At 37.2% G+C, this 288,358-nt stretch overlaps 3 protein-coding genes, 1 non-coding gene and 1 pseudogene across 12 annotated transcripts; 2 read left to right on the top strand and 3 right to left on the bottom strand.

Annotated features, from left to right (window-relative positions):
• The first annotated feature begins 72,434 nt into the window (after positions 1 to 72,434).
• JADE1 (jade family PHD finger 1) lies at positions 72,435 to 132,744 on the top strand. 4 transcript variants are annotated; one of them, XM_012791104.3, is made up of 11 exons: positions 72,435 to 72,755; positions 91,846 to 91,923; positions 102,719 to 102,804; positions 105,973 to 106,130; positions 108,275 to 108,462; positions 111,021 to 111,232; positions 114,440 to 114,607; positions 115,833 to 115,949; positions 119,295 to 119,816; positions 125,237 to 125,354; positions 128,829 to 132,744. In XM_012791104.3, exons 2-11 carry the CDS (start codon positions 91,872 to 91,874, stop codon positions 129,737 to 129,739), a joined length of 2,532 nt encoding a protein of 843 aa, XP_012646558.1. In that variant the 5' UTR covers positions 72,435 to 72,755; positions 91,846 to 91,871; the 3' UTR covers positions 129,740 to 132,744. The 4 variants fall into 4 exon arrangements, with proteins under 4 accessions (XP_012646558.1, XP_012646560.1, XP_012646559.1 ...); XM_012791106.2 differs by lacking the exon at positions 72,435 to 72,755 and adding an exon at positions 72,843 to 73,160; XM_012791105.2 differs by lacking the exon at positions 72,435 to 72,755 and adding an exon at positions 73,954 to 74,236.
• Positions 132,745 to 140,770: 8,026 nt separating this feature from the next.
• On the bottom strand, positions 140,771 to 259,802 carry SCLT1 (sodium channel and clathrin linker 1). 2 transcript variants are annotated; one of them, XM_012791114.3, is made up of 21 exons: positions 259,343 to 259,802; positions 253,211 to 253,278; positions 245,856 to 245,914; positions 245,245 to 245,317; positions 237,636 to 237,691; positions 235,401 to 235,536; positions 230,881 to 231,003; positions 228,395 to 228,460; positions 223,138 to 223,208; positions 210,843 to 210,933; positions 206,692 to 206,783; positions 201,317 to 201,494; positions 199,434 to 199,532; positions 196,206 to 196,277; positions 192,594 to 192,668; positions 190,278 to 190,423; positions 188,292 to 188,484; positions 181,430 to 181,626; positions 147,502 to 147,580; positions 145,450 to 145,545; positions 140,771 to 141,311 (listed from the first exon to the last, which is right to left on the bottom strand). In XM_012791114.3, exons 1-21 carry the CDS (start codon positions 259,374 to 259,376, stop codon positions 141,249 to 141,251), a joined length of 2,067 nt encoding a protein of 688 aa, XP_012646568.1. In that variant the 5' UTR covers positions 259,377 to 259,802; the 3' UTR covers positions 140,771 to 141,248. The 2 variants fall into 2 exon arrangements, 1 of the variants encoding a protein (XP_012646568.1); XR_001160833.3 differs by lacking the exons at positions 140,771 to 141,311; positions 145,450 to 145,545 and adding an exon at positions 161,704 to 161,778.
• Positions 198,281 to 198,387, bottom strand: LOC142876756 (U6 spliceosomal RNA). Its single transcript, XR_012923576.1, has one exon. It is a non-coding gene; the product is annotated as a U6 spliceosomal RNA (small nuclear RNA).
• A 19-nt stretch (positions 259,803 to 259,821) lies between the features above and the next one.
• C15H4orf33 (chromosome 15 C4orf33 homolog) lies at positions 259,822 to 276,957 on the top strand. 5 transcript variants are annotated; one of them, XM_012791118.3, is made up of 6 exons: positions 259,822 to 259,901; positions 267,313 to 267,502; positions 270,987 to 271,047; positions 273,837 to 273,888; positions 274,001 to 274,200; positions 276,194 to 276,957. In XM_012791118.3, exons 2-6 carry the CDS (start codon positions 267,322 to 267,324, stop codon positions 276,297 to 276,299), a joined length of 600 nt encoding a protein of 199 aa, XP_012646572.1. In that variant the 5' UTR covers positions 259,822 to 259,901; positions 267,313 to 267,321; the 3' UTR covers positions 276,300 to 276,957. The 5 variants fall into 5 exon arrangements, with proteins under 5 accessions (XP_012646572.1, XP_012646569.1, XP_075866733.1 ...); XM_012791115.3 differs by lacking the exon at positions 259,822 to 259,901 and adding an exon at positions 262,364 to 262,492; XM_076010618.1 differs by lacking the exon at positions 259,822 to 259,901 and adding an exon at positions 262,364 to 262,492 and having other exon boundaries at positions 276,166 to 276,254.
• Positions 276,958 to 277,105: 148 nt separating this feature from the next.
• LOC105885810 (large ribosomal subunit protein uL30m pseudogene) lies at positions 277,106 to 277,670 on the bottom strand (annotated as a pseudogene).
• Positions 277,671 to 288,358: the final 10,688 nt, after the last annotated feature.

Genomic DNA, 288,358 nt, shown 5'->3' with positions numbered 1-288,358 from the left:
AGTTTGGTTAAATTTTGAGAGGGCCAAGCACCTTTGATTCTTACAATATCAATAGATTGTTTTGAGGATGTTGGTGTTTTGGAAGGACCTAATTAGTTAACACCTTTTAAGAGAATGTGTTCCAAAACTTCTGCTTTATTTCTGCAACTTAGAAAAGATGTTACATTGTTCAAAATGGCAAGTCTTACTAGAATGCTTATGTTTATTTTCTTGGTAGGATTTTCAAGTTTAAAAGTAGTAATTAAAACTATGTTTTGACTCCTAGTATGTGTTATATATCTAATTCACAAGGTATAAAATGCTTAACAAAAAATAACTTAAAATAATAACTGGAATCTAAGTAGACTGCTAAGATGAATAAGCAAATTAGGTGAATATAAATGGGATACACACAAACACAATTTTCATGTAATTTAGAATCTTAAAGTTTTTAATATTAAATAAAAGGCACTCATTAAATGTTTGGGTCATTTCCTATTAACAGAAAAATTACATTATAAGAAATTATGTTTTCTAAAAAATTACAAAATGGTTTTCTCATCTAGAAAATACTGGTATGTAATAGACAATTCATGATTTCCTGTTTCTTAGGTTTTCACTAAAATTTAAAATTACAAAAAATAAGAATTCTAGACAATATATGTGATTCTATATGTGAAGTATACCAAAGAATATGATATGTTGTAAAAGAGGCATAAAATGTATTCTTATTAAAAATGTATATGTATTTTTGTCTGATTTGGAGGTTATTTAAAGGCTGATTTAAATATAGGTTTAGAAAGAAAATAAAAACAAGGTAGAATGGAACTAATAAAGTAAGAGAGAGATGTAAAAAAAAGCTATGAACATAAAAATATATTTTTCTAAAGAAGACAGAAGAATGGCCAACAAACATATGAAGAAATGCTCAACATCTCTAATCATCAGGGAAATGCAAATTAAAACCACAATGAGATATCACTTAACCCCAGTGAGAATGGCCTTTATCAAAAAATCTCCAAAGAATAAATGCTGGCGTGGTTGCGGAGAGAGAGGAACACTCCTACACTGCTGGTGGGACTGCAAACTAGTTCAACCTCTGTGGAAAGCAATATGGAGATACCTTAAAGCGATACAACTGAATCTACCATTTGATCCAGCAATCCCATTGCTGGGCATCTACCCAAATGATCCAGTGACACTCTACAAAAAAGACACCTGCACTCGAATGTTTATAGCAGCACAATTCATAATTGCAAGGCTGTGGAAACAGCCCAAGTGCCCATCAATCCAAGAATGGATTAATAAAATGTGGTATATGTATACCATGGAGTACTATTCAGCTCTAAGAAACAATGGTGATATAGCACATCTTATATTTTCCTGGTTAGAGCTGGAACCCATACTACTAAGTGAAGTATCCCAAGAATGGAAAAACAAGCACCAGATATATTCTCCAGAAAACTGGTATTAACTGACTAGCACCTAAGTGGACACATAGGTACTACAGTAATAGGGTATTGGGCAGGTGGGAGGGGGGAGGGGGGAGGGGGCGGGTATATACATACATAATGAGTGAGATGTGCACCATCTGGGGGATGGTCATGATGGAGACTCAGACTTTTGGGGGGAGGGGGGGAAATGGGCATTTATTGAAACCTTAAAATCTGTACCCCCATAATATGCCAAAATAAAAAAAAAAAAAAAGATGAAAAAAAAAAATGGATACCCTAAAAAAAATATATATATATATATATTTTTGGTAAGAAAGGTTAAACACAAACGAGAATAATATTGTATAAGAAAGGATCTTGTATGGTCAACTTTTATCCTAGAATAAAATAACTAGTTATTTAAGAAAAGGGAAATGCAGGACAAAATAGAAAGCTTACACTTGTAGATGGTTTGGGCAATCTGGGATGAGGTTCATTGAAGGGAATTTATGAAGGAATTTTGTATGAGATCAACTTGGCTATAATTAAAAAAGAAAATTTTTGAATAAAATAAAGTTTTCCTAAAATATTAATTTGTTCTTCATGAAATTACATCTTAATTTTAATTCTATAACCTGCTTTCTTTTTTTAATTAAAAAAATTCTCAGACTTACATCCAAAAAATTCAACTCATTCTATGTCTTACTGATTTCAGCTTTTTTCTCCCCTTAAAAAGGCTGGGATGTGAACTCCTACCTTCAGCTTTTCATTAACTGCTATAATTTTTTTTCTCTTTTGATTCTAACTTTGTTGTTATGGTCTGAGGTTAGAATATTTTATCTTAAAGATTTAAGAAAACATTATTTTTCTCCAATATAACTTAATACTATACTCTGGGCCTTTATTGATATGTCTAAGTCATTTAATATGGTCAGAAAACTTCTCATGCTGTTGCTAAGAGTCATTTGTTTCCCTATTCAAGATACTAATTTTTCTTATTCACATTCCTGTACAACATACTGTATGCTCAGGTCCTGGTCACAGTAGTGCCGTGTCTGATTAATCCAAGTACCCTTTTTATCAGGTTTAACTTCCCAATTATCTAAATGGATTCCCCATAAAAAAAAATCTATCAAACTACAGAAGGGTTTTCTTTACCTTTTGGGTAACTGGCCTAAAAGAAACAGAGTTTATGACTTATCAAGATAATCCCTGTGTTGTCTTTATTAGGTTTTGGACTAACTGGAAAAACTAAACTTTAAAATGGTTAAGGTTTACCCCCCTATAACTTCCTGCATTGTCTTTAGAATCTTTTGATGACTATCATTCTTAGTTAAATATATGACCATTATTTTACAGTGACTTGTGGTTCTATTTTGAACAAATGTTTTAAACCTTTAATATTTGGCAACCTTTTCAAAAACAAAATGCTAAATTCAGTCATTTTAACTTCAAACTAACTTTTTAATAATAGAGCCACCAAAAATCTAAGAGAAACTTATTAGGCTTATTTGGTATATTAAAACCATACAGGGGCCAAGCCTGGTGGCTCATGCCTGTAATCCTACCACTCTGGGAGGCTGAGGTGGGAGGATCCCTTGAGCTCAACAGTTTGAGACCAGCCTGAGTAAGAGAGAGACCCCATCTCTACTAAAAATAGAAAAATTAGCCAGGTGTAGTTGGTGCGTGGCTGTAGTCCCAGGTACTCAGAAGGCGGAGGCAGGAGAATAACTTGAGCACAGGGGTCTGAGGTTACTATGAACCATGCTGACACCATGGAAACACACACACACACACACACACACACACACACACACATACACACAGCATTGTCAAGTATGAAGTGGTTTTTAACTTTCTTTGGGTTATATTTGTATAAATATATTATGAATATCTGTTCCAAAATTGTCTGAGATTCCTAAAATTCTAATATGTCTTGGTATATGTTATCAATAATAATTATAATTATTATGATAATAACTATAATTATTATGCTAAATTTTTGTATGCCACAGAAATAACCAAATCTCCTTTGTGTGTTTTACCATGACTTATTCTAAGACTTTTATCATCCACAGACAATTATTATTTTACTTTGATTCTTCTCAAACAACAGTTTATAATCAGCTATGGTCCCAAAATTGCTTTGTTAAGAAAAAGTCACAGAAAGAACTAAAATATTTTTATGGCTTTTTATTTAGAACATTAATGATTCTCTTAGTTTGTTTTCCAGAGTCAAGACAAGTGTTAAGTAAATAACAAAGTTTACCTGATAGCTCCAGGATTTAAAAACTATTCAATCTTGCTGGCCTAACCTGTTCTCCATTGCCAACACCCTGCTACTAAGACCACAGAATCCTCCCTTTGGGCCCAGGGACTATCTTGGAAGAGGTGGGTATGTGAGATTATAAGGGCTGATTTTAAGGGATGGAATTAGTTCAGACCCTGCAGAGCAAGTACGGGCACTCAGATGCCTAAACAAATACCAAATGATAGACTTTGTCTTTTTGGGCCATGTAGTCCAAACATCCACCCCAACCATAAATAATTTCCTGGTGCTTCTCACAGACTTAGAGCTTCCTGGGTAACGTTGTTCCCAGTTTAGGGTTTATACAAATAAGCATATGATAAGAAATTTATTGGCTATCTTAGGACAAATTATGAAAGTGGCTGCAAAAAAATTGTGATACAATAAAAGTCACTAAATTTCTTAGCTTAAATGCTGATGTTTTACATAACAAATTGCTATCAGTGTGCAACTAAACTCAAGAATATGGTATCTCAACAATTACAGACAAAGGCTGGGCATGGTGGCTCATGTCTATAACCCTAGCACTCTGAGAGACTGAGGCAGGAGGATCCTTTGAGCCCAGGAATTTGAAGGAGTATCATTTGAGCCCAGGAGTTTGAGGGAGGATCGTTTGAGCCCTTGGAGTTTGAGGTTGCAGTGAGCTAGGGTGACACCACAGCACTCTACCAGGGCTACAGAATGAGACTCTGTCTCAAAAAAAAAAAAAAAAAACAAAAACAAAAAAACAATTACAGATAAATTAATTTTGTAAACTTGCCTTTGACATTCTGGTTTTCACTCTTATGTTACCTAGAAGGTTTTAAGCGGTTGATGAGTTCCTGTTCTCCTCCAGTCCCATCTGACCTAAAGCATTTAATTGTCTGTAAGCCTTTTTGGCTCTTACATCCTCTTGGCCACAAAGGTCCCAGTGAAGCTGGATGGACCTGGGACAGTTAGCCACACCACCCAGCAACAATGAAACAAAATAAAAATTTGACCATGGATGCTGCCTCTGGCAGATCTTGGCCACCAGGGGGGAACTGTGAACTAAAATAAAATCATAAGCCCCCCAGCTAATTGAATGGACTCCATCTTGGCCAAGGGGACCCCAGAAATACCCTAAAGCTGAGTTGCTGGCCAGGAGAGGGAAGGTCAAACATGTCTCATCATGCCCCCTCCCTTCCTGGAGATATCCTTTGTAACTCACTAACAGGCCTAAGGCCATGCAAGACAAAGCTTAAATCACACCTGTAGGTCATCAATTTAATTAACAGATCACTTGAGTCTGGGTACATACCCAGTGGCTTATCTCTGATTAACAGACTTCTTTAATTTAAAATATTCAAAGCCTTTAGACAAAGCTTCATTTCTTTAACCAATCACAAATCATAATGTTTTTCTTTTCTTTTCTTTTCTTTTTTTTTTTGAGATGGGGTCTTGCTGTATCTCCAGAGCTAGAGTGCAGTGGCATTATCATAGCTCACCTCAAATGCTGGGCTAAAGTGATCCTCCTGCCATAGCCTCTCAAGTGGCTGGGACTATAGGCACCTGACACGACACCCCAGTAATTTTTCTATTTTTGCTAGAGATGAGGTCTCTTGCTCAGGGTGGTCTTGAACTCTTGGCCTCAGGCAATCCTTCCACCTTGGACTCCCAGAATCTAGGATTACAGGTGTGAGCCTTGGTGCCCAGCCCAAAGAATCTTTAAACCCACCTGTAACCTGTAATCCTGTGCTTTCAGATGTCCTGCCTTTTGGGGCCAAACCAATGTACACCTTCCATGTAATGATTTATGCCTTTACGTGTAATTCCTATCTCCCTGAAATGTATAAAATCAAACTATAATGCAAACACAGTGGGGCCACTCACTCAAGGCTTCTTGGGTGTGGCTCTCCACACGGCTATGGTCGTATATATTCCACTCAGAATAAACCTCTTTAAATTATTTTACAGAATTTGGGTTCTTTTCCGTTGACACTTGGCTTCAACTTTTTTTTTCTTTGAAAAAGGAAAAGGCAAAAACTTTGTGGCTTAAAAGTAGAAGTGTCAAGATGGTGTTACAATTATAGCACCAAAGTCTGGAGAAATGCCTCAGACATGGAAAGCATTAAAATATAGAAAGCTAGTTTTCTAAAATAGTTTTATGGCACTGATTTAAATGGTTTGGATTTTTCCCCTTTAAAGTTTATTTTACTTTTTTCTTCCTTTGATTGTAATCAGTCATCTAAAAGACAACTGGAAGAGGCCTTTGGGAACAGTAGGTTTTAAATGACGAGATATCAAAATAACTTTGGGAGGGAAAAAAAATGGAAGCTACAAGTTCAAATGACCCAGAAAGTAGCTACATGCACGTAAGGAGGTATAAAACTCCAGAGCTTGAGTTCAAGGCCATTTCCCATTGCTTAAAGGCTTAAGAACAAAAAAGAATATTCCACAACCCCCCACAACAGCAACATATAAAAAAAATCTGTCACCTAAAGTCTTTCTTTCCAGAGGAAAAATGTCAAGGATATTTCTAAGTTAATTGGACAAACGATCAAAAGTGACTGTTTTAGATGTTTCCCCTCTGAGTGTCTTTTGGGTTGTTATCTCTAAACCAGTCTCTTCATGAAGATATTTTATCTTCAGCAAGGATGTGCGGTAAGTCATACATCGTTGCTAATTTTTAAAGTCTTTAGAGGAGATTCTTTTGAGCTGCCAACTCTGTTGGGTCTCTGCTTTAGATGATTGCTCACATAAGAAGTCACATAATCTTGAGTCCTGGAACACCGTAGAAGTCTTCCTGGTTGGGCACTTTGTCAGTGTTCACAGCTTCATGAAGAGCTTGTAATATCTTTTTGGTCAGATTCTGCCATCTTCTCATTATATTAATGAATGCCACCCACAGTGACAAAGTAACGTTTTCTGAACTAAAGAGAGTAAATAATGCAAGATACTAATATTGCTAGCCATTTCTTTTGAGTACATATCAGCACCTGCAGCACATACCATAGCATTTCTCCATTCATGTAAATACAGCCTTAAAAAGCACTCTTTTTTGTTCCACGCCTACATTGCAAAAAGATAAAGTCAAAAATTGTAGTTTAAAGTTCATTTTTTTAAGTTTATGTAACCAACTTGTGAGAGCTAGTATTACAACCAGAGATAATTCAAGAAAGAAAGTCTAGTGATGGTATACTGGAAAAAGAATATCAGACAGATAACGGTTGAATGTATCATCAGTGATAAATGACTCTTTGAGCAAAAGTGTCAGGCAGTTCACAAAGCAAAAAGGCAGGCTGTAACAGCACGAGGCAGAGGGCAGTCTTAATATGCATGTTGTTGTCTGAAAGGCCTGCAAGGCATCAATCTTTTCAGTTATATCCCACAGATACATAATATAGAACATCTCTGTGACAAAACCTAACTGAAAGGAAAATTGACATGTGTATAAACAGAAAGATTTCAATGACACCCCAAAATATACTATCGTGAAAGGTGCAGCATTAAGTCCTGAAGGAAAAATAATTGCCCACAGAAATCATCTATTCGTTCATTCACTTAGCAAAGATTTATTGAGTATCTACTAAGTACCAGGCACTGGTAGGTCCAGGGACCACAAAGCTAAAAAAAATATGATCCTTGCACTGTAAATCTCAGGTTTCATTAAAACAAATTCCAACTATATATACTCAACAGACATACATTCATGTGCACAAAAGATAGCATAAGAATTTCATAACAGCTCTATTTATAATTCACCAAACTGGAAAAACCCCAAATGTCCATCAACAGGAGACTGGATAAGCCATAAGGATAGCCATGCAATGAAATACTATTCAGTAACGAAAATAACAGCAACTGCTACAACATGGACACTTATTTTAATCCACGTGTGGTCCGCCCATTATTTTATTTACCGCTTCCATCTGCACCTCTTTCCCCTACTGCACACTTGCCTCAATCACAGTTTTGGTAAGCCCACAAGCTAACTCTGGCAAAAAATGAGTAAAAAACACACATCACTGGAGAGCTTCTTTGAATAGGAAGAAAGACCCAATGATGAGACAGCAGAAGACTCTAAGACTACCAACAAAATGAAAGATACGTTTAAAAGATAATACCAAGGGTTCTACTTAAATTATGGGCTCATTGCAACAGGTGATTCACATTCTCCAAGCCCACTTTGTATAATATGTGGTGACCAGCTATCCAAGAAAGCCATGAAACCTCCAAGACAGCTTCACCACATGGAAACCAAGCACCCTGCATTAAAAGACAAGCCTTTGGATTGTTTCAGAAGAAAAAAAAAAAAAAACATGAACATGAAGAACAGAAGCCATTACTGAAGGCCACCACTTCATCAAGTGTGCCTTCACTGAGAGCAGCATTCTTAGTGCCTACCACATTGCTAGAGCTAAGAAGCCCTTCACTATTGGTGAGGAGTTGATCCTCCTGCTGCTAAGGATGTTTGCCGTGAACTTTTAGGAGAGGCTGCAGTTCAAAAGGTGGCATGTGTTCCTCTTTCAGCTAGCACCATAACTAGACAAACTGATGAAATAGCAGAGGATATTGAGCCGCAATTATTAGAGAGGATTGATGAATCATCGTGGTACGCAATCCAGGTTGACGAGTCTACCAATGTTGACAACGAGGCTACGATACTTGTTTTTGTGCGATATGTATTTCAGGAGGATATGCACAAGGATATGTTATGCACACTTTTGTTGCCAACCAACACCACAGCTTCAGAACTATTGAAGTCTTTAAATGATTCTGATCACATATCAGGAAAACTGGTCATTTTGTGTTGGTATATCCACAGTACAGGCTGCCATGATAGGACGGCTTTCTGGTTCCACTACTCAGGTCAAGGAGGTCGTTTCTAAATGTGAGTCGATGCATTGTGTCATCCAGAAAAAGTCACCTGAACTAAACAACGTTTTGCAGGATATGATTAAAATGATCAACCCCAGTAAAGTACATGCCCTTAACTCACGTCTGTTCACGCAACTCTGTGAAGAGATGGACGCAGAGCACTCACGTCTTCTCGTACACATGGAAGTGAGATGGCTTTCTGAAGATAGATCACTGGCCAGAGTTTCTGAGCTATGAGAGAGGCTCCAGAGATTTCTTTTAAAAAAACAGTCACCACTGGCAGCACATTTCAGTGACACAGAATGGGTCGCAAAACTTTCTTACTTGTGTGACATATTCAAACTGCTCAATGAACTCAATCTGTCACTTCAGGGGAGAACAACAACTGTGTTGAAGTCGGCAGATAAAGTGGCTACATTCAAAGCCAAACTGGAATTATGGGGGCAAAGAGTGAACATTGGGTTTTTTGACATGTTTCAAACATTAGCAGAGATTTTTGAAAGAGACTGAGCCAGGGACTTCTTTCTCCCAGCTGGTGCATGATCATCTATCTCAGCTTTCAAAAGAGTTTCAGCATTATTTCCCAACCACAAAAGACTCTAAACTGGGAAGGAATGGATTCATGACCCATTTGTGAATAAGCCAGATGAATCGATTTTGTGTGTGCCAGAAAAGGATCGACTCCTTGAGATCACAAATGATGGTGGCCTTAAAAGTATGTTTGAGACAACTTCATATCTCCGTACATTATGGATTAAAGTCAAGGCAGAATATCCTGAGATTGCCACAAAAGCACTGAAAAGCCTGCTTCCATTTCCAACATCCTATCTTTGTGAAGCAGGGTTTTCTGCAATGACAGCAACCCAAACGAGATTATGGAGTAGTCTAGACATAAGCAACACACTTTGGGTGTCAAAGTCTTCCATCACCCCCAGATGGGACTGTCTAGTTGCAGGAAAACAAGCTTAGGGCTTCCACTGATTCTGCATTATGGTGAGTTAGATAATTATTTCATTATATATTACAATGTAATAATGATAGAAATAAGTGCGCAATAAATGTAATGTGCTTGAATCATCCCCAAACCATCTCTCCACACCTCCCAACCCTGACCCTGGTCCATGGAAAAATTATCTTCCATGAAACTGGTCCCTGGTGCCAGAAAGATTGGAGAACATTGTTTAAAGTATATTAATTGTTAGTAGTGTTTCCATTCCAGAATCTATTCTTGGCCTCTCTGTGAGAGGCCTCAGTTTTCCCCTGCTTGGTCTCTATCCAAAAGAGAATGAATATTTGAAGATACATCATTGGAAATGTCAGTAAAGATCTTTGAAGAATTACTAATTTTCTTCCAATTTTGATAAAAATGAACCACATTCTGGTCTACTCTAACAACTGCTCTAGAATGTTTCTAGTTCTACCAAGAATTTACCCTAACAGCAAATTAGTGTACAAAAATTTGGCCAATATTTTTTTTAATCAAGTTCAGATCCCAAGTTAAATAGTTATTTGATGTTTGCTTCAAACATCAAATATTATGTCAGGGTTTTAGATTCTGAGAGATCTCTGGCTTGGGCACAAGGAAGTCACAGGCCTGCCAACTACTGTCTAGTAGCTTTTGCTTGTGTGGGCAGAGGCCCTTGGTAAAACCAAATCTGTCACCACACAAAGTCAAATTCACGAGGTAGGTATGATGCTGTACAGAGCACCACAATTCATATTTGCCCAGGGCTAGACCTTGACTTGACAAGTTTTGCCAGGCTTAACTATTAAAGTTAAAAATTTCTGGCTGGGCGCGGTGGCTCACGCCTGTAATCCTAGCTCTCTGGGAGGCTGAGGCGGGCGGATTGCTCGAGGTCAGGAGTTCAAAACCAGCCTGAGCAAGAGCGAGACCCCGTCTCTACTATAAATAGAAAGAAATTAATTGGCCAACTGATATGTATATAAAAAATTAGCCGGGCATGGTGGCGCATGCCTGTAGTCCCAGCTACTCAGGAGGCTGAGGCAGTAGGATCGCTCGAGCCCAGGAGTTTGAGGTTGCTGTGAGCTAGGCTGACGCCACGGCACTCACTCTAGCCTGGACAACAAAGCGAGACTCTGTCTCAAAAAAAAAAAAAAAAAAAAAAAAAAAAAGTTAAAAATTTCTACAGAGACTTTTCCACCTAACTCTGTGAGCATGTTCTCAGAATGAAATGTACTTTCCTGGGCATTCTGGAGGTACAAGAACTACTTCTGTTTCATTTGTTTTCTAAGTGGCATAGCTTGGGGACTCATGCAGTATTTAATTTATAAATGGTATTTCATAAAGCACAGAATTCAAGAGCTGGAAAATGTTGTGTTACAAAAACAGTGAATAAGTAGGGAATACATGGTCCTTCAGTGGTAGTGAATTATGACATGAAAACAATGCTGGAATAAGCCCAACCTAAATCATGGCTGCGTGTGTCCTTTAAGTGCTGCTGCTGTACTTTGATTTAAAATAGAATGAAAAATTCTCAGCCTATAAATCCCAAGAAGCAGGCAGACTGACATTAGTGTCATATGCCCCCAAATATACCAAAGCAGGCATTTAAAAAGATGTTTGATCATGGAAAATTTCAAACATACACAAAAGTAGAGAGAAAAAAGTCCCGCTTGTACCAATTATCCAGTTTCAATAAAAACTACTGTTTTATCAATTTTGCTTTATCTATCCCTTTTCTTTATACTTTCCTTTTTTCTTTTTTGCATCCCCCCTCTCTCCCTTCCCCTCTCCTTTACTTCCTTTTTTCCTTTCCTTTCTGTTTGCTGAAAAATTGTAAAGAAAGTTTCAAATATCACGTCATTTCCCTTGTAAATACTTTAGCAAACTTCTCTAACTAACAAGACATTTTTTAGTTGTATGCATAACCACCATACAATTATCATAACTAACAGAATTATCAATAGTAGCTTAATATCTAATACCTGAATCATCTTCAGATTTTCCCAGCTGTCTCAAAGTTGTGTTTTGTAGTTGGTTTTTTGAATTAGGATCCAACATTTTTCCACAGAATGCATTTGATTGTTATGGCTCTTAAGTCTTTATATTCTGTAAGAGCCCCACCCACTTTTTTACACATAGATTTGTTATAGAAACTGGTTCTTTTTTTGTGTAAGATATCACCATTCTGCACTTGGCAGACTGTTTCCTTGTGGTTACTTTGTTCCTCTATCACCTATATGTGGCAGTTAAATCTGGACATTGATTAGATTTAGGTTTAATGTTGGTGGTGGTAGTAACACAGCCATTTTAAGCCATCTCTTTTCCTGTTTCTCACATCCACCATAATCTTTTGAAATTAGAACACTGCAGCAGTCTTGGAAGAAGTACATCACCGTTCTTCCCAGTCAGGGTCTCATAAAACCCACGGTAAAGGCAACGTTTATGTTGTTGTAGCTGAAAATTTTCTTGACCATTCAGCAATTACTTTTAGAGAATTGAACAAAATTGAATGCTGGGCCAGAGGCAAACAACTTTTTAGTCATTGACTTCCATCCTTTTAGTTTTCTCCTGTATACTTTTTCATTTTAGCTTGTCATATTTTCATTGTGACCATCTTAATTATTATTGCTCTCCCTAGCATTAAAATTCTTTTTTTCCAAGACTGATAAAATGTAGATAATTGTTGAAGTTAGACAATAAGTAGTGAGTGATTTGCTATAATAATCTCTCTTTTAAAATAAGGTAATAAAATGGAAAAATAATTATTTTTTTTCTCCTCTCATCATGCCTAAATCACGTATCCAGAAAAGGTAATGCAACCTTAAGTTAGGTCATTATCACCTTGATTCAGGGTTGGGAAGCTATCTTTTGACTCAATGACTCCAATAAGCTTAGGCCTTCTTGTGTAGAAAGACCATTGTATTTGTTGCTATTTATTCCAACTGAACTGTGTTACTGTGATTTTAGCCTTGTTTCTGTGGAAATCCATCTATTATCAAAAGCTGCTATACACTTTATTTTCAAAAATACTCAGTAATGGATATGAAATCAGCATTGTCCTAGATCGGGGGGATTATTGCATTGCCCAAGAGCGGAGGGAAGATTACAAGGCACCGGTATGAGCAATGCATGGTTCTACTGAAGTGAGGTACATTTTTTCAAATAAAAAGAAATATGGCATTTTGCATCCAATTATGGACCTTTAAAGGAAAATAAATGATCACTAGAGCAGTACCATAGATTTTCGACTGAAATTAAAGATCCTGAAGACCAACGTGGGGAGAAACTCTTTAACACCATCCCCTGGGTGTAGCTGAATTTGGGCAAAGGATAATTTAAGAAGTAAAAAACAAAGTGTGAGTTATCCAGTGTTTGCTATCCAAAGACTTTATTTCTTGGATTCTGGGATTTTCTTCTACACATTTTTTTTGTTTTTGTTTTTAACTGCTATTTTATGTGGTATTTTATTCTGTTAGTGGTCTCTTCACAATCATGTAGCTTTATGCTGGATAAGTTTGGGGCAAACCTTACCTTCTCCTGAATCTTCTCAGGCCTTTTTAATCAGGTTCAGCTACTGAATTTCTAATATTTAGTTGTGTAAATTGAATTCCATTATAACTAGTACTATGGCATTTTTCAGTTGTTTTATTATAATGCTACAGTGAATGTTGCACTAGAAGTTATAGTCTCATTTCAAAAGGAGGGAATAAAACATTCATAGCTTAGGTGTAATGTCACTGTGTTTATTTTTGAGTTTTGAGGTGGAGAAAAAATAAACAAGGAAAAATGGCTACTTGCATTTTGGATGAAAAATTACAAAGTGTTAAGATACCTCATCTCTCCTTTCTATTTTCTCATACACAATGTTAATAGCATCTAGTCAGGGACTTGTACTGGTAAAAGTTAATCTTTCCTGGATAGAGACCATAATAAACAAGCATCACTCAGGAATCCTGATTGTGACCAGAGCAGCAAATGCTTCGATTTACTCAAAGAAACTGTAATCCCAGCACTTTGGGAGGCCGAGCCAGAGGGATCACTTGAGCTCAGGAGTTCAAGACCAGCCTGCACAACATAGTGAGACCCCCTCTATACAAAATACAGAAAAATTAGCTGGGTATGGTGGCATGTACCTGTAGTCTGTGCTACTCAGGAGACTGAGGCAGGAGGATTCCTTGAGCCCAGGAGTTTGAGGTTGCAGTGAGCTAAGACAATGCTATTTCACTGTAGCCCAGGCAACAAAGTGAGATCCTGCCTCCAAAAAAAATAAATAAATAAGGAAATAAATAAATAGAACCCTTAATTAAAATGTTACCTGTATTTGTTTTGGACTTGAAGGAAATATATTTTCCCAGCATTTTTACTTAATGAACAGAAGTTTGTTGAAATTAGATGTTCAGGAATTTGTTATATATATATATATATATATATATATATATATATATATATTTTTTTTTTTTTTTTTGAGACAAAGTCTCACTCTGTTGCCTGAGCTAGAGTGCCATGGCATCAGCCTAGCTCACAGCAACCTCAAACTCCTGGGCTCAAGCAATCCTCCTGACTCAGCCTCCTGAGTAGCTGAGACTACAAGCATGTGCCACCATGCCCAGCTAATTTTTTTTCTATATATATTTTTTAGTTGTCCAGCTAATTTCTATTTTTTAGTAGAAACAGGGTCTCGCTCTTGTTCAGGCTGGTCTCTAACTCCTGAGCTCAAACGATCCACTCACCTCTGCCTCTCAGAGTGCTAGGATTACAGGCGTGAGCCACCGCGCCTGGCCAGGAATTTGTTTTATATTTGAACGAGAGTTTATGATACTGGCTTACTTCAAAAATGTATTTTATGGTGTTAAAATATTTATATTAGGATTTAGAAGCATTTCAACAAATTCTTATAACTACTGATGGGAAGTTATTATGATGGTTAACATTTATGCTTTCCTCTGTTTTCACTCTCATCCAATGCTTCTAATCCAACTGCTGCTGAGCATGTTTCAGACAAGTTTAATAAAGCAAAAAACTTGTATTCCATTGGCTCAAATTTTAATTTTACATGTATTTTATCTTTATACATGCTATGAGTTTGGGGATTTTTATCAGGAATGAAGAATCTTCATACATTCGCACCCTGGTGAATAAAAATAATAGCATGAAAGTGTGGAGAATTGTTTCCTAATATCATCAAAGAGCAAAGACCAGGAAGGGAATATAGCAAGCCAAATTTTGTTAATATTTCAATAAAGAATAGATATTTTAAGCATTCACTAAAATCTCCATAATATTTACAGTCTTTCCAATGTATGTTTTATTATTTCATTTATTGCATTAAAACCCTTAAGATGAATGAAGTGCAGAAGAGGAATCAAGCAACATGGAAGTATTTATTTTATGTGCTACCCCCAAAAGGAGGCTCTAAGAGGTAGGACAGGTGGTAATAGCTGCAAAAAAAGAAGCCCTCTAGACAAACCTCAAGGGGCTTTGGAAGAAAGAAAGATGTTGGCTTGAAATGAAAAAAGTAATGAAGCTGGCATAAAGTTTTAACCAGCCTGAGGCCTAATTGTCTCCTAAATAGGCAATGGGTTAGGGCAGCAGTGCTCAATGTTGGCTGCACATGAGAGCCACCTGGGGAGCTCTTCCGACACATGCATGCTAGGGTCAAACTTCTGGAGAGTCTGGGATGACTAGGTTGAGGTGGGGCAAATGCCTGGGCCTGGGCATCTTAAAATGCTCTCAGGGAGGATCACTTGAGCCCAGGAGTTTGAGGGTACAGTGAACTATGTTTGAGCCACTGCACCACAGCCTGGGAGACAAAGGGAGACCCTTTAAAAAAAAAAAAAAAAAAAAGCTCCCAGGAGTTTCTTGTGTGCTTTCAGGCTTTAGGAGTGCTGAAGTTCTAACAAGTTCCCAGAGGAAAAAAACATGAGAGAGAGAGAAAAAAAGAACCACTGAAGTAAGGTTTTTCTTACTTAACATGTTTATTTTTGCAAGTTCAGCATCTGAAGATGTTTCTTTTGAGTTTATTATGTGCAATTACTATATCCTGCCGTTATGTGAGTAATGATCCCTTAGTTCTGTGGGCCACCGTCTAGCCAGGCTTAAAGTATAAGAAACAAAGAAAAATATTAGCACACTCAAATTTTTTAGATAAAGCCAAATAAAATAAAATGTACTATATTAAAATAGTTAAATACAATTGGAATTACTATACCATACTTTAAACTAATATTTAAAATGAGCTTTAAAGAAATAAATACTCAAAATCAATCTGGTACCTTTCTCACTAATCCCTAACTGTTACCAATGGATATTTATTCTCAGCTTGATTATTCATAATTATTCATCTTTAAAATGTTTCCTTCACTCTCCAAATCCTTATCTTGGAAATAGGCCTTACATATGAAACACTAGTGTAGTTTAACATGACTGTTTTCATCCAAAAGACATTTCTACTTGTTGGAAAGAAGACTGAAATACTTGTCCATTTTTTCTTATCTCTTTAATTTCTTTTATGTCTTGTGTGGGTCAAAAATGTAACACACTTTTTTCACCTTAACAGTCATAGAACAAACTTATTTCTGATATGTGAGTATCTACCATATAAAAAATGCATTCTAATTTTATGTAATTTTGGAATTACATTCTAAAACAATATTTAATAAAAGAAATGATAGAGTTTGAAGATTACTATTTTGCAACCATGTTAGAAATAGCTGATTCAAGCAAGAATCATCGGTGGAGGCTAGAATCCTTGAGTTCAAGTTTGACAGGATATTTACCTAGTTTTAAAGTAGTTCCCATGAATTATAATAATAAAGAGAAAAGTGCTATATAGTAGAGAAAGCGGCAGACCATATCCAAGAGAGAATGGACAAACTGGTATCATGGGCCCCCTGATACAAAGCACTGAGAACACAGCATCACCTATGTAGCATTCCTGCCAAAAACTCATAGCCTGAAACTAATCATAAAAAACAATCAGATCCACCTCAACTGAGGGGCATACTATAATTGGCCTATACTCTTGGAAATTGTTTATGTCATAAAAGGCTAAAGAACTGTTTCATATTAAAGGGGATTAAAAAGCACAACTAAATGCTATCCATAGTCCTGAATCAGATTCTAGATAGAAAAGATGGTTACTTTTGTACAAATGACATTAAAGACACAACTGGAGATATTTGTATATGCATAGTATAGTACTGCATCATTGTTAAATTTCCTAGATTTGATCATTGTATTGTAGCTATGTAATAGAAAGTCATTGTTCTTAGGAGATACATGGTAAAGAATCATGATTTCTACAATTTACTCTCTAATATTTAATATCGCATGAAAAGTAATAAAAGGATAATAATTATATATATCGAGAGAGAAGGAACATTTTTTGGCAAATTGTTAACAATTGATGAATCTAGATGACAAGTATAAGAAAATTCATTGTATTATATCTGTTAGTTTTAGATTTTTTTCAAAACAAAACATTTGTAAAACCTATATCAATAGAACGTGCAATAGCTTTGTTAAGAGACAGACATGGTTTTGCAAAGGACCCTAGTATGTTTTCTTTCTTCTTCCCCTTCTCCTTTTACCCACTATTGAACTCTTTAGCAAATAGTTAAATGATTTGTTGAGACACTAAAGTTCTAGGAAAGAGTCCTACTTAAAGTAAATCCTTTAACAATTGGCAAATCCTTTATAGTTCAACAACTATCTCCTAATTTATTGGTTTAATAAATTCAAGTCTTTTGGTAGTTAGGTTTTTTCTGTTTTTTTAATTATAGTAAAATATATATAGCATGAAATTTATCATTTTAACTTTTTTTTTTTTTTTTTTTTTTGAGACAGAGTCTCGCTTTGTTGTCCAGGCTAGAGTGAATGCCGTGGCGTCAGCCTAGCTCACAGCAACCTCAAACTCCTGGGCTGCAGTGATCCTTCTGCCTCAGCCTCCCGAGTAGCTGGGACTACAGGCATGCGCCACTATGCCCGGCTAATTTTTTTTTTTTTATATATATATCAGTTGGCCAATTAATTTCTTTCTATTTATAGTAGAGACGGGGTCTCGCTCTTGCTCAGGCTGGTTTTGAACTCCTGACCTCGAGCAATCCACCCGCCTCGGCCTCCCAAGAGCTAGGATTACAGGCGTGAGCCACAGCGCCCGGCCATTTTAACTATTTTTAATGGCAGTACGTACATTTTTGTGCAATCATCACCACTATTCAGTGTCATCAGGATTTTTTTAATCATCCGTTACTGAAATTCTATACTCATTAAACAATAATTCCCTATCCACCCATATATCTTTTTTTTTTTGAGACAGAGTCTCACTGTGTTGCCCAGGCTAGAGTGCCATGGCATCAGCCTAGCTCACAGCAACCTCAAACTCCTGGGCTCAAGCAATTCTTCTGCCTCAGCCTCCTGAGTAGCTGGGACTACAGGTATGTACCACCATCCCCGGCTAATTTTTTCTATATATTTTTAGTTGGCCAATTAATTTCTTTCTATTTTTAGTAGAGACAGGGTCTTGCTCTTGCTCAGGCTGGTCTCAAACTCCTGACCTTGAGCGATCCACCCATCTCGGCCTCCCAGAGTGCTAGGATTACAGGCATGAGCCACCTCACCTGGCCTATATATATTTATATATTCTGTATATAATTAATCCATTATCAGATATGTGATTTGTGAATATTTTTTCCCATTTTGTGTCTGCCTTTTTACTTTGATGTACAAAAGGTTTTAATTTTGCTGAAGTCCAGTTTTTATATTTTTTCCTTCTGTTGCCTGTGCTTTTGGTATCATATCCAAGAAAAAAATATTTCTATTTTGATTTTTAAAGTGGTGAATAGCTGTATTTTTTTTGTTCACATTTCAGAAACAGAATGATAACTCTAGTTATTCACCTTTTGTGGAATGTGCAATATTTTGGCCTGAGCAGTGTGTCTAACTTTAAAATAAAGTTACTAAATTATCGCAGTGACTAAATTATCACTGACCCATTTGCTAAAATGTAGTTCCTTTTAAGTTATCCCTTGGCTATTTCTGGAAATTTCTCCAGGGATTTCGTCATGGGCTCCAAAACAAATAGGGCAGTTTTGTTTTGTTTTGTTTTGGTTTGGTTTGGTTTGGTTTCTGCACAGGCCTCTTCATTTTGCCTGAGCTGCCAGTGACCTTTGTAAGCTATTCATGCTGCCGGGCACATGTGTCCTCCAAGTTTGTCTGCCACTGAGGTCTCCAACTTGAGCTCTGTGCGAGAGGGAGAAGGAGGAAAACATTGCCTCTTCTCCATCTCTGATCCAGGTACCTTGAGCTTCCCGGCACAGTTGTCTGTCTCAATTTCCTGCCCCCTGGGTGATCATGGTACTTGGTCTAGCAGACGGTAGGAGGGTAACCTGATGGGCACCGTGCAAGTGAGGACCTGAAGTACTGTGAAAGAAAATATTCTTTTTTTTTTTTTTTTTTTTTTTTTTTTGAGACAGAGTCTCACTTTTGTTGTCCAGGCTAGAGTGAGTGCCGTGGCGTCAGCCTAGCTCACAGCAACCTCAAACTCCTGGGCTCAAGCGATCCTTCTGCCTCAGCCTCCCAAGTAGCTGGGACTACAGGCATGTGCCACCATGCCCGGCTAATTTTTTTTTATATATATATCAGTTGGCCAATTAATTTCTTTCTGTTTATAGTAGAGACGGGGTCTCGCTCTTGCTCAGGCTGGTTTTGAACTCCTGACCTTGAGCAATCCGCCCGCCTCGGCCTCCCAAGAGCTAGGATTACAGGCGTGAGCCACAGCGCCCGGCCAGAAAATATTCTTATACTGTTAAAACAGTAAGGAAGCTGGGTATGGTGGTGCATGCCAATAGTCACAGCTACTCAGAGGCTGAGGTGGGAGGATCACTTGCACTCAGGAATTGAAGACCGCAGTACCCTATGATTGAGCCTGTGAATAATCACTGCACTCTAGCCTGGGCAACATAGCGAGACCCCATTTCTAAATTTAAAAAAAAAAAAATGATAAGGAAGACTTTATTCAGAACCATTGTGAAAAGTGTCAAGACTATCACAACAGTGGGAAGAGCTGGGCTCAACTCCAAATACATCAAGAACAAGTAAAAATGTATAATCAAGGAGCAGAGTGTGAGGAGGTTGGGAGGGTCAGTGGATGAAAACTTACTTAAGAGGAAACACCAAGGATAGAGGGATTCTTGTTAAACCAACTCAATAGGATTCTTGCTAAAGGTAAGCCAAGGTGATCAGGTATCAAAGGCGGAGGATGAGAAATTTGATCAGATATAGAAGGTGATCAGTATCAAAGGTAGGGAATTCCCTCTAGACTGATTTAGCAGGGTTCTTGCTGTAACTGGCCTGTGCAAGCCCAGCAAGGATGGGGACTAAGGCCAAGGCCTAGTGGAGAAGAGGGCTCAGAGCACCCTGACTAAAGTTTGCTCAAGGAGAAGACTTTTGCCGGTCCCTTTCTTTTGTTTGAGAAAAGGAAGCAATGCAATACAGTGGACAATAGAACTTCTTTTCTTGTTCGGTTTTTTGTTCATTATAAACTATCTGAACCATCTTTTAAGACTCGGTAGTAGGGCAGCCAGTCAGAATTTCTAGATGTTGGGCTCAAAGCCTCTTCAGATGTAGGAATGAGGATAACAGTGACAACCTGACAGATTTCTGGTTTTCAGGCTGAGTGTCTCTGGTTATTTCCCAAAGCATAGCGTGGAAGATGCAGGTGTTCCAGTAACCTTCCTGAATGGCCCACATGGCAGCCGCCCAGGCACAAAGCTTGCTCGCTGCCCAGCTTCAGCTTGCAGTGGACACAGGCGGCCTGGGTTCCCAGTAGGGTCAGAGCAGTTGGGTTTCAGTTCCCAGTGACGCCAAGTCAGGAGGGCGGGAGAATATTGAAATTGTTAATTTGGAGTGTTGTAGCCAGGTATTTGAGGAACCTTGAAGAATTAAAAATTTGATAGAGACTAACAAAATGTGTAAAATGGCAGGATACAGTCCAATTTACAGGTAGATAACAAAACTTGACAGTAAACACAACCAGAATCTGATAAGCCACAAAGGAGTGCTATAGTTTTCCACTGAAAAATAAAATTTCCTTCTATGGTCACCTCGCTTTATGATTCTTGTTTATAAAATAAGTCTGGTCTCTGATTATTTACATAAGTGCAACAAGCATGGTAATTGACCATATTGGCCTTTTTAAGTCTGCTTGGCTGGAACTTTTCATAAAGAATCTCAGATTCGATTTTTTAAAAGCCTCTTGAGGCTAGGAAGCCAAGCCAAGAAACCAAGCCAAGTCTGTGCCAAAAAGACCTGCAATGTCTTCTATACCTGCAGTGCCTGTAGATTGCAATAAATTCAATATTCTACGTTTCCTGGACATATCAGCAAGTAACATTCCTTACTTACCTGTATGGCTGGAAACCCTGTAAGCCATGTACCAGGAAAACCAGGCAGGTGTTCCCATGAGAGCTTTCTAAGTATTAGCTCCATAAAGTTAACCTTAGTCCCAAACCCTAGCTGATCATACCTGAACCTATTTATGTAAATCTCAAGTATGACATTCCAATCAAAGCTTGGTAATATAACCAATTTTTTCCAGAATGTCCTGTTACAAAGAGGACAGGTTCTTATTGATCTCATGTAGATAATTATGTTGCCATGCAAATAAGAATACTCAATAAGAATCTTTGAATTTTGGAGGGATCAAGCAGAGAAAAAAGTATTTTATTTCTGTGTACAAAAGTATAATCACTAAATTGTTGTGGATTATAGGTAGCTTAAGAGAAAAGAGAAAGGAGTTATTTATATTCAGAAAATAGAACATTAAAGAACCAGCAAAGCTGGGTATAGTGGTACATGCTTGGAATCCCAGCTACTCAGGAGGCTGAAGAGGGAGGATTGCTCGAGCTCAGAAGTTCCAGACCAGCCTGGGCAACATAGTGAGACCATGTCTCAAAAAATAAAATTTTAGGCCGGGCGCGGTGGCTCACACCTGTAATCCTAGCTCTCTGGGAGGCCGAGGCGGGCGGATTGCTCGAGGTCAGGAGTTCAAAACCAGCCTGAGCAAGAGCGAGACCCCATCTCTACTATAAATAGAAAGAAACTAATTGGCCAACTAATATATATAGAAAAAATTAGCCGGGCATGGTGGCACATGCCTGTAGTCCCAGCTACTTGGGAGGCTGAGACAGAAGGATCGCTTGAGCCCAGGAGTTTGAGGTTGCTGTGAGCTGACGCCACGGCACTCACTCTAGCCTGAGCAACAAAGCGAGACTCTGTCTCAAAAAAAAAAAATAAATAAATAAAATAAAATAAAATAAAATTTTAAAAATTTAAAAACAAAAATTATAAAAGAACCAGCAAAATTCCAAACAAAAAGCAATAATCATTCTTGATCAGTTCATTGAGTCCCATGTAATTATTCTTATTCTGCTTGATCTTGGACTAGTAGCTTTATGAACCCATTAGCTTCTGTACTAGAGTTGTGGAAATACTTGCTCAGTCTTAGTGGTGTGATCTCAAAGTTTCTTAAGAATGCCATCAGGGTGCGGTGGCTAATGCCATAATCCTAGCATTTTGAGAAGCCAAGGCAGGAGGATTGCTTGAGGCCAGGAGTTTGAGACCTGCCTGAGCAAGAGCAAAACTCCATCTCTATAAAAAATAGAAAAATTATCCAGTTGTGGTAAAATATACCTGTAGTCCCAGCTACTTGGGAGGCTGAGGCCAGAGGATCCCTTGAGCCTAGGAGTCGGAGGTTGCAGTGAGCTGTGATGATGCCATTGCATTCTAGTCTAGCAATAGAGTCAGACCTTATCTCAAAACAAAACAAAACAAAAAAACCCCTCTACCCCAGGATACCTGTCAAGTTCCTTTCATTGGGTCTCTGAGACAGCTCCTTTTTATCAAAGCTAAAGTACTCTGATTTGTAGCTGATTGCAAACACTTTCAGGAGAATATCAGAGGAAAACAATAACTATCTGTGGATGACAAAAAACCTAAAATGGCCATGGTTAAAGATCTGATGAGACTTCATTTGACAAGGAAATTTCTTTATTTCTTTGGCATACAAGCACTGAAATAATAACTGGAATTATGACTGATAATATTATACCAAACATGATATGGGCAGTGAGAATATTAACAACTTTCTATGAACTTCATTTAATTGCTGAAATATTTATATCCATGACACTTACCCATACAAATAAAACTTAGGAAAGATTAAGCATCTGTTCTTATTTGATGCTCTTCATGTGATTCAACATTTCAAATAAACCTAATTTTTAAAAGATATATCTCTTTTCACAAGGTGAAAGAACAAATTCTTTGAAATTTCCCAAGGGCCCTTTAGAAAATCTCAAATTGAGTCCAAGACAAGATTTCATTTAGGATTTGATTTTGGGAAGACAAAATTGTCAAAAATATCAAAAGGTTTGAACACTTGATTAAATAAGATCCTATGTCACTGTGAAACAATACTTAGCCATCTATTTGACCAAAATGATAATAAAATAATTCAAAATTAAGTATAGGAGGTAACGGGACTATAAAAACCATAGCTCTTTTATAAAGTAAAGGGCAGGTGCGGTGGCTCATGCCTATAATCCTAGCACTCTGGGAGGCTAAGGCGAGAGTATTGCCTGAGCTCAGGAGTTGGAGACCGGCCTGAGCAAGAGCAAGACCCCATCTCTACTAAAAATAGAAAAATTAGCCAGGTGTGGTGGCACACACCTATAGTCCCAGCTACTCGGGACGCTGAGGCAGGAAGATCCCTTGAGCCTAGAAGTTGGAGGTTGCAGTAAGCTACGATGATACCATTTCCACCTAGGATGACAGAGTTAGACTCTGTCTCAAAAAAAAAAAAAAAAAAAAGTGAAAAGACTCAATTGTCTTAAATAATCAAGGACACGATCAAAGTTAATGTAAAGCATAGAAAATTATTCTGCTGAGACACAAAATCTTGGTTTCCTAGGCAGATAGGAAAAGACAAAAACCTATTATAATCTCTTATTAAGAATAGACCAATAACCCCAAAATATTTTGTCATTTTTAACATAGGGAAAATCAAATTCTAGTTTCATATCAGTGTACTTTTGATGTACAATTTTACTTTTTCCAGTGTACTTTTTTCTTTTTTTAAAAAAACCTTATAAATAAACCCACCCAATCTTAGTCAGCTTTGACCACGTGAGATAAGATTCCTTTTCCAAGATTCCTTTTCTACAAACCCTCTACAACTTTTTATATCCATTCAGTTTTTGCCTTACACTTGTTATCTTTCTTATTCTGGAACAACTAGTCATTTTAATTTAGGACTAAATTACTCTCTATTTCTCTTAACAAAAACACACCCTATATTCCTTGCATACCTTTCATGCAAAGTTGTTTCTCTTCACTCATTTCTAGTAATTTTATTTACATATACTGATTATAATTTTTAACCATTAGTAACCATTTTTTTACAGAAAAAACTAGGAAGTAGACAATTGTGAATTGTCTGTCACATACTAGCATTCTGTAGCAGATTGGCAAATTTTATGAATATATATCATCTTACAATTTTATAGGTATATGCTTTCCTATAGTACAAATTTTCCAGTGTGGCATTGTCCAAGAATGTGTTTATTAATAGATCCAAATATTAATATAGTTCGCTTCTCTGTATCACATAAAATAATAAGCCAAATATATATAAACTTATACTTAATAATGAATGTTTCACTAGGGTTGGGTTTTTTTTTTTCCCTTTTTATAACTTTTATTTAAGCCTTTATTTATTTATTTATTTATTTTGAGACAGGGTCTAACTCTGTCACCCTTGGTGGAGTGGTGTCCTCATAGCTCACTGCAATCTCCAACTCGTGGGTTCAAGGGATCTTCGTGCCTCAGCCTCCCAGGTATCTGGGACTGTAGGTATGTGCCACCGCATCCAGCTAATTTTTCTATTTTTAGCAGAGCTGGGGTCTTGTTCTTGCTCAGGCTGGTCTCCAACTCTTGAGCTCAAGCAATACTCTTGCCTCAGCCTCCCAGAGTGCTAGGATTATAGGCATGAGTCACCACACCCGGCCTTTGGTAGGGTTTTTTTGTTTTTGTTTTTATTTTTGTTTTTTTGAGACAGGGTCTCATCCTGTTGCCTGGACTAAAGTGCAGTGGTGCCAGCACAGCTCACTGAAACCTCAAATTCCCAGGTTCAAGTGATCCTCCTGCCTCAGGCTCCTGAATGGCTGGGACTACAGGCATCTGCCACCACTACTGGCTGATTTTCCTATTTTTTGTGGAGATGGGATCACTATACTGCCCAAGCTGGTCTCGAACTCCTGGCCTCAAGCAATCCTCTGCCTGGGCCTCCCAAAGTGCTAGAATTACAGGTGTGAGCCACTGTGCCTGGCCTTAGTAATTTGTCTTACTTAGAAATGACCTAGCTGTTTAATGAATACCTATTACTAAACTTAGCATAACTCTACAGTTGCAAGTTACCTAAAAGACTTTAGAAACTATTTTCAGACAGACATGTCATTAAACATAGCTAGCCATCATATCACGTTATTTTTCTGTGAAGTACTTTTATAGCACATGCGTGTTAGGCAAGTATCACAAAAGCAAAAATCTAAAAAGGCTCAGTATATGGGTTTTGGGTTTTTTGTTTTACTGCTGTGCTTGATATACATTAAGCAATGGATATCAAGTGATTTATTTTTACTACATCATTACTTATACATTTGTTCTTATATACTTATAATTCTTATAATCTTAAACATCTAGTAGATAGAATATTACCGTGTTTGACTAGTAACCCCACGTAGAATAAAAATGTATGTTTGTATTATATTTAATGCTGAAAATCATAAAGCATACCCATTTTTATTAAACCAATAATACCAAACTAGTTTTATTTATCAAAGATTTACTTAATATGTGAACTTCCAAAACATTTGAGTTAGTTCCTATATTTCTGAGAGTTTTAGGAATATTTAATTTATAGAAGCACTTACTTATCTCTAAGTCAATTTGAACTGTGCTCCTTCACAGGATTGCAGAAATTAATTTGGTAATACCATCTGGAGGTAGAAAATTATCCCATATATATAACATGCATACATACATAAACATACAGACAGATGCAAGTAAAGCTCTCATAGCTTCATTCTAAAATTTTAGCCATGCGCCAGGTAAATATAGTAATACAACACTCACCGGTTTATATGAAATAACTCTTATCTTTGCTCCATTTTATATTTTTATCTGAATTGTGTCTCTGGCATATGGGACAAGGTGAGGTAACCTATTCAATATAGGGCTAAAGCTTTTACCAATATTCGTAGAACAAAGTTTTAAAATTTTCTTCCCATGTAATCTTATGGAGGTTGTGGACAAAAATTTTAGGCAAGAGACTGAGGGGACGTCAAGCAGCTGTTTGTATTTCTCCAAAGCCCATCAGAGTGGATAAAATATCTAATCTGTTTCTAATTAGTGTTTTTTTTTCATTTTCAGCTCCAGGTAGTTGCTTTCAGGGGTCCCTGATTCCCCCGAGAGCCCCTGGAAACAGGGGACTGTAAGGCGTTGAGGGTGTGAGTGGGGAGGGAAAGGTCTGGCAGGGGTGGATAGATGGGGGAGGGATGGAGGAGGTAGTAGATGTGGAGGAGGGAGGGCTTTGCAGGGGGTATATCAGAGGGTTCAAGTGGAAGGGAAGATCAACGGTTGCAAAAGGAGGAAGGAGGAGCGGAGGTGATGGAAAGGGAGAGGTCTTAGAGGAGCCAGTCTGTGGAAATCTTAAGTTCCAAATTATCCTTAGTAAGCTCATGCCAACTAGAAAGGAAGTAGACAGTTAGCACAGTAGTAATGGAGCATAACAGCAGCAGGGGTTTAAGAATGGGGTTTCCATCTGCGAGACATTCCTATGGGAGAAGCAGGATCAAATAGAGAGAACAAAGAGGCCTCACAAGGAGCCAGTAAAAAATTTCTAGCCCAGGAGTCAGGGAGTGAATCCCCACATAAAATAAATAGCGAGGAAGGAGGACTTCTAGCCCAGGAGGTAACTTTCAAACAAAGAAGCCAAAGACTCTGACACAGCCTCAGAGAATATACTCAGCATCTTAAGAATCAAAATTTGTCCTTACTGAGCTTCAGCAGACTGTCACCGGCAGCACGGGCTCTGGAGACAGACTCACTCACGTGATCCCTGATCAGTCAGTTAGAATGAAGACAAAGTCCTCAAAGGTGAACTCGTGGGGTCTTGGGTGAGAAGTGCAAGGGCCCCATGATGAATCTGATTTTATCTGAATCACGGCACCATAACTGTGGTGAAAGAATTATTCTGACCCTTGTTAAAATAATAAGGAAGACTTTATTCAGGACAATTGCAATAGGTGTCAAGACTATCTCGATAGAGCAGGGAGATAGGGCTCAACTCCAAACACAGCAAGGACAAATGGGGATTCTTAGCTGACTATCAGAGTTGGGGATTCTGTGGATGGAAATTTACTAAGAGGAGGCATAGAGCTAGGGAGATTTCTGTTAAACCAATTTAACAAGGTTCTTGTTGAAGGTCACGGTGATCAAGCATCAGGGATAGAGGAGTGTCTGTAAACTGACTTAGCAGGATTCTTGCTACAATCGGGCTCTGCAGGCCCAACAAGGATGGGGGCCAAGGTTAGGACCTCATCGTGAAGAGAGCTCAGAGGATCTTGACTGAAGTTTGGTCAAGGAACGAGTCTTCGTCAGTCTCTATGAGGTTTGCACTAGCCAGGTGAGTATCCCAGTGCCAGAGGGAGAGTGGCATTAAATAGCAGACAAAAGAAACACCGTGAGAGATTGAAAAAAAGACAAGAGAAGAAAGGAAAAACTTTGAACCTTAGTACCTTTAATGGAATTTTTCTGCTTTTTTGAACAAGGCGGTCTGTATTTTCATTCTGCATTAGGCCCCACAAACTGTGTAGCCAGTCCTGTACACAGTCCAGGTAGCGTGAATACATAATCTGTTTCCTTGAGATTCTATTTTCTCCTGCATAAACTGGAGAAAAGTTTAACCTAAACATTCTTCTTGCCACAATCTGGTCTCTTGAACTCCTTGTGAACAAATGCTTGGACAAAGCTGAACACATATCTCCTAAGAACAAAATGCTTTTAGGCATGGAGTAGTTGAAATTTAGATTTTGCAGAAAAATATTTTCTATCTCTGGAGATGCACGGTTCAGCTGATAATGCACTGATTCAAATGACTAAGCAGAATGTTAACATCTCAGTTGGAAGTATTTGAATTTTTGTGACTTGCTGGTTCATGGCTTCCCTTGGAGGTTGGAGATTAACTGGCCTTACGTTTATATTACTAAGAGACTTACCAAAGTGAACGGAAATGAGGAGTTGATCTAAGGACAAATTCCACTTCCTTGCCTCCCCCCCCCCATTGCAGAAGCGATCCTCCGAATTACAGTTTTCCAACTACACATACTGGAAGATCCAGCCCCCTGATAATAGAAGCTTTTGCTGCTGTAATTATTATACTAAGATTTTTGATTTTATTTTTGCAAGGCTTTATAGTGTGCAATTTTTCTTTGAGTCACACTTTTCTGCCTTCTAAACTCGCCTTTTGCTATGATTTGAATGTGTCCCTCAAAGTTCATGTGCTGGAAACTTAATCCCCAATGCAACAGTGTTAAGAGGTGGGGCCATAAGAGCTCTGCCCACATGAATAAATTAATGTCATTATTGCTGGAGTAGGTTCATTTTCATGAGACTGGACTTGTTATAAAATCAAGTTTGGCTCCCTCTTGCTCTCTCCATGTGCTCTCTTGACCCCTGCTATGGGATGACACAGTAACAAGGCCCTCAACAGATTGGGGCCGTTGGACTTCCCAGCCTCCAGAACTGTAAGAAAAATAAATCGCCTAGTCTGTGGTATTCTCTCATAGTGACATAAAACAGACTAAGACACCTTTCAACTATGTTTTTCACTTTCTCCTTTGTAGAATAGGAAAGACGTCACATGGAAAGTGAGAATTAGTAAGTTATTGAAAATAAAATTATTTCCTGATCTCTCTTTTCTGACTACATTTTAAATATTTATAAAAATACATCATATCCTAGTTTTGGATTGAGTAAAACAGAGTAACAAATGGACTGGAAGTCTAGTGTTTTCATTCTAAAAAATTACTGCTTTATGAAAACTTCATCTGCACCAGACAGATAGTGCACAGAGTGATTATTCATCTTGCAATTTCATCTTCCCTATTTCAGAATATTTTGCAGAGAACAGCTCCTTGCCCCAAATTCATGCCACAATGTTTCCTTCCTTTCTACTAAATATTTTCCCATTTTATCAGGTCCTTCAGCTGAAGAATGATGAGGTTTATAGGTTTAGAAAGGAGAGTTTTATTTCTCATAAAGCATTGTAGCCTGCAGGCTACCGTCTTGCAGACTGGGAAGTGTAGCCTCAGGCAGAAGCTGAGAGCACGCACTTCCCCAGAACGGTTAGAGGGAATGGGAATTTTACACCGAGCAGAGTAGCCAAATATACATTTTTAATAAGCTATAGGAGGAATCATGAATATTTATGAAAGGAGAAACATGCACATGTACAATTGAGCTTCATGCCCCTTCATGAGTCACATGTACAAAAAATGTCAGTGACCCAAGGGTGGAGTTTTTGGTCCTCTGATGTCAAAAGGTGAATCAGAGGACATAAAAAACGTTCACTGCACAGCCTTCGTAGACTGGTCAAAACCACTCCATGGTTGGTGATCTAAGGAATGCTCGTCAATTGTGCCACAAAACCACAAAAGGGAGGAGCAGCATTTGGCAGTTGGTTGAAATCAGCAGTGCAGCAAGTCTTTCCAAAGGGCTGGCTTCTGTTTAACCCTTAGGGCAGAAAGCCTAATGGCAATTAACAAGGGAGGGGGTATATTGAAGCATGCCTGACCTCCCATCCTGTCTCGACTGGTGAACTCAGTTTTAAGGTTTCTTTAGGTTTCTTTAGAGTCCCCTTGGCCAAGAAGGGAGCCATTCAGTATGTTGTGGGGCTTAGGATTTTGTTTTTATTTCTCAGGTCTTACAGTTTGTTGATATAAACGTTTGAGCGTTAGAGTTTTTATGTCTGAGAATGGCATTCTATCTGACATTTCATTTAGTTGTGAAGACTTCAAGGCTATAATCTCAGAATAACAAATATGTTTTTTTTTTTCTCGAGGGCTAACACCAACAGTTGATAGTGGCTTTCTGGAGTGCTTTGAGAAGTATTATAAGGGTACATCTGAGTTGAGCAAAACAGAAAATCATGGTAGATTAATGCTATTTGCCCCAAGGGTGGGATAGAGAGCAATGGCATGGGTGCCCCATGCTTTCTAACCCTGCCTTAGCCTAAAGGAATGGTAATATGACATTTTCAAACACCATGGTGGAAACAGCTTGCGATAGTACCAATAATGGAAATGGCTTGTATTGAGAAGGCCTTTCAGTGCCTCTAAAAATCTCACTATGCCTCCTCTGTGGCTTCTAATTTTGTACCCTCAAAGTTTTGCTCCTTTCTGGTTGGGCACCTTTTGGTGACTTTCCTGTTATTTTATATAACCCATGATGGAATGGGTGTTAGAACATCTTACATGAAGTGTAATGCAAATCTGGCAAAGGTGACTTTTTAATTGAGCCAATCTGACTCATTTAATAGGCTCAGATGCCTCTTCAGGATTACATACTTTTCTAGAATTTTGTATTGGGGAAGAAAAAGTGAACAGAGATCAAGATCAGAGGATGTATTAACACATGTTTGAATATCCAAGACTACTGAGCCTGCTCAAGCTGGTGGAGGGTGATATAAAGCAGAAGGTAACTCATATAACTACACACACAACTGGAACTTTGTTGAAAAAACTGATAGAGGATGAGTTTAAAATATGAGGCAATATGAAGTTTGTACTTTGTTTTGCTATACCTATCTCTGATTACTGACAATGATCTCCGGGATATTTAGAGAGAAGTTATATATCAATCTTCTTCAATGTCTTGGCTTACCATTTGGTTGTTAACCTATGAAGATAATGATGTTTCTTTGATATGAGTTTTCCTTAAATTTAGCAGTGTCATGGCTCGTTTTGATTTGGTGACTACTTGAGCACTCACCAGTATGTGGGTAGCACAGCTGCAATATACAAAGCCTAAGTTCTTCAGTAGATTTATACTGAGCTTAAAGATTTAAAAGAGATGGAGGAAAGACAGGTCTAGTTTTGTTTAAAGAGACCCCAGGAATAAAAACTTAGATTAGGATCTCTATAGGCTGATTTTGAATTAAGTCCAATTCTGAGAATTGAATTCATTCAGATTAAATCTAGAAACCTCAGGGTTGCTGGGATTCCTAAAGACTACTCACCTAAATCAAAGTAAGTCTGGAAGTGGATAAAGCAACTAAGGTGAATTCTGACTTTAGAAATCTAAAGTAGGCCAGGCGTGGTGGCTTACACCTGTAATCCTAACACTCTGGGAGGCCGAGGAGAGGAGCACTTGAGGTCCTTGTTTGAGACCAGCCTCAGCAAGAGCAAGACACTGTCTCTACTAAAAATAGAAAGAAATTAGCCGGGCAACTAAAAATATAAAAAATTAGCCAGGCATGGCGCCACATGCCTGTATTCCCAGCTACTCGGGAGGCTGAGGCAGGAGGATCAGTTGAGCCTGGGAGTTTGAGGTTGCTGTGAGCTAAGCTGACACCACGGCACTCTAGCCTGGACAACAAAGTAAGACTCTGTCTCAAAAAAAAAAAAAAAAAAAAAGAAAAGAAAAGAAAAGAAAAGAAAAGAAAGAAAGAAAGAGAAATCTAAAACAGCTCTTCACTCTCTAAACAGCCTCAGTTTCTTCCAGGACTCACATGGAAGCAAGTCAAGCAGTTACTGGGTATTTAATTCAGAGTTTTAAGTAAAATACGAGGGTGTCGTGTTGGTTAAAGGGCACAGGCAATCCTTTTAGTCATATTGTAATGGCTCTTACTTTTACATCCTTTGAGTAGGGAAGACTCTAGAAGAAAGTCTCTCAACACAAATCACAATGGCTTCCATGATGGGCGGTGATACTTGAGAAATGTCATGTTGCTTAACCCTCAGGCTTTTTGAACAGTGCATCAAAGTATTCGTGTAAAATACTACCATAAGGGTTCTTCATGCAAAGATGTCTATAAACATTTTTATTTTCTTGTAAATAATGACTGGAAGAAAAAAAGAACAAATAGAAGGAAGGACTTCAGCATCCCAAGTTCTTGTGCCCCATCCAATTCTGCTTTATAAAGTCTCTACAGAAGAACCAAGAATCCTATTTTAATGGCCTGGGTGGGGTTTTTGCATTATAAGTGTAACAGAGCAGTATGTTGAGAAAGCTCAGTGCTTTGAATCACCCAATGTACTTTATACATTTATTTAGAGAAGAATGGTTTAGTTTTAATTATTTATGATAATAGCTCTCGGTACACTAGTAAATGTCCTTTGGTGCGTATTTTGTAAAAGTAATGAAGTCTTTGTAATATGAGCTTTCTCTTCAGCTATAAGCTGCCCTCTCTTTGCTAAAGAACCAGGGCAGCCAAGTGTATTTGTGTTTGTGTATAAGTGTGTGTATAAATTGCCAGGCTTGAGGTTTAGCAAGATGCTATTGAACTTAATTGAGGAGTTTCAAGAATGATTCCTGGGTGTACTCACTGCCCCATCCCCCAATCACTCTTCCTCCCATCCAGAACATTAGCAACTTGGCCAAAACAAAAAACAAAACAAAAAAACCCCACCACCATGAGGGTGATGTGAACCCACCAGAATACTTGTTTTTGTTGTTTTCTTTCAATGATTTTATTGTTGTTGTTCTTCTGTTGCTATAATCTATAATATTGAAATAAAACACACAACCAGAAAGAGTATACAACTACTGTATTTCCTTCTGGCCTAAGTCATATGTACTGTAGATTATGGATAAGTCTTATTGTGTCAGGGAACCTTCTCTCTTCTTTTGCTTATTTCTTTTGCTCCTCTCTCCCTGTCTCCTCTGCTGCCTAGGATTACATTTTTATCTCCTCTATGAAATTGCTACACACCAAAAGCAAGGAGAGTGTCCAGAGGGCAAAGTTGCCTGCATGTATCATCCATTTAGCTCAGATTTAATTGAAGGGATAGACCACCCAAATTATAGATTCTGTTTTATACTTTTTTAGTAGTGCCCCCATGGTGCCTAGTTAGGGTTCCAATAAACCTTGATAATGATAATGATCAATGTTCACATTACAGTGAATAGAGTAAACCCCTGGCATGCTTTGATGTAATATTTACAGCTTTGTTATTTGCAAAGGGGCTAAAGGTTCCTGATGCGCTGTAGTTTGCTGTAGAAATTCCTATTTCATAGGGGTTTTATGAGAATTATATGAGATGATACCTATAAAGTACTTTACAGGAAAGAATTAGTCAAGCTTGAAAGCTGGTGGGTGAAAGTCACTTAGCTAGTGAACAAAACTAGTCCTATCTTAATTATTATTGGAGATTTAGGGACTCAAGAAATCTCTAGATATAACCCCTTAAGTTTGAACTACAAAATAGTATTTCTTTTTTTTTTTTTCTTTTTAATTTTAAAGATATTTGTTCTGAACCAAACTTGAGGACCATGACCTGGAGCCACTGCCAAGAGGTCTTGAGCTAGTGGACTCGATGTGGTTGGGTTACGGTTTACAAAATTGCATTTCATTTAGGCTCACCATGACTCCATAAGCTCCAAGACAGAGACTGATTATTGGAAAGCTGTGTGTAAGTACCTCATTTTCAAATGAGATCCCAAACAAACCATAGTCATTCAGACAGGAAAACAGTTCTGGTAATATAAAAGTTACCCACTTACAGATCAGACACGGCTTCTGTGTCAGTGACACATACCGACCAATTTTGCTGATAATTCTTCTGTCTCTGGAGAAAGAGCCTCTCAGACATGGCATTTGAAGTGAGTCACCAATAAGTTGAAAGCAATGCAAGAAACCAGATAATCTGGTCATAATCTGAGGGCTGGCTCTTCTGTGGGCAAATGTAGTGCCTGGCCTAGGAAGCAACACAGCCAGGCAGGACACATGGGGAGCGTGTTGGACTGACCGGGAGCCCTGCTTGGTGTGGATGGGCACTAAATGGGCAGCAATTTCCAAAATGAGCGGCAATGCCACTTACTCATCAAGGCTGAATGTCAGTTCCTGGATGTAACAGAAAGGACAATGAGAATGATCATGAAAATGCTTTAACACTTCTGTTCACAACGTTTTCTTTTTACACAGAAGGGGACTATCACAGTTATCTATTGCCATGTAACACACTGCCCCAAAACTTAGTGGCTTAAACCATACCATTTTATTTATTTGCTTACAATTCACGTTTAAACTCATTAGTTCATAATGAGATTCCCCCCTCCAAAAAACAAAACAAAACACACGATTGTACTGATCACCTTTGGAGGATCCTAGGGAAACAATTGGCTAACTTAAAATCTGGTTAATAAAGAGACAAAATTAAGAATTTATCCTGTCCTTCCACATGATCTATGCATCAGCATTTGACAAGGAGAAATTTTCTCTACAAAAGCATTCCAGCTAATGAAGAAGAAAAAAAAAATCACCATTCGTAACCCCCAATTAACTATAGACTCTAGGCAATGGTTGTTGATGTCTGATAATGTCATGACAATTGAACATTATTATGTGCTTCCCGATAGACGTGTGCAACATCACCCATGAAGCAGTCTTGCCAACAACAACAAAGGCTGAATCTAATTGAGCCTTGAGATCTAACTACCATTTCATAGGAAGTACAGGGACACTGGAACATGTTTTCTTTAAAAAAACAGTATGAGGATGGGCTCAGCAAAATCGAGACTGTGGGAAACTCAGTAGGTCAAAAAACCAAGGTTTTTCAATAAAAAAATGTTAAAAATAAAACAGAGGAAATGATAGGGATGAAAGGGAAACAGAAACAGAGAAAGAGGGAGGGAGAGAGAGAGACTTAAAATACTTAACAATCAATTGCAAATTATGGACCTTATTTGGATCCAAAGAAATAAACCATAAAAAGAAAAGAAAAGAAAGAAAATAGTAAGACAGTTGGGGAAGTATGAACACTGAGCAGATATATAATGATATTAAAGAATTATCGTTAATTTTTTAGGTGTGATGATGGTATTATAATTATGTTTTTAAAAAGAGCTCTTATCTTTTAGACATAGCACTGAAATATGTGCAAGTGAAATAATATACCATCTAGGATTTCTTCAAAATAATCAGTGGTGGGGTTGTAGATGATGGTGTAGATGAAGCTAGGTAATAGATACACTGGGAAATTCATATTATTATCTCTATTTATATTCATTTGAGAAATTCCATAGGATTTTTTTTTTAAATCAATGGAAACCACTAAAAGAAATGAAACATCATAGTTTCCAAACCAGAGGGAAGAGGTGAGGAGAGTGAGGACAGGGAAAAAAAAAAACCCAGAAAACTTTATTAATCCTGTAGAAGTCAAGAAAGAAGGAAGAAAAAAAAATTGCCCAAATAGTAGTATCTTAGTAAATGAGAGTTCTTTCCTAGTCTTACACAATCACGTTAGACCCCCAAATCTAGCCTCCATAGTGAAAGTGCATTTTTAGCCAGGACACTAGGTTCTAATGCTGCCCCTCTGCAGCAAGTCATGGAGCCTTACTGGGCTAAGGTGTGTCTTGCATGGATCCTCAGGCTATATATTTTTTTCAATTTCAATAGATTTAGGGGGTACAAGTGTATTTTGTTACATGGATAATTGTATTATGCTGAAATCAAGGCTTTCAGTGTACACGTCACCAGAATAGTATACATTGTACCCAATAGGTAGATTTTTATCCCTCATTCCCCTCCACCCTCCCCCCTTCTCAGTTTTCAATGTCCATTACACCACTTTATGACCCTCGTTTAGCTCCCACTTGTGAGAACATGCAGTCTTTGTTTTTCCATACCTGAGATACTTCACTTAGGATAATGGTCTCCAGTTCCATTCAAGTTGTTGCAAAAGACATTATTTCATTCTTTTTTATGGCTGAGTAATACTCCATGGCGTATATGTATACAACACATTTTCTTTATCCACTCGTTAGTTGATGGGCACTTAGGTTGGTTCCATATCTTTGCAATTATAAATTATTCTGTGATAAACATTCAAGTACAGGTGCCTTTTTTTTTTTTTCATGAAATGACTTCTTTTCTTTTGGGTAGATATTCAACAGTGGGATTGCTGGATCAAATGGTAGGTCTACTTTCAGTTCTTTGAGGAATCTCCATACTGTTATCCATAGAGTTTGTCTAGTTTACATTCCCACCAACAGTGTATAAGCATTCTCTTTCCATCGAATCAACTGCCAACAGTGGATTTCAGTGTACACAAAAAACAATCTATTGTTTTTTGACTTTATAGTAATGGCCATTCTGACAGCAATAAGGTGGTTTTAATTTGCATTTCCATGATAATTAGTGATGTTGAGCATTTTTTCATATGTTTGTTGGCCATTTCTATGTTGTCTTTTGAAAAAACTGTTCATGTCTTTCACCCACTTTTTGATGGGGTTATTTGAGTTTTTTTCTGCAGATTTGTTTGAATTCTTTGTAGATTCTGTATATCAGCCCTTTGTCGGATGCATAGTTTGCAAATATTTACTCCCATTGTTTGGGTTGTCTGTTCAAACTGTTGATTATTTCCTTTGCTGTGCAGAAACTTTTTAGTTTAATTAAGTCCCATTTGTTTATTTTTGTTGTTGCTGTATTTGCTTTTGAGGTCTTAGTCACAAATTCTTTGCCTAGGCCAATGTCCAAAAGAATTTTTCCTACATTTTCTTCTAGAATTTTTATGGTTTCAGATCTTACATTTAAGTCTTTAAAATCATCTTGATTAATTTTTGTGTATGATGATAGATAGGGCTACAGTTTCATCCTTCTGCATGTGACTATCCAGTTTTCCTAGCACCATTTATTGAATAGGGTGTCCTTTCCCTAGTGTATGTTTTTGTCTGTCATTGCATTCTGGCTATATTAAGAGCTGGGACATCCTTTGACCATTGGCAACTTTGTGACAGCTGGCTGGGGTTAGAGATTCAGTTTGCTGCCACAGAAGAAAGCAGAGCCAACTGGGTCACATGAAGGAGTAACCTGAGCCCTTAGCTCCAACCTAACTTGCCTGCTGCTGTTGGCTATGCAGGGATAGCCTAATGCTATGTGACCTAAAGAAACAGCCAGCCCCTGAGACCCCATTCCAGGAGCGTCAAGTCTTTTACAAACCTTTGAAATATGATTTGACAAGTTTCCAGTAAGGGTGATTTGCAGCCTATTTGAATGAAAATAAATGTCAGAGAAGGGGGAAAATGAAGTTGGAAGAGTGAATGCAACAAAGATGGCTGCTTTTGAGTGACTATATTTTTAGAGGGTATAGGAATCTTGAAGAGAAAGAAAATCTTTCTTTCTTCTCTCAAACATTCTTTTGAATTTAAGTTCTTCTCTTCTTTCCAGGTTCAACCCTTTCAGTTGCTTTCTAGTTATTTTCCCATATGTTTTCTGATTTTTTTTTTCTTTTGATTTCTTTTTTCAAAGTAGAACTGTGCTTATTGCCATCTAGTAAACATTGCATTTATTCCCCACATTTCTCCCTGGGTATGCAGCTTTCTTATTTCATTTCTCATCTCCATTCCTGTTCCCCCTACCTCTTTGTGAAATCTTGTGCTTTTCTTTAAATCTCTCTTCTACTTTTCCTCTGAATTTCTATACCTTATTCCCTCTGAAACTCCTTATTCTCTTCTTGTGCTTGTCCCCTCTAATATATATAACATCCACGAAAGGATTAAGCAGTCAGAGGCTCTCAGAGTAAGGGGAGAATGTGTTCTGATGTGGAAAAGCTTCTACAGGACCCGTGCTTTATTAATTGAGGTTGTTGTCCCATTTTATCCACCTGGAGCATTAACGAGGTATGATGTCTGGAGTTTTCTTCATTTTGCTCAAAAAATCTCTTAGGGCTCTAAAAGTCAGGTTGCTTTTTCCTTCCTAACTTGTTTCTCAATTTTATTATCACCTTAAGTGGCATCTGGTTGAAGATGAGAAGAAAAAATTCAGAGAAAGAAATATAATAGAGGGTAAAAAAAATGACCTGTGTCATTTACCAAACCCCAGCTTGGGCTTTGATAAAGTCGTAGCTAACTTTTTCTGTAGGAAACTGAGGTACAGGTGCTGAATAATACATTTTGATTATGATAGAGATGGAACTATTCTAAAAAGAGAAATCTATATGAAAGTGAAAAAGAAATTAGTATCCCAAATAGTAGACCCACAAATTATTTATTTGGGTAGAAATAGCTAAACTTATTATATCTGCACTATTCTAAGTACTTTATAGATGTTCATGCATAATTTTGTCAGCAAATTTATAGGATAGATACTCTGACAAGCCCAATTCTGCAAGTGAGAAAATCCATGCACAGAGAGGTTAAATCTTTTGCCCATGATTACACAGATAGGAAGCGGTAGTGCTTGGATTGGATCCCAAGCCCAAGCCATCTGGCTAGAGTTCATGTAATTAACTGCTGTAGCACTTTGTTTTTTTGTAGAATGTTTACTTGCTTTCATTAATAAAATTTTACATGAAAATACTTTGGTAGGAAGTTGAGTTTCAGGATCTGGACCACCTAAAAATTTTGTGTGATCCTTATCATATCCCAAAGACTTCTACCTGTTTTCCTCGGGTAATAGGCAATAGGAAGCCAAAGAGGACCCAGAAAGAGAAGTTGTCCACCAATAAATAATAAGGGAGCCTTCAGTTCTTGAAGTACTTGAAGATGTTAATTGTCCCTAATTATTCATTATTACATAGGCTAATATATCCTTACAGCGAAACCTTTCTTCATATCCATGATTTCAATAAAGTTAATGAAGACTGTTTAAAAATAAGTCACAATTTTCAATAGCAGCAATAGGGAACATAAGTTAATAGTTAAATGATAGTTTTCAGAGAAAAGTATTTTATGTGAAAAATTCTAAGTAGTAGCATTCCATAGAATATAATTCAAAAATTTTTAAAAAAGGAAGAGAATCTTATTAAATTAAGCCTAAATTCTAATGTAATAAGAAATTAGAATGTATATGCTGGAAGTAAATAAGTGACTGAAAATCAATATGGAAAATTTAATTTACAGGCATTTTAATATAGAAATATAGAGCTGTGACATGAATGTGCTATTGATGCATGTATTACAGATGAATTGTCAAGATGATGTGATAAATTGATCAATGCTGTTGGTAACAAGTATAAAACCCAGTTAGGAAATATCTACCACTCAGGGAAGGAATTATCTGCAAAATGTAAGATTTTGACCAGAAGCCAGGAAAAAGGCTTTTGAGTTTCACTATTAGCCCCTTTCCCTGTGAGACTAAAGAAAAGCTATCTCTCTTCTGTTGTTTACAGTGAATTGTCTGTAATCTTTTAATGGTTGGCAATGAATTTGCTAGAATAGCTGAGTGATTATCAATTCTTATACTCCACAGATCAATACTGTGTCATTAAATTTTGGATGGAGATTTCAGTTGGCTGGGAGGAAGACGAAACTGACCAAGTTGCTGTTCCAACATGCCACTTAGCAAGTGGGATGTGAGAGCAAGCTGAGATTTACCTTATGGTCAAATAGTCTTTGGACTCTAACATTTATCAGGGCTCCTCAAACTTTTTAAACAGGGGGCCAGTTCACTGTTCCTCAGACCATCGGAGGGCCGTTGGAGAGTGCCTGGCACATTCCACACATGCGCACTGTGGGCCAGGGACCACTCGGCTGCTAAGCAGGACAGGAAGCCGCAACAAAAACACCCAGCGGGCAGTGGGTGGGATAAATGTCCTTGGCAGGCTGCATGTGGCCCTCAGGCCATAGTTTGAGGGCTATTGATTTAGATAACTCCAGGACATGGAGGGTGACTAAGATCAGACCTTCAGTAACTGGTTTCTGGTCTGCCCTATTCATATCTATAAGTAGGATGTGTAGCTTAGAGACCTTGATAATTGACTTGGAAATTCTATCATTGTCTCATCATTTTTTTCCCCTTCCTAATATAGGGTCTAGGGTCTAGTCAGCGGCACTGTGGTACAAAATTGGATGTGTACGTGCAGGTGTGTATGCATGCACACCCATTATTCCTATTCCGTGTCACAAATATTCTGGAAATTTCTTTTTCTCTTCTGTATCTATCAACTTGTAAAGTGTAATTTCTTTAATTTTTAAATAAATAATTTACATAATTCAAACTTTTAAAAATGTAAGTGTATACAGTAGAAAGTCTTTCTCCTTCTCTGTTCCCATTCTAACCAACTGATTCCTATTCCTGCTAACAACCAATGTTATTAAATTTTCCATGTCCTTCCAGACATATTTAATATATATACAAGAAAAAATATAGATACACTCTTAGAGGGTTTTTTGTTCTTTTTAACATAAGTAGCAATCTATTTTATATAATTTTGAACTTACTTCTTTCAGTTAAAAATGAATTTTATTATCTTCAGACACTTTCTCTACCCTGGCTGTCTCTCCTTTCTTTTCTCACTCTCCCATTTCTCACCCATAATATGCATTCACTCTGAACTTTTGTTTGTTCATTTGTCTCTTAATTTTAACCATGTCTCTTAATTTTTTTTAAGAGACATGGTCTCACTCTGTTGCCAGGCTAGAATGCACTGATACAATCATAGCTCACTGCAGCCTTGAACTCCTGGGCTCAAGCCTGCCTCAGCATTGCGATTAGCTAAGACAACAAGTGCACACCACTGTGTCTAGCTAAGTTTTTTATTTTTTTGTAGAGATAGGATTTCACTATGTTGCTCAGGCTGGTCTGGAACTCCTGGCCTCAAGAGATCCTCCCACCTCAGCCTCCCAAAGTGCTGGGATCACAGGCACTGATAGAAGAGATATAGGACCATTCTTTTATTAAGTCTGTACTTCTGTATGATAGAAACACATTAGTCCCCTCCCTGATTAGTTTTTTGTTGTGTTAAAGCTTGCACATGTTTATCCACTCAGTGTTGTCTGTTAAAATGTAAACCCCCAAATGATGTGATATATACACTTGTCTTTTTTGATACAGAACCCAGCATAGCATTAAGAATAAATATGAGTTTAATAAATGCCTTTTTATGATTCTGACTTCTGATTTCTTTGCCATACACTTAGTGTTTTAAAACCAGTTATATCGGCCGGGCGTGGTGGCTCAAGCCTGTAATCCTAGCACTTTGGGAGGCCGTGGCGGGCGGATTGCTCAAGGTCAGGAGTTCGAAACCAGCCTGAGCGAGACCCCATCTCTACCAAAAATAGAAATAAATTAATTGACCAACTAAAATATATATATACAAAAAATTAGCCGGGCATGGTGGTGCATGCCTGTAGTCCCAGCTACTCGGGAGGCTGAGGCAGTAGGATCACTGAGCCCCAGAGATTGAGGTTGCTGTGAGCCAGGCTGACGCCACGGCACTCACTCTAGCCTGGGCAACAAAGTGAGACTCTGTCTCAAAAAAAAAAAAAAAAAACCAGTTCTATCTACTTTTGTGACTATTCAATTAAATTTTAGCTTTTAATAGACAAATAAATAGCATGAATTGGCCAGATATTGATAAAAGAGATATAGGACCATTCCTTTATTAAGTTAGTGTATTAGGAAAAGAAATACAAAATAATTATAAATCTGTTAATTCTTTTGAACTGTATCCATAAACTCAATATAATTCTAATCAAAATACCAGTTAGATTTTTTCAGGACATTAAAAATATAGTTGTATAAAAAAAGAATGAAATATATAATACTCCACTATTTGTGTAAGTTAAGAATAGCTGAGCACACTATATACATTTTGCACATACAGCCAAAATAATACACATTAGAATGATTTCCTAGCTGGGTACAATGGCTCATCCCTGTAATCCTAGCACTTCGGGAGGCTGAGGCAGAAGGATTGCTTGAGGCCAGGAGTTGGAAACCAGCCTGAGCAAGAGTGAGACCCCATCTCTACAAAAGATAAAACAATTAGCTGAGCGTGGGGCACATGCCTGTAGTCCCAGCTACTCAAGAGGCTGAGGCAGAAGGATCGCTTGAGCCCAGCAGTTTGAGGTGGCAATGAGTTATGATGACACCACTGCACTCTAGCCTGAGCGACAGAGCAAGATCCTGTCTCAAAAAAAGAAAAAGATTTCCTGAGAGGTGGGAAGGGGAAATCAAATGGTGTATTGGGATAAAGGAGAATGAGTAGAATAAGAGCAGAAACTTGCACAGACCAGTGATGATAATGTGCCATGAACTGAAGAATATGATTTAACTCATCTTTGTATGCCCAGGAAAAGGGCAGGGGTGGGACGTAGGTGGCAGAGACAGTTCTTTGGATGAGCCTAAATTGATGTGTACCTTCAACACAAGATTTGAGAAACTAGACCCAGATACCTCCCCCCAAAAAAGCCTCTCCTACTGCCTGAATCTCAATATTAGAGCTTGACTGATTAAAGATTCCTTCTCAGAATGAAAAGGGGTAGGAATGAGCTCAAAAAACCAAAAAACAACAAGAAAAAACCCACGTTTATGGGAGGATGTCAAAGGGACACAGGAGCCAAGTAAAGAACTCCCAATAGCCAAAGCTGGAACAATTTAAGCCACAAAATAACAAAGTAGTATTGGATTACAACTCAACATATAAATATTCATGAGTCCATACTGACATAAATAAATGATTGAATAAATTAATGAGTTGAGGAGAACAGACAAATCTCTCATGCTCTCTTGCAGAAGAAATACAAATAATTTATGTAGGCACTCCACCCATAGTGAGGGGAGCGAAACTCCCCACTCCTTAAGTGTGGGCTGCAAATGGTAACGTCCTTCCAAAGAGTGCAGTATGGAAGTGGGGGATAAAGAATAACCTTACATCGGAGAAACCTGGCAGACACTATCTCAGCCAGGTGATCAAAGGCAACGTCAACAGCCATAGGTCACATTAAGAGATGGAGCCTCGGCCGGGCGCTGTGGCTCACGCCTGTAATCCTAGCTCTTGGGAGGCCGAGGCGGGCGGATTGCTCAAGGTCAGGAGTTCAAAACCAGCCTGAGCAAGAGCGAGACCCCGTCTCTACTATAAATAGAAAGAAATTAATTGGCCAACTGATATATATATAAAAAAATTAGCCGGGCATGGTGGCGCATGCCTGTAGTCCCAGCTACTCGGGAGGCTGAGGCAGAAGGATCACTCAAGCCCAGGAGATTGAGGTTGCTGTGAGCTAGGCTGACGCCACGGCACTCACTCTAGCCTGGACAACAAAGTGAGACTCTGTCTCAAAAAAAAAAAAAAAAGAGATGGAGCCTCAGTGTGGTGTGGCAAAAATGGCCCTGGTGCCCAGTCATCTTCCCAGCACCCCATAACCCTAGTCCAATCGTGAGAAAAACCTCAAAAAACCAACACTCCTCAAAACTGGTAAGATCATCCAAAATGAAGTCTGAGAAACTGTCATAGCCAAGTGGAGCCTAAGGAGGGAGACATGACAACTAAAATATAATGTGATATTCTGGAACCAAAAAAGGACATTAGGTAAAAAGCAAGGATATCTAAATAAATGTGGATTTTAGATATTAATAATATATCCATATTGGTTCATTAATTGTAGCATATACAGTACTAATGTAAGATGTCAATAATAGGTGAAACCGAGGGTGGATAGAGGTAATATGGGAAGTCTCTGTACTATCTTCTTAATTTTTCTATAAATCTAAAACTATTTTTTTTTTTAAAAAGGGTCATGAAGTCAATGGTCAGGGAATACCTTGTAAAAATGTGCCAAGATTCCTAAAATGTTTCCTGTCTTCTAGCTGAAAAAAGCATTTTGTTTGTTTTTTTGTTAAATACAGAAGACTTTGCTCAGAGACCCAGAAAGTGTTTTTCTTCTCTTCCTTTGGTATTATGAGTGAGCTTGCCAAAGTTGAAGGTGGCTGTCTTAATACCCTTGAGTAGGTATTATAACCATGTAATTGGTTGGAACTTGAGATTTAACCAATCTGAAATAATGTCAGTGACTCGACTTACAGGATCTCTGAGCACAAGTGTTCAGACAGTATTATCTGCCGGGATTTTCATCTCCTGATCCTAGCATGGTGCTTGATACCCAGTAGGTACTTAACATATGTTTGTTAAATAAATAGCAATGTGTTCCTAGAGTTCAATGTAGAATTACACTATTTCATGTAAGATTTTAATAAAGAACTGTATTGTCTGCCTGGCTCAATAATTATCACCCAATTACTAAGTACATTCTAATTCATGGAATTTATCTTTTATTAGTTCATTTACTATAAGTTCCAAACCTTTGAATAACAGAATTGTGCTTTTTAGTATGGGAATGTTGGGCCATATGTCACTTGAAAGGTGTCTTTCCCTAAGTATGTATTAATATGCTACCTTGGATTCAAAACTGGCCTATCAGGGAAGTTTAATGTTTCTCTCATGAGGAAGCTTGAAGCAGTTGAATGTTACAGTTTTGTGTGTGTATGTATTTTTTTTATTAGTCACAGAACCTTGCCAATTCACTCATGCTAATCTGCAAGTCCTATAATTATCACAAAAAAGTACTCTGGCAAATTAACCCCACTTCTCAATGTAGGCTTACTAGGAAAGAGAGCTGTTTTGAAAGCTCAATGGATTATAAGCACTACTTTACAAAACACACTACAACACACTTAGACTCTGAGATACAGCCTTAAATAGTTAAACAAGGCCATTGACATAAACTGGGTGTATTTCCATGCTTTATTTTTCCCTTTTGACTTCATTACTGAAGATATACCTGACTGGAGCTGGCAGGGGGCCCCTGGGAATGTGCAGCCATGGAGGAGAGGGGCAGAGGGAGCCCTGTGTTTGTGAAGGAGGGTGGGCATTACTGGAGAGACGTGTGATTTGAACAAGAGGCTCTGTTGGAATATCAGTGAGGGAGCAATACTTGGTTATATATAATCAGGGCTTATGTAGTGAATCTCTGGAAAAGTAACCAGTAATTGCTCAGTATAATCTAAGACTCAGAAAGACCCACGATAAAATAACTACAAAGAAGTAGAATCAAAACACAGTCTTGGATGTTTTGATCACTGAAGCTGGAACAATAGGGAGAGCCATGAAAGCTTATCTCTAAAATAAGTACTTACAGGACTCAGTGAGCAGACACCAAAAGCAGACTTTTAGAAGAACTGACTTCAAAAAAGATTCTCTATATAATAAGGGTCATTTGAAACTAAGATGATCGAGACCTCCTAGGGATTCTAGGTCATGCCTAAATCATTAAGGTCAAGTTGGACATTTATAGAGCCCTAGTGTGTTCACTCTTCCACCTTCTGCCCCACTTATGTCCCGGGCTGGGCATTGAAGTTCCTATCAGTCAGTCGGACGCAGGTACAGGACGGGCCCCTTTAAACACAGAACTCCCTCGACACCACAGCCACTGGAAGAGCTCCTGTTAAAGTGGATAAAGTGTCTGGTGAGATCAAACCTGAGCAGAGAGTGAGATAAGCAGAGAGCTGAGTCATTAGTCACCTCTTTTAACTAACTCTCTGAAGTTGGCTGGCTTCACACTAGAACTGGTGATTAATGGTAAAGAGATAGCTCTTGCAATTCAACTTCGGTAAGTAGAAAGAAATTTAAAGCTTCCCCTGAGCATTTGCTTTCTCTTTGAATGCTTCAAAACAAATCTCAGCATCAGGATGCTGATGCCAGTTCTTATCTTGCCCACAGCCCTTGATGAGGAAGAGGAAGAGGGCCAGCCGTGCCTCTTGAACAGGGCCCTGTGGTTCTCCTCCTTTTCACAGCAATCTCCTAAGGGGAGAACCAGAGTCACAAAACCTCGGGACAAAATGGCAGCCTTAAGAGATCATTCCACTATCAGAAAGCACGCTCAAGCTAGGGTTCCAGCGAGGAGAAAACTACTTTTCATTTTCTAAGCGGATAGTCTGGAGTTTGCAAAGAAGTGCTTTTTGTTCAATTATCCCTTGTAGAAAGGCATTAATACTAACGTAAAACTTAAGAAAATTCAATAGTGAGAATAATTTTTTTTCTGGCTTTGAAGATTTTCTTATTATGTAAGCAAAATTCTTAGTCTTGGAGTTATAGTTACTCAGTTATCAGAAATTATATGGATAAGATGACAAGCCCATCAACTGTCCAGTTGCCCAAACAGAAATCTAGGATCCATGCTAATTTTGCTCTTCTTTCACACCTCATACCCAATCCATTTGTTTAATTAGTTCTCCCTTCAAAATATCTTAATTCATCCACTTTCTCCATTCCCAGGCATCATTGTAGTCTGAGTCATAATCATGTCTCATGTGAGCTATTATTACAACCTTTAAACAGAAATAACTCTTGCTTCCCTATAATCATGGCAGCCAGAGAGAGATTTTCAAAACATCCATGAGAAGGCTGGGCATGTGGCTCGTGCCTGTCATCCTAGATCTCTGGGATGCCGAGGTGGGAGGCTTGCTTGAGCTCAGGAGTTGGAGATCAGCCTGAGCAAGAGCAAGACCCTCTCTCTACTAAAAATAGAAAAATCAGCAGAGCGTCGTGGGGCACACCTGTAGTTCCGGCTACTTGGGAGGCTGAGGCAGAACGACTGCTTGAGCCCAGGAGTTTGAGGCTTCAATGAGCTATGATGATGCCACTGCACTCTAGCCAGGGCAACAGAGTAAAACTCTATCTCAAACAAATAAACAAACAAACATCCATGAGATCATGTCAGTAAATCTCCAATGGCTTCCTTACAAGGCCATACATGGTCGGGCACCTACAAATCAAAGACAAAGGTAAGCTCATATCTTCAGGGAATGGAGATGCCAAAGTGAAAAGAAGTCAGTCTACTCAAAGAAGCTTGAGAAAGAAGGTGACACACAGATAGAAGAATGCAACTGAAGTCATAGATTCCCAAGAAGGTTGAAAGGACTAGCCTTGGGTCCTGAATGTTTAGATCCGTGTCCCAAAGAGTCTAAGTGTGCTTTGCTTATGCCCTTGGATACTTATAAAGTGGTCTGTTGTACCACTTCATTTTTTTTTATTTCAGCATATTATGGGGGTACAAATGATTAGGTTACCTTTGCCCCGCCCGAGTTAGAGCTTCAAGGGTGTCCATCCCCGAGATGGTGTGCACCTCACCAATTAGGTGTGAATATACCCATCCCATCCTTCCCGTCCCACCAGCCCAACACCCCATGAATGTTACTGCCATGTATGTGTGCGCATAAGTGTTGATCAATTAATACCAATTTGATGGTGAGTATCACTTTTTAACTGACCTAATTTGAAAGAGTTTTCATTCCTGACCAGAGGAATGAGTGTTTCAGGTTACTGTGAAGCCTATCAATCAATACACACCTGTTTAATGGACATCCATATTTAAAATCAGAGAGATATGACAGGACAAACAAATACATGCAAGAGACAATGATTGTCCTCTGGTTGAGGCATGAGACATAAACAACATAAAATGGTAATTAACAGTGTAAGGCAGTGTATGATAAGTACCACATGGCACGATTTTTTTATGTGTCTAAGATTTTTTTAAATTCAATCTTAATAGTATTTAAAACAAAATTAAAAATAGATGCTGAGGAGATAATGACTACTAATTTAAAAAAGCTACAACAGTGAATTTTGACAAATAAAATTGTTTTGATCATAATTATACTTTTATCTAAGTATTAAAGGCACATTTTAACTTTCATGGTTAGCAGAATTTCAAATCTGCTGACCCAGAGTCAAATCTATTCAGATGAACTGAGAATAAGCCATTCTGGTGTTCTTTCTGAAGGAGGTAATACCTACCCTCAGAGTATCTGAAAAGTGTTTGGTCTTAACAACAAAGGACTAAAGGATGTCCCTGGTGCGTCCGAAATAAACTCATGGGTATGTCATCAATATGGACATCATGCCACCAGTTGCTTTAAAAATGCAGGGCCTGGCCGGGCGCTGTGGCTCACGCCTGTAATCCTAGCTCTTGGGAGGCCGAGGCGGGCGGATTGCTCGAGGTCAGGAGTTCAAAACCAGCCTGAGCAAGAGCGAGACCCCGTCTCTACTATAAACAGAAAGAAATTAATTGGCCAACTGATATATATATAAAAAAAAAATTAGCCGGGCATAGTGGCGCATGCCTGTAGTCCCAGCTACTCAGGAGGCTGAGGCAGAAGGATCACTCGAGCCCAGGAGTTTGAGGTTGCTGTGAGCTAGGCTGACGCCACGGCACTCACTCTAGCCTGGACAACAAAGTGAGACTCTGTCTCAAAAAAAAAAAAAAAAAAAAAAAAAATGCAGTGCCTGATATTGTCTCTGTGCTGACAAAACACCCACTCAGAAAAATAATCTCTAGAGACCTATGTCTGATGTGAATATATATAGGAATTAATTTTTCCTGAACTAAAATTTGTAGATATACCATCTTCTAGGGATGCTTTCCTCAAGATCTTCTTACGTGGAAATAAACTTCATAAAGGCAACAAGTTTATCAGGATTTATTATTTTTTAAAGTAAGTTTTAATCAAAGCATTATTTTGAAAGGAAATAAAGATGGGAGGGGAGAGTAATAAAACTGACCCCTGTCATGTCACATCAATGCAAAGGAATTCTGCGTATGTATCATAATCTGCTATTTAGCCCCTCAACAGTGTTTTTCTTCATATGAGCAGTAATGAGTTTATGTTCATGTGCCAGTGTTGACAGTACTACAGCAGTTAACTAGTCAGTGGTTCCAAGACTTAAGTGTGGCTCAGAATCAGCAGGAGGCTTGATGGAACAAAGATCACTGGGCCCCACTCTCAGAGTTTCTGTAGGTTTGGGGTGGGACCTGAAAATTTGCATTTCTATTGAGTTCTCCAGGTGATACTGATGCAGTTGTTCTGAGGGACCAGGAGAGAACCACTGAACTAAGAACAATTATACTCACAATTATACTCAGCCCTGTCACTAGTCTGGTCTTTCCTCCTGGGTATACAGAGGAAGACCACTAGAACCATCTGAAAAGACAGCCAGAGGTGGTTTTCTTATGAATTCTATTGCTCAAAAGTCATATGATGGTTTGGGGGATTCTGTCTGAATGCTGATTAATTTTTTATTTCTTTTTCTTCATATAAAGCAAACACCAGCGGACAGTAGTCGCTTACGTAAAGAAGCATAGAGAGCAGGCACCAGTATGATTTATCAGCAAGGAATAATTTCAGGTGAAAAATCTTCTCACAAAAGAGAAACTGGTTGGTTCACACTGACTGTCCAGGGACAGTGCTGGGCCAGGCCGGTTTGGGTGTTTGGGAAGGACTGTCCAGAGGAGTGAAGTCCTGATACATGCTCCAACCAGATGAACCTTGAAAACATTACGCTGAGTGAAAGAAGCCAGTCCCCAAGACCCTGTGTTATGTGATTCTAATCACATGAAAGTCTGGAACAAGGAAAGCTATAGAGACAGAAAGTAGATTAGTAGTGGCAGAGGGTAGCAGTGTGGGGATTTGCTAAAGAGTAAGAAGATTCTTTTTGAGGTGATACAAGTGTTCTACAACTGACTGTGGTGATGGTTGCACACATCTGTGAATATAATAAAAACCATTGAACTGTACACTTTACCTGGGCAGATTGTGTGGTATGTGATTTATATCTCAACAAAGCCGTTAGGGGAAAAAAAGGATCACCCAAGTTCAGACACTGTCTGATTGCATGAACATCACTTAGGTTTTCTAAACCTTACTTTTCTCATCTGTAACGTGGAGAAAATAATTATACCTATTTCATTAGTGATGTTAAGAGGGAGAATCAAATAATAATAATATGTGTAGTTAGCATAGAACCCTTAAGAAATGAAGGATATTATTAGTTTTAGTATTAATGAGGATATGCTTCAGAGATGGAAAGATAATCATATGTAACAGAAGCCAAGAGAGAAGAGAATTTTTAAAAATATCTCTAGTGATAAATACTAGAAATAAGTCCAATAAGGTGAGAATTATCATGAAATGCTTAAGAGTTGTCCTATTCACCTTTTTAGCATCTACTGTTTGCTAATACTAAACTAGCAGTCAACAAAATCCATGAGATTGTTTTAAAACAAACTCTAGCCAAACTATTTGTCTTTCTTTCTGTACCTTTGTAGCTGACATCTTAGCCACTACACTGTATCTAATGTTTGATTTTAATACACTGTTCTAGCCTGACAGAATCAATTTGAATCTTTGATCTATCTTTATTACAATAAATGGTTTTTCCATTGTTAATGTCATCTGGTATATTTGATGTGCATGTCTTGTATATTTTTATCCAATCTTATTATAACAGTTAAGTGGTAAGAATACTTAAAAGGAAAGTAATTTTTTCTCTAAGCTCCATTCAGTTTCCTCATCTGTAAAATGAGTATAATTGTATTTATTTCACATAAGATTGTGATGAATAAGTAAATACCTAAACATGCCTAGCACTCTGTCTAGCACATAGAAAATGCTCATAAATTCTTCTTCATTTTCTTCCTCCCTCCCTCCTTCCTTCCTTCCTTTCTCTTTAAATTTCTTTAAAACATTGCTTTAACACTGCGGCCCCAAACCCCCACCAGGCTGCGCAGCAGGAGGTGAGGGGCAGGTAGAAGCTTCATCTGTCTTTACAGCCACTCCCCATCCTGCATCACTGCCTGAGCTCCGCCTCCTGTCAGATCAGCAGCGACATTAGTTGCAGGAAAACAAGCTCAGGGCTCTCACTGATTCTGCATTATGGTGCATTATGGTAAGTTGTATAGTTATTTCATTATATATTACAATGTAATAATGATAGAAATAAAATGCACAATAAACATAATGTGCTTGAATCATCCCCAAACCATCTCTCCCCCACAACCCACCCGTGGAAAAATTGTCTTCCACGAAACTGGTCCCTGGTGCCAAAAATGTTGGTGATTGCTGCATTATCTTGCTTATCAAGGGAAACTACATATAGAATAGAATAGTGCGTTGAGATTCAGTTGTACAGAATAGACGAAACTGAATTTCATGCTTTGAGTTGGTGGCAGTTCCCTAAAGTGAGGAAAGAAGCATAAAGATCCTTCTGTCTCCTTTTCTCGTGATCCCTTAATTCCTGCTAACACACTATTACCTTCTCCAGGTCCCTCATCCTCTCTATCCCTTCGGCACAGTCACTTCACTGTTAACAGCAAAATATTTATTGAGTATCTGCAATGTGCTCAGCATCATATTAGGGCCAAAAATAAGACACTGGAGGCTGAAAACAACCTCTCTGCCATTTAGAACCTAATGAACTCTAGCACCTGAACAGGTGACATTTCAGCTGAGACTTGAATCCTAAGAAAGAGCCAGTCACACTAAAATCTAAAGAACATGCCAAGCAGAAGAAACACTAGCAAAAATCCCCTTGGGTGGGGATAAAATTGTCGTGCTCAGAGGACTAGAGGAGGGGGAGAGCTGGGGCCAGGTCACACTGACAGGGCTTTGCAAACCTGAGGGCCTGTTAGAGTCTCCTGGGGAGCTTTAAAAAATATGTGGGCCCCTCCTCCAGAGATTCTGATCCCTCGGTCTGAAGCAGGGCCCAGGATCAAAAGTTCTCAGAGGATTCCTGTGTACAGCCTAGTTAAGACTCTCTGATGCCTGGGTTTCACATGCCATGATAGGCAGTTTATATTTTCTCCTAAGTGGGATGGGAAGTCACTACAGAGCATTAAGCAGAAAAGTGATGGGATTTGAGTGATTTATTTAAAAGATCACTCTACCTGCTGTCTGGGGAATGGATTGTAGTGGATCAAGAGAGAGAGTAGGCTATTATTGTTCAGGTCTTTTTGTGGACATATGCTTTCCTTCCTTCTTGGGTAAATATTTAGGAATGGAATTGCTGGAAACAACCCAAATGTCCATCAAAAGGTGAAGAGATAAACAAATTGTGATATATTCATACAATAAAATATTATTCAGCAATAAAAATAAGCAAGTACTGATACACAAAATAACATTGATGAATCTCAAAACCATTATGTTGAGCAAAACAAGCCAGACACAAAACATCATACTCTGTACTATTTCTTTTATGAGGTTTAAGAAGGGATAAAACTGATATATGATGATAGCAATGAGAAGTGGCTGCTTCTAAGGGGTAGAGATTGACTGAAAGGGAATTACTAGGGAATTTATTAGGGTAATAGAAGTGTTCTTGATACATGTTTATTAAAACTCTTCGAACTGTACACTTAGGATTGGTACATTTCACTGCATGTGAATTTTGCCTTCACTGACAAATAAAGAAAAAGAACTACTGCATACCTATTAAAATGGCTTTAAAAAAAAACAATACCAAGGGTTGGAGAGGACATGGAACAACTGGAAATCTCATAGGTTACTGATGGGAATGCAAAGTGGCATACCCACTATGGAAAATAATTTGGCAGTTTCTTACAAAATTAAACAAGTACTTAGCATGTGGCACAGCCATCTCACCTTTAGGTATTTACCCAAGAGAAATAAAATATATCATACAAAGACCTGTGTGTGACTGTTTATAGTCATTTTATTCACAATAGTTGATTTTTGAAGAAGAGAGAGAAGCATCAGGGATTACAGTTAGGAGGCTACTGCAGGAGTCCTGGTGAAAGATGATGAAAGCTTAGTCTATGCTGAGGGGCACGGAGATGAAGACAAGTTAACAAATTCGGGATATGTTCTGGAGAGAGAGTCTGAGGGCATTGCTGGTGGTGTGGGAAGAAGAAAGGAGTCCAGAATGACCATTAGGTTTTTGGTGGAGCAACTGGGTGGACGATGACACCATTTATGGGGCTGTGGAAGACTGGGGAGAGCAGGCAAGGGGAAAGAAAAATCCAGAGTTCTCTTTTAGCCGTGTTAAGTCTGAGATGCTTATTAGTCTTCATGGACATGTGAGTGGTGGGTTTCTGGAAAAGATGCTTCAGTCTTTTAAATATAAACCGTCAATCTGGTCACGCCGAGGATGCTGTGATGATGGGTGGCAGCAGAACGCCACTCTTTGAAGTTACGAGGTAGAGTCAGGAATAGGTTTAAGAAGCACAGGCTTAGATGGGATTTAGAATCTCTGTAGACTTCTGGACCTAACAGATAGAAAGAACAGGAAAAAATTCAGGATGGAATGAAGCAGTAAACAGTTTAATCCAAATGAATAGTGTAGTCACCTGAATGGGGGTTTCTAGGAGTTAATCAGGCTTGAAAATTAGATAACGATATCATGAAGGACCATTCCTTATTAGTTATTTATTGTCGTGTAACAAATTACCCCCAAATTTAGAGGCTTAAAACAATAATACATGTTTATTATCTCACTGGGGTTCTGTGGATTGGGAATTTGGTTTTTTGGATCTTTGAGGGGTGGGGAAGGGGAAGCATGGAGTGGCTTAGTTTTAGGTCAGGGTCTGTCATGAAGCTGCAGTCAAAATGTGGCCAGGGCTGCAGTTATCTGAAGGCTTGGCTGGGGCTACAGGATCTGCTTCCCAGACAGGTGATTCATACACATGGCAAGCCAATGCTGGATGTTGGTAGGAGGACTCAGTTCCTGACCACATGGGCTGCTCCACAGGCTGGATGAGTAACTGGCTTCCTCCAGAACAAATGATCCAAGAGCATGTGAGATAGAAGCAGCAGTGTCTTTTATGATCTAGCCTCAGAAGTCAATCTCTATCATTTCCACAATACCCTATTGATTATATAGGTCAGTCCTATTCAGAGTGGAAGTGTCTGCCCAGGGGTGACTACCAGGTGGTGAGACTCACTGGAGGTCATTTCGGAGGCTGGCTACAACCCTTTTTTAAAGGTTTGAAGTTCATGACATATTAAAAGGGACTTGACCTTGTAGTGGTGTCATGAACAAAATTACCCTACATATCTGTGGCTCCAGACCTCATATGCAATGCAAGCAGCTTTGGAAGGTATGCTCAAAACAATTTGAGAAAATAAATAATTTTTTAAAGCAATAAGCATCTTTAAAAACACTAGGAAGGGTTACAATTAAATATAGAAATGTTTAAGAAAATCAAGTACATCATAATAGTATTTTTGTGTAAAGGAATATATATATTTAATATTTTAGGTATTTATAGTGTTTAAGCAATTATGAACTATTATGTTTATAGCAGCACAATTCACAATTGCAAAGCTGTGGAAACAGCCCAAGTGCCCATCAATTCACGAGTGGATTAATAAAATGTGGTATATGTATACCATGGCGTACTATTCAGCTCTAAGAAACAACAGTGATATAGCACATCTTGTATTTTCCTGGATAGAGCTGGATCCCATACTACTAAGTGAAGTATCCCAAGAATGAAAAAACAAGCACTACATAGACTCACCAGCAAATTGGTATTAACTGAGCAGCACCTAAGTGGACACATAGGAACTACATTAATTGGGTATTGGGTGGGTGGGAGGGGAAAGGGGGCGGGTATATACATACATAATGAGTGAGATGTGCACCACCTAGGAGATGGTCACACTTGAAGCTCAGACTTGTGCGGGGAGGGGGAACAAGGGCATTATTTGAAACCTTAAAATTTGTACCCCCATAATAAGCTGAAATAAAAAAAAGAGAATATGAACTATTAGAAAAACATATTAGACATGTAGTACTTATTTAAAAGGTACAATCTAAGTAGTTGATTTATATTTGTGATTTCAAGTAGAAATATTTCAAAACATAAATGTAATATTAGACATTTAAAATAACCTAAAATTAGCATATTTATAAGATTAATTTACTGGATATTTATGAATTACTTAAGTACTTGGAAAGGATTTTTTTTGTCAGTCATGTAACTGAAGTACTTAACAAAATGAATTGATTATATTAAATTTATAAATGCAGTTAAAATATTTAAAGTAGGTTAATTAAGTAAATTTATAAATGTGACCAAACATTAATCAAAAGCCCCCTTAAAAGTGATTGTTTAAATTTGGCTTTATCTATAAAATTTGTAAGTTGAATTTACAAGCTTGCAGAAAAATCCCCTTGAGTTTTGATTTTGTAAAGTAAAATATTAATTTTCAATGCCAAGTAACTTCTGAATAATTTCGTCTATGGACAAAAGTCATCTTTGAGTAAATATATTCACTTGGATGGCAGTTAAGGAAGGAGGGGCAGGGAAGAAATGTTGGCTGATGAGCCAGACCCTGCCATAGTAAGCTTGGGCCTGACTCTAGCTGCCACCTGGGGAGCTTCGCTGCTCCACCTCCGAGAGCAATCTGTGCTAGGGTGGAGGAAGGGAAGCAGGAGCTGAGTCCCTGCCTGGGTTTTGTGTGTCGCTCCCCACAGTGTGCTCACTGTGCTCTGTGCATGTAATAAGTGATGCACCGGCCTTAATACCAATTCACAGCATGACTCTTGTCTCTCCAAAGACACTGAGCACGTTGTGTAATGGTCTTTCTTTATTAACTTGCTCTTTGATTGTCCAAGGGACTCCTAACTGACCTGCAGAACTAACTGTGATTGTGGTAAGCAAAGAGTACAGTAAAAACCCAAAGAAGGTCCTGGGCATAAAAATTGTGAATTCACCACATTATAGTAACATTATATACATATCTATATTATATATGTGTGTAAATAATATATGTAAAACAAAGATATAGTCAAACATTGATGGACATTGGGTGGCAGTCTTCTCACATTTCCATTTTATTTATTTATTTATTTTTGAGACAGAGTCTGGCTTTGTTGCTCAGGCTAGAGTGAGTGCCCTGGTATCAGCCTAGCTCACAGCAACCCCAAACTCCTGGGCTCACGCGATCCTTCTGCCTCAGCCTCCCGAGTAGCTGGGACTACAGGCATGTGCCACCATGCCAGGCTAATTTTTTCTATATATATTAGTTGGCCAATTAATTTCTTTCTATTTATAGTAGAGAGGGGGTTTTGCTCTTGCTCAGGCTGGTTTCGAACTCCTGACCTTGAGTGATCCACCTGCCTCGACCTCCCAGAGTGCTAGGATTACAGGTGTGAGCCACCGCGTGGGGTCCACATTTCCTTTTTGGTTGCAATATTGTAGTTTTAAAATGTGCTATAACTGGTCTGACTCCTGAACACTCTTGCCCAGCTGGGTCATGGGCAAGAGTGCCTTGAATTTCCTATTAACTGCATTTTTTTGTGTGTTCCATCAAAATCCAACTCCTGGTTCCTGCTCTTTGTTTGGGATGGGGTCAGGGAGCCGGAAGGCGGCCTCGGAAGTACAGAGTGCTGGTGCGTGTGTGTGTGTGTGTCCTGCTCTCTGCCGGCATCTGCCAAGCACCTGGCACTGCTGCCCTTCTGAGTTTCAGCATCCAGTGATGAGCCCCCACGACCTCCCTGTCGCCAGTTCTCCCAGAAGACCTCCTCTTCCCCACCCTGGCCCTGCTGGTCGGGCAGTCCAAGGTGCAGCTCGGTGCGCAGCTCCGACCTTTAGGGCGAGGGTACAGCATCCTGGAATGTCCGGCTGGTGGGGCTTCTCGAATCCCACTGGGGTGGCCTAAAGGCCCAGATCCGGAGTCAAGCAATTTCCACTCGATCGACGCTAGGTTTTGCTTTCCTAATAATGGAGCCAGGGCATGTGCAGAATCTTGGCTTGACAAGACCTGCCCCACTCCTCCCCCGACTTCATCTTCCCCAGTCTGCGCAGGACTGGGTTCCCTGCTTGGCAGTAAAACTAGTCCACTCAGCCCTCAGTCGTTGGTTTCATGGCATTTTTCTCTGTAAAACAGGCAACCCCATCCCCCACCCCTGCCCCGCTGCTCTGTTCCTCCTAAGGGATGTAAACATCCCAATTTGCATCTCCCCACCGGGATCCTTGGCAGTGTGCCTAGATCCCCTTTTTCTCTACCTGCCTCCCCCTCCTTCCCCAGTACTCAGGGCCCTGCAGGATGCCTTTCCTCTGGGTGCTAAGCTCCAAGGCCCAGCCATGAAGGTAGAAGGTCTTCACTACATTACAGGAGAAGCTGTGGTTTGAGTCCATCATATGAGTGGGGAATAGTAGAAACCAGGTCATGCACTGGGAACCAAAATATATCACCATTATATATGTATTTATATTTCTCTTGACATTAACTTTACATATTGCTAATTGCATTTTGGGGGGAGAGGGATGGGGAATTATATTTAACAAAGAGTTACTGCCTGACATGTGCAAAGTACTGGATGGACCCTGTGTCTACAAGGAACTGACACCTTGGAGAGGGAGAAAAATATGTTCACAAGTTTCTTCAAAAAAAGATGGAATATGGCAAATGCCATAAAAGAAATTCAAAGTATCACAGAAGCCTAGAGAAGGATGAGATGAATGCTAAGTTGGTAGATCCAGGAAGGCTTCAAGGAACAGCTGCAAGTTTCTGAGTCCACTTAGGGGAAGAGATTATGGACAGGAAGAAGACACATGGTTTATGCTTTTGAGGATGCATGGTCTAATGGCAGAGACCGACATGTTTTGTGGAAAAGGTGACATTTAAGCCAGACCTTGAAAGACATATACAATTTCAACAAGCAGACATAGAGGATAAGAGAAAGAAAGGTTTCCAGAAAAAGAAAAGCATGAATATCAGGGACCTATGGTTTCTTTCCACTTTATCCACAGCGTACTGTAAGAATCATCTCAGCACCACCTGACCCTGCCTTCTGCCCACATGTTATTGGTCAGTGAATGTTGCTAGAATTCTCACCCAACAGACCAGTCAGTTGTCCTTGGAGTCTTTTGAAATTGAAACCGAGGAAAAAGTAGTCAATTTCTCTTTGAGTATCAAAAGTGAACTTGAATTTCCTTGAGAAATGTAGGGAGAGAGAAATTTAGGGAGAGAGAAAAGAGTAAGAGAGAGGAAGAGAAGGAAGAAAAAATGAAGCACAGAGAAAGAGAAAGAGAGAGCCTGACTAAAGAGGCATACCAAGTAAATACAATAAACAGAACCTATAAAAAAAAATGAAGCAGATACCAATGGAAAGCCAGGTACCACCACTCGGGAGACTGAGGCACGAGGGTCACTTGAGCCAGGAGTTCTAGCCTGTAGCTAGCAATGAGAGTGTCTGTGAATAGCCACTGCACTCCAGCCTGGGCAAAATAGTGAGACCCCGTCTCTCTAAGAAAACAATAATGATAAATAACAAAGGGGGAACATGTCATAGAGAGAGAACCCTGGTGGCCTTTGTGTCTGATTCCGGCCATATCATGAGGCTCTGCTGCATTTCTGCCCTTGGGTTCCCTAAAGTATGGTAATATTAATATCTTTACGATAAATTTCTCTTTTATCTTAAGCTAAATTGAGTTTTTTTTATTTTGTTTTTGCCACTAAAAACTCCTACCAATTCTATTAGTTTTCTAGAGCTACCGCAATAAATTACCATTAACTTGGTGGCTTAAAACAATAGAAGTTTATGCTCTTACATTTCTAGAAGGTGGAAATCAAAAATCAAGGAATCAGCAGGGCCATGCACCCTCTAAAGGTTCTAAGAGAGAATCCTCCCTTGTTTCTCTGTAACTCTTGGTAGCTGATGCCAGTCCTTGGCATTCCTTGGCTTGTAGCTGCATCATTCCATTTCCACCTCCATGGCCATCTTCCCTTGGTGTGTTTCTCTGTGTTTTCACAGGGACACCAGTCATTGGGTTTGGAGCCCACCCTAATCCAACAAGACCTCATCGTAACTAATTCCATCTGCAAAGACACTATTTCATAGCAAGGTCACATTCTGAGGTTCTGGTTAAACATGAATTTTGGAGGGATACTATTTAACCCAGGACACTGATTCAATGCACAAAGGCACTGGGGCTGCAAGTTTAGACCGTGTTTAAAGCCAGATACCTGGAAACTTGGAGTGTTGTGCTGGAGGGTTGAGGTTTGTTGTGTACCCAGCGACAAGGTGCCAAGTGTTCTGGGCCAGAGAGTATCATGGTCACAGTTTCATAGAGAATTGCTCTGGTCACAGAGTATAAAATAAATTGGAGCAGGGAGGATAAGGAAGCAGGAAAACCAGTTATACCATTTGCTAAGTCAGGTGAAAGGTGATACAGTCTTGAGTCAGGATAGAAGGTGTAGGAATGAGGAGAAGAGGACAGTGGGAGACACATTACAGATTGAGAGTTAACTAGACTTGGCAACTTTTAACGTAAATTACACGGTGGGATGGGAGGAAGAGAATGGAGAAAGAGAAGAGTCTAGAAGGATGGTACAGTATGCGTGGTCTGTAAACATCATTGAATGGTTGCCAAGTGAGAGATGGTGTTACCCAAAGGGCTGGAATATAAAGAGAAGGACAAAGCTTGATGATCACACAGGCTTGGCCTCCCATCAACATTATAAAGATGGTCAGGGAGTTGGAACAAAGCACTCTCAGTTTGGATTACTTCCATGAAAATCATTCTGTGTTTGTACAAGAGGAGGCCAGGACATAATCCTTACCTGCTTTTTTTTTTTTTTTTTCAACACTCTTTACTTATATCGGGGCCTTGTCTGAATAGTGTATTTTTTATTTTAATAGCTATTACCAGATTGCTTTTCTATTCTATTCTTCCTTCCTTCCTTTTTTTCCCTCTTTTAAGACAAGGTCTTGTTCTGTCTCCTGGGTTAGAGTGCCGTGGCATGATCTTAGCTCACTACAACCTCAAACTCCTGGGCTCAAGTGATCCTCCTGCCTCAGCCTCCCGAGTAGCTGGGACTACAGGTGTGTGCCTCCATGCCTGGCTAATTTTTTCTCTATTTTTTGTAGTGACTGGATCTTGCTCTTGCTTAGGTTGGTCTTGAACTCCTGACCTCAAACGATCCTCCTGCATTGGGATCCTAAAGTGCTAGGATTATAGGCATGAGCCATCAAGCATGGCCCCAGATTACTTTTCTAAAAGGCTATAATTATTCACTTTTCCACTGGTATTGTATGAGAGTTCCCTTTTCTCCTTTTTCTCACCATTAATAGGTATTTTCACCTTTAATATTTGCTATTTCAAAATGTGACTTCTTTTAATAGCTACAAAGCATTCCTTCATAGCAACATACCATAAATTACTTTAATATTTCCTATCTTTGGACACAGACTATTTCCCATTATTTTTGCTACAATAGAATTTAGTAACCCAGAAATGAACATTTTTATACATAAATCTTTGATCATCCAATGATGCTTACAATGATGCTTATAATTTGAAAGAAGATGACATCAGAGTAGTTCTCCTAGGTTCTTTGCTTTGCTGTTTATATTCCTTTGTGCCTTTCTCTCACTTCACTGCTAATATTTTAGGGGTCAAGGAGGGTATGAGAAAGGAAATGGTTAAGGCAAATAGATTTTTTAAATTATCTTTGAACTCTATTTATATATTCTATTTCTGTCCTTCATTGCCAAAGTGATCTAGAATTGCTATTAATCCATTATTAGTTCTCTAATTTTATCTTATGCATAAATTAAATTTCTCATTTTATTGAGGGAGGAACAAATTCAAGAGCATTGTCTGTAACCTACAAGGATAGCTTGACTCTATTTTCTTACACATAGAAATTCTGAAAAGCATCAACCTTTTCTTGCCATGGTGAAAAAAAAAATTAGACTTATATATTAATACTATGAATGGTTTACATTATAATATATGTATGGATAAAAATCCTTTTCTATATTCTTCTCCTTTAAAGTTTAGCTATTAGAGTCAGAATGCTTCGATTGCAGAATTCTCACTTGAGCAAGGTTTTTATATAACATTATTCATATTCTTGGCCTTGGATGCCAATTAAGTCTCTCAAGTCTAAAACTGCTTTGTTTGCTTTTTAAAGAAATCTGCCCACCTTACAGACCTACAAGTTAACTAACCAGCCTGCTTTCCTCCCCAGAGGACTTTGCTCTTTTGGTCTCCTGCCAGCTCTTACTTTCAAATAGTTCGGTTTCTCTGTTTTTAGAACATAGAATTTATTAACCCTGGATTTTTGCCAACAATGTCCCTCTCATGTTTTTAAGACTAAGACGAATGTTACAGAGTGACCTAGTGGGCTCAACCTCCGATTAGAAGTCAGGCAGTGATAAATTAGATGTCTGCCTAGACGCTCTGTTCTGGGGAGTGGGGCAGCTAGGGGAAGGGGATTCTGGGAGGGTGGGGAGGGCATGCAGGGTGAAGCCTTGGGGGCTAGAGTGGAGAAATATGTGCAAGGGATTAGGTAAGATTTGGCTGATGTGAGGCAAGGCTGAGATTCTTCCCTTGCCCTCAGGTCTCTGGTGGGTCTCCGGTGGGTCTCCACCACAGAAAGGGCATAGCCGTTCATTCCTTTTGGTCATTTGGGTAGAAAGCAGAAAGCCAGGTGACAGAGAATATTTATAAAGGGCTCTAGGAAGAATTATTCTATTCCCCCTTCCCCCCATTTTCTCTCTCTACCTCTGCGACTCTACTTATCCTCCTGTTTAAGGACATTCCTTCCTGCGACAGAACTGAGCTCTTCGGAATGTATATGTCAGCATAACCTACTGCCACATGAATTTTTTCATTTTTGTGACTCTCCTGAATGATGTACGGAAATTCCTTTATCTTTAGGTTACTTTCTAGGAATATGTTCGTGTTTTAAGTGTTTTTATCTTCTAATTTTCTCTATACATATTTAATTAAACTTTTACTTTTGAGATAACTATAGATTCATATGCAGTTATAAGAAGTAATGCAGAGAGATTCTGTGCTCTTTACCCTGTTTCCCAAATAGTAACATCTTGCAAAACTATAGTACAATATCACAATCAGGATATTGACGTTGATAGAGTCAAAATTCATAAAAATTCCATCACCACAAGCAACGAGAATCCCTCATGTTGCTCTTTTATAGCCACATATCTTTTTCTCTTCTTCTCCGACCCCCTTGTTTTCTCCTGGCAACCACTAATCCATTTGCCATTTCTATAATTTTGTAGTCTCAAGAATGTTATATAAATGGAATCATATAGTATGAAACTTTTCAATGTTGAGTTTTTTAAAACACAGAATGAATTTCTGGAGATTCATGTATGTACCAATAGTTTGTCATTTTTTTGTTGCTGAGTAATATTTCGTGGTATGGATGTACTACAGTTTGTTTAACCATTTACTCACTGAAGGACACCTAAGTTGTTTTCAGTTTTTGGCTATTAGTAGTACAGCTGCCATGAATATTTGTGTACAGGCTTTTATATGTACATAGGTTTCCTTTATCTGAGGTAAATGCCAAAGAGTGCAATTTCTGGGCCCGGTAGTAGTTGCATGTTTAATTTTATATGAAGCTGCCAAACTGCTTTGTGCCTGTATTTCCCACCAGCAATTGTGAGTAGTGATCCAGTCTCTCCACATCCTTGCCAGCATTTGACGTTGTCACTATTTTTTACTTTAGGCATTTTGATAGTACTATAGTGATCTCTCATTGTGATAACCATTATTTTCTGGGTTATTAATAATGCTGAAAATCTTTTCATGTGCTTATTTACCATGCCTTCTTTCTATGGGAAATGTCTGGTCATGTTTTTTGCCCACTTTCTAATTGAAATGTTTGTTTTTTAATGGAGTTTTGAGTCTTCTTTATATATTCTAGATACTAGTTCTTTGTTGGATTTGTTGTTTGCAAAATATTTCCTCTTAGTCTGTGGCTTTGTAGCTTGTCTTTTCACCCTCTTTTTTTTTTTTTTTTTCTCATCCTCCTACTTTAGTCTCCTGAGGAGCTGGAAATACAGGCACATGTCACCATGCCCGGCTAATTTTTAAAAAATTTTTATAGAGATGGGGTCTCGATATGTTAGCCAGGCTGGTCTCAAACTCTTGGCCTCAAGCAATCCTCCTATCTCTGCCTTCCAAAGTGCTGAGATTACAGGCATGAACCACCACACCTGGCCATTTTGTCCTCTTAACATGGTCTTTTGGAAAGAAAAGTTTTAATTTTGAGAGCAGCTCCAATATATTGATTTTTCCTTTTATGGCTCATGCTGTTGGTGTCAAGTCTAAGAGTTCTTTGCATAGCCCTAGATCATGAAGATTTATTTTTTTTCTAAAAGCTTTATAGTTTTACATTTAATATATAAGTCCATGGCCACATTTTTAAAGTAGCTGTTTATTTCTACTTTTTTTGTTTGTTTGTTTGTTTTTTGAGATGCAGCCTCACTGAGGCTGGTCTTGAATTCCTGGGCTTATGCAATCCTCCTGCCTCAATCTCCAGAGTAGCTGGCACTACAGGCACATGCCACTGAGCCCAGCTAAGTAGCTGTTTAGATCCTGTTTGACATCTCTGCTGTCTGAAATAAGCCTTAGCATGTGGAGTCCTTTCTCTCCTCATTTTCTTTCTTAAGCATCTACTGAGTGCCAAATTGTACACACAATTCCTGCCTAGGTTCATGATCCTGACTTTCAATGAGTCAGTTGAGTGATGTACTTCAAGGGCTGGGCAAGGTGGCTCACTGCCCTCTAGCCTGGACAACAGGGCAAGACCCTGTCTCTTTAAACATTTTTTTTTAAAAAAAGAGTGATGTACTTCAAAGTGTGGGCTGTGGAGCCTAACTGTCTTGGTTCAAATTTAGTGCCACCTCTCCACAGTTTTGTGATCTTCAGCAAGTTACTTAATCCCCCTGAGACTCAATGTTTCACATCATTCACAGGTGGATGAAAATAATAATACCTACTTCACAGGATTGTTGTGAGAAGTAAATCAAACATTTTGTGTAAAATGGTTAGCTCAGAGCCTGGCCATACATAGGGAATATGCAGGCATGGTGTTGGTGTTAGTCTTCCTTCCCACCTCCATGCAAAGACTGTCTGGGTGCCTTCCCCAACTCAGTCTCCTTCTCCACCATCTCTGTTTCTTTCTCTCTATCTCTCCTGGTCCTACATGTTCTACTTCTTTTTTCAAACCTTCTCAACTGACTTTTAGCAATTGATAGAATTTCCCATCTCCAATTTTTTTGTGATATTCATCTACGTGTCAAGTTACCTTTATGGTTTTGTTTATGTGTTATATTATGTATCTCCCAACTACATTTCTCCTCGAGGGCATGCCAAGCTCCTGGTTCCCCACAGTTCAGCTCTGTGTTGGGTAAGTGGCAAATATTCAACAAGCCCCCAACACATTGATAGTGGGGAATCTAAATTACAACGTGTTTTGTAGAAAGCAATTTGGCAAAATAAATCCAAAACATTAAACCCTTTGACCCAGTAAATTAGCTTTGTCAGAACCCATCCTAAGAAATGGCCAGATACTTGAACAATTTATGTATAGGAATTTTTCTTACAGCATTATTTGTAGAGGTAAGGATTTAGAAAAATAAAAAATGTATATTAAAAAATTGAGGAATCATAGCGAATTCCATGATGGAATATTATACTGTCAATACAACTCTATTTTCAATAAAATTCTGTTTCGTAGATTATATAACTATAAGGACATTTACTAAAGCATTCTTTTTTTTTTGAGACAGAGTCTTGCTTTGTTGTCCAGGCTAGAGTGAGTGCCGTGGTGTCAGCCTAGCTCACAGCAACCTCAAACTCCTGGGCTCAAGCGATCCTACTGCCTCAACCTCCCGAGTAGCTGGGACTACTGGCATATGCCACCATGTCCGGCTAATTTTTTCTCTATCAGTTGGCCAATTAATTTCTTTCTATTTATGGTAGAGACGGGGTCTCGTTCTTGCTCAGGCTGGTTTCCAACTCCTGATCTCGAGCAATCCACCTGCCTCGGCCTCCCAGAGTGCTAGGATTACAGGCGTGAACCACTGCGCCTGGCCTAAAGCACTCTTTATAATAGTAAAAAATGTAAAAGTAAATCTCAAAGCCCAATGACATGGATAAATTGAAATAAAATTATTATAAAATAGAATTACATTATAAGTCATTTGCTTAAAAAATGTATGTACATACAGATATATAGATACAAGCACACAAAAAACAGTATAAATATACATAAAAATTTTAGTGGTGATAGTCTTTGGGTAATAAGATTTTGGTGATTTCATTTTAATTATGGCTTCTCTAAAATACATTTATTACTTTTAACAATACAACCAGAATGAAAGTTACAATCTGTTTTTTAAATAGTGTTTTAGAGACTACTTAATTACATGAATATAACGGTCATTCATCCATGTAATTCAAAACATTTATTAAGTACCTACCAGCTCTTAGGCTCAGGACTAGGGACACAACAGAGAGCATCACTGACAAAGTCCTCAGATTACGGATAGTCTAGTGAGGGGTACAAAAAATTACAGAATAGTGAGAGAAGTGACAATATAGAGATAGTGCTGAATGTCATCAAAACATAGAGAAGGGTGGAGGTTAGGGAGGTAGGGCAAGGCTTTTTGGTGGAATTTGAGTGTGTTAGAGCCAAAAGAAAGGATACTGATAGAGAAGATAGATCCACGCTTAGGGAGAAGCATTTTGAAAGATATGTCACAAAGGGATATCACTGAAAAAAAGTAAAAACGCAAGTTGCAGTGGGAAGGTAGCCAACAAGGCTATGGTGATGAGTTTAGACTTTCTATCTTTAAGAATAAATAGGAAAAAAAAAAGATAAGTGTTTTAAATGGGAATGGCATAATCATTTATGATGCTAATAAAATGGGATGATTTTTGTACTGAAAAGACCACACTGATGATTGAGTAGGAAAAGAATTAGTGGAAGGGCCAGCGCGGTGGCTCACGCCTGTAATCCTAGCACTCTGGGAGGCCGAGGCGGGCGGATTGCTCGAGGTCAGGAGTTCAAAACCAGCCTGAGCAAGAGCAAGACCCTGTCTCTACTATAAATAGAAACAAATTAATTGGCCAACTAATATAAATAGAAAAAGTTAGCCGGGCATGGTGGCGCATGCCTGTAGTCCCAGCTACTCAGGAGGCTGCGGCAGAAGGATCGCTTGAGCCCAGGAGGTTGAGGTTGCTGTGAGCTAGGCTAATGCCATGGCACTCACTCTAGCCTGGGCAACAGAGTGAGACTCTGTCTCAAAAAAAAAAAAAAAAAAAAAAAGAATTAGTGGAAGATAAGACTGGAGGCAGGAAAACCAGTTAGGCAGTGGTTTAGGTCACAAGATGATGACAGTGGCTGTAAGGGTGGAGCAATGAGAGCTGATGTAGAAGTTACCTGATGACAGGTTGGATTGGGGATGGTGGTGGAGGAGTTGTCAGGCAAGGGCAAGAGTCAAGGAGGATGTTTTGGCTCCTGGGTTGGCAATTATGAATGGGAGACCAATGAGGAGGCACAAAGCAGAAGGAAGATGAGTTTATTGTGAGTGTGTGCTGAGCTTGAGATAACTGTGGGAGTCCAGGAGATGTTCAAGCAGCTATTAGAGATAGGAGTCTGAAGGTTAGCTGTGAAACTGGCTGTATAGACATGTGCTTGGGGGGTCTTGGGAGTAGATGAAATCACACAAGGGATATATGTAGAATGAGAAGAGGGCTTAGGACAGAACTCTGAAGAAAGCCAACATTTAAGAGACTGAAAGTGAGAAAGAAAATTGACTCAAACCTGGTCTGGGACAGAAATTTTTTGTGTGATGTAATTTACAACTCCTTCTGGGAAGCAATTAGCATTCCTGATAAAGTGCGTGAACAGTTTTCTGACAGACTTTAATAAGACTGAGAACTCCTCCTGGGAAGCTAGGGTTACCCACCCAACTGATTGACTAGCCTAATAATCTTTAACCAGATGTTCTTTTTTTTTTTGTATCCATTCTAAACATGGTTAAGGAACCATTCTTTTTTTTCCTCTTATAAAATGTCTCAACCAAAATTACTTCTTTAGTTGGATTTTCCAAAAAGCCTCTTCTTGTGTGCTCAAAACCAATTTGTCTTAGGCATTGCTTTAAGAAAAGAAAAATTAGGAACCTATAAGACAGCAAGAGAATGAGCAGAGGCCAGAGAGGTAGGAGGGAAACCAGAAGAATGTTGGCGTTATGGAAGCCAAAAAATGAATGTAAGCTCCTGAAAGTCAAGGGTTTATTTGTCATGTTTACCATTGTAGGCCCTGAGCTGAGTGCTGATGAACATCTGTTGCATAACGGAAGGAATCCACTCGGTTCTCTAAGCCAGAGACCTGGGGGAGAGTCTTTTGCTCCAACTTCTCCTTCACCTCTGACGTCCAACCCATCAAGTCCTGTCCACAATTAAACGTGCCTGACGGCTCCCACATAGGCGCGCAAAAAAAAAGTGAGTTTCAAGCAATTTTAACCCAGAAACTCAACTGTTATGCTTCCTTTCCTTGCTTCATTACCATCCGAACTAAGCCAGTGGGAGGGCACCCACCTCCCCGCTTCCTCTCCCCTCCGCAGCAACCCGCTCTGCCTGGGAGGAAAGCGAACCCGTTTTTCATTTGCTAATGATTTGGGCTCAGGTTATAATGGGCCATTAAGGTGTATTGTGGAAGAAAGGAGAGAAAATGGAGCTTTCCGGTGGAGGGATAAAGAGACTGTGGGGTGGCGACCCGGGACTCGAGAGAGGCCTGGGATCTGATCCAGGCAGGTCGGAGAAGGGGGGTTGGGGGCAGGACCCCCCGAGGGGCCCGAGTGCTCCCCAGCCGCTCAGGGAGGCCCCCTCTGCCCGCCCCGCCGCGCCGCCTGCGCCTCGGCTCTGCGCCAGGGAAGGGACTTGGGGCCCTGGGCACCCCGCCTTCCACCTACTCGCTGCCCAGCAGGACCTTCGCTTGGTTCCCCACACGTTGCTCTCTGCCCAAACGACTGCCTCTGCCTTGTGGGCGTCCTCCTGACATGCTCCAGGGACCCCATAAGCCCCAGAGACATCCCCTGGGGACCCCTTCTGGAAGCGGGGGCAGGACTGGAGGCCTCTGAACAGCTGGGACAGTGTCAACGATGCCTTTGTCACAGGCTGGCTTGTCTGCTTGTCTCCACTCCATAATCTACAGCCACAGTCCAGGCCTCCTTAATCTCTCACCTGGTAACTGCAGACGCTCCTTACTAGCCTGGCTAACTCCTGTCTACCTACCCACCTCTCTCCCAACCCACCCAGTTCTCTATACTGAGGCCAGAGGGTTTGTAAAAAGAAAATCAACATTCCGCCCCTATTCCTCTCCTCACCTGGCTGACACCTACTATCCTTCAGGTTTCAGCTTTAGCGTGACTTACTCTTAGATGTTTTCTCTGACCACCCTCCTCCCACAGCACAGACAGATCAGGTGTACATGGATATGCTTCCCCCAAACCCTGTAGTTTATTGTAATCGCATTTCTCTTTTCTACTGATCTGTGGTCAGAGAATAGGCCTCCTCACCTGTATTATCTGTCACCTTGTCTCCAGTGCCTTGCCAGGTTCCTGGAACATAATAATTGCTTAATAAACATTTGTCTGATGAATGAAGGAAAATTAGACAAAGTTTGTACAATAGTACAGTTAGAGTGCAGCGGCTGCGAGTGAGAGCTACATGAGTGAGAGCTAAGTTGAGTGTGGATCACAACTACCTGGAAGTCTTGTTGAAACACAGATTTGGGGATTCTACTTCCTGCTGCTGTAGGTCTGGGGTGGGGCTGGAAATAACGGATTTCTGACAAGTTCTGAGGTACTGCTGCTGCTGCCAATGATGATTAGAGATCACATTTTGAGTTACCACCACTTTGCTCTTGGTAAGAAGAGTAGGCTGGAGCAGTAGATTACAGTCACTTTTCAGAAAAAAAGAAACGTTCAGTGGGATGCATATGCTTTGGAAATATCAAAGGTCGTGGTCCAAATGAGAGCTATTTGAGTTTGATAATAGAGATAGCAGAAATGTCCAAAAGTTGACAGGGTCTAGGGAGTAGCTATGAGAATGTATGACTAAAGCAGCCTGCGGAGGAATATATGGCACGAAGGTGGTCAAAATCCTGAAATTAACAAATATTACATGAAATTATACAGTATCAAAATGAAAAAATGGAATATGTAAGCAAAAAGGAAGATTGTAAAATGGAATGTGTGGCATCATTCCAATTTTATTAAAAAGGCATAGAAAAAAAGAATTTAAAAAGTGCAATGTTTATAACATAGTTATCCCTGTGGATGAGTTTTATTACTTCATTTTTCTAAATTTCAAAAATTATCTCCGTCATCATGTATTCCTTTCATCATTAGGGAAGAGCTTTTCTTATTTTGAACTTCCCCAGCATTGGATATTTCCATCAGTTGAATTAAATTATATCCTCTCATGCCATTTCATACCTCTCTTTAGAACATCCTAACTTTTGCTAGAAGTATGGAAATCAACAAAATTAAAGCAACCAAAATAAAAAACAAGCAAAGGAAAACAAAAAGAAAAGGAAGAAAGAATGTCAAGGATAAAATAATTTAGTTGGTACTGACATCAACAGGGAAGAATCGCAGGTATTTGCCTTACAATCATTCCATATACTTGAAGTTTGTGGTGAGCTACCTGGAGAGGCTAAAAGGCTCTTCAGGGCTGGTGACCTATGAACTGGTCAGACAGGGAACTCTAGTCCTAATCTCTTACTTATCACCTCCTGTTTGATGAGGTACAGACAAGGTGTTGAATATGGGTCTCAACTTGTCTTGTTCAGAATTACATATACTTATCTTTCTTTGAAATATATCTTTTGCCGTAATAATATCATTCAAAAAAAGTTGATAGGCTGGGGGCTGTGGCACTCACTCCTGTAATCCTGGCACTTTGAGAGACTGAGGCAGGAGGATTGCTTGACAAAAGGAGTTCAAGACCAGCCTGAGCAAGAACAAGACACCCCCCCCCCCATCTCTACAAAAAATAGAAAAAACATTTGAGCCAGGCATGTTGACGGGAGACTGTAGTTCCAGCTACTTAAGAGGTTGGGGCAGGATCATTGCTTAAGCCCAGGAGTTTGAGGTTGCAGTGAGCTGTGATCATGCCACTACACTCTGTCTGAGGCCACAGAGTGAGACCTGTCTCAAAAAAACAAAAAAACAACAAAAAACAACAAAAAACAACAAAAAAGTTGATAGAAAGGTTTTCTTTTCTATCATTTAGTTATTAAAATTATTTGAAAAAACTACTTGACAGTCTAAGCCCTCTTTATAACAAGGTTTATCTTGGGCACAAATTTAAAGTTCCAATCAATTAAAGTACCTACAAATAGACTTTTAGAATGCAGAACATTTTATCCAGGAGAGCCCTTGTGTAATAAAAAGTTCTGTCTGTATGTCATAATGTATATCGACTGGCAGTGGTATTTGCCAGCAAGAATTTCTTGCTCATTTCCCTAAAGGAATGAGATAATACAGGACTTTAGCATATGTACCCCTTCAATTCAAATATGAACAATTCTGAATCTCTTGTCAAGGCCTTGTAATTCTTTATCTGCAGAGGAATAGACTAAATGAAATGACTAAGTAAACATTCAGAGGTTTAATCATATACGGTTTCAAAATCAGGAATATGAATATGACTATCCCAATTCTCATTCCATAAAAATACATTATTATGGAAGAAAATAATTAAACTGTACAGCAGAATGTACAGGATATATAGAATTGTAATTATCACCGTGAACACTGATTGGATCAGGAAAGACTAGAATCTTGATATTTCAACTACACTGACTACTTGTAGCTATTTTGCTGAATGTCCTTTCATCTCTGATAATAAAGTGTGATAATAAAGTGTGAACCATTCCAGAGACTAGGAAATGGTGATCCCGAATGATGTGGCAAGGTAAGATGGTAAGTGACAGAGTAGGTAGAATCAGAACCTCGTTTTCCTAATTGCCAGCTTAGTACTTCTTATTCTAGGTTGTATTAGCTGTGCTGCCGCGAGGCAAACCATCTCAATGCCTTCCTTTCCCATTTTAGAAATAGGTTGTATAGAAGTTTCCTTTGTGTATGATGGCAAGAGGCACCTATTATTTAAGAAATGCCAACTGCTGATCATTAATGACAAAATGTTTTTACAGGTTCCTTATGGATTCAAGTTGTCCTCCATTTCTTCAAATAACCATCACTTTTCTAAGCTAGTAAGAAAGTCAGAAATTACTGAATGCTAAAAAGGAAAGGGGCCTTACACATTATCTATCCTATCATTTTAGTGAGGAAAGCGAGGCCCAAAGAAATCTATCCAGAGTCCTCTTGCATGAGTTGGTGGGAGTCTCCTGACTTTTAGTCTAGGGCTTTTTATAGCATATAGCACTTCCTCAGTTGCTTAATATTCCAAAGCCATGACATAATTCATATGATGTTTATGGATCCTTTAGTCCTGATCAATGTGCTACCATGGGGAGTTTGTGTGTCATTTTACTTCTTTATTTTTGTTATCTATTTCTTTATTCAATATAATTTTATTTTGCTGTGTAATGTTTTCTATAGAAAAAACGAGTAAAACAGTAAGTGGAAAAATGTGAATCTAAATTTTTTTAAATGAGAATGAGTGAAGTAAAGCTGTCTAAAATTTAGAAAAGTTGCAATTTTCGCTAAGAAAGAAGATTAAGAAAGAGATTCGTGAGTGATGGCAGAGTGAGTGGACAAGCTATTGCCAGGGCCTCTGCTATCAAACTATTATAGGGTTATCTCATTCCTCTTAACAGCCCTTCAGCTTAGGGGCCAGTTGTTAACCTCATTCTATTAGCTAGGAAGAAACTGAGGCTCAGATACATTCCGTAATTTACTTCGCAGACAAATAAAGTGGTAATAAGATAGAGCCAGATCCAACCATGTCTGGCTATAAAGCCTGTGCTTTAAATTCTACAGGATGTGTATAAGGTGAACCAATGAAAATAATGGTAACTGTAGTGCAACACTAATAATAGTAATAATGATAGTTAACATAGTGCTTTATAGGTGTGATCTCTTGGAACAGGATTAAGTGAGCACATGAATAGGACTGGTAGGGAGTCTTTATACTGAAACAAGAGAGGAAGAAAGAGGACATATACAGTTCTTTAAAGCACTTAAGATTTCTGTAGGCTTACTTTGTTTTCTGAAAACTAATTGAAGGACTCAATTAGTTTTTGTTTTGCTGCATTTATCAGATTATAATCTTCTGGATGTGGGTGGATGAGTTGGTGTATGATTGTGTGAAATCAAACCTGATATATTCAGAATTCTTACAGTGGATAAATATACCTTTTGGGTTCAATATTCAATTTTGTAATTAGTGATCACTGTTCCTATTATATTGACTGAATGGGAGTTTTAATCTGTACTTTTTTCCCTTTTGAAGCTGAATGTTATATACACCCATATTTCCTTAGGGGATCCATGAAAGAAATATGTTGTCTTCCATATGAAAAAGCAATTTCGTATTTTGTGGAAAATCAGTAACCACTCATTTTTACACATAAATACTCCCAAAATGAATCTCTGACGACTAATTTCATATTAGTCTGCAATTCCAGCTTACCATTAAGCTCACCCTTCATGTTTGGAGGTAGAAGATATCCAGTTCTGTAGTAATGTATAAGATAAACATGGTGTCAATTTATAAAGAATCCTTATCTTTTTCTTTCCTCTCTCCCAATAATCACTATCTTCCAATGGATTAACGCTCATTTGGAACACAAATTTAGATACAATTTCCCTAAATTTCGATACAAATTTCAGTAAAGATGGTGTTCTGGCCTCAGAATTGGATTATGTGTATTTAAAAATGTCATTTTAATCTGCAATTTCCTAAAACCATTATTACAAAACACATATTTATTTTGCTACTCACCCTAAAAACAAAACTTTTCACCCAAATTACACGCCTTAATAGCCACAATTTTATCTACGTCATTTTAAGCTAATTTTGAAAGACTCCATTTCTAGTTGTCAGAGTTGAAACTGAGGCAGCAGTTTGAAAGGGATAATTTAAAAACCCACCTCCCTGCCTGGAGACACCTCAAGAATTTCTACGCTCACAAGAATGGTGACGTAAGAGACTGCGGAGTCGACCGGCGCCACTCTAGGCGAGACCCCGCGGACGCAGGCCGAGCCGGCTGCGGCGAGGGCCGCGAAGAGTTAACCGGGGACCGAGCCCCCCGCACGGCGGGCTCCCCGCGTGCTCTTTCCGCCCTCCGGTCCCCACCCTCTCGTTTTGGCAAGGGATTAAAGTGCTCCCCCCTGTGGCAGCAGTGACCCAGAAATGAGTTTGATTCACACAGTCCTTCCTCCATAACAAGCCAAACGCCCGTCCGAGAGTGCCTCCGTGCGTGAGTGCCGGGTGTGTGCGCGCCGGCGAGAGCAGGGGCCCGCCCGGCTCCCCGCCCGCCCGCCGGCCGCGGCCCGAACTCATGCGGCGCCGAGCGAGCGAGCGGCGCGTAGCCCAGCGCCTCGGCCGAACCCCTCCGCAGCAGGTACGCGCGCGGGGCCGCGGGGGGCGCGCGGGGTGGGCGCGCCGCGCGTATGTCCGCGCGTGGGTCCGTGTGCGCGTCCGGGTCCCGCGGCGGCGGCGGCGGCGGCGTCGGCGGCTGCAGGACGAGCCGTGAGGCTCAGCCATATTTGATGGTTTTGTTGCTTTGCTCGGGAGTTCTCGGGAGTAATTTAATGCCGAAGGTCGCTGCCTAGTGGAAATAATATAGTACGTCATTAATATGGCGCCAAAAGATTGGGTTCTCGATATGTAGCGAGGAGGGAGGGAGGCAGCCGCCGAGCGGAGCGTTACTATCCCACCAGTAACTTGGGCATTGCTGGGGCGGGGGCCAGAGGAGGAGGAGGAGAGGATGATTTTTGGATCCTGAGAATTGATCTATGTTGGATCAGTAAGTTTTATTATGATTATTTTTTTCGATTTTGGGGGGGCTGAAGACTGAGAGCTTTTTCTTCTTTTGGATTTGTGAAGAACATACGGTTTTTCAGGTGGATCATCAATTAAATGTGTTCAGGAGCAGAAGCCCAGTTTGGTTGGCTTTAGTTTATGGAATTGTTTTTGAAAAGCAAAAGTGCATTAGGCTGCATGAAAGTGGAAAGCATAGTAGCAACTTGGTAGACAGATGGCAATGGCAGAACGCAGGTTCGCGTACATATATGAATCCAGAGTGTGTGTGACCGTGTGTGTGGTGGGACTATATTTGTCCAAACATAGGTGTGTGTAGGTACATCTGTGTGTGGTGGCCGCAGCCCTGGCTCTTGTCACCGCGTCACCACATGTTCAAAATATTCATTGCATCAATTCAAGGGCAGTGAGCAGGGGGTGGAGGGACAGCTTGGCAATTAGATTCTTCTAAATTGAGCTTCCACTTATCAGACCTTTTACTTACAGCGACACTGCCTGTAAAGTAAAACCCTTCATCGATGAAATTGGGAAGGAGTTAGCATTGGTAGAGCAAACTACCGATTAATCATGAACTTAAAACGGATTGCAAATTGCAACCTTTGGCACCATCTGCAAATGGTGGGGGTGGGGGGTTTTCTGGGTCTCCTTGCTGCCTTAAATGAACGTGCAGCGTGTTCCCCGGGACTGCAAGTTGCAAAGCCCTTCAGTGCACGTGTCTTGTGCCTGTGAGTGTGTTTGTGAGTTGGGGGCTGTTGTTCGGTAGCCAGCAAGCTTTCCGGGTAGCTCTACGTTGGCTTGCAAATGCAGGAGAAGGATGGAATGTGGAATGTTGACCGGGGAACCGAATCCTGTCGGAACGGTCCCATTTGCTGGAGAAATTCGATCCCTTCCACCTCCTTCCCGCTCCCCCCGCCCGCCTTTGGGCAGGAGGCGGGGCTGAGGACGCGGCTGCTGCTCAAAGTGGCGGAGCGCGGCGGCGGGAGGCAGGTGCACGGCACCCGCCAGTGGGGGTGCCTCAACTTCCGCGGGCGTTTAAATAGCAGCCTCTCTCCCCTCCCACCGGTAATAGGTGACCTGGCGGCCGAGGGCGGCGGGGGGAAGGGACAGGGGGAGACCCGGGAGCGAGCCTCCACGGCACGTGGGCAGGTGCTGGGTGGCCCCGGGGCCAACTTTTGTAGCCCGCTTCTGGCGTTGGAGGAGAGGCGGCTCAGTGTGGAAATGGGGGCGGGCGGCGGCCGAGGCGCTGCTTCTCGGCCACGGCCGGAGCGTCACCTAACGGTCCCAGCAGCGCTGCGGGGCCCGGGGAGGGGGGTTGCGGGGGCAGGGACGCCTGGCCCGTCGCGCCCGCCTCGCACAAAGCCTGCGGCGCGGTACTGGGCGCCGCGCCCCTGCCCCGGGAACGGCCAGAAGCCCGACGCGGTCCCCGCGCCGGTTCCGGCGGGCGGCCGCAGGCGTTTGTTTGTTGGTTCCGCGCCGCCTTCCTCGCCGGATGGCTTCCTGTGACAGAGGTGATACACAGTTTCCAGAACTGTCTGGGGGCGGGAGCGGGAGCGGGAGCCGAGCCCGCTGGGGGCTGCTCGCCGCCGCCGCCGCTCCCATCTTAAAACCGTTTCTCGCCTGCGCGCCCGCCCCAGCCCGAAGGTGCCGCCCCGGAGGGGTTTGGGGAGGGGGACGGCGCGGCCGTTTCCAGCGGCGCAAGTGGCTTCTGGACGCGAGGGAGCGTTTGATTTGCAACTGGGGCCAAGCGGATTGGTGCAGCTGGCGGCGGCGGGGCGGGAGGAGCGGCGGCGGCGGGGGGTGGCCACTTTCAAATGGAGAGGGCGGCGGCGGGGACGCCGCTGCGGAGGGAGCGGGGCTTGGTTGCGCCACGAGAAGGTGTCATCACTGCACCGGGGCTAATTCCGGCGGAGGTGCCGGGAGTTACTTTCCCCTCCTCCCGCGCTGTTGTTTCTGTCGCCTCGGGAGAAGGAGGAGGGAAGGGAGAGGGAGGGGGCGGCGCCGCGCGGAACCGCGGCCCTGCGCACACCCCGGCGGGCGGCGGGAGCCCGGAGTCGCGCGGTGCGTTCTCGGCTGCGGGGCGGCGGCCCAGCTCCCCCGCCTCGGAATTCCCCCCTTTCCTGGGATCCTCAGCTTTTTCATCTCCCCTTAGCACTCGGCCGCCCTCCCACACGGGCTCCTCATCCTCGCGTCCTCCACCTCGGCGCTCTCGGTCCCGGGTCTCGCCGCCTACGGGTCCTTCCCCCACCCCCGCTCCCCCGGCCCCGGGTTTGCCCATCCCGGGCTCCCCCTCCCGAGCACGCGGGGGAGGCCGCAGTCCCAGCTCCTGGTGAATGCTGCGAGCAGACAAAAAAGCGGGCGATTTAAACGTGCCTTCGAAACCCGTTAGGAATGCGTCGTCACCCGGAGACCGTTTAAAAGCAGCTTTAGCTGGCTTTCTAGTAACGAGGAGGCAGGCGCCCCACTTGGCCTCGGCGGGGGCGACGGTCTGTCGCCCTCTGTTTACCTGGGCCAAGAGGGAATTAATTTTTCTTTTTGTAAAATGATAGCTGCCTTGAATAACTTGAGACAGCCACGTTTTTAGGAAAGTGGGAATGGATCTGAGGCTTCCATTAATGGGAATGCTTAGGGTTTTTTTCCCCCAAAGCTTTTTATTAGGTGAACTATTTTTCCTTTACATAATACCCGCTGTGAAGGCTAGCTCTCTAGCTACTTGTAGCTCAAGGCTAATACCTTTCAAAGCTAATGAACTAGTTTTAAGATGCAGAGAAATTATTTTCCTGAAAGCTGATTTAGATAGTGACTCACCAATGGTTAGGGATTTTGTAGTAAGTTGCATCTTGATCAAATCACAGCTAATCAAGATTTAATCACTTGTAGGTGGAGAAAGGAAGCATTCAATGTAACCATACTTACTAACTCAACACTTTTGATACAGTAATTTGTTGTAGGTGGGCAACATGTGGAGGAGATAAATAGGATCTTCTGTGGGTAGCACTTTTAGCAAATACATGCAACCTGGAATTTTCATTGCCCTTTTATCCCCAAAATCTTAATCCCATTTATTGTCACTTTTAAGTCAGATGACTTTCTGCATTGTATCTTGCCATCTTAAGTTTGTATATTTTTATAAGTGTATTTGATCTGACATTTTCATTTGAATGTCTACAACAAAACTATTCAAGTGTTAGATTTCCCCATATCTCCTTTCATCCTTATATACTAGCAGAGATAATGGGAGTTGCCTGAACATGGGGTAGAACTTGAACTTTATTCCATCTTTGAGTTCATAGGTGCTTTTTAGTAAGGAAAGTTGGTTGGGTGGGTTGCACAGAAATTTTAACTTTGACAAGCTAGGTATCTGTTCATCTAGAAGGAATAAAAAACCTACCTAACTAGTTCCCCCTCCATCACTTGACAGGTTTACTGCATGTAAAGGAGTTTGCTTATATTACTTACCAAGGTTAAAAGAGTAGCTGTACAGGGAAAACAATGAAAAATGATAAGTGTGTCAGAGAGACCAGAGAGAGAAAACTTTTATAAGAGTTTAAGGAAATGTGTATTCTTGCTTAGTCCAGAGTCTTGGGAAGAAGGATGAACTGACACAAACTTGGAGGACTTGGTGAGAATAAAAGCAGATCTCCATATGTCTCACCTATAGTAGGCACACAATAGATAGTGAGTTTTTACTTTAAGGAGCCTTTAGTGGCTTAACAAAGTTATTACACAAGTGAGGTTACATGTACATTGTTGAAAATTAGAAAATACAGAGAAAAAAGTATAAAACATATTCCTGCCACCCAAAGATCACCACTGTGTCACTTTCCAGATAGTTTTCTATGCATAGTTGTATGCATATTTTAATCAGAATGAGATAACTCTTGTATGTACACAGAGTCTACAAGGAGCTTTTTTCTGTTAGCTAGCTTGGTAAGTTTTAATATCATTTATTACTGGGACATGTTCAGATTTCCCTGTTCAGCCCCAAAATATAATAGAGCAGATTTGTCTAAACCTCTGTCCAGTAAGAGACTATCAGATCTGGTTGTTTCCCTTAAGTAGATTTCAATCTTTGGTAACTTTTTGGTAGGATATATGACACTGGGGAGATAAACTTTTGGAAATAAAGTCAACAGGATTAAAAAAAAAGCTGGAAATCAAAATAGCATTTATTGTAATTTAGAAATTTAGATTTGGAGATCATCTGTTTGAAAAATAGATGCCTGATGTATTTATCCACAGACTTATTGGAAAAAGATTTACCAAATGTATGTGTTGAATACTGAGGTGGTTGGAACAGTAAACATCAAGGCATCAAAAACTGGTTGTGTCCTGTATCTTTAGTGTTTGTTGGAAATGAACAGGAGACATATGAATCTGTCACAATTCTGCTTGCTTCTTTACTTTCGTGTTTATGAAGCTCTTCCCTGTAGTTTAGTATTATGAGGCACCTGTTACACCATTACAGTTAATGGTCTATCATAATTTGCATTATAAAACCTGTTTTCCCACAAGGTTTATAGAATAGATATCTTGTGGAGGAAAATATGACAGCAAACATGCCTTCCTTTTTATTTGGATTTGCATTGAAAAGTTTGACTTGATTGTTAAAATAGAGTTATATCAATTTTAAGCTTCTTACAACCTCTTTGTCCAAGCCTTTAACTTAGCAAATTGGCACCATATTCAACAATATTTTTTTTTTTTGTTGCATAAATGGTGGTTTTGTTTGGTGTTGTTAGTTTTTCAGAAGGTATCAGAAGCCTAGTAACAGCCTTAATTGGGAAAGTATTTTAATTCCTGAGACGGGTAAGTTGTTTCCTTGAAAGTTTTAGTGTTTAGTGTATTTTCTTCATTTTCAAGATCTTGCAGTATGTTATGTGATCATGTATTTAAAATTTGGACAGGTACTATGTTTATCTTTGTAGGATATAAAATCTCAGAAAGGTGAGACTTAATTGAGAATCTATTTTTGTTTACCTAGTGTACTTCTCATGCAAATACTTTGGTTTGTGTTCATGAGGGTGTGTACAATATTTTTATTTTTTTTTTTTTGCAGTTGGTGGCTCTGATGAACAGAGTTACTCTGCACTCCTAATAAATGCAGGAATGGCTCTGTAGGGCCTTTTTACCTGCAAGTAGAAATGACACTTTGAAGTTCAGGGTTGAGTGTCATAGGACAGAACCGAGGTGATTGATACTAGACTCTGGCCATGTTGTGGCCTTTTTTTACCTGAGGACTTGAATGATTATGTCTTTCCTCACCTCAGAGCAACAAAAATATAGATTACCAGGCTTGGAATGGAAAACTTAGTCAATGAGGAAGAGGCTGTGTATTGTCATTTTTAATCCTTTATTGGTATACGATGTGTACTCAACAAATGTTCAGAGACTTAAAGATTTTGATTACTTTTAAACCATTCAGTATTTATGCTTTTGCTTTTGGTTCTTCAGGTAGAATTAAGTCATGATAAGGTGATTGAGGACAGTTAAAGTAAGTTTATTTTTGAAATCTTAGGCTCTTTTGGGCTTATGTGTTGAGATTAAACTACAGTTTTCTCTTGAAAGCACTCAAAATTGGCAACAGTATTTTAAAATATTGATCATTTAATGTGTCATGCACAGATTTTATTTGAAGATTCATGACTTTTAACAATTTCTAAGAAGTTAATAGGGATTTCAGTGGTCAGGGTCCAAACTGAAGGATAAAGTGGGCATTTTTTTAAGCTCCTTACTCCAGGATAAGGAGCAAGAAATGGCAATATTATTAGCAGGTTGCTTGAGGTTTACCTGCATAGTTTGCTTTTGTTTAGCAATTACACTAAATTCAATTAAAAATTTTTATTCATTATTCATGGTCATTTTTACAAATATCAGTTATTGCAGTGGAATAAAGTGTAATGATGCAGAGGTTGAGTTCTGGTGGCTTGTAACTTTTTTTTTTTTTTTTTGAGACAGAGTCTTACTCTGTTGCCCAGGCTAGAGTGAGTGCCGTAGCTTCAGTCTAGCTCACAGCAACCTCAATCTCCTGGGCTCAAGCAATCCTCCTGCCTCAGCCTCCCGAGTAGCTGGGACTACAGACATGCGCCACCATGCCCGGCTAATTTTTTCTATATATATATATATTAGTTGGCTAATTAATTTATTTCTATTTATAGTAGAGACAGGGTCTCGCTCTTGCTCAGGCTGGTTTTGAACTCCTTACCTTGAGCAATCTACTCGCCTCAGCCTCCCCAAGTGCTAGGATTACAGGCAGGAGCCACCTTGCCTGGCCTGCTTGTAACTTTTTTGAAGTTGGACATACTTTTGAGACTGAAACGTGTGGAACTTCTCTTCCAGAAAATGTAGGTGGCATTGAAATTTGCATGCTCTTTCAAGGATTCTATTGATTCTCTTAAGTGCATCCTTGGATTCTAGTTTAAGTGTTTAGATTCTGGTGACTTCTTTTTATGATTTCTCTCTGATCCTTTTACTGTCACTGTTACCATGTATTGTAGTTAAAATGCCTGTCCAGAATAGTCACTTTTCTGTTTATTGGTTATTAACTTGAAAATCGGACAAGAAGCTTGTTAGAACTTTTTAAAACTTAGTGTATGCTAGCCCCCAAGTAGGAGCCTTAGGGGTTTTTCTTTGAGAAAAATTCATGGCTTTCTAGATGGGGTCTTTAAGTTGCTTAGTCTTAGAGCACCCTTTATCCTCCTCCTCCTCCTCACACCTCTTTTTTCTTCCTTTTGATTCTTGCCTATTCTAGTTAAGGACTTCTTTTTTAAGTTTCAAATCTGATTCTGAAATATTCATTTCAGAATATTTCTCCTTTGTGGTAACATTTACGTATTAGTGAAATGTACAAATTTAAATGTATAGTCGATGAGTTCTTTTCTTTTTGAGATAGGGACTTGCTCTGTTGCTGGGCTCCAGTGATCCTCCTGCCTCAGCCTTCTGAGTAGCTGAGACTAACAGGTGGGTGCCACCACATCGGGCTAATTTTTTTTTTTGTAGATATGGGGTCTCATTATGTTGCTCTGGCTGATTTTGAACTCCTGACCTCAAACAATCCTCCCAATTCAGCCTCTTTAAAGTGCTAGGATTACAGCCGTGAGCCACTGTTCTAGTTAGGGACTTCTTAAGGAGTGAGTGTATCTGATCCTTAACTTCGTAGGCTTTGAGGGACCAGGACCTGGTGCTTGATGCACATTTAACTAAACATACATTATGTTGGTTTATAAACATCATACTACCAATCTGTTGATTTATAGGAGGGTTAAGTAAACTTTTTCTGTAAATGGCCAGGTTAGTCAATATTTTAGGCTTAGTGGAACATGGTCTGTCACAACTGCACAACTCTGTAGTTTTAAGTGCCAAAGCAAAACATGAACAAAAAGTAAATGAATGAGCCTTGCTGTATTCTAATAAAACTTTATTTATGGACATTGAAATTTGAATTTAGTGTAGTTCTCATATGTCATGAAATGTCTTTGACCTCTCGTCGACCATTTAAATATGTGAAAGTCATTCTTTGCTCAAAAGCTATATAGAAACCCCTGCTTTATAGTGAGACAGCTATTACCTGGTCACCTGATTGTTTCTGCTGGTGGCTGAGTTCTTTCTTTCTCATGTAGGAACGTGAAAAAATAAGTTGAGATTAGAAGTTTGGAGGGAGTTGGCCAAGCCGAGGGCTGTGTGTGTCTTAACTCTTTGGTTCATAGATCCCTTTTGAGGTTAGGATGTGTAACATGGGACCTTGTATACCTAGCAAAGAACACCTAGGTAGTCTCATGCCCTTGTGTACCTGGCAAAGAACACCTAGGTAGTCTCATGCCCTTGTGTACCTGGCAAAGAACACTTAGGTAGTCTCTTATGGGACCAGACTAAGAAGCCCTGCAAAGGGGATATGCATTATAAAATTGGGTTCTTCTGTAGAGGGAGATAATGTCCAGTAGGTGGTATGTGCCACACCAATTGGAAGTTAGCGCCTGCTGCTCCGAGGACTTACATCCCTGTGGTAGTGCTCAGGGAACTACCAACACATTCTTCTTGCAGCTCTACCTTTTGTGTGCTCCACTAGGCAGAATGACTGGCATCTGCAAGTCTCTTCACTCAGCTTGCCAGGAAACCATGTTTCAATTTGCAAGTTAACAGACTGTTGTTCATTGATGACATTTTAGTTGTCTGCTCCCTGAGAACATATCATGGCCTTAATCTTCCAGATAACCTCTTTTTAAATCCCCATAGACATCCAGGAGGAAGAAGCCTATAGACCAGGCATCTGGGAGAATGTGGCTGGCAGGGGAGGAAAGTGCCTACCCACCTTATTTTAAATCATCTTTGAAATCTTCTCTAGCATTCCAGTTAGGATTTTATGGGTTTCTTTTGGGAAGATTTCCTGTAGACACAATCTATGTTGTGAGACTCTTTTCAGCGTTAGCCTTAGAGAATATTTTCCAGATCTTGCTGCTAAGTTTGAGACCATTTTATGTTTCCATGACCATAATAACAAGCCTTGTACAATTGTGATGAAATGCTTGTTTTTATATGTAACTCATATGATGTGTAAATGCAATTTTTGTTAAGTGTCATCTAGGTCTTCCAATACACAACATTGGGAGTCTCTTGCTCTTTTTTAAAACAGTACTTTAAAAGTTTTTGGTGACTTAACATTGTTAATGGTAACTGATAGTTTCTGACAACCGGCTATAATCAAGGAACAAAGTTCCTCAAAAACAGCTGCATTTCAATCTGTGCACAGTGTAATTGTCATTAACTCGTTGAGTCTGGTTTCTGCAGAAGCTGCTTTGTATACCCTGTGTAAGAACAGCTGGTTTGAGCATTTAAAAATCTTTTAAAATTACCCTGTAGACACTTTGTATTTATTGGCTTATACCACCAAGGGTGGAATAATGGGTTTTAGAATGCTTTCTTCCCATCCTTACCTTTACTATTCAGAAATTACCTCCTGTTAACTAACACTTGGTTTTCTAAAGTGTCATTCTTTAATGAACTTTTAGAGTTTGATCCAAAGATTTACGGATTTGTGTGTATGTATGTGTGTGTACTATATAAATTAGAACCTGAGTCAGAGACCTCAAAGCAGAATGAAACACAAACTTCTGATTTTTTGAAATGCTGTAGAAAACAAACTTTTATTTTCGTATGTTCTGAAGAAATTAGTCTTACCTTAGTTTTCCCTGGTAAATTGTCAAAAATGTATGAGAAAAGGAATAGGACATATAGGGCAAATAGGCTTTATCTCTGACTGGGTGATAGCACTGTGTTAAAAAGGATTCTGAAGTCCTCTATTAACTATGTTTGACATGGGTAGAGGCAATGGCATTATTTGCTGTCCATCTCTGAAATGTAGCCTTTTAATTTCCATTTTTCCCCAAAATAGTGCTACTTTGGAAATGAATAAGAAATTGAAAAGTACTTTTTTTAAATTTTTGAGACAGAGTCTCACTTTATTGCCCAGGCTAGAGTGAGTACCGGAGGCATCAGCCTAGCTCACAGCAACCTCAAACTCCTGGGCTCAAGTGATCCTGCTGCCTTAGCCTCCCGAGTAGTCAGGACTACAGGCATGCGCCACCATGCCCGGCTAATGTTTTCTATATATATTAGTTAGCCAATTAATTTCTTTCTATTTATAGTAGAGACAGTGTCTCGCTGTTGCTCAGGCTGGTTTCGAACTCCTGACCTCGAGCAATTCGCCCGCCTCTGCCTCCCAGAGTGCTAGGATTACAGGCGTGAGCCACTGTGCCCGGCCAAAAGTACTTATTTTTTAAAGGTAGTTAAACCCTAGTTTTCCTGTCTAGGTTAGTTTTTCTATCCTTATTTTATATATACATATATATATATATTTTTTTCCCCGTTTCTTTTACATCTTATTGCCTGTATTTTAAGTGACCTTCTACTGACACTGGCTATTTTTATCTTTTAGAAACTGTTGCTTTTGAAGTTAATGATGACTTAATCAAGTGGAGTGGGAGATAATAGCATTTTTATGGCATTACCATATTACCTTTTCTAATTTTTCTTTCTGCACCTTTCCATCAGGTATTCTTTTAAAGCAAGACAAGCCTTTGTTACCCTATCTCTGGAAGGAGGTAGAATATATATATATATATACTTTATTGGTGGCTACTCAGTTTAGGCTGGTGCTTTGCATCAGGCCAAGAAGTTATGCTCCTGGGGCCTTTTATATAGTGTGGGGCAGGGAAGAAAGGTTTTGAGTTTTAAATCTTTACTATTGTAAGTGTAGTACAGGATCATGGTAAAAAATTAAAATCATTTTAAAGGTCATAAAGAGAAGTAAGAGTTCCCAACTCAGTCTCTCTGGAACACTTTGGTCACATTTCTCAGAGATAACCACTATGAACCTTTATGTTCTTCCAGAAATTTTCCATGAATATATATAAGCAATTGGTATATGTATTCTCTCTTCTCCCTTTTATGTATAAATGGGCATATATATATGTACATATGCCCCACCTCTGCAGTTTGCCTGTTTTTTTCTCTTAATGTGTCTTTTCATCTGTGAGCATGTAGGTAGATCTAACAGAAAGGAATTCTGCGCTGATGGAAGTAGGGATAAAAGCTCAAGATTGGAAGCTATGATGACTGACTACCTTTATTGTTTGGGTGTGAGTTTATTTACTCCCATGTCTAGGAAGTTAAAAAAAAATAGATGCCAAGTGGAAATGATTGGAATGTTTTGTTATAGTTGTTCTTACTTTTTGTTTTACTTGTTTTGTTATACTTGTTCTTACTGACTCTTCTTAATTCATTCAGCAGTTATAAAGACTTGGAAAAGGTTTAATAGATTGTCTTAGGGCTCATAAGCAGTGATTGGATTATTTATAAATTGGCAAATGAGAGCTGCTTGTGATTCATTCAGAACCTCTGAAATTTATAAATTCCTTAAAATCTTGAAAAATGCTTTATTGATTTTTAAAATCTGAGTTTAAACATAATTTATAAAGAATTTACAGTGAAATAATGTGTCATAGCACGTGGGGCTCATTAGTAATGTTTATAGGAGTAAATATTATACTTACGATTATCTGGGTAAGTTACCATAGCTTTTTCTTTTGGGGGTGGTTATTTATTGCTAATATAAACTCTTCAGCTGAATAGTTTCAAGTTTGACTTCTTTGCAAAGATTCTGTAGTAGTTTGGGCAGCATTTTCTTTAAATACATTTTGATATATGACAAAGAACACATTTTTAAAAGTTCCATGTTTTTGTTGTCATTGAGATATTTAGACAGGGTTAAAACTTTAACACTTAAGATTTAAGCTGTTTGTCAGTTAGCTCAAATTTTTGACATAGTGTTTCAAAAAATAATATTCAAACTATGTAGATTTAGCAGAAAGAAAAGAGTAGCTCATTTTAAAGTATTCATACTTTATAGTTTTTAATATGTGAGACCAACTGGTTTCTGATAGTACATTCTGTAGTATAGTACATTTAGGTACTAGATTTTAACTATTTGACAGAACGGAAGGACACCAATAATTTAAAACCAATGTTAATAGAAGTTACTCCAGTTAAAGGTGAATTAGATGTTAAAGTAAAAGCTTCTCAAATTCAGTAAAGCAGAGTGAGCATAGGTTACAGTTTATGTACAGGAATTCAGTCATTCATCCAATACATTATTTTAATATATAGCATTGCTTTGGGTGATATGTATAAAAGAAATATGTAGAGGTCTTTAATTGGGTACCTTCTAGAACTTCTTGAGTGAATTAACAATGAAAACATAGTGGATAAAATTGATACTTTGAGTAAGAAACCAGTTTTTCTGCATATGAGCCATAAGATAGTTAAAATCACTGGGGTGTAATTCTTATTATAGTTGTAGAGTTTATAGCCTGATAAATGGTCCTTGTTTTACCACCGAGAGTAATTCTAGTAACTGGACAGTTTGTTTTCTTCAAATCACCCCTCTTTCTCAGGAAAAGCATTGGATAAACATCTTCAGAGTTTTAATCATCTTATTCTTTTATAAAAGCCCTTCTCTCCTTGTTGGGTAGGTCATTTCTCATTCTTCTAAGAATCACATACCAGTCATGCCTCCCTGGGACCACACCCAGGTCACTGAACTTGCTCATTCAAATTCCTGAGCCACCTTAGGGATGGGTTCCTTTGGTTTGTGGCTGCTCTTAATCTCTTGAATGCAGATTTTTTACAATTTCAGTCTGAGGAAACGTACATTTCAAGGTTTTTAGGTACCTTGCTGTCTCTATAGATAGAGTAGTAATCTGGTAACCTTTATCACACTTAGCACACTGAAACCACTTGTCTAGTTATTTCCTTTCTCTAACCCCTAGTAGACTGGGAGCTCCTGGAATGTAGGCATTCTGTATCTTGTTCACCATATTTCTGGCATCTAACTGGCTAACATTTTCATCAAATTAATATGTTAGATAATGTACCACATTTTGACAGAAGGGATTAAAGCAGAATGATTTGCATGTAAGTAAAATAAGGGGTTTGGCCCAGTGAGTAAAGAATGCACTCACATTCCCTGAGAAGATGGTACCTTGAGCAGCCGCCACAGATGCCCAGTTGTCTTGGCGCATCTTTCCCTACAGTGGGCTGGGCATGCCAGAGGATTGTTACTTAACTGATCCAGCCAGGATCTTTGCCAGTGACCGCCTCTTTCTTGGCCTCTCCAGGCAATGTTATGTTTTTGATCTGACTTCTTAGGTAGTCTTCCTTTTTTGGGGCAAAGTCCCAAATGCCCACTAATTAGTACTTTTGTCTCTAGCTGTTATGTTTCTCATGGTAAATGGCCACTCCAGGATTCTGTACATTGGCTCACTTTGAGTCAGTTTTAATGAAATTCAGACAGAATGTCAGGAGGAGCCACATTAAAGACTGGACCCAGAGTTCTGGGAGTGTCTGTTATAGCCACGCTGGGAGGCCTCGTTTCCATCCGGGAGCTGGCCCTTCTTTGTTATATCTTTATTTCATATTTAACTTGAGAGAATATCTGTTCTTCAGAAATTATAATATTTAGAGACACACATATATGGAAACATTTAAGTCACGACGCGAGGCAGTTGATTGAATACTGACAAAGACTGTCTTTTGACCAAAACTTTAGCCAGGCTCCTCTGAGTCCTCTATTTGATGAGGTCCTACCTTGGGCTTCTCTCTCTCTCCTTGTTGTGTCCAGTTTGAGCAATAATTCTGTTAAGTCAGTTTAGGGAAAATTCCCAACCTTTGGTATCTGACCACCCTCCTATCTTACCATCTTGGCCTGCATTCAGCAATAATCCTATCAAGTCAGTTTAGCCAGAAACCCTTTATCCTTGACATTTCTGTTTAGTAATTTTCCATCCACTGATGCTACCCTGCTTTGGTTGTATTTCTCTGTCCTTATTGGAGTCTGAGTTGAGTTCAGCTCTCTGCCCTGCTGCAAGACCCCATTACATGGTCCCTGTACTTGTCACCATGGTCCCTCTTGAATAAAATCTGCCTTCCTATCTTTAACGTGTCGTGAATAATTTTTTTGACTAACACTGTTAAAGTAAATAGTACATTGAAAAGCATGGTGAAAAGTTCTAAAAGGAAAAAAAGTTGAACTGAGTGGTACAGAATGTTAAGTGCTTGGAGTTGGAATGGTGGGTGATGTTCAGTGGGTTCAGGCTGAGCTCCAGAAAAGAGGGATTGGGATAGGTATGGAGGAAGGGGCAATAGCAACAGCATTAGCAGAGACTGAAAACTGAGGGAAATGGAAGTTTTCAGGGGAGGAGGCCTGGCCCAGCAGAGGCAAGTTAGCCTTTGGGGCTTGCTGGGACAGATGCTTGGGTAAAGCTGGGAGGAATAAGAAAACCCCTGAGTTTCTGGCTGCACAGGTTGAACTTAGACCTATTTGCAGTGTGGAGTGGAGATTTGCATAGAGAGTAGCTTGATGACCTTAATTAATCATAACGGTGATTAATTTGTTATAATAATTGGAAGTGGGAAGAAACTGTAGGCTTGGAGAATGGAAGGGTGCTTAAAGCTATCTGGGTTGGGTGGTTGAAGACCAAACTTTGGAGTTGTAGGGGGATCTCAAAGAGTTGTGTGTTGTGAATCCATAAACCTTGGAAATTGGATATAAGGTAAGAAGGGATGTATGTAAGTAAAGAAATGGGCAAATAGTAAGATGTTGAGTATGAAGATGCTATATAGAGTAATATGCTAGGTTATGTGTATGTTAAATTTTACAGTGTTTTGCACCAAATGTGCCCCCTTTTCTGCCTGCCTCTCCTTTGTTCTTCAGCACGCAGCTCAAAATCCTCCCCCGGCTCTGTCAACCTATGTTCCTGTAGAACTGTGTGTTTACCACTATCATGCACGAACAATGCTTGATTTCTGTTGCTTACCTGTCTCCTAAACTAGGCTAGAAGCTCCATGAGGTCAGGGACAGTAATTTTTCTCCAGCACCTCCTAACGTATTAGGTTTGCAGATATTTGTGGGATGCATTATATGCTATTATGTCTTCTTGCTGCTTTCTCTGGAGTGTTGCAGTAGCCTTTTAATTGATTATTACTTATCCTCCTACTGTCTAGATAGTAATCAGCCATTGCCCTGAAGGAGTCAGGGCAGGTAATGGTGTTGAGGGCCCTCTGTTTTCCCGTGCTGGCTTTTAGTGGGGCAGATGTTTGCAGCATACAGCTTCTGTATTGTGTGTCTTGAAGATAGTAACGTGTACTTTGATTTTCTGATACAGTGAGTAACCTGGGGTGAGATAAATCTGCCTGATGTCAAGGTTTAAGTACATTAGAGCCACAGAGGAGGAAACTCTGCGAGCACTAACCACCATTACTGTGCCAGGTTCCCTGGAGAAGCGAAGTACAGCATTCTCAACCTTCATTACTCAAGGTCTTTGGGGTGGATGAAAATGGAATTCATTATAAAGAAAATACTATTTTTACTCTTTTACTTGTATGGTTTTGCTTGAGAGAGTCTTTGTGTGTTTAGGAGCATCATTCTATTTTGGCCGGTGCTTGCATTTTTCACTTAGTGACTGTTGAAGTGTTTTCTCAGGGAGTTGTGTTTAAAAGCTGTGAGGAAGACACTGTTTCAAAAAGATTCTAAATTCTTTAAGCTATTCTGTATAGGTAAATTTAAGTTGTCTGAATCAGTGTAGATGTAATAAACATTATTTTCTTATTTCTAACTGAGAAGTATTTTTATGGGCTTTCTCAGCCTCTTATTTCTCAGTGTTCTCACATCTGGTTACTAGATGGCAAACTGCATTCTCCTTGTTGTGTTCCATCACATGGGTACTTTTAAGGAATTCCTCTTCAGATAGTACTTTCTGTTTTTTTTTTTTTAAAGCTCTTTTGTGATACAGGCTTTGGGGAGCTGAAACTGTTGTTAGGATTGGGTGGTCTTTTGCCTTTCCCTATTCTCTTGATCTCTTGTTGGATCCCAGGGGGAGCGGGAGCACACCTTCTTGAGAAGGTTGGAGGAGAGTTCAGCCGGCAGCAGTTGGTGTGTGGGGCATGCCTGCACAGGGCAAGGAAGACAGTCATTTCAGGTAGGGAGTGGGCCACAGGTATCTGTTGGCCATGGAGACTTTTGGCTGGGATTGGCTTGCTCCAGTCTGTGTTGTAGATTGCTGGGTGTTAGAGTTATGGGTGAGTGGGGCTCTGCAGAAAGTGGGTGGGATTGAATTTTAAGATTGTGAACCTGCCTCCAGTATGAAACCCCAGCCCACCAAGTGTCCATAAGTTCATGACCCAGATCAGGACTCAGGTCCAAGCTTTGTCTTGGTAAATTCTTTTAGTGGTTTTTGAAGAATCATTTGGTAAACAAACACTTATAAACTTTAACTGGGTTAATTTCTCAGGAAGAAAATATAAAATATTGCAAATATAGATGAGGAGCCTGAGTACTTGAGTGAATGATGTAAGTCCATTTCATAAGTGGAAATGGACTGCATTGTACTGTAGGAAAAACTACTTTTTTAGGTTCACTTCACGGGGGGGGGGGGGGGGGGAGGAGGGGGTGTGAATTAAAATGCAAAAGACAGATTACAGGAGAAAAGGCATAAAAACTTAATGTTTTTATGTGCAGGCAGAGAGGACTTCACAGAAAAGAAGTGAAAAACCCCAAAAGAGTTAGATCTAGGGCTCATATATCATTTTTTTTTTTGAGACAGAGTCTCGCTTTGTTGCTCAGGCTAGAGAGAGTGCCGTGGCGTCAGCCTAGCTCACAGCAACCTCAAACTCCTGGGCTCAAGCAATCCTCCTGCCTCAGCCTCCCGAGTAGCTGGGACTATAGGCATGCGCCACCATGCCCGGCTAAGTTTTTCTATATATATTAGTTGGCCAATTAATTTCTTTCTATTTATAGTAGAGACAGGGTCTCACTCTTGCTCAGGCTGGTTTCAAACTCCTGACCTTGAGCAATCCACCTGCCTCGGCTGCCCAGAGTGCTAGGATTACAGGAGTGAGCCGCCTCGTCCGGCCTCATATACCATTTTAACAAAGGGTAATAAGTTGCTAAGTGACTAGACCAGGCATCCTCAAACTTACGGCCCACAGTGCACATGTGTGGAATGCGCTCCGCACTCCCCAACGGCCCTGCAACGGTCTGAGGGACAGTGAACTGGCCCCCTGTTTAAAAAGTTTGAGGACCCCTGGACTAGACAAAGGAAAAGGGCCTTTGGGCTACTAGGAGGTTAATTTGTGCAAAGATGACAAGGAAATGTATGGAGGAAACTAATGATAGATAAGGTTACATATGCATGAGAGTTGAACTGATAGACACCTTTATAAATGAAATTTATTTTGCAAAAGAGAAATTTATGCTCTGCTTTTAGTCGGATGATGGGGCAAGGCAGAGAGCTCGTCCTGTGTGTGCTCTTTCTCGATTGCTGTTAGCTCAAAATAACCCTTATCCCAAAGTGACATATTTTGATCCCCTTTAGTAAGGTGCACTTTCTGCTTTTTTTTTTTTTTTTTTTTTGAGACAGAGTCTCACTTTGTTGCTCAGGCTAGAGTGAGTGCCATGGTGTCAGCCTAGCTCACAGCAACCTCAAACTCCTGGGCTCAAGCGATCCTCCTGCCTCAGCCTCCTGAGGAGCTGGGACTACAGGCATGCGCCACCATGCCCGGCTAATTTTTTCTATATATATTACTTAGCCAATTAATTTCTTTCTATTTATAGTAGAGACGGGGTCTCGCTCTTGTTCAGGCTGGTTTCAAACTTCTGACCTCGAGAAATCCGCCCGCCCGCCTAGGCCTCCCAGAGTGCTAGGATTACAGGCATGAGCCACGGCACCTGGCACTTTCTGCTTTTTTGACTGCTCTTTTACAGGTTCATTTAGAGTGGAGCTTTGGTTTTTCAATTACTTTATTGTTCTAGTACAGTGGTTCTCCACTATTCCTGTGTGGCATATTTTCATTGGAAACACCACATTATACATGTTGTGATTATTGTGTGGCACACTTTCATTGAAAGCTATTCCTGTGTGCCGCACTTTCATTGGAAACACTGCGTTGCGTTTTACATGTTGGGATTCCCAGTGAGGAGGATGTTGGGATGCACTTTTCTGAGGGGGCAGATGGATAGGTGGCAGGCCACCATACTTTTTCTGACTTCAAAAAGCTGTCCTTCCTCTTTGGGGAATCATTGACCCAGGAGTAAGATCAGGGCCCTAAAGATATCAGAGTGATCAATAATTTTAGTTTGGAAAAGCTTTTTGGTTTTGTTCAGAGGGCTGCCCTGTGTGAGTATAACCATGAGATAGATCATCATGGAAGTCCAGTGACTAGCCATTCCATCTGGGTCCACTGCCCTTTTCCTAAATGTAGTCTTTCTTTTAAGGATAGTGCTAAAGTTCTGTTACCACCAGCTACCTGGGAGGAGTTGGCCAGGTGGGCTGGTTATTTGTATAAGACAAACTGATTTCTTATTTTGGCTGGATTTGGTTGTATCCGTCCTGAAAGGAGTCAGGGTGAGGTGGAGTGAAAATAGTATTGGATTTAGAATTAGAAGCTCCATGCTCTCAGTATGACCTTGGGGAAGTCACTGCTTAACCTTTCCTTTCCTAATGTAAAAGGGAGGGGTCTGGAGCAGAATTATGATGTCTGTGGTCCTTCCTGTTCCAGCTGTGAATTGCTGAGGGGTTGGAGATGGCTAGAGGAAACATTTGCATTCCCATTACCCCATTTGTTTTGTTTCTAGACTAGGTTATCTGGCTTTTAGGATTATTTTAGCGAATTTTGCCTGAGAAGCATAATCATGCTCAGTGCAGTATAAATACTCACACATTCAGGCACAACTCCACCCCACCCCCCACATACAAGCATAAAATATGAATCTGTCTGTAGTGAGGAAGCACAGTACAGTGTTCATTGCTGTGAATATTTTTCTGCAGTGCTTGTCACCAGTCAGCTAGACTCCTGGAGTAGTTGTAGTAATGTCACAGGGATATAGAAAGAAACCTGGCACCTTTGGGAGCCCAAATGATACGTGACTTCCGTACCCCTCCCCCTCCTTTTTTAACCTGGTCTGTTAATGATTGCACCTAATTATCTTTGGTCTTTTTACTGTTTACAATTCAAATACTACTTAAAGCCTTTTGTTTGCTGTAAATCCTGGGCTGCCATCTGAAGCACAACTTGATGATTGTGTATTATCATCTTGGGTTAAGTGCTGTCTCATTGCTTTGCAGGCTGCCTGCTGTTTCCCGGGGAGATCATGAAACGAGGTCGCCTTCCCAGCAGCAGTGAGGATTCTGACGACAATGGCAGTAAGTCCTGCTTTGTTGTTCTTGGAGCCTGCCAGGGTTTGGGTCAGTGTAAAAACATGATTTTTTAATGTAATGCTTTAAATAGCTGAGGCCCTTTGCATATCAGGCAGGTCAGAGAAAGCCAAGGCCTGGAGAAACACATCTGAGTGTGATACTGCAGGTCTGTAACCAGATCTTACCGGGTAAGGTTGACTGTAGGCAGGCATTCCTGAGGCTTCCTTGTTTGTTATCCAGGGATGAATGATCCAGTTCCAAGAGTCAGTGGTGTGTCTGGTTTTCCTAAACATCGTTTATGGTACTTCACAGTTGCTCTTAATGAAAAGGGAACTTAATCAAAGCCAGGTAATCATTAACTAGTTCAACTCGATACAAGGAGAGATTGAGGACTGCCTAGTGTGATGGGAAATATTGAGTACAGGTACTTAATAGATTGCAAGTCCCTGCTCTTCACTTGGTTTTAACATAACTGTATTTAATACTATTGCTGTCTGTATCTCAGCTCTCTGGCAACCTCATGTTTTCACAGTGCAGCTGAGAACCAGAAGTTAGTTGGCTTCCAGGCAGTCAAAATAAATGTCACACAGTGTCTGTATTGAGAAGCTAACAGACTACTCAGGGAAGAGCTCTCCTTAGATAACAGAAGGGAATTTTGTACCTAGCACAGTGCCTGAGCTTCAGCTCATTAGCTTATGTTTTACATTACAAATTAAACTCTGGAAATCTTGAAAGAATGCTTGCTGTGCTGTGCTATGAGAAAGGAACTGGGCCTGCTTTCGAGGAACTCAGCTTTAGACACGATGAGAACAGCTCTGATGTGAAAGTCATCAGGGCAGCAATAGAGAAGTCTTTTTGGTGTGCTGGGGAAACAGATAACATGCAAATTCAGAGGAGGGGAGGGCCAAGGAAATGAGGAGATGAAGGTTAGTCAGGTCCTGAAGGATGAAATAGTTTTTAGGCAAATAGAGTTGTTTTTAGTTTTCTGGTCGCTAACTTTTCAACAGATCAAAAGCTGCAAATTATTAATAGAAGGCAAGGCTTTGCTGCTTGCTGCAGAAGTCATGCTGATCAGGGGTGGGTCCAGGAACATGAAAAACAACTCAAATGTGGTGTTTTGGTTGGCACTTGGGTTCAGGCAGGGTGCAGTGGGAACTAGGATTGGCATTTATGGGGGGGTGGGTATCAGGTGTGAAGGGTTTGGGATGAGGAGCTAAGGAGTTGGGACTTTCTGGGCCAGGTGGTGGGAGCTGCAGGAGATGGGGAGGGAGTAGGGGCTTCAGAGTAGAGGGAGAGGTATGGAGGGTCTGTTCCCAAGTGCAGGCAGGTAAAACCACCTGTCCCAGCCTTTGGGAGTGCCGCCTTCTGAACTCCTGAGGCCCTCATTACCTGTTTTCTCTAATGTTTACAGTTTTAGACATTTTACTCCTTGAGGCAAAAACATGCTCTGGTGTTTCTTCTCTGCCTATCAAAGTGTCCTCATGAGTTGTAAATACTCAGTAAATGCTTGCTGCTTGCTTGAGTACACAATTTTGTCTTGCAGTAATTTAAAAAATCTTGCTTTTTAGGTTCAGAATTAATCAGAAGAAGGTTTTATTAATTATCTCCTCATACTGGTAATGCCCAATAAAAGGCTAAGAGTCCTATTTTTTTTTCTTTGGGCGTTGAGCAACAGGTGTATACTCACTCTGTTTGTTCTCCTCGTTGCCTGTCTTCCTCCTTGGGAGAGCCGGGTTAGAAAAAGTTCTTCTGGAATGTTTTCTCAGATTTAGAGTCTTCTTTCTGGACCTGGAAGGGTTAGAAAAAGTTCTTCTGGAATGTTTTCTCAGATTTAGAGTCTTCTTTCTGGACCTGGAAATGTTCTAATCTAGTGCAACTGAGGAACTGAAATTTTAGTTTTTATTTTAAGAGATGGAATCTCTGTCATCCTGGCTAGAGTGCAGTGGCAAGATCATAGCCCACTGCAGCCTCAAACTCTTGGGATCAGTTGATCCTTTTGCCTCAGCTTTCCAAGTAGCTGGGAGGACTAGAGGTGTGCACCACCCCCCTGACTTGAATTTTTAAATTTTACTTAATTTTAATAAATTTAAATTTAAAAAGCCACATGTGGCTAGTGGCCACTCTATTGGACAATGCATTTCTGGACTCTGGCCTGCTCTAGTCTCTCTTAATTGTCCAGAGGCTCTTAGTAGCCCAGAAGGCCCTTGTGTTAGCTCAAGATGCCATACGAAAAGTTCCATAGCCTGAGTGGTGTAAACCAACTGAAATTTATTTTCTCACAGTTCTGGAAGCTGGAAGTCCAAGATCAAGGTGTTGGCAGGTTTGGTTTCTTCTGAGGCCTCTTTTGGCTTGTAGATGGCCTTCCCACTCATTGTGTTCTCTCACATGGTCTTTCCTGTGCACTGGCGCCCCCAGTGTGTCTCTGTGTGACTAAATCTCCTCCCATAGACACCACTCCAGTTGGATTAGGCCCTACCCCAACAGCCTCACGGCAGTCACCTCTTTGAAGGCTCTTTCTCTAGTTTTAGTCACATTCTGAGGTATTGAGGATTAGGGCTTCAAAATCCGGATTTGGAGTTGGGAGACACAATTCAGCCCAAAACAGCCCTAGTAGATGAAATACTTCATCAAAAAATGTATTTCCACCTAGAACTCTGGTTAGAGAGGAAGGAGAAAGAGAGTGTCCAAAGTCCCCACCAAAAGTTTGTATATCAGAAGTCACATGTTTGTGCTGACTTCCCTCAAGAAGCTGGGAGTGGGAAATTAAGGTAAATATTTCTAGGTTATTGGTGGGTTAGCCTAGACTGTTATGTTCAGTTCTACCCTAGCCCTGGGCTTAGATGTGACATCTCCTGGCTTGGGGGAGAGGAATGATAGTTGCTGGTAGGAGGTGGCAGCTATCCTGTTGTCATACAGTTGGCTCAGTATAAAGAATATGTTGATGCTTTATGGCTATGCTGTCTGTCCAGGCTCAATGATTTGATAATTATGGTGGGTGATGATAGCTGTAAACAAACAGCTCTCATTAAGAACTGCTTGAATGCTAGGCCACATAAAAATATGTACATATTCATGCCATGGAGCACACCCCTTTCTGTCCTCTCTGAGGGTGGCGGGTTCACCATGTAGGCCCCTGCCACCAACCCATTTGTTTGCATTTTGGAGTCTGTCCTTTTGTATACCTGGGTAGCCTGTGGGGTGGGTGAACCTTTTGTCCCTGCAATCAGGTCCACAAAACAGGAGCCCTATTTGGGTTAGCTCTCGATACCCTGCCCTTCCTCAGCCGACCTGGGCATTTGTTAAACCCTGCTTGCAAGAAGGGTGGTCTGTGCAGTGGCGACACCCCAGCCTCTCCAGCTTGCAGGCCTGACAGAATTTTGGCAGCAGTTCCCAGCCCAATGCAGAGCATGTCCAAGTGGAGGGGAGTCAGCTGCAGACGTCAGCATGGGGCTGCAGCACCGGCCACAGCCATGGTTGGGCCCTGCTGGCCTCTGGTCCGGAGCGCTTTGCTTTGTTTTCTGGCCTGGTCCAGGGAAATACCAGTGTGGTATTTACAGTTGGGGACGGGTGGGTATTTTCTGTGCCAAGTACAAGTGCTCATCCAGCTGCAGTCATAGTTGAAGCCTTTCTCCAGGTGCCCTGGAACCTTGGGCCTGCAGTTGGATGGAGTATCATTGGGGTGTTTGTAGGCAGCGTTTATAATTGCTGGGCCCTTGGGACTGGGTGGCCCAGCCAGTGTGTGAAGTTACACTTTGTGCCAGGGCGTGCCTCAGGGAAACAAGCCCTTGATTTTCTGCTTCCCAGGCCAGGATTCTCTGTCCTTAGAGGTTTTGGCAAGTGTGGAAATAGGATCTACCAGTTATTTTCAGTATAGTTGACTTTCGAACAACTTAGGGGTATAGGGTATCTTATACCCCCAACCTTCTTTCCCCACACAGTTGAAAATATGTGTATAACTTTGGACTCTCCCAAAATTTAACTACAAATAGTCTGCTGTTGCCTGGAAGCCTTACTGTAAGATAACATAGCTAACATATATGTTGTATGTTGCATGTACTATATTCTGTATTTCTGTAATAAACTAGAGAAAAGAAATAAAAATCATAAGGAAGAGGAAAAATATATTTACTGTCTATTAGTGGGTCATCATAAAGATCAAGGGCCCTCAAACTTTTTAAACAGGGGCCGGTTCATTGTCCCTCAGACCATTGGAGGGCTGGACTATAGTTTAAAAAAAACTATGAACATATTCCTATGCACACTGCACATATCTTATTTTGAAGTAAAAAAACAAACGGGCAAAAACACCCGCATGTGGCCTAAGGGCCGTAGTTTGAGACGCCTGATAAAGATCTTCATCTTTGTCATCTTTATGTTGAGTAGGCTGAGGAAGAAGAGGAGGGTTGATCTTTTTACCTCACAGGTGGCAGAAGCAGAAGAAAGTCCACATGTAAGTTATGAGTGGATCTGCGCAGTTTAAACCCATGTTGGTTGAGGATTACCTGTGTTTCTAAAACCTAAAGGAGATTTCAATTTATTTTCAATAAACCTGCAGAGACTAATTAAAACATCAAATGTCCTTGCCTTTTTAGCAGGAATTATATATTTATATATTGGTTATCTCATGTCAATTAATAGCTTTGATCAGCATCTTTATATATATATCTTTTTTTCTATAAAAATAAGATAAGAATTAAATAGTACTTAATGAATACCATTCATTGGCAATTTTTTCCTCCCAGAACATGAAGTCTTTGGTTAGGGTAAGTTACCCAAATACAAATGGTGTTTATGTTGGTTTTTTTTTTTTTTGATTGTTTTTATATTTGGTACCTCTCAAAGATACAGAGGGAAATTGGTTCCATTCTTTCCTTCACAGAGGATGACAGAAGTGTGCTGATACTGTTAAGTTTTTCCTGAAGTTGTGAAGCAGGGCTTCTTGTTCCTGTCTGACTTACTAAAATTCAGGGCTCTGTTGGCCTCCCTGGGGGAGCCATGTGCCGTGTGGTCCCTCCCTAGTCTCCTGGTTTCCACACCTGAGCTCAGCTGGAAATACTTCTATCCTTCCCCACTATCAGAGCTGGTCTCTGCCCCTTCCACTGTGATAGTGAATGGGCAGAAAGGAGAGCAGACTGAAATTCAAACTTACTATTTTCCCAGTTGGTAATGCCTTGGACTTGGACCTCAGCAGGAATGGTGGGTGACTATGGTATGTTTGTGCATCAGTTGGTTGAAGGCCCAAGCGTAATTTAGTGTATTGAAACATTTCTGGGCCAGTTCTTTGAACATATATATGATGCCTTTGTTTGTTGCAAGGTGGCAGTGAGTTGGGCCGTAGAGCTAAGCTATACTGGGATAGAAAATCTTTAGTAGGTGTAGGGTCAGTCCCTGATAAAAATGGCAGTTATATTAGATGTCTGTCCATCAGGCAGTTAAAGCAAATAACCAATAACTAGATTAAATTTGCTTAATTTCAGATGAGAATTAATGCAGCATTGCTTTACTTGTACAAGGATAGTTGACCTTTAAGTAATGCACGGGTGTGTAGGTCAGGTCTCTGCACCCTTGCTGTGATAGTGGACTGCCGGACTCTATGTGCTGATCGTAAGCATCTTACTTTGCTAAGCTGGTTTAACACTCCTAAAGACAGATACCAGCATATTAGTTAGTGCCCAGAAGCAGTGTCTGAGACAGGAGGGTTGCTGTTTGATCAGTGGTGAGGTTCTTTCGTAGTTTGCATTTTATGGCGCTGTGAACACTGGGACCACCATTCATTCTAATTTCTGAACCTTTCATGCGTGGCACAACATGAGAAGCGTATCACGTATGAGCTACCGAATGTGGAAGGTGTGCAATATGTATTAGATTTACTCTTGAGGTTTTCTCTTATTTTAGATCTAGGGCAAGACAGGGATGGCTATTTTTAATATTTCAAAGGGGAGTGTTTGAGATGTCTGTATAATAGCACTAGAAGGAGCAGTATGCACGCACAGGGTCCGTGTTCATGGTGCTGCAATCTGCGAGCCTTTTATAACTTTATATTAACCCAAAAGGTTCCTTTTTAGTGGAAGTTTGAGATACTAAAAACAAGACAATATTTTCCCCCCACTCATTCTTTTCATTGTTTCATATAGTTAAAATAGAATTATTCATACAATGTCAAGAATTTTAAGTCACTTATGTTTGTCACTGGAGTAGACTTAACTTTAGGTAATAATCTTACCTTGTGAGTGGCAGTAAAATAATTTTAGACATTATTTCCAAATTTTTAGAGTTCCTAACTCCCCTCCTGAAAGCAAAAAAAAAAATTTTTTTTAAATACTCTAGTCTTGCTTGGGAATGACTTTGCCTAGCATAATTTTAGCACATAGTTTTTAACAAGTGCCTGCTGTTTTTGCTATAGCATAAATCACTGTCTTCCTGTCTTTTTGGTGTTTGAAATACTCTCATTTCTGGTTTGGCACCCCCCTCCCCCCAAAAACTTTCTAAAAAGTTTATAATACAACATTTTTTTTCCATTAAAAAAGGATGTGAATTATTTTTGTTTTGATAATATTCCGGGAGCTTCCTGACCGCCTGGGAAATGTCTGGAGAGAGCATGGTTGCAGGGAGGGGTGTAGGTGTAGCAGTGTCAAGTCATTCGCTTGGAGTCCCCAGCCTATGGGTGCTCATGAATGTGTCTGTAGATGTGGGGGCAGCAGTCCAAGAAGGAAGAAGCAGCCCTCCTGATCTATATTCAAATGTATTACCGCTTTATTTTCCTTGACCTCATTGTGCTTGAGCTCAAAAGCATATCTTCTGTTAGGTAAAACAGAAAGAAGCATGTTTCTTGCTTGTACCTGCCACCTTCCATTCTTGGGTTACATTGATGGTTCTTCTTAGAGCATGACTGTCCCGAACAATGACAATTTTTAAGAAAAGTTTTTGTCCACTTTTCAAAAACTTATTGAGAATCTGCGGTGTGCACAACACAGACTTGGCTATATGTTGTAAATCCTGTGTCTTAATACTAATGGCTCTTAATAGAGTAACTGTTTATGACGTGAGCAAGAAAATCCGAAGGAAGAGATAACCAGCAACAAATATCTGCCTATTGGACATAGAAGGCAGAGCCGTTTCCTTGGATCTCACCTGGTCAGCAGCAAAGTCTAGGTTTGATAAAACCACCTATGCAAAGTTAAAATAGAAAATTTTCTTTCCCTCTACTGTTAATGGATGACATCTCAGTGATAATTTTTTATTAGCTTGAATGAGGGATAATTGACATGCAGATGAACCCCACATATTTAAAGTATCTAGGTTAACTGGGCATGGTGGTGCATGCCTGTGGTCCCAGCTACTCGGGAGGCTGAGGTGGGAGGATCACTTGAGCCCAAGTTTGAGGTTGCTGTGACCTGTGGTCACACCACTGCACTCCATCCTGGGCCACAGAGTGAGTGAGACCTTAAAAAAAAGGATACATTTTGATGTATTTACATCTGTGAAATCATCAATATCAAGAAAATCCTTCCCTCCCACTTTTCCCCAGTCAATCACAGATCTATTAGTACTTTCCATCACTATAGATTAATTTGTATTTTCATAGTTTTATGTAAATAGAATAATACAGTATATGCCTTTTTTATTTTGGTCTCACTTTCACTAAAAAAATGACTTCAACATTCATTCATGTTGCATGTATCAATAGGTCATTCCTTTTTATTGCTGGGTAATATTCCATTGTATGGAAGTACCACAGTTTATTCATTCACAGTCTGTTGGTGGGTGTTTATGCTGTTTTTGGTTTTTGGCTTTTAGCTTTTATAAATAATCTAAGAACATTTCTTATGTCAGTTATAATATAAATTTAGCTTTTTTCCCCCAATCTTTCCCTTTCTGAAAAGTGAGTTTAATGGGATTAGCTAATGGGATTAGCTATCATTTTTTTTCCTCCTGCATTATATCAACACTAGGTAAGTTAAGAGGAAGAGGCACAGACTATTTTTGAGTGGTCCAGAGTTTCTTTTCGTTAATATTATTGGATACCAAATTTGTAGTCTTTGGATATCTGTTTTTAAAAGCCAATATGAAGCCAGGCATGGTGACTCAAGCCTGTAATCCTAGCACTCTGGGAAGCTGAAGCAGGAGGACTGCTTGATGCCATGAGTTCAAGACCAGCCTGAGCAAGAGTGACTCTACAAAAAAGACAAATATTAGCTGGGTGTGGTAGTGTGTATCTGTAGTCCCAGCTACTCAGGAGGCTGAGGCAACGGGGATCACTTGAGCCCAGGAGTTTGAGGTTGCAGTGAGCTGTGATGACGCCACTGTACTCACCTGGGCGACAGAGTGAGACTGTCTCAAAAAAAAAAAAAAAATATGTTGCACACATCACTTTTCAAGATATGTAAAAGTTCCAGGAAAAGCTTTCAAATGAGTATCATTACCTGGGTTGTGTTCTATGCCAGCAAGGCTGCAAGCTTCCTGGGAACATTGGAAACTATTTGAGAGGAACCTTGACAAGTCTACAAGAAGAGATAAGAGGGTCACAAAACCCAAGAATGAGCAAATTTGTTGTTTCTGCTTTAACTCTGAAGTAGAGTAAGACTGATTTTTTTGTTTTTGTTTTTTTAAATTTCTGGCTTTGTTCCTTATTTATGACCCTTTCCACAGCAATTCAAAATAGAGGGGCCATCCCTTTTTGCCCTTCGTTTTCCCTCCCCGCACCTCCTGGAAATCCCATGCAGACATTGAGTGTACTTTTCCTCATCTCTTCTTTCCAGCCGTAGATTGGCTGGAATGGCCTCCAGCACCAGAGGGAGAACGAGGCCTCTCTCTATGTTAGGAAACACCGGCCACCTTCATCTCCAGGTTCCTAACTTGGCTTCTGCCTTTCCTTTTTGCAGTAGTGACCACATTTAGAGCTTCTGCAAGTTGGGCTCACACCAGCATGCTCAGAATATTTCTTTCACTGAAATATCCTTGTTCATTTGGAGTCTAAGGAGACACACTTATTACTTTACAAAGAAGAATTTTCTAAAATACTTACTGAAATGCCACAGGGCCACTGGTCGTAATTCCATTTCTACTGACGTCACAGCAGTCAGTTGACCTAGACGTGGGCCTCAGAACGGGGGCTCAAGGGTAGTGCCGACATCTCCCTATCAGGGATGCTTGGCCATCCCCTTTAGTCTTGGTCGTTGCAAATCTGCTGATAGGCTTATGTGCAGAGTCTATTCCTTAATGTCCCCAAGGTCTTAAGGGTGTTTTGATTCTCTGTCCCTGTCTTTGGATTCTGTAGAGATAAGAGCTTCCTATTTGAGTGACAAGTGATTTCACTGGTAGAATGGCAGTTCCCTCAGGCTTTTGGCTTTTATTTTTTTTGGGTGTTCATTTCTGGAAAAATGTGCAGTAGGTGTTCAGGATTGGGGAGATGATAAATATAGGAGGTGAAGGTGTGCCATTAGGAAGTTGGACGATTGCTGCAGGCAGTTGTAAGGGCTGTTTCAGATTTCTGGCAGTAGCACTGCACCCACAAACAGGGGGCTTTGCAGTTGTCACAGGAGGCAGCAGCAGAGGTGGAGAGGAGGGGCTAGAACTATGAGGTATTGGAAAGTTGAAGCCATATGACTCAGCTGTTGATTGGCTATGGCCTGAGTGAGAGGAGGCAACTCTTAGGTTTCTGATTTCAGGTAGGTGATGATATTCATTAAAGTGGGGATATAAGGGGCAGAGTAGGTTTGGGTAAAATGTAGAGCTTGGTTTCTGTAATGCTGAGTTGACAAATCTAAGGGACCACCTTAGGGTTGATGTCTAATGTGAAAGTGAAACAGGATCTGGAGCTTGGGAGGGAGGTTAGTTTAGGAATGTAGGTTGCCCTAGGTGTGCTGGGTGTGACTGTAGGTCAGCGTTCTCCAGGGAGAACATTTGAAGCAAGAGGAGGAAAGAGTTCATGAAAGATACCAATGTTGATGAGAAACATGGAAGAGGAAGAACCCACAGAGTGGGGACCCCAGGAAAGAGAATTGCCATAGAGGCTCAGGGAGCATTTTGAAATGCAGGATGGAGTCATTAGTGCTGTAGAGACGTCTCAGACCAGAGAAGAGCTCAGATTCCCCCCCCCGTTAGGCGGCAATGCCTTGGTGTGGGAGAGGCCAGATGACAGGACTAGAGGATCTTTGGAAGAAAGGTAGAGAAAAGAGCCAATTGATATTTCCATGGGAAAGTGGAGTAGGTAATTTGAAAGGTTATTTGGCCATTGGCCATGTAGTTTCTGCTAATGTCTATTAGGTCTAATACTTCCTATCGGTCTGAGGTTCCCTGTTCTAGTGAGTGCTAAATTTTACCTTTTTTTTTTTTTTAAGAGCCAAACCTTTTTTTAAAAACATGTTTCCAGGTGGCATTAGGATTTAGCATAATGAATGATCTTAGCATTTAGAAAGCTGACTGAAAACCGAGTAAGGTATTTTTCAGTTTGTATTTATCAGTGTGAGACTTTGAACCTCTTAGGGAAGTGCAGGCTCTTGTGGGTGAAAGCATGGCCTGCGTGATGTTCTTAGAGTCCTCTCCCGGCTCGTGCACCGTGCCTGGGGTACAGCGTTCTGGACACAGCGTGGACCAGAAGGATCGCATCAGGCCTCTTTGGGAAATGAGGGTTGGGAGGTGATGGGAGTGAGGAGTACTGCAAGAGCCGAGAGCACATCTCAGTCCTGTCATGAGGCAGCACTGAGGTGAGCCTGAATGAGTTTGGGTAAGAAAACCCCTGAGAACACTCAGTGACCTGTGCAGCTTCTAATGCTTCCTGTTTGGACATTTGTTTCTTTAGGCTTGTCAACTACATGGTCCCAGAATTCCCGATCCCAGCACAGGAGAAGTTCCTGCTCCAGGCATGAAGATCGAAAGCCTTCGGAGGTACTTCCCGAACGCTGGCCTGACTGCATGTCATACGCGTGTGTGCATGAGTACATGCGGCCCCACACCTGGTTGATTGGCGTCTATCTGTGCAGGCCTGGGCGAGCTGCCTCACCTCCCTGCGCCCCACTTCCAGATCTGTGAGATGGGGATAACACCGCTATCTACCCTGTAGGACTCTCGAGGCTTCAGTGGGTTAATACACATAGGCTAATACGTACAAAGCACGTGAATAGTTCCTGGCACGTAAAAAGTGCTCAGTAAATGTTAGCTATTATTATTAATTGTATTCTTTTTTTCCTTTCCTGTTCCATCTTCGCTGGCTCCCAACAACTTTTCCTCTGGCCAGGAGATCAGCGGGTTCAGCTGCTGTCAAGTCACTGCCAGCCTCAAGTTAGTTTTAGCCATGAATCTGTGGCTTATTTGGCAACAACCCAATGTAATTCTGGGAGTTTTGTTTTGGGGATTACGCTTAAGGCTTCCCCCCCTTTCCCAATTTGTTTCTCATCTTATGTTTCCCCTGCTCCCCCATTTTGCTATTTCTTTCTCTCTCTCTCCCCCCCCCCACCCTCCTCCCCTCTCCCCACCTACCTACCTACCTATCTCTATCTAAAATTGTTTTTAGGTGCATTTCTCTGCTGGCCTTTATGAGATCTGCCTTCTCTGAAAACCTTTGCTAGGCTTTAAATCATTGAAGAAAAGGGCTTTTGTCAGTTTTCAAGCGAGCAGGTTATGGGGTAGAGAGTTTTTTGTTGAATGCTTTGTTTTATGCTGCCTCTTAAGGGATGACCTTAAAGACCACTTCATCCTGTAATGGCCAGGCAGAGCAGATGTTCCTCGAAGCAACTTCCCAGACTGTTAACAGGGCCTGTCAGGAGGGTGCTGTGTTGAGGAGCAGAGTTAGTTGGTTGTGGGATAACATCCATGAGGAAGTAGCGTTCATCCTTTAGAATTGTGGAAAACCATCCCAGGAGGCACTTAAGCATTAGATCAGATGTTCACAGGAAGGTGGTTACTCTGTCCCCTTGGTTTATTCCAGGCCTTTTGTCCTTTGAACCTACAGTGCTCCCTTCCTTTTCTGTGGTCCTGGAGTGTCTCTGCTGCTCTTTTGATTTCTTTAATTCCTTGTGCTGTGTCCATAACCTCCAAAATACCTCTCTGATGTTCACACTATGCTCCTATTATTTAAGCACAGGAATCCAAGGGGGACTCTAATAAGGAGCTGTGACCTGTGTAATGAGCGCTAGTGCCTGGTGGTATAGTTGGAACCTCCCTTCCGGCGCAGGCACCGAGCTGCAAGGAGCGGCTGGGCGGCCTGGGACCCCCAGCAGCATGGGACGCTGCGCTGGCCTTGTCCCAGAGCCATGTTTTGGTCCAGATTTTTTTCTAAAATTTCTCTGAGTTCAGCTCTGAGTTTAAACCATGTTATACATAAAGCACTAATGCTGCACTTTGCCAGGGACTCAGGAGTTCATGTCCATGTTTCAGTTTTTGACCAGTTCCTCCAAGTCTTTGAGTAAAGGATGGCTGGCTGCCGTCTGTCATCACGGTGCTTAAGTTCGATTTTTCTTCTTGGGCAAAGTCCTTTGTCCTTTTAATGATGAGTTAGTTGGAATATGTTTTTACCTGATTTGCTTCTTGAAGGCGTAGACTCATGGCTTGGGTTTAAAGTACTTTTCTCTTGGGGGCGGGGTGGGGGGGGCAAGGCTGTTGAAGGCAGTATGCGGGCCGGCACCTGCTTCGGCAGCTTCGTGTTTGAAGGGAGCCTGATGTTCCGCGTGATTTTGTGGGAGGCGCACATCTGGGTTCGTGCTTGTTAGTGGTGCTGCAGAAACGAGGAGGGGCACACTGGGGAGAAGTTGGTATTGGAAATGGCAGGCAGGAGAAATTGCCTTTCTGTTCAGACACTGCCTCAGACTTCATTATGGTGAAGTTTATTAAAGAGATCACTGGCCTGAAAAGCCACCAGGAAAAACAAATATGGATGTATTAGCAGGCGTATGATGTGAACTGTGCTTAGCAGCACAAGAAAGAACGCCCTGTCCTGAGGAGGAGAGTTGAGCATTGTGACTTGTGCAGGCAGAGAGGGCAGCTCACAGATGCAGGCCCGCTCTTGCCAAACACAACTGTGGGCTGGCGCAGATGCCAAGGTCAGGCTTCCGCGCGTCGCCCTCGGATGCGAGCGGACCAAGGACGGGCCTGAGAGGGAACCAGCTGGGCAGCCCTGGCTGGGAGATGGTGCCATGCTGTGCCCTGCCCAGGGTTGGGTCTCGTTGTCCGTGGGTGCCACAGGGCCACAAATCTGGGGAGGAACAGGCACTGTGGGAGGGCCACCCTTCCTGCGCTTTCCCTTAGGGCTGTGGTGAGGAACTGGGGAGCTCTCTTGGCAGAGGGGCACTTTGAGTGTTGTGGGTCTGTTTTTGGCAGGGTTGCGGGAGAGGGTAGTGACTGTAATTCTTTCTTTCTCTATTTCCTGTCCCCACAAATACCACTTCCTGGGTGGAAGTCATGCCAGGTGAGGGTGTGCAAACAGACGCTCTCTGCAAGGCCATCCTCTGACTAGGCACTCCAGCGGCCTGTGGTCACTTCTCTCCTCCATTTTGCCAGGCCAGTACTTCAGCCTGGCACTAGCCAACCTGACCTTGACCTCACCAGATGCCATAAACCCCCCTGCCCTGGGAGGCAGGGTTGGGTAGGGGCAGGCTGTGTAAGGCAGACAAGGCCCTGATGGTTCTAGCAGGATTGGGTTTGAAGTTGTTCTATGCTTAGTGGAGTTTTATTTCTAAACTTTCACCAAAGAGCACCCTTGAACGAAATCTCTCTCTAGGGGTTTTCAGGTGCATGTTTTCAGGAGTCCTCTTGGTGAATTGAGAGTTCTTGGAAGTTTTTCAGAGGACAGCAGGTTTCTTTTGTTGCTTTGTTGACATAGTTGTAGACACTGCCATGTTGACTGAGGGAGTGAGAGGGCAGCGTTCCCTCAGCACTGCCACCCTAAGCCCAAGCGCGGTAAAAGGTGTGTCAGGCAAAGGGTTTTCTGTGATAGGTCAGTCTTATCCTGTTATACAGTGACCTTGTTACATGGCAGCTCCATGGTTACCCTGCAGCTGCCAGCAATCTGAAGAAGAATGCAAATATCAAATGTCATTGTCCCTTTCTCTCCCTTTCCAGGTGTTTAGGACAGACCTGATCACTGCCATGAAGCTGCATGACTCCTACCAGCTGAACCCGGATGAGTACTATGTGCTGGCAGATCCCTGGAGACAGGAGTGGGAGAAAGGGGTCCAGGTGCCAGTGAGCCCAGGGACCATCCCTCAGCCCGTGGCCAGGTAGAGATGCCCATGGAGAGAAGAGCTGCCTCTCCACTCTCTCTCACCTTTCTTCCCTGACAGCCAAGTAACCGAGAAGAGGCAGTTCCGGAGTTAGCAGTAAAATAACACGAGGCCTCAAATAGAAATGTGGTAGCAACACACTTCAGGCATGAAGGGTAGTGATTTTGAGGGCCAGGGTCCTCCAAACTTAACATTACAGCCATCTTGGGGAGGTGCTGCTCTCTTGGGAGAGGAAGACACTTCTGGGAAGTGACTGGCTGGGGAGGGAAGTTTGGATGTTCACATGGCTGCTTGCTCCTCTCCTCCACTCTGTGTTCATTCACTCTGGAGAGCAGCTCCACTGGGGAGAAGAGTGTGGTCTTACTGGGAGCTAGCAAGGGTGGCGCCTCTGCCCCACAATGGTTGACTCCACCTCTGGGGTACAGGTGTGAGGAGGCCTGCCAGGTTAGGGCTTGTTGTGGGAAGTGGAGTTTTTGAGGAGGCATCTGTTACTGTGGTGCCTTGGTCTTTGGTGCCTTCTGGATTTATTGATGAATTACTTAACCTCTTCAAGGGTCCCCTAGGGTTGAGTCCTGGCTAACTCTCCTCCGAATCAGGTTGCAGCCTGTTTGCTCCTTTCCTTGCCGTCCAGTTCTGTGTGACCTGGAGTGTCCTGTTGGGCAGAGAGGACCGAGTGCCCTCTGTGCTTAGTGAGCACCTGCTTTCCCTGCCACGCTAGCAGTCAGCTTCCTGCTTTTCGAGGTGGCCCCTTCCTCCGTGTGCGTATAGGTGGAATCTGTCTCTTGGCCCACCCACTTTGTGTCTCTTCAGGCATTTGAAATGATTGAATTTGACTGCTGTCATTTGGAATCACTGAGGAGTCTATCCAGTGGTGACGAATGTCCCTATCTTATTATAGTCCTTCGTTGATCTGTGGGCTTGGATGAACAGTCCAGAGTGCGAAGATGGCCTCCGTGGGCCGAGTCCTGGCCTTGGCGAGTGTCGGCTGGGCTCTGCAGGACAGACGCGGCGCATGTGCCTCAGCGTCTGTATCTGAGACGCAATGCTGCCCACGTCAGCATTGGCAGTCCCAGCCCATGGGTTCTGAATGGTTCAGTTTCATTTGGGAGCTCAGGATAAAATAAGTGAGCTTTAACACAGCTTGTGGAAGTTTTCAGTTGGATTCCTGCTTTTGGTTAAGTAGGAGAAATAAATCTTTTCAGTTTACACATCTCAGTTTCCAGTAGATAAAATCACTCTTATAAGGGATATGAAAATATAATACTCTGACATTCTCTTTGGGCAGCCTGTTGCTATGAATGCAGCCTGCTGACACACAGAGATGTGAAGGGACTTTGTGGACCCCTGGGGCCCTTGGGAAGAGGGCCTTTGGTTCCAAGTTGGGAGTGATTGCTCTTCTCACGTGCAGTCCTTTATTTTGCGTGGGCTGAGGTGGAAAGCACTTCTCCAGGTGTGACATTACAAGGAGAACAGGAAAGTTGCGCTTCTGTTCCAGGGATCATTGGTTTATGTTTGGAGAGTCCCCTACTTGGCTAGGACTCTGATTCTTACATTTTTTTAGTAATGGCTAAGGCCTAATTTTCTCTCTTTTTCCTCTATTTTTGTGAGCTGAGTTGACTGGTGCCTCCCTTGGCCCCCAGCATTCTGCTGTGCATGCGCTGCTTGGGTGGCTGTGTGGTGTGTGTGGCTGTTCCCGTCTCCTCTAATGTTCTTGAGAACCCGGCGGTAGACGCTGGCTGTAACTGCCACCAGCCGGGATGGGCAGGCCTGCTGGTTAATGGAAAGTGATTCAGTGACTAACCCTTGAAACTTAGGGGGTCAGTGGTTTTTGGTCTGGCAGCAGGCCAGAGCAACCGCAGCCAACATGGTGGCAGGGCACTGTGGTGTCCTGGGAAGCTGATTTTGAAGACTTTCGGAGTGTTTTCACTAGAATCTATTTCCATTTTGGGAGCTTTAACTAATTCTGGTTGGGGGTTTATTAGCAGTGATAGTCGGGCTTTAAGCCTTATGTTTTTTATGAAGCCTAGGGATGTCCTAGGCTTCTGAGGGTAGAGGAGGAAGCCATACTTGGGGCCTTCTGACAGGCTTCCTGCTGTGTGGCAGAAAGGGTAACCTGGCTGCCTTGTTTTTTTATTAACCAGGGTCGTGTCTGAAGAGAAATCCCTCATGTTCATTAGGCCCAAGAAGTACATCGTCTCGTCAGGCTCTGAGCCTTCAGAGTTGGGCTATGTCGATATTCGGACGCTGGCCGACAGCGTGTGTCGATATGACCTCAATGACATGGATGCTGCATGGCTGGAGCTGACGAATGAGGAATTTAAGGAGATGGGTAAGAGACTGTGTCGTATTATTAATATTTTGTTAAGCAATGATGAATAGAGAAGTATTTTAGGTGTGTGGGTGAGTAGTAAAACTTGCCATTGCCTGGTGAAGCCTGCTCCGTCATAGCTTCCGTTAGTCACAGAATCATAGGCTTCTGCAGAGCTCAGCTTGTCCAGCTGCGGCAGATGTGACGAGGTGGGTTCCGGGTGGAAGCAGGGCTCCTCGTGGCTCAAGCGCTGCGATTCCCATCCCTGCTCCGGTCTAATCCCCACTCACTCACTTTCCCTGGGGCCCAGGGAAGTTAAGAGGCAGAAGGGTCTGTCTGGTCCATAAATTCCTGCTGGGGCATTTTCTTTACTGTGACGCCATTCAGAGTCCTTCTTCCTTAGCTGTGCCTGCTGCTTCTCAAAGTGAACCCCACTCCAGCCACCCTCACTGTTTTCCAAGCACATCACTTGTGTTTTCACTTCAGTGATCTTCTTTTTAAGTCCTGCTTCAAACCTGGCCTGCTTTTCCCTCTCACCTGCTTGTCTCTGTCCTGGCCTTCCTTCAGCAGACGGCCCAGCGTGGTCTCTTTGCTGCGAGTTGCTGATTTTAGTGCACATAGAGGTTGGAGTGTCTGCACCTCCATTATTTGTGTGCTGCGGTGTTGAGATGGGGGTGGCTTCTAGGCCTGAGGTCTCACGCTGATTCTGATGGCTACGGGTGCCTTGTGGGGGAGGGGGTCACAATGAGCCAGACAGTGAGGTCAAGGCTGGCTCGGTGTGGAAGACTGAGGATTAATTAGCATTTGTGCTGTGGGTGCAGGGTGAGGAAGTGGTGGCAAGGGTTGTTTGTTTGCAGTGTAGCACAAATAGTAAATCATTACGTGAGTGGTAGATTTCAAAGCCTTGGAGGGCAAAGACTGTTTTCTCTTTTATCTGTGGAGCCTGGCACAGGGACTGGCATATAGTTGTTGTCATTACTCACCAGCCTCCTGTTAAATGGTGGGAACATTAGTGTAGACTGTGCCAGGCATGTTGTTACTTTCTACTTCTTTGGTTACTCAGGTATTTTGATAGACAAAGTAGATTTCCTTCCTTTTGGTCCTTGCTTTAGGTATTAATGGCCTGAACATTAGCAGGCTAGGAGGTTGTTTATACAGAATCTGTTCAGGAGTTCTCAGAGATCTCATGGAACTGAATACTTTATGTTAGCTTCATAGATGATAAAGTTCTGCTTTGTAAACAGCTTTATAAAGACCAGTGTAATACACATGACTGACTCTAGGTGTTCTACGTTAAGTCAGAGGACTTGGCCCAAAGATTCTTGGGACTTTTGCGAATGGTTTAAATAGTAAGAACTGGGCTGTTCATCAGCCTTAAAGATATTGCTGAATACATTGGCAAAATAAGGTATGTAGTTGTGTAATATAAATTAAACACATGCGTAAAGATGTTGATCTTAGTTGTTATTGGTCTTTTTTATGGTAAAAATTAATTATAGGGTATAGTATTATATTTTCAAAGCCAGTGGTGTTTTTTAAACTGAAGGAATATGGATGAAAAGTGCCCGGCCATGGGAAGCCATCTCATAATTAAATAGCATGGCCCTTTTGAATATGTATTTAGGGCTTACCAAGTGCCAACTCTAACGTGTTCTCCATCAAACTGAGTAACTCAGTTATTATTTAACCACATTTTTAAAAACTTGGGAAGTTAATTGGATAGTTTAAAAATTTATGATAATTCATATACATTGTCATAGGCTCTAATGACACTTCCATTGTTTTTTGCCACTTAAATATCACATTTGAGTATTTTTTGTAATTTGTATTTTCCTCTCTGTATATGTATTTTCATTGCAGGAAGTTTGGAAAATGTCCACAAATAGAAGAAAATAAAAGTCTTATCCCAACACTAGCTGTAGCCACGATAACTGCTTGAAATTTATTTTTGATCATTCTTGTATAAGAATGCATTTTATTTGATTCACAGTGAACTGTCGTCTTTGCTTAGACATTGCCTTGTGTTTCAGTCTTTTAGGCATCTGATTAACTATGCCTTTCAACTTAGTACAATTCAGAGGGTGAGGAGAGGGATAAACCATTTAAAAACGTTTAGTGCTCACAGTGAAATCTGTTTCTAGAGAACCATTTTAAAAAGCAACAAGAAAGGGAAGTTTTTAAAAACTACCCAAACCATAATATGTGGTCATGGTTTTGAAGTCACTTACAAGTTAGTTGTTAAGTGTAATAACTATAATGAAATGACTTACTTAATGGTATATGTATTTAATATCCTTGAATCTTTGGGGATTTTCCTTTTGTTTTTCTACTTGCTATGCTATATATTCAGTTCCTGGAGCAAACTGTTGTGTGGAAATCTTAAAATTTAAACATCATTTTCTGAAACGGTCTGAGCAGCATTCAGTGGAAAATTCGGGGGCATGCGGGGATGGATTTATTTATAATATAATTCATTCATTGTAGTTATCTATAAGTATAAATAAACTCATACTGTTTTATCATAATATTTATTAATATAGATTTGTTAAAATGGGTTTTATGGTATTTTTTTCCTTCAGGAATGCCTGAACTGGATGAATACACCATGGAGAGGGTCCTGGAGGAATTTGAACAGCGCTGCTACGACAACATGAATCATGCTATAGAGACTGAAGAAGGACTGGGCATTGAATATGATGAAGATGTCGTCTGTGATGTCTGCCAGTCACCTGACGGCGAGGACGGCAATGAGATGGTGTTCTGTGACAAATGCAACATCTGTGTGCACCAGGTACGTGGCGCAGTGAGGCCAGGAAGAAGCCACCTGGGGTACGAGCCTACCTGTCAGTGGGAGCATGCTGCCCGGAGCCCAAATGGGGTCCATTTTTCTACACGATTTAAAGAAAAGTGCCCTATAGACTTTTTTTTAAATTTCAAAATATTATAGGGGTACAACTGTTTTTGGTTACATGGATCACTTTTGTTATCCGTGTAGACTCCTTTTTTCCCCCCTGTACGTTCTTACAATCTTTGAAGTATGCCCTGCTGTTTTTGTAGCCAGAACACTGAGATCTTCTTTGGAAATCCTCTTTTTTTATACAGTGTTTTATTCTTATCCATAGGGGTGAAAGTTACTTAAAAAGAATATATGAGCCCCCTCTTTCCTGCTCCAATACCCGAGTTTAGGTATTAATAACACTGAAAAAAGTAAACCGTTGAAAAGGTGATTAGTTTGCTGTATTAGTTTCCTAGGGCTACCCTGCATAACAAACAAATTACAACAAGCTGGGTGGCTTACAACAACAGAAGTGCCTCGTCTTGTGTTCTGGAGGCTAAAAGTCCAAAATCGAGGTGTCGGCAGGGCTCTGCTTCCTCTGAAGCATGTAGGGGAATCCTTTCTTGCATCTTCTTAGCTCATGGTGGTGTGCTAGCAATGTGGCATGCCTTGGCTTGCCAGCTGCCCTTGTCACCTCATGGTGTTCTCCCCTTGTGTCTCTGTCTTCACACGGCCATCTTCTTAGAAGGACCCCAGTCACGTTGGATGAGGAGCCCACCCTACTCCATTGCGATCTCCTCTTAACTGATTACATCTGTAAAGACTCTTTCTAAAGTAGGGGTTAGACTTCAACATATCTTTCAGAAGACACCATTGAACCCATACCATTTGCTAGCATGGGTTAAGTGTATAAACTGAGCTATGAATGGAGAGGAAAGCAGCCCCTTTTTTCAAGCCCCTTTTACCCGAACCATCCTCCCTGATGGCAAGAGGGATTGGGTGGTTACTTGCTACCATCCACCGAAAGGTAAATCTTTGGACTTCAGTGAGGATGGGCACTGGATAATTTTAAAAGTTTATGACAAGGGCCGAGTGTGGTGGTTCACACCTGTAATCCTGTCACTCTGGGAGGCTGAGGCAGGAGGATCGCTTGAGCTCAGGTGTTTGAGGTTGCAGTGAGCTACAGTGACGCCATACTGCACTCCACCCAGGGCGACAGAGTGAGACTGTCTCAAAAAAAAAAAAAAAAGTTTATGATGATATCAGTGCTTCTTACAGTTTTAAAATTTTTTTAGTGCAGTAATGAAGTAATTTGATTTGTATGGGCCCATGTGCCCCCATATATTCTTATGATTTAAGAGGGTATCTTGGGATACTTCCTTTGAATACACCTGTCGATGCTGAGATTTAAAATGAACTTAAAGGAAGGCTTGTGTGGACTAGATGCCTAGTGACCTCTTGGGTAGAAGAATCAAGTTTGCTGTGTGAGTTGTCCTCCTCTGGGCTTTCCCTCTGTCTGAGGACCTCACTAGCTGTGGCCTTGTCCCAGCTCATCTTGACAAGGAGACTTAAGACTCTTGCTTTATAGCCAGTCTTGTAGCTCTGGATTTTTACATGGTCTCGAAAATTTCCTTGGGATAGCAAGAATTCTTGTGGTTTTGTTCTGTGATCATGAGCAGTGTGGCTACCATTGTTGGTTTTTGTTGCTGGTGATTCTTGTGTTTGTTTGGATGACTTCTCAGTCTTTTCCTATCATTCTTCTTATTTCTTTTTTTTTCCTACAAAAATTGTTATGAACAAAAGGGTTCTGCTTGAAAACTGGTCACACCTCCTGTTTTACAGATGAGCTAATGGATGTCAGGGCAGGGCTGCGCAGCGTCTCGTAATGGGTCAGTGGCAGAGTTGGAACTGGAACTTGGGCTGTTGACACCCCCTTCCCCATCTTCTGTTTTTTTTGCTGTGCCACGTTGTCTTTTTTTTCTTACCATTTACTTCATTTTTCTTTTGAGAAATCCTTCATGGCTTGTCTTTAAGGCATACTTTATTTAATCTTTTAAATTAGCTTAGACCTACTTTTTCATTAAAAAAATTCTGTCTTCAAATGTGACTCTAGAATGTCTGATATAGACCTATAGACCTTTAGTATTTGAAATCTTCATAGTGTCATTTAGCTCCATTAAAAAGAAAATTTTTTTTTCTAGTAAGTCTGTGTTGACAGTGGCTTATTCGTGGCACTGACACAACGCTGCTGGGCTCCACTCTTAGTGTTACTTTATTTTGCTCAGCTCTCATCCTTGTGGTTTCCTTTTTGCGTCCTGGGTATTCAGATTGCATAGCGGCTGTGTTTTTTCTGTCTGGAGAATTAGAGCTATGTAACTGTGACTCTCGACTTCCTGGCTTCCAGTTCATTTAAGGATAAAGTTCTGAACAGTTTGGTTTTTAAAGGGCTCTCTGAATATGTCTGTGGTATCATCATGGCTTTGTTTCTTTACTCCACTTACTTAACATTTGCCTTATCTCTTTGAACTGTCTTACTTTAGTAGTAAAACCCTTGCTTTCTGCAGTTTATGCTGTCTTTTGTAATTTTGCCATCTTGTGCAAAAGGGACTTTGTTTTAAATATCAGCTAAAAAGACTACATTCTCTTTGTCTAGAATGTCTCCTTTTTCTGTGTCTGTTGTGTTCACTCGGAGAGTGTTGGGATCTAGCTAGCAGAGCTTGCTTAGCGTAGGGAATGAGGAGGGTGCTCCTTAGTTTGTTTCCTGTGTCCGCTGCCATTTTGTAGGGGTTTTGGGACACTCTCAGCCGCCTTGTGTTTTTTCTCCACACTTTGTGTCCCACCTCTATCAGTAAAGGAGAAAGAAACAGCTTCCTCCTCCTAAGCCCAGAGAGTGTTGAAACTTGGTATAGATGGGTTTCTGCAACAACATGTGAAACAGAGTTTTGTAAACCTTTCTGTCCTCTAGTTAACAGGACCACCCTCAGCTAATGAATACGTTTTGTGTCTGCGGAGCTCACACACTTCCTAAGTGCAGCTGGAGGCTACCTGGCATTTTTCCTGAGGGAACAGGGTCAGAGCTAGGTAGATGTGAGAGTATCTCCATTTTGGTGGTGATTCTGTTAAAAATTTTTCTGGGTGTTTTAAGATTATTAGATATAATGGGAAAAAAATCAATCTTTTCTCTTTCTGTCTTTTCCTTGGGGATGCGTTGTGGTATTACAGGCCTGTTATGGAATCCTCAAGGTACCAGAGGGCAGTTGGCTGTGCCGGACATGTGCCTTGGGGGTTCAGCCAAAATGTTTGCTGTGTCCCAAGAAAGGTGGAGCTATGAAGCCCACCCGCAGCGGAACCAAGTGGGTCCACGTCAGCTGTGCCCTGTGGATCCCTGAGGTAAGCGTGGTTCTCAGTAGCACCTTAGCTCACAGGGTCCTGCTTTCTACTGGGATAGGGCAGGTGGGTGGGGGAGCCATTCATAAAGAGAAGGCATTGTAGCTGATGAGTAAAAAGATACCTTTTGATTGCTACCTTTTTTTTTTTCTTCCTTAAACTGAACCTCAAGCACACTGTTACATTGCGGCATCATGACAGGATGGTAAATTTGTGGAAGTGTTCACCAGTGAGTTGGTCTGTAGTTTGGTGGGGCTTAGACTTCGCCTCCCCTGCCCAGCACGGCACACTTCCGCTGCTGACACCCGCTCCCCGGAGTGAGCGATCGGCAGCGCTGACCAGCTGCGGCCTGGGTGTGGCTGTAAATCCGTGCTTGGCAAGCTGTGCGTGCGGCAGCACCATGGTTGGAAAACCACTGCTCTAGGTCGCACTTTTGTGATTTTTTTCATTTAAATTCTTACTCTGCCTCAACCTTTTTAATTTCAGGTCTGGTCTAATTTATTTCAAGTCCCAGACCTTGACTAATTTAATTTGCATGGCTCACTATGAGAATATCATTTGTGATTCAAATTTTAGCATTTTTTTTGGTATGTGATTTTGGCACATTTTCCTCCTGAGGAAAATTATCTGTGGATGATTTTGGATTGAGGTTTCATGATTTGGGTCTTGGTAGCACCAGATCTCATGGTTTGGTATTAACAGGATATAGTTCAGGGAACCAGGCTGAATATAGAGACGCTACCTTATGTATCTTGGTAGTTTTCTACTTTGAATGTAGTCATGTTTTCTGAAGAAAATGTTTTTTTTTAGTGAGAGAGGTTAAAAACAGCATATATTTACTTACCCCATTGTTGACAACTTACTTAAATATGTTTAAGATGGAATTTTAGTCTTGACCAAACTCTTGTGGGCCAAAGGTCTAGTAGATTGCACTGTCCGGACACATAAGAGTTTATCTGAGTGTTTTTTACAAGCAGGTGTGTCTCTGTCAGATGCGGACTGGGCTCTTGGCTCTGCTGTCACTGGCTGAGAGCTGGGCTGTCAGGACGCCTGGGCTGTCCCGATGTTTTTAAAGTAGGGGTTTGCTTGTCCCAGGAGGGTGAGTGCCTTTGCCCCCCTTGTCTGGTAGGAGAGATGCAGGAACGTAATGGATCTTTGAGTTTCTAATGTCCATGTTCAGCCTCTGACAGCCTACGTGGCACCCCTTCTTGCTATTTTTGACCTGTAGGTGAGCATTGGCAGCCCTGAGAAGATGGAGCCCATCACAAAGGTGTCCCACATCCCCAGCAGTCGGTGGGCACTGGTGTGTAGCCTCTGCAACGAGAAGTTTGGGGCCTCCATACAGGTAATTGGCTTTGTAAGAATGGCTTCATCATCCTTTCCTGCGTTGCAGGGAGCAGCATGAGGGAGGGTGGGGTGAACTGTCTGAGGGTTTAGAGAGGGGACTAGAGTCCAGCAAGCACGGCGAGGTTCTGACGGATGACTCCAGCAGCGCAGACGCCTTTAGCTGGCTGGTCGTTACCCAGTGTAACTGGAACCTGAGCCTTAATAATCACAAGGTGATTCAGAAGTCAGCCTGAGCAGTGAGGCGGTTCCCGTTTGTCTCTAGTTTCTCCCTTTCTGCCCTATGCCTGGCATCACAGCTTCTTCCCACAGGCAGGCAGGCATGTCTTGGGAAGAACCAGGTCTTAGACACTCCATGGCACTTTAGAGGTGGCCACCCTCCCCCTGCCATCACACATGTAGCTGCAGACCTGTGGCTGCTTCCAGAGACTGCTGGTTGCCCAGGTGTGCACACACCTGTGTGTGATCAGCCGGGCATGCTGATGCTTTTGCAGTTGGAGAATCAGAGACTCCCTGGAGCACTGGGTAGAGGGCGTGCATGAGGTGCTGCCCTGTACTCTTTCATAACTTATCTGGTCCAAACACAACCCAGGTATCTGATTCTTTTGGGCACCGTGTGTGTGTGTGTGTGTGTATGTGTGTGTGTGGGTGTGTGACAGAGACAGGGAGGACCTATATGTGAAAATGCTGCCTGCATTATATGTCCAGATACAGATGAGTGTAGAAAGTCACAAGGTAGGTAGATTAAGGAGGGAAAGTAGATGGCGTGCATGCTATTTTTATTCATGTTATCTAAAACTATGCCTGAGAAGTTAATTTCTGGTCCTGACATTATTGACATCTAGACAGTCATGATTTGAGGGGCCTGAAATGCTGTGTGTAGTTGGTGTTGGCCCTAAAGGTCCAGCCCATCTCTTCCTCTGGGATGTACCAGCACAGGCCACAGGCTCCTCCTCGGTTTTCTTGTTGAATTCTGGAGCAGAGGCACTGTTGTGGAACGGCTTCTTGTTCAGTGCAGAAAACACAATGGCTCACATAGACACAAACTCCGCAAGCATGGCTAAACTGCCAGCCGTGGGTTTTAGAGAAATGACCTCATTTGGCACAATCAGTTTATATTTTGGCTGATAAATACTTCTTCTGGTAAGGTACCCACTGATTGGTGGTTTTAAAAACTTTTCATTTTTTACAAGGCAAGTGGTTCCACTTTTCTTCTTTATCACTTCTGGTGTTCGAGAAGCTAAAATGTAATAGACATATTCAGAGGGTGGGGCGTGAGACAGCTGGTAGGATTTGGCTGGGGACCTTGAAAATAGTGAAGATTTTTTTTGGTATGTGAATAGAATATGTTTAAAATTAAAACATGACCCGAGAGTTGGATTGGGGAAACAGAAAGGCGTGAGAGCGGGTGTGCGCACGTGTGCCGGCGGGAGGCGGCTGTGGCAGCCCACACTGCCTGACGTCCTGAGCTTAGACGGTGCGCCTGCCCCTGAGCGTGCCAGTCCTGTCCAGCACTGGCGTTTCCAAGAGGTGGGCAAATGGGATCTTTGTTCCCCTCTGAAGAGAGACAACATAATGACTTTTTTGTTGCCGTTGACCTCTTTTTCCCAGAACGTTAATTTGAAGAAGAGGCCAACGAAGCTGATGATTTTTCATATCTTTACAGAATGGATTGATTTTATTAAAAGAATTCCTCTCTGAAATGTCTGCAGCTGTGAAGGCTCTGGTTTACATTTCTGTAACATCTGTTTGCTGAGTCAACCTGAATGGGAAAACCCAGAGGAAGGCCATTTGGCGTCTTTACAAAGTCCTGTATAAATATTCTGCTGCAGCTCATTTCTCTTTAAGGTTGGAGCGCTTGGGTTAAGTGTAGTTTAAGCCAAACACAGATAGTGTCTCAGTCATCTGTTCCCACTCTTACTTCCCACTTGGCTGTGCGCTACGAGGGAGGACACTTTGTCTTTTCATGACAGTGGCCAGGTGTGTGTGAGTGTGTGTGTGTGTGTGTGTTCTGCCACCAAAGCTGATTTCACACATTTCTTGGAATTGAGGTTATTTATAGATAAAATTACAGATTTATGTCAGTTCATGTGGTTTAGGTGTTTGTAATGGGGGAATGTTGAAGGGAGCTGGATTTTCTATACTTCAGAGTAAAAGACTTTTATAGTAATGGAAGAAAGCATGGCTGGCAGCGAGTCTCCTGTTAAATACTGAAATGATTAGGGGGAAAAGCCCCAACTCTAGACTCTGCCATCCCTGCTTATGTGCTTCAGGGTCAGTCGAATGAGTTTAATTAAGCTTTTCAGTTGGCCTGAAGCCACCGGATTCTGCTCCTCTCTGTAGCCCTGGCATGCCCCAGGGATCACTTGGCCTCGCACAATACAGTGTTGCTTTTAAGGGACTGGCTTCAGTCACCACGAGGAACCTCCTTCCAGGGATTTGCTCAGCAAGATCAGACAGGGAGAAGTTAATCACTTTGCTCCTGCAAGGCCAGAAGCTTGCCGTCTGGATCAAAGGCACTAAATTGTAGCCCTTGTTTAGGCAACAGAGACGGGAGGTGTTCTGCTCAGCTTGATGATGCCTGGTGACCCACAGGAGTGGCCCCCTCAGGGTTCTGCCACCCCCTGCAGCTGCCAGGCGTGGTGCGCACCTCAGGGATCTCGGCTGGCAGCCCTCCGTGCATCCAGCAGGGCTTCCTCCCTGGTATGGGGACCTTTCCCCACCCTTCCTGTGCTAGATTCTCCTTGTCTCCAGTCCCTTGGGGTTTTTATTTAGTTTCTTCAGCCGTGACCCCTTGGGGCTGCTTTGAGGAAGGGCAAGCGCACAGTTTATTTTCCCACTTGTATTGGGACTCTTCCTGGCTGGAGTCAGAATGAGGTTTATGTTCCTTTTAAAGCCGTGACTAGGAATCGTTCTTTCTCAGGAGATTCTTATTTAAGCTTTAAAGAGCTCATCAATAGGAAAAACCATATGAATATCTCAATGTAAACTCTGCACATTGAGTACAAGTTCTTTTGAGTGCCAAGCTACCCTTCATCTACATGTGTCATTTGTATAATCGTGTCTGCTTTAAGAGGGGATTTGGATGCCTTTATTTTCCTACGAAATTAGGGTTTGGTTGATAAAATCTTTCCTTTCTTCTGAAGAGTGCCCTTAGACCCAAGCCTTACCTCATAAAACATGAGTTGGTCTGCCAGGGTTCATCCATGTAACACTTTTCTGTCACAGCACACGCTTGAAGTGTGGCTGGTCCTTGTGCATGGGTACGCAGGGCACTGAGGGGCTTCCGTTGTTGGTGGTTGGTCCATAATGGTCCTTTCTCTTGTTCTCTGCATGTTCCTGCCAGTGCTCTGTGAAGAACTGCCGCACAGCCTTCCACGTGACTTGTGCTTTTGACCAGGGCCTGGAGATGAAGACCATCCTGGCAGAGAACGATGAAGTTAAGTTCAAGTCCTACTGCCCGAAGCACAGCTCACACAGGAAACCGGAGGAGAGCCTCGGTGAGGGGGGCACACAGGAGAATGGGGCCCCTGAGTGTTCCCCCCGGAATCCGCTGGAGCCCTTTGCCAGCCTTGAGCAGAACCGGGAGGAGGCCCACCGGGTGAGTGTCCGTAAGCAGAAGCTGCAACAGCTGGAGGATGAGTTCTACACCTTCGTCAACCTGCTGGATGTCGCCAGGGCCCTGCGGCTGCCTGAGGAAGTAGTGGATTTCCTGTACCAGTACTGGAAGTTGAAGAGGAAGGTCAACTTCAACAAGCCCCTGATCACCCCAAAGAAAGACGAAGAGGACAATCTAGCCAAGCGGGAGCAGGATGTCTTGTTTAGGAGGCTGCAGCTGTTCACACACCTGCGGCAGGACCTGGAGAGGGTAATGATTGACACTGACACCTTATAGTGACTTAGAGAAGAAGATGCAAAGAGGCGAATGCTCGCCCAGAGCAAGAAATGATAGCCAGTCATTTACTCTCAGACCCTTGTACACACCGCAGCATGAGGTTGTGTTGGTCAAATATATTTACGGGCTGGTAAACTCATTGTACATATGTGCAAGACTGCCACTGAGTGGGGAGCTTCTTTGTGATTTTTTTTTTTAAAAACACTTTCCCATTAATCTTTTCTGTTCTGCAAGATCAAATGGGGTGTGTCTTTTTCCCCTCCTCCATTATAGTGCTAGAGGGAACTGAACCCCAGGAAAATTACCAAGGGGTTGACTCAGAATTATTCACAACTGATTTAGGAAACCAGAATGGATTTGATTTATGGTGGTGGCCGGGGGCGCAGAGATAGGAAAATCTCTTGGTCAGTCTGGGGAAACACTAGGTGCTGGTGATGGGCTCACTGAGGAGAGCTAAGCATTGCCTCCCACTGGCCCACCTTTGATTTTGGCTAATTCACGGGGGCATTCCCAGCACTGTCACGGAGCAGAGCAGGCTGTGGGTGCTGTGTGTGCGTGAACTCCACACACGCACGTAGGTTACAGAAGACACTCCTGGCAGTGAGGTGCTAAGTCATCACTGAGGCTGTGTATATAATACGTGTGTGTGTGTGTATGTGTCCATTTGTCCATCATGTCTCTGTGGTGTGTCTGCGGGGGTGGGGGGATTCCTGGTGCACAGGGGCATCCGATCTGTGTGAGGAGCCCTGGTCCTGCTCTGCACACTGCAGATGCTCTGTTCACCACACTACTGGATCGCTGAACATGGGGGCTGCTGGAGCCTCAGCTGCTGGCACCTCAGCTGTTTGCTGCTTCGTGCCTCCCCTGGTGCCTCCCCCGCTCTCTGTTACCTTTGGGGTCCCAGTGTGGACCTCCCTTCCTGCTACTGGAATAATTAGGAGTGGGCCATCTTCCCCCAGGGGCCATCTTCCCCCACCTGTTGGTGGTTTCTAATTGGGGATGCTGCTAGAGCACCTTCTGTGTCGACTCCCCTGTCTGTTGCCCCCTGATTAAATTCATCAGTGTGAAAGATAAGGGACTGAGGCTTTCTGGCCTGAAGCAGTGTGCACTGAAAGGCCCCCAAGTGGCCTGAAACAGTTAACACGTCTCCCTCAAGCACCTTGCTTATTAGTGGGGAGTGACTCACCTGCTTTGGAAAGCGTCTGACTCATAGGTGATGTGAAATGGGAGTGGAGGCAAAGAATAGGGATAGACGGGAAGTACTGAACCAGATCCACAGAGACCTGCACAGCCCTGCTAGAGATGGTGTAGAAGTGAAAGTATTTTTAAGTGCTCTATAGAGACCCTTTGAATACAGTGACTGAGCAGTGACTGAGCGCCAGACCAGGTTGGGATTCCTGGGAAGGCGGCTGGAGCTGGGAGCAGGTTGGTGAGGCTTTTGTGCTCCCACACGCCCCCTGGTGGTGAGTGTAAAGAAGACCTCACCTCAACCACATGTCTGTGTGGCATTTTTGTTAAGGGATGAGAAGGGATTCAGAAGGATAAACTGGAATCCTGGTGAGAATCCATTATCCCAGCCCGACAACCGCTGTAATTGGGGTGCATGAGCTGTGGAGTCAGATAGTCCTTGGGAGGGGAGGACGAGAAGTCTAATGTTTGGACTGTGTTTGTCTCACAATCACCACAAAATAAAAGTGTAGAAAATGCTTGTGGTGTACTAACTCTTTTCTGTACTTGAGTTACTCAGATTAACATGCACTTGCAATTAAATTCCAAACATTTTTTTTTTTTTGGAGTCATCACTGTCGCTGTTGAAGTAGAACAATGCCGATGATGTATGAGAAACAGGGAATAAATCAGGATTTGTGTGTGTGTGTTGCATTACTTACATTTACTTTTTAAAAAGTCTAAGAGATGTTAGGGAATTTAGTCTCAGTTTAAAACAGGTTTATTATAATGAAAAATGTGTTTTCCCCAAATTTGTCATGATGCCTTCAATGGTGGAGGCTTTAAAACATTGAAATCTTTGCCATACCCCAGAGAGTTGCACAGTTCTTTGTAATTATAAACAATAAGTGTATCAGGCCAAGGGCTCATCGGGGCAGGGATAATAATAAGAACATCAAAAATTATTGCTATTTTGTTTTCTCAAGTCAGTGTTCTGTTTAACTCACACAATATCAGTTCATAGTAGATACTCAAAAATTATTTAATTCATGTGACTATAAGGGAGGCATATGGTCATTGCTAAACTGACAAGTGAGTGGCCTTCATTAAAAATGCAGACAACTCAGGATGATTATGGTAATTGCTCTTTCCTGCAATTATACACCTTGGGGCATTGCACACCTGGGTACCAGTTCTGCATCTGAAAGTTAAGTGACAGGAAAGGATTTCAAGAGGGTTTGGGAGCCCACAACTGTGAGAAGACATGGTTGCTGATGTGGGAGGACACATCAAGTTCCCAAGGCTCACTCTGGTGTGATTCCTTTCCCCTAAATACTGTCTTTTAAAGGATGCAGTAAACATGAGTTCAGCAAATGGGTACTTGTCCACATAAAGACATGCCACCTTTCACTCTGGCTAGTGGTTTGGAAAGTAGCCAAGCCCTGGGGGACAGTCCTCATCACTTGGTGGAATGGTCATCTTTGAAAATCTGATAGAGACTACAGTTTTTCCCTGAACAAAAGGCATGTTTAGCTTTAGTGTTGCAAACAGTGTTTAGGATTGAAGAAAACCTGTTAAAAACCATTCTTGGGGCAGTAGTAGTTCTCAGGGTGTGGTCCCTGACCAGCTTCAACATCATCTGGAAACTTGGTAGAAATGCAGATTCTTGGGCCCTTCCACCAGAAGGTGGGGCCAGCACTCTGTTTCTGTTTGGGAGCCACTGCTGTAGAGAAAGTGATCCTAGTGTGTGAGGTGCTGTGAGAATGCACTAGGAGCTGTTTTGGGGTGCTTCCTCGCTGGCAGTTGGAAGAAGATGAAGCAGAGAAGTTTGGTTGACCAGTGTACAGGATGGGACAACAGGATGTGTTTTGAGGACAGTAGAATGTCAGTTCAACTCTACACACAGGTTGCTGATTAATGTCCTGTACAGACTTTGTGCATACAGAGGTCAGGTTTAGGGTGTCACTGCTCTAAAGTGTGGTTAGTCAGGGGCTGGTAAGTTCCAGTTGAAAATCATGGCCTTTGCTTTTGGGATTTATATTTAGGTACTTCTCACCAGAGATCATGGAGATTAGAAGTGGGATTTTGCCACTTGGCAGCCATGGTGAAGCCTTTCCCCGGGGAAGTGGTCAGAGCTACCCAAATTAGGCTTGAATAAAGTTCAGGCTCCCTGGCTTAACTATTTTCCATTTTCATGGATAACTTCAAATAAGAGAAATCTATTAATAAGTATCTGCTATACATCTGATTTGAATATGAGAACAACCTGTCTACTCTTAGGATGTCAGAGAATTTGTTTCCATTTCCTATTTCCAGAAGTCAGATTCCTTGTCTTAATGTAAAAACTCTTGTGTTTTCCAGAAGGTTTAAATCTGTGACAAGGATGTAGGTCTGGCCCCTTATTTTTGAGTTTCCACTGTTAATTGCCCCTGGGTGGGGCGGTATGTGTCAAAGAGAGTGGTCTGTGAGCCATCTCTGTTTCCACGTGGGTCAGGATTTCTCTAAAGGACACCCACTTCCTGGCTTGGGGGTAGGTGTACAACCGTCAGAGAAGGGACTGCCTCACCCAGGCTGAGTGACAATAACATATTTATGCTGAGACAGGGAGAGTGCTTTTCTTCTCAATTCTTTAATTTTAAAATATATTTCTTTTAAAACAAGAAGTATTAATAATATAGGGGATTGATGTAGAAAAAAAGGGAGACCCTCAGTTGGTTAGGATCATTTTCCTGCTTCAGGCCCGGAGATTATGCCATGATGCAATTCAAAAGCCAGTCAGCCCTTGTTCTGTTTCTCTCAATAAAGCCTCCTGTCCTCTTGCAAATGAGAGCCTTGCACACAGCTGAAGTTGTTAGGCTTCAGAAAGGACTGCAGACCTTAGGGGAAGTGCCTGTACTTAAGCCAGAATACAAAATTTTGTGTCCTGACACGGCTTATTGACTCTAGTTGCTGTCCTCATTGTCCCAGAAAAGTCTGGTTGCTGTCCTCATTGTCCCAGAAAAGACCTTTGAACTCTTTCCATTACAAGTAAGGTGAGATAGCACTTGGTTGAGTTTATGAAAAAAAAATAATAAAGTAAGGTGGCTGGGAAGGGATTGCTCTTAGGAAGACATGAGTTTAAGGAGAGCGTAGGCAGGGCCTTGACTGTAGGAGCTGAGAGGAAGACGTGGTCACTTCCCGCTCCTGCCACTGAGATTATTTAGGTGGTCTTGTCCACATCTTCCTGAAAGGTTTAATTGTATATCTGTGTTTTCAAGCCTGTGTAATCTAGTCAGGTTTACCAATAAAAGATTTGAGAACCAAAGGATTAAGGGGGTATAGTGACTAATTCTTTAAATTTTGTTTCTGTATTGAGAGGCGACAGGCAGGTTTAAAAGTGGGGAACACATCCAAGTGTAGATTACTCAGTATGGGTTACTGCACATGTACTTGTGATCCGAAGCAGATAGCAAGTGGAGCTCTCAGCACTTGGGTCTTTTCAGTTGCAAATGCATCAGGAAGAGGGCAATATCAGTTTTTCAAGTAGTGATGCAGAGAGCTGGCTGGGAGATGTTGACCTAGCAAATCATTGGTGAAGCCGGAAAGGCAGTGTCCTAGGTATTAGACACTTCATAGGAACACGTAAGCTGCCTGCTCGCTCAGGCAGTTCAAAATTCAGTATCCAGTTGACATAGAAGTTTACTTGGGTTCTCGGTGACCATTTGGTCTTCTAGTGGGCCCTCTGCAGGGCTCCTCTCTGATGGCCCTTGACCCAGTGTTTACCCAGTTCAACCTTCCGAAGATGCTTGATAAGGTGCAGCACAGTGGCTTCTGAACTGCTCTAAAGCCACTGGCAATAGAATTATTGGGAAGAAAATACTGATGGGTGGTAAGCAAAGTCCTCTGACAGAAGGGAGCAAGTCTTGGCTTGGGCACCAGTGGCCTTCTCTTTGCTGGGATGGCTAGGTGGAGGAGGCAGGACTTTTGCACAAGTTCTGTAGATGTTCCTCTTGAGATCTAACCCATTTTTTCTGTGTTGCTGTTGACTACACTGGGGAGTATTTGTGGAATACTTGCTATCTGCCCAAAAGATTAGAGATTGGATAATTGTTTAAAGTACATTTTGTTTTCACATGTCTTTCAAGGCCCTAGTAGGACCAATTTCTGTCAGGTAAAGAAAATAAAGAAGCACCAAAGAACTGTCATAATGTATTGCTTACTTAGAATCTTTATTCTCTACATTCTAGGTTCGGAACCTCACTTACATGGTGACCCGCAGGGAAAAGATTAAACGATCTGTGTGCAAAGTCCAGGAACAGATATTCAATCTTTACACTAAGCTCTTGGAGCAAGAAAGAGTTTCAGGTATGCCTTAAGCCCTGGTAGGTCAAAATACAGGGCAGGGGTTTGTAAGCCTTAACACTGTTAAGGGAAAAAAAATTAATTTCTTTCATTTTCTTTATCCCATGGAAGAATTTAAGAAGCACAGACTTTCATATTTAAAGAAAATCTTTAGTGATTTGAAACATGATTTAGGGGAACGCTATGGATTTGGCCTCAAAGTCATGAGTTGAATCCTGTATCCTCTACTTACTGGGCAAATACAAGCAAGTCTTAATTCTGAGTCCCCCAGTGTCTTCTCACGTAAAATGGGGATGATGTTTCAAGGTATCTTTTGGAATTGTGAGACTCAAGTGAAACAGTGACTTATATATTACAGAGCACTTGGTAAATATATCATGGGGATACCTACACAGATTATTTAGCCTTTGGATCTACCTGTAACATCTGGTAAATACATCTTAAGACTGTGTACTTAAGACCCTTGTCCATTTTTAGATAATGTTCACAGTGGGCTTTTTTTTTTGGTGCAGATGGGATTTTTAATATTTATGAGATTGAGCACCAAGTGTTTTATTAAGTGCCTTCTATTTTGCATTACTGTGGGCTAGGCATAGAGGCAATTCTGAAATACATCCTTCCTCCACACTGGAGAACAAACACATCAGTTACTTGGAGATCGAGGGCAAAGTTGGGCAAGTTGTTTAACCTTTCTGGGATTCATTTGATCTGTAAAAAGAGGTTAGGTCTAGAATCATGACCTCCAAAGTCCCTTTTAGCACCAACATCCTGTGATCGTAAGCCCCAGAGAGTACGTAGTATAGGGATTTCAGAGAGGAAGATCTGCTGAGCGTGGATCAGGCAGAATCACGGAACTCATGGAACCGGGTGGGTCTTGGACAGGACTTCACTGCAGTGAGTATCTCTCTCACCTTCCACTGCCCTTTGAAGTGACAGCAGCAACATTCTTGGGGTTTGCGTTGTAGAGTGATAGTCAGTTCACTCTCACTTTTCTGTGATTGTGGCTTTTTGTCACTGTATCTAGATTATTATGAAACATAGAAACAACAAAGAAATTGTTAGATAACCTGTTTTGTGGAATCCAAATTCTGGTTTGTCTATAACCAGCCAGACATATGTGACTACAGGAACTTGGTCAGATGAACAAATACAAAAAGGCTGAGGGAGATTTTAATGATGTGTTACATAGTTTGAATGGCATTAACTTACTAACATTATTCTAGATATTTTCTTACCAACATGAAATATAAGATTAAACATTTTCCAGATGTATCAAGTATATGTCATTGGCTGGAGCTTAGAGTTTAGTTGTAATACTTTTAAAATAAAATTTTCTAGTTAGGGTATCATATGTAAAAGTAGTTTGATTCAGATTCTTTGTTTTAAAGTGAACTTCCATCTCTTGATTATTCCTACATTAATACAAATAATCGGGGTATATTTTATCACACATCTTTGTGCCCTTGTATAAATAATCCCCATGGAAGGCTGCCTGGTGCAGATCACCCAGCCTCTGGCCAGCAGATGCCGAGCTGATGTTGCCTGGGATCGTTAATGCAAATTGTACCTGTGGAGTTGTGCCATTGGAGGGCTTTCTATGACTCGTGTTAAGTCCTTTTATAATGAGTGATTACCTATAAAAATAAGCTGCAAAGAGCATTTTCATCTGATTTCACTGCCATCATTTATCATGCATATTATAGGCAGCTTTTTGCATTTCTCGGCTGCGGTTTTTGCTTGGGTGAATGAATGAGATTCTTAACAAGGTTGGGAGGTGTTTTGTGTTAACACAGCTGTAATGTAGATATGCATTCAGAAGTGTTACTACTATTCCAGAAAAGGAAAACAAATCCTCTCTTCCTTCTAAGAACCATTACTAGGTATGATTAGTTGAAAACAACATTAATCTTCCTGTGGGGTGCTACAGGGAATGCAGTTGAAAATCTTTAGGATGCTTTTTCTTTTTCCAGTTCTAAACTTATCAGTTGTCATGCCTCAAGTCAGTCTCCTGCCTTGTAAGATAGGTGATTCCAAGTGAAACAAAGCAGATGGCCATGATTTATATATGTCATTAGGGTCTGTGGTTTAAACTGTGTGTGATTCTGAGAGCGGGCAGAGTCATTCTGCTGAATGTGAGTGTCCTCCATAGAAACACAAGCATATGGAAGGTCATGAGGTGGGGGCTCTTCAGAGACACAGATTCCAAGTCAAGTAGATAGAAATCAGAGTTCAGAACATGTCAGTCCCTCCTTACCTGTTTTCCCATGGTAGGTGATCCAGTAAAGGAAATATATTAAGTGTGGCATGAAGGTTGATTCTAATGATTGAAAAGTTAGGTACTTCCAAACTAGCAGATTATAAAAATCCCTCCCTGGTCATGACAGGTCTGTGTTGAAAGTTGCTAGCTAGTTGTGTTTCCTTTGCTTGCAGTGTCCACGTCTGATAGGCACTAAGTTTTCAGATGGGCTCCTCTCCCATGCTCTGGGGACGGAATCTTGTTTCTTGGTTCATACCTTATGGGAGATGGAAAACATGGGGACTGCTCTTTGTAGATGCTTTTGAGCCTTTTGCAGAAATATGGTTGGTCCTTCTGATGTGTTATGAATTCACCCAGTGTTTTTCACACTGGGGGTTACAGTTCATTAGTGGGTTGTGAGATGAATTCAGTGGGTCATGACCAGCTTTAAAAACAATATATAATAAAAAAATGTCAGAGTGATGAGAGTTAATATTATTTCATAAAATCTGAACTTTTACTATGCTGTGAAATTTAGTCTTACCATAATTTGCACAAAAAGTTTGAAAAACACCAATTTAACTTATCCTCAAATTGGATGACATTTCAGTTGAATCCTACAAATAGATTTCTATGTAATAATAATAGTGAACTTTTTTTGATTACTATGTGTCAAGAATGATTTTAAACACTTTCCTTTATTCACTTCACATATTTACATGTATTTGTCCTTAAAATAGTCCTGCAAGGTTATAGACACTTCGGAAAAAGAAACTTAGAAGCCCCAGTCCCTGCCCTCTGGGGGCTCCATCTCACATGGGCGGCAGGGGACCGGGCAGCGGTGATACCTGGTGCAGCGGCTGCTGTAGAACCGGGTAGAGGGGGAAGAGGCAGCCGTCAACCGCCTGACAGATTCTGCATACATTCCCCTTTGAAAATCAGATCCATTATTTTGTTTGAAGGGAAATAAATGTATTCCTCGAAAAGATACTGTTTTATGAAAGATTATGTGCACTTTTAGCTGTTTTAGAAAACATAGCATATTGAGTATGCAGATTGAATGCAGATTCTCAAGGCAGATCATATCTTTACTATAAAAACCAAATTTCCACAAAGTAGGTGTTTATTGTACTGTTGGGTGGAACGTTTGCATAAATTGGGCCACACTAAGGGTCTAGAATTTTATTCTTTTCAATTTGCTTCTGCTGTAATTTTTCTTATTTGCGGTTTTCTGTTCATAGGTGTGCCTTCTTCTTCCTGCTCCTCCTCCTCACTGGAAAACATGCTTTTGTTTAACAGTCCTTCTGTGGGCCCTGATGCTCCCAAGATAGAGGACTTGAAGTGGCATTCTGCGTTCTTCAGGAAACAAATGGGCACTTCCTTGGTTCATTCACTGAAAAAGCCCCATAAGCGAGACCCATTGCAGAACAGCTGTGGGAGTGAAGGCAAAGCCCTGCTAAAGCAGCCAGACCTGTGTGGCAGAAGGGAGGGGATGGTGGTCCCAGAGAGCTTTCTGAGTTTGGAAAAGACCTTTGCAGAAGCACGTCTCATATCAGCACAACAGAAAAACGGTGTGGTGATGCCAGACCATGGGAAAAGAAGAGACAATCGTTTTCATTGTGATCTCATTAAAGGAGACTTAAAGGACAAACCTTTTAAACAGAGTCACAAGCCTCTCAGGTCTACAGACATGTCCCAGAGGCATCTGGACAACACAAGAGCTGCCACCTCCCCCGGAGTGGGACAGTCAGCCCCTGGCACAAGGAAGGAGTTAGTGCCCAAGTGCAATGGCTCCCTAATCAAAGTAAACTATAATCAGACTGCAGTCAAAGTGCCTACAACACCTGCCAGCCCGGTGAAAAACTGGGGAGGATTCCGGATTCCAAAGAAGGGGGAACGGCAGCAGCAGGGAGAGGCCCATGAAGGGGCCTGCCACCAGCACTCAGACTACCCATATTTGGGCCTAGGCCGAGTTCCAGCCAAGGAAAGGGCAAAAAGCAAGTTAAAATCTGACAATGAGAATGACGGGTATGTCCCTGACGTGGAAATGAGTGACTCGGAGAGTGAAGCATCAGAAAAAAAGTGTATACATGCCAGCAGCACTATCAGCAGGAGGACAGACATCATCAGGAGAAGCATCTTGGCCTCTTGATGACACAGAGGTGGCGTGAGCAGCCCTGTGGGCCCGTCACTGGCTGTGCTAGAGGAGAGCTCTGATGTGGGGGACATGCAGAAACCCATTACTCCTGAACTACACAAACACTTTTACTTGCAATTCAGAGTGAATTTCTTTTCCAGAGTCATTTATAAATCATTGTTGTGAAAAGTTTGTGTTATCTGCAACTTGAGGAAACAAAAGAGTAGACTGTAACCGTAAGAGACTTCTAAGACGAGAACCTGAACTAAACACTAAAATAAGAGTGAATTAAATAAGTTTTAAAGAGGGCAAGGCTTAAATAAGCCTCATGAGTTTTTACTGCCTTCTGTATTCTTCCCAAAGCACAAACTCATGGTTACCTGAATATACGGAATCAGATATGGTTCTTGAGAAACCCTCAATACAATTTATAGCCCGTAAAGCTTATTTTCCAGGTCTATGGTAGATCTTGAAATCATATTTCTATTTTGGCCCACAAGGCTGTTTTTGTTGCATTATAGTATACAGGCAGCAGCTCCGAAGCTTCAGTAACACTAGGGAATTCATGTGTAAATACAGCAGTAGGGGAAGAGAGCATTTTAGAAAAGGTCACTACTGGAAGAGCTGAGGGGACAGGGTAGAGCTGCTGCAGCGTGGAGACGTAGGGTGGGTGTAGCAAGGTCCTGCTGCCTGAAGCCTGTGAGTGGGTTGTGGATATAGGACTGGGGAAGAATGAAGCCTTTAGGAAAGTTCTATCTAAGAAAGGGCAGTTGAGGTACAAATTTGACCAGTCCTCTTGACCTTCCTCTTCCCTAACCACTGGCTCTTGGGCCAGCTTGGAATGTCCCTGGCCATTGCCAGTACCTGGCCATCTGGCTTCCAACAGTACAATGGCTATTCAAGTTCAAGCGATGAACTTCCAGACTCTGGTGACTCATACTTCCCAGAGCCAACCACTAGTGCATATGTCGGGGAATCCGGGCTTCCAACATGAGCGGATTCCTTAAGAACAAGGAAAAAAGAAAAAAAAAAAAAAAGAAACAAGAAAAAAAAAGGAAAAAGAAAAAAGGGAAAAAAAAGCAAAATAGGTTATATTTTAAAAACAATAGAGAGGCAATAAATTGTGTTAAGCTCTTACTATTGACCAAGGTTATACAGGAAAAGGATTGAAGTGTACCCTTGAATAGGTTTTCTGGAGTCAGAGTTCTAAACTCTCATTCGTAACTTGGACTGTCTAATTGCAAATGGCAATAACTAGTAAGTTATCAGCAATAATAAATTTAGCATTAAATTTGAGTACAATGTTCTGTTTTTGCACTCACTGTAGTGCGTATGTATTAAGACAGTGGATAGTGTTAAGGTCTTGTTAATTTTCTTTGGAATTCAATGTGGTTGTGAATCAAACTTAAGAGAAGGAAAGTTTAAATAGCAATGAGATTTAGAATTATGGGCATTTGGAACAAGCCCAACTTCCCCCAAATTATTCTTTAGTTTGTTAGTATCAGTATTCAGATTCTTGATTGATTTACACATCTGTTTCCATGTGGCAGGGACATTATGATCCTTAATAAATAAATAATACTTTGAGTTCTGTAGTTAACTTTCAAGTCTTCCAGATGATTGTCAACAACAAAAAAAGGCTTATTGAATTCCATCTTGCTATGCAAGTTTTATCAGATGATCAAATAGTAGATCTGATGCATCCCCATTGTATGTATGACATTTTCAAACCAAGTCTTAACTTTTCAAGTACATTTTAGTAGCTAATTCAGGGGAGGGGAAAGAATGACCCAGGTTTTTAGATTGACTATTTTTGAGCTATTGGGCTCATTTTGAAAGACTGCTGTCCAGATCAGCTTGTTGCTACAGATAATAGAAGGTTTTTATGAATCCAAGTTGTACATTCACTTGTAGCATAATTTAAAAATTAGATTTTTTTTTTTTTTTTTTGCGTATGAGCAAAAGCCTTTTGCTGGATACAGGAGAAGGTTGGACTCTACAGTTATCTTTTGACTAACAGCAACAGCTCTGGGTGAGAGTAGAATTTATAGAGGGGTAATTTGTCAAGCCATAGAAAGAAAATCTAAATTAATCTAGTAAGTGTATGACCTCTCACCATTTTAAGAGGTATCAGATTCATTTGCACTATTAGGAATGCTAGTTTTGTGCAAAAATAATGCCTTACCTATTTTTTCCCCACATTTAGGTTGAAAAGCTTTCAAATGTTCCAAGTTATGCTGAACCAAAAAACAAAACAAAACAAAAACAACAAAAAAAATAAAAAACCTACACAAAAACAAAACACACAAAAAAATAAAAAGCCCACACTTTTTATTCCTGCTTCAAAATGCAAATGGTATAGAGCACGGTTTCTCTGACAGTATAATGATAGCTTTGTAAGTTAGTTTCATGTCATGCTGGGAACTCTGTATGAGGTGGCCATAAGCAGCAACCAGCCCAATCTACCCACTTGCATTCTATTAGTATGGAATCATTTGCTTTTTTTTTTTTTTTTTAAGCTTTATCTTTCCTTGTGCATCCTGACCAAGAAATATCTTTGATTATGATCAATGTATTATGTCAAAACGTAGGCTAGTTAAACTTTTGTAAAGTTGCCTGGAATGTCATTTGTTAGGTTATAAACACAAAATCTAAATGAAGGGTTTTATGTGTTGTGTATAAATCTTAATTATTTTGAAATGGACAAACTTGTCATTACATTTGTAACCTTGTACAGAGGATTTTTCACTATGTGCCTAGCTTGGTGTCCATTCAGCTAAAATTGAAAAAAAAGGTGCATGAAGAGTTAAAAATCAGAAATTAAAGTATATGTAGAGATGACTATTTTATATTACATGGCCCAATCCTGTATTTATTTCTACCCCCTTTTTGAAAGTATTTATAAAACTAGTTGAGGACAGCTGTATTTTTTTGTTAACTATTTAGTAGAATTGTGCCTTTTTGTCTGTATGTGAATAAATGCTGTACATTTTGCAGTACATTTTAAGTGTCTTTTGAAATCTGCTTTTGCTTGATATTTAAAGATGTGTATGACTTAGTCCTGAATCTTACAGTCTCACAGTTTAGATCAGGAATGAGAACTATAGAGAACATGACAAGATTGGGAGGAGCACATATTCCCGGGGCTGCTTCTGGCTCAGCTCTCATAGACTGAAAAGTGATAATGGTTTGATTTTAGTTTCCCTACCTGGGGTTCTTTCCAGAATACAACTTTGGATCTGAAAACATTTCATTGTTGAAGCAATGTAGACGTTAGCATCAGAGAGACCTGTGTTTAAAGGCTGAACTATAGTTTACCAGCTACTAGGCCAACTCACTTTACTTTTATGAGCCTCAGTTTTCCCATCTGTAAAAAGAGGATCATCTCTTAGTATCTTGCTGAGGATGTTGTATGTTTAAAGCAAATTTATAAGAGCATCTCATACAGAGCATGTGTTAGGCATTTAGCAAATGGTAGGCTATTTTGTTACTAGGAACAGCACTGATATTTGCAACATTAACTGACCAACCTTCTGAAGCAAAAAATGTTATTCCTGAATGGCGAGAAGGTTGCATTTAAAAGGCACTTTAAAAAATAATTTCTCAAAGAGCAGTTTCATTAAATGCTTTCTTTTGATCACAGAACTCTGGAATACTAGGGCAAAGAAGAGAGATTATCTGCTGTCTACAAAGACGACTTGTCTCAGATCACAACATTGGGCATTGGCAGAACTGGGCCTATACCCTAGTTCTAATTTCCAGTTTTGAGTTCTGGTCTGAAATAGTCTTTTATACAAACACTACATGCAGAAATTAGCATATACTGAAATGTACCTTTCTTTCTCTTCATGTTGGGAACAGTAAAACTGGTGTGGATTACACATTCTCTTAATGATTACGGAGCACAACAGGGTAGCTGTCTTGGTCTAATTTATAATTTCTGTAAAAAATCTGACCAGTTTTTTTAACATGAATTGTTCATACATTTTGCTAAAAGCTTGTTTATTTCTCCTTGTTTCTCCTCAGTGACTATTTACTTCCATATTGCTTGCTCTGAGTAAGACCCCAGAGAGAAATAACTGTGATTCTTCCTACAAGGTCTTCAAGTTGAATAGCCATAATAGTTCCCTTAGGAAATTAAATCCCCAGGAGCCAAAGGAAGGGCCTATCATTGGCACTTCTGCAATCTGTGATGGGAAATGTGGCACCAGGGACTTATGTTCATGTTTTCATTCAAATCACTTAGAAAACGGTTTCTACCTTTGAAACATTAGCCATCTGCAACAAACTTTGCAATTAACTTCAAGGTTGAAATCTTTAGTATGATTTCTCTTTAATGCTCAGAACTATATTAGATGATGTTTTCTAGTCTGAGGTAAAGTAGAAGAGCTCTGATTGCCTGGTCATTGAAAAAGGATAAAAGCAAATCTAATATGTTACTTACTTCTTTGACTTGAACTGTTCTCTATGCCATTCAGTTTGGTATCTCTGAATCCAGCCTTTCCTGAGTTCTAATAGACTGCTTATTGGGCATTTTCTCTTGGATGTATACAGGCACTTGAGATTTTGAAACTCATTCTTTTTCTGTCCTATTTTAGAGAATGCTATCCCAGCCTGAAAACCAGGAGTCCTTTCTTCAACTCTCACAACCAAATAGTGATCAAGGTCTGGGTCTGTGTATTATACCTAATATTGCCCCAATATTTTTCACTTCTCCTGATCCCACTACCACTTGCCATATAATTCAGGCCTCTTCATTTCTTGCCTGGATTACTGCAGCTGCCTCTTACCTGGTTTCCTCGACTCGAGTCTTGTTGACATTAATTCCTCCTTACCCCATCTGGCTGCAACCTTGCCAAGGCTATCTCCATAGTGATATCTTCTGAAATAAAAACTGATGTTGCCATTACACATAGCCTTTAAGGGAACCTCCTGACTTTTGCTGATAATTACAAAGGGCTTATCAAGTGGCAGGCACTGGTCTGTATTTTATATTAATTAATCCTTATAACGTGAAGTAGGCACTATTATCTGGAATTTGCAGATGAGGAAGCTGAGGTAGAGAGAAGTTAAGTAATTTGCTGAAGGTCAGTAATAGGTGATAAGGCTGGGAGTCAAGCCCAGCCCATCTGGGAGTGAGCCCTCTACACTTTCCTGCCTCTCAGAATACAAAAAATAGTTGATGTAAAGTAATACGTGTGTTTTTGACTATACCGAAGACTATACACGTGAACTTTTAGTTCAACGAATTCCTATAAAATAAAGCCAATAATCTTGGCTTGAATAAATACCTTTCAAAAACCATGTTTAAAATACCATGCTTATTTTGACAAAAGAAATCATAAAATATATTAGCCACTTTATAATTAATGAACAAAATTAAACATATATTTATGGTTTTTTTTGTAGATTAAAATTGGTGAAATTGTCATCATTCATTACAGAAATCTGGAAACCTTCAAAGGAGGTAGTCAACTAATTATTGTAACTTCCTTTGCTTAGCTCCATATTTTCCACTAAAGTTACTTGACATATATTTTAAGCTATGGCCATTTTTTTCCCTAGGTTTTGGAAAATTACCAAATCCTACTAGATATGAAGATGGTTTTTCTAGGATGCTTCCTATATATATATTATATACATAATCTGACAACCAGAAGGGCTTTTTGAGTTATTGTCAGAGTCAAAAAGGGAAAAAGAAGGAAAAAACAAAACAAACAAAAAACGCTCATAGCTCAGACTTGCTTTAAGGTTGGCAAATGAAAAAGTAGAAGTAGAACAGAGTTCTGCATCCATCAAGAATTTTGATCCTTGAACTTAAAAAGGTAGCATAGACACTGGTAAAAGTCAGTTGAAGTCTAGGATGTGTGAAGAACTTGTACAAGAGCATCTAGCTTTTTATGGTGAGCTCATCTCCTGACCCAGATGAGTTACATCCCAGGGCACTCGGAGAACTTATAAAGGCTTCTGCTAAATCACTGTCAGCAAATGGGAGACATGTCAAAATTACACATTTTGCAAACTCTAAAGATGCAATTTTGCATCATATAAGGAATTCCTAGTTTGAAACCCAGCAGTACTTGCCAGCTATGCGATCTCAGGCAAATGATTTCTCCTTTTACTATACCTCATATCCTTAGAAGGGTTGTTGGATTATATAATAAATGCAAAATGTTAGTACAATGCCAAGCACATGATAGATGTTCAATAAATAGACGTTATTAATACAGATCAGCACATTTATCGCAGATCCAGAGAAAAGATTCTCCAATGGATTCTTTTGGTTTATTTGTAGAAGTGTGATTATAACTTCCCTCGTTTTCTTTTATCCCTTAGAGTAGTTTATATGAAAGGAGATGCTAGTCTCATTTTTAATCTTCACAGATCTAAATGTTAACAGGTTTTTTTTAATACATTATATTATGCTTTGATGGCTTTTTTATTCTTTGAAAAAAAGACTCTGCTGCCATAGACTGAAAACACTGAATGAAAATTTCCATGATTCCTTATCAAAGGAATTGAAGGGCTTTAATAAACATAAAAGAAACATGCAGTGATTACTAGGATGTTACATGGATTTACTAAGAAGGCTTAATTTTCTTCTTGGATAGGATTGCTATATTAGAGCTGGGAAATATGATTAGCATGGCATCCGTGAACTTTTGCTAGGCAGATGGCTGGGTCTTTCTTGACGTTCTTATGATAGTGTATAAGCAGCAATATGGGACAAATGAAAAACAATTTGAATGACCATATCTGATGAGTATTATTATTTTTTGAGACAGAGTCTTGCTCTGTCACCTGGGCTAGAGTGACATGGTGTCAGCCTAGCTCACAGCAACCTCAAACTCCTGGACTCAAGCTATCCACCTGCCTCAGCCTCCCAAGTAGTTGGAATTACAAGTGCATGTCACCATGCCTGGCTAATTTTTCTATTTTTTTAGTAGATACTAGTCTTTAGCTCCTGACCTCAAGCAATCATCTGGCCTCGGCCTCCCAGAATGCTAGGATTACAGGTGTGAGTCACTGCGCCCTGCTGATTCTTAATCTCCCATTAAGAGAGTTGGTGGTTCCTCTGCTCTAAGAGACTGTATTCAGATCTGTCTGGTTTTCCTCACTGTTTCAATGACACACATGAAAATATGTGTGGCAAGCTTATCAAATCTGTAGATGGCATTCACTGTGAATCAAAAATTGTCTGGGGTACAAGAAATAAAACAGTAAAACAAAATGCAACTGGAAAGGCCCCTATCCTTAGAGCTAACAAACTAGATGATAGAATTAGGAGTTAAAATGACCTCAGCAGGTCATTATAATAATGTAATGAGATTTAACAGGGATAAATGACCAGTCCCACTTCTGGGGCAAAGATTTGGCTTAGAAACAAAACTTTTGAAAAAGACTTAGGATTTTAGTAAAAAATATGCTCAATCCAACAGTGTGATTTAACTTCCCCCCAAGAAAAAGCTAACACAATTTTAAGCTGCATTAATGGAAATGTAGACTCCAGAATAGAACAGTAATTCTAATTTTTTTCTCATCCTCAACACTGAGAAATATTACATATGTATAATACATTTACATGAATCACTAACTTTAGTGATGCTCAAAGCAGGCTTTCCTAAGAGAATATGTCAGAATCTTCTTGGGTTGGGGGATAGGGAATCGGCTCATAGTTTAAAGCCATATCTATCCCCCAGAGATCTAATAGGTTGTCTCCTTCACAGTCAGGCAAGTATCACTTACCCTGTCTCGGCCCCTCTCAGTCATGGTCTAGAACAAGAGAAATACGAATTTTGAATATAATGTTTTATTTGGGAATGAGGCTGATCTATCCTAAGCATACCTGGAGTAGCACAGGTGTTCCATCAGTTTTTATTGACTGAATTAGTGAAGAAGGACATATGCAAATCGGAGTGCATTCAGATTCCAGTGTCTGGTTGACACAAAAATTCACAGCCAAGTTCTCTGAGAAAATGTAGATGTTTACTCAACACAGGACGATTATTCTCAAAAGGCTGAAGAACTGCCATGTGGAAGATGGTTTAGATTTACTCTGTTGCACAAGGTAGACTAAGGCAGGAAGGCACATTTCAGTACAATGTAATGAAGAGCTTTCTAACGGTCAAAGCTGTTGGAAAGAGGATTGGGCCATCACAAGGGAAAGTGAGCTGCACTGGGGAATTTCAATAGCTGTGCACGATATCAAAAGTAATTCATTACTAGGAACAAGAGCTGTACTTGAAGAATGTGTATTTAAAAAGAAATAAACTAGATCAGATTCAAAGTTATCTTTTATGGGCCAGGCGCAGTGGCTCACACCTGTAATCCTGGGAGGCTGAGGGAGGAGGATCGCTCCAGAATAGGAGTTTGAGGCTGCAATGAGCTATGATTGCACCACTGCACTCCTGCACTACAGCCTGGTGTGACAGAGTGAGACCCTGTCTCAAAAACAAAACAAAGTTATCTCTTATGCTCGTCTCATTTGTTTACAGTCCAATATACTTTCTCAGTGAAAGAGACAAAAACGGGGTTATAGTGGACACATTGGGAGTGCCTATGGGAATGTGGGACATGTGAATGTTTTGTGGTGAATTCTTGGGCTAGAGGGTGCTAGTGTTGTCAAAATTACTTTGAAGATGGCTTTCTATCCTATGACTTTTGTCATCTAAGCATAAATGTTTATTTTTCTACTGTATATAAATACTAAGAGCATTAATATTATCACAAAAGCTATACATTTTTATGTTTTAAAGGATGGTAAGAGACAGATTTTACGTGTAACCTAGGGTTTGGCAGTTTCTGTCTTTATGTACATGTCTATATGTGTATATACATTTTTAGGTAAACTACATAAATTTAATTATTTTTTATATAAATTTTTACAAAAAAGCTCATTACAGATTTATTTTGGAAAAAATGATAAAACATTATGGTTAAAGAACAGAATTTATAGTAAAATGTTTAGAGTGTTTTTTCACTCTTTGTTGATTTGTCTGAGAGTAGATTTGGCAAGACTGTGTAGCTATGAAATATTCAATATTTGTTGACTAAACAAATGACTGAATTCTTGCTCATGTTCTCCCATATTTAGGGTGTAGTTCTCACACCAGAGGAGAAATTAGAAGATTGTTGCCTGCCCCAATTTGCATATCTTTATACAAAGGGAAAAGGAGGTAATCATATCTCCTTTCTTCTTCAGGGAGACACAATAAAGAAACATGAATAAATAAAATGAACTAGTTGTATTGTACTTAACTTCAAATTTATATAATTTTCTTCCTCTCATTTCTCTGGTCTCCTAAAATACAGTTCACAGAATAAATGATACTGTCTGTAAATGAAGACAAGACTGACCAATATTGAGAAATGTTAAAAACTCCACTACATTTGCACATTAGAAATTATTAACTAATAAAAATTTTTTTTAAAGAAAAATAACCATAATGTTTAGTTCTGTTGCTAAATATACCTTAATTCTGTTCAAATTCAACAGAGGCCAGAAAGGCATATTATCTGCATTCTAGTAGCCTATTCTTCTCTTGGAGAATATCTAAGTAGTCAAGAAGGAGATCCAACTAGAAAGAGGGGTTATTAGTATTAGAATGTAAAGAGTAGTTGCCTGTGGCTAAAGTTTAAAGACAGTGTCTATGTTCAGAGATTTTATCTTGAAGAAATGAGTCTGGAAGGTTAGATTTTCCTTTTGAAAAAAGATAATACTTATATTCTACTTGTCTAGGATGTTAGTTTCTGAAGTGCTTTCTTCTACAGTCTCATATTTTTGTCAGAATTCTAACACCGTCTCTAAAAGTTTTAAAAATAATTTTTATATTCTATAAACATGCGTATGAACTTAACTCTTACCATGTGGGAATTATTCTGTGAATGGGATGGGAGGGAATTTACTTTTAAAGAACCAAATAAAAAATTCTTTAAGAAATGGTCATTGCATTTGACACTAACAACCATTTGCCCCTTCCTTGGATGTTTTATCATACTGGATTCTCTTTGCTATATCCTTCTCATTGCTCCTATTCTATCTCCTATAATGACTTCTGTTCCTGAGCTCATTCAGCAAATAAAGACATTCCCCAAGGTCATGTCCTTAAACACTCAGTTTTTGAATGAACAGTTATTGAATACCTTCTACACGCCAGGAACTATATTGGGTGTTAAGGACCTAATCATGAGTGAGAGCAGACATGATCCTGTTCTAAGTGAGCTTGCAGTCTGTTGGGGAGGAGATACCATTAAGAAAAAAATTCAAAAGAGTTAATTACAAATTTTGATAAGTGCTATGAAGGAAAATTATAGCACACTATTAAAAGCAATATAACAAGGGGACCTAACCTAACTCTCAGGGAAGCCTCCTTTGATAAAGTGATGTTTGAGCAGAGATCTGAAGAATGTATAAATGGAAGAGTATTTGAAGATACCTTGTGTTGGGAGGGAGGATGACATATTGATGGATGTAAAAGGTGGCCCTCAAGGTTACAGCATAAGAAATAGAGGGAGAGAATGGTACAGGAAGAGACTGAAGAGGTAGTTGGCCATATTACATAAGGCCTCAAGGCAAGTTCCTATACTTCCATGGCTTCAGTTCTCAGCTCCATGCCAAAGACTCCTATGACTATCCCAATTTCTTAGCACCAGTCCTAACCTTCCTATTTATGGTTGAATATCTACACACAAATGTTTTCATGTTGCCTTTAACTCAAATTCATTATCTTTTCTCTGGACAACTGCAACAGTCTCCTAACTGGTTATCCAGATCAAACCTATCTGCTCTAATCACCAGAAAACAGGGTACACCAAGTTCAAACCAGGAGCAGAGAGTAACCACATGGATCTATTAAGATCAATAGGACTATAATAGTTCAAATCCATGCATTCTCAGAATCCAAGATCTCTGTTTTAGTACTCCTTTGAGTAATATATTTTAAAAATCCTCTCAAATTCTTACATATCAAGTTCTATAAATACTGAAAACCATGTAAGTTAAAAATGAATCACTACAATTATACATTAAAATACATGACAGCATCATTTTAGAAAGTGCATAATTTATTGCATTCATGAGTTCATAAATGAATACTTAGAAACTTTTAAAATGAATTAGGAGTAACAATTGATGTAAAATTCTCGAATCTCAGAACTTGAAATATTAAATTCTAGAATTTTCTTTAAAACTCTTTTTTATGAAAAAAAATTAGCATAGTTTGAAAATTATTATGTTCTTCCAAGGGAGAAAAAAGAGGAATTAAAAAAAGACACGTAGATGAAGGCATTGAGTTCTTCTCAGATGGCTTTATTCTCCAGGGAAGCTCAATAGAGGATTATATTTTCATTACATACAGGAAGCTGTCACTGTTTTGTTCTCCAATAACCCTCAAAACAGAATGGAAAATGCTTATGCAAAATGACACAAGCCTTAACCATTCTATGCAGGTTTTATCATTTCAATACACTTCTAGTCCAACTGCTTTCCCAACTCTAAAGGTCTGTGAGTGAACTATGAATATTTTTAAATATTTTCCAGATTCATCATGGAGGCTGCTTTTCTTCTCTGCATTGTAATCACACTGAGCTGCAATTAAAATAAACAATCAGTAAGTAGTTACTTTTTCTGTGGAAAATCTTAGATTAATACAAAGTATAATGCATAGCAACCTACAATTATTGAAAATAATCTTATTGGAAGGGGTCTTGTATATCTTTATATTCATTTCTACTTTACTCTTGAGACTTTAAAATGTCTATTCCATTAGAGAAATGCAGGTCAAATATGACATTCCATAGCTCAGAGTGATATACTTAGAATTCTAAAACATATTTCATAGATGGGTAAAAAACATCTAGATAAAAGTTAATCAGAAAAGTATCTAAAACACAAACTGTGAGCCAGCACAATGCAGGGCCAGTAATAAAAAGATGATGCTGTACTATAGTTAAGAAAAGTCTAATAGAAAAATAATCTTTAAATATTAATTGGAATTGACAACATATACACTAAATATTAATTGGAATTGACAACACATACACATGGTAAAAAAGATCTAACACAATATACAGCATAAAAGGAAGCCTTCTTCCCATTGCTGTCTTTCATTCCATAGCCCTCTCTCCAGAAGCAGCCACTATTTCCAGTTTTAAAGTATATGTCTAGAAATATTCTAAATGAGAATATATGTATATGTTTCTTCATTCCTTTTTTATTTAAAAATGATAAAGTACTATTCACATTTTTTATTTTGTTTTCTTCTTCCTCCTAAATGATTTATCTTAGAAATAGCTCTATCTTAGATTTACTTTATTCCTCGTAACAGCTGTAAACTATTCCCCTGAACGGATAGTCCATAATTTAACCGATCTGGTATTGGTGGGTATCTGGATGGCTTTTAACCTTTTACAATTAGAGACAATGCTGCAAGTAGTATTTTCACATGCTTGCTTCCTGGCAAAGACTTTTATGTACATTTATAATTTTTGACAGATACTGTCAAATTGTGCCTCAAAGAGACTGTACCAACATGCACTTATGTCAATGATGTGCAAAAGTCCTAGCACAATGTATTACCAAACTTCATGATCTGATAAGTGAAAAATATTTCATTATAAGTTTAAATTTGCTTTTGTATTGTGGGTGAGGGTGACGATGAACATTTAAAAAAATGTTTAAAAGCCATCTGTCTTTCCTTTCCTATAAATGTTCTTTATCCACTTGTCTACTGGACAAATGTAGTGTTCATAGTGTTTTATTTATTTATTTTCTACTTAAGCACCCTTTATATATGTTTAGGGTATTAGTCTTTTGTCATATGTGTTACAAATATTTTTCTCTGTTTGTCATTGACTTTATGACTTTTTCTGATGAAGAAATTTGAAACTGTATGTTGTCACATTTATTAAATTTTTAAATACCTTCTGGGTTTTGTGTTCTTGAATAGAAAGGCTTTTCCACACTGATTTAAAAAACTGTCAAACTGTCAAAAGAACACAGTGTGGCATTCAACAGTTTAGACTAGAGTGATACACTTAGACTGGATGAATAACGTATAGACAAAGTTAATCAGAGCAGCACATTTAGAGCATGACTGAATCAGCACAATACACGTCTTGTATAGAACCAGTGACATGATGCTGGGCTGCACTATGGTATGATGTGTTAGAGACAATAATAATTCTTAAATTCCTTTCATTTTGTTAATGCCTTAGTAGGATATTATTTCTAATAGGAGTTTCCAGTTTTTATAGAAAAATGGGGAAAGCAGAAAAGATTCAGAGAAGGGAACAAAGATAAAGATGAAAAAAATTGAGAATATGTCTTGTAAAGAAAGTTTATCACTTGGACTCATTTAAAATAGAAAAAAATATTAACTCCAGAGAAGAAATTCCTTTTTCTGTGAGGGAAGAATGCTGAATGATTACTTTCCATCTTCAAATAAGAACAGAATAGAAGGAGAAAAGCATAAGGAAAAATTTGTTACAGTTTTGTGAAGTGGTTATTGACAAAACATTAAAAAAAAAAGGCTCCCCAAAAGTGGTGGAATTTTTGTCATTGGAGAGTTTCAATAACAGAAGAAACATCAGTGTTGGGCTCTTTAGGTTTAATTCTCTCGGGGTGGGGAGGAACTAAACTAGATGCCAACTGGATTGTATAACTACGTTTCCATAATTGTACCCTTTTAACTATAAAATCAAGGTAGTTTACTTTAAGTAGGTATTTCTTTACCATATCCCTTAAAAAAGATAATTGTGAAGCTTTAAGGATTAAGATATAGAAATTTAATTTCTTATATATCCATCTAAATATCTACTTACCACTATGCCAAATGTGTTAATTCTTTTTATCCTTCAATAACTGTATGAGGGAGGTATTATTATTCTACATTAAACATGAGGAAACTGAGGCTTAGAAAAGTTAAAATTGCCCAAAGTCACATGATGACTGAATGGCACCTGGTGATTTGACTGACACCAAAACACATACTCTCAAGATACTGCCCAGTGCACCTTTACTCCTGTTACCCTATAATCTAAGTGAATGAATTCTTGAATAATTATTTAATGCATTAATTAATAACTTCAGAAGAAATTAAAATTATTTGACAAGGATATAATTACTTTCAAGACGGAGAGAAATAGAAAGACAAATTATTATTGAATTTTCTGCATCATGCTGTGCTCATACTAGAAGTAGATTTAAAAAAATCTATAAATATGATGAATATAAACTCAATTCAGCTGCTTTACTATGTATAAAATGCTGTAGTAGTTAAGAATAATATTAACTTAAAGTAGTACATTCGTAACCAACTGTAGTTAATAATGTAGTAACTTGATTTGTTTTTGTCATCTGCCTGCCTTATCTATCTATCTGTACATCCATTTGTTTCTAGCCGATCTTTCTAATCACTGGACTGGTCTCATTTTGTTCCTAATGGGAGGGACTACTGCTCCTACTTTAGAACAAATAGCCCATTTCATTTATATAATATGTATACATTATGAGAAATCACTCCTTAGTATTTCATTGATGGCCTGCATTTTCTATTCTATTTTCCATTGGACAACTTTTACATTGTATTTTAGATTTACTTGGTTTACTTGGTCATATAAAAATGTACATTAAATAAAGTTAATCTGTAAGACAAATAATTTTTTTCTACCTAAAACTAAAATAAAAGCAAAGGTGAGCAATTTGAAATATTACATTCAAAGCAATGTTATCTGCTTTTGAACTTGTCAGGGACTTTCTTTCTTTTTTCCTTTTCTTTCTTTCTCTCTCTTTCTTTCCCTTCCTCCTTCATTAATTCATTTATTCATAAAGGCAGAGTCTCACTCTATTGCCTAGGCTGGAGTGCAGTGGCTCAATCACAGCTCACTGCAGCTTCAAACTCTTGAAGTGATCCTCCTGGCTTAGCTTCCGGAGTAGCTGGGGTTATAGGTGTGAGCCACCACACCTGGCCTTCTGCCTAGTTTTAGACAGAATATAATTCTAGAGCAGTGTTATCCAATGTTCCATATATACACTGTCCAATACAATAGTCATAGCTACTATGGCTATTTTTTTTTTTTTTTTTTTTTTTTTTGAGACAGAGTCTTGCTCTGTCACTTGGGCTAGAGTGCTGTGGTGTCAGCCTAGATCACAGTAACCTCAAAGTCCTGGGCTCAAGAGATTCTCCTGCCTCCACTTCCTGAGTAGCTGGGATTACAGGCGCACACCACCACCACCACCACCACCACTGGCTAATTTTTCTGTTTTTAGTGGAGACGGGGTCTCACTCTTGCTCAGGCTGGTCTCAAACTCCTGACCGCAAGTGATTCTCCTGCCTTGGCCTCCCAGAGTGCTAGGATTACAGGCGTGAGCTACCATACCCGGCCTACATATGGCTATTGAGCACTTGAAATCTGGCTAGTGTGACTGAGGATCTCAATTTTAAATTTAATTTAATTTAATTTAATTTAAATTTAAATAGCTGGATGTGTCTAGGGGCTACCTTAGTGGACAGTGCAGTTCTAGAGGTAGGTGTCAACTGAAGGATACTGATGTCTGTTTTTGTTCCTAAAGTTTACTTTTTCAATCTCAAATATTAAAGGGACTAATTTTAAATATATAAATCAAGTAAAAACAAAACTACTAGTTCTCAGAATTTCTAAGAAACTTTTTAGCTTTAAAGTACTCAGACTGTTTATTATCTTGGGATAATGAGGATGCTCCCTACCTGCTGGGAAGCTGAAGCAGCTCTCTCTTCAGCCTGACTTAGACGCCTTTGAAGTCTGTTGGCTTTTTCTTGATGCTCTAGAATTAACTTTTCATTCTATTAAGGAAAAATATAAAACAAACAAGTTAGAAATCCATATGTGAGATGGAGACATTTTGTAGAATAATCAATGAAAAATCTGGACATCAATTTACCACTTATAAAATACAAAGATAATATTATTTCCAAATTTACATTTTTCAGGTTATAAGCTTCAAAGCATAAAGCTGGTTTTATATTCTTATTAAATTGGGTCTTTTTCTCTACATGCCACCAAAGAAAATGAATTAACAAATCCAAAAACAAATTGAATCAGAAGTTAAGAACCAGACTTTCAGTTTTTGATCTGGTAACCTTGAGATGCTAGATCACTGCTTCAGTATCACCTGGAGAATTTATGAAAACATAGACTGCTGGGGCCTTACAACTGCAGCTTTCGTAGGGCTGGGAACCAACAACGCCATCTTGATTTTGGACTTTTATCTTCTAGAACTGTGAGAACAAGAATTTTCTGTTGTTTAAGCCACCCAGTTTATAATACTTTGTTAAGGCAGGAACTATACAGGCATCATAAATTCAAAGCTGTCACAACATACTGTCATGAAGACAAGTTCAAATAATCTATCAGTTAAAAATCACATTAGCTTTCTCTATACTTACTAGCCTGGTTATAGTGTATCCGAAAAAAAATATTTTTTCAAACTAGAATTCTTATATGGTTTTTCTGGCACTTGTCTGAATTAAGAGACTAATATAAGCCTAATCAGAAATAGCTAGAAAAATACACTTTTCATGAAGAGCCCGATACCTGTAGTTCCCATGTCCTAACATACAAGTGATAAGAGTGGATGTCACGGCTAATACAGTAATATAAAATATTGAAATAACAATACCCTGCTAAAATGAGCTTATTGTATTTCTTATTATATCCAAAAGCAAAATTAAATTTTATGAAGAGAACTATATTGGCTGTTCCAATTTACTAAGATGTTTAAATACATTGTCTTACATTTTAAGAGACACACAATATGTTAGAGAAAACTTGGGGAAAAAATCTCATCATCTATAATAATCATTTTCATATTTATATTATAATCAGACTACATATAATACACATTTTTCTATACTGCTACCATAACTACTATAATGGTTAAGGGACAATTCCAATTGAGTGAATCATAACATATACAACTGTTCATTTTCAACTGGTAATTTTGGTTGCTTTTGATCTTCTATTACTATGCTGAATATCATCCTTTAAATTTTTTCATATTTTAAATAACTTCCTTAGAACAGACTTCTGGACATGGGAGCTACATTAAAGAGTGTGTTAATGGCTATTCCTTAATTGTTTTCCAAATGGCTCATATCAATTTATAATGCCATGATGCTTAAGAGTAATGATTTCACTATGCCTACTATAGTAGACTATAATGAGAGAGTAGACCATATATTCTATTAATGAAATTCCAAAAAACACATCTGAAGTTAGAGCATCAAATGAAGAACTAGATATCTTGAAAACCGAAACATAATTCAAAAATTGTTTACTTTTTTAAAGCCTCAAAGAAAAAACATGATGAACTTTGCCACATTTAGTTCAAAGGCATCAACCTAAATATATTTTAACACATTTCAGTAGGCAAAAGTATTTTCTATGTGTTTTCTGTGATAGACTAAAACAAAATAAGAGGAATGGGTTAAAAAGATAATCTTAAAGATGTATAAGAATAAAGAAGATCCTAATATAATATTTAATATATTCTCTGAATCACTGTACAAGTTATACTGGTAAACTGAAATAAAAGCTCTAACTTCTATCATTTACATACAATGAATCACTGACTTTCAAAGCTTTTATTCACATATTGTGTGTGGACTTTTAGGGTTATGGATGATTTTTGTATGGTTATTTCTAAGTAGAGAATTAATTTGAATTTGGCTCAGGTAAAATTCTATAACATTTGTATAAGCTGCAGCAGAAAGTATTTCCCAGGGGAGTCATTATCTTACCTCAACTACCTTTTCATTTGCCATTTCCAGCTGAGAAAGCAGCTCTTGAGTATGAAGTTTCTGTCGACTCAGCTCACTCCTATTAAACAAGAAAGCCCCCCAACAAAAAAAAATACATTAATATAATTATTCAAAATCTAAAATGGAATCTTTATTAGCAAGATACATACTCATGTTTTGAACAAAAATATCATCTTGATGTGCAAAATAAAGTTACTTATTAATAGACCATATCTCGAAGAACTCATTTGTTTCTTTATAAATATACATATATTTTGGATGTTGATTATAATTGTGTATATAGTTGGCACTACTGAACTGTATACTTACAAATAATTAAGATAGTAAATTTTGTCACAATTAAAAAATTTTATTACAATTAAAATGGTAAATTTTATGTATATTTTACCACAATAAAAAAATAAAAACACATATTTTAAAGGTAGAAAATTATCTTTAATATTATTTTGAGAAACTATTAGGCATTAAAATGAAAGTATATTCATGTTAAGGAGATACAGTGTTTGTTACTACAAAATCTCAAATGCTCCCCTGTTTCCTAGCTATGTTGTGCATTTTTAAGATTTATATACAGTACTTTTTAGGGGAGCTCAACTCTTGGAAATTCAAGGTAACATTAATCATGCCAACATCATTTCAATGCAGTATATTTAGGACTGTTATTTATGCTTTGGTTGTGTATGTACTATATTTTACTCATTCATATCTTTTATTCTTCATTAGCTGAAATTATCTTATGCATTAAACTATGTATTTTGTTGTTGTTGTTCAATATATAGGAATTATATTGCCTTTGGCGAAAGATCACTTCAGGAGTCTCAGGTTAAGAGTAGATACACTGTAGTCTTAAAATAACTTAAATCAGAGAAAAGATCAAATCAATTTCTGAGTATTAAAATGGTTGATTCAGTATTGGCTTTTATCCTTTGAACTTCTTTGTGCTTCTTACATCAATCAATAGATTAACACTTCTAAAATAACTTCAGCTTTTTTTTCAAATGAGCCAACACAAACAACCTAAAAACTTGCCTCTCAAGTGGCCTATATGTGAGTGGATAGTTGTTAAAAGTAGCAAGTAAATTTGTTATAAATATATATGACAGAACAAAAAGTAATGTTTCTACTACTCAATTACACAAATAATTGCTGAATGCTCAGTATGGGCTGGGTAAAAAGCACATGATGATAAACATAGCTGTTGCCATCACAGAATTTACAGACTAAGAAGGAGACTGGTTATTCTAACTCAGAAGCTTTATCAATACCCATTCACTGACCATGAGGAGTTTGAGTATCTGTCATTAATTCCATGACAAACAAACCTAAATGTTTTGTCTTAGTTTTATTTTGGTGGTAATGATAATAGAGAATAAATTATTGTGCTTAAAGTATACTGTACAGCTTAAAATTATTTTTCTCAAAAACAAGAAAAAACAAAACAAAGAAGGCCAAAATGACAAAAGTGGCCAGTCTTTTGGTCAAATGTAATTAAAAGTAAAAATTATGCATATTAGTACTGATGAAAAATAATCTGTGAGATTATGATGAGACAATGATCATGTTTATGAAGTTAGCTAACCTTTAGTTTATAAAAAACATTTTCAGGAAAACTCCTATTGCATAACTTGATGCCTAAGCTCTTAACTTACTTACCCAAAACAATTATCTGAATGATGAATAGTAATGATTTTCCACAAGATTTAAAATCATAAAGATATAAATCATTAAATGAAAATATACTTTAAGTAACTTTGATCTATGTAAGTATTTATCACTTTGCATATCAAGCTCTATTATCGCCACTGGATGGTAAGCAATTTTGTTATTCATCTTTGTATTATAATCTTGTTATAATCTGTAACCTAAACAGAGCTTGGCAACAGTGAAGATGATGGTGGTGGTTTTAACAGAAAATACTTCACAGTGGTTGCTTACTATGTGCTAGGCACTTTCATAAATTAACTTGTATTTAATTTTCACAACTACCTGTGAAATCTCCATTTTTAGATTTGAGAGAATTAAAAGAGAGAGAAATTTAAAAATAAAGTAAAGTAACTTGCCTAGGGTCAACTATCTTGTCAGTGGTAGAGTCAGGATTCAAAAACTTGGTCCTCTGGTTCCAAAGTCTACGCTCTTAACCACTTCCCTGTACTGCAACATGGCAGGCAACTGCTAAATGTTTGCTAAATGAGTGAGTGAGTGGGGGTGGGAAGGATGTACATGAGAGGCATTCTAGGAATATAAATATTTACATACTTACTTGTAAACCTAGCAAGTTAAATCTTTACTTCTGACTTCTTCCTAAAAGTCCAGTCTTATATTTAAACTTAACTCGTCTACAAAGCAGACAAAAACATACACTGGGGAAAAGAACCTTATTCAATAAATGGTGCTGGGAAAATTGGATAGCCACATGTAGAAGACTGAAACAGGATCCACACCTCTCACCTCTCACAAAAATCAACTCACGATGGACAACAGTCTTAAACCTAAGGCATGAAACCATAAGAATTCTAAAATAAAATGTTGAAAAAACTCTTACTGACATTGGCCTAGGCAAAGAATTTATGAAGAAGACCCTAAAAGCAAACACAGTAACAACAAAAATAAATAAATGGGGCCTGGTCAAATTAAAAAGCTTCTTCACAGCCAAGGAAACTATCATCAGAGTGAATAGACGACCTATAGAATGGGAGAAAATATTTGCATGCTACATATCTGATAAAGGGCTGATAACTAGAATCTATATAGAACTCAGGAAAATCAACAAGAAAAAATCAAACAACCCCATTAAAAAGTGGGCAAAGGACATGAACAGAAACTTTTCAAAAGAAGACAAATGGCCAAAAAACACATGAAAAAATGCTCAACACCTCTAATTGTCAGGGAAATGCAAATCAAAACCATAATGAGATGTCACTTAACTCCAGTGAGAATGGCTTTTATCAAAGAGTCCTGAAACAACAAATGTTGGCGTGGATGTGGAGACATGGGAACACTCTTACACTGCTGGTGGGACTGCAAACTAGTACAACCTCTATGGAAAGTCATACAGAGATACCTCAAAGAACTCAGAGTAGAACTATCATTTGATCCAGCAATCCCACTACTGGGTTTTTACCCAAAGGAAAAAAAGACAGTCTATAAAAAAAGTCATCTGCATTCTGATGTTCATAGTAGCACAGCTCACAATTTCAAAGATGTAGAAACAACCTAAGTATCCATCAACACCTGAATGGATTAATGAAATGTGGTATATGTATACAATGGAGTACACTATACTTAACCATAAAAAGTGATGAACTAATACCGCTTGTACTATCCCAAATGGAGCTGGAGCTCATTCTTCTAAGTGAACTATCACAAGAATGGAAAAACAAGCACCACATGTACTCACAATTAAATTGGTACTAATTGATCAACACTTATGTGCACATATGGAAGTAACACTCATAGGGTGTAGGGCAGGTGGCAGGGGGTAGGAGGGGAGGGGTAGATTCACGCCTAATGGGTATGGTGCGCACCGTCTGGGGGATGGGCATGCTCGTAGCTCTGACTTAGGTGGTGCAAAGTCAATATATGTAACCAAAGCGTTTGTACTCCTATAGTATTCTGAAATAAAAAAAAAAAGCCAAACAAAAAAATTTAAAAATAAACTTAACATGTCTAATATTAAACTTTTTGTATTATCTCAAAAACCTGCTTCTCATCCTTCTGCTCTTTTTTTTTTTTTTTTTTGAGACAGAGTCTAGCTTTGTTGCCCAGGCTAGAGTGAGTGCCCAGCCTAGCTCACAGCAACCTCAATCTCCTGGGCGCAAGTGATCCTCCTGCCTCAGCCTCCCAAGTAGCTGGGACTACAGGCATGCACTACCATGCCTGGCTAATTTTTTGTATATATTTTTAGTTGGCCAATTAATTTCTTTCCATTTTTAGTAGAGACGGGTCTCGCTCAGGCTAGTTTTGAACTCCCGACCTCGAGCAATCCGCCCGCCTCGGCCTCCCAGAGTGCTAGGTGCTCAATTTTTATATTGACATCTCTGTCCTAGCTGTCTAGGTTAAAAACCTTAAAGTCAACCCCTATTTCTCACTTTGTCTTAAATGCAACATCTCATTTGTCCCTAAATAGATTCTCCATTTGAAATGTCTCTTACATCTATTTTTCACTCCTACTCAATGTTACTATCATAACTCAAGTTCTTAGAACTTAATTCTTAAATTTATTCCAATAACCAATTGTTTGGGCTTCTCAATATCAAATGAAAAAAATGTATAAAACACTCAAGCACAGTACATATAGAATTATTCAACCAATACACTGGTTTTCTCTCTCTAACCCATATGTCACTAGCATATTTCTCTTTCTAAAACACCACTTTAATAATTTGCTTCCTTGAGCAATAACCTTCAGTGACTCTGCTATTGGACAAAACAGCAGTAGGATTCAAAACCCTCCAAAATTTTGTGTAATTTATCTTTCCAACCTTATCTCTAATAGGAACCTTACACTTCAGTTGGGCTCTCACTGTCTTGAAAACATATTATGTACCAGCTTCAAGTTCATGTTTATATTATTTTTTGTACCTTCTTTCTCTTTTAGATTTCCCATTAAAATCCTGCCCATTCTTTAAGACTTCACCCTTGGTCCATTTCTTTCTATGCTTCCTTCCAGTTCATTTTAATCAGATGGTTCTCTTCTCAAATCAAACCTTTATGATATTTATTTTATATAATAAGATATTTATTAATCCTGTATTAAAATGCTAATTAGTGCCTTATATGTGTGTGTATCCATATAGGCAGTACACATACATGATTTCCCTAAGTAGAATGGAAACTTTCACAAGGAGGATTATTTTTAGTTTCCAGTTTCTACCACAGTGCTTTACACATAGGGATTCAACAAATATAGTCATGCATCGCTTAATGGCAGAGATGTTCTGAGAAACGCATTGTTAAGGGATTTCATTGTGTGTGAACATCACAGAGTGTACTTACACAAGCCTAGATGGTGTACCATACTACACACCTAGGCTATATGGCATAGCCTATTGCTCCTAGGCTACACACCTGTACAGCATGTCACTGTACTGAATACTGTAGGCAACTGTAACACAATGGTAAGTATTTGTGTATTTAAACCTTAACACTTGTACCCCCATAATATGCTAAAATAAAAAATTAAGAAAAACATATTTAAACATAGAAAAGGTACAGTAAAAATATGGTATAAAATATAAAAAATGGCACACCTGTATAAGGCACTTATCATGAATGGAGCTTACAGTACTACTGGAAGCTACTCTGAGTGAGTCTGTGAGTGAATGTGAAGGCCTAGGACGTTACTGTATACCGCTACAGACTTTATAAATACTGTACACTTAGGGCATATCTAAATTTATAAAAAAAATTTTCTTTCTTCAATAATAAATTATCCATATCACTATCTTCAACCTCCACATCTTGTCCCACTAGAAGGTCTTCAGGGACAAAAACATGAATGGAGCTGTCATCTCCTACGATAACAATGTCTTCTGGAATACTTCCTGTAGGACCTGCCTGAGGCTGTTTCACAGTTAACTTTTTTTTTTTCAATAAGTAGTACATTCTAAAATATAAAAAATAAATAATAAATTGACCAAAATGATGTTTTGCAGACGATGACTGTATTTGCTGATTTACAGCTAAATTTCTATGGAAAACCTAGCAGTTGGAAAAGTTTATTCTTTATTTGCTCAATAAACATTTCCTTTACTAAGGAATCTATCAGAAAAACATATTTTAGAAAAAGATTATTTTCATTCATTTAGACCTATTTATATTCTACCTTTCCACAAAAGATTTGAAGTGCCTAAGAAAACTTTATTTTTCATTTAAGCATTTGTTTCAATCTTACAGTTATCTTTTGAATGAAATTTTAGAAGGTATTAAAGAGTGAAGAGAAAAGTGATTTTACCCACTCTATCCCCTGAGACCTTCCTAGAGTCTGTTTTCAGTACTTTGTGACTGCTTATTTGTCTGTCAGGATATTTCACTGCAGGGATAAAGGAAGACCCAGGAAGATGATCCAACTCTATATTACCTATGAAAAATTTCCCCCTCATTAGAGAAAATAATTGAGAGTTCCCTGTATCACGAATGATTTAGGGTAAACATTCAATAAGACTTTCCAGAAAGTTTCACAGTCGAAACACATGCCAAGTAAAGCTATATAATCTCATCTCTGGAAATCTTTAAAACCAGAAACATTCTTACCTACCAGGGATGATTTAAGTGTAGCCTGCCAGAAGACACAGACATAGATGACATTTTCAGTTTCTGTATGCCATTATGGTACTTAAAGAGTATTTTATGCTAATAATTTAAATAAAACAGTACCCAATTTCTCTATAATTTCTGGCATATTATATTAATGTGTTATAAGTTTTAATTATTATCTTCCACTAATTTTAAAATATGTATAGAATAAGAAATCCTTTAGAGTATCACTGGGAATTGCTTAGCTCATCAGAGTCCCACACATTTTTAGTTCGCTTATATAATTCATATTTATGTGATAGAAAGTCTTAGTCAAGTCTAGAAAATAAAAACATAATTGCATAATATAATTTCTGTATAAGTAAAATTTTACTAAATAATTTCTAAATAAGACCATTTATAATCTATTAAAACATTAAATACTTTAGTAAACAAGATACTATAATCAACATTGAGATGTCACCAATTTAGACCATTTGTGGGTTGTCAGAATTATTTAATAATCTATAGAAATTATCTCTTGTCCAGATTATAGTTTACTTTCTTTATTTTCTCGGGCTTTAAATTAGTGGTTCTTCAATTTAGGGTGGCACAGGTGAAGGGTGAGAACCTAAGGCAAGGGTTCCTAACCTCTGGTCCACAGACAGGCTTCAGGAATGTACAGAAACACCTTGAAACTACATGCAGTATCTTGTGTGTTTCTTTATCTTTTGTTAAAAGATTTGTACTTGCTATCCTTCCATCTGCCTGAAATATCTTCCTAACTTTTTTGTATAGCTGATTTCTTCTCATATTTCAAGCCACAGTTTAAATGGTACCTTTTCAGATTACTTTTTCTAAAATAGTCTAGCCTTTCTAGTTCCTACCCCTGTCCCAGTTACTATCTATCTCAGTACCCCATTTATTACCTTCACACAGCTTAAAACATCTAAAATTATCTTGTTTATTTGTTGGTTTACGTTCCTATTTGTCTCTCATTAGCATGAAAGCTCCCTAATGAGAAGCTACATTCACAAGGCTTAAAACAGTGCCTGGCAAATATAAGGTAGTTTTAGCTAAGGCATGTTTAGAATCAACTGAATAGTCCACTCAATAATATTATTTCTAATATCCTATATCTTGCTTTCTCAAAGTTTTTGCTAACTATTTGCTCTCATATCAGAGCTAATGAGATAATTCTACAATTTTATTTTCAAAGTAGCCATCAAGTGGTATAAGGAATTTTGGGGACTCCTGCTAGGACAAGCAACAACACGTGTTCTAAAGCTTTATTTATAAAGACCATTCATAGGAAGCTTATTTAAAAATTATTTGAAGAATGAACTCAAAGTTACAAAGTAATGGGTGAAATTTCCTCACATCTAATGTTACATGCTTATCTTAGAGTAAGTTTGTACTACAAAGTTCATTCATTCAACAAATACTGAAATGAGTGCCTGTTACCTGACACCTACTATGCTGCTGTGCCGGGGAGATGAGGGGGAACAAAATCTAGTCACTGACATAGTGAAACTTAGGAACTATCAGAAATACTGGCGAGCTACTGGGCCTAAAATATAGGTAGTATAATAAATGCTACAAAAAGCTCATGGTGTTATGGGAACACATATGGGGAATTTGGGGATTCGAGAAGTCTTTTCCGAGGAAGTAGGCTTTTAAGCTGATACATGAAAGATAAATAGAAGTTAGATGGACAAAGGCAAGGGAAGGAAGAGTGTTACAGACAATTAAATCCATGTGTGAAGGCCAGGAAATAAGAAAGGCTAATAAATTTAGGAAACAAAGAATTTCTGTATGAATGGGCTAGCGTGTTACTAGGAGGTGGGGGCGGGGGTGAGAGAAGAACAAGCTGGCAATGCAATGAAATACAGATCACAAAAAAGTCTTCTACGTCATCATAGGAAATTAAGACTTATCCTGAATACACCAGGGAGGTGAAGTATTTTAAGAGAAGTGACATGATTAGATTTGAACATCAGAAAATCTTCCTGATTATAGCAGGAAAAATAGTAAGGAAATAATTTGACTGTAGTCAAATTAGGGAGTGATGTTGATAGCCTGAACGATAGCAGTTGGAGAGAAATGGACAGATTTAAGAGATATTTAGGAGGCAGAATTAGCAGCACTGGGTTTAGGGAATGTGAGGAGAAGGAGAGTTCAGAATGATACCCAGAGTTCTGGTTGAGCATCCAATATCCATGATATTACCAATCATGAAATAGGAAATATAGGATGAAATAAAAACTTGGGCAAGGGGTGAAATAATGGGTTCGACTTTGAATATATTGAGTTTGAGGCACCTGTGAAAATGCTCAGTAGAGTTGGAATATAGATTATTTCAAAAAGCTCTGCATTAGAAGATGTTTTATAATAATAATTAGCCCTTTTGTGTTTGTCTCTACCATAGAAATGAATATCCTAATCCATATTGAAAGACAGAAATTCCACATTAATCGTACTTTAATTCTGAATATCACTGACACATACACTAACAGAAATGCTATGGAAATGAGCAAGAGCAAAATTTTCCCTATTAAGTATCCATCTCTTTGAAAATGCCATAAACACTTTAAATAAAACAAATAAGAGAAATTATGCTTGCTTAATGTATAGGATAAGAGGTTTAAATTGAGGCCGATATCTTAGGCATAATTACTATAATTGCTCAGATCATTCTGTTCTTACTGAGATACAGTTTAAGATAAGGGTGAGCCATGTAGATTTTGGTTGATATAGCATAAGGGTAAACTTCCTCAACACATGAAATCCTTTAGTGATGACTGAAGATTAAATTGTATAAGGTTCTATTCTACATTATCTGAGAGAATTAAAAACAAAAGGTGTACTATTCATTTCAGGGAAATGATGGGTCTGCCAGCTGCAACAAGCACTTTCTTCGAAGCTCTCTTATGATAAATTAGCATGTGCCAGATGTTTTTTTTTCTGTTAAATTATACTATAATATGCTTCAGTTACTTTTAGTAATTATGCATTTTGTAATCTGCCAGTACCTGCAGCTGCTTCTCATCCTGTTAATTAAAAAAAAAAATAAAAAAAAACTTAAAAAAAATAGTTACAGCAGCCAAACATTACAGATATATAGCCAAGGAATTACAATGTTTGGGAGAGTAAAGAGAACTCCTTAGGCTCAAATGCTGTGTAATTCACCATATGTATATAGAAAGAGAGTTTGTTTTGGACAAGAGAAGCAAATATTATATATTACATACTCATTTGTTCATTCATTTATTCAATACAATTTAATTGAATGGTTTAATTTTATTGAATTTCCCATGTAAGATGTTACCTCATGATCTTTTAGAAAAGACAGACATAAATGATAGTTATATTACAATTCAGTAAGTGCCATGAAATATTACAATTCAGTAAGTGCCATGAAAAGGAATGGGGAGAATGGTATGGGAGTGTAGGAAAAGAAAAGAATCAATCTGTTGGGGAATGAAGAATACCTTATAGAAAAAATGATATTTGAGTAGAGTCTGAAAGGAAGAAAATTTTTCCAGGTGGAGATTTGGAGAAGACATCTATAGAAAGAAAGAACATGTGAAACTAGCCCCAGAATCATCTTTGACTCCTATCTTTTCCTTCCCACAGCACCTTTTATTACCTCTAAATTAAAAAAAAAAAAAGACCCCCAACTAATCTATTTTTCTCTTTCTTCTTAGTCTAAGCCATCACCATCTCTTAACTAGACTCTTGTGATAGCCTTCTAAGTTGTTCATCAGCTTTTTGACTTACTTCTGTTCTCCACACAGTGGCCAGAGTAATCTTTAATCAAAACAAAAAATCAGATCAGGTGACTCCTCCTTTTAAAACTGTCCAATGGTTTTCTTTTGCACTTAAAACTCTGGCTAATCAAACTGTGTAAGACCAGGTCCTTGTCTGCAGCAGAGAAAATAGTATTCATTAAACATTCCAAGTGTGCCATACATTTCCCAGACTCCCATGCAGTTCTGGCCAATGCAAGGGAAAGTTAGTGATATATATCACTTCAAAGCTGAGTTAGTTAAGAGTCTGTGTTCCTCTTCCATCCCTCTTCCTGTTTCTGTGATTTTGCAAAATCATGTACTCAAGATGGTGGAACCTCCAACGGCACAGCCTTTCTGCCCAACTTCCTTAGACAGGCAACATAAGCAAGAAATAAACCTTTGTTGTGTTTAGTCCCTAAGATTTCAGTTTGTTTGCTGTGGCAGCTGGCATTGCTTAACATAATACATTGCACCTAAATCTGCCCTCCTCTTACACCACTATTGCCTTCATTTTGGATAGTATTTCTTATACTTCAAAGATACCAAGTATGCCTTTGGAGTCTTTGAACTAGCTGTTCTCTCTGTATAGAATGCTTTCACCTGATTTTTAAATGACAGGAGCTTTTTAAATATTATAGTTCATCTTAAGATTCATTATCTCACAGTGTCTTCCTTGTCTATCCATCCATAGGTCTCCAACCATTAATTATCACATTGGCTTATTTTAAATTTTCTGCACAGTATTTATTATCTGATTTTAAACATGTACACATCTATTTATTTGATAATCTCGACTTCCCCATCAATAATGTAATCTTCAAAAAAATAGGGACCTTGGTCTTTGCTGTATCCCATTACTTCAAGAACAGTGCCTGCTCAATAAATATGTGATGAGTGAATGATGTGGACTAGGAGTTGAAAAGGGCTGGCCAAGCACATTTGGTTTATTGGTGTGGTTGTTCAGTTTGGCTGGAGCACAAAGAACATGAAGGACAGAGGTAGAGAAAATAAATAAGGTGGAGGAAAGATTGTGAAAAACCTGTAGGCAACAATAAAACAAAAGTCTTTTAAGTAGTAGGCAGGGCCAGGATGCTATTTGCTTTTTAGAAAAATAATTCTAACAGCAGTATAAAAGATAGAATACAGTGGGGAAAAAATGATGGCAGAGAAACCAGAGTGAAGGAGGTTACTTTAAGAGCCATTGTTAAAGATGTGAGGGCCCTGACCAACTGCAGGATAGGTATATTATTGCATATTTATACATATGCAAGTATTTTTGTAGGACAGATTCCTGTACTGGGAATTGTAAAATGATCTGCACAGTTTAAATTTCATTAGAAGTTGCCATATTACCTTATAAAAAAAGATTTGCCAGTTTACATTCCCACCAATACTGTAAGACGATTCCTGTTTCCCCATGTACTTGTACATACTGGATGCTAACCATCTTTTATATTTTGCCAATTTGCTGGGTAAAATTATTGTTTAAATTTGCATCCTTTCAATGAATAGTGAAGCTGAACTTGCTTAGTTATGTTTAAAGGAGATTAGCATTTCTGCTATTGTGAACTGCTAGTTCATGTACTTTTCCATCTTTCTATTAGATTAACCTTTTCCTTAATTTGTGTAACTTTTGATGAATTTTGCATATTAACCTTTTGTTTTATTTTTCTAGTATGCTATTTATCACTTCTCTTTTATTATTTTTTATTTTGAGACAGAGTCTCACTCTGTTGCCCAGGCTAGAGTGCCATGGGGTTAGCCTAGCTCACAGCAACCTCAAACTCCTGGGCTCAAGTGATCCTTCTGCTTCAGCCTCCCAAGTAGCTAGGACTACAAGTGTGTACCACCACGCTAATTTTTTTTCTATTTTTAGTTGCCCAGCTAATTTTTTTCCTATTTTTTAGTAGAGATGGGGTCTCGTTCTTGCTCAGGGTGGTCTTGAACTCCTGACTCCAAGTGATCCTCCTGTCTTGGCCTCCCAGAGGGCTAGGATTATAGGTATAAGCTATTGTGCCTGGCCTGCCATTTATCTTTATTGTCTTCATATAGAATTTTAATTTTTATGGTTAGATCAATTCATTATTTTTTCTTTTCTTTCTTTCTTTTTTGTTTTTGGAGAGACAGCATCTCACTCTGTCACCCTGGCTAAAGTAAAATGGTGTGAGTGAGGGCTGGGGCTGGGTAGGATTCAAATTCAGGTTGACTGACTCCTGAGTTAGCACTTATCTGTAATGCTGTGCTGCCTCCTTAGATACTAAAAATATTCTACTTTTTTTCATCATTATTAAATATACAATCCTTTTATAAAAGAAAATATTAATGCAAAATCTTGTGAAATATTTCCTACTTTGAAAGTAAACATTTTAGTTTTGATATGTCAGGGCATAACATCACAATTTTGGTGACAGAGCAGAGATATGCGAAAAGGCTTTCTGGCATGTACTTCTATTTCAGTGGTTTAGACCAGGGGTTCCCAACCTATAGTGAATTTTATAATTATTTCATTATATATTACAGTGTAACAATAATAGAAATAAAATGCACAATAAATGTAATGTGCTTGAATCATACCAAAACCATCCCCTGCGTCCCTGGTCCGTGGAAAAACAGTCTTTCATGAAAAAGGTCCCTGGTGCCAAAAAGGTTGGGGATCACTGGTTTAGACAACCAACATAAGCATATCAGGAACTAACTATATATATTCTACAAAAACCAAATTTTTCCTATGTAAAATCCTAAATACATACAATAAAACCTTGTGAGATTATAATGCTTTGTCATGTTTTTATAATTTTATAAAAATTGTCATATAATCAAGAAATATTTAACTTAAATATAATTATTCCTTTTAAAAAAGATGTCTAAAGAAATGACTAAATCTAAAAATTTCGAAGCATATAAAAATGTAACTTACTTTATTTTTGATAACCAATTTACTTTAAGTACTCCTTCCCAACCTATTCAACCTACCCAAAATGTCAAAGAATATGGGCCTTTTAAAATATAATAAAAACAGCACTCTAATCCATGGAACAAAGACCAAATTGTCACAAAAGCAGGAGAAGTCATGGCTGGAGAAATTTGGTTCTTTTCCTCTTGTCTTTAATAAGATGGTTCAAAGGAGGATTCTTTCCCTAGGTAGTTATTGTGGATTCATTACAAACTGTGTTACAATGAACTAGAATGGCAGAAGAAAAAGCAATGACAATAATATCCACTTAAACTTGAAAGGAGATTATGATAAGAATTGAAAAGAATATTGAAAATATCTCAAAGACAATCAAGAACTAGCAATAGGGACAGGAAGGCAATTGAAAAGCTAAAAAAAAATTGGTATAGACTATTTCTAATACTAAATAAAGCATCTGCATGATGTTCTATGGTTTATGAGATGCTTTAATATTTATACTATTTTGTAAATAACCCTAGCAACTTAATGTAGTTTTTATTTTTATAGATGATAAAATTGAGGCCTGGAAAAATAAAGTGATTCATGCATAATGACATATTTGTGGGGCAGAGCTTGGATTTGAATCTAATGTTTTAGTTTTTTATATACCCAAATTGAATTCTATACTAAAAGCTTAAGTCAGTACTCATATTTAGGAGAAAATTTTTAGGTCTTTAAAACCGATCTTTTAATAGTTTCTTTTTTAAGGCCGTTGATAAATATATGATTCTGAATCTTATGTTCTTCAATATCTAAAAGGCTGTCAAATTAAGAGTTATGCATAAAAGACAGAGCCTATTTTGGGAAGACAAACACATCCTCTAGGATTCTATGTAAACTGGAAATAAAATGAATATAATGCCTTCAGTTATTTGTGTTGAATGGATGAGTCAAAAGTTCATAATAATTCTGACACACTACTTAATAAGCCTTGAGAACAATGTAAGTCTTTAGCAATGACACACAAATTGAGTTTGACATAAATTCAAATTCACGGTAAAAGAATTAATTCACTGAAAATAAAGATCAAATTGCTAAAACCTTTGCACCACAGTGAACCTCCATTAGTAAGGATCTTTATAGTTTGACTCCCCAAGTAGAATGTAATACGATTGATGGCAGGAATATGTGTGTTCACTTCTGTATCAATGTTAATAGCTATTTTTTAAAAAATGAATAATATAAGAAAAATAATAATCTTACCTACATTTGATGTCAAGTGATGGTATTATTCTCTTGGTTTTGAAGGAAATATTCTATTTCCTTTTTTCCTTTTATCTAAGAGGTAAAAAAAAATCACTAAATTACTAGAAATTTGGTAGTTTTAACTTATTTAGGGTTTGGAAGGTCTTTACCAAGACTTGGTTTTTAAGGCTGGGCAGAAAAGGAGCTAAACTTTTAAATAGAATAAAAAGACAGTAAAAGTCCTAATACTGGATTCAAGTATACGGTTGGAGTCAAGGTAACAGTTATCTTGACTATTTAAACCAGGCAGGTCTTTGTTACCTAATGTGATTTGCTGAGCATATCTGACCAGCACTGGTGGAAAATCCAAATAAATTTATAAATCAAGCTTTCATTCAAGTAGGAATGTTCCTTAGAAGGTTGGTTAATTTGTTTTAAATTGCTTATTCTATGGATTATTTCTATTTATTTCTCTCTTAGGGCAGTTAACCATCTTATGTTATGTTAGGCATTCTATTTTGTGGAAAATTGTTTACAAAAAAAGATTCTTTGTATTTAATTGAGAATCCAACAAGGAGGCACTATAGCAAAATGGAAATGGACTCTAGGGACAAATGAAGAGTTTGGCCTTATACTGGAGCATGGCAAGTTTATTGTTACAGTTGAGTAGATGGGAATAGAGCCATGGAAGAACATAAATGCAGTGATGGAAACTGTAGAAATTCTCTTCTGATCTCTTCCCTTTTCTCAGTGAAATAGGAATTGCAGTTATCAACTGAAAGTGGTGATAGGGAGGAGTTGCAATAGATTTGAAGAAAAAGAAGAAAGTATGAAGTAGTCACCAAAGAGTAGAATATAAAATGATTGCTTGGCAGCATTAAGGGCTCCTTTTGTGATTATGAATTTAAAGTGAGACCACTCAGCATGGCTGTGTTTTTTTGTTTTTTTTTCCCAGCTACCCTGAGCTCAATGGGTGAAGGTACAGAGAGAATAATGAGTTTGATTCAACCAGAGCTATGTTTGGCTAAGAAAGAAGGGAAGGAAGGGCAGGAGAGCGGAGGATAATTATCCCTATTGATTCTTTCTAAAATCGCACTCTCTCAAAAATATATACAATGTCTATTCCCTTTTTCTGCTTTATTTTTTCTTTAGTACTTATTATCTATAATATATTATTATTATTAATAAATATAATTATTATATTTAATTTCTCTATTTTTCTCTTATTTACTGTCTCCCCCATATAATGAAAGCTCTGTGGGGGCAGGGGTTTTTGGCTGTTTTGTTTACTGCTATTGTCTTTTTAAAAGGTATGATTTCCTTGCTGGATAATGGCAAAGCAGTTATTACAGCATCTGTGCTTCCCCTACTCCCTGCATTGCTCTGCAGTTTAACAAAGAGAAGTGACTGGCTGGCTTATTACTTAGCAGCTATTTCTAAAGTACCACATTCCTTTGATATCATATTGATCTTTAAAACTAGTAATATTAATCTTTTATTCATATTATAATAAAGGGACCTTAAGGTAACAGAAGTTTCTCCAAATTTTCTTAAGTAGAGGAGAGTAATAAAAAATGGAAAATGATGAGAAATGAGATTGAACATGCATGTAAGAGCCAGATCAAAACACTGTTGCAGTAATCCAGGTGAGAGATGATGGTGACCTGAACTAAGGTAGGGGCAGTGGAGATGAAGGGGATGGAGGCAAATGGATTTGGAAAACACTGTGGAACCAGGATCAACCATCCTTGATGACTGATTGTGAAGGTGCAGGAAAGGAGGTAGAGAGAGAAGAGGAATCTACCCTTCTAGTCATTATATGGACCACATCGAAGCTGTTTTCGAGATCACCGCTACCAGAATCTATCAGGCTGTTTCTACAGTAATTGAATGGTAGCTAAAACATCACCAAACAACCCGTAAAAACAAATAATTTTCATTTGTTCAAGTAAATTAAACGATGGTGGTGCGAAAACAAGTAGCAGGATTGATGAAGTTTTCTGACATAGTATTCATTCCAGTAAACTCTTTTAAGTCAGTCATATAAGGGGCTACCTCCTCTGCTTGCTCATAAAGCTGGCATTGCATCCCAGAATTCAGGCTGAAAGTATTCTTTTTGGTTTTGCACTGCTGGTTAGCAAACTCCTTAAAAAAAATCACATTTAAATAATTCTGAAATAAATCACATATATACATTTAAACAGTACTTAAAAAACTTCCAACACTATGCTAACAAACTGTTAAATAAATATTTATGTTCATATATAGATATCCATTTAACTAATATGTGCCAATAACTGCTAGTGGACTGGTGCCTGTGGACACAAAAGCATAGTTCACAGAGGTCTGCATTTTATGATCAATGTGCACTTATTTAGATTTTAGAACAGGAGTTCAAACACGATTGGATAAATAATCCCAGCCACATTGTTTTATACAATACTTTCTCCTCTGGAAACATTATCTTAATTATGAGTAATACTGATCTTTAAAAATTATTTCACACAATTAATCCTAGTGCCTATGTGCTGGACTATGTATCTATTCCCTTATTATCAATAGTCTTCATAATAATTATTGGAATCAATAGCATTTTCAAAAATATGTAAGATGAGAAAAAAGTTTCACTATAAGGTAGTGGTATAGGTATGGGAATTCAAGTTTCTTAGTGAGGTCTCAAATACTGGGCACATGTTACATTTTATCAGACACTTTAAATTGTAAGGTATAATTCTGAGTGAAGAGGAGGAGAACCAAGATGCTAATAATCTTGCTGAATACTTTTACAGGAGTACTATACTCCTGAATCAGAGCAGATTTGAATATTTTCACCTAAGTTTATTAGCAAATTAAAGCAAGTATATAAAATATTAATGAGCTGATATTATTGCAGAGTTAATATATATCATTTTAATAATCTACATGTTATTTTTAATGCAAAAATAATGTTCAACCAAACTGATTTATTTGCTATTTTTTTTTGCTGCTCTGAGAACTTTAGAAAAATCAAATGTAACGTGACCCACAAAGAGGTGGCACTGCCTTTCTCTTAAACTTGACACAAAATATCGGCTAAGTGACAAAAGCTATATCTGAGTTGATTTACAGTTTCTAATCATCAAAGCGTAATAACTGATGAAAAAGCAATATCCTAGAAAGCAAGATGCTAAATCTTTACCAGACATCCTTAGCATGGGCAGTCATCATTAAAAAAGAAGCACAGTTAAAAATTATGATATATTTTTTCAAGATGATCTCAGCCAGTGGTAACAGGTGCTTTTATCTACCATTTCAACACAGTGATACAAATAAATCAAGGTTAGGCACTTTTGGTCCATTAGAGCAATGTGTCCTTATAGCCAAGGTTTACGATCCTATACTATAAATTCCTTCAAGATACAATATAGTTGTTTTTAAATGCTGTTTTGACTTAGTTTTGAGACCCTGGCTAAAGGCCAGTTTCTCTTCTGGAGCAGCTGAGTCCACAAACCCAAGCACTTCCCTTATTGGGCTTTCACACTCAGGGTCACTATACTCCTGCCCTAATCACCCCAGGGCCAGGTAACAGACAACCAGGAACAGATCCTCTGCCATTGAGCCCATAGAAATTATTCAAATTAGCCAGTTCTAAACCTGCTTGCCTTGGCCTCATCTGTTCTTTCCTGCAGAAACCACAATAAAGGTGTTTGCTCACTGGTCCCCCTTGTCCCTCTGCCTTGTGACTGACCCTGGTGCTTCTTCCCCTGAGAGGTTCTGTGTGGTTTGTTGTGTTTGTCCAGGGAACTGTGAGTACAACAAACTGTAAAACTCTTTCCATTTTCTCTCTTTTTATCTGAATCTAGCCTCACCATATCTCATACAGGGTAATACAGTTAAAACACAAGGGTATGCCACATATTTATTTTCGTCAAGAAATAATGCTAAGATCAACTGCTAATATTTCTTAATTAAAAGTAATATGTAAAATAGGAAGAGCAACATTGGTTTTAATGACCCTGATGCTAATTCCCTGCAATAGTTCTGATGACTTTTGTAGTCATAGTGCATTTCAACTGCCAGGATGCTACAGTTGACCTTAGACACATGCAAACTCTGTATAAGACAAAATTATTGGCAGTAGAGTGTTCACCAAGCTATATCAATTGCTGTGTAAATGAGGTGGGATATTTTAAAAGAGAATATCTTTGGATTTACTAAAGGCACATTAAATTATTCAGATTAATCAACCCATTAAAAATGCCACCACAACTCTTTAAAAGCATTAAACAGATGAAACTATAGCAAAAAAAAAAGTCCTGAGACAATTTTTGAATGAAAGCTCATAATGAGAAAAGCAGGTAGAATACTGGAGCATCAGTACTTCCTCTGTTCTAGCCAGCATTTACAGTATCCCACACTTGGGATTTGGAAAGGGGTACCCGTCATTGATCTGGGATCCCAAAGGAGTACCCCCTCAGTGTAAAGGTGAACTGTATCTGAATCCATGCTCTTCCTCTCAAAGTCACAGGACTCTAGAGAAACTACTTTGGTCATAAGTAAAGCAAGAGAAGAAAAGAAAAAACTGTTCCTGAGAACCTGTGGCCTCAGACCATAGATTTACCTCAAAGAACAAATACCTAGGGTAGGCCATAAACCCTGCCCTTGGTTGAAGTGCTTACAATAAGTAATGCTATCAGGCACCTGGAAGAGGCAAAGGCAAAGTTTCTCCATGGAAGCCCCATAACAAAAATTTTCACAGGCAATTACTACAAGCAGATAGAGAAACCAGACAACACACATAGGAACCAACAGACATACACATGTCCGATGGCAGATACTGGAATTATCATAAACATACTCTGAAATAATAATATCTACCATTCTTCAAGAAAACCATGACAAACTTGAAAATATCAGCAAGAGACAGGAGGTAATAAGAATATAAAATGGCAGACTTAAAAAGAACTAATTAGAACTTCTAGACATAAAAAATACCTCAAAATAAAAGCCCTTGGGCATGTACAGTAGCTGGTTGAACATAAGAGAGAATTTATGAAATATCAGGTAGATTAGAAGAAACTACAGTACAATGAAAGAAAACGGTGGAAAATGAAGAAGGTGAGAGAAAAAGAATACAATGTAAAAGTCTAATCAGACTTCAATCAGAATCCCAGGAGAAAGGGAGACACAGAGAATCATGCAAAGGAAGTATTTGTTTTGTTTTTTAAATCAATCTTACTGGGATAGAATTTTGGAAAATAAAGTACAGCCATTCTGAGTATATAGTTTGGTGAAGTTTGACAAATGCTTATACCCATGTAACCATAATCACAAGTAAGATACGCTCTAAGATACACTCTATCACGCTAAAAAGTTCCCCCATCTCCTCTGCAGTCACTGCCCCAGCCCCCAATCCCAGATTTAGGCATTCATCAAACTGTTTTGTCATTATAAATTAGAATTGCCTTTTTCAGAATTTCATACAAATGTGATAATACATTATGCACTCATCTATGTCTGGCTTTTTTTAATCTCATTTTTTAAATTAATCCAGGTTGTTGAATGCATTAGTAGTTTATTCCTTTTTATTACTGAGTGTTTATCCATGTACCTGTTGATGAACACTTGGTTTCTAATTTCACCTATTATAAATAAAACACTCATAAATATTTGTATACAAGTTTTTTGCATAGGTATGTTTTCACTTCTCTTGGGTAAATACATATGAGTAAAATTGCATATTCATATGGTAAATATGTTTAGCTTTAGTAAATTATCAAACTGCGATTACTGAGTTTTATATTTTAAAAAATAATCTGAATACAAGTCCTTTGTCATATATACTAATTGCAAATCTTTTCTCAGTCTTGTTTTCATTTTCTTAATGGTGGCTTTTGAAGAGCAGAAGCTTTTAATATAATGTAGTATACTTTATCAAGTTTTTTCTTTTATAATTTGTTCTTATGTCCTGTGTAAGAAATTTTTGCTTATCATAAGATTTTCGTCAAGAGGTTTTATTGTTTTCCTTTCTATGTTTAGGTGTATCTTCTCATCAGGTCATGGGATGCTTCTAAGATAGACTCTATATTAGGCTATAAAACAGGTCTTATCAAATTTAAAAAAATCAAAATCATAGCATGTATCTTCTCAGAGGAAAAATCTAGAAATCAATTCCAAGAGGAACTCTCAAAACTACACAAATAAATGGAAATTAAACAACCTATTGCTGTATGATTTTTGAGTCAATGATATAATCAAAATGGAAATAAAAAAAATTTTTAATGGAATGACAATGTGACTCAAGCTCCCCAAATCTCTAGGATACACAAAAAGCAGTACAAAGAGGTAAATTCATAGACTTAAATACCTACACCAAAAGACAGAAAGATCAAACATTAACAACCTAATGTCACATCTTAAGGAACTAGAAAAAGAACAAACCAAATTAAACTCAAAGATAGCAGAAGAAAATAAATAACAAAAATCAAAAAACAACCAAATGATATGGAAACTAAAAAACAATACAAAGGATCAACAAAACAAAAACCTGGTTCTCTGAAAAGATAAAAAAAAAAAGAAGAATTGATAGACTACTAGCTAGTTTAACCAGAAATAAAAGAATTCAAATTAGCTCAATCAGAAATGAAAAAGGAGACATTACAACTGATACCACAGAAATACAAAAGAGCATCTGAGACTACTATGAACAAATCTATGCACATGAACAAGAAAATATAGAGGAAATGGATAAATTTTTGGAAATATATTACCTCCCAAACTTCCATCAAGAAGAAATACACATCCTGAACAGACCAATAATAAGTAGAAAGATTCAACCTGTAATAAAAATTCTCCCAACAAAAAAAAGCTGAGGACTAGACAGCCAAATTCTACCAGACTTATACAAAGAATAACTGGTACCCATCCTATTGAAACTATTCCATAACATCAAGAAGGAGGGAATCCTGTCTAACTAATTCCATAAAGCCAGCACTACCCTGATACCAAAGCTGGGTAAAGGACATAGCAAAACACCCAGAAAACTTCAGACTGGTATCTGTCATGAACATAGATTCAAAAATCCTCAACAAAATGCTAGTAAACGCTTACATGGTAGTAATACTGATTGGGTGTTTTGGGGTGGGAGTGAGTAAACTCACAACTAATGGATGCGGTGAGCATTGTATGGGGGAAGGACACACCTCTAACCCTAGCTTGGGTGAGGCAAAGTCATACCTGTAACCAAAATGTTTGTACCCCCATAATATCCCGAAATAAATAAAAGGCTAGTCAACTAAATCCAATAGCACAATAAAAAGATAATTCATCATGATCAAGTGGGTGCTATCCAAGGCATGCAAGGATGGTTCAACATATGCAAATGAATAAATCTAATTCATCACATAAAAAAACCCAAAACAACATATGATCATCTGAATAGATGCAGAAAAAGCATTTGATAAAATCCAGCATCAGTTCATGATAAAAACCCTTAACAAACTAGGCATAGAAGGAACATGCCTTGAAATAGTAAAAGCCATATATAACAAATCCACAGTCAACATCATACTGGATAGAGAAAAGTGGAAAGCATTCCCCCTAAGAACTGGAAGCAGACAAGGGTGCCCACTTTCACCAATTCTATTTAACACAGTATTGGAAATCCTACCTCAAGCAATCAGGCTAGAGAAAGAAATAGAGGGGGCATTCAAATTGGAAGAGAGGAAGTCAACCTATCCCTGTTTTTTGATAATATGATCAAATACCTAGAAAACCCTAAAGACACCTCCAAAAGACTCCTAGAATTGATAAATAAATTCATCAAAGTCTCATGAAACAAAATCCACATACACAAATCAGTAGCATTTCTATATGCTAATAACAACCAAGCTGTGAATCAAATCAACAACTCAATCTCATTTACAATAGTTGAAAAAACAAATAAACAAATAAGAAAAAACCTTGGACTATACTTAACCAAAGAGGTGAAGGATCTCTATCAGGAGAACTACAAAACACTGATGAAAGAAACTGCAGATGATACAAACAAATGGAAAAGCATTCTATGTTCATGAATCAATATTGTGAAAATGTCCATACTACCCAAAGTAATCTGTAGATTCAATGCAATTCCTATCAAAATACCAATGCCATTTTTCAGAGAATTAAAAAAAAAAAAAACAAAAAACACCTAAAATTCATATGGAACCAAAAAAAGCACAAATAGCAAAAGTAATCTTAAGCTAAAAGAACCAATCTGGAGGCATTATATTACCTGATTTCAAATTATACTACAAGGTAATAGTAACCAAAGCAGCATGGTACTAGTATAAAAGTAGACACATAGACCAATGGAACAAAATAGAGAACCCAGAAATAAAGCCAAACACCTACAACCAACTGATCTTCAACAAAGCAGAAAAAAGTATATACTGGGAGAAAGATATCCTATCTAATAAATGATGCTGGGACAAGTGGTTAGCCACATGGAGAAGAATGAAACTGGCTCCCTATCTCTCACCATATACAAAAATTAATTCAAGATGTATTAAAGCTTTAAGTGTAAGACATGAAACCATAAAAATATTGGAAGAAAACTTAGAAAAAACCCTCACCATTGGTGTAGGTAAAGAATTTATGAGTAAAACCTCAAAAGCAAATGCAACAAATCCAAAATAAATAAATGGGATAATTGAGTTAAAAAGCTTCTGCAAAGCAGAAGAGATAATCAACAGAGTAAATAAACAACCTATGGAATGAGAGTAAATATTATAAGCTACAGATTTGACAAAGGCCTAATACTCAGAATCTATAAGAAACTCAAATCAGTAAGATAAAAACAAATATCCCCATTAAAAAATGGGCAAAATACATGGACATTTTTCAAAAGAAGAGAAATGGCTAAAAAACATATGAAAAGTGGTTAACATCACTAATCATTATGGAAATGTAAATTAAAACTGTAATGAGATACCACCTTACCCCTGTCAGAATGGCCATTATCAAAAAGTCAAAAAACAATAGATGCTGGTGCAGATGTGGTGAAAAGGGAATGCTTATACTCTGTTGGTGAGAATGTAAGTTACTACAACCTCTATGGAAAACAGTACACAGATTTCTCAAAGAACTAAAAGCAGATCTACCATTCAATCTGGTAATCCCACTACTGCGTAGCTACCCGTAGTAAAATAAGTTATTTTATAAAAGACACTTGCACCCATATGTTTATCGCAGCACAGTTCACAATCACAAGGAACCAACCTAAGTGACCACCAATGGATGAATGAATAAAGAAAATGTGATACACACACACACACACACACACACACACACACACCATGGAATACTAGTCAGCTATCAAAAAGAATGAAATTTCTTTTGCAGAAACTTGGATGGAACTGAGCCATTATCTAAAGTGAAGTAACCCAGGAATAAAAAAGCAAATACTGCATGTTATCACTTATAACTGGGAGGTAAGCAATGGGCATGAGGGTAAGCATAATAATAAAGAGTAACTTGACACTGGAGACTCAGAAGGGAGAGGGTGGGAGGAAAGTAAGGGATAAAGAATTACCTACTGGGTAGAAAGGATACTACTCAGGTGGTGGGTATATCAAAAGCTTAGATTTTTCTACTATCCAATTCAGCTATGGAACAAAAACCCACTTATACCCCCTAAATCTATTTAAACTAAAAAAAGAGAGAAAGTGATGATAGATAACTTAGGAGACAAGGTCACAAAAGGTGCTCTCTCTTGGATTGTTTGCTTTGTGGCAAGACAGCTGCCATGTCATGAGGACAATCAAACTTCTTTTTGGAGAGGCCATGTTGCAAGGAACTGAGCTTTCTTGGACATAAACAGAAAGTTAAGTCTTTTGTCAACAATCATGTGGATAAGCAGGGAAGTAGACCCTCTAGCCCTCAACAATTTTCCAGATGACATTTTGATTGCAACCTCACGAGATACCTTGAGCCAGAGTTACCCAGGTAAGTCACTCTAAAAATTCTTGACTCATGAAATTATAAAATAATAAATGTTGTTTTTAAGACTTTAAATTTTGGGGTAATTTGTTACACAGCAATAGATAACTAATGCAGTTCTAGAGTCAGAATTGGGAATTGAAAGACAGAAGGCATTTCAAAAGAAGAATCAATGGTATTTGGTTGTTGAAAGAGGATGAAGACAAAAAATGAGTCAAAGATGGCTAGTGTTTTATATCTAGTAATTAGTGAAACAGTGGTATCAATAACACATAAAAGACTGTTAAAAGTAGAAATCTATTTGGAAGATGTAATGTTGTAAATTAGTTTTTTTTTTTTTTTTTTTTTTTTTTTTTGAGACAGAGTCTCGCTTGTTGCCCAGGCTAGAGTGAGTGCCGTGGCGTCAGCCTAGCTCACAGCAACCTCAAACTCCTGGGCTCAAGCAATCCTGCTGCCTCAGCCTCCCGAGTAGCTGGGACTACAGGCATGCGCCACCATGCCCGGCTAATTTTCTATATATATTAGTTGGCCAATTAATTTCTTTCTATTTATAGTAGAGACGGGGTCTCGCTCTTGCTCAGGCTGGTTTCGAACTCCTGACCTCGAGCAATCCGCCCGCCTCAGCCTCCCAGAGTGCTAGGATTACAGGCGTGAGCCACCGCGCCCGGCTGTAAATTAGGTTTTGGAATGTAGAAATTAGAATACTAACAAGATATACAATAAATGTCCTATAGACAGTTACAAAATAAGTACAAGTATCAGGTAAGATGTAGAGCTGTAGGGGGTGTGGTAAAGAATTCAACAAAGAGATGATAATTAATACCATATGAATGAATATCTTTTTTATAAAAATAATTTAAGAAGATCAGAAGGCCTAGTTCCTTTGAAGCTTATATGTGAGCACATAAAGATAGAGAAAAAGTAAAAGAAAAATTATTGAAACAGCTGGATAAAATCAGCTTGATAAAACATATGGAAGAAGAGGAATAGAGAAAAAAATTATTTGTACTTTAAATACAGGTGTAGGCATCTAAAACCCTTTAAGGGAAGGGTTAGGGGGGAGTTGGAGGGAGAGAGAGAGACAGACAGACAGACACTAGGCAGTTTTTTTGGAAGCAGAAATTATAAAATTTTTTTCCTCACCCCAAATGGGTGAAATTGAGAGCTTCAGAAGAAAGAGATTAGTAATTCAGCAATGACACTAATAATGAAAGTCTTGAACAGTGAAGATCAAATCAAAATAATCTCTGTGGGAATTGTTGCATCTTAAAAGCAACAAATGCAAATATATTTCATTATATAAACATGTGTTATTACAGAATTTTAAACCAGAAATCATTAAAGATGTCATTTACTATTAATATTAATTTTTGGTTACAAATGTATTTATGTTCCAGTAAATATGGTCCTCCACAATTCTTACTTACTGCTGAGCTTTGAATCTCTTTTTCTGTAGCTTATTTCCTCCCTTAAATTCTCAAGCTAGATCATTATGCTTATTCCTAAAATATATTTCTCAGTATTTGAAAAATGGGTTTGAGTAATTAAGGAAGCTTTTTGTTATCTTGATTTAGCTCTTCAGAAAGAGTTTTACCAAAGATAGATGACTTTCCACTCTAGTATCACCTTGTTAATACCATAGTAGGTACTATTGTCATTTAGTGATTGTACCAAATAATGACAGCTACTAGAATTTCATGTTGAGATTTACTCTGTATATTTTCACAAATAAAAAAAAGGATAACTTTTTTTTTTATAAATATAGCCCATCTGGTTTACTATTATTGATATAGTTCTCTATCTTCTTTTACATTAATTCAAGTCTTCTTTCTCATCTCTACTCTCTGTTTTAATCTTTCGCACGTGCCACATGTGGGAGTACCTTTCTTTTGTACTTATGCCAGATCTCTGCCTCAGTTTATGTTTTGGAGGAGAAATAATTCATGACAATTATAGTTTTGTATATAATTGAAGACAGAACTGAAAGAAATTTTCTTTCTTACAGTATCAATAGGTTTTTTTTTAAAAAGGATGAATCATTGTAGAGCATTTGAAATAAGATTTAGTTATAAAAATTCAAAGACATTTATTATAGAAATTAAGGTGTTTATTAGTCAAATACATTTAACCTTATATTAATATATTAAAATACATATTTATGAAATCTAAGATCTATATAACTTAAAATCTAAAGACAAATTCAGCAAAGTAGCAGGATACAAAATCAACACACAAAAATCAGTAGCATCTCTTTACACTGATTGTTGATCTATCTGAAAATGAAATCAAGAAAATAATCCTATTTACAATAGCTCCTGAAAAAATAAAATAACTAGGAATAAATTTAACCTAGAAGGTGAAAGATCTCTACACTGAAAACTATAAAAAAACTGATGAAAGAAATTGAACAAGACACAAATAATTTGAAAGATATTCTATGTTCATAGACTGAAAGAATTGATATTGTCAAAATGTCCACAATACTCAAAGTGATCTAGATTCAATGCAATCCCTATCAAAATTCCAATGACATTTTTCACAGAAACAGAAAAAACAATTCTAAAATTTGTATGGAACCACAAAAGATCCCAAAACAGCCAAACCAATCTTTTTTTGTTTGTTAGGTTTTTAAAAAAATTATTTATTTATTTTTTGAGACAGAGTCTCATTTTGTCACCCAGGTTAGAGTACAGTTGTGTGATCATGGCTCACTGAAACCTCAAACTCCTAGGCTCAGGAAATCCTCTTGTCTCAACCTCCCGAGTAGCTAGGACTACAGGGCATATTACCACGCCCAGCTAAATTTTAAATTTTTTCTAGAGATGAGGCCTCATTATATTACCGAGGCTGGTCTCCAACTCTTGGCCTCAAGTGATCTTCCCACCTTGGCCTCATGGAGTGCCAGGATTAAAGGCATGAGCCACTCACTGTACCTTGCCCAACCAAACAAATCTTGAGAAAGAAAAACAAAGCTGGAGCCTTTATACTAGCTATCTTTAAAATATACTACAAAGCTATACAAATCAAAACATCATGGTAAGGGCATAAAAACAGAAATAAATTCACCCATTTATGGACAACTGATTTTCAACAAAGGTGTCAAGAACACACAATGGGGAAAAGACAGTCTGTTCAATAGATGGTGATGGGACAAAATCAATTCAAAATGGATGAAAGACTTAAACATATGACCTAGAATTGTAAAACTACTAGATGAAAACATAGGGGAAGAGTTCCATGCCACTGGTCTGTGCAATGATTTTTTTAGATAGATTGTCAAAAGAAGAGCCAACAAAAGCAAATACAAATGGGATTATATCAAACTAAACAGGATAGTTTTCCTTTGTTGCCCACCAAAGGAAACAACAGAGTAAAGAGACAACACATGGAATGGATGAAAATATTTGCAAACCATATATCTGATAAAGGATTAATATCCAAAATATATAAGGAACTAGCAAAAAGACAAGTAACCTGATTAAAAAATGGGCAAAGGATCTGAATAGACATACCTCAAAAGGAGACATACGAATGGCCAACAGGTTTAAGAAAAATGCTCAATATTACTAATAATTAGGAACATGCTAATTAATGAGCTATTGCCTCACACCTGTTGGAATGACTATTATCAAAAAGACAAAATATAACAAGTGTTGGCCAGGATATGAAGAAAAGAGGAACCCTATACACTTTTGAGAATGTAACTTAGTACAGTCATTATGGAAAGCAATATGAAGGCTTCTCTAAAAATTAAAAATAGAACTACCATATGATCTAGCAATACCACTTCTGGGTATACATCTAAAAGAAATGAAGTCAGTATGTCAAGGAGATATCTGCATTCCATGTTTACTGCAACATTATTCACAATAGCCAAGATATGAAATCAACTTACGTGTTCATCAATGAATGGATGGATAAAGATAATGTGGTATATATTATTAATATGGAATATTATTCAGCCTTTAAAAAGTAGGAAAGTCTGCAATTTGTGACAACATGGATGAAACTGGAAGACAGTATGCTAAGTGAAATAAGCCAGGCACAGAAAGACAAATACACCATATGATCTCAGCTATATGTGGAATCTAAAAAGATCGACCTCATAAAAATAGACAGAAGAATGATAGTTACCACAGCTTGGGGGAGTGGGTGATGGGAGAAGAGATTTTGGTCATAGGATATAAAATTTCAGTTAGATAGGAGAAGAAAGTTCAAGATCTACTGTACAACAAGGAGGCTAGAATGAAGCTGGGGGCCTTGAATTCTTAAATTCTGCTATGCTTTCTTTGCCAGTAGAAACAGTCCCTCCACCCTACTTGGGAAGGTAAGTCTCCTTTACCTGAGGAATTTGTAACAGGAGAACATTGCTTTGCAAAGGATAGGTGGTTCTCCTTAGGATTTACCCTATGCTCACTCAATGCTTCTAAACCTATAGCCAGACTTGAGTCTATCGTGCTCTAGAGGATGAACTATAAGAAATGATCTGTGGCCGGGCGTGGTGGCTCATGCCTGTAATCCTAGCACTCTGGGAGGCCGAGGCGGGTAGATTGCTCGAGGTCAGGAGTTCGAAACCAGCCTGAGCAAGAGCGAGACCCCGTCTCTACTATAAATAGCAAGAAATTAATTGGCCAACTAACATATATAGAAAAAATTAGCCGGGCATGGTGGTGCATGCCTGCAGTCCCAGCTACTGGGGAGGCTAAGGCAGCAGGACTGCTTGAGCCCAGGAGTTTGAGGTTGCTGTGAGCTAGGCTGGGCACTCACTCTAGCCTGGGCAATAAAGAGAGACTTTGTCTCAAAAAAAAAAAAAAAAAAAAAAAAAAAAGAAAAGAAAAAAAGAAATGATCTGTCAAGAGGTAAAATACACCAAAATGATTACATGATTTTGCCAGTTTTATATATGGAGAGAAACCTTGGGAGTGTATGTGAAAATGGATCCTATGGGTGCCAGATTATAGTGGAAAGAATAAAATGTTAGATTAGCCCAAATTTATCAATACGGGCTCACAAAATAGATATTCTGGAATCACTGTGTTAGCTTGAGTGTCTCAAGTTTGCTCAGTTAGTTCAATGAAATCTGTACTTAAAGGTGACCTATACTGAAATGTCAGAAGTTTCTTTTTATAGTGTAGAGCAGAGTTTCCCAGCCGTGACACTACTGACACTTTGGGCTAGAAAATGTTTTATAGTGGGAGGCTGTCCTGTGCATTATAGGATGTTTAATACCATGCCCGGTCTCTATATACAAGATGCTAGGAGCATTCCTGAATGTCTCCAGATATTGAGACAAATATTTGGGGGTGGTAGGGGAAAAGAGAGCAAAATCATCCCCATTTGAGAACTTCTGATGTAAAGGAAGTTACCAAAGGATTAGGGAGATAAGAAGGTTAGAGTGGATATTTAAAATGTAAAACCAGTTCATCCATCCTTCAGCTCTGTCCCTCAGAAGCATCCAGAGGACATTCTCTTCACCGAGACTGCAAGCCCAGAGAGTTCTGTGGTAGCTATACACTGTGGGACAGAAACAACAGTGGGAGTGGGACCTCCTTCCATAGAACTGGGATTCCTGAATTCAATGAAAGTGATTAGGATTCTCAATGGCAATGGCAAGGTAGTGGCATTAAATTTCAAAGACAATGTTGGCATGGTTACTGAAATGGATAGTAGAGTTAAAGCAGTAATCAGAAGAGTCTTATCTGCAGAGGTCTTTGGGTTTTGCTAGTTTGATCACTGTTTCTCAAACTGAAACAGATAAGCAGCCTACTAAAGTCTTGCTTGATTTACTAAAGTAGAAAAGCTCTAGATCTTGTGAGGTGCAGCCTGATCTGAATACTACAAGAGTTATGATCCTTCAACCAACTCTCACGTTTGGCCCCTTGAATGAAGGAAAATGGGGTGGAAGCAGCTCCCTTTGAAGAAGGACCCTGTTATACACCCATATATACTTCCTCTAGGCCTTTGCCTAAGGGTCCTGTGAAGAGTTGGCAGGGTGACTATGCAGTGGGAAAGAGGAAATCCAGACATTTTCAGGATTACTAGACATTGTTGCTGAACTGACAAATTTCTAGAGGCCTGAGAAATTGCACTGTGGTTCACCAACCAGAAAAGAGATTTTTTTAGGCCAGGTCATTAATGGAGTTTTGGTTTGGGCAGTCTCACAGTGGGCTAAGCATGTCCATAATCTCACCCTGTGGTTATTTCCCTGGTTCTGAGATGCATAATTGGTAAAGACACATTGAGCAATAGGCAAAATCCCCACATTGGTTCTTTGACCAGTGAAGTAAGGGCTCTTATGGTGTGAAAGACCAAATGGCATTTGATAAGGTAAAGTGAGTAAAGGAAAGGTAGAATAAATACTTGATTTTTTCCTTTATTCATATTTTTTCAGAATGAACTGGTTCCATATCACCTTCCAAAGGTGACCAAAGACTTTTTTCTTTATTTAATACCATTTTGAAGTTATGGATGTTTAAAATATATTTGATATGTTTCAATTTACCACAGATATTCTTTTTGATGCTCAAATTGCCCCCACATGGGCCAGTGAGAGCCTTCTCAAATTGGCCTGTAGGTCCTTTTGACATGATCTCAGTTGCTACGACAAAGTTTTCTAGGCTCATTTTATACTTTCCTTTTCCAAATCACTTAGCTCTAAGAAGTCCTGGTTTCTTTGGGAAACCTCACTGCAACTTAATGTGAGGTCTTGTTTTTACAGTCCACTGAAAGGACTGAGCTGGGAAATACACATTTTTTAAAGAGTAAAGCACATCTTGACTTCATATACTCATATTTCCAATTCCTATTTAGAATTATAAGTTTATTCAATTTGAATTTCTTTTCTTTTATGATAAAAATTTTGGTTCTTAAAGACATTCATATAATTACTCAACTGTTTTATCCTATAATTATGAGTTTCAGAACACCACCACCAATATTATTTCTAACAATATGACTACTATAAACACTTTCTAATATTTTGCACTTCCTTTTATTCTTAGGATTTATCCCACTAGGGATATAGAGTCTAATTGCTGTGTTTAATATCACTTGAAATAATTCATCTATGTAGTCAACTTCCTAAATAATTAAGTTAACTTATTTAATTTTACTTTTGATTCTTAGGTATTCTTTTTAAAATTTTGATTTAATTTGTAAAATAGTGATACAAACATTGAGATTATTCCAAAGTTAAGCTTATAAATTTACAAAACAAAGGTCATTTTAAAAAGTCTATCTCCTCTCATAGATTACCAATTTAATTATTTTTTGACTCACCTCTTCATTTTTAAAACCAGAAAAGTGTTTACATATATAGAGAATGTGTTTGTTTATATTCGTATATACGTACAAACAAACGCACAGGTGCACGCACACTCCCCACTCTTAGATAAAGGGTAGAATACTTAATATACTTTATACTACTTGTTTTTTTACTTAATACATTTCAGATATTGCTCCATGTGCTAAAATTCTGACTGGAATATGACAATGAATCTACAGATAGATGGGGTAGATAATGACATAATAATAACGGTATTCCAATCAATTAACATGGTCTATCCCTCTATTTACTTAAACTTTCCTAATTATTCTTAATAATATTTATAATTTTCAAAGAGAAGCCTTACATATTGTTAGATTTATTTCTAGGTATTTGATGTTTTTTGATGCAATTATAAATTTTACTATTTTTAAAGTTTAATTTTTGAAATGTTTGTTGCTGGTATGTAGGTATACAATTGGTTTTTGTATATTTGCCTAATAATTTGTCTACCAATTATTTTGGAATTTTTACATATTCAACCATGTTGTCTCTTAAGGATGACTGTTTTCTTTTTCCTTTCCAGTTTGTAACTCTATTTTTTCTTGCCATACTGCACTTATTAGGAGTTCAGTACAAAGATTAATAGTAGTAATAGTGGACTTCCTTGTCAACTTCTCAATGTTCAAAGGAATGTTATTAACATTATTTTTTTGCCATTAAGAATAATGTTTGCTGTAGAAAAATACCTTTACAAATTAAGAAAATTCTATTCCTAGTTTGCTAAGAGGTATTTTGAGGGGGGAAAAAATCCATGAATGAATATTAAATTTTATCAAATGTTTTTTCTGTATCTATTGAGAAGACCTTATGATTTTTCTCTTTTAATAAGTTAATGTGGTACATTATACAAATTAATTTTCTAATGTTGTAACAACTTTGCATTCCTGAGACAGAGCCAAATTGGTAATAATTTTTTTTTGTTAGTTCACTAATGCTCTTAGTAGATCCTTTTTTATAATTTGTCTAACATTTTTAGTTGTGGTGGAGGGTTGGTCCAAGTTGCCTAGCTCACCATTAACTGGAAACAGAAATTCTCTTTCATAATGAATTTATGAAAGAATGAATTTATAGTAAATACATTTCATTCCAGTATTCCACCAAAACTTCTCTTATAGTTAACAAAGAACATTGTATGGTGCCAAACCGAAAGGTCTATTCTCAATCCTCACTGTACTCAACCAATTAATAGCTTCTTATAAAACATAATGGTTAAGATTATATTGTTTTTACCCAAAATGAATTTGAAACCAGGATCTGTCACTTCATCAGCTATGTGACCTTGTACAAGTTAATATCCCTTGACCTCAGTTTCCCTATCTGTAAAACAAAATTATAATGTTATATTCTTTGTAGGGTTGTTGTGAAGATTAAGTACTTGAAAGTTGCTAAAGCAATGCCCACATTAAGTGTTCAATAACAATCACCCATTATTGCTTATTCCCTTTCTGAATTTTTTCAAAACGATTTTGTCTTGATTCCTATTTCTCTGGATATGCTTTCTTAGTGTCTTTCAGTGGAATCTTCCTCTTTCTAAACTTTACATTTTGGAACTAGTCCTCAGAGAGCTTCATTTCTTTATCTATATCCCTTTTCAAAATGTTCTCATCCCATGATGTATGTCAATGATTCACAAATCATATGTATGTCAATGACTCACAAATTTATAGCTCTTGTCGCAGTCTCTCTCCTGAATGCCAAACTTACATACACCATTGACTGGTTGATATCTGACTTAAATGTGTTTGGGGCACCTCATATTTAACATGGCTCAAAGCAAATATTTTTTAATTATCTCCAACTCTTTAAAACATAGGCTAAGCAACCACTATTTTTATACTTGGACTATTATATACTTTTTCTCCCTTCTTTTACCTTTGTCCTTCTAGAGTCTGTACTTTTTTTTAAAATAGATTTTTTAAAGAGCATTTTTAGGTTTACTATAGTCTATTCTTCATACGGCAAAGTCATCTGTTGGACATTTAAGTCTGATCACATCACTTTGCTTAAACCCTCCAATGTGATTACTATCTTGAAGCTCTTGAGCTTTACATCTCATTCAGTACAAAATCTCAAGTTCTTTCTGAGGAAGGGTCAGTAATGTTTTTCTTAAAGGAGAGAGCAACTATTTCAGGCTTTGCCAGACAAACAAATTCTATCGCAACTATAGAACATTATATATGGTTTACCACTATGCGAATAGTACTAAGATTCTAAATTGACATGTCCAACAAAAATTATTTTATTTTATGGAATATGCATAAAATTTACAAAAATATCCAGTATATGTTTTGGTTCATAATGCTTAATAATTTTATTATAGTTCAATAAATATTTTCTGAATAAAAATAGAAGGTTCAGAATTAAACATTTTTATAAAAAAGATTATTGCAAGGACATAAACTGTAGGTTAAATAATTTCTTCTGTAAAACGTGTCAAACAATTAATAGTGGACTTACTTTAGATTACTGATTCTAATTTCTGCACTTTCAGTAAGTTTCTTTGTTTCTTCTTTCCACCTATTGGCTGCCTTCTGTTGAGTCGCTAAGAGATGCCGCAGTTCAACAGTGGAATTTCGATTACTGTCTTCCATCTCTCTCAATTGAACTTCATACCCATGTTCCTTTATTGAAAATTCATGTTCCATTGTACTGATCTAAGGAATAAAATAAACACAGTATATTTTTCTTTTCTGTTATTTTAGGTGCTATACTGATCAATGATATACACAAAAGGAATTATTCATTGTGTTGTCTGAGGCATAGAAATGTTTGGATGAGAAATCAATGGAAGAAATCACAAGTTTATAATTTGTCTTTATCACAAATGAAAATTTATCCTATATTATTAATATAAATTTAGTGAAACTAGAATTATGTGAACTACAACTTTTTGCAACACTTTCCTCAAGACCTTAAAAATACCAGTAGGAAAAAAAGTATACTATTTAAAATAAAACTGCTCTCTTTATCTGCTATTATATTTGTTGCTACAATCCAAGGAAAGCATTCATACACTTAGTAACTGAGTTAGGTTTTCACTCAACTCACTCTTGATTTATATACTAAATTTCAAACTGTCTTTCAAAGGTTTTTGTAAAGTCAAAGAAAATTTTATACAGGAATTCCTTTAACACTTTAGTTGCAGTATTAATGAATGATGTATTTTTTTTTTCAGGAAGAAAAGACAATATAAAAATGATTTTTCAGGATCTCATTTGGAAATATCTTCAGTATATTTCTAAGAATTTATGTCATTATAGTAAAAGTACTTTAATGCAGAATAAACATACAAGTAAATGCTCTTTGTATACCTTAGAAGCTTTCTTGACTGGGGTTCAGGGAGAGACTTAAGCCTTAATGCTTTAAGGCATCCAATGAATAAGCCTTGTTTTGCATACATCTAGAATAGAACAATCTATTCTAGTGCCATCCTTGGGGCAATTGAGAAAACAGTTACAGAAATAATTTTCTGTGTTTTGTGGTTCAGATAAAAAAAATCCTAGTAGGGAAAGGCTGCAAGATGATCTGACTTCTTTGGTATAATCTCAGGCTACCTTTATCTTGCTACACTAAAGAAATATTATTATAAAGAATACCTATTTGTGATATTTTAAAGTAATGTGCTTTAAAAATGGCCACAGTTGGCTTGGCAACTAGTAATTTGTTAAATATGGCTACTTTCAAACTCAAAAAAGAATGAATAAGAGACTCAAATTTACCAATTCAAAAAACACCAAACAAAGCCCAACAACAAAATCCTTGGCTCATGGGAGCAAACTGCAAACATTCTGTCCTCTCCATTCCTGCTAAATGAACATGCTTCCTAAAACTCTTAAATTTGCTCTCTCAAATAGTATACAAGTAGAAATAAGACTGTAAATACAGACACTGGAAAAACAACCTTGGACATATTAATTTTCTATTGTATTATTGCGGTGCAAGCCAATAGTTTCTAAATTATTAGATTCCGCAAATTTAGATCTGAACCTACCTCTTCCTTCTTCTCTGCCTCAATCTTCACTTCCTCTGGAGAAGCTGGTTCTAACATCTTATGTGGAAAACACAAGTCCACCTTCTGTCAGTATCTGTTTCCTTCTCATACACATACCAAAAAACTGATCAAGGCATCTATACATTTTTAGAACTTTGCCTGCCTAGTTAACTCCCTATTACCACTTGGAAAATCAATTCATACTTTCACAAGCTTTGCTCTAAGATCTGTCATAATAACCTGGTCCCTGCCTATTTCTACAAGTTTATGTTATGCCACTATCTTCTTCTCTTTGTTTTTTTTCCACCACAGTGCCTTCTCATTCTTAGGCCCTTTTCTTATGTTGTTTCTTTTACCTGGAATAATCTTTCCCCTTCTGCTTATCTTAGTTATTTCTACTCAACTTTTGGAACTCGACTCAATTATTGCTTCTATGGGGAAATTCTCTTACCATCGATTGTGACAAACCAGGTCTCTCTAAGATTTTTTTTTTGTTGTTGTTGTTTGTTTTTTAAGAGAGGGTCCTGCTCTATTGCCAGGCTGGAGAACAGTGGCATGATTATAGTTCACCACAACTTTGAATTCCTGGGCTCAAGTAATCCTCTTGCCTCAGCCTCCTGAGTAGCTGGGACTATAGGCATCCACCACACTCAGATAAGTTTAAACATTTATTTTTAGAGATGGGGGTCTTGCTTTGTTGCCCAGGCTGGTCTCGAATTCCTGGCTTTAAGTGATCCTCCTGCCTTGGCCTCTCAAAGTGCTAGGATTACAGTTGTGAGCCACTGTGCCCAGCCAAATTATAAGCTTTTAAGGGGGGATACTATATTTGTTTTGTTTACTATCACATATTCAGCATCTGGAACATAATAGTAAGGTTATCAAAAAACATTTGCAGATTGAATGAATGATGGCTTTTAGGTGTCAAAAGTCAGTCTTTTAACAAATCCCAGAGTCTTTAGTCGATACACTTCCAAATGCTAAATTGGACAGGTCTCTGTTGGAAGGCTAAGGCTACAACAACTTGATCTCCTATTACAAAAATTCCATTAATGATAAAATTCAAAATGCTAGGTAAGAAAAAAGGTTTTATTGTTTCCCTCCCTTGTTCCTTTGTGTTCTTCCTCTGCAGAGAAACACCCACACGAGTAGATAGCAGGACTGCTGAAAACTGCTCCATTTTAAAATTTAATTAATTAATTTTATTTAAATAGATTTGGGAGTACGATGTAGTTTTGTTACATGGATATACTATATAGCAGTGAAGCTGGGCTTTCAATGTCCCCAGCGCCCAGAGTATTTAGACCACTAAGAAATGGATAGCCTTGGCAAAAAGAAAGGAAGAGTTAAGAAAGGAGAAAGCTGGGGCTGAAAGGAATGCAGTGGCTTTAAGCTCAAATAAAAACTTCATATAATAAATTGTTAAGGTTTGCAGCCAACTGACCTCCTAATATCTCACTGTCTTTATTTTGTTGGCTCCTCTTTCAGTTTATCTACTGAGGATCATATTCTTTTTCAAGGTACAGAAAAGAAGCAAAGTGTAGCACTAGGTTCCTATGTTGTCAAAGAAAGAATCAGTTACAAAGCAGCAATTTATCTGAGAGCCTTCCTCTTCCATAAAACAGAATCAAAGCTACCTACTTAAGAGGTTCTGTCCCTTAATTACCAATGCTTTGGGGAGATTTATGGGGTATAGATACACTTTCTGTCATTCTTTTTTTCTCCAAAACATAAGTTAATAGTATTCTGAAATGTTAAACATGGATCAAATGGAGTACCAGGTAGAGAGAATTCATTGATTCTACCCCCTTCCAATTATAAAAACCAAAACACCAAAACTATGTATATTGTAAAATTATGGAAAATACAAGACATTAAAAGGACAAATATAAGGTTCCTGCAATTCAATTCAGAGATAACCACTGCTAACTTCTACATAATTGTTCTTATTTGTGAATTTTTAATTTTTTTTAATATATAAAGGATTACTACATTTTTTGTTATATATATACATTTTAAACTTAGGATATAGCAATATAAAGGCATAACAAATTATTTGAAAATATAGTTTTAATGACAATTTAATACAATATTTTATAGATGGATAATTTGTTTCTTTCCATCCAGATATTTATATTGTTTCTAATATATAAATAATGCTACAATGAACTTATTTAATCATGAAATATTTTAATATTTTATGATTGAACTTTAGAATCTAAATATGTGCCATTTTATACTTTCAGCTGCACATTCACTCACACTGATAACTTAGCGGTAATTAACAGTGAGTTTAAACTTTATTGGCCATTGGTTTTTTTCTTAGTTTGTGGATTCTGTTCATCTCACATAATTTTCTGTTGGGTTACAAATATTTTTCTTTTACATTTTTATAAGCTCCTTATATAAGAATCGTCTTATTAGTCTTTTGTCATATTTATTAAAACTATATGTCCAATTGTTTCTTTTTCAAACATTTAAAAATGGTTTTAAATATTTAAAAAACTATATATTTAAATTTATCAGTATTTTCATTAATAATTTCTTCCATTTTTTGTTTTGCTTAGAAAATTCTTCCCTATCAGTTAAATATTCATCTACATTTCCTACTGTTTTTAGTATCATTACTAGTTTTAAGTTAGTTAATTCATATGAAATTTATGATATAAAGTTTATAATATGAGATGAAGATATAACATTTTTTCACCAAAGTACACTGACTGCTTTTTGTTTTCATTATGGGAATATTTTAGCATGGGAACTTTCAAGCATACACAACATAGAATATTACAATGAATTCTTGTATGCCCACTACTGAGTTTCTATAATCATCAAACTATCAAACTCAGAGCCACTCGTTTCATCTATGTTTCTATCCACTTTCCTTTGCCAAGATTTACCTTTCTGTCTCTTACAAGGGCACAGCTCATCCTGGAGTCACCACCAGGTATAGACACCTCCCGAGGCTCCCTCATGTGCCCATCCAGTCAGTAATCACCCACTTAAAAAGTGGGCACTACTCTGATCCTATTCTAATAGGTAATTATGCCTATTCTTCACTTTCAGATTGTGGAATAATAGAATTTAAGCTTTTTTATGTCTGGCTTCTTTGTTTAACATTATGTCTACGAGACTTATCCACTATTGCTGATAGAGTTCATTATTTTTCATTGCTGCATCTATTCCATTATGTGAATATATTATAACTTATTTATACAATCTAATATTGGTAGATGATTGAGTTGTTTCCAGTGTTTTGATTAAAACATCTATGAATATTCTTGTATACATTTTGATGAACATAAACATCATACTTGTTGGGTATGCATCCAGATTACTTGGCAGCAGATGTATGTATGTCCAGCTTTAAAAGTTGCTGCATTGTTCTCACTTATAAGTGGGAACTTAAATAATGTGTACACATGGAAGAAGAGTGGAATGATATAGACAATGGAGACTCGGAAGGGTGGGTGGGTGGGAAGGGGGAGGATGATGAGAAATTACTTAATGGGTATCATGTATGTTACTCTAGTGATAGATACACTAAAAGCCCTGACTTCACCACTATGCAATATATCAGTGTAAAAAAATTATATTTGTACCCCATAAATTTATACAAATAAAAGAAAAAAATAAATAAAAAGCTCAAAAAAAGATACTGCTAAATGATGGTTGTACTACTTTACATTTCTACTAGTATCATATGACAGTTTAAGTTGTTTTATATTTTATGTCTTTATCAATATTTGATATTGTCAGTCTTTAAAATTTTAGTCATTCAATAAATGTGTAGTGTTACCTTGTAGTTTTAATCTTTTGCCCATTTTTGGAGATGGGTATCTGTTTTTTCCTTACTAATAATTTTCTTATTAACTGGTAAGCGTTTTTATATCTTGGATATGGATCCTTTTTTTGGTTGTATGCATTACAAATACTTTCTCTCACTTTTCACTTTCTTAATGGTATCTTTTGATGACTAAAATAAAATCTTAATTTTAACAAACTCCAATTCATCTATCTTTTCATTATAATTAGTGTTTTTTATATGTTCTGTTTAAGAAAGCTTTTCCTATCTAAGGGCATGAAGATTTTCTCTTGGAAATTCCACTGTTTTACATTTTACAATTAGGTCTACAAGGCAGCTCAAATTAATCTGCATATATGGTAATTACAGGAATCGAGGTTTATTTGTAATGTATGAATCCAATTGATCTAGCATCATTTATTGTGAAGATAATTCTTCCTCCATTGAATTACAGTGGTGCCTTTGTTATAAATCAGGTGATTATGAAAAATGGTCTTGTTTCTGGACTCTATTTTGTGCCATTGATCCATCTGATTATTCTTATGTTAATTAACATAGTGTCTTAATTATTGTAGCTTCATATCAAGTCATAGTATCTGGTAATATGGTTCATCTCCTTGTTCTTCAAAGGCTTTCTACAGTTAAAGCATACAGTACAAATGACTTTGTATATAAACCTCTTTTTCATTTCAGAGCTCAAGTTTTTTATAAATAATTACATGTTTGATATCTGCAATAGGAAGCATTTAATAAATATATGTTGATATGAATTAGGTTGACATATGATTTCTTATGAGTCCCTGCAGCAATAAAAACCAAAATAAAACACTACCGCTCCACATCCTTACTATGAAACTGGAAGATGTAGATATTTATCCTAAAGAGTTAGTGCTACCTTTTACAAAAGTCTCATGGGATGAGAAAAGGTAAGCGAGATGTTTATGGGGATACCTTTGTTTCTTGAAACTCTTAAAATGGTTATCATGTTCCCATTATCAAAGCATGTAAGCATTAAAGGAGGAGGAAATGGAAGAAAAAAATGTAAGCAATGGAATTTTTTTTTAGATGAGACTTTTGCCTCTTGCCTTCTTCCTAGCATGGAATTTTCAGACTAACTGAATAGTTCTTAGAGCATACTGATATAATATCTTCTATATAGTTAGCCTTAGAGAAGTTCAATTTTTGAGAGGCTATTATAGAGGGAGAAGAGATTAAGGCAGTCTGTAAAGTTATCTAATCTATAGTTTTGCTAATGCTGCTTAAATTGCTTTGGCAGGAATATCAGTGTATTTCATGGTTGGAAAAGAATTTTTGTGTGTGTGGATAGTGAAGGCAATCATTTTCAAGTATGCTTGCCAAGTTCTACAATACAGAAATGACTGGTTAACACTATGAATTATGATTTAGTGCTATCTGATGAAAAGGCAAAGACAAAAAAAAGGCCTTCAAAATGTTTTACTAGGTCTCTAAATATTCTCTATACTTCGATTTTCATAAGTACACATTTAACTCTAGTCTTGAAATACCTTTAATTTGGCTGTTTTCTGAGCATCCAGAGCAATCTTTCTTAAATTCTCAGTCTCTTTCTGTAACTGTTCATTTTCTTGCTGAAGTTTTAGCCTTTGTTCACTGACAAATCCACAGTTCTTTCTCTCAGACTCCAAAATGTTTTGAAGTTTCTGAATCATTTCTTGGGAACGTGATCTCTCTTCTGAGGAACTAATTAAAAAAATTGAATAGAATATTTAAACTTAATGATCTGTAGTAGAAGTCAAAAAGTCTGTCTACATTTTATAGTACAGACTTTTGTTTTCTTCATTATGAGCCATTTCTTTTCACTGTAGACTTAAACTTTGTGTTTTCAAAATGTTAGGCTATACCCATCTCGTTGGGTGAGACAACTTCCATACATGAATGTTGCTTCAATCAATATACTGCTAAATTTTATCCCAGCTTTTAAAATTTCCATCTTTTCAATCCCAGATAATCAACCATTGTGAACATTCCCTGGTTGTCAATAGGTGTCACAGGGAATATATAAATGCTACTAATAGTTTGATAGCTTAAGAAAACTACTAGTTAAAACTTAGAGATGAAAAGACACTAAGAAACATAGCATTCCTAAAACCAGAAGTGGACAGGAGAACTCACTCTCAAAAGAAATCCTTTAAATGAAGTAATTATAAGAAAATATTCATCAAGCATACCTTAACGCACATATAAAAAATTAGACTGCAGAAAAATCCTATATATGTAGAGAATGTGGGAAAACCTTCACTAATTCCTCACATATTAATGAAGATGTAAGAATTCATAATGGAGAGAGCTTTGTTTATAAAAATGTATGGAAGCCTTTAGTCATTCCCATTTCGTTAATAAAGGAAAAGAACTCACATTGGAGAAAACCCCTGTAAATCTAAAGAAGATGGGCTAATCTTTATCCTTTACTGAACATTTAAAGTTTATCCTGGACAGATTTTTCAATGTAAGGAACATGGAAGATCTTTCACCTAGTAGTCATACCTTATTCTGTGTTCTCATCCTTTAGGAAATATGTGAGAATTTCCCTGGAGAAAAACTTTATGAATATAAGGAATATGGAGAAGACTTTACTGATTTCTCTTTTTATTGTACACAGAAAAACTCTTACTGCAGAGAGACCATGTGAATTAAAACAAAGGCAGGGTGCTTTTATTCACTACTTCCCCCTTAAGAGACACATGGGTATATACATTGGAGACAAATCTTATGAATGTATGGTATTAGGAGAAGCCTTCATGTATGATACTTCCTTAATATATATAAGAAAATTTGTATTAGAATAAACCAGCTTCTCCTTCATGCTTTAGAAGTAACCACATGAGCAGATTATCTGGATAGATTATTGAAAATTACACATATATTTATGAAACAAATCTGTAGTATTTCCTCTTGAAAAAAACTTTATTAAATAATAGGTATTAATATATTTTAAAGAAATAAAGTTATCTTTATTTTAAAAATATCTTTTAAACATATATAGATTGAGATTTCAGGCAATGCAAAAAAGTTAATTTTACTGTATTAAGTTGAGGAAAAGAGAAAAATATTCACAATGAATATGCCAAATTATAAGTTTATCATTTTAATAAATAATGTAATAAATAAGCATGATGGATCATTATAGAATATTCAATACAAGAAATACACTAAGTCTAAATAGTATAAAAACAATAGTTATAAACAAGCTACTATAATAGCTACATAGTATAAAAAACAATTTCATAAACATCCTATTTGTCAGAAAGGATAAATTTAAAATAAAATGGTATACTGCTGTCAGATCTTTTATTCTTACAGAAATTAGTTTTCAGAAATAATCTTGAAGAAAATTATATATAGTCCTAAAAAGTTTTTTTTTCAAACATAAGATATAACATGAGTCCTGTAAAAAAAAAAAAAAGGTAGAGAATCTGTCAAAAATTGTGTGAATTCTGAACATTTTATCATGGAAAATCCAAAAGAAAACTTACTCTATTTCAAGTTGCTTTACTCTAGTTTCTGCTCTCTTAAGTCTTAGCTGAAGATCATCTTTTGAACGCTCTGCAACCAGGCATCTTTGGTGCATTTCTTCCAGTTTTCTGTAATCACTTTCATTTCCTCTGCCTTCACGGTAAATCTGCAGAAGAGGCTTATATGTATATTACCTTAAAGAAGGAACTGTCTTAATAAGTTAAACAGTTTAGAAACTGTAATCAGTAATGAGAAATAAAAGCCATGATCATGTGTTCATCTGTTCCCACTATAACATATTAAAACATACCAATAATTAATTTTGGTTATCTCATATCTACAAAATAAAATGCTAAAAACTGACATATAAAATGATTTTTTGAAATTATTCATGCTCATTGTAAACTATTCAAATAATATAAAAATGCAAAGCAGCTGAAGTTAAAAACCATATTCTAAGTGTCAAATTAGCGATAACCACTGGTGATTCTTTGATGAATACCCTTCAAGACAATTCTCTATTCTAATATTATAAATGTGTACATGATGTGGTGCAATGAGTAGAACTCTCTGAAATCTCCAGAATCTCACTCTGGGTCACCTGTACAATGATCTGAGTGGAATGGGTATTCCCCCTTCCCCAGCAGGAGTAACTGTGCCTAAGCACAGTTCCCTATGTGACTGGGCTTCTTTTCATAGTACAGGGGCTAGAACATCGCAAGGGATCCAAGGTCTCCAGGTGCTAGGCAGTTCACACTTTGAGACAAATCCTACACACAGCTACCCTCCAAATCCAGACTGCCTGGCCAAGTAATCTGTGTCTTCCTCACTAACAGGACTGCTTTGTCATTCCTGCTCTATAAAAAGGTAGAATATCAGCTGTCTATGTTCTGCTACTAGAATACAGACGCCCCAGCAATACTCTGACTTCAACATACTGGTCTCTGGGACGTGGGAGAACAGGGAGCTGTGCCTTCTCTATCCCTGTTGCCTTTACCTTTGTAAGTTTTACATTTCTCCAATAAGCCTGTTCCTTAACCTATCCCATATGATGTTAAAAAATTCATCAAGGCCGGGCGCGGTGGCTCACGCCTGTAATCCTAGCACTTTGGGAGGCTGAGGCGGGCGGATTGCTCAAGGTCAGGAGTTGGAAACCAGCCTGAGCGAGACTCCGTCTCTACCAAAAATAGAAAGAAATTAATTGACCAACTAAAAATATATATCCAAAAAATTAGCCGGGCATGGTGGCACATGCCTGTAGTCCCACCTACTCGGGAGGCTGAGGCAGTAGGATCGCTGAGCCCAGGAGACTGAGGTTGCTGTGAGCCAGGCTGATGCCATGGCACTCACTCTAGCCTGGGCAACAAAGTGAGACTCTGTCTCAAAAAAAAAAAAAAAAAAAAAAAAAAAAAAAAATTCACCAAACTCTTATGTATAGCATGTGGCAATCTAAAAGGGCAGATGGACACTGACATGGCAGATGGAAACTCAGAAGTGATCTACCTTGCAGGACAGTGGTAACCACTGAAGTCCTACTTTGAACAGATGTATATATTTTTTCACAAACTATTATGTTTTGCTTTATGAATTACTCTTTTACTATCTGATGCCATCATTTTCCCATGCTGATAATATGGATATAGCACATGATTTGTATTCTATATGGCTCTTCTTTGAAAATCAAATTCTGACTCTATCATTTACTATTTCTTAGCATTGGGCAAGTTACTTAACCTCTCTATCAAAGTTCAGCACCTAAAACACAGCAAGTGCTCAATCAAATTTGATCTCCTTTTCTTTTCCCAAGGCGCTTTAAATGAGTTGGATATTTACTGCTAATAAAAAAATATAAGAAATAAATGAATTTTAAACAATAGACTTTCTCAATACTTTCTCTCAAATATCATTGGGGTAAATATTTTTTCTAACTATGAAATAAAAATCTGTACTTTTAAAAGGTAAAAGCAACATTGTAGTATCCTAGTTATATATACTTCTTATATTTATAGATGGCCTATAATAAATTCAAAAAGAAAAGAACATTAAAGTGAAATTTACTATTGGGATGAGGTTTATGCATGGAATATAGCTACTTTATAAATTTATACCTTTAAGTATAAAGTTCAAAGAATATGGCCACTATTCGAAAGAAATGTATCCAGACAATACCACTATTTAACTGCAGACTTTGAATATATTCTAAGAAAATAAAAACACTCACCAGGAGAATACTAATAAATAAAAGTGTGGCTAGTAAATAGTGTGATGGAAGTGGATAGTAATGTTGAATATTAGCAGTTGGGTTTTAGGTAGTTATGTTTTCTTTTTCTTTTTACCTTTTCTAGTTCGTCTTCCACTGCTTTTTTTTCCTTAATAGTTCGTTCGATTTGGCCTTGTTTTTCAGAACACTCCTATAAATTCAAGTCAGATTGTAAATAAGTATATTTGGTAAAATATTAAGAAAAATGGGGGAAAATGGAGAAATAAAATGATTTGTTCATAATGGGAATATTATAGTTACCTTATCAACACAGTAAGGTCATATTAATTAAAAAATACAACAAATAAAATTCAATCTTCAAAGAGCTACCTATCCCAGGATTTCAGAAATTGCCTCCAGCTGTAGGATACCAAAGAGTGCTAATTAAACAGACTAGGTGGGAGACAGAGGTTGGGGGATTCCAGGGAGAAAAAAAAATGCACAGAACCCTTTTCTCATACTACAGTTTTTATTTTCATATACTCTTATCAAATATTTTGAAAAGGGAACATAGAACTGGATAGTGGCACAAAACCCTGAGGGATAACCTATGGCCTATAACACACGTGTGCATAAATTCTAGAACAGTTAATTTTTTCATTACAAAACTTACAAACAGCTAATGGAAATACTAAAAATGTTTTATTAGCATAAACACTAAACATTTCTGCTCAAAAGGTTTTAATCAGTAAATTTAGCAAGCATATTAATTAGATAAAAAATTTTTACATTTTGCTAATGACACTACAACAAAAGAATCATTATAATTATTGGTTCTTAACAATTATTTGTTTTTATTTATGTATTTATTTTGGAGAATGGTATGGTTATTTTTGACTAATTGCGAATCATACTTTGGATGAAATTGCTTTGCTAATGGTAAACTAATAATGATATTCAATTATCTTTCTCAAACTTAATTTTATACAAGAAGTATATTTCAATATGTTTTTAAATTTTAAAGCTTATAAATTATCACCTACATTAGTCACCTCTAATTATAATGAAGATCTTTAACCCTATGTTAAATCAGATGACAAATTTAAATATCTTTATTAAAACCTTAATTAGTGTATAAGAAATGCTCATCACACCTAATGTTCCATATATTCATATAGTAAACTGCTTATTCATGAAAAGGTAGTTTTCATAGTGCTAAATATGGGATTTTACCTATGTTCATAACTCCTCCCAGGTGATTTTTAATACACATGTTAATAACAAAGTTAAATCACACTTCTGGGTCTGGCAAGTATGCTACATATCCCTCACTACCCAATCCACCATTTCATTGACAGATAAAGATGGTTAAAAGAATATTTGGTTAACTGGGGCTACTAAACGTAAAATGAGATAGAAAAGCTGAAAACTTTATAGAAAATTATCATATTAATTCTATTAGAAATGCACTATACTACTAACACAAACATTAGAAATTACTATTAAAAAGTTTGTAGAGAAGTTTGCTAATCACCAGTAACATGCTTACCTTTGGGGGAAAATATGACAAAATAATAGATATGTTTTCAAGTATTCATGACATATTTTCAAAAATCATACCCTATAAAGGAAGTCTCAATTATTAAGAACCAATATCATATAGACCATGATCTGTGGTCCCTATATAAACAAATTAGAAATCAACAACAAAAAGATAGTCTAAATCCCCAATGTATTAAGAAATTCAAAAACAGACATCCAAAAATTCACGGATCAAAGAAAAGATCATAATGAACATTTCATTTCACTTGTATAAATTTAGGTATTTAATAATTACTCTTCTTTATTTGCTATAGATTAATAGCAATCTGTTCTGTGGCAGAATAAAACCTCAAGTATTCTCAAGAGAAACTATACTTTGCAAGAGAAAACAAAGGCTGTTAGGTATGTGTTGGCCTCCAAAGGGAGGTATGTGGCTTGGAATACACGGGTTCTGGCCTTTTCTTAACCTATCAAAAAATCTGTACACTAACCTAAAATACAAATTTTTCTCTATTCTGCGTGCATAACTTAATTTGGGGTTAAAGTATGTTTAAATTCCTTCTTAGACTTAATAATGTAAGTAATAGCATCACTAGATAGTACAGTAATAGTATAGATAGTAAAATTGCTACTCAATAATAGAAAACAGTAGCGGGCATCAGGTTATTAATGCACCCTAGATTTTCTGAATAAATCTGCTTTTTAAAGTAACTGAATGTTTTCCTTTGAATATATTTCTAACATTTTATATTTCAAATACTTTTCAATTAGACAGTACAGTTTTTCCTATAGAATCAATGACATAATATTTCATATCTTTAGAAAAATCACTTAGCTATGAAGTAGAATTGTTTTAATATTAATATAAAGCATAACCTTTTAATAAACTGAAATGGTCATTTTTTCACTCTAAAGTGAATTTAATATAAGTCTGGTTGTTACACAGCTAACAACTATTTGGAAAATCCCTGCAGGTCTTAGTCAGTCGTTGTTCCTTTGGGAAAATAGAAAGAACAAATGCTCTTGCCCTTGCAGAGTTTACAATCCGTTAAATGATCTTGGACTGGGGTAGGACCCTGTTACTCTTCTTCCACAAAGACATGAGTCTTTTGAAAGCTAATCAGCCCATGAAGGCAGAATAATAGGGTTATAGAAAAGGAAGCAAAACTGTATAACAATTACACATGACTAATTTGCTACACTGCATCCCATTAATTTTACTGAATGTTCTTATCATTAAAAAACAGTGACATTAAATAAACAAATAAAAAATAACAGTTATTTGTTCTACTACATTCAGGACCTATACATAATTATAAAGGTCCCATGATATACAATACAGAGTTTGTAGAAGTGGAAAAGATGTGATCCTTCTTTCAAAGTGTTTGAATATCATTTGGTTAATAAATATTTATTTATACTGTGCAAAACACTGTACTAGTCAATGGGGAAAATAAAGGAAGGCATAAGATTCTTCTCCTTTGAGATGCTTACTGTCTAATTGGAGAAATAAGATTTTCATGATTGTGTGTGTATATGCTCAACATGCACTGATGCATAATATTTATTACAAGACATAATGCATTGCTAAACTTTGTAATAGAGAAGTAATATGTGGATTCAGAAAAAAATGACAGTTTGTGAAATTGTAAATATTTTCTCAATTCTTAGAAATTCTTGTACTTTTATTTTCATTTTCCTGCAAGCAAGGTTATTACATTTCATTACATTAAATCTTCAAGTTATAGTTCTATTTCTAATCCCCTCTCTAGTCACATGAGTACACTTTTCCTTTACCCCTTTGCCTATTTGTCCCTTAGTACTCATTTCTTTTGGGAAGCTTTCCTAGTGTTTCCTCTTTCCCACTGTCATACATACATTCTCTCTTTCACCCTGCTCTCCAAAATGAACCCAGCACATGGGAGGAGTTGAAGTGGGGTGCTTCAAAGAGCACCGTGTGTGTTCTCTGTCAAAGACAGGTGATTACAGTAAAATGTGACAAATGCCATCTATCTTTCCTGCTAGACCATAAGCTACAAGACAGCAGAAAACACGTCCATCTGAATTTTCACTTTTTTCCTAGCACTGAGCCTAGGTCCTGATTTAACAAGTATCTTTTGAATGAATGAGTATCTAATAATATATATCTTAACCTTTACAATAAGTAATATTTGGACAAAAATATCAATATAGTCTTCTGACATACCATTTGAAGGGCTGAAAGTTCTTCTGATAATCGAGAAATCTGTATATTATATTGCTTTTTTGTGCTTGCGATCTGTAAATTAAGACATTTAGACATTATTTAGGTGTAGAATAAAGTGATTAATATCTTATAAAAATATTTATAAGATAATAATTTTGATAAAAATAAAATCATAACTTTTAGGGCATAAAAGATAAATAACCACACAATTTATTAAAGAGCCAAGAATTTGTCATGAGAGTAGAAGGAGAGCAAATAGGATGATATATTTAAAGGGACAGTTGTCCAACTTTTTATTCTCAGGATCCTTTTACATTATAAAAATAAAGACCTTTTATTTATAATGAGTTCTCTCTATCAATTTTTATCACAATAGAAATAAAACTGATAAAATTTAAAAATATTTACTTATAATCCCTTTTTAAAAATCATTACCTGTTAATATAAATAATATATTTTTATGAGAAATAAGTATATTCTACAAAACTAAAAATTTTTTAGAAGAGTGGCATTATTTTACACTTTTGTAAATCTCTTTAATGTCTGGCTGAATAAAAGACAGCTAGATTCTCATATCTGCTTCTGTATTCAACCTGTTGTGTTGTTGCATTTCATGCAGCCTATGGAAAACAACACTGCATACTTGTGAGAACATGTGAATGAAAAATGCAAACAATGCCTTACTATAATTAAAAAAGTAGATGTGACCTTGTGGACTCTCTGAACAACATTTTGAGAATTGCTACCATAAAGCAAGTCAAGAGAAAACCAGAATTATAAGCTGAAAATGTAATTAATAACTTTTCAGGCACTTTTGTTTTATAAATACAAGAACATTTTTATAATGCACATATTAATAACATCCCAGTACTAAGTAAATTACTTTTTAAGAAAATCCTTATTTGAATTAACATTTAAGTAACTTTGGAAACAGTACAATTTATGTATTTTGAAGAATGAGTCACATCTCAACAAGATGGCTCCAATGACAATAATTTTTACTAGTAACTACTTATGTTTTTTTAAGAGGACTGTGAAGAACAGTGATAACAATGGTATATCATCAGTAAACTTTTATGATCCAAAGTCTTTGGGAATTTTCTAGTGTCTTATGAAATGGACTATTTCTAAAACATGATCTAAACCTTCATTAGAACATTTACAATACTGCCATGTGCTTTATTTGGTTAATATGAGTTACCTTTTTGAAGGCCTGCCAAACATATGTGTGGGTTCATTTTAGCTCTATTTTAGGTTATAATTTGATACAGACCTTTCCTATATAAAATTATATTAAGGATCATTCTATTCTATTTATGGGTCAGTAATAATCACAGGTAGCATTTATTGAGAATCAATATATGTTAGATATGGTCTGTCTAGGTACTCATATCCCTCTCCTACTATAACCTCACTTTCTTTATATGAACATTTTCTTCTATAATTTAATAAATAGTAAGGATATTTATAAAGCAAATAGTAAGGTAAATTAATAAGAAATAGGAATAGAAAAATCCAATGATGACATTAGCCATAATTTACAATCAAAAGTAAACAATGTGTTTTTTCCACATATTTTATTTGCTAGACATCTGAGAAATAAACTATTTTCATATTTTAAAGAAATAAGCTATTATTATATTTTTGTTCAGTTTTCCAGTTTTTTTTAGTTTTATAGAAATATGTGACAATTCATTCATCATATTTACTTTAGTCAATAAAAATCGATACCTTAGAGGTATTCTCAATTGAACAAGTTAATTCTACATATTTGAAGGACATGTCATGGATACTTTGGAATTAAATGAAAATTCAAAGGACAAAGCTAAAAATAGTGGTTATCTCTGGGTTTTAGATTTGTGATTTTAATTTTTATATACTTTTATATATTTTCCATTTCTTTTTATAATGAGCATGTATTACTTTTAATAATAATAAAAAAAGTTTACTTAAAAAACCAACTTGGCAACAGTATGGAACTCACAGAAGGTAGAGACCCAGTAAAATGCTTGGCACATAGAAAGTGCTCAATAAATACTTCTTAATTTTTGATTCTTTGTTTCTTTTTTTTTTTTTTTAACATGGAACACTTCAAAAATTTGCGTGTCATCCTTGCGCAGGGGCCATGCTACTCTTCTCTGTATCGTTCCAAATTTAGTGTATGTGCTGCCAAAGCAAGCACAATAAATATTTCTTGAGTAAATAGTTGTAATAGCTGAGTACAAGAAAATCAACAATAACACACGAGGGAGGGAAGATTTAGGAGTACGACAGAAAGCTCAGTTTCAGACACATCGAGCTTTGGATGCCTAGTAGGACTATGTATTTAGATAGGAAGATAACTTGAGGGAGGCATGTGAATACTCTGTGGAGATGTTTGGAATGAACATAGAGATCACACACTTGAAAAATTACACTGAGATTGTTTAAAGCTTTATGCAAATGATAACCTCCCTCAACCTTAAAATCAATAAGAATTCATTTTAGGATTAGAAAATACAATCGGAGGAATGCTCATACCATGAATACTTTGATAAAATAGTTTAATCATTAAAAGACATAAAATTTATTACTATTTTAAAAATATGTCATCAAGAATATTTTAGGCTGTGGTCCAAAGTTATAAGTACTCTCACCCTCATGACTAGGATAGGGTTCCTGCAGAAAGGTTATACAAAAAGTGCAGGCTTTACTTTGGACTCTGCCTCAAATCAAAAATTTTATCTTTGGAAATTACCTAATCTCAGTCAGATAGTGATAAAAGTAATAGATTTCTAAGAAATACTTTTTACAGGAAGAAATGTTATACAGTGGCTTTTCAGGAATGAGAAAAGTCTACTGCTTAGCTGCTTGGGAGAAAGCAAACATGTTACCTTTATTCTTTTTTTAACTGATGAAGCCTTTAAAAACCAGTTTAAAACTGCAATCCACCTGGGGAGAAATAATACTGCCCACAGAAAAATATAAGTACGAAAGAAATGAACATCTTTATTTTATCCAGTAGAAGACTATACAGTACATCCCACTATCCTACAGGAGCTCATTTTAAAGGATAGGAACCTTTAGTTAGTTTTTATTTTATCATTTATGTTAATAATTTCACATATTGTCAACATAAGTCTTTATGAATATGCAGGAAAATATTTTAATTTTAACGTCTTTACGTGGTCTTTAGTCTTTAGTTGTTACTTAAATTCTGATTTTTAAATATAATTAAAAACCCCTTACTTCTTTCCTGGTTCTTACGGCAGCATCTTGTAAAATCTGAGAAACTGTTTCTTTCATCTTCTTTATATGTTCTTCTTTTTGCTTCTCCTCCAGCAGAGCCTTCAGGAAAGAATCATTTTGTGTTATAGATCACATTAGTGGAGATAATAATGGGTAAAAAAAATTCACTAGTCACTTTTTTTTTTTAGAGACAAGGTTTTACTCTGTTGCCCAGGCTGGAGTACAGTGGCACAATCATAGCCCTCAAACTCCTGGGCTCAAGCCATCCTCCTGCTTCAGCCTTCCAAGTAATGAAGACTATAGGCATGCATCACCATGCTGGGTTAATTTTTAAAATCTTTAAACTTTTCTGGAGAGACAGAGTCTCGCTATGTTGACTAGGCTGGTCTTGAACTTTTGGCATCAGGCAATCATCTCATCTCAGCCTTCTTTTAAAATATGGGGATTACAGGCGGTACCACTTCAGCTGGCTAAATTATTTTTTAAATAGATTTCCTCCAGCTTAAATAAGTAAGCTAGTGAGAAGTAATGGCTGTTCTGATGTAACAACCTTGAGGGTGAGAATGGACAAAGAAGAAAGGGAGACTATGCTAGGCTGTGGTTCCTGCCTATTTGTGTGATTGGTTGAGAGAACCCTGGACTTTGAACAAGCAACCAAAGAAAAGAACCTTCTGGCAATTAAGCACTAGTCAAGGGGGAGCTTAATGTTGTAGCCTAGACAACTGTGCTTTGTGAGGGTTTGTTAACTTAGGACTTGAGTGAGAAGATTTGGGGGATAGGCTGTCCATTATGCTCTATACAAGATGTTTATTTTTAATGACTTGATGTTAAAAATGCTTGTACAACTAGGCTTCAGAGGGTAGAGATACACAATTTTGTCCTGTCCTTCACTTTTCTAGCTAACTTAAGATGTTTAGGACAATTCCCAAATATATTTTGTCTACTCTGTGTCTTTTAACTATTCTAAAAGACATTATTCTGATCACAGATGGAATTACTAGCTGAAAGGCATGATAAGCCATCTTAGCATTCCCATAGTTTGAATTTAGATAATTATTCTTTTTTTATTTCTTATTAGCTTCTTAATATTCAACTTATAGCATGCTCTGTTTTTAGTAGCTCTCTTGGAAAACCCTCCATCACATTAAAAAAAAGAAAACATAAATCAAACAAAGTATTTCCTTTGTACTTCTCACATTCCTAGGATAGTACTCTACATATACTAGGTATCCGATAATTGTTGATAAATGAAATAATGAATTGAGGTCTACTTAAGAGAGGCAACAACATTAAAAACAAATCTACTCTGTGACTTCTACAGACTATATACCATTCATATGGAAGTGGTATAAGACAAAAAATATGGTATGTGATAGTATAGGAATCACAATTATTAGAGGGCCAAAAAAAAAATACGACATGACATTTATGCTTTAAAAAAACAAAACAGTGCCATGAAGACTCCAGTTAATAAACCTTTAAAGTCAATTAAGCTTCTGCTATATTAGAGTAATTGTGTATGTGATAAAAGGGAAATAAAAAGGTAAGAGTAATCTGATTCAATTGAATAAAACATGGAGTCTACTGTGTAAAAAAATACTGTAACAGATTTTTAAAAAGTATGAGACTATAGAGGATGAAGATTAATTATACAGGGATTGGGAGCATAAGAAAAGTCTGATATTTACATATTAGTTTTGGAAGAGGATTGATATTTTATATTATTTAGTTTTACCATGCAAGAATACAGTATGTCTAGTGATGGAGAGAATAGCAATCTCATTTTTATGCATTTATTCTATAGCTATTGATCCCCTCACCATTAGGTTATATGGGGGAATGGTCACCATTTCTTTTCTAAACATGTCCACTTGATTTCTTACCTGATTTTTTTGAAGGTTAGCTTCTTCCAAGAGTTGCATGCTATTTCTGGCTCTTATAATAGCCTCGTATTTCTCATTTTCTAATTCATTGCACTTTTCTTGTAGGTCTCTGGTCTGTTTTTCCAGATGGTTTTTTTCTGCTCTTAATTGGTCGGCTTCCTGGATTACCACACATAATCTAAAAATTAATAACCCCATTGTGCAAGTTAAATATTTTTAAAGGGAAGGAGAGAAATAACAGATTTACTGAGCAACTATTATAGGACAGGTATTTTACAGGTATTATATAGGACAAATAACTTTCACATGTATTTTCTCATTTGGTCCTCATTACAGTTCTGTAAAGTTAAGTTTTATTATCTCCATTTTAAAGAATAAACTTACCCAGAGAGGTTGAGCATTTGAGACTGAGCCTGGATATTCTGACTCTAATTATGTTACACTTGCTATGGTAGCACACTATATTATATAGTTACATGATAATGTTATAAGCAAATCCTTAAGGAATGAGTATATATATATAGTCTTTTTCTTTTTTCGTTGGTTCCCCTTTCCTACTCTGAACCCAGGCAATCCATGTTAGCTTGGATATAATAATGTGTATCTTTAAATATTTTTATCCATGTTCCTGTAATCACATGTACATGTTTGTATACATATACACACAAACATATACAAATACATACACATATATAGTATATATACATCTATCCATAAGAGATTTTTAAATTTTTTTTGTGTTATATAAATTAAATCATAGTATAAATCCTTTTCTGTACTTGTTTTTTTCATTGTATAATATCTTGTAGAAATCCCATCAAGCAATACACCCAAAAGCTCTTTCCTTTCCTAGTCTGATGGATGTAACCTCATTTCACTGTTAATCTATATTTCCTTGACTACTTAAGAGTTTAAGCATAAACTCTTACATGGATTTTGCTCTTTGAGTTTCTGTTTCATCTCCTTTAGCACATTTTTTCTGATGAGTTGTTTACTTTACTCGTCCTTTACAAAAACTCTAAATATTACAGATATTTACCCTGTCTGTCCTTTATACTGCAAATATATTTCCAAATCTACTTTTTTGTTGTTGTTGCCTATTGACTCTATTTAGGGAATCTTTACAACAGTAAAAAATTGACACAGCTAAATTTGACTTTTTTTCCAACTTTAGGGATTTCAATTTTTATACAGATGGTCTCTCTCATCCATAGATTATTAATGTAATCTCCTAGATTTCCTCAAAAGACTGCTATGATTTTATTTTTTTACCTTTAAATCTTTAATCCATTTGGAATTTACTTCTGAATATGGGATAGGAGAGGAGTCCAACTTAAGTAGACTGATGGTCAGTTGTATGAGTACCATTAGTATCTAATGAATTGAAATACTCCTGTTATCATCCCTAAAATATCCAAATATGATTTACTTATGGATTATCATGTTTCATTGATCTATGTCAATTCCATGCTCAACTCATATTAATTTATTTATAGTGGCTTTAAAACATATTCTGATATGTTCTGGTAAGATATATTTCATACTTTTGTTATTTTTAGGCACTTCTTTTTGCTAAATGATATTTAATAGAAGCAGCAGCATTCTATTCACCACCTCTCCTGCTATCCACATCCAAATACTCCTCCTGCCGGTCAAGTGGCTTATTTCTCATGTATTTGGTTAATTTTTGATTAAGTTCATATCTGTATAAATTTAAACTGTGGGAATCCTGAGGGCCTAAGTTGAAAAAACATTTTCCCCTAAAGATTTAATTTTGCTTCTTCTGTGCATCAGGACTTACTACCAACCTGCTGCCACTTTAGTTTTTTGGCTTGAGGTTTCCAAATGAACAAGTAGTATACGCTTGAACTCCAGGCTCATATGAGGGCAGGGCTATGGTTACACATTCTCAGAGAAGACTACAGTGCTTATTATGGTTTGTTTTTTTCCATTTGGCAACATGGTGGGAATAATTTTCCTTGTTGGCTGTCCTTGGTAAGAGATATTTTTCCTATTTTAGCCATTGAGTGAGGGTATAGTTATTTCAAGGGCTCTAACCCTAGGCGGCCTGGAGGAGGTTTAGCTTCCTGCCACATTATATAGGCCCAGCTCTGGCTTCCTTGTTTATTTACCAGTGGTAACTCTGGTTTCGGCTCTGTTTTTGTTTGTTTGTTTGTTTGTACCCTTGGGAATTCCCTTTACATTAAATGCTCAACTTATAAAAATATGTGTTTACTGTAATTTATCACCAAGATATTTACATGAAGAGGGTTTTTCCAGAATATTTAGTCTGTCATTATGTTATTGGAATAGTCTGTACATTCATTATAAATCACTGTTTTGTTCCCATCCATTTCTAACTTCTGCTAACCCAGTGGTCCACCTAAACATAAGCCTCGAACCTTAAGAACAGACATTAGTGGTATATTACACCTGCAGTACTTGGCTTTTTTTTTTCCTTTGTATTGCAAATATTGGACTTTACTTGAGTCCTGTGCTCCCAGGAAAACAGAGAAGGCTAAAAATGCCCCCACCCTTGTTCTCTACCCTCACCCCATCCTTTTGTGTCTCAGAAAAGAGCTAACAGCAAAAAAACAACCCTGCTCTTGCATATTCCAAGGTAAGATGTGCCTCCATCCTTCCGCATGACTCCCATAAGACTCATACACACCTCACTTGTTTATCTGCCTATATAATATCTCAGGCCCCTTCTTTTTCTTTGAAATGTTCCTCATTAATGAACATTCTCCCTACTGCAATAGCCTGAATAAAATCATGTCCTAAACTGGTATAGTTGGTCTTTGACAGTACTATAAAGTCCTTAAACTACCCAAATAAATCTTGAAAAGAAAATTTTAATTAAATTATATTTTTCAATTACTTTCATGCTACTCCCTTTAAGCTCTCAAATACATACACATACACACACCCTATGGTAGCTTCGCTTTTAAATTGTCTTCAGCCTACAAAGTGAATATTTGCTGAAGAAAGGAGAAAAAAAGTGGTTTGGAATTCATTTAAGAATGATATATAAATCTGGACGCATTCTTTAGTAAACATGTGTGAAATCTCAAACATCAATTCAGGTTGATAGCAGAAGCTAAGACCCACATACATTGTTAAATAATTCTTTTCCCCTAAGATTTTAAGCCTATGAATGATGGAGGTCAGAAGGTAGTAGGTGTGATTATATAATACAAATAAATGATGTCTATCAATAAATTCATCCTAAATTTTTACTTATTGTTTAAAAACCCCGTTTTTAATTATAGTATCCACTGGTGAATTTTCTCTACTGATAATAACACAAAACAACATTGTGCACATTTAAATAAAGTTTTACACTTCAGAACATCCTTTGCATTATTTAAACTAAATAAGTATAATGTAGTTTAAGGACTTTTCTCAGTCATCTATGGAGATAATCACATGTCAACCAGATGCTGACCACCCCTAGTGTCCAAGAATGTAAAACACTGTCAGGTATACAGCAGGTGCTCAACACATGTTGAATAAATGATGCTTCACCTGTGTATATGAAAGTCCTTCTCAAGAGATTCTTAAAGACTCTTCTACTGATAATGCATGAAAAACCACTTCTAGTCACACTGGGATATATTTCAATTTTCTCTTAGACCTGTTCCCACTACTCCTGTTCAATAGGCATAGGAATATGAGTTTCAAATTTGCTTTGCATATGCTTTCTTTATCCTGCCCCAAACAACATTACCAAAAACAAATAAATAAAAACTATTATAACTTTATTTCACTTCTTTTCTTTTCTTCTCAAATCTGATTATTAGAGATTCCTTCAAGAGGGTCAAATCTATTTTGCTCTGTCTACTCTGGCTATGCTAAACCTTAAATGATAAAATTCTTAGCACCAAAAAGGCATGTTGAAGTGGGGAGCAGGCATATATTTATTGTCACCTTTGTTATAGCCATTGCATCAAAAGAAAATATTTTATTAAATAAATTATTAATTTTAGAACAATATAAAATCATCAACACACTTGGAAAATGTTTTTCTTATTTTGTATTAACATGGACCAATATAAACACTTTAAGGAGTGTTATGATAAAATATAAAAAAGTAGAAATATTGATATATACCAATCTTTTAAAATCATTTTATGAAGTATGATTTAAAAACTCAATCACTAAAGTGAAATTTATGGGAGAGTAGGGAAGAGGAAGTAAATTTTTAGCTTAAGAATGTGGAAATATTCAACTGATCTATAAAACTAGACATCTTTTTAGCATCATGTAAAAAGTACTTCCTGGGTTTAGAAAAGGACAAATATTTATTCTCCCTACCTAAAATAAGGTCCACAATCTAATTTTAAGCCATGTTGCTCAGCTTGTACAAAGAAAAGGAATTAAGAAAAAAAGATCCTTGAGGGAACCATTTTCACATATCAGTGTCCTACATTCAATGGTTTGTAAATATGATGGTACTTACATGAGGACATGTTGGTGGTTACAATGTCAGGAAGTTTTGCCTTCTGTTTTAATGGTTTATATCTACTCTAACAGCATTATTTGTAGGAGTATAGTATTATGGAGAGGTTGAGGTAATATCAAATTTCCTCTGACACTATGAATGTTAACTTTTCTTTTTTGGGACAGGGCCTTGCTTTGTTGCCCAGGCATGAAGACAATGGCATGATTATAGCTCACTGCAACCTCCAGTTCCTGGGCTCAGGGGATCCTCCTGCCTCAGCCTCCTGAGTAGCTGGGACTACAGGCATGCCATCATGCCTGGCTAACTTTTCTACTTTTTGGAGAGATGGGATCTTGCTATGTTGCTCAGATTGATCTTGAACTCCTGACCTCAAATCACGCTCTGACCTCAGCCCCCAGAGTGTTATGATTACAGGTGTGAGTTACTGGGCCTGGCCTTTTAACTGCTCTTCAGAAGAAAGAAAGATTTTAGGTTTCTGAACATCATTTTGGAGGTTCACTCCAAAATCTGCAGGGTGACCTTAAGAGGAATGAAAATAAAGATATGCTTTGTGTTGCAGTACTAACACAAAAGCCATGATTATCAAAAGTTTTATTACTTTTCAAAAAAGCACTGGACTAAATTTGGATCAACTATTCTCTTCCAAAGTTATGATATGAATTAACATACTTAGTAAACGGTCTAAAATCTTATTAAATAAATTATCTTTGAATATATGTTCAAAGTGTAACAATCTGTTGAATATAACTTTTAATAAACAATGTCTATTAAATCAGATTTTAAACCTATGATTATAGTTTTGATTTAGTATTTATAAAATATATATTCTAGTGACTATCATAAACTGAAACTCTATTGTGGAATATATTTCGAAGCATATAAACAAAGCTAGATGTATTTCACAATTTACCTTGTTTCTAATTGTTTTATACTAGTTTGTAACTGCTGTAAACGCCTATCTGATGCCTCCTCTCTTCCTTGGGCAGACATCATATCCTCCTCCTAGAAAATAAAAAAAACTAGAAGCTTACTTTGAGTATGTGAAAATTCAATACACCATTATACAGCATAAAAAAGAAAAACAGTTCATGCTATAAACTTATTATGCTGCTACAATTCTAACATGTAAGTTTAAAGAAGCAAGATGACCTTGGAAACAAATCACATGTATAATAAAAAAGGGAGAAAGAACTTCACCATCAATTCTATATAAGACAAACAATAATCAAGACTGTTATTGCACATTGATTTCTACCAATATTTCAAACTATTTCTATACATCAGTCTAAAAAAAAAGAAAGGGATTTCTATGCAGATAGTTTGCCTTTAGAATATGCTTCTTAACTATGTTATACTACTTCTCTATCTATCAAGGTAATCACAAGGCCTTTCTCCTTTGATATAGCTTGATGCCTTGAAATATATTAATAGATTTTATTTGTATCATCTTTCTAAAAAAACTTATTCATCTTTTCCTGCCTTCTTTTGAGGTAACAAATATTCTTTACAATGCCATTTTTTGAAAAATTTTATTTTTTTAGAGATGGGTCCATACTATGTTGCCCAGGCTGGACTTGAGCTCCTGAGCACAAGCGATCCTCCTGTCTCAGCCTGCTGAGTAGCTGGGACTACAGGCACGCACCACTGCACCTGGTTTAATGATGTCATTTTAATTCCTCTCTTATTTTTAGCTATATCTCTTTGAATTATTTTTTAGTGATTGCTGTAGAAATTATAACATACATCTTTAATTTATCCCAATTTATTTAGTTAATATTTAATTAAAAGAAAACATCAGAACCTTTCAACAGTGTATTTCCATGTATTATCCCACTACTTAGTGCTGTTGTGTCATATATTACATCTGCATATACTTTACAAATCCATCAAATACCGTGTTGTAAATCCTGCTGTAAGCAATCATGTCTTTTAAAGATATTAAAAGAAAAATATGTACATATGTTATTTCATAGTTATCATTTCTGTTGCTTTTAGTATCTTCCTATATCTGAGTTGCCATCTGGTGTCATTTCTTTTCAGCCTAAAGAACTTCCTTCACAATTTTTTGAAATATAGGACTGCTGGGGATAAATTCTCTTGTTGTTTATTTGAAAATGTCTTTATTTTGCCTTCATTTTTGAAATATAGTTTCTGGATATAGAATTCTTGGTGAGTATGTTTTATCTTTAGCACTTCAATATATTATTCCAATGTTTTCTGCTTCTAAAGTTTCTTGATGAGAGGTCAGTCATTAATGTTATTGTTTCCCTGTTGAGGTTATTTTTTGTTCTGAGTTTCAAGTATTTTCTTTATAATTGGTTGTTGGTATCATCATGATGTGTCTAAAAGTAATTTTGTATTTATTACTTGGGGTTCACTGAGATTCTTGAATCTTAAAGTTTTCCACCAAATTTAGGAAGTTTTTAGGCATTATTTCTTTAAATATTTTTTCTATTCCCCTTCCCCTCCCTTCTGTAATTCCAACCATACTTAGGTTGTTTCATATTGCTCCACAGATCTCTGAGCCACTGTTCATTTTTCTTCAGTCTTTTAATCTCTTTTCTTTGAAAATGGAAATTTCTATTGCTCTATTTTCAAGTTCAGTGATGATTTCTTCTGTCTTTTCCAATCTATTTTTGAGTTCATCTAATAAAATTTTTATTTTGGTTGCTGTACTTTTAAGCTCTAGAATTTCTCTTCTTAAAATTTTCTAGTTCTCTAGGCCGGGCGCGGTGGCTCACGCCTGTAATCCTAGCTCTCTGGGAGGCCGAGGCGGGCGGATTGCTCAAGGTCAGGAGTTCAAAACCAGCCTGACCAAGAGCGAGACCCCGTCTCTACTATAAATAGAAAAGAAATTAATTGGCCAACTAATATATACAAAAAATTAGCCGGGCATGGTGGCGAATGCCTGTAGTCCCAGCTACTTGGGAGGCTGAGGCAGGAGGATTGCTTGAGCCAGGAGTTTGAGGTTGCTGTGAGCTAGGCTGACGCCACGGAACTCACTCTAGCCTGGGCAACAAAGCGAGACTCTGTCTCAAAAAAAAAAAAAAAAAAAAATTTCTAGTTCTCAATTAAAATTCTCTATTCCTTTATTAAGACTTTATTTTACTCTATTTAAAATACATTTAAAAAATTCCTTGAACATATTTATAATAGGTGATTTGAAGCTTCTTCCTGGTAAATCTAACAACTGGGTCAACTGAGAGTCAGTTTCTATTGATTGCCTCCTCTCAACCCCAAGTATAGTTTCCTATCTAGTAATTTTTGGTTAAAAGCTGGATAATGTAGATATAACACATTACAGTTACTCTGGATCCTGTTTTGTTCTTTTGAGGATTATGGCTTTTAAAAAAATTCAAGTAGGCAATTATCTTGCTTGGATTTGAAGTTTCAAATCTGTTCCCCTACAGTATGCAGGGACTGATATCTGCAGTTAGTTCTTGCTGCTTTCTACTACTGCATTTATAACTAGGCCTGAGGGAATTCCTCTGTGCCTACATAAGTTGAGGACCAGTCAAGATATGGGTAGAGGTAGGGTTCACACTCCTTTTGGTTTCCTTGTTTGGAGAGATTCCCCTGTAATTTCCAGCTGTTCTTACAGCTTTGGGCTCCGTCTTGTGACACTTCAAATAACAAGCCTTCAGTTTTCTGTTGCTTGAGTTGAGTACAGGCCACATTTCTGGCATGTACTCAATAATAAAAAGTAGCAAACAAATCTCTAGTTCCATATGTCTCTATCTTTCAAGAGTAGATTTCTCTCATGTCTCTGTCTGCTTCTTCACTGGGCTCCCTGGGTTCCGTCCCCTACTTCCATATGCAGATTACTTGTGAGGCATGGATTTGGTAAGAATTTATACTCAAAATTTGGCTCTCATTTTTGTATGTTTCTCTTGCTGCCAGTATTTCCTCTCTAAATTTCCAACTGCTTTTCTAGCCATAAACTTTGATCTTGGCTACCTTAAGCTCATGTAAAGCTCTTGTTTTCTGAAGCCATAGCAGTGAGGGTTGAGAGAACCTTCAGGTCAAAAAGCCTAAAACTAATAATTCTTATCTCTTTTACTTCTTTCTGGTTTTGGGTGCTTTCCAGTATTTTAAAAAAACTTATCCAAGTTTTAAAATTGTTATGTATGGGAGGGGTCTTATAATACTTTCACAAATCTACCATTATTAGAAATCTATAATCAACTATTTACAGATCCAGAAATAAGGCTTAGAAAATTACATAGCTAGTAAGTACCTGAGCTAGAATGTTCAATAAATAGATCCTTCTAAATCTAAAGTCTGACCCTTCCCTGACATCTTCCTTAAATTTCTGTTATATATATGAAAAGAACCAGAGTCTATTATACCAATAAATATTTTAGTATAATAAAATAAAATGTAGTATCAAGTGTTTCTCTTCCATTTACAAATAACCAATTAACCAAAACTTGATCTTGAATTACTTTGCATTTCAGTAATGATGTGCTTAGGGATGATTATGATATTTTATTGAATTAGGCTAAAAAGCATAGAAACAAAAATTTTTTTACTATGTTCTTTCCATTATTTATTTTTTTTTTTTTTTTGGAGACAGAGTCTCACTTTGTTGCCTAGGCTACAGTGAGTGCCGTGGCGTCAGCCTAGCTCACAGCAACCTCAAACTCCTGGGCTCAAGCAATCCTCCTGCCTCAGCCTCCCAAGTAGCTGGGACTACAGGCATGCGCCACCATGCCCGGCTAATTTTTTCTATATATATTAGTTGGCCAATTAATTTCTTTCTATTTATAGTAGAGACGGGGTCTCGCTCTTGCTCAGGCTGGTTTCGAACTCCTGACCTCGAGCAATCCTCCCGCCTCGGCCTCCCAGAGAGCTAGGATTACAGGCGTGAGCCACCGCGCCCAGCCTGTTCTTTCCATTATTATAATTTAGCTTCCTGCTTTCATATTTTATACTTAAGGCACAATAAAATGATTAATTCATCTAACAACCCTCTTTAATACCTAATCCAAAACAAATAAACAATAAAATATATAGAAAACCAAGCAAGAGGGATCCAGTTGTCTTAGAAATGGAAAATACCTTCTTTTGCATCTGTCCCTGAAGATCTTCAGTCATTTTAGTTAACTCTTCCACTTTTGCTGCTTCAACTCTCACATCTGCCTTGGCTTGCCTAAAAAAAGCAAGTAAATCAATGAACATTATTTTCCTAGACCATAAAGAATAAAAAATTAGAAATCTAGCTTTGGTAAAATCAGTACTAACTCTTATGTACCTGAAAGTGGATCTGAGGAGTAAATTCTGAAAGATTTCCTTTATTACTAACAAAATTCATGTTTAAGACAGTAAAGAGGGAAAAATATAACTCAAAGGGGAGGGGTACAAAGTAGGAATCATTAATACTTTATTTGGATAAGTTATATTTTATGCCAAAATAATTTATTTCATGAAAAAGAACTTTATCATCATGATAAATTACCTAACAAGAGCTCCTGTACACTAAGAATATATTTATTTATGTGTATAATTTCTGGAATTTATAGAGAAATATTGATGATTGGCATTACTATGAAAATGAACCTAAGCTTCAATATATTGATCATTCCTTAAACACCAGAGGGTTATATTATGTAACCACTTAACATAATAAATTAAACCATTTGTCTCATGATAATATTTTTCTTCAGAGACGGTAGTGGCAAAAGACAGAAAAAGACAAGTTTTTTGAACATTGTAACACAATCAAATAAGTTTCAATATCTTCTAGACTTCCTATAGGAAATGATTTTAGAACAACATATGACTTTCTTAAATAGGAAAAAAGATTTTAAATAACGTACTAATTAAGCACTTAGTATGAGTATAAAACACTGATTATTTAAAGAACATACATTTTAAGAAGAAAGGTACTTTAGTAGGAACTGGTCCTTATTTATTTCTTAATTACATTTTATATATTTAAATGTAAATCACATTAGTGCTATTAAGCTTACAAAAATTATTTGATGCAAATTCACAAGTAAATGCTAATTCATTTACTTGTGGCTCTTTAACAGTATTTATGTTACTTATGTAGTTATAAATTTTCTATAATTTCTTACAATAGGAAATACAAATCTAATAATGGCTAATAATATTTCAGGTAGTTTATTAGGTGTCAGGAACTGTTGTAAATGCTTTGAAATCATTTCACTTAAAATTCACAATAACTCTGCGAATTAAATAGTTATATTAAACTCAAGTTGATATAAGTAATATAAGAGTGAGATTGACAGAGATTTATCAATATGCCCAAGGATTCAAAGTAAGTAATAAAAGTGGTTTTTAAATAGAGTCCTCTGTGATACACTGTCTACCAAAAAATGGTCCTAATAACAAAAGAGCAATCAAATAAAATTCCTAGATTTGATGATGGCATTAGTTATTAAGATGGGAAAGATCTGTATTCCTTACTTCAATCATAGCAGTTCTATTTTTATAAGTTTTATATATTGGGGTTATTATATAAGATTTCTTTTTTTTAAGGAGTCTACTGCTAAAAAATAAAGTTGGAAAACCACTGATCTAGGAATTCAAATATGGAGCTCAACAAAATGATTGAGGCCAGAAGTTATGTATGTGGTAAACATTTTTATTGAGTTAAAAGTTTAAGTTGGGTAGGGTAGATGTGATCATCTAAGGAGAGGGAGAAAAACAGGGTAACATAGTTAGAAACTTAAGAAACATCTACTTTCGTAGGTAGGATAAAGAAATGGGGAATGCAAAGGAAGCAAAGAAATGGCCACAAAGGTCAGAGAAGAAATCAGGGCATAAACACAAAAGACCTGGCAGAGAAATGATCAAAAAAATCATCAATCAAGGAGAATCAACAACCAAAGAGAATGCAGGATTTTCTTTAAAGGCAAAAAAGACACCAGTAATCTCAAGGAGAAGAATAGAGAGGTAGGACTGAATCAACTGAAAGAAATTCCAAAGAGTGACTAGAGTAAACATAAATTCCTCTTCTAAGCAATATCAAAGAATGGGAAGGAGAAAATATAGCAATCTTGAAGAGTCATCAGACAAGTCTATACACATTTGAGGTTTAAAAGCCCCCTGTAAACAAGAAACTAATATTTAAAAACAGAAAGAATATAACTGATGGAACAAGATACAAGGAGTAGAAAGGATTTGGGATTGTACATTTGGTGAGAAATGAGGATACAACATAACAGAAAGAGGAAGAAAGAAATGCTTCCTCTGGTCTTTGAAATTACAGCATCATCAACAAAGGTAAGGCTGATTTCCCAGATCTAGAGAGAGAAATAATCCATTATTCATTACATTAATATTAACTCTATAATCTTCTAATGTGTGATTTGTAAATATTATACATCCTACTTACATAGGTTGGGTATTTAAGTAGAATGGAGGTGAGCAAAGATAGTAAGTTATAGCACATTGCAACACTATACGAAAGGTAATTTTATTTACATTATGGAGATGAGGAAGCTGAAATTCATGTAGTTAAGCAGCCTGCCCAAGTCACTCAACCAGTAAATGGCTGCTATGGTCTGAATGTTTGTGTCCCCTTAAAATTCATATGTTGAAATCCATATTAATGAAATCCTTATATAATCCCCAATGTGATGGTATTAGGAGGTGGAGCCTATGGGGAGGTGATTAGGTCACAGTAGCAGAGCCCTTAAAAATGACACTAGTGCCCTTATAAAAGAGGCCTGAAGGAGCTCTGTTTGCCCCTTCCACCATGTGAGACACAAAAAGGTGCCATCTATAAATCAGGAACCAGGCCCTTACCAGAGACCAAATCTGTCGATGTCTTGATCCTGAACTTCCTGGCCTCCAAAATTGTAAGAAATAAATTTCTGTTGTTTATAAGCTACCCATCTATGGCATTTTGTTATATAATAGCAGCCCATATGGACTGAGACAATGACTAAGCCAGAATACAAAACTAGAGCTGACTTCAGAGGCTATGCTCTCTATACTTTACACCACACAGAAGTAGTATAGATGTACAAATATGGAGTATTTGCAAAAGAAAATTATAAGTATCAATAAAAAACAGATTTTGAAACAAAACTACTATTAGAGGCAAAGTTCTGAGCAATGGTGCTATAGATTTATTTTATTCTTGCCAAACCCCTAAAACAAATAATCTTAATATTAATTAACTACAGCTAAAGTACTACTCTTGACCTATGTGTTCTAGAAGTCAAGTCTAATATTCCTTCTGTCCTTTAAAGATTAAAACGGAAAGAAAGATATAACATTTTTAAATAAGGATGACTGTAAGTACTCACTAAATAACACTGAAGTAAAACAGTGTAAGAAGAAGTAGTAAAATGACAGTAAAACTCCATTTCTTATCTTAAAACCTGTTTTCTATGCTCAGAAAACTAGTTGCCAACACATAAGGAACTGTCTGGCAATTCTATGACTAAGCATATCCGCTTAAGGCCATTTCTCACATGGAATAGTTTCCAAGAGACACTATGAATCAAAACTAGTGATCCATGAATTCCAGATTTCCATAGCATTTTTATAATAGCAGACACAATATTATTCAAATTGGAACATGAAACATCTGAGAAAAATCTGTTATCTGAGTTAAAATAAAACTATTACCTGGCAAAAATACATGTTGTTTTTTTTTCAAATAAACTAGTATATAAAAGTCATTGGCACATACATTTTAAAGAAAAAAGTATTCATTTGTATTATAAAAAATATTAAAAATGAACATAATGAAACACATAGACTGTGATTTACATAATTTACGTTTTAGCATTTAACATGATAGAGCAATATTAAGAATTGCATTCCTTTCATATCAGGTCTTACATTCTTCCATAAAAACCATGTATATATAAATCATTTCACTATCACATTTTAAAGATTTCCTAGATTTTATTTCATATTTAAATACAGAGAGCATTAAACTTAAAAATATTTAAATGCCTCTATTATCCTTTCAAACTTTGAGATTATTGGTAATAAAAACAGATTTAAAAGTCACTATAAAGGCCGGGCACTGTGGCTAATGCCTGTAATCCTTGCACTCTGGAAGGCAGAGGCAGAGGTAAGAGGATCACTTGAACTCAGGAGTTTGAGACCAGCGTGAGCAACAGTGAGACCCCCGTCTCTAGAAAAAATATAAAAATTAGCCAGGTGTGGTAGCGCGTGCCTGTAGTCCCAGCTACTTGGGAGGCTAGGGAGGAGGATCACTTGAGCCCAAGAGTTTGAGGTTGCTGTGAACTATGATGACACCACTGCACTCTAGCACTCTAGCCAGGGCAACAGAGCGAGACTCTATCACAAACAAACAAAAAGGTCATTATATCTTGCTTATAGGTTGGGTTGATAATAGGAAACACTGGAAATATTTTAATTCATTGTGCAAAGCTTCTATTAATTATATTGAAATGATTTTTTTCAGGTGTATTTCTTTGGAAATCAAACTACTAAGGGGTCACAAATTCTTGTATAGCTGAAGAATACAAAATAATTTTTCTAAATAATGAAAGTCCAAGAAAACAATTGTGTCACTAAAAAAAATGAAAGACCAAAGGGCACAAATAGAAAATCCATAGAAATAAATTAGCTAGCTTTATCCCACCAATAAAGTGCCATTTAATTATTTAATGATTTAATTTGATGATCAGAAAAATAATATTTTTTGAGCACCTTCCACATGTCTAGCACTGTGCTAGAAGACGGCAAGATAAAGATCACAAAATCATGATCCATATTTTCTAGAAGCTTAAAGACCAGTCAAGAGAGTTGGATTTGTACACAGGTAAGTACAATAAATGGGTTAAGAATGCTGTAACAGATGTATGTGTAGTATACAGTTGAGATCCAAAGGAAGAAGGCGTTTGGTAGTACTTGGGGAGAAAGAAGTCATAAAGATTCAGAAAAAGATTTCTAGAAGATTTTAACTCTTTGAGCTGAACTTTGAAAAGTTGAAAGTATATATTTGTTAGGGAAGGGTGTATTAGGCAGCCCAAGCAATGTGAGCAAAAGTAGAGAGTTATGAAATAACATGGCTTGTTTGGGAAAATAAAAATAGTTCTGAAAATTAAGGTGAGGAGTGACAAGATACAGAGCTAAGTAGCCAGGGGTCAGATCATAGAAGACTCTATGTCATGCCAAGTAATTTGGATTATATTCTGTAGGCAAATTTAGTAGCCATGAAGAGGAGTGACATGATCAGATTTTATTTTAGAAAGATCATTTTGATGACAATATGAAAAAGAAAGATGGGGGGTGGTAAACTAATTTGGAGGTTACTGCCATAGCTCAAATGAGATGGGCTAAGCAAAGGCAGTAACAATACAGTCATGGAGAAGTGAAGGATCACAGAGACATTTATAAGGCAGAGTTGGGGCAGAAAAGAATTTACAATGCCTCTTAGTTTTCTGAATCAGGAACTGGATGGCACTATTTACAAATACAGAGAAAATATTTAGGAGACCTGATGATAGGCTTAGTTTACAGCCTGTTGTGTTTCAAGTGCCTCTGAGCCACTGGGTGGAGATAACCAGGAGAACCCTGTACTGGAAAAATTTAAGGAGATTTCCTCTTCATAGAGACTGCTGAAGCCAGAAAGTATGCATGAGATGAAATGAGTCAATTAAAACAATTTTGAGGCCATAACATCATACTTACTAAACTTATTAGACTGCTCCTACCCTCAGAGCACAAATGTACAGTTCTAAGTTCTCAATAAATATAAAATAAATTGATTGACAAGTTATAAATTCTTTCTATGAAGATTTCTATGTCTGTTAATGAAACCATTCCTTATTGGCTACAATTATTTTTAACAAACATTCTGATGATGCCACTTTGATGAGAAGTTAATACAGTCCCTTATGCACATGCTTCAGTCACTCTTTATAGTACATCCTTTTACAAAAATAATATTGGTTCCAGGAGTGGGGAACCTGCAGCCTTGGAGCCAACTGTGGCCTTCTGGATCCTTGAGTATGGCCTTTTAATTGAATCCAAATTTCACAGAACAAATCCTTTTAATAAAGTCTTTGACTCAAAGACTTTATAAGGTATATGTAAAATCTGAGCACACATGACTTGGAAAATAATCATCTCCATAATCCACCTGGATATATAGTATAAATAAATATACAGGACAAAAAAGCACCTAAAGAGAAAACAGTATAAAATTTTAGTATAAATGAATAAATACTGAATAGACCCACAAGAATAGAAGAGTATAAATCTGGTAGAATGAATGAGTGAAGTCTTCCTGGAGAAGGAAAATTTTAACTGGGTTTAGAAAATTATACATTTTTTGAGAAAGAGAATAATAATCGAAGGCAAAAAGGAAGAAATCAAAGTTTCTTTATGAGAAACAGTTTATATGTAACTGGAAAGTTGGGGAGGATCAGGTGAATGAAGGTTCTTAAGAAAAGGAGCCTGAAGAGTTTTATCTGCTATGATAGGGTGTCACCAAAAACTCTCAAAAAGAAAAATGATAAAAGCTTTAATTATAAATTTGCATGATTTTAACTTTTTGTATCATATTATCAGACAACAAATGAAACTAATATGTTTTAGTATAAGTACAAACTTAAACAACTCTAGTGTTTAAAGAGTTTCTAATTTAGTTATTCTTGGCATGGTTACATAGAGCATCTCAAAACCTAAATTCTGGTAATGTCAATATGCCCATCATTCAGAATCTGTCAAACTTGAAAGCAACACCCTTTTCCCCTAAAAGAAGCATCTGCTTATCCTTATGTTCCTTCAAATCTGCGGCAGGAAAAGCAAGTATAGTTTTATGTATACAACTCTGAACTGCTTAATGTTAAGCTATGGAATACTGTCAGTAAATATTATGGCAAAGTTGTTCATGGACAATTGAACATTTAAGAACTTTTAGACTCTAGAAAACTTCAACTAGCTTTATCAATCCCTATCTCGATTTATAATCTCTAGGCTCAAAGGTCCACAAGCCAAAGGAATCTTCTACACAAGATGTCAAAAAACAACATATCCACTCATCATCCTTTCTTTCCCAATCAACTCTCATTCTTGACTTCCCTACTGCTGTGAATACTGTCAGAGAGCCAGGCTTAGAAGCTAACTAGATTAGCAATTACAAGATATGAGTTCTAATTTGTCTTTTCCATGAATTTGTTGTGTAACCATGAACAAGACAAATAGTTTCTGAGCCTTTGGTTCAGTTTGGTTTCTTTTATACAATTAGGATGCTAAACTAGATAAAGACTAAGATATATTCTAGCAATAAAATTCCACAATTCTTCACCTGTCCTTTGCCCAGTATCACCAAGTTTTGCCCATTTTTCCCAAACAGAATCTTTTATATGCATTTTTACTTTCTATTACCATAATATGATCACAGGTCTTTATGAACCAATTTCCTTACTCGTCTTCCTTCCAGGATCTCTGCACTCTGAGTGGTCCCATATATGCCATAAATCTTAAGTTCTTTTTTCCCCTTCTACTCTCTTCTTAACCTTGGGTACAGTGTTGAGTTGATCACATTCATTCCACGAATCATTACAATTATGAGCTGTGAAAGACTGCACTCATTTGTTTATTTTTGTTTTCCTGTTCATTCCCTCTCTTGTTCCCCTCCATTTCATAAGTTCACATTAAAATGTGATATATTCTTGGATAAATACATTTACTGGTAAAATATCACTGTTATTGTGTGTATGTGTTTTAATGCTATAGATCCATATTTTTTACTTTTTTAATATAAACATTGTTTTTTAGATCTATCTATGTTGCTATAGTTACATCTTTACATGTAAATACATGTTTCTAAATGACACACAGTATTCCACAGGATGTAATTACCATATTTTACCTATCCATTTGCTTAGTGGTTGCCTTCAATTCCCTACTTCTACAAATAGCCTCACTCTGCAGAGAAAATCACTAACTTGAAGTTAGGGTATATCATTTCTGGAAATGTTATTTTATTCTTCTGTAATACATACACACAAATGTATATAATATATACATGCTATTCTTTTACTACATGTATCAATTATGGATACATATATATGGATATGTATTTATAGCCATAATCAATACATACTATTGTTTAAGACATTTGAAATGTATACAAATGTATCACACTGTACTCTTTTGTACCTTATTATTACATTCCACATTATCTTTTTACCTTGTAGTATTACACTGTTTTAACTTGCATTTTTCTGATTGCTGTGACTTTTGAACTGCTTATTCACATCCTTTGCCCAGTTTTCTATGGGTTTTTATTCTTACTGACACTTAGGTAATGTATCCTCAACAATAATCTGTTGTCAGCTATGGTATATGAATTGTAAATGTCTTCTCACAGACTATGGACTGCCTTTTCATTTGACTTAAATTGTTTTTTGTAACAGAAGTTACATAACCTTTTCTGACCTCATCTTCTATTACTTTCTTCTTTGCTTACTCTGTTCTGGGTATACTAGTATAAAAGGTTGTAAAAAATCACCGCACATTTTTTCCTCCCTACAATCACACCTTTGTAAAATGACATTGAAAATCTTCCTATCAAAAGGGGAATCTATCCTGTCCTTTGAATGTAGGTTGACCAGGTGATCTGCTTTGTCAAGGGGTATTAACAAACATGATTCAAGAGGGCCTTGAACACTATTTGCATATTAGGATTTGCTCTCTTGCTATTCTTTTTTTTTTTTTTTTTTTTGAGACAGAGTTTTACTTTGTTGTCTTGCTATTCTTGGGAACACTGATCATGGCCAAGTAAAGAAGAACTAGTCTTGTTATCCTGGTGAAGAGCCTACCAACTGCCAGACAGGCTGACCATCACTTCTGACTACTAGACCACTCTGCTAGACGACCTACCAGCTGGCTGGAGACACACAGGCAAGTCCAGTTGACATCAGCCTAGCAGGCCCAGACAAGAAAACCTGCTCTGTTGGCCCTCACCATCATAATCTAAATAAATTATTGCTTTGAGCCACAATGTTTTGGAATGGTTTGTTACTCAGCAATAGATAACAGAAACATCCAGCTTCCTTGCTGTTCCTCAATTACATATCCACCTTTGAAGTGGCTAGTTCTTTACTTGGAACACTTTGTCTCTATATTGTACATCTAATTTGTTTACATCCTTCATCACTTTGCTTAAATCTCAACCAATCACTAAGGATGACTCTGAATAATCTATTTAAAACTGCAATCCCATAATCACCCCGAGCATTCCAGACTTTGCTTGTTCTGATACATTTTTCTCATTTTTGTGTAGTACTTACTGCCTCCTAAGATACTATAAATTTTACTTAGATATTATGTTTATTGATTATCTACTTATTCCTGCTGAAATGTTGAAATCTTTACTATGATTTTGGATTTGTCTACCATGTCTTATATTTCTGCCAGTTTTTACTTCAATATCTAGTGTTTTTATTACAAAACAACTTTAAAAGAAAAGTTTTAACAAAATTATAACAAAATGTTCACCCAAGATAGCCTTTTTAAAAAATATCTTAAACCAGATAAGTTTTTACTTAAATTTTCTGAATAGTACTAATTAAAATATTTAATAATAAAAATAATAACCAAGACTAACTTGGGGCTGTTTATTATATACTTACTGTTCTAATACTGTTTTAATTCTGTTGTTTAATGATTAGGCAGCCTACAAAAGTTACTCTACTAAAGATGAAATAGGCATAACAGTGGGCAGTAAATAAGACTTTCAGTAATAAATATAGCACATCCATATAACAGTATATGATGCAACATGAAGAATGACATTGATGTGATGTTCATATATCAGTAAGTGAAAAATCTACACTATCAAACAGTGTTTATATTATCCCATTTTAACCAAAATACTCAAATATATATATAAATCTAAATTATACATTTAAAAATTAACAATAGTTATCTCTAAATAATGGAATGAGATTTTCATTTTTTGCTTATGTTGCACCATAATTTTTATTTATTTATTTATTTTTAGAGACAGGGTCTCACTCTGTCACTCAGGCTAGAGTGCAGTGGCATGATCATACCTCACTGCAGCCTCAGACTCCTAGGCTCAAGCAATCCTCCTGCCTCAGCCACCTAAGTAGTTAGGACTAAAGGCATGCACCACCACGCATGGCTAAGTTTTCTATTTTTTTTTTTTGCAGAGATAGAGTCTATGTTATCCATGCTGGCCTTGAACTCCTGGGCTCAACTGATCCTCCCACCTTAGTCTCCCAAAGTGCTAGGATTACAGGCATGAGCCACTGTACCCGGCCCATAATTTATATTGTATTATCTGTGTTGTATAATAATCTGTCTGGTCTTTGTCCTGGGTTCCAAGGCTAGAGCTTATAAACCTTGTCCTAGGTGACAGAATTATTTTTGTTATTCATGTAACAAACCCTGGGACCACACCTGAGTTTATGCTGACAGAATGATTCATGGTAGGCTTCTAGACAGCTTCAGGATGGAGGCTGGCATGTTGGAAAAAACAACCATGTGATTAGAGTACTGAGGCTTTGAGCCATAGGATATAGGCCTGACCTTCTGATCTCCAGGGACGGGAGGGAGGCCGAGATGGAGTTCAGTAATGTACCTAGTGATTTAATCAATCATATACATGTAATAAACCCCAGTGAAAACTCTGGACACAGAGCTTGCTTCCTGTTTTGTGAAGACACTGATGTCCTAGGAGGATGACATGCTCTAATTGCATGAGCAGAAGACATGAAAGCTTTCACTTTGGGACTTTCCTAGACCTCACCCTATAGATCTCTTCTCTTGGCTGGTCCTGATTTATACCTTTTAAAATAAAATTATAATAATAAAAATATAGTGTTTTTCAGAGTTCCACTAGTCACTCTAGAGGATTATTGCACCTGAGGTGCTGGTGGGAATGTCACTATTTGTAGCCAGTTGCTCAGAAGTGAGGATGGCCTGGGGACCCCCAAACTTGTGGCTAGTGTCTGAGTGAGGGCAGTCTTGTTGGGGACTGTGCCTTTAACCTATATAATGTGGACTAACTCTGGGTAGTTAGCATCAGAATACCATTGCCATTTGACATACTTTCATTTGATAATTTAGAAAACTGTATTCATTTTGGAAAAAAGAGGAAGATTTTGCAATTAAATAAATCATTGCTATTTTAAGCTGTAAAATCAATAATATTTAAAGAAATAAGGAGGACTAAGTAAGAGTCCACAAGTAGAAATGTCTAGAAAAAGAGTAAACTTATTTAAATTATATTTAAAAAAAGGATGAAGGTAATAAAATCAAAGTATAAAAGATGGTGCATAAAACCTTGAAAAATAAAACTTTTTTTTTAAAACAATACATTACTATGTGAGGAAAAAATACATGATGTGAGAATAACTAAATAGCTAAGTTCATTTAACAAACAATAACATATTATAATTTAACAATATTTTTAAATGACTGTATTAGAGAACAAAACCTTTTCTGACTAAAATTCTTATGAATTTTAAGATTATGACTAAAAAGAATAAAAGTGAAAAATTTTTTTTTGTCCCTTGCAGATTTCCCTATTAAATCTATTAATGCAATGATTATTAAATGAATGGACCACAATATATATGAACAGTATTAAGTTGCTAGATTTTTAAAAAATCCTTTATTGCTGCCTGCTTTTTCCCTTCACTTGTCTCACTTCCCCACTCCCCTATTGGTGCTTCTTGGTATTACGTCCTAAAGAAACGATAGGTTTTGGAATCCTTTTCTCAGTGTCTACCCAGGTGGGAATCCAAAGGAAGATATGAAATAGTCTTCTATATGCAGAAAAATTTTTCCCAAGGAAATTAGCTTTCTTCCATAACCACCAGTTTTACCATCATGGTACAAATCTTAACATACATACTCATCCCTCAGTATCTGAAGGGGATTGGTTCCAGGGCCTCTTGTAAGTACACAGACGCTCAAGTTACTTATATAAAATGGTGTAGTATTTGTGTATGGCCTATGCACATCCTCCTGTATACTTTAAATTATCTCTACATTATTTATAATATTCAGTACATTGTGAATGCTATGTAAATGGTTGTTATACTATATTCTTTAAAATTTTTATTTTCTATGTTTTTTAATATTTTCAATCCGTGGTTGGTTGAATCTATGAATATGGAACCTATGAATATAGAACTTATGGATACAGAGTGCAGACTGTATATCATAGTTACCTCCTGACTGATAATATTTATTTCGGTCTCTTTCTGTCCTGAAAGATCATACATTAAAAAGCTATTGACAAAAGCTTAATAAAATGGAAGGAAAAAAAAGTCCTGGGAAAAATCATGTCATTATTTCAGCTCCCCTGAAAAAAGAATTAATAATAAAACAACAAATTCACTTTTGAAAATACCTAAGTTGCTTTCGGAGTTGCTCAATTTGCGCAGTTTGTTCAGATATCGTTTTCAGAATGTGTTCGTTAGCCTGCCACACACACACACACAAAAAGAACAGAAACAATCAGTATTAGAACATTTAAAAACTATATTTTAAAGATTAATCATATGGTATACAAGTAGGAAAAAAATGAAGTGAGATTCATGATGATTAGATTTTTTGAGGATAAAATGTAACCCTGGCATCTTGCCTTGCCTTTAATACTTCAGTGGATAATACCTGCTTCACTTCAAACTACCGATACCTGTATTTATTTCTGTGTCTCATGGCTTTCTGTGGTTATCTGAAACTCCTTTCCTCATCCCTCCATGCAAAAAGCTGCAAGTGTTACAGAATTAATGTCCCACCTTGCTCTGGAGCAGCCCGATGTGACTGAAGGGAACTGGTATATAAATAACCCAAACTCCCTTGCCCCATGTATGGAATAACTTAGGTCTATTCTATACTGTCTTCAGAATTTATTAGTAGGATTAAGTTTCAGTTACAATGTTAATTTGATTTTTAAAAACCCATTATTGGCTGTCTTCTTGTTCTTTCTTGGTCTCATTTCCCCCCTATCCTACTGGTGCTCCCTTCCTGGTATTACTTTTTGAATAAATAATTTCTTTTGGAACTCTTTCCTCAGGGTTAGCTTGTGGAAGAATTCAAAGTAAGATATAATCTTTTAAATGTAGAAAAACTTTTTTTTAGCCAGTCAAATTTAGCAGTGGGGGGGGGGTTGTAAACCAACTTTTAGTTACACTAATGTTAATAGGTTCTGATAACCCACTACTATTGAGCCAGTCTAGAAAAATTTTTTCTAAGGGAATTATTTTTCTTCCATAAGTGGTGTTTTTACCACAATGGTACAAATTCCTTACCTCTTTGCTTTATATATTATCATTACTTCCTGACTGATAGTCTTGCTTTAGTCCTATCCCAACAGATCATATTTACATCTCTCCAGCTAAAGTCCCCGAGACAGCTTTCATTGTGTTTCTCTCATGTTCTACCCAATTTCATTGACTTCATATTTTTAAGAGACTCTTATACTTCCCTATGCCTAGAATGTCATCATTATGCCTGCATTCATCCCTCAATACCCCGTGTGGTTCACTCACTCTCAGGCAGAATTAACTGTTTCCCCTTCTGAATTTTGATAAAACTGTATGTATACCTTTACAGAGCATAATGCATCATATTTAAATACACTTAAAGACTATTCCTGGCTATAATATGAGCCTTTTTTGAGGATTAGCTTCTCTTAGAACTCCCAGTTCCTGGCACATGATTTAATACATCACAGGTTATCATTACAGTTTTATTATATATGCTGTCTTGGTACTAGCATAACTAACATTTGTGTTTTTGAACATTTGGGAACACCTCAAAGATAGTAACAGAATAATTAGCAGAAGTAAAAACTGAAATTATGCATTTTAATAACCTAATGTTGGGAACCAACATACTTAACTTGCTAGCAAGTCTAATAGGAGCTCCACAACTGCATTTGAATATGACTTTGTTGTTATATACTTATGATCACAATGAAAATTATATACTATATTAATATTCTAGAATTTAGAGATTCATAAAGGTATAGGGAAGCATCCCTTTCAATCATCTATTTTAGCACCTTATGCACTGATTAATTCATATATCAGTCCTGTTTTACCAAGTTGCCAGTGTTTTTATGAATGATACATGTTTGAAACTTAGAGAACCTATATGAGTGGACTTCAGCAAACTTGTGGAAAAATGGAATTAAAATATAAAAATAAAAAATATAAACTTTATTTCTCAACATAAGCTCCATCAAGGTCAAGACACTTTTGTAAGTGATGATACCAGCCATTCAGTCCAACCTTAAGGAAATGAAGGTCTTGGAAATTTAATCATGTCAATATGGTCTTTTTTACATTATGAACTGAAGAAAAATGGGTATCCTTTATATATTAAGATTATGAAACAAACCGAAATCAAAAGGAGCCAAATCAGGACTGTAAAGCGGACGTCTAATGATTTCCCATTGAAACTTTCACCAAATTGCCCTTGTTGGATGACAGAAATGAGTAGGAGCAATGTTGGTCAATGTGGTCAAAAAGGACTCTCTGGTGAAGCTTTCCCATGTATTTTTCTGCTACAGCTTTGGCTAACTTTCTCAAAACACTCTCATAATAAGCAGATGCTATCATTCTTTGGTCTTCTAGAAAGTCAACAGGCAAAATGCCTGGAGCATCCCAAATGTTGCCATGATCTTTGTTCTTGACCACTCTGCTTTGCTTTGAGTGGACTACTTCTACGTCTTGGTAGCAATTGCTTTAATTAAGCTTTGTCTTCAGGAATGTGCTAGTAAAGCCATGTTTCATCTCCTGTTACAATTCTTTAAAGAAATGCTTCAGGATCTTGATCCCACTTGCTTAAAATTGTAATTGAAAGCTCTGCTCTTGTCTACATTTAATTTGGGCACAATGTTTTTGGCATCCATTGAGTGGAAAGTTTGCTCAATTTTAATTTTTCAGTCAGAATTGAGTAAGCTGAACATACTAATCTCTTCCCTCTTCTGGGTGAAGAGGGTCTCTTTTTGATCATATGGAAATGCACCATGGGCAGGGTCTCTAGCAAGAGCTTGTCAGAATCTCCCTACTAGCTTTGGTGAGCCTGGTTTTATTATCTCCCGGGATGTGAGAACCTTTCAATTAGTTTCTTATTTCTCGCAAAGGGAATTTGTCCATGAATTGTTGCTGAATTGGCATATTTATAAGGATAAAGAGGGTTCAGGGTTTCCTACTTTGCCATGTTGCTCAAGTTATATTGAAGAATATTTTATTTACTCATTACATACTCATCAATTTATTGTACATCTATAGGAACCTATTTATTTAATGAGTTTATTCACGTAATCAGAAAACTTTTTAATAGAAATTCCTTGATTTTTAAAGGGCACTTTTCTTCAAGTTTGATCTTGACTCAAACTTGCTCCTCTGCCTATGTTATGAATGTGCTCTGAGATGTACAAGATCTTTATAAGCACTTAGCTTGCTCCCTTTACACTTACTAGTCTTATTTGATATCCATTATATGTATTATCTTAACCATTTTCCTTTATTATTACTACCTGTATAGTCTTATCTTTGCTTTTTATAATATTCACTTTTATACATATTGCCATTACTATATTGGTTTTATGGTATCCATAGTTTATTACACTTAGCTTGGCCTTAAATTATGAATTCTTCTGCCTTAGAAATTTTTAATGTATTCCCTGGGAATACATCCCTGGGAATACTCAAACATCCTTTTCCCATGACTTCTTTCATCAAAATCATTTGGGGTTGTTTATAATAAAATAGCAGCTCTATGGTATGAGACATCAAAGGATTATATAATTCCCACAATTCTAGGAGACATACTGAAAGAATGAATAACTGTGATGTTCGCTTAATTATTAGTTCCATGTAGAATTATATCAAGTCAAAAAATACCTTAATTATGGAATCAGTAATCCTTTTGTTCTCGAACACTTTACTAGTATTTTAAAACTCTAAAAAGTATATTACCAAAAACTGTACATAATTAGAAATTCCAAATGTTAACACAAGGAAAATAGGGAGAGATTGGTTTAATAATTTTTTACATGGTGAAAAAAGAAAAAAATTTAATGTAGAATTGGATAAACTACTGTGTTTCCCCAAAAATAAAACCTACCCATAAAATAAGCCCTAGCAGGATTTCTAAGCATTTGCACAATATAAGCCCTACCCGAAAATAAGACCTAGTGACAGGTGTGGCTACACAGCAGCGTATCTGCACAACCCATGCATTTCGTTGTGGAGAGGTAAAGACAAGCAGCCTTTCTCATCTTCCCCATCGTGACAGCTACTATCCTAGAGGTAACCTGAAAGGTGTGGGCTGCCCCACCAACAAGGTCGGCTCCCCCTGTCAGGTCACGGCCATCCTGTGCGTGCTGCAAGCTGAGGCTTTGAGGGGAAAGTCTCCTCAACAAAGTGAGGAGCAGGAAGCTCTGCTTTAGGTATTGTGTGTCCCCAGGAGGAAGAAGTAAAGCTGTGGATGCCATTTTACTCAGCACTGTGGGCCTCTCTCACCACCCATAAACACCAAGGGATAGGGGAAACGCTTCAGCAAACAGTCTCCTACTGAGCCCAGAGAGATCATTTCTGCTCCACTGTGTAGATTGGACCCAGTGCTCACTGGATCTCTGATAAATAAGCCAGCCTTGCTCATTTAATGAGAGCTCTGTTGCTTGACATGAGAGATTGCAGCCAATGGTTCTAAAGGAAATAGAGTAGCAAGAAATTCAGGATGGAATTCGGGGTTTGGAGAGTTATGATGATGTTCCAGAAGAAGATGACTTAACTATATTTGAATCAATGTAGATGCTTGTACCGTACTTAAAAAAAATAACACATCCCCTGAAAATAAGCCGTAAGGTGTCTTCTTGAGGAAAATTAAATATAAGACCCTGTCTTATTTTCAGAGAAACACAGTACTTTTGATGAACACAACTCCACTCCTAAAGACATTTTTATTAGTTATTGGCAAGAATTGGCAGAGTAACTAAGCAAGAATGAGGAAAGGGAAGAGGAATTACCTAGTGTGTCATAACCCTATTAGTCAACAATGAGGTAAAAATAAAATTCCAAGAAAATAAAGAAAACAAAAGTAAAAGAATAAAAAGGCTAATGGAAGGGCTAATTTAGGAAAAAATTATAGAGAAATTTAGGAGTACTAAAGTTAGTACTGGTAGTTAATTAACTAACATATGGTTCTTAGTTTCTTAAAATTTTTTAGGAAATGGGGTATTCATTAAACAGTTACACTATTCTTATCAAATACCAAGCACTGTGCTGGAGAAAATACAAAGAATAAAGCATGTGCTGTATTCTTAAGGAGTTTGCAGTCTAGATTAGTTTTAGGAGATCTTACTAAAGACCCTAAGTGGATTTTCAGATTAAGATATATTTAAAAAAAAAAAAAAAAGATATATTTCAGATAGATGTTAGTCAGATTTACAAAAGGTACTTTGAACTATGTCATGCTACTGAATGTGAAAGAAAAATATAAAAGAGAAAAGAATACTGCTTACCTATTTTAATTTCATGCAATGTGTTTTGTTGTTGTTCTTGAGTTACATTTACATAAACAAACTATCTATAGTAACAATTTCTAGTTGATGTTTTAAACAAGTATACTAAATGGTTATTTTCACTTACCTTTTCTGTGTTCTCCTTACTAACATGAAGTTGCTTGGTCAGGTGTTTATAATTGGTCAGTTGATCCTACAGTAAGAAGGTAGGAGAATATATAAATAGCATTTTCTGTACCACCCCTATTTAAAATTAAACGAAAATCAAATCTAAAATCTTTATGCCTACATTTAGACGAAATCAGTAGTGTTTCTTCTATTACTGTGTGAATTAATAGTTGAAGACCATAAAAATTTTTTAAATGATTAAAGAATTACATAAAGTGGCAATGCTGAAAGTAATATAGCTACATATGTTTTATGTCAAATCATTATTTCTAGAAATCAATCCATTAGTAAACACTATTTTAAAACTCAAAGAAATATATTAGCAAAAACGATAAGTTATTAGAAATTCCAAATGCTAGAAAGACCTTATCCAATACTGGAAAACCAGGCCGGGCACAGTGGCTCATGCCTGTAATCCTAGCACTCTGGGAGGCCGAGGCGAGAGGATCACTCAAAGTCAGGAGTTTGAAACCAGCCTGAGCAATAGCCAGACCCTGTCTCTACTAAAATAGAAAGAAATTAATTGGCCAACTAAAAATATATAGAAAAAATTAGCCGGGCATGGCGGTGCATGCCTGTAGTCCCAGCTACTTGGAGGCTGAGGTGGTAGAATCACTTGAGCTCAGAAGTTTGAGGTTGCTGTGAGCTAGGCTGACGCCACAGCACTCACTCTAGCCTGGGCAACAGAATGAGATTCTGACTCAAAAAAAAAAAAAAAAAAATTGGAAAACCACATTCAAACCTTACTCAAAACCTATAGTACAAACCATAGCACAGGAGTTACTGCCCACCCCCTTTAAAAAAAAAAATCCTCATGCTTCACAAGTTTGAAATTGTGTTTGATTTCTCAGTATGACTCTATTAAACATTATCTGTGTATACCACACAAAGTTGGGAGAGGCTGTTAAAATGCTAGATGACAGAATTAAAGATTAATAATTAAATAAATAAGAATGAAGTGTTATTTATAAAGTTTTATACTGAACAATCAAACAAAAGAACAAACCCTAACTGCACAGCTACATACAGTATCCTAATTGCACAGCTATAGTATCCTAACTGCATAGCTACAGTACAGGTGAAAAAAAATCTCATGGGCTTAGTTGATTGACCTAAATGAGAAAACAGCCCATAAAGGATGGTTTCTAGATCTTGGAAGCAAAAGTCCAATACATTAGACTGCATGTGGGTTATTTTCAAACCAGGCACGTAGAGAAAAATCATTTTGTAAACTGTAAACGCACCATTTAAGTATTATTATGATTTCTTCAGGCAGAAATTCCCAATTATAATGATAATAATAGGAACATTCATAAATTAGGATTTGAAGTCTACAAATGAGAGTTGAAGAGAGGTATGACAACCAACTTATTTAAAGAATAGCTCTGAAAATATATAGAAAAGAGGTCAGAACTGGAATTTCTCCATGGAGCTCAATGCACTTAACAATAAAAGAATTAATGGAAGAATAAAGGAGGCAGATTTCTCAATGGAATATATGGATGGTATTGTGAGATAGTGAGTTCTTGTCAATAGAGGTGTAAAGTAAAAGCTAGATGTCCACTTTGAAAGAGTGTAAAACGATTCTTGCTTCGGATAGAAAAAAGTCTTTAACAACCATTACGATCCCTTCCTATTATAAAATTCTATTCTGACCAATTTATGGTAGACAAAGTTGATATCTATTTTAGAAATAAGTCACATTTATGAGTGTTAACATTTTTATTTTACATAGCATTGTCACTGTACGTATAGCAGGTTTCTTCACAGGACATAACCTAATTCACAGTTTTGTTTTAAATCAGGTAAGAAATCAAGCAAATAAAAGCTTTGTAGGTTCATTTATACAAAGTAATCTCACACCTGCTTCTTAGAACTAAATATAGCTTTCATTGCTAAATCACATTATAGAACCGAATGTATACTCATCAGTGCTTTAATTATCTTACCTGTTCAAGAGATTTTTTTTTCTTTTTTTTTGAGACAGAGTCTCATTCTGTTCCCTGGGCTAGTATCCCGTGGCATCAGTCTAGCTCACAGCAAGCTCAAATTCCTGGGCTCAAGCAATTCTCCTGCCTCAGCCTCCCAAGTAGCTGGGACTACAGGCATGTATCACCATGACCAGCTAATTTTTCTATATATTTTTAGTTGGTCAATTAATTTCTTTCTATTTTTAGTAGAGATGGGTTCTTGCTCTTGCTCAGGTTGGTCTTGAACTCCTGACCTTTAGCAATCCTCCCGCCTTGGCCTCCCAGAGTGCTAGGATTACACGCGTGAGCCACGGCGCCTGGCCCTGTTCAAGAGATTTTTAACCAACAAAGATCTATTAATATTTGTTATGAACATAAATAACATAGTAGAGAGCTAGGCATTCTTCTCCAAAACAGTTCCTTCAGAATGCAACTTTTTACTTATGTACAAGGAAACCGTGAAATCCAAGATCACCTTATGTTTTTGACTTTCCAATACATGAATCTGGACCTCAGTCATATGCTCCTGGTAAACTTTCTGCAGTTTGTCCAACTCCTGAGAAACAGTCTGCCAGAGTTCCACAGCCTGGGTTTTCTCCTATAAAACAAAAACATTTGATAATTCATTAAATTATTAGTGGGCCATTTATTGCATAGTATGAATATCGTAATCTTTTACAGAATGAGTTCTTGTAAAGTCACAAAACAAAAACAGAACTGTGTAAAGATGGTATTATAGTTGTAATGTTTTTGATGATATGAAATTATATTAATAATTTAGAGAATAAACCTAAAGACAAAAAGTTCCTTATTTTGAAATTGCTTTTACTCAGATTTAGCTAAAATGCCTTAACAGATACACAGATTTAAATGACTCTCCTTGTTCCCCAAAAAGTATAAGCCTTAGAAACTGCTGAAGAAGAAAACTCTCCCCTAGCAAAGTACAATTGCTTTTCTGATGGGAAAAATAATAAATTTTCATTGTAGAAAATTAGGAAAATACAGAAAAATAGAGAACATAATAAGAATTGGTATAATTTAATCACCTGATAAATATTATTAACATCTAGATATAATCGTCTTTATAAATGTTGTCTCTATTCACGTTTATAAATGTAATTCCAGGGGAGATTTTGGAATTTTCTCTCTTTTATCAAAATTAGGAATCATATAGTGTACTATGTGCACTATACTATTTTCACTTGGCATTTTATAATGAAAATTATCTCAGGTCATTATTCTTTGTATATAGCATTATTGAAGTGTGGTATGGGAACTGTTAGACACTTTGAGAGTACTCAAAGTGTCTCAAAGTGAGAGTACTCAATTTTAACTTTGAGGTTAAAATTATGTTCAGAATAATATGACATATTATTTGCCTTTTTCACTCTCATGCTTTCACAAATATACAGTGGAGTTTTCTAAGGTTTATATGATAATGGTGTCGTCATTGTTCTGAGGGCTAAAGGAATGCGTGCATATGCTTGCATTTGGGTTTAAAAAAGTCCCACTTATAATTGTAATACAATAAATATTGATAAATGAAACCAAAAAGCTCTTTGGGGTCCTAAATAATTTTTAAGTGTTCTGAAGAGGTGCCCTGGACAAAGGTTGAGAAAGGCTAACCTACTAGGTAGAAATCATTATTGCCTTATTAGGGAAGTGGAGACTAAGGTCTAGGCAACTTGCCTAGGGTCTCTTAGCAAGTTGTTGACAAGAGACAGGAAGAAACCTTCATCACCTTTTCTGTAAAGCCCAAGCTTTAAAAATCCCAAATCAGAGCTAATCTACTCTCTTGGATTAGTAAGAAGATGTAGTGAAAACAGAAACATTTTTAGAACATGAAGATTATACATTTAAAATAAATATAGGTTTATAAGTTTTATGAAACTATTAGTGAGGTATAACATGCATTCAGAAATGCTCAAAGCATGAATTTTTACAAAGTGAGAGCACTTGGGTAACCAGCACCCAGTTTGAGAGAAAGAACATTATTACCACTACCCAGAAGCCAGATGCCCCTCTTGTGACCTCGTCCAGTTACTACAATCCCCCCCAAATAACCATTATCCTGTCTTCTAACACCACAGATTAGTTTTGCCTAAAACTTCTTAAATTTGTATGCAAATTAAAAATTTTTTAAATTTTAAAAACAAACAGCTTTAAAATTTGTAGATAACCCCAGAATCTGGAGCCAGAAGACTTGAGTTGGATCCCTAATTTCTGGCTTATTGATCCTAGACAATTCTCTTCATTTCCTTAAGACCCAGTTTTCCTTTCAGTAGAATTGTCATAAAAATGCCTCATACCTCAAAAGCTCCCACTGTTTCCCAAACCTGCCTGATGACAAACATCACCTGGACTACTAATTACAAAATCCAAATTCTCCTAGAGCAGTGGTTCTCAATGGACCAGCATTACCAGCATTACTTCCGAACTGTAAGAGATGCAAATTATTGAGCTCTATCCCAAACTTCTTGAATCAGAAACTTGGGGAAGGGGCTAGTACAGGGCAGCAATCTGTGTTTCCAGAAGTCCTCAAGTGATTACAATGTACACAAAATCTGAGAACCACTGTATGTATGTATGTGTGTGTGTGTGTATATATATTTGGACAAGCTATAATTTAAGGTTTTTAATCTAACTCCAATTTAGTATTATAAATATTATGAGTATATTTATTTGTAAGTTCTTACTACACTTCTTTTTTTATGGCAATCCACTTTAGTTTTAAGCCGTTCTTTCTTTTTAGAGGCATACTATAAATTGATATACTTCATTATATAATATATATTTAGTGAGCGTTTATTACATGTCGGGCATTGAGCTAGTTGCTGAAAATACAGTGGTGAATAGGAGAGACCTTTGGATGAGAGTTTGTAGTTATAAAGCAAAGATTTCTATGTCTAGTACATGTGATATTCAGTCGGTGTCTGACAAAGTACATCCAGCTTCTCAGAAGAGCACATAGTACGAGTTCTGTTGGTTAAATAGATGCCTTGCACATAGAAGACCCTCAATAAAGAATTAATATCATACCATGGAGTACTACTCAGTCATAAAAAATATACACTTCTTTAGAACAAATTCCTAGAATCTACGAGGTATCATTATCTAATTACTTAGTCAAAGGATATGAACATTTTTACAAATTTTTATAAATCACACTACTGTAGTAGAACAAAATATTCCAAAGTAAAAATATTAAGTTAGGTACTTATATTGTACTACTGGTATTGGCTCCTAAAGCAATATATTTGCTCTACCCGGAATCTTCTGCACATAATTTTAATTCTTATTTGCCAGTCTTGCTAGTCAGTAATGATGATGACAAAAATGATGACAAAAAATAATATGCACATTTATTAGCTTAAATATGTGCTTGGCATTGCACTAAATGCTTTATGGGGATTTTTTTCATTTAATTACCATAAAACCCCCTAAGATAAGAATTATTATAATCCCCATATATAAGTGAAGAAGGTGAAGTACAAAGAAATTTCCCAAGATCACAGAGATAGAAAATAGAATGGGGACCAAACTTAAGAATTCTGACCAGAATCTCAACACTTCATCATCTTGGTATACTTCTTCCAAAAGCCTGTATGTTTCATGGAAGAAGGAACCAACATTCTCCACTGTATCCTCAATACTTAGCATAGTACCTGGCATATAACAGGTACCTAATAAACATTGGTGGAATGAATGAAGATATTTGAATAGACAGTTAAATGTTGTATGCTTATTACTTAGATAAAGCATAGTGTAATAATTATTTTTCTCTCAATTCTCTAAATTGTATTTAATTCAGTTTTGATCTGTTCAGTTTAGATTCATCTAGTTTTCATTGTTCGATACAAAGATCTTTCAATCCAGTGATGGATAACAATACAATTGTATGTATTTTATCAGACCTTTAAAAACAATACATAAACAAATATGTATAAGTAATAAACCCAAGTAAAATTTGTCAGTATTGTCTTATGTATTTCTTAACATTTCAGAAGTATTAAGAAATGCACATTGTGCCACAGCTTTTGAAGACATATTTAATATCTGGTCGGAAAGCATTTATAAGTCTAAATTAATTTCCATTGACTTCTACACAATTATAAATCCTTCCTAATCTAGAACAAAGAACATGCTTTCTTCATCAATTCTTTCCTCCATGACTTTTTAAAACTCCTACCATTACATATATTTTTAAAAATTCAGTTTTAAATACATGTTCCTTATCAAGCTAAATATAGCACTAAAAACATCACTTTCAAATGTTAAGAATTCTAAAACCAAATTTCCAAGGAATAAAACCATGACGTTTCACAGACAATATATAAAATCAAAATTGCAATCCATAATTTTTAATTCCCATTTATAAATAAGGAAACTGAGGCACAAAGAGAAGAATGGAGATGTAAACCCATACAAGATATGAGACACTTGGGATATAAAATTGTAAATTCAAATAAAATTCCTTTACATGTAAATTCACAAAATATTACAGTGTTGAAAAACAGGATTCTTATAACATAGCTTGCCAAAGATTTCAATCACTGAGAAAAGAAAAAAGGAGAAAAAGTTTAGTTCTAGAAGTATAACTTTATAAAAATATAATATAATCTTTGAAAATTAGAGAAAATAGTGCCAGAAGAAAACAAAAAGGAAAAAAAGAAAAGTATAAATTTAGGGAAATGAGATAATTGATTTTTTCCTTTAAATTTCCTTTGACATTAAAATATTATCATAAGACAAAAAATGTCAAAAACTTCATGATTCAATTAAAAAATGTATTTGGCAACTATAATGTATTTATAACATTTATATTATAAATGAGGATATTTATTATAAGTTCTGCAACCTGTAACAATTCTTGTGCATTATAGAAAATCAATTGTTAAAATTTGGCTATTATGTTATTTATAAATAACAATTAATGTAGATTATTTAAAGCTCTGTTAATTGAGTATATAATTGTAAAAAATACATGTAACTTACTTGATTGGCTAGTTGCAATTGTTCTTGAAGGTTCTCGACTGTTCCATCATCTGTACATACATCAGTTCTTATCTCTGTGCCAAGGGGAAGGGCCTCCAATTGCTTTTCAATAACATCTTTTAATTCATTGTGTAACCTTTTGAACAAACAATTAACATGATAATCTAAATTCATTTTAATAACATTATTGCTTTGAGGTTAATTAAATGAACGTTTGGGTCAAAAATAATTCTATATGCAAAATAATTTTTAAGTATACCTCAAATAAAAAATGAGAAGTGTTTAATCACCATTAAATATTGTGCTATGTGAATAAAAAGATTATATAACAATTTCAAATTTATTTAACTGATAATTAGTTTAGGTATAATTCAGGTTATCTAGAGATTTTAATTTTTCAGAAAAGTAAAACTCAGATATTATATCTTAGTAAATGATTAAACAAGCCACTCCAAAAAATTTAAAATATCATAGTTTCACCCAATCAATTAAATGAAAATTACATATTAAATCTTATAGAATTACTGTTAGTTTCTTCAGTGAGTTTTACAAAACTCATTAGATTTGTTACTTAGTTCCAGTTAATAAACAGAGCAGGATAAAATGGTTGCTGGTCACGAAACCAAAACTATTAGAAGCTTTTATTTTTTAGCATATCCTTACATAAGCTTGACCATAATAATGAAAGCCTTAAATTCAACTTTAATCTTAACATTAAGGTAAACTACAGATAATTCACACTTTAAAACAACACAAAAAGAAAAAATACCACAGGAAGGTGAAATTTAAAAGAGTGATTATTTTAATTCAAAATGATATACATGTGAGAAGAAAAGTCCTAAAATACAGGAAAAACACTTATTTTACATAAGTATAAGCAGAAAATATTTATAGTAATACATTTTAAGGTGAAAATTACAAAAGAAACAAAATTCATCTACCTAAAACATTTAGAGCATTATCTACTGATATTACAAATTTCCTTTGAAACTAGAAAAATTCAAGCTTAATTTTTAAAACATACTTATTAAAAACAAAGTTCATCAAATATAATAAAGGTAAGGTGATAAATACTTTAGAAACAAACAACAAAGAATAATTACTTTCTAAGAAAGGACTGAGATTGCTATTAATAATTATTAGTATTTCCTAATTTTAAAAAGACATACTTAGAAGTGTTCCTTTTCTTTTTCCAGGTGGTTAGGGGCATTACCAATCCCAGATCACCTTATGCCAATATAAAAGAGTCGGATAATTCAGAGCTGTTTCTTTTTAGGACTAGTCTACTTTTCGGCTCACTCTCATTCCTAGGCTATCCCAATTCAACACCTGAAGGTTTGTGAGATGCAATCTGTTAAGTCTGATGGGCTCTGAATTTCAACTTTTATCTTTCTAGCCCTGTAAATATGGTTCAAGCTCTGCTCAGTTTTTAAAACTCTCTCCATTTCTTGTGGGATAGTGAGATGTACCTGTACCCAGATGAAGGCTTATATCCCTGGATTTCTTTCTTTTCTTGGTCTTTGCCCTATAGTTTTTCATAGACTCACCAATTTCATCCCTTGAAACTCTTGCAGTTGTGCATGATATTAAGTGAAAAAAGTAAGTCCCAGAACACTAGATGATACCATTTTTATATAGTTTTTAAAAATGCAAAACTAAACAATATATTGATATACGCATAACTATAAAAATTTTTTAAAGCAAGGGAATGATAAACACAAAATTCAAGATAGTGTTTACATTTGGCAGAAGGAAGATGGAGGATGGGAAAATATAGATAGATGCACCAGTATTGGTAACATTTCAGTTCTTAAGTTGGGTTCTAGGCTGACAAGTTTTCATTTTATCAATATATTTCCTAAAATATATAAAACTATATAAAATATATAAAAATATATATAAAAATATATATAGACTACAGTATTGATTGCTAATATTTCTAAGGTATTTATTATATACCCTATTCCAAGCACTTAATTTATCCCTTAACAGTTAGCCCTATGAAATAGGTTCTGCTATTTGCTCCAATTTATAGATAAGGAACATAAAGCAGAAAAAGGTTAAAGTATTATAACTTGTCCTGTGTCATGCGGCTAATAAGTAATGGAGCCAGAAGTCAAACAGAAATTAGGCTCCAGAGTCCATACTCTGAACCATTATACCATAGGTATAAATATCAAATAACAAAAATAAAAGTTACCTAAGATAATAAAAGAGCCAATAGCTAATTGATACCTTTCATTTTCCTTGATGACATTTTCAAGTTGTAGTTTCATCTCACCCATCTGTTTCTGAAATAATAAAAATATGATGTGGCAACACATAGAGAATCAGTTTTTTATTAAGCAGTCCATTAATATGTAGGCAATCAGATTCTGACACTAGTCTACAGATAAGAAAAACTTATTCTTTACTTCTAACAAGGAATATTAAATATGGATAGTTTAATAATATATAGAAAATAGAACATTCATTTTGAATAGAATATAAATGATAAAAATATTTTATGTAACACAGTGAGAAATAGTTATAAATATATTAATAATTCCTATGATTTGCAGCTGTGAAAAACAGGTGATATTCTTCAGTGCGTGACTATAACAAATACCAGATAATTCCTATATCCTGAATGTATATTTTCATTAATTCACTTCAGTTTAGGTGACACCCATATTAAGTATGTATATTTTTCTAGTATTTCAAAAGATGAAATATTGATGGTGAAGAAGAAAACAGAGGTCTTTTTTTAGCACTCATTTATTCAGTTTCCAATTCACCACCTTCATTAATTATCTAAACTCTCTATGCTATACAAGGCTGCTATAGTAAACAGACATGGTCACTAACATATTCTTAGTAGGAAAGATGGTTAAAAACATCATTAGCTAAAATACAATGAAGAGTAAAATGCATCCTGTAAAACGAATGAGATGAGGGTATGGTTCATTATTTCTGAGGGATTCATTCTGAGGGGTTCATTATTTCTTTAGGATTTCAAAAGGAAAGATAGAGCATTTCAAGTAGGGAGAAATATGAGTAAAAGCAAAAAGGCACAAAATAAGTAGTCAGTAAGAGTGATTGGACAAGTGGAGAGTGGAAAAAAGGCCGTGTAAAAAATCACACTTAAAACAAAACTGTAATCAACTCATGATATGTCCATTAGTCTTGACTGTGCACCCTAGGCTAAAGGAGAGGAGCCAAGCCTGCAGTAAACCTTGGCAACGAACAGGTGGAACAGGCAGTTCTCCAAGCTTTTCTCTCTCCCTTTCAACCAGAGAAGCTCAAGGCAGCTTGATCTCAGAAATCAGTAATATTAGCCAATTCTATCTACAAAGTTGGCTTGAAAGGTGAACTTTTCCAAGATCCCTGCTACGCCTGAATCACAATTAAAACAAAATGAATTAATTCACTACTAGATAATTGAACAGTGAAACATGTATGGAGTGATGCAGTGAGAGAGAAAATTGGAGATGCAGGTGCAGGGTCTTGATTGACATGCTAAGAGGTTTAGATTTTATTGTACAATTGTTCCAGCTTTATAATTTTTAAATAAATTGATCTTTAAAAGTTGTAAAACTATCACTGTATCTTGAAAAGTATTTATTAATATTAATTTTAAATAATTATGTAGGATATATATTCATTAGCTAAGATTAAACAGAGAACATAACAATCACATAAAAATTATTTAATAGTTCAAAAAAATTAATATTTGGAAGAAAATTAAATCTACAGATTACTTATCACATCATCAAATTTTTCCATACTATTTACATTTTCTACAGAAAATCTTTAATATAGACAATTGCAGTAGTACCTTTCCTGCTTTGAAGATATCCTATTTTTAGTCATAAGAACTAGTCCTACTAATAAGCAATAACATCTATCTGAGCAACTATTCTTAAAAATAGCTGTCAACATCTTTTTTTCTCTCTCAAAGAAGTAGCAATTATTCTTATCATCATAGACTTTTGGACTTTCTACTATAGCTTCTTCTCTCTTATTAATTGAGTGATCACCCCTGGTGGTAAAGAATGCCAAATGGAAAAACACCTTAACACCTTAGTAAAATTGCTGATTAAAGAAATATATGAATAGATTATAAAAAAATTAAAAGATTTTAATTTTAAGATAACTAGCTATTTTATGTTATAACAATAAAAACACATAACAGGTCATTATAGCAATTCAGAGAGAGTGAATTCAGCAGAAACTGTAGATTCACTAGTTCTAAAAATAAAAGTAAAATGCCATTTGTACAAGAGAGTCTTCTGTTGCTCATTCATTGTTAATTAGAAATATTAAAAGGCATAACTGTAGTTGGCTTAAATTTAAATGACTGCAGGCTAAAAAGCACACGGTAAAGACCAGGAAAAGACTTACTTAACTCATGATAAAACCAGAATTACAATTTAAAGAAACGTTTTTTTTTTTTTCAATTTGGATCTGTATGATCGCTTCATAAGTTTACATATTAGAGGAATAACCCTGGAAATAAAAGTCTAAATAATTCCAAATGTAATGCAATAATTCCAATGCAAAGTTAAATAAATTTAACTTTATTTTTAGCAGTTGTAAACATTATGTGTTCTTTTAGTAAAGCTATACATCAATCCATTAATTGATAAATAGGAGATTGGCTTGTTTTTTAACTTTATATATATCTATTTTTCTTTTATAAACACCAAGAAGGTTAAACATCAAGTACTGATAGATTTAACTCATAGAGACTTTTTAAACCTCTATTCTAGATGTTTTTATTATTTTTCTTTTTTTTAATTTTATTTTTTAAATTTATTTTTAAATTTCATAATATTATAGGGGTACAAATATTTTGGTTACCTATATTGCCTTTGCACTGCCAAGCCAGAGCAACAAGCATACCAATCCCTAAGACACTGGACTTAGTACCTGTGAGTTCTGAATTTACCCATCCCCTCTACCCACTTCCCACCTGCCTGGCACCTGACGAATGTTATTTTCATGTGTGCACATAAGTGTTGATCAGTTACTAGCAATTTGATGGTGAGTACATGTGTTGCTTGTTTTTCCATTCTTGTAATACTTCACTTAGAAGAATTGGCTCTAGCTCCATCCAGGATAATAAAGGAGGTTACTTCACCATTGTTTTTTATGGCTGAGTAGTACCCCATGGTATACATATATCACATTTTATTAATCCACTCATGTATTGATGGGTATGTGGATTATTTCCACATCTTTACAATTGTGAATTATGCTGTTATAAACATTTGGGCACAGATGTTTTTATTACAGAATGACTTTTTTTCTTTTGGGTAGATACTCAGTAGTGGGATTGCTGGATCAAGTGGTAGTTCTACTTTTAGTTTTTTTGAGGTATCTCCATACTACTTTTCATAGAGGTTGTATTAGTTTGCAGTCCCACCACGAGTGTATGAGTGTTCTATCTCTCTATACTCATGCCAACATTTGTTGTTTTGGGACTTTTTGATAAAAGCCATTCTCACTGGAGTAGTGATACCTCCTTGTGGTTTTGATTTGTATTTCCCTGATGATTAGAGATGTTGAGCAATTTTGTATATGTTTGTTGGCCATTAGTCTTTTGAAAAGTTTCTATTCATGTCCTTTGCCTACCTTTTAATAAGGTTGTTTGATTTTTTTCTTGTTTGTTTTCCCAAGTTCTACATAGATTCTAGTTATTAGCCCTTTATCAGATGTGTAGCATGCAGATATTTTCTCCTATTCCGTAGGTTGTCTATTTGCTATGATAGTTTCCTTGGCTGTGCAGAAGCTTTTTAACTTGATGAGGTCCCATTTATTTATTTTTGTTGCCACTATGATTGCTTTCAGGGTCTTCTTCATAAATTATTTGCCTAGGCCGAGGTCTATAAGAATTTTTCCAACATTTTCTTCTAGAATTCTTATGGTTTCATGTCTATGTCTAAGTCTGTTATGCATTGTGAGTTGACTTTTCTGACAGGTGAGAGCTGTAGATCTTGTTTCAGTGTTGTGCATGTGGCTATCCAATTTTCCTGGCACCATTTATTGAATAGGGATTCTTTTCCCCAGTGTATATTTTTGTCTGCTTTGTCAAAGATCAGATGACAATGTGAGGATGGTTTTATATCTGGGTTCTCAGTCCTGTTCCATTGATCTATGTCTCTGTTCTTGTGCAGTGTACCATGTTGTTTTGGTTACTACAGCCTTATAGTAGGGCTTGAAGTCTGGTAGATTGATGCCTCCCAAATTTGTTCTTTTTGCTTAAGATTGCTTAGGTTATACAAGGTCTTCTCTGGTTCCATGTGAAGCATAGAATCACTTTTTTTAGATCTGCAAAAAATGATGTTGGTATTTTAATAGGGATTGCACTGATTCTGTAGATAACTTTAGGTAGGATAGACATTTTAACAATATTGATTCTGCCGATCCATGAGCATGGTAGAATTTTTCATCTGTTTACATCCTCTGCAATTTCTTTTTTCAGTGTTTCGTACTTCTCCCTATATAGGTCTCTCATCTCCGTAGTTAAATATATTCCTAAATATTTAATTTCCTTTGATGCTATTGGGAAAGGTGTTGCTTGACTGTTTTTGGTGCATATGAAAGCTACTGATTTGCGTGCACTGATTTTGTATCCTGAGACTTGCTGAACTCATGTGTCAATTCCAGGAGTCTCTTGGTTGAATCTTTGGGGTTTTCTACATTTAATATCATATCATCAGCAAAAAGTGAAAGTTTGGCCTCCACTGCCCCCATTTTGGATACCCTTGATTCCCCACTCTTGTCTGATTGCTCTGGCAAGGACTTCCAGCACTATGTTGAATAGAGGTAGAGATGGTGGGCAACCTTGTCTGGTTCCAATTCTAAGCGGGAATGCTTTCAATATTTCCCCATTCAGTATGATGTTGGCTGTGGGTTTATCATATTTGGCTTTAATAATTTTGAGGTATGACCCATCTGTGCCTATTTTGTTAAGAGTTCTTATCATAAAAGGGTGCTGAATTCTGGCAAATGCTTTTTCTGTGTCTATTGAGAGGATCATATGGTCTTTGTTCTTGCTTTTACTTATATGGTGAATTACATTTATAGATTTGCATATGTTGAACCATCCTTGCATCTCTGGGTTGAAGCCCACCTGGTCACGGTAAATTTTTTTTGATGTGCACTTGAATTCAGTTTGCTAAGATTTTATTGAGAACTTTTACATCTATGTTCACAAGGAATATTAGTCTGTAGTTTTATTTTTTTGTTATGTTCTTTCCAGGCTTTTGTATCAAGTGATACTGGCTTCAAAGAATGAGCTGGGGAGGATTCCATCCTTCTCAATGTTGTAGAATAATTTCTGCAGTATAGGTACCAGTTCTTCTTTGTGGGTTTAGTAAAATTCAGGTATGAACCCATCTGGTCTGGGACTTTTTTTATTGGAAGATATTTTTATTGGTGGTTCAGTTTCAGTACTTGAATTCAGTTCAGGAATTGTATTTCTTCCTGATTTACCCTCAGGAGGTTCTGTGTTTCTAAGAATTTGTTCATTTCCTCCATGTTTTCAAGTTTTGGGGCACAGAGATTTTTATAGTATTCAAAGATGATGTTTTATATTTTCATGATACCAGCTGAGACCTCTCTTTTTTCATTTCTAATTGATTTATTAGCATCCTTTCCTTTCTACTTCTGGTCAATCTAGGAAGAAGGTTGTCAATTTTGTTTATCTTTTCAAAGAACAAACTTTTTGTTTTATTAATATTCTGTATAGTTCTTTTGTTCTTGATTTCATTTAGTTCTGCTCTGATCTTGGTTATTTCTTTTCTTCTGCTGGGTTTAGGATTGGCTTGCTATTCTTTTGCAGTTCCTTGAGACAGTTCATTAGTTTGTTGATTTGTAGCCTTTCTGTCTTTTGGATTCAAGCATTTAAGGCTATGAGTTTTCCTCTCAGGAATGCTTTTGCTGTACCCCACAGATTTTGATAATTTGTGTCCCTGTTATTAGTTTGAAGAATCTTTTGATTTTCCTATGGACCTCCTCTTTGGCCAAACAGTCATTCAGCAATAGATTGTTTAATTTCCATGTCTTTGTGTAGAGGTGTTTCTGTTGGAATTAATCACTAATTTTATTCCACTGTGGTCTGAGAAGATACATGGTATAATTTCTATGTTTTTATATTTGTTGAGATATGTTTTGTGGCATAGGATGTGATCAATTTTAGAAAAAGTTCCATGAGCTGATGAGTAGTACGCATATTCAGTGTTGTTTGAGAGGAATGTTCTTTAGATGTCTGTTAGGTCCATTTGTTCTAGAGTTCTGTTTAAGTCCATTGTTTCCATAAGCCCTGGCAATCAATCATTCATCAAATATTCAAGGGCCTATTATGTGTTACACTATAAAGCATACAGTAGAATCTCTTCATGTACGTGCATGAAAAAAAAAAAGTAGGAGAGAAAGTGCTAAGTATCTGCCATGTGCCCATAGTCTCATTCTAAAGAAATCAGTCTCAAGGGGTTGTTTATATATAAAGTCATTATACTTTCTTCCATTGCATTAAATTAAGTCAACTCTGCTACCCTTGCCACAACTGAACTGGTCCAGGGATTGGTATCTGAGCCACATACAATCATGGATATATTCAAGCTCTAACAAAAAGAGGTCACAGTCTCCTGGTGGACTTAGCTTGAAACATATAAGTTCTTTTTAAGAAATGCTTCTGTTGTATTGTTATCCCAGTATCAGAAAGGTCAAAATTTGAGGAGAAATGTTAAAGACATTTTCAGATCAAAGAAACACATTAAAAATATTGGGCATACTCCAAAAATATAGATTACTGAAACTCAGATTGTACTCTGAACAATTCTGTGCTATTATTCTAGTTCTCCATGAGCCTGCTACACACCCTAATCTAATAAACCCTGGGACCCAAAGTGATAATCTGTCTGTATAGACACCTTCCTCATTTTCTTTATTCCCTTTGCTCCTTAAACAAACTGCCATTACTATGAGGATTTCAGGGAAAAAAGCTGCGACAGTTTAAGCCTATATTGAAAGTAGATCGATAGCATCTAAAAGACATAGGACAAAAGCATCTGATAGATGTAATATTTGAAATTGAGAAAAAATATCCATTCTTCAAATAATGGGATATGTAGGTAGAATGAAGATAAGGAGAAAGTTCAAAAAGCATGTAAGATGGTTTTGGGTTAAAAAAAAAGCTGTAAGCAAACAATAATGAGATTAAGAGATTCCTCTAAGCATCTAAGAGATATCTCATGCCAGATAGCAAGAGCAAGGAAATGATAGATTAAGAGACAAAATCAAAGCTGATCTTTAAACACATACATGTGGGCTCATGAACACACAGAGAACCCAAAACTGATTAGTTACATCTAAATATTTTCTTTCTCATCAATTTTTTTTTTTTTGAGGCAGAGTCTCACTTTGTTGCCCAGGCTAGAGTGAGTGCCGTGGCATCAGCCTAGCTCACAGCAACCTCAATCTCCTGGGCTCAGCTATCCTACTGCCTCAGCCTCCCGAGTAGCTGGGACTACAGGCATGCGCCACCATGCTCGGCTAATTTTTTGTATATATATATTTTTAGTTGGTCAATTAATTTCTTTCTATTTTTGGTAGAGACAGGGTCTCGCTCAGGCTGGTTTCGAACTCCTGACCTTGAGCAATCCGCCCGCCTCAGCCTCCCAAAGTGCTAGGATCACAGGCGTGAGCCACCGCGCCCGGCAATTTTTTTTTTTTTTTTTAATGGAGTGCATCTCTTCTCAGCCTTTTGGCCAAGATCAAGTTTAAAAAATGGAGTGTATTTTACTTTATCTTTTCATAATAAAATATTACAAAAAGCTTCATAACTATGATTTCATACCTGATAATATTTCAGCTGCCCATTTAGTGCTTCTAGATGTTTTTCATACTCAGTAATAAGAGGAGCTAAATCGCTAAAGAAAAAAACACAGAGTTAAAAATATAGTATATTCTGTTCCATCTAGTATAATAAATATATAACAATTAAAATAAATTCTACATAAAAAACTTTATGTTTAATTTACTCATAGGACTCAATATTTTACATTTTTTTCCTAAACCAGGGTTTTAAAATCTTTATACAATTAATATTTTAGGCTGAAAAATTATTTGTGTGCAGTGGCTTGCCTGTGCATTGTAGGATGCTTAACAACATCCATGGCCTCTATCCACTAGATGCCAGTTGCAGATTCACCCTCCACAGTTGTGACAAGCAAAAATTTTTTCAGACATTGCCATATATCTCCTGGAGGAACAGAGGCAAAATTGTTTCTGGCTGAGAATTGCTCTTGACTCTGTAATACTTACTTTTTCTTGTTCATTCAATAACAGATCATTTAAACCTAGTTATAGCAGACCATAAAATAAACAAACATTCCTAATACTAAAAAAATTATTTTAATGATAATTAAATATAATTTAGAAAATAATAATTTTCTGGTAGTATTTTACCTTTGGTCAGCTACTGAGTTTCCAAATATGTCATCTCCATCTCCTTTGAACACAGCGTTCTATGACAGAAAATGTGCATCTTAAAATGTTTTCTCACATCATTCTAGCCAAAATTGATAGTGGTTTAAAACTAAATACAGGGCCGGGCGCAGTGGCTTACGCCTGTAATCCTAGCACTCTGGGAGGCTGAGGTGGGCGGATTGCTCGAGGTCAGGAGCTTGAAACCAGCCTGAGCAAGAGCAAGACCCCATCTCTACTATAAATAGAAAGAAATTATTAATTGGCCAACCAATATATAGAAAAAATTAGCCGGGCATGGTGGTGCATGTCTGTAGTCCCAGCTACTCGGGAGGCTGAGGCAGCAGGATTGCTTGAGCCCAGGAGTTTGAGGTTGCTGTGAGCTAGGCTGACACCACAGTACTCACTCAAGCCTGGGCAACAAAGCAAGGCTCTGTCTCGGAAAAAAAAAAATAATAATAAAACTAAATACAATTAAAATTTTTATAACCTTAGAAAATCTATTGGAGTAATTCAAAAAGAAAGAAATAGAGAAAAATAATCATCTTAACTGATATTCAAATGCATTTCATAAATAACCATACACAAAAAACTCTTACAAATTAAAATTTTGAGGACTTTCTTAATTTGATAAAAATATCTACCAGAAACCTACATCAAATGCCATTCTTCCTGAGGAAACATCAGAAGCACTGCATTTAATTCAGTAATAATACAGGGCTGCTCACTATCACTGTTGAAATTCAACATTGTACTAAAAGTTCTCAATACAATATGTCCTGGGGGTGATTTAAAGGTTGAAAAGCAAGATATAATGCTATTATTATTTATAGACAGTTTGACCATTTACCTTGAAAACTCCATGCAATATACCAATTGTTAGAATTAGTAAGAGAGTAAGAGAATACACTAAAAGTCACCAGATAGAAGATCAACATTTAAAAAATTCGATAGCTTTTTCAAATACCAGCAATAATCAGAAAGTGTAATAGGAAAAATTCCTTTTTACTACTGTAACAAAAGGTAAACAAAAGATGGTATAAGAATTTACTGAGAAAACTTTAGTAAAGGAAATAAAAGATCTAAATAAACAGGATAGTATATCATATTCATATATGTGTGGAACAGTCAATATTTTGAGTATGTCAATTCCTTAAAATTTACTGCAACTTCAAGGCAACTTCAAAAAAATTCCAGTGGAATAATTTATGAAATTTGGTCTTAAACAGACCTTAAAGTTCCTATGAATGAGTAGATGTGCATGAAATAATGGTCAACTACCTATTGTATTATCCTGAATGGAGCTGGAGCCCATTTTTCTACATGAAGTATTACAAAAACGGAAAACAAACACCATATGTACTCACTATTAAATTGGTATTGATTGATCAAGACTAATGTGCACATATGGAATATTCATTAGGGTGTCAGGCAGGTGGGAAGGAGTAGGAGGGAATGGGTAAATTCACACCTAATGGATACGGTGCCCACTGTCTGGGGGACGGAGAAGCTTGTAGCTTTGACTGGCTGGTACAAAGGCAATTTATGTAACCAAAATGTTTGTACCCCCATAATACTTTGATATTTAAAAAAAGATATAAAAATAACAAAGAATAATATAAAAAGATAAAAAAAAAAGAATAAATGCATCTAGTGGCCTACATAATTTTAGAAATTGATTTACTCTATATTACTAAAAGACAGTTACTGTGTTTTTTAAAGGATTAGTTAAAAGAAGTAATATTTTAACTTTTGATAGTTCAAAAATTAGTTTAAAAGCTTCTTGGGATATCTAAGCAGTTCAAACTTCAACTCTCACTTTCTCACCTCCTTTGGCTTTTCATCATGCCAATGGGTCCAGGTGAAATGCTCCCCGCCACCTTCTCTTTTGGCCCCCAATCAATTTCTTTTGAAATCTTATCTACTATTCCGTGTTCATCACATATCCTACATCCTTAAGAAACTTTTCCCGATCTATTTCTTTTGTCACCCTTAATACAAATATTTGGTTTTAATGTTAAGATAGAAGGAATGTGCCTTTTACCTAGTTATATATTTGTTGTATCCTTAAAGCTATTTTTGTTAGCTTTAAGTTTGTATGATATGGTCATTTTACTTTATCCACCTTATCACTGAAGCACCTGGCATAATTCTTTGAATAAAGGTAGTGATCAATAATACTGGTTAAGCTGAGTTCTATGATAATACTGCTCAAAACTATTTTCTAATAACAATTGCTAAGGAAATACATACCTAAAAATAAATGATCCAATAATTCAAAGTAATAAAAATTGTAAAACTCTGAGAATAAACATAATAAATCAATACATAAATAAAAGAAGTCTTTGAAGGAATAAAAATGCAGATTTAGCAATTCCTTCCCACTTGCTTAGAAGACTCTTTACATAATAACTCAAAATGTAGTTGAAAAAAACCATGTTGGGAGAATAAGACTAAAATTGACTATAAGTATTTATAAATATCTTTTATATTTTCTCTAAAGCAAAATTTAAATAAACTATACCAAATAAAGGAAACATTTATAGAATTTTATAAACCTTGAATCTTAAGTGATACTGTATAATTAATTACTATTTGTCTTTGATTTCCATATGACTTCCTGAGATGATGGCTAGTGTATCACAGAAAAAATGTCACCACTACTGGATTATAGTTAGGTAAGCTAATTCTCTGGACACCTTTGTCCCTCTAACTACCAAAATTATACACTCGCTAAGTATTCTAATTACAATTCTAAATGTTTAATTTTGGCTCTGATGCTAATCAGTATTGGCTATCAAACATGTAAATTACTCTTCTATCCTTTGGAAAGAAATAGAATAGGCTGACTAGCATATTGTAAAGATGTTCTTATACATTTTAGAGTGTTGTAGCAAATCCTTTAATCCTTTCATTCATATTGTGAGGAGATTGATTTTCATCATTTATCACTAAAGGTTGATGTACAGCTTAAGAAATTAACTCTAATCTCTTATAGTTAGACTATAAAGTGCTAAATTATGAATTTCCTAGAATTATGGGATGATACAAAATCATTTCTTCAAGGTTTTACCTGGGTAATTTATTAAAATCTCTAACTATATTGACCAATACAACAGCCACAAGCATATGTGACTATTTAAATCCAAATTTCATCCACTGAAAATGAAAATTAAATAAAAATTTCATTTCTCAGTTGTATTAGTCTAATTTCAAGTACTCTAAAGCCCCTTGTGGCTAGAGGCTACAATAATGGGCAGTGTGGAATCATACAACATTTCCATCATCAAAGAAAGATCTACTAGCCAGTGATGGTCTGTCTACAAAGCTGGTAATCTGATTCAACACAAAGAGTACAGGTGAATTGTTATATTTTATTTATTGAGTTTTAAATTTGTTAACTTGTGAACACGAAAATGTAATTTTCAATAACTATTATTTGGTTACAGTTGGGACCAATTAGCATACATTGCACAAGACATGCCAAATTCTTTTCTGCCTCAGGGCCTTTTCTTAGTCCATTCTTTGGCTCTTCTCCACTGCTTCTTCCAGTTTGAATGTTACTGCCTTAGAAATGTCTTCTCTGACCTTTCTACCAAAAATAGGTCTCTGCCACCACCACCACCACCACCACCACGACTACATACATATTAATTTCTATCTGAGCAGCCTGTTTATTTCCTTTGTAGGATATAATTTTAATTACTTACTTAATTCATATTTCTTCCACTAAAGGAGGATCCTTTGTCTATCTTATTCATAGCTATATCCCCAGAGCTTACATAGCACAGGCATGAACTCAAAATTAATTGAATGAATAAATTAATGTTTGTTGAATAAATAAATACATTTCACCTCTGACTGTCCCCTCCAGAACCAACTCATACCTCTTTGGCACTATCCTTTTATATTTATTCCTTTTTATTTCAGCTTACACATTTCCTTTTCTCCCTGTAGACATTTATCTCTTAATTTGTTTTAAAATTTTAATTTTGGGTACAAAGGGTAATGAGTAGAAAGAGAATTCCCAAGCCAGAAGAGGAAAATACTTTTAGGAGAGCTTTAAGAGAAAATAAACTTAATTTTAATATTCCATCCTGTCCTTTTAGCAAGTACCAAGAGAATCAAAGTGCTAACTTTACCCTTTAGTGCACACACGTACTGGTGTTGCATAGATTACACAGATTCAATTAGTTTAAGTATAAGAAAAAGCAAGTATTCAAAAAAAAAATAGCAGAAAAAGAAATATTTGAGAAGAGAGGGACATTTTCCACTCACCTTCTTGAATGATATCTTTTTCTTATCTTTAAATATTTGTCACCCAGTGCCTACTACTATACTCTCAGAGAGCAATGCCACTTGAAATAATTTTTACTTATATAGAAAACACAAAATAATTAAAGAAAAACAACTTAATTTAACAATAATCCTGAAAGGATCATTCAAGAAATCAGTTGTTACTTAAAATAACTAGAAAGTTCCATATAATCATAATGAAGGCAATGGATGTTTCAAAGTGATTGAATTAAGAAAGTATAATGAACCAAATATTTAATGTATTAAATCTATAAGCTATTCAATACATTGGTAAACTCCAACTTTCAGTTTTTGTTTAAAAAATTTATGTATGATATAGTTAGTTATCATAAAGGTAACATGTACTCCCATAAGAATAATATTCTTCTTTTTTTTTTTTTTGCATTTTTCTGGAGTGGAGAAGGAATAATATTCTTCAAAATGATTATTCTAAGGTAATTCAAAAATTTGCTTTGACAAAACAAGCCTAGGCCGGGCGTGGTGGCTCACGCCTGTAATCCTAGCTCTCTGGGAGGCCGAGGCGGGCGGATTGCTCAAGGTCAGGAGTTCAAAACCAGCCTGACCAAGAGCGAGACCCCGTCTCTACTATAAATAGAAAGAAATTAATTGGCCAACTGATATATATATATATATATATATATATATATATATATATATATAAAAAAATTAGCCGGGCATGGTGGCACATGCCTGTAGTCCCAGCTACTCGGGAGGCTGAGGCAGAAGGATCGCTCGAGCCCAGGAGATTGAGGTTGCTGTGAGCTAGGCTGACGCCATGGCACTCACTCTAGCCTGGGCAACAAAGCGAGACTCTGTCTCAAAAAAAAAAAAAAAAAAAAAAGAAAACAAGCCTAAATGATCATTATGTAGTAATAGCACTAAAGAATTCAATCATAACATATAATATATTTTATACAGAAAATCATGTTTGAAGTTCCAACTTAAAATGCAAGAAATAAATATCCAACTTCTGTAGCTGTGTTTTTCCACTATTATAAAAATGCCTAGAAAAATTATTTCCATTTAACACAAGTCCTGGAAATTTTATGGTACTAGTATAAGGAGAGAAGGGGATATTTCTTTAGAACTTTATCTTGAAAAATAAAACAAAATATGAACTACTTGTATTTCCCGTGTTGATTATGACTTTTCACATCTCCATGACTTTCACTATATTTGACAGAGTTTAAATCATGTTGGAAGTTAAGTGAGTAGGAGGGAGGAAGGAGAAGACCTAGTTGTTTTATTCATTCAACAAATATTTATCAAGTGCCTACTGACAAGAACTGTTCTAGTCACCTGGGAAACATGGCTGAACAAAAAGGTGTTGAAATTTATGAAGGATTTCTGTTGCTAGCAGTAGCAGCTAAGTGACAATGACAAGAGACCTGAGCCAGTGCCCCTAGATCCCACATATCCTTGATAATGGTTTCCTCCTATTTCTTCCTTTACCATAAAACAGAAAACAAAACAAAAAATTCTCCTAAAACTTTTTTCAGAAACAAGAATAATGTCTCTGGGGTAAAGAATCCCCAAGGGATGCACTGCATATGGCCCAGAATATGGGCATTACTGCTAGAAAGCAGATTAATCTTTCTCTCATGCTCTCAAATCACCTCCCTTCCTTCCTATTGCAAACCATGCAGTAAAAAGCAAGACCCACAGGGGTGTGAGTCTTGAAACAGCAATGCGTCCTTGAAAATATGGAGAACTGCAGAGGAATCTTAGGCAGTAACAATACACTATCACTAAAAATAAGAAATAGGAATCAAGATTTCGTTGTATGACTACAAGAATAGTATACATAAGAGGAGACTGTGTACCTTCAGAGATTTAAAGGAGTTATAATTTCTTCAAAGAGTATTAAGTAAGGGAAGATTTGTCCCTGCTTGATCTATTACTCTACAATTTTAATTAATATAATCACGATGTATAATGCAGGTACATCTGAAGGGCTGACTGGAGTCACTGATGTGCTATCTGGTAAAACTATCTTTCATAATCAAGTTATCTGTAGCTTTCCAAGGATAAGTTGCAATATCACGCCCAGAGGTCTTCTGGGGCTTTAAATTCTATCTTTTTTTGAATCCTTTTTACAAGCCTATGCTATAAGACATTAAGTGGTAGCAAGAAAACTAAGAATTTGAGCAAAACTTAGAGGTTGTTGTATTATGAAAGGTTTTCTATCACTTAAATGATTATAGCTCTTAAACATGCATAAAAATAATATAAGAAAAAATAATATCATGGCAATCATAGTGAACAGTAGATGGATAGCTTTAAGACACTATGGACTCTGCATCTGGTCTTTGGAAATGAAAACACAAAGAAGTAAGCTAAATACAGAGTATACACTAAAGAAAATATCTATAAGGATAAGTATACTCAAGCCAATCAAATAAATTATTCATTCTAATACCTTAAAAACAATTGCTTCATTTTTAATACCTTACAAACAATTTTAGTTCTAATTGTAACTCATTTATACAAAAGCAAAACATTCCTTATTGCTTCTTTAAAGAGTCAGCACTAATCTAGAAGCCACTGTTTTTCTTTTAGAAATACTCTGTAATGCAAGGTCTAACAATAAGTATTCCTTTTCGGTTAAAAAAATTTTTTGAACACATTATTTAAATAAATATTCATGACAACCAAGGAAAGAGATATTAAAAACAATACCATATATTATTTACTATCTGTATTAGTCTATGCTTCTGTCACAATTTATGAGAATTCAGAGAGTTAAAGCATACAACTAGGTGTAACTTGAGAAAAAAATTTTAGGATGTTTCAAAACTTAAATGAATTCTCATTTTAGAACTGAGACAATTTAACATCACATTTAATATATAAACTCCAACTCTGGAGGAAAAAGGCAATTTTTATGGGCAAAGAATTTATTTTCTTTAAGCAAACACAAGCTTTTCCTTTATAAGAATCAAAGTTATAAACAAAATTTCAAAGTGCTGTAGACATCTTCACATGAGAATAATTCTGAGCAGAATTTATAATTTACATACCTGTACAACTGAATATTTGAGGAAATTTTCACTGTCATGCCACCTGAGAGCTTCACGTTGTCTTTGATCTGAAACAAAGAGAAAAACCAGTTGGGTAATTTGGTAATGTTCAATTTTTAAAAACCAGAAATACAGTAGTTATTATTTGATATACTCAATAAAATGGCTAGTGTCTACTGCTTCTCAAAATAAGGTAAATCATCAATTTCAACAGAACACTTTAGAACTTAAAAATAGGCTATTTAATACACCTAAGCCGACTAACCACTGCCAATGGGAAAAAGAACAGCTGCAAACAACTAACTTTTCTGATTTCATAAACTTGAATTCTCAAGTCTTTCATGGCTTGCTCTTTAAGTTAGCAGAAGTAAAAAGACATTCTCCATATTTTTTCATTCCTGCTACTAGAATTGAAAAGAGTTGGGAAGATAAGCTGTAGCCATATTCCTTTGGAATTCTTAAAACTAGTTGAAACTCTTCCAAGACAAACCTCATTGCGGAAAAATTATAGGACAAAGAATCCAAATTAAACAGGAGTGGGCAAGAGACAATGGAGAAGGAGGTCCAGAATAAAGCCAAGAGCTCTCAGTAAATACAAATCCATATTTTAATTCACATCAAGAAAAGAAACACACATAGGACATAGCATCCAACAAATGTTCAATCACACATTCTTTTCAAGATCAAACGGAACATTTAAAATTGATTATTTGCTGGCAATACAGCAAGTCTCAACAACTTTCAAAGGACTGGAGCCAAAGACAGTATGTTATCTGACAATGGTACTATCCAGAACCAAAATATAAAGAAAAAATCCTCTATATGTTTGGAAATTAAGAAATCACTTGTAAATAACCCATGGGTCTCAGGAGGAATTATAAAATAAATTTCAAAGTATTTTGAACTGAATGATGGTAAAAATGTGATACCTCAAAACTTGCTTAACAAGAAATCTATAGCTTTAATTGCACATAATAGAAAAAAAAGGCTGAAGCTATAAATCTATTCCAAAAAGTTAGAAAAAGAACAGCAAATTAAGCCCAAAGAAAGTAAAGTGGAGGAAACAACAGAGATAAACCCAGAAAATAAAAATACAGAAAATAAAATCACAGAAAAGGACGAAAAATATGATCATCTCCAAAAAATCTGATGAAATTCAATATGCATTCATCACAAAACCTTAGCAAAGTAGGACTAGAAGGGAATTTTCTTATTATAATGGATGCCTACATAACACACAATAAACATCATACTTAAGGGTCAAAATGTTGAAAACTTTCCCTTGCAAATTCAGAATCACACAAGTGTGAGTTCCTATGACATTTACTCAACACTCTACTGGAGGTATAAGTTAACGCAATAAGACAAGTAAAAGAAATAAAAGGTATAAAGGCTGAAAAGAAAAAACTGTCCTTACTCATAGTTATGAGTGTGTATGTGTTTAACCCAAATGAACACACACACTAATTCTTAAAATCAAAAATTAAGTTTAGCAAGTTTGTTGGATACAACAACCCACAGCACCAATGGGAGAAACTCAAGTCCCAGCTGGCTCTACCACTGGTGGACTAGAGTGGCCGGGAGCAGTCAGGTCACAAGGACTTCAGTTCCTGGGCAATCTCTGGTGCTGTATTTGGTCTCAGAGGCAGTGGACCTGGCTGTGTGTGACCCAATGCAACGGCTGTGGTGGCCAAGGGAATGCCAGCATCACCTCTCTCCCAACTCCAGGCAATGCAGCTCTGGAAGAAACTCCTTCCACTTGGGAAAAGGAAAAGGAAGAGTACAGAAGACTTTGTTTCACAACTTGGGTATCTAGTTCTAGCTCAGCCAAAGGAAAATAAAGCACCAGGCAGAATCCTGAAACCACTGATTCTAGGCCTTTGCTCCTGGATAGCATTTCCAGACCTACCCCAGGCCAGAAGAGAATCTACTGTCCCGATAAGACAGACCTAGTCACAGCAGGATCCAACACCTGCTGAATAAAGTGCCCTTAGGCCTTGAATAAACATCAGCAGCAGCAGCAGGAAGTCCTTGCCACAGGTCTTGGGTGAGACCCAGTACTCTACTGGTCTGCAAGGCTTCAAATGTGACCCAGCACAGTACTAGATGTGATGGCCATGGGAATGCTCATGTAACTTCTTCCCCCAACTCCAGGCAGCTGAAAGCAGAGACAGACTTCTTCTGATTGGGGGAGAGAGAGGGAAGAGAGCTATAGACTTTACTCAGGCATCCTCAAACTGCGGCCTGCAGCCCGTTTTTGCCGCTGCTGCCAGTCCTGCTTAGCAGATGACCGGTTGTGCACTGCACTCTCCAACGGCCCTCCAATGGTCTGAGCGACAGTGAACTAGCCCCCTGTTTCAAAAGTTTGAGGACCCCTGCAAGTATACCTGGTAACCCAGGGAATTCTCCCTTATCTTACCCAAGCCCCACCAAGGCAGTGTATCTAAGAGTAAGCAAGAAAAGAATTTTACATCATGACCAAGTGGAATTTATTCCTGAAAGGCAAAGCGGATTTAACATTTGAAAATTAATCAATGTAATTCATCCTATTAAAAAACTAAAAAAGAAAAATATCTGATAATATCAACAGATGCAGAAAAGCATTTGAAAATCCAACATCCATTCTGATAAAAATTCTCAACAAAATTGGAATAGAAAGGAACATTCTCAACCCGATATGAACATCTATGAAAAACCTATAGCTTGTATCATACTTAATTCTGAAAGACAGATGCTTTTCCCCTAAGATCAAAAACAAGACATGGATGTCTATTCTCACCACTTCTGTTCAACACTGTACTGGAAATTTTAACCAGCACAAAAATGAAAGTAAAAGAAATGAAAGACATCAAAACTGCAAAGAAAGAAACTGTATTTATTTTCAGATGACAAGATTGTCCACATAGAAAATCTGATGGATTCTACAAAAAACCCACTAGAACTAATGAGTTTGGAAAAGCTGCAGGATATAATATGCAAAAACAAATATCTTTCTATATACTAGCAATGAAAAATCACAAACCAAACTAACCACTTACAATATAAAAATTTCAATACATAGATAAAGCTGACAAAAGATGTGCAAAACCTATATATTAAAAACTATGAAACATTTCTGAGAGAAATTAAGAAAAAATATATCAATGGAGAGGTGTACCTTTTCATTGATCAGAAGACTCAACATCACTAAGATGTGAAATCTGTATGAATTGATCAAGAGATTTATTTTAATACAATGCCTACCAAAATCCTAGCATCTTTTTTCTTCGGTAGAAATTGACAAGCTGATCCTAAAATTCATATGGAAGCACAAAGGACTTAGGATAGCCAAACAACTATGAAAAAGAACAAGTTTAGAAAGCTATCACTATTTGATTTTAAGACTTACTACAAAGCTGCAATAATCAAGACAGTGAGGTATTAGTGTCAAGATTGACAAATAGAGCAATGTAACAGAATATAGTTCAGAAATAGATCTACATATGTATAAACAATGGATTTTTAACAAAGGACCAAAGGTAATTCAATAGTTTTATTCAACCGAGCATACATACACAAAAAAGTAAACTTGTATGCTTACCTCAGACCTTGCACAAAATTTAACTCTATGAACTATAGATCTAAATGGAAAATCTGAAACTATAAAACTTCTAGAAGAAAAAGTAGAAGAAAATCTTTGCAGGCTTCAGTTAGGCAATGATATCTTAGATATGACACTAAAAGCACAATTCATAAAAAAAATTGATGAATTGAAGTTCGTCAAAATTAAAAACTTCTGTTCTGTGAAAAATACTGGTAAGAGAACGAAAAAGAAGAAAAGGAGTCCATCACCATTACCCATAATCCCCACTACAAGAATGAATTCTTTGTTCCTTAGATTGACACACAAGTACCTCTTTGAACTGGTCTCTCAAAATCTATCTGATCTCCTTTCCCAGATGGAGGTGGAAGAGTTGTGTACTGTAAATATGCTAGAAGTTTACCCTACTAGAAGCCTGATTGGGTATGGAGTTGCCTGTGGTTAGCATGTGTAAAGCTGAAACAGAAATTATCAGAGGCAATGTCACGTGGGGTTGCCAGATGAGAAGTTTCAAAACAAATGGCCCTGAGCAAGGCTACCAAATCCAAATGGAACAAAGAGGCAATCAAGACCAATAGAAGTCAATGCAGAGACACGGTCAGAGGCAGGTGGGAGGGGGGCAAGCCATCTATCTTTACCTGAGCTGGTGTACAGGTAGCTCACCTAATGGGGTAACCCACCACCTCTAACTGGCAAGGAAGTCCAGTTAAAGAAAAAAGGAGAAGGTCACAAATACCCAACACTCATTCTTATCTCTTCAATGCAAACCCTAGCATTCCATGCCCCAATTTCCTGAATAAACACAGCTATTTCAAAGCCTTTGAACCATTGTTCTGCTCCTTCTGTGTGAGATTTCCTTCTTTCACTCCACCTATTTTCTATGGAACTACCACTCATTTTTCAAGAAATAAGTTACTCTGACTGCCTTTTTTTGGTCCCCCCTAGTATTTGGACCTCAATTTTATCTAATAATTCTAGCTGGCTCATTCTTTTAAAAGTCCTAGTTTCTAACTGCCTCTGCTAGCCTCCTAATAGTAGCCAAACTCTTTACCACCTAATTTCTGTCCCACAGATGGTGGCCAGTTAGTTATCCTTATGGGGTGGGGATATTCCCATCTCAACCTGAAATAATGCTAATATTAGTGTCATCAATTATTTTAGATAACATATACTGTCACTTAATATGGGCCAGACACTATGCTGAGTGCTTTCTTTTCCTCATTTCACTTAAGCCTCACAACCCCATGAGGGTTATTTTGTTCTTATACTCATTTTTACAAATAAGAAAACTGGGGCATAGAGAAGCTTAACAATTTGCCCAAGGTAAAACATCTGTAAAGAGGTACAGCTAGGCTATGAGCTCAGACAGAGTAAATCTGAGGCTGAGTTCTTAACCACTGGTCTATAAGGCTTCCGAAATGGAACTTAGAACCTTTTTCCTACCTTCCCTGTTGCTCAAGCCAAAAACCTAGGTTGCCCTCTATCTCTTTCTCTAAAATGCCCTGATCTCCAATTTCTTTGTGCCCACCTTGGTTCACTTCTTACCTGGATGATGAAAGTAGTCACCTAAACATACTCTGCTATAATGCATGTTCTTCATAACAACCAGATTGGGCTTTACAAATCACAATTTGATCATATCACTCTCAACTTTCAGTGGTTCCTATAATCTGTGCAATGATCCAAACTCAGCACACAGAACAAAAGGCCCTTCGCCATCCAGGCCCATTCTACCCCTTAAAATCCACTTGTCATTTCTGTATATAAATTTCCATTTTCCATTTGAACCCAGCCTTGTTGCAAATCTTTAACAAAGCATATTCCCAATTCCCTCTACGTTGAAAATACTGTTCTATTTGGGACACCTAGACAGTTAAAATCATATTGGTTCTTCAAGTTTCAGCCCTTGACTATAGTTTAATGATCTGTAATAGTAAATATTTGTTTAGCACAATGTGTCAGATACCATTCTAAATCCTTCACATATTTTAATGCTCGCCTTTAATTATTTCATCAACCCCATGTGGAAACTGAGGAAAAAGAGTTAGCAGTTGCTGTCACTCCAGTATATTTATGGAATTCACATATTTCCCTCTCTACATTAAATTCGTGGAGGGTAAAACTGTCCTCTTCATCTTTGCAGCAACTATGCTTCTACAGTACCTGATGATACATAATAGAAACAAGAGGAGCTCAATAAACATCCTTCAAATAGCCACAGCTGTACCTCTAGGTTTTAACTACACACTTGGAAACTTCCTGGCCATTAGCCCTCTAATTTCTTCAGTGCACCAGAGGAGCATAAACAAGCATGTTTAGTGTCTAGTAGAGTTCTGTGTAAGCTTAAGGAACCTAACAAGTATTTACCAAACGGTTCTGCTTAAGTATATATACACAACCTCACATCTACCACCAAGCTTTTTCTGCAGCTAACTTCTATTAAGTTTTTAAACATTTAAGTGTACCCAACAGGCATTCAAAAAAATATTAGCTGGTCAAGGATGACATTAAACACCACACAGAGACCCTTAATAAAGCAATATGGAGCTTACTTTGATCTCTCAGCGCGTCGCTGTCTGTGGCCATTTCGATACAATTTTAGTTTGGAGCTTTCACCACCTTTACCTTCCAGCTGAGCGTGGGCGGGAGCTGGGGACTAAGGCAACACTCCCTAGGTTGTCAAGCGCTCGAGCGGAGTAATCAGCATCCTGCTCACGCGGCGTCAACAGCCCCACCGCGCTTGCTTCTCTTTAGTCCCAGACGAGTCCCTCGCCAGGGCGAAAGGCTTCGGACCCCCGGATTGCTGGGGATGCTCCCAGTGAATGCGGTTCCACCTTCAACTGAATCCTACCCTGGTGCGAAGCGGACATAGGTTACAGGCGTCCCGCGGGTCACTCGGGGTCTTGCCGGGCCACCTAGGAGAGCGCCGAGAGAGCTGGAGGACAGCCCGGTGGCGGCGTCCTTAACAGAGCGGCGGAGGTGAGGGGCGACTCCAGGACTGCTCGGAAGCCCCAGGCCAGCAGCAAAAGTCCACTCGGCCCGCCCTGCGACTTTGAAACCGGTGCCCCAGACCGCTCCTTGGAGACGGTGACGCCATCTGCGTCATCACGCGTACGTTTGCCCTTTCGTCATCGCGCTTCCTAGGGCCCTAGCACGCTATTGGCTGGCTGTCAAGCGATGGGAGGAGCCATGAGAGCCTGGATGACAAGCGAGCTCAGCCACCCGCTAGGCGCCGAGAGCAAACTGGTGGGCCGGTGTCTCCAGGTCGTGGGGCCCAGCGTCTTTATTTTTTTTTTTTTTAAGAAAACCCCCAAAATGTAGACGTAGGTAGGGCATTAAATACATATTTTAAATGCCTTCAGTATCTTTGAGTTACTAATATACTAAGTACTTCTGTACACGGTAAAGAATGCAGGTTCCTATTGCTGGAGGCGGCACCCAGACAGGCATTTTCAGAGTCCCCCACCAAGGCTGTACCTCTGGAGGATTTTCGGGTATACTTGGTAATCTCCAGAAGCTAAGTACGATCCTGTCCCTCGTGAGTCTTTAGAGAAAGGAGACAGCTGTTGTTTAAATATTTAGCTGTGTGGTAATAAGGCATGTAGTTAGAAGTACTCAAAAGATTTGCAAATTCAGCAGCTATTTCTTCAGAGATAAGTTTGTTTCCTCAAATAGAAGAAAAGATAAAAGTCGCATTTTTTTGCAATATAAAATAGGTAAAATTTAGATTTGTGGATAGATTACAATTCCCATTTTTAAAATTGATTTTGTCTGGGCTTAAAGCTTAGAGTTTGTTTTTAAACACTTAACATTGGAGGAAATTTCACCCTAGCAATAAAAATGTTAACTTGAAGCTAGCCACTAGTTTTAGTTTATTTAATAGATTGTATTTTTATGAATTTAAGTGTAGTATCACTACACAGACAAGTCTTAGATGCAGCTCAATTTGGCTGTTTAACAGCTTACGTTTTGTAGTCTTGTACTCACAATGTCACATAAACTAATTTTGGTAACGTGTCTCAAGAAGTTTTTACAATATGTCCAGATGTATCCAGTTAGGTATCTGAAGGCCCAATGTGGGCCTTACTCCATATTTAATATTAAGAGAATGAGATGGTCCCTTCCTCTAAAAACTAGCTATTAAATATGAATGTGTAGCTAATAACCATTTAAAATGTTTCATTTAGTAAGTGAATATTGAACTTGATCAGGTTTTTAGTGGCGGTAGAGAGTTAACAAAAAAACTTGTTGGAAGGGAAAACTGATTGTGCAAGCTCCAACTCTTTTTTGAAGTTCAGTGTACAACTCTTTCTTTATAAACTTCTATTGACTTCCCACGACATGCTTGTAACTTCTACATTTGAACCTGTATATTGTGATTTTACTTGGCATGAAAAAATAGTTATAAACTTAATTCCACATTTATACTCAAAGTTGATAAGATATACTGGTGTGAATGAAAGCAAAGAGTATCTTCTGGATATAAATAATGTGTGGTATTTAAATTAACTCATTATCTGAAATGGGAATTTTTATGTCTGTTCTCGAATCATTTGGCTTATATGATCACAGTCAAGGTAAATACAAACCATAGTTTTTTGGTTTTGCTTTTTTGTGTGTTTGTGGTTATAAGACTTTACTGGTTGAATTTTAATGGAGTATTTTCAAAATAAATTTCATCATGAGAGAACAAAATTATGATTCCACTTACCCTTACAGTATCCCCTCTAGTGAAGGGAAACTTTAAATCTTCTCCTGAGTTCTCTATCCACTCCCCTCACCTTAGTACTTATGTCGTGCTTCCTCCTGCAGTCTTTATCATGTTGCTTTGTAGTTTGTTTCCAGGATCTATCATACCTGGAACTCAAAAACGGTTGAATAAATATCTGATAAAGGAATTAAAGAATTCAGTGAATATGCATGGAAAGTATCTATTAGCATAAATTGAGTACAAAAACAGAGAAGTGCAAAAGAAGAGTACTTAGTGTGTGTGTAACCATTCTAAAGTCACTATTTTATGTTTTTATATTACTTTTGTGCAATAAAGGAAACCTTTAGAAATATAGATTGAAAATGAGTGACACTTCACTAATAGTAATTGGAGCATCAACATTGAGCATCCAGTACTATGTGCAAACTATCATGAAGAGTACAAAGTTGGAAGTTTAAGCAAGGATCTAAATTGATCACACAGTTGAAAAGCGCCTGAGTTGAGATTTGAACCCAGGCTGTACGGTTCCAATGTCATAATCGTTAGCCACTACATAATATATGCCTGCCGGTAGTACAATAATGTATAGCTTGTTTAATATAATTTATAGTTTTTGCTTATATGTCAGGCTTCAGTTGCAATAAATGAATTATTGCTGTACATGTTCTGTTGCAATCGCAATGATTTACAGTCGATTTTCAAATTGTTGCACGGTATTTATATTTCTGAGTTACCCGTCCTTCTTCTGGAAAACCTCTCAAACTTCAGTGGAATGATCTAGAGTCTTCAGATGTTCATGGGTGGCACTGTAAAGTTTCTCTTTTCTAGAAAGATCAAGGGTCTCCGCTTCGGTGTTCCAAGCCCCGCCCAGTAGCACGTGCAGGCAGCTGGGCGGGGCCTGAGGCTGAGCCGTCTCCCGTGACCCGCGCGGAAAGGAAGGAGCCAAGTGTGGGACCGAGGAAAGCTTCCTGGTCTGTGCTCTGTCTCCTTGGTATGCCCTCTTCACTCTGTCATCCCTTGTACCGTCGCCCGATCTTGTCCTTAGCTTTTTCTCTGGAAAGTACAGAAAAGTATTTTCCCTTTCAGCTGCCTCCTGCTGAAAGTTGACTCCCACTTTCTGGCCGACTTCCTCACTTCTCCGTTTCCCTCATAAATGGCCCGGGCTGGGGAGGAGGAATGCAAACTGAAAAGAAATAAATTATTGTAGAAAAACTAAAAAAAAAAATTGTGAATAGAGGAATTTGGAAGTTTTACTTGCAAATCGTTTTGTTGGAAAAATACCTTTAACGTAACTTCTTTTTTTTTTAAACTTTATGGAATTTATTTTTTCCTTCTAGGCTCTTAATGCTCCATGGTTCTGTCTCCTTTCTCTTCTTTCATTTCCTTTTACAGGTGTTTCCATAGTAAAGGAAAAGCAATGAAAATAATTGAAAAAAAAATTTTTTTAACTTTTTTTGATGAAAGTAATTCGAAGAATAGAGGTTAAAAGTGAAAAATACAGATTAATAATATCCTTTTAAGAAACTCTAAACAGCCAGCATGAAAATTATATAGTGAGACAATAATCACCTTGGTAATATTTGGAACTGTTCAGCATATATAACATAAAGGGGAGAAGAGGTAGTCACCGTAAGACTCAGCCTTAAGTTGAACTTTAAAAAATATTTTTAAATTATCCATTTATTTTTAAATAGTAATTCGTATCTGTCATAATATAAAATTCAAATAGGTTAAAAAAAAGTGACAAAGTTGAAAGGAAGCCTTCTTTCCTCCCATATCTCAGGCAGGTAATTCTCTCTAGAGAAGCAGCCATTGCTACTACTGGTTTCTTCTGCGTATATGCTTCCTGAGATAGTATATATATCACAAGCAAATATGCATATAAGCCTCCTTCTTACTAAATAAATGCATACTTTTTCGTGCCTTTTTTTCACTTCAATAGTGTATTTTCGGTGGTCATTAAGAGTTTCATTATTCATTTTAACAGCCATGTACTGTTTCATTATGTGATAGTTTAGCTGTCCTCTACTGATGAATATTTCAGTTCCTTCCAGTATTTTATTTTAAACAATGCTACCATAAACATCCCGATACTTATGTTATTATGAATATATGTAGGTATAGTAACTCCTAAGACTAAAATTATGGTCAAAGAATATTTGCATTTTGGACAGATATTGAAGTATTAGTCTTCACAAAATTTGTGTTAATACCAATTATGCAGCAATAATTATGTGTGACTTTTTTTTCCATGCTTTCATTAACACAGCATGTTATCAAACTTTCTAATGTTTGCCAATCTAAGTGAAAAATAGTTTATTGTAGTTTTAGTTTGCGTTTCTGTCATCTAAGTGAAGTTGAACATTTTGCATTTTCTGTCATCTAAGTGAAGTTGAACATTTTGTATTTTCTTTCTATGAACTAGCTGTTCATCTCTTTTGCCTACTTTTCTGTTGGGGTGTTAGTCTCTTCCTTATTTATTTCTAGGAGCTTTTTATTCAGTAAGGAAATTAAGTATTTGCCTGAAATATGAGTTGTATATACTTTTCCCCAGACTGTCTTTTGATTTTGTTAATGGTAGCCTTTGGGGGATGAGGGGAGGAAGGGGTGGGAGGTGGGGGAGGGAGGTTTCTGCTTTTAATTTTGTTATTTTTATGTAGTCAAATGTTTGGATTTGGGTTATATTTTATAAGGCTTTCTCTACTATAAGATTTTTTTTACAAGACTAATTTTTGCCTTTCTTATTTTTACGTGATTTGAATTTTCTTTTTAAAGCTTTGATTTGTCTAAAACTTAGTTTGGTATAGAGATCTTATTGTATTAAATTATACTACAAAATGAACCAATTGTGGAAGTGGTGACCCCACTGATTGGCTACTTGAGAATCATCCCAAACTCCCCATAGACTTCTTACACATTATTTCCCAAGCACTGGTATGGCACCTGAAACAAGATGAGTGCTTAATAAAACACTTGATAAACTAAATTGAAAGGAAATTTCTGGATATGACACATCATCTTCATTATTAGCCATTGTATCCATATACATATAGTGTTAAAAGGGATAATGATACCAAACTCAGTAGGTTTCTCCTGCGCAAAATCTTACAGTCATAAAATTTTATATCCAGAGACTAGAACAGTTATTCATTCAACAAATAAATAGCATCATAGGCATGCTAGCTGGCTGCAGGGAGATGATAAATAAATATGTCATGTGTAAGTACTATGAATCAAGATAGAGCAGTGTATGGGCAATAGAGAACGACAGAGAAGGCAGCACTAGCCCAGGAGGTGAAGGACATTGACAATTAAATTGTCTCTACTTAATGAGCACATATGCAAACAAAGAAATTGAAAAGTGGTGGGTGTTAAGTCTTAGGAGGTTACCAAGGAAATTAAGGGAAGAATCAGTTGTCTCTGTCTGAGGTAGGCAGGAGTATACTTTTTAGGCCAATTTTTAATAACTATTATGCATACTTAGATTGACAGGAATGTTCTTTAAAGAAATATAAAGTTTAAAAAAAATAAATTTGTCATTTCAGTAAGAAACTAAAGTCATTTTATGCAATTAAAACCAAAATTATACTTTATCCTTGGACCTATCAGCCATAGCATTACTCCCTACTTATAGAAGTCCAGTCACTGTATATTGTAGTAATTTTCAAACAATGCTCTAAGAAATCTTAGTGGAAAAGGCAGAAGGAACTAGTAGAAAGGCATGGGGTACCTCAACCTTATTCTCAACAAGAGTAGCTCTGTTTTTATCTTTTATCTTCCAGATAAGATTACTTCTGAAGTAATATGAAGCCTATAAAGTGTACCTCATCACTCTGACCATGAAACCCACCACATGTGCATTGAAGTGACAGGCCACTTTTAGGGGATATCACTAGATATGGTTTTATTCCATTTAGACTTAGAAGTAATTGCCTGAATGAGCTGGAAGTTGAAAAGTCCCTAGTGAAAACCCACTGATAAAGATAGGGATCTCTTTTATCTATGCAGCATTTTTGTGAATGTGGTTGTATGAAGAGTAAGTGAATCTACCAGAATTTCCTAGTTTCTAAGCTATATATTTCCAGGATTGTTAAGGATTGTCAAGCTCCAAGTTAAGAGATAGCATATTCTCTCAGCCAGAATTAGATTTAATCAGCATTTCTAACATCTTGATTTATTCTTATTAATATTTCTTCCTATATGCTGCAAGAGAATACATATTACTACCAAAATTTGGGGTAGAGGATTATAAATTTATTTTTGTAGAATGTGCCTTGATGTTTCAACTAAGAAAATAACTTTATTATTGAGGTATTTTATTCCACACAAATCAAGATTACATTCCATATAAATCAGAATCAATTTATACAGTCTTATCACACACTGAGTTTATTTCAATAATGAAAAACATGAGTTGAACATTTCTTCTGAAATGCTGTTAGCTTTCTACACATGGGTTGCAATGCCATAGCTATTTAATTTTAGAGGTTATCTAACAAAACTTGTTAGCATATAATGAAAATTAGCAAAAGCTACAGACTTTAGAAAAAGCTTTTCAGAGATCTTGGATTTCTTATATGGCACAGAGGTTGTATATTTGGACTTCCCACTGCTTGGTACATAGTAGATTCTTAATATATGTTCACTGAATTAAATTTATTCAAAATTTAAAATTTTTTTGCTTGCAGTAAAAATAACATATGAAGGAAGGGATTCATTCCAAGATTTCAGATAAGAGCAGTTAGTCTGGAAGAATCATCAGGTACTAAATGAATATTATCTTCTAGATAAGAGATAGGACCCAGTGTAATCTGGGGAGTCCACCATTCCATTCCTAAAATAAAGTTTTCATCTTCGTAGAGATTCCTCAGATGTCTTCATCTGGGAAAACATGGTTGAAATTGGTCCAATTTCTAGACCGTGGACAAGTCTGTTTCATTTGTAATGAGGTTAATAATAGTTCCTCTGCAAGTTTGTAATGAAATTAAATGAAATAATGTTTATAAAATGTCCAATCCATACTATTCAATGAAATATAATTTTGTTGATATATGTCCTTCTATTGAATACATAGAAAAATGATTTAAAATGAAAATACTGCTTCTTTTATATGTACTTAGTCTGTTTCAAAGTTTATATGATAGCAGAGTCTGTTTGCATTTTTCAGTTGGAGAAGTGATTAACCAAGCAAGTAATCATTTAACAGTTGAAATATCAAAAATTGAAAGTGTATACACTGGAACAAAGAAAGACAAAATTCAACTCTATTAACCTTCAAATGGTTGGGAAACCGCCCTCCACCCCACCTCAAAGAAAAGATTTTTAGCCAAAAGAACAGATGTTAACATCACTGTTTGTCCTGATTTATGGATATTTTTTTATCAAGTTTCATTTTATTGTAAAAAAAATCTTGATTCCCAGAAGATATAATAACTCAGACACCTGTACACTTTACGATAAATAAAAGATAAAGTGTGACAATATAAACTTATGGTGCTTATGGTTGTAGTTAAGTGTATTGACAATTTCTGCCATGGACTTAATTACAATTTTTAAAAATGATTTTTATGCATTCTTTACAAGAGCACTAGAGCTGAATCTAGATTTAAAGTCTTAAACCTTCTGGGATGCAATTATCTATTTTAGAATAAAACTCAGTCTATAATTTGCCACAATAGAGATGACCTTTTGACCCCCAGGACCGTATTTCCTTCCTGTCTGCTATTTGACATTGAAATTTTCATTTCATTTCTAACTAAGGGAAACATTTGTATATTGTTAAAGAGTTTGTTTTAATATGTTTTTATTCAGAGTCTTCAGATGGATTTTAAAATTGAACACACTTGGGATGGTTTTCCAGTGAAGCATGAGCCAGTGATTGTCAGGCTCAATCCAAGTGACAGAGGAGTGATGATGGAAGTTAGTGCTCCATTTTTCAATGATCCTCCAGCCCCACTTGGAGAACCAGGGGAGCCTTTCAATGAACTGTGGGATTATGAAGGTAAGTGGAAGTACTGTATTTTATTGCAAACATAAATCTTCTTATAATAACCTCTCACAGAACTATTATTTTATCTTGCTGTTAGGAAGTGAGTGCTTCTGAGCAATTGACATGTGCAGTCTCTGATATTTCATACCACTCTCTCATTCTTTTTCTCCATTACCTATGGGACTTCAATTGTATAACTAGAACAGTGAAAAGTGGCAATTTCAAATCCAGATTTCTATGTTGCTGCCATATTTCCTTCCTGTACTTCTGTTAATATTACTTATTATAAGAAGAATTCAGCATTCCTGTTTTGTCTTTAAGTATCTTCAAGTTACCACTTTAACCTTATAAATCTTCTTTATGGAAGTTTTGGGGTTGATAGAAATACTATCAACCTCAACATAAAATGTAATTTTTACTTTACACTGGCAAGTAATCTCACATATTAAATTAAGGCTAAAAGACATGCTACGAAATTACACGATTTCAAATTTGCTCTATGATCCCTTTCTAGTATACCCTAGTTAAACTACCAGATTAGTTTGTCTGAACTACTCTTCATGATGCATTTCCCTGGATCATAAACAATTACTTTCCCTAGGATAAAAGTTCAGATCCTTCCTATAAGCTTTCAGGGTACTCATGAATTGGGCCACTATATTCAACCAAAAGCTCTTTACCCATGTACTTTCTCATTCTATGCCTCCTACCTCTAACACACATAGTTCAAGATGTAATCCATGTCCCTATTCTTCAAAGAAGACTTTGATGAACACTAATGTCTATTTTCTTTATACTATTTGTATAGCACACATTTGTCAGTGTTAAAGTTGTCACATGTTATCTTTTATTGATACAGGACTTATATATATCATCTTCCTAATATTATACACACCAATGTGACTTATCTACTAGAGGTACTACAGGCACCAGACTCAACAAATCCCAAACTCAACTCATCTTCTTCTCTCATAAACTAATTGCCCAATCTCAATAAATGATACTAACAATACATCAAATCACCAAATCTAGAAATTATAAGGTCTTACCAAGATGTCCTTTTCTCTCACTCCCTATATTTGGATTTATTTACTAAGTGCTATCAGTTTCACCTCCTAAATGTTTCTCTAACTCAGTACCTCTTATTCATCCCCACCATCCTTGCTGAAGGTTAGGTCTTCATCATCTTTTACCTGGCTTAGGGCAGAGCCTCCTAAATAAATCCAAAATCTTTTTGCCCTTAAGCCCCATTCTTCACTTAGCCAGAGTGATCTAAAATGATCTATTTAAAATGAAAATGTAAACTCATCCTTCATCTATTTGAAAACCTTCTCAGGCTCTGTGTTCTCTCAAGGTAAGTTTTATCCTTCTTCATATGATCTCTATATAAGATTTCCTATGACTTGGCCCCTTCTCTCTGCAGCATCACCAGTTCTTCCCACATTGAAAGGTTTGCCTAGTAAGACTGAACTTCTTGTAGTTCTTTAAATAAGCCATAATATTTCCTGATTGTGTACCTTCTATTATACTGTTCTCTCAGCTTATAATGAAGTTTCCATCAATCTTTACCTAGCTCCAACTCATCTTTCAAGATGGAGCTTAGATAGGACTTTCTCCAGGAGTTTCTCCCTTCAGCATTTTCTTTTTTGACCTAAGCATCTGTTTTCTTTTTTTTCTACAACAGCCTATACATACTTCCATTTTGGAATTTTTATTAAAATTTTCCACTTTAGTATTTGATTAGATTGTGAGCCAATCAGGGTACTCTCAGAATCTGATATAGTGTTTAATACAGAGAAGCTACAAAAATGTTTGTAAGGTGATGACAGAAATTAGAAATCAGAAGGTACATGTGTGCCTGTATATATGTATATATGGAAAGAGAGAGAGAGAGATTTATTGGTTTTTAGGAATTAGTTTACACAGTTGTGGAGGTTGGCAAGTCCAAAATTTATAACATAGGCCAGCAGACCCAGGGAATAGTTGATACTGTGCTTCAACCATGAAGGCCGTCTGCTGGCAGAACTCTCTTAGGTGAGGTCAGTCTTGTTTCCTGTTAAAGCTTTTAACTAATTGGTGAGACCCAGTCACATTATGGAGAGTAATTTGCTTTAGTAGAAGTCTACTGATTTAATTGTTTATCTCATCTAAAAAAATTCCTTCACAAATTATAACTAGAATAATACATGATCAAATATCTGAATACCCTGGCTTAGTCAAGTTGACACATACAATTAACCATTACAGTAGACACTCTAATTTGTCTAGGTAAAAGATTTAGAAAGGGACAATGAGATTCTATGAATTGATGACAGAACTATATATATATATCTTGGCTATCTTATTATAAAAATAACGCTTGAAAAATTGGAAACAAACTGTTGATTAATGAAGAATTAGATGAATAAGTTATGACATTTTATAAAAGAATACTATATAGTAATTAAAAAGATTGTTATTTATATGAAGGAGAGTTTTTATGTGAAAAAAAGCAAATTGTAGGAATGTATGGCTCCATATTTATTTTTTAAAAATCTGAGCAGGTAAAACAGTTTGTAGAAGCACAGAAAAATTAGGACATATTTTAGGCCAAAGGGAGAAGAAAAAGACTTGGACCTTTTACTTTATATATATTTGTGTTGTTTTAATTATTTACAAGAAGGATGTATTGCTTTCATAATTAAATAATTTTTAAAATAGCATATGCTCAGAAAGTTCCTGGAAATTATAAAGAAGAAAAGATCACATATCTGTATTCCACCAATCACAGATAAGTAGTCTTAACATTTTTGTGTACATTTTGTAGACATCTAGGCACAAGCACACATGCATATTTTAATTTCATGTACATTTGGTTTCTGCTCTGCAGGTTACTTATCAAATATCATGGGTGTCTTCCTATGTCAACAGATACTTAACTGTATCTTTGATTTTTTTTTCTTTATTTTTCTTTTTCTTTTACTATCATGATATCAGATATATCTTTGATTTTAATGGCTGCATTGTATTCCATTGCTTGGAATACATAATTTCCATAATTTAATAGTTCTCTTATATAACAGGATATTTATTTATAGAATAAGAGATAATCCTATATAGTAAAAGATCATCATTTAGATCATTTTCAGTTTTTCAGCAATGCTTTGATGAATAACATTATACTTATTTCTTTTTTCAAGTTGTCTGATTATTTTCTTAGGATAGGGAACTTTTCCAAAATCTGTGTGACAATGTTGATTTCTTTACAACCTCACTGGCAGTAAGGTTAATTAATCTTTTTCAATGGCAATTGATATGGGAGAAAATTGATAATGATTTATTTCCTATATATTTCTTCCTCCAGGCAATGTCCATTATCTTTGCCCATTTTCCTACTAGGGATAGTATTATAACTAAAAATAGTTAATTCATTGTATATTGTAAAGAAATAAAAAATTATTTTATTGTTGGGAAGCAAATTAAATTTCTCAGTATGTCATATCTCTGTTTTCAAAAGTTGTGGAAGCATTTTTCTTGAATGATATAACTGAGCAGTATTTAGAAGTTGAACTTTGTCCGTAAGTATAAAATATTTTTTTAATCATTACTACATAAATCAAACACATTATTTTCTAGTTATAAACCATATGGTCATAGTAAAAGCTCATTAATTCCAGCTAACTAGGAAGAATGTTGATTTGAATTATGTACTTTTATATAATTCCTCATTTTCAAGTATAGTGCATATATTTAGATTATGTTTAGAATATATTCATATATTCTATTAATGTTTGAAAATATGTCAGTATTATTTTGAATTCACTAATGTTGTTTTTCTAATAAATTTGAAGATTTTTTTTGCAAAACGGAAAATCATAAAATAAGAATTCTTTTCTTCATTATTTCCTATATAAATTTGCATTATTATATATTAGCTGTTCGGAAATAAAGGGAGACATTTAAATATAATGAATTGAGCTAGCATATGAAAATGTTTCTTGTAGAAAAAAATTTTTAATGACTAAATTAGACTTTTGTGTATTACATAATTATGTATTCATCTATTCCTTCCTTTTTTCATCATGCATTTATTGAGTATAGACTGTGTCACTTTTGTATTCAGTGTCAGGGATAAAAACTAAATCATACATGGATTTTCTTAGACTCATTAAAAATATTAACTTTGGACTCTCTTTGTTCAGGTTTAACTGTCTCTTGGGAACCTTCTTTACCTGGTTGGCAAACCTGTCCTCTAAATTATACCAAATTTTAAATTAGTAAAATGTTTAATAATGAAATCTTTCTTTATATTGCTGTTATTCATTTTACATGCCATTTTAGTGCCTCTCAGTATCTAAGATTCAGTAGCCTTAGTTCCTTAGTAGGCTGGTCGGAGAGCTCCAAACAATTGATCTAACTAAGATTTTGAGATATTATTTTCCCTTATTTTGATATTTTGGTAAGTCTAATGTGGAAAATCTGGCTGTTTGCATTACTTTTTAAAGAAGAATAATCATATATTGTTGGAGACTAAGACCCTTCACATTCTTACGACTTGCCCTATGCACGGGCCTCCTCGTCCGGGGGAAAATAGCACCCAGCCCCCCAGCTATAGTTCCAAGAAGAATGCATTCCATGCCATGCTTGCTCCAGGGCATGCCACCTGCAATTGTTCCCAACCCCCTGCCAGGTTGGGGTTGAGTGATCCATCACAAAGAGCTTCCGGTGCCATTGGGATGCTGATTGGGGCTGATCAGCCCACAGGAAAGCCTCATTATTCCCCCATTCTATTTTTCTGTTTCTACTTCCTTGTTTTCTGTATATAAAACCTACTAAAAATCCAAGTAAAGTAGACCTTGACAATCATTCGCTTGGTCTCGTTTCTTTCTCTCGCTCATCTCTTTCAGGCATGGTCCCCCTCGCACCCGCGAGTAACAGAAGGTCCCGCAGGTCGAGACAATATATCTTTGTGTGTCACATTTTAACTAATGTGACAAAATTTTTTATTGAAAAAATGATTAATTCTCATTAATTGTCATGAGAGATAAGAAAATTTCAACTATTATATAATTGTTTTCACCTTGCAAGTGAGAAAGCTAAGGCAAACATTTATAACTTCTCTAGAGGACAGTAAAGAACTTGGATCTACTAGAATTCTAAAGTTTGACCCTTAGTTTTAATTTTATTAGGTGATAATATCCATTTATTTTCATAAAGTAATGCCATAACACTGGAACAATAAAATAATTAGATTCTCTTTTGTTAAAAATTACACAGTAACCAATCTAAAATTAATAGATTTTAAAAGTTAAAAGAACAATCCTCAATCCTCAGATATACATCAGGATAGTTAATAATCCAGAATCATGGTTTTGCTTCAGGCAATCAATTCCTATAGCAGGAATTAACCGCTAGGAAAGTAACATAAAGAAATTGTTGTTTTAATTTGCAAAAATTTTTACTCCTTCTTAGGATATATTCCTAAGGCTGAATAATAACAAAATAATCAGAAGACTTTTAAATGGAAAATAATACTTATCTTCTACTAGAATATCTATGTAGAAATGTTTAAGTTATAGTCTTTTCTGGAGCCAGTAAATTTGCTTCATGTAAACACATGAGATCCTTTGGTTCTTACTGACCTGGCTAATCCCAATTATGCACTATTATTAGAGTTTCCTTGCGAGAATATTTTGTATTTCTTTTTGAAAATGTGACACTGGTGCCTGAACTAATGGTACAAAGCAGGAAAACACAAGAGGCAGACAAGTTGAGGATGGCTGTGTGAGAAAAAAGGTTTTGATACACATCAAAACCTTTAGCCTGTTGACTAGTTTTAGACAGTCTGTGTTTTGCATTTTCTATCTTCCTAATGAGCTTTAAGATAGTTTTTGTTTGTTTGTTTTTGTTTTTTACAGAAAAGATTGTTAGTAAAGTTGTTGAATTCAGACTTATAAATTCGTGCTAGCTTTCTTTCAAGTACTTTCATTTTTGAAATTGGTTTTATTATAAACTCCAAATAATATGATACCCCCCTGACCCTTTCTCATACTTTGTGTCATCTAACCGAATGAAGCATTTTATATAATTTCTTATTTAAAGAATATAAAAAGCAATCTAAGCACCTGAAGCTTTATGCTTTTGATGGAGATTATCCGCAAAATGGTAAACTCAAAGATGTTGTTTCTAAGTAACTGAACACATTGGCTCTTCATATCAAATTATGATTTGATAATGATCAAATATTAGTGTTATATCTTTTGATTATTTCAAAATTTATTTAAAAGCACATATATTCCAGATATGAAGAATAGTAAAGAAAATAACGTTTCTTTCAAACACTCATGAGAAATCTTAATTTTGACAGCCATGGACAGCATTTAGTGCTTTTACTCTCTGGAAGAAGAAACGTATGGAAAGTAAGTATATAAAAATATGAGACAAAATCCTCAAGTATACATGTGATACATATATTTATATGTTTAAAGTATAAGTCTGATTTTACCTTTTGTGTTTCACATGTTTCTCTAGCAAGAACTTGCCTTATCATTCAGAGTGTCCAGAGGAGAGACAAAATGGGAAGGCAAAGCTTATCTTCCTTGGAGTTATTTTCCACCCAATGTGACCAAATTCAATTCATTTGCAATTCATGGATCAAAAGATAAACGAAGTTATGAAGCTCTTTACCCTGTACCTCAGCATGAACTGCAACAAGGACAAAAACCTGATTTGTAAGTAGAAAATGAATGAAGAGATGTTCCAACTATAAAAGTTTTTTGGAAGTTAATTCTTGGTAGAGAACTAGTAATATCTTTTGGTCAAAGAAGATGAGGTATAGCAGAGTCCTATGTTCCCTAATGGTCCTCAGAAAATACTTGATAGATTAACTTTGGTCTGAGATAATCTCTCTCACTACTGCCAGTAGAGCACTTATTTTTCTTTAGTGGTATGAGAAAAGTCTTATTTAGTGAGTGTTAAAACAGCTACTGCAGAAGTATGGTTGCAAATTCATTTATAATCCCTTTCAGAGCTAAATAGTCAGAGGCATCAGTGGTTTTCTGGTGTGAACAAAGGGTTAATAAATAAATCCTTTTCCCTGCTGCAAGAAAATCTGATCTTCAGTTATCTCTTTAGTTCTCTTCTCCTAGTAACCTCATAAGAAAAAAATGTTAACTATGCTTGTAGGCAACATTGCTTATGATAAAAATGATTCCTCATTGGTTTACATCTGGACTGAGAGTAATTTTGAGTGAAGTATAAATATATGATGGAGACAGCATGGCTTTGGGATTCCCCTATATAGACATGTTCCCTGTGGGGACCCTGGAAGCTATGCCTATGGAATTATTACAAGGGATATTGGCTTTTGTGGGGCAGCAGGTGTTTAAGCCAAGGTTTCTCCTACACTTTCCCAATCTGAGTCTTGTTTCTTTGCACTTGAAGCTGCCACCTAGGGAGAATAGAGCTCCTGGCCAGCCTCAGGAGTGCTGTAGACTGCTGCAAGGACTACTCCATTAGGGAGGAAAGCCAGATGCTGTCCTGGAGCAAGCTATGATTCCTGCTCTAAATCTCTCTAAGTTTATTCAGCCTACCTGAGATAGTCTGGTGAGCCTGAGTGTTTATAAGAGCCTAACAGACACATCTTGGTGTGCATTGCACCACGTAGACTGACATTCCTGCCTTTGGACTGTGCTACACAGTTCTCCTTTCCCAGTTTGCCTTCTTCCTATCATGCTCTTACTTCACTCTACTTGGCCTTCATCTCTTCTAGCATATTTATTTTGCCTGACATACTTTTCCCTTTTCTTTTTGCCTTTCACCCCAGTCCTGACCCTTCCTACCTATACTCCTTCTCTCTTCCTTTCTCTTACCCTTCATGGTTGTTTCTTTAACCTCTTTCTCTGGGATTGACAGTTGTGACATAACAAACTCTGGTTCATCCTGGCCAGGGAGGTAGAATGAGATAAATGTCTAGTTGTAACTGACTCAGGGCCCTCATACCAAGATGGCATGTCTCTCTCAGGCTCTTCATCAGCAAATACCTTCCTATATTCAGACTCCTCATTCATTCATTATTGGAGACAGACCCTAGGTGGAAGTATGATTATACATTGGTAAGGGCAGCTCCAGGGCAGTGATTTCCTATAGAGTGGAATTCCACTGCAGCATGTTAGCTAAGACTTTCTCTCTTCATTAACCCACAAGAGAAAGCTTCATAATAGTAAATGGTTTTTCTGGAAAGAAAAGAACTAGGATTAAGACTCTTTTACATTAACCTCTCTTGTTTTGGCAAAGAAGGGAAATAAGTCTATCCTCTAATCTATAGAGCTGAAACTTTTAAAAACAATTGCTTATAAGATTGATATAAATGATATCAAAGTTTGAATAGAAAAACATATGCAAGAGTATAATAGGGTTTGTTTAAAGCCAGATGGAATAAGTCAGGTTTTGAGGGTTAAGTTTTATTTCTCCCTTCAGCTGTGAGGGAACTGTTTGCTGAATTGAAAGGAGAATGCTTTGATATGTGGGTGAATGTTTTCAGAGCTGAGTGTTTGATAGCTAGAGTGAGAAAATTGTACATATAGAATACATCTTACCTTTGGTATTCCTTAAAATAGAATGTTGTCCTATCACAGATGTGACAAAATAAATAGCCCGTTAAGACAGCTGTTTCACAAATGCATAATTCATTTCAGTTCCCACCTTCTTTTTCTTTGCTTTTAGCCATCGCCTCGAATACTTCAAACCTTTCAATTTTAACACACTGCTTGGAGAAGAATGGAAACAACCAGAATCAGACCTATGGCTAATAGAGAAGCCTTATGTATAGGAGTATAGTAGATAACCATATCAATCATTTTTTCTCTTTACCTTTTAAGGGAAACAAATAATAATTATCAGTCTTTTTTGAGACCCCATGAACACATTTCAGCAACAAATTGTTTCATAGAGGTCACTGAAAATATAATATTGGTGGTAAATTGTACATGATTAACAAGAAAATAGAAGGTTTGTAGATGATTTCATTTATAAAGTTAAAATGTTTCTCAGAGTCACTTAGTATAGGAGCCATGGTGAAAATGGGTTCTACTTTCTGCCTTGAATCACCATTACCTCAGATATCCCTGATTCTGTCATCAAAGTCATTACTTCTCTTCCCACTTCCCTAAACCTCAGCCAGCCTGAGACTGGGACATGTTATTTGCACATTTTGAATTCCGTGTAATGTATGATAACTTTTGCCTAGGAATCTGCTGTCCACTATTGAAATTAGTAGAAAATAATGACCTATTTCAGTTGAACAGGAGATCCATATCTGTTAAGACATCATTAAGGTTACCTTATTTAACCAGATGTTTTTCCTGTTGTAATAATGCAGAAAGAAATGGAATGAAGTAGTCTTGAATTCAGGCAACAGACTCTGCTTTCATTTACAAATAAATGACATCTTCTTAATGCTGTTAAACAACTTGTCAAAATGTCTTCATTTTATTTTGTAAGCGTCAAAGATTCCTGGTCTAGATTTTCTTTCTTTCTTTTTTTTTGTTTTTGTATTTTAAATATATTTTAATGAAAACATTCTCATCATTTTAAATAAAAATAACTTGCATTTTAAAATCTGAAGCTACTCTGGCATTAGGACTTAATTGTTTTTTGCTCAACATGTTTCAGATGCCACTGCGCTAATAATTCCCCAGTGCTCTTGAGGCACATGTTAGACATGTCTTCCTCTATTGGAAGTTCCTGTGGCAACTTCAGGGGCTTGATTCTTATCAAATGTTTAACCACTCTCGGTTTTGTATTCACTGAAGGGATGGTCTTGTGAACTTGAGGGGTATGTGCTTTTTGTAATCCAAGCATCTTTATTATATCTTTTTCCCATTATGGATGTCTTTTTGTACTTTTTATTCTGGTAACAATATGCAGTTTATGAGGGTTCTCTGGATCCCTACCATACTTTTCATGATCCTCAGGTGAAGGCTGAAGCACTTTACCTGGAATTCTTGACTCGGTAAATTTGTGACAAATCCAGTCTGTACAAATCAGAGATTCTGCACCTTTTGTCACAGTCCATAGTATGCCTAAGGGCCTCTGAACTACTTTGCACAAAATCCCTGCCATAAGGGATTTATTCTCTTTAGAGGAAGATGTTAATAAAAAGGGAAGCTGGGTGTGGCATATATAGCAACTCTGTACTATCTTCACAACTTTTTTGGAAATCTTGAATTTCCCTTCCCAAGCCGTCCAGCCTCAGCATCTTTGCCCTTGAGCTCCAAGAGTCATTTCAACAAACTGTGTGGCCCTATATCCTCAGAATTGGGAAACAGGATCCAGCAGGCCAGTGGTTTTTCTGGGACCAATAAGATAGGATGGAGGGGCAGTCCCAATTAGGTTGCTGTAACCTGCCAAGTCAGAACTGAACAGGGAAAATCAGTCAGCATCTGCAGAGGGTTCCACATACATACTCCTGGTGAAAAATCCAATACTTTCTTTTGTCCACTCCTAGAATTTTCAGATTTTAAATTGTAATATTTCAGAGCTTGAAACCAATACATCATCTATGAACTTCTCTACCAAGCCTGCTTCTCTAACATTCTTAACTTAGAGATGAGCAGCCTTGTGGAAGATGAAGCTTTATTGCTTGTAGAAATACCTAGCTGTCTACCCAACAATATGCTTTCTCTTCTTCTTTAATAACAGAAATTGAATTTTTAGAGGCTGTCCTCAAAAACTACATTTTTCCTTTACAGATATAAATAGGTATTAAACAGCTCAAGTCAATGGGATTTAAGTATACAGTATTAGTCAGGATTTTAAGAAAGCTGCTGTAAAGATGAAAGACTCATCTGCCATATACCTTTTGTCCTTTGCCCTTTCCCCTATTTTTTCATGAATTACAGAAATGATACTTGAAGTAGAACACTAGCTATGTTGTGACAATGAGGAGACAACCCAGGGATAGCTAAGTAGGAAGACAAAGGAGCCTAGGTTTCAAAGAGCAAAATAGAGTAATATATCATATCTGGACTACCTACCTACAGACTTCTGGATACATGAGAAAAACTTCCTAATTTGTGTGTATCACTTTTTAAAAAATAAATGTTTCTATTATATGCAGCCAAGTGCAATTCCTAACTAATGTATTATTCCTCTAGTTAGTGGAAATTATAAGCTGTATTCCACCTAAGGTCAAAAACAAGGCAAGAATGTCCACACTCACTACTTTCATTCAACATTGTATTAGAATTTATAACCAGTGCAATGAAGAGAATAATTAGAAGTTAAAGACAAATATTACAAAGAAAAAATTAAAAATATTTACAAATGCATTATTACATTTGAAATGATTATAGTTTGTACAAATCCAAAGGAATATACAACAAATTTTTTGGAACTAAAAATGAATTTAACAAAATTATGGGATACAAGGTCACTATATAAAAATAAATCAATTATATTTCAATATATTATAAATAAAAATTTTGAAAATAAAATTTAAAACTCAAAGCCATTTATAAAAGCATCAAAAACATGAAATAAGCAGGACTAAATTTAACCAAAATGTACAAAACCTCTATAATGATTAGATTAGAATCAATATTATTAAAATTTCCCCTAATTGACTCAGTGCAATCCCAGTTAAACATCCCAGAAGGCTTATGTGTAGGGCTAAGAATTGACAAGCTGATTCACATTTTTTATGGAAATGCAAAGGACATCAAATAGCCAAAACAACTTTGAAAAAGAACAAAGTTGTAGGACTTAATACTGCCTGACTTCAAGACTTATTATTAAACTTCAGTAATAAAGAAAGTGTGACATCAGCATAAATTTAGACAATTATATCAATGGAACAGAATAGGAAAACAAGAAAGAGACTCACATATATGCAGCCAATTGATTTTTGACAATGATGTCCATGCATTTAAAACGGGAAAGGATACTCTTTCTACAAATGGTGTTGGAATATGAATAATGATATTGGTATTTTAATAGGGATTGCATTGAATCTGTATATTACTTTGGGTAGTATAGACATTTTAACAATGTTGATTCTGCCAACTTGTGAGCATGATATATGGGAAAACTGGATAGCCATATGTGGAAGATTGAAACAGAATATGTACTTTTTCACTCTCACAAAAATCAACAGACCTAAACCTAAGGTATGAAACTGTAAGAATTCTAGAAGAAAATGTTGAAAAAACTCTTATAGACATTGGCCTAGGCAAAGAACTTATGAAGAAGACCCAAAGGCAATCACAGCAACAACAACAAAAAATAAATGGGATGTGACCAAACTAAAAAGTTTCTGCACAGCCAGGGAAACTATCATGAGAGCAAACAGCCTACAGAATGGGAGAAAATATTTGCATGCTACACATCGTATATAGGGCTGATAACTAGAATCTATATGGAATTCACCAAAATAAGCAAAACAAAATGAAACAACCCTATCAAAAAGTGGGCAAAAGACATGAACAGAAACTCTTCAAAAGAAGATAGACTAATGGCCAACAAACATATGAAAAAATGCTTAACATCTCTAATCATCAGGGAAATGCAAATCAAAACCATGATGAGATATCTCTTATTTACAGTGAGAATGGCCTTTATCAAAAAGCCCCAAGTCAATAAATGTTGGTGTGATTGCGGAGAGATAGGAACACTCATACACTGCTGGTGGGACTGCAAACTAGTGCAACCTCTGTGGAAAGCAATATGGAGATACCTTAAAGAGATACAAGTAGATCTACCATTTGATCCAGCAATCCCATTACTGGGGATCTACACAAAAGAATAAAAGACATTCTATAAAAAAGACATCTGCAGTAGAATGTTTATAGCAGCACAATTCACAATTGCAAAGCTGTGGAAACAACCCAAGTGCCCATCAATATATGAGTGGATTAAAAAAATGTGGTATATGTATACCATGGAGTTCTTTTCAGTCATAAAAAACAATGGTGATCTACAACCTCTTGTCTTATCCTGGATAGAGCTGGAACCCATTCTACCAAGTGAAGTATCACAAGAATGGAAAAACAAGCACTACATGTACTCATCACATTGGTATTAACTGATGAACACTTAAGTACACATATGGTAATAACATTCATTGGGCGTGTCAGGCAGATGGGAGGGGGAGGAGGGGATGAGTATATATACAGCTAATGAGTGTACCCCCATAATATGCTGAAATAAAAATTTAAAAAGGCAAAAAAAAAATGGTGTTGGAATAACTTAAAAAACATGAGGTAAAAACAAAGCTTGACCCTTACTTTGCATCCTACAGAAAAATTAACCTAAATGTCATTAGTGAAATAAAACTAAAAATTCTAGCAGAAAATCTTTACAATCCAGGATAGATAAGGATTTTTTTCAAACAGGACATAAAAAGCACTAACCAAGGAAAAAAATGATACACTAGACTTCATCAAAATTAAACCCTTATGCTCATCAAAAGCTTCCATCAATGCTGGGCAGGGCATGGTGGCACACACCTATACTCCCAGGTATTCATACTTAAGAGGCTGAGGCAGGAGGATTGCTTAATACTATGAATTCAAGGGTAGCCTGGGAAACATAGCAAGATCCAGTTTCTTAAAAAAAAGAGAGAGCAAGCCACAGATTGGGAGAATATATTCAAAATACACTGATCTGATGAAGGACAAATACACAGAATATTTAAAGAACTTCAAGAAGTAATAAAAAGGCAAGCCAATTAATAGGGCAAAAGACTTGAACAAACACTTCACAGAATAAAATATACAAAAGACCAATAAGTATATAGGATGACTCTCAACCTCACTAATTACTAAGGAAATGGAAATTAAAACTATAAGATACCATTAAAAGACTAAAAATACAAAATATACACAATGGCTAAATAGCTAAAATTTAAAAAGCAGTAATGAGGATGTGGAATAACTGGAACTCTCATACAATTGTGAGTAGGAAGGTAAAAATGGTACAATCACTTTGGAAGACTGTACAACAATTTCTTATTAAGGTGAATACACAAATACCTGTGAAACAGGTTCACTGTACACTAGTTATCAACTTGTCTGAGTCTGGTGTGACAAAACACCCATGCACACAAGTTATATGCTGCAATTTTATTACTCATAGATAGACTTCAAGGGATAACAGAAGCCTAGGATTCATTGCAAGCTGGCCCCGAAAAGGCTCAGGAAAGCTGCCTGGGCCAGGTGCAGTGGCTCATGCCTGTAATACTAACACTCTGGGAAGCTGAGGCGGGAAGACTGCTTGAGCTCAGGAGTTCGAGACCAGCCTGAGCAAGAGCAAGATCCTGGTCTCTACTTAAAAATAGAAAAATTAGCCAGGCATCATAGCACATACCTGTATTCCCAGCTATTCAGGAGGGCAAGGCAGGAGGATCGCTTGAACCCTGGAATTTGAGGTTGCAGTGAGCTGTGATGATACCACTACACTCTACTCAGGGTGACACAGAAAGACTCTGTCTCAAAAAAAAAAAAAAAAAAAAAAAAAAAGGAAAGCTGCTTCGGGTGCATGGAGTCTCATCTGCATGTGCTCCAGCTGCACCATCATAGCTGAGGTATGGTGGAAAGCAGCTCACCCTGGGTTTATACCCCAGAGTTACAGGACTCACTGGGCTAGTGTCAAAGGATATTTTGTTTCTTGGAAGGACAGAACAGTACAGGCTGTTCCAACCAGTCCTTTCCTATTAGAGGATGTTACAATCCCCTGGACAGATAAAATCACAACCATATAAAATATTGAATTTGAATGTTATGGTCTGTAAGGTTTCTAAAACCTAATGTGTATCTTTTTTTATCTGTTTAGATTTTTTTTAAATATCTCTTAACTGTCTTTCATCTACATAAGAAATATTTTTTCTATTCCAATACCAAGCAAGCAGAAATACATTATGTAAACATTTTCTTTATCCTTTCAAAAGGAACAGGCAGATAAACCACAGAAATTTGGAAAGTTTGTCCATTAGGTACAAATAATACACCCTATAAAAACTTAGAATTTGAGAGTTGGATATTTGTAATAGCTGCTTCAAATTTGTTTTTCAACTTCAGGACCATGACAGAATAATCATCTCTTTGTTAACATCTGCATAAATGCATTTCTTTGCTGTGTTTTGAATTGTTCACTGCAGTATCAAGCAGATTCTCTTTTCTCATACCTAGAGTACACACCGTGTGTGTGCTTACTCAGGTGCTTTCTCATGCTTTTCCCCAACTCCAGTAAAGTATAAGTAACAGTCCAGAGGGAAATATGCTTTTTAGTTTTAGCTAAAGATGATGAACATAATTAATCTGATATTTAAAAAAAAAAGAAAGAGTAACAAGTGGATGAAGCAAATTGCAATAAGCCCTCAGCAATTTTACTCATGCCTAAAAGCCCAGGGTTTGTCACTTCTTTCCCATTTAAGTTCCCATTGTATTTTACACATTGCTTTATTAAAGCACTTATTTCACTGTGCCCTAGAAGGCTCTTCTCTCAGCCTCATTTTTTACTCCAGCAACTGGTTGCATAGAGTGAATGACTAGCAGTTGCTTCAGCTGCACTGTGTGTTTCTTGCTCCCTGCCCCCAGGGCTCCTTTGCTGTGTGGTCACCTGCAGTGGCCCATGTAGCCATTCTCACACATGAACTACCCTGGATGTGTGAGGGAGCTCAGACATCCCATAGGGCGACTTGTGACCAAGGAGGATGAGAATGGGATAAATACTCCTTTCCCTCATCCCTCAGCTTGTCAGTTCTGAGGTCCCTTCCACACAGATTCTCAGAAGTTCCCTTAAAGCGATCACACCCCAGTTGCCCATAGCAGTAGCTAACTAATAACACACATTTGCATTGTCTTTCCCTTATTTCCATCATTTTCTGTTTTGCTCTTCCTAGTCTCTCATTCCTGTTTGAAATTATATAACCAAAATCAAACTGTGCATGCTATTGTCCCTGGTTTGCTTTAGGGGGTCAGTTGTTACCTGAAGTGGCCCTAGAAAGCAACCTGTCAGGATGGGAATCTGAAACTGTATCACTCACAGGGTATTTGGTGACAAGGGCCCCATCGTTGGTGGTAATGGCCCTGGTGTGAGTAGTGTCACGGTTACTAAGACCTCCATGAGGTAGTGGCCTGGCTTACCAGTTGAGGTGCCTGAAGCTGTGAAAACTACCTAGTCGTAATGGCTCTTTGTTTCAACAGCTCAGCAGGCAAACAGAGGCATGAAATTGGAAGGAGTTATTGACCCTGGCTATGGCAAAGAGCTAGAGTTACAGCTATTAATGGAGGCAGGATAGAGTATGTCCTTGCTAGTGTATTCATTGAGGCATCTCTTAGTGCTTCAGTATGAAGTGATAACCTTAAAGGGACAACTGTAGCAACCACAGCCTGGCGAGGTAAAGCAACTGAGGACTCTGAGGATGAAGAGCTGGGACACCTCACCACTCAAATAGCTTGAACTCGCTGAAGAGTTTGGCCAAATTGGAGAGAATTTGTGGTAGAAGAGGGGGGTTATAAGTATCAATTAAAGACTGGAAATCAATTGCTGCGCCACTGTAGCTTGTTTCACTGAATCTTTTGCATCAAGTATCAGTGTGATGGCTGGCTACTTCCTTGAAAACTGTGACAGATTGAACTCAATATGTGTAGCTCTGAGTGCTACAAGGAATGGACTATATGGGATACCTCTTGTGTCCCATCTCACATCCTCTCAGGCCATTTTTAAGATCACCTGCTTCATTATTGGATAGCATTTTACCTCTGTTGTCCCATGTATCTCTAGCTTTCTGTGCTTTTCTGACACCTCAGCTATGTGGAACACCTGTGGAAATCTGATACTCTACCCTGACATATACACAAACCTGGAAGTTTGAGGGACATAATATCCTTGGCCTACAGAGACAGGAGTCAGTGGATAAATACTCCCCTCTTTTATTTATCCTTTGGGCGGACAATTCAGAGGTGCATTACACATAGTTCTTTAGCCGTCCCCATTGAGACCAAGCTTCAGTTACCTACAGCAGTGACTAACTTAAAAATACAACCTTAGATTGGCTTACCATATTTAATTTTTCCAAGATCCCCATTCCCATTCCTCAGAATCACATTTCAAAATTAATAAACTGCCATTTTTTTAAGGCTCTGCTTTTGTGTTGGGAGCCCAGCCTAAGGTACTTAAGTCCAAGAGGAATATATGCATAATGAATCTTCTGATTAAACATTTCATATATATATATATATGTGTATATATATATATATATATAACATATTTTTATTAAATTATCATTCCTGGAGCCTACCCATTTTCTGATCATTTCTTGTCCTAATTCTGTTCAGAATGAGCAAAACTTATAAAATTAACTATTACAACCATTTATTATGGCCAAGTAACATTTTTCATGTAAGGAATAGTAAAGGATTACCCCTAGGTAACACATGCATGAGAAATACAGGAAACCAAAAGTCATGAATCTATGAAAAGTGAAGGGTGTCTATACAAATTTTATTTTATGATTTTATGAAAAGTAGCTGGTAATTAAAATATTTTCCATATGATGGGATCCCTGAGTAAATTTTATATCTGATATTTATAAATCTAATATGTAATTTAAAGGAGAAATAGAAAATAGTGTCAAATGACATTTCAGTTTACCATTTGTTTGAATTACAATAAAATAATGTATAGGTACTTCATTAGTTCTTGAGAGAGCTTTGGGTGTTTTTCTTTTAATTTTTTACCTTGCAGTCTTGAAAAATTCATAGAGAATGCGAGGTTTAGTAAAAACTCATTTTCTTTTGTCAGCCTATCACCTGGAATATCTTTTTAGTAGTCTTTCTGACTTAATAGTATACTGAAAACCCATGTTTGTAATAATACCCTAAAGCACTGCAGTACCTAGAGTATATCTTCTGAAGAGATAGCTTTGCTGAAGTAGAAAACCAAACTATAAATTGAAGTCTGAGCATTCTGAGAAATAAAAATTGTGCAAAATATAAATGCATGTTTTTGAATCAGTTTTGAAAAAGAGATAATATCACAAAAAGTACATTTTGATATGGCCTGTAGAAATACCAAGTGTCCTATATTCCCACAGTCATTTTGGCTTTCCTTCTAGATGTCTGACTTCAGTCAAGTCACCTCATTAAAATATCTAATATTTCTTAAATACTTATTTTTCAGTAAACATATTAATATATTTAATTTTGACAGCAATCTCAAAGAGAGGCAGATATCCTTAGAATGCTTATTGTTAAAGTTTAGGAAACTAAGCCATATAGAGTTAAGCATCTTATGTAAGATCAGACAGTTAAAAAGCAACAGAATTGAATCCAGGGAGTCTGATGCTCAAGAGAAGGCACTTGTCTACTATGCTATTGCCTATCCTAGTCTCCAGTGCTCATCTATTAATACAAGTAAAGCTAGTGAGAGTGACATCAGCAAGGTTGCTCAATAGAGACTCCTGGCATTCATCACTCCCACAAGAAAAGATGAAGGCAGTGAGTAACTAGCTAAGATTTGACTGCTGTGTCAAAGGGAGAACACTGGAGTGCAGTGGGGGAGTGGAGATGCATCTAAGGGGATTGGAAATTAGGAGGGCAGTATGGAGGCACTGGGCCTCTGCTGCTCTGACCTCCATGCCCAGATCAGATTTGACTGGAGCCAGGAGGGACTTCCCATTGTAGAGAAAAGTTAAAGAGAAGATCTCCACCAACCCCCACTGTTACTGCAAAAACCTGCAGTCCTTATAATAGGAGAATCCTATAGTTCTCACAAACCCTGAGCCCAGTTTGGAGAGCTGTCAGGAATTCATGTGGTTGCATTGTCCTGGATTAGGAGCACAGGTTAGGAGCACTTCCCAACCCCAGCCACCTCCTGTGAGCTAAACTGCCGTAGCATGTGGCCACTTCGAGCCACCTCTGGAGTGTACCCTGCTCTGGGAGCCAGTAGCCACCACACTTCTCTAGCACTGGGGCTCCATCTTCATTATGCCAAGCATATTTGGGTGGCTGAACTCCACAACCCCAGCTACACAGAGCTAGGGCCTTGCCCCTTGTAGACATACTCCCGGCCTGCTCAACAATCCTGTGTCCACAATAAGGGCCAGATAAATAGCCCTGTGGGTTGCACCTAGTGAGCATACCCCTAAGCTGGCTGAGCTTTGCATATACACCCCAGACCTGAGAAAAGCACCATAGTCTGCCTGCAGTCGATATGTAACAAGGATGGACTGAACAGCTCTGCGCCTGCTTCCTGGGCCTGAGAAAGAGCCCCATGGGTTGACCCTGGCTGAAATCTCCACAGACCAGTCAAGCAACTGCACCTATGTCCTGGGCCTGAGAACAGTCTCACAGGCCACTCCAGGTAGGCACTCCAGGCCAGCCAAGTAACCAGAGTAAACTCATGCTTAGGTTCCTATGGCCCCAATCTCAGTAAGCCATACCCCAAGGTGGCCAAGCAACTATATGCACACATGCACACATACACCCCTGACCTGAGAAACAACCCAGGGAGCCTACCTGTGGCAAAGCTGCACCACTGTTGCCACAAACTCTCTCAGTCTAGGCCACTGAGAAACTCACAAACACCAATAGTGTGAATTACAGCTGAAGAAACTACATGGAGACTATACTATTGCATTCACATAGAACCAAGGCCAACCAAACTGACACCCTAAGACACACTCATGTGAATAAGTCTTTCCCTATGAAACCTGTCCATAAAATTGGAAGAGGTGACTTTTCCATCATATGTGTAGAAATTGAAGTAGGAACACATCAACCATGAAAAAGCAAGGGAACATGTCACCTGCAAAGGAAAAGAATAATTTTCTAGTAATGGATCTCAATCATAAGGAAATACATGAAATGCCAGAAAAATAATTCAAAATAATAATCCTAAGGAAACTCAGTGAAATACAAAAGAATACAGATGATTCAACAAAATCAAGAAAACAATTCATTATTTGAATGATAAATTCAACAGAAATAGATATAAAAAGAACCAAACTGAAACCCCAGAGCTGAAGAATTCAATGGATGAGATAAAAAATACAATCAAGATGTTCAACAACAGACTAGCCCAAGGAGAAGAAAGCATTTCTGAACTTGAAGACAGGTCTTTTGAAATAACAGAGGCAGCTTAAAAAAAAAAAAAAAAAAAAAAAAAGAATGAAGAAAGCCTCCAGCGTATATGGACCACTATTAAGCCAACAGATATTTGCATTAATTTATATTATGAGAGTTCCAGAAGAAGAAGAGAAGGGAAAAGGTAAGGAAAACATATTTAATGAAATAATACAAAAAATAAAGCTATTGAACCAATATTTCTTCCTCCCTAATTCTATAAATAAAAACACCACGAAAGAAAAAAGAGGTTCTTAAGCCCTTTACTTTTATGTGATAGTACACAATAGAGAAGATGAATATTTAAGCCACTCCTTATTAATAAACCACTTGCTAAGGGAGAAACATTTTTCCCCCAAACCTTCTAGGGTATCATTTATTGCAGCAGTATAACACATGAAAATTTTCATTGCAGCAGGTGTACTTTGGTGGTGGACTAGTGGCTAATCTGAACACAACTCTCTTATCATGCTTATTTATCATGCTTAGGAAATATGTCATGATGTGGTAGAATATTAGAGAGGAAGAAATCCCAGGCTTCATCTATACTAAATGCTTTTACTAACTTGGTTTTATCAAAGATCAAAAGACAAGCTTCAGAAGACTTGGAAATGTTGGCAACTAAAACTTCACACCCTTGAATAACTGTAATAGTCTTTTATCTTTATATATCAGAAATCTGATAGAGTTAGCAGTAATTTTTTCTAAATTATCTTATAGTCCACTTGTGCAGAATACCTAAAGATTGTAAATGAATCTGCTTTCC

This window comes from Microcebus murinus, chromosome 15 (genome assembly GCF_040939455.1).
Source record: "Microcebus murinus isolate Inina chromosome 15, M.murinus_Inina_mat1.0, whole genome shotgun sequence".
NCBI lineage: Eukaryota > Metazoa > Chordata > Mammalia > Primates > Cheirogaleidae > Microcebus > Microcebus murinus.
Note: the sequence above shows the minus strand (reverse complement) of the source record. Positions and strands in the feature narration are given on the sequence as shown.

Excerpts from the sequence above, each read along its gene's own strand:
- SCLT1 (XM_012791114.3), bottom strand. The coding sequence starts at position 259,376 with ATGGCCACAGACAGCGACGCGCTGAGAGATCAAA. Across the intron at positions 237,692-245,244 it reads GGCAGCTGAAATATTATCAG|AAACAGATGGGTGAGATGAA; the intron begins GTATGAAATCAT and ends TTATTATTTCAG. Across the intron at positions 188,485-190,277 it reads GTAAAGCAACTTGAAATAGA|TTCCTCAGAAGAGAGATCAC; the intron begins GTAAGTTTTCTT and ends TTTTTTAATTAG.
- JADE1 (XM_012791104.3), top strand. The coding sequence starts at position 91,872 with ATGAAACGAGGTCGCCTTCCCAGCAGCAGTGAGGATTCTGACGACAAT. Across the intron at positions 91,924-102,718 it reads GGATTCTGACGACAATGGCA|GCTTGTCAACTACATGGTCC; the intron begins GTAAGTCCTGCT and ends TTGTTTCTTTAG. Across the intron at positions 111,233-114,439 it reads GCAACATCTGTGTGCACCAG|GCCTGTTATGGAATCCTCAA; the intron begins GTACGTGGCGCA and ends GTGGTATTACAG.
- C15H4orf33 (XM_012791118.3), top strand. The coding sequence starts at position 267,322 with ATGGATTTTAAAATTGAACACACTTGGGATGGTTTTCCAGTGAAGCAT. Across the intron at positions 271,048-273,836 it reads TTAGAAGTTGAACTTTGTCC|CCATGGACAGCATTTAGTGC; the intron begins GTAAGTATAAAA and ends TAATTTTGACAG. Across the intron at positions 273,889-274,000 it reads GAAGAAGAAACGTATGGAAA|CAAGAACTTGCCTTATCATT; the intron begins GTAAGTATATAA and ends ATGTTTCTCTAG.